The 288,358-nt window shown below is 33.6% G+C and overlaps 2 protein-coding genes and 2 pseudogenes across 4 annotated transcripts; all 4 read right to left on the reverse strand.

Annotated features, from left to right (window-relative positions):
- Positions 1–9,555: 9,555 nt before the first annotated feature.
- Positions 9,556–132,084, reverse strand: dre4 (SPT16 homolog, facilitates chromatin remodeling subunit dre4). Its single transcript, XM_085825766.1, has 25 exons — positions 131,929–132,084; positions 117,281–117,382; positions 113,347–113,511; positions 108,289–108,348; positions 91,595–91,687; positions 91,018–91,164; positions 90,765–90,916; positions 88,637–88,900; positions 88,449–88,522; positions 82,557–82,669; positions 82,403–82,468; positions 77,826–77,927; positions 76,711–76,826; positions 69,654–69,736; positions 59,018–59,088; positions 56,543–56,670; positions 46,815–47,077; positions 44,086–44,204; positions 42,498–42,623; positions 39,503–39,691; positions 31,948–32,117; positions 24,368–24,633; positions 18,065–18,133; positions 11,540–11,755; positions 9,556–9,928 (listed from the first exon to the last, which is right to left on the reverse strand). Exons 1-24 carry the CDS (start codon positions 131,995–131,997, stop codon positions 11,544–11,546), a joined length of 3,219 nt encoding a protein of 1,072 aa, XP_085681892.1. The 5' UTR covers positions 131,998–132,084; the 3' UTR covers positions 9,556–9,928; positions 11,540–11,543.
- LOC146995171 (uncharacterized) lies at positions 18,146–24,361 on the reverse strand (annotated as a pseudogene).
- A 48,603-nt stretch (positions 132,085–180,687) lies between the features above and the next one.
- Positions 180,688–181,435, reverse strand: LOC146995172 (uncharacterized; annotated as a pseudogene).
- Positions 181,436–209,875: 28,440 nt separating this feature from the next.
- Positions 209,876–249,629, reverse strand: LOC118194468 (protein NipSnap homolog 3A-like). 3 transcript variants are annotated; one of them, XM_085825768.1, is made up of 6 exons: positions 249,377–249,628; positions 233,820–234,123; positions 232,530–232,688; positions 232,264–232,419; positions 230,732–230,815; positions 209,876–218,490 (listed from the first exon to the last, which is right to left on the reverse strand). In XM_085825768.1, the coding sequence occupies exons 1-6, from the start codon at positions 249,407–249,409 to the stop codon at positions 218,414–218,416; spliced, it is 813 nt and encodes a 270-aa protein (XP_085681894.1). In that variant the 5' UTR covers positions 249,410–249,628; the 3' UTR covers positions 209,876–218,413. The 3 variants fall into 3 exon arrangements, with proteins under 3 accessions (XP_085681894.1, XP_085681895.1, XP_085681893.1); XM_085825767.1 differs by lacking the exon at positions 209,876–218,490 and adding an exon at positions 224,511–227,700 and having other exon boundaries at positions 249,377–249,629; XM_085825769.1 differs by lacking the exon at positions 230,732–230,815 and having other exon boundaries at positions 249,377–249,629.
- Between the last annotated feature and the right edge of the window lie 38,729 nt (positions 249,630–288,358).

The raw sequence follows: 288,358 nt of genomic DNA on the forward strand, positions 1-288,358 counted from the left end.
TTGTTCACAGCAATTGAACTGCCACGTAGGCCTGCTTTCGCTAATAAAAGTTTTTCTAATGTGTCATCACTAATATTAGATCTAAATTTAGTCCTTGTTTTCTCAACAACACTGAGAATCCTCTCACACTCTGCATTACTATGGGGAACTGTCAAGATGGCCAACACAATTCTAGACAGTTCACTATATTTTAACATTCCATCAGCATCTTTCAGTTTTCCAATTAAACTCCACTGGGTGTCAATCCTAGCTGATTTTATAACTTCATCCAAGTTTTCTAATTGTAAACTGTTGTTATGCAGCTGTTGGAATTGTTTCAATTTTTCCTTCCTTTTAGAACTCCTTTCAAGATAATAATAAATATCAACAATGTGTTCATCCACATTTATGGGTAAAGAAGCTGCCCCTTTTTCAGCTGCTAAATTTAAGAGGTGGAGGTGACAGGTGCACCTCATAATCTGAAAATCTGAATTTTCATTTCTTAAGATGCCTGCAACACCAGTCTTCCAAGCCTACCAATACTGGTGCATTATCGGCACCAAGTGCCAAGCAATTATCCAGAGGGCCTGCATTTTTTTTTAAAGTTTTAATAATTAGCTGTGCGATATTAAAGCCTGTCAAATGTCCTTCTAAAGGGGGAACATAAACTGCACTCAATTTCTGAAAACTCTGGATAAAAAAAAAAAAAAAAAAAAAACTACAATTGGATACAGTTTTGAATCAGTATTATTGCTTCCATCCGTAGAGAGGCAGAACGGAGCTGTTTTAATGCAATCAATAACTGAAGATTTATTTTTCAAATCCATTTCTTTAACAATTGCACCTGTTTTGATTCTTGCACCTTGAGTATTTCTTGGCGATTTCACTATTGGGAAACATTTTTCTAAATAAAGCTGCAGCGTGATCCGATGCATTCAGTAGCAGGTTGTGCTCCAGTAAAAAGGCAGAGAACAGACATTCTGCATTAATAACTTTTTGGTCCTTTGTTTCCGAAGAAAAATTTAATTTTTCGTTTTTTTCAAAACAACTCATGTTATCCTTGTGTTTTTGTGTACGCACATGTTTGAGAACATCCGCCCTTCCAACATACGAAATCGAAAAATTGCAACGACAGGCAGTACACATCGCAAATTTATTTACATTTCCTTGAGGAAATAATGGAAGGAAAGTCAACTGTGTACGATTTTTGAAACGTACACAAGTATTTCACCTTTCTCGCAGACGTAACAAAAGATGATAATTTAAGGCACGTGTACTCACAAAACTCAGGACAAAATGAACGAAATAACTAAACGTCCAAATAACAACTTGATTTGTCCTCATTGGCTAATATATGCCAGCTTACATGCAGTGGAGCTCGAAGCCCATTGGAGAACGACGTTTCTGGATACGTATAATGGCTCTCACAAAGCAGAAGCTATCTGATTCGCAAGGTTTTGTTTTAGGTATAACGTAGAGAAAATTCAATTGCTTTCAGACGTCCAAAAGCACTTTGTTTTTATTCATATAACAAAGTATTAAGCCAAGTTGCATAAAAATCATGAGAAATTTTAAGAATAAGAAAAAGTCGGGAGAAATATATTGTAAATCGGGTTGGCGGGAGAGCGGTCGAAAATCGGGAGTCTCCCACCTAAATCGGGAGAGTTGGCAACTCTGAATATGATTTTGTCTAGTGTTGTAGATTATATAAAAAAAATTTTCTTCATATAAAAATTATGATTTACTCTAAATAATATGATTTAGATTTTTTTGCACCCGATATAAAAATCGGGCCACTCAGTGGTACAGGATAAGGGCTACTGCAGTGGTTTATTTCTTTCTCATTTGACAAAAGTTTTCAATTCAAATATTTATCCTTTGAACTTTGCTTTAAACTTGCATTTTATGCAACTGATAAACAATTGATAGGAAGAGCAATTGGTTTGCGACTATATGGTTGTATAAATTTAAATTATGTCATAGAACATCATATCTGAGTTCTCAGTTGAATTATTTGAAGATTCAGAAATTTAGCCAGTGACGTTATGAGGTATTACTCCCGCCTTCTTAGGTATATTCAAGAGGTCAGTGGTTTGATTCTCGGCAAGGGCATTGCTCATTTTTCATTTTCTCTGCTTAAAAAAAAAAAAAAAACCTAATGTCTCTACAGTGGTGCCCAAACTAAAAGGTGGTGAATGATGATTCTTCACCACCAGGATTTGGCGACTGGGTCCCCTAAGCCCCAATCGCCCTTTAAAAGGGGGGAGTATATAAGATATTTTTCCCACCTTTTTACTGTAGTGGTCTGCACACTCGATATATATTCAAGAGGTCCGTGGTTCAATTCCTGGCGAGGGCATTGCTCATTTTTCAAGTCTCCTGCTTCCAAAAAATCTGTATGTCTCTAAAACGTATATGGATATCATCTAAAGACGTTTTCCCTCTTGATGAACTTAGTCATTTCTTTCATCTCATGTCTTCAAAATGCTTAACCATTAAAGACTGATAAATGCTCTAAGCAACTACTGATGAAATGGATTGAATTGGATTATTAAATTACGGAAAAGCAAGGCTATCTGCCTCAAGGAAGGATGCCTTCATAAAGAACTTTCTGAGGAAAACCAGCTGGCATACACGTTACACTTAAGAAAAACCACGATAACACCTATGCAACCAGTCCGTTTTCCGGGATTCGAACCTCGAAATGAACTACCTGTGTTCAGCAACTTTATTGCTCGGCCGTTTGTAGGGCCTTTATGAAATGGAAGCCAATATCTTTATTTAAAATGAATGTCAGAAATACTAAAGAAAAGCCGACTAAAGAAAGTCTTTCTGTTTTGGTCACTGATAGTTTTTTCTTGAATAACAGCTTTTAAGATTAAATTTATAGTTGACCATTTCACTTTTGGTAAAAAGATTCATTATGTGTATTTTAGCAAATTTTGTAGACACACACACATATATGTATACACGTATATCATATATATACACACACAAATGTGTACAAATATATGTATATAAGATAAAAAATATGAAAGCTAACTTCTAATTTTAATTGGCTATAACCTGTCTTATTTTTTTATTTAATTTGGGGAGTTCCTCTCTGAGTCTTAAAAATAGCGCTATGAGTCTAAACTGTGTCATTCCAATTAATCATGCGATCCTACATAACACCTAATGCAGATATTTCTTGCCCAATCAAATAATTGTAAAGCAAAACTTTTTCGAATCCTGCTACTCTAAAGACACTAGTGCTAGCAGCTTGCAATCGTCATGGCTGAGTGAAAAATGCAAGAAGAACTTGACAAAACTAATTTCGGCGAAACACCATCTTTATTTTTAGGAGACAATATTACTTTTCAATCATTGTTGAATACAATAAATTTTTATGTACACTGGTTTTCAAAGTATGGCGTAAGCATTTTAGACAAGCAAGCATAGTGGCGCAGAGTTGTTTGCATGGCAGAAGGGAGGTGTAATTGTCGCGAAGCAATATTTATACTAGCTTGCATATGTAAAGCTAAGGCGTGACTGCTTAATTTTAGTTACCTTTTTCAAACGGTGTTATGTAATTTGGAAAGATCTCTAATTTGGGGAAGAACATGAAATTTAGAAAAGTTAATTTTAAGGTCACCAATTATTTCTTAACATAGCCATCATATTTTATTTATATGTATGTATATTATCCACACATACATATATACGGTCAAAAGTCTTTAATCTGGACTCGTCGGGGCTTTGGTGATTCCGGATTATAGATCATCAATTTAAATCTGGTAAGATGGCATGCAGAAATTGTAAAATAAAAAATATGAAACCGTAATTTATAAATTGTGAGCTAAAGAGTATCAAAATTTACAAAAAAAAAAGCTTAATATTTATTTTTTTACTTTCTTAAACATTTCTTTCAAAATACGCATGCGTAAAGCGTACATTACGCACAGTCGAAATTAGAAAATTTCAACCAGAAAACTATTTGATGTGTATTCGTTGTTTTATCACAATGCGAGAAACATACATATATTCATGCAGATTATTCGTTATTTAATTTCTTTATATATAATATTTGGTGGGTAATATTTGGTGGCAACAATTTGAAAAGTGATTCGCCGTTTATAGTTTTCAATGCAAAATGCTAAAACAAAATTAACGATCCTTCAGGGCATATTGCCCTTTTGGACTAATTAAAATTTGTTGGTACCATCTTCACTCTTTATTCCCATAGTCATTGAAACACATTAATTCCCTTTCACAACATGGTATTTCCACAAGTTTTTCTTCTAAACCCAAGAATCTTGTAACTTGAAGTTAGTATATTTTCTCTGCTGACTAGTTGATTCCAGTGATGAAAAATACCTGCTAAATAAGCTCCCATGTTTGATCTTAAAACATTGAGTAAAATATGGTTTGAAAATGTATATGTGTTTTTTCCTTTAGCTCATAAACTCTGCCTCTCTTTAACCACTGGATATTCATGCTTTCAGAAAGACTTTCGAAAATTCTGGAATGAAGTGGCTTTTGTTTAATGAAGTTTACCACTCTTATAATATCCTTCATAATTTATTACCAAAAGAATTTAACATCAACACTTACCTATGAAGAAAACAATATGTGGAAACAGCATTTTTTCTTTCACAATAGAAACAAAGCTTTTTAGAGAGCCAACCATGAAAGCAGCACCCTCTGTGCAAATGCCAATACAATTCTTCCACCCCCAGATATTTAGATAAAATATTAAATACTATAGCTATTCCTCTACTTGTCTCAAGGAATTCTTTATAGCAGAGGAAATTTCTTTACTGCCATTTTTCAGTTTATCACACAAAACCTCAACTTCATGCAACAAGGATTTGCTAACTTACTACAGTCAAAAGTCGTTAATTCGGACACCCATAATCAGGAATGATCTATAATCCGGACCTCAAAGCTAAAACGTTTTTGCACATGCGCCGCGTTGACGCGTGTGCGCAAGACCTTTCCGACTGCACACATGCATCTGTGCAAGCGCAGAATACGTTTTCGCGTGCGCGTTTAATGTATAACGGACGGTATAAGCTAAAATTATCTAATTATCTATTTCAGTTAATGTTGATTGATTGCGTTGTTCCTTAATCTTCGAATTGGATCCGGCTTATTATTTTTTTGCAGACTGCAAGAGCAATTTTATAAAAGCTTGAACTTTCGATTATGTCAAACAGAATTTCCGATGCTGGAGCTCCCAAAGGATCTACAAATCGAAAGTATGTTTCGATGTCCATCAAACAAAAAGTGGAATTGCTACAAAAAATGGATAAAGGCATATCCTTTGTTTATATAACCGTTCCGAAATCTGTTTATCAATTTAACGCTGCTCTGCGCGCGGCGCGCAATGAACTGGAAGTTCATCTGCCAGCACTATCGTTATCTTCAGGGCAGATGTTTTTATTTTATTCGGCTTATAATTCCTTACTAAATGCAGCATTTCATCTCAATGTACTCCGTCTTTGATATGATTTAAATCAAATTCCTCGTCATTATAAATATCATGAATACAAATCATATAGTTTTCTGGTTGCAATTTTCTAATTTCGGCTATGCGTAATGCATGCATGCGTTGAAAGAAATGTTTAATAAAGTAAACAAATAAATATTAAACTTCTTTTTTTTTTTTTTTTTTTTTTTTTTTTTGTAAATTTTTATACCCTTTAGATCATAATTGCTCATTATTTTAAAAATTACGGTTTCAAATTTTAATTTTATAATTTCTGCATGCCATCTTACCAGATTTAAACTGGTGATCTATAATCCGGAATCGCCGAAGTCCCGACGAGTCCAGATTAAAGACTTTTGACTATATATCGTTTGAAAGTGAAATATTTTCAATTTTCGTTATTGCACCTTCTCCCAACATTTTACATTGCTGGCATTATCAAATTTTTGCCAAACGTGTGACTTTTCCTTTTCTCTGCAATAAGCTCTGCTACCAAAAAGCTTGCTTCCTGAGGCATTAAAACCAGACTATCCAGCATTCAAAATAACTGGAATAATTTAGAATTTTTGAAAATTCTAAATTCGAGATTTGTATTGCAGTTACAGAGTTGGTAATACACTTAACACCCATACATTTTCACCAAAGTGTTTCAGCACTATTATTCACTATTGTGTTATAATAGTGCTAAAAACGGATAAGTAAGATGTCACCATTACAACCATAAGAAGTTTTTATTTATTTATTTTTGTTCAATGTAACGGCAATAACATTTCAATTCGTGTGAACAGTTATACAATTAACATCCCGCCATTTTTGAAAAAATTATTAATACAGTAGACTCCGGATTATCCACGTCTGCTGCACAGTTTCTTTTTTTACAAGCGTACAGAAAAGAAAAATGCTCACAAAACTGAGCGAAACGTTCAATTTGCTAACATCGTGCTTATTTATTGCAAAAATATCCCCGGCCTTCTCGGAACCTTCCCCTTTGATGAGTAAGTGATTTCTTACTCACTCTTGCAGTGCCCGCTCCACTGTCCTTTCTTGTCTTACTGACACGTCCACTTCCTCCCATTTGCCATTGTTAGTTTAAGTCTGATAGTGTTTGCGAACCAGCCTTATCTTTTATTGTGTTCAGTGCTTGTACTTTTTCGTTACCGATTTTGTAAATTAAAATGTCAGGAAAACGAAAGAAGGCCGTGTTGACAATTGTGCAAAAACTAGAATTAATTTCCAAAGTAGCAAACGGCGCTACAAAGCAGCAGATGAAATCGGATTACGGAATATTGGGGGTGTTGGTGTATTCAATTATGGCAAAGCACACTAGGGCTATCTGCCTAAGGGGAGGGATGCCTTCATGGAGGACTTTCTAAGGGAAACTGGCTCGTATACACGTTACACATGGGGAAAACCACGAAAACACCCATGCAGCCAGCCCGTTCGCGGGATTCGAACCTCGGACCGAACTACCAGTGTTCAGCGACCTTACCGCTCGGCCGCTGGTGGGCCTACGGAATATTGGAAAGAACAGTGCGTGACCTTCTAAAGCAAAAAGACAAACTGGTGAACTTTGCATGCCGGACAGTGCTTCCGCAATGAAAATGCGAAAAACTATGAAGGGTTCTACCTTTGATAAGCTAGACACGGCACTGACAGAGTGGTTAGCTCAAGTTCGAAAAGAGGGTACTCATGTAAATGGTTCTATCATTGCGGCGAAGGCAAGAACCTTTTTCGAGTTGTTAGGCCTGAAAGGAAATTTTGATGCGTTTTCTGGCTGGTTGATTCGTTTTAAGCAGCGACATGGAATTCGAGATATTGGACTTTGTGGGGAGAAACTCAGTGGTGACCAACAAGCAGCCGACGATTTCCACCATGAATTTGAAGAATTTGTTTTAAAAGAAGACCTATCTTTTGAACAAATTTACAATGCCGACGAATAGGGACTTTTGTGGAAATGTCTTCCCACTCGCACTTTAGCATATGAAAGTGAAAATATAGCGGCAGGTCATAAAAGCAGCAAGGAAAGGATCACTATCATGTCTTGCAGTAATGCTACCGGTGGACATAAACTTAGACTTGTTGTCATTGGAAAGTAAAAAAAAAAAAAAAAAAAAGGAGATCTCTCAAAGCCAAAAGGATAGAAAATTTGTCCGTTAATTACTTTAACCCCCCCCCCCGAAAAAAAAGGATGGTGAACCGAAACACTTTTCAAGAATGGTTTGAAAAAAATCTTTGTTCAAGAGTGTAAACATCTTAAATTGAAAAACCTGCCTGAAAATCCTTGCCTTGATCGACAACGCATCTTCTCACCCAGCAAAAAGTGTGCTAAAATCTTTTGATGGACAAATTTTTGCAAATTTTCTCCCCCCAAACGTTACTGCGCTAATCCAACCCATAGACCAAGGAGTTATTGTAACAATGAAGAGAACATACCAAGCTGCTAGTGACCAAAATTGGAGAAAGTTATGATCTGAAAGAGTTGTGGAAACACTACACAATCTCAGACAGCATCTATGATATTGCATCTGCATGGGACTCAGTGAAACCATCAACCCTCATAAAATCATGGAGAAAACTCATGCCTAATGTTGAAGCCAACAACAACCTAACCCCTTTGAGTTGTGAAGAAGAGAATGAAGATGTAGACACGCCCATGGCAACTATTGCGGATAAGGTGAAAACAGTTCCAGGGGGTGAGAACATCGATGCAGAAAACATTAACGAGTGGTTGGAGTGTGACGTCAACGAACCTGGCTTCGAACGCTTGACAGATGACGAAATTGTGAAGAAAGCAAGGGGAGAGACCGAAAATTAAAGACAGCGAAGAAGAGCCCACTGTGCAACAAGTCGATGGACTGCTGAGCTATTTGGAAGAACAAGACAACGCGGAGTTAGCCGAGAAACTTATGCTACTAAAAATGCAATCTCGGATCAAGAGAAAATGCTTCCAAAGCAAGAAGTAAACACAAGTGACTGATTTCTTCAAAAAGGTGTAGTTTTACAGTTATACTTTTGTAATTAGATAATACATTACAGTATTAAAACAGTACATATGTATTAAGTATACAAAGCACTTCTCTGTTTTCATTAACAAAATGCATTTTAGATTAGTTTTGAGTGATATACTAAAATATTAAGTGTTAGTTAAATATTTCCTGCTGTTTATTTTACGTTTTATTGTACATAAAACTATTTTTCAAAGTTGGAATGACTGTTTTCTCTTTTGCTATGCCCGTTTTTAGCTTTTTTCGGATTATCCGAGATTTTTGTTATCCGCAGCTGCTGCACCACACAATTCCGCGGATAATCGGGAGTGTACTGTATTTGGGACAGAATGGAGTATTTCAAAGTTACAGGATTGGGGCGGGGACATAATACACAACTTTGAAAACATATACAATGGCTAGGCAATGTGAAAAAATATAAGTGATTCAGTTTTTTTTTACGCTATACCCATTACTCGTGTCTCTTAATTATCATAAATAAAGAATAATCTTAAATTTCTGCCTGAATAATAGGCAACATTTCAACCAACTTTCATATTTGGACCTTACTTTCATATTGAAGGCCTACAAAATATATATGTCAGTTTTATATCTGGAATGCACTTTTTTAAAAATCTCATTTTAAAATTTAAGTTGGTACACAAAAAGAAGGTTTTTATAATTTTAAAGAGTAAATTTTTTCCGATTCATTTTGCCTTTCTAATGAGAGTTTCATTTTTTGTACATTTGACTATCTGGAATTCGGGATTTCTGAGGTTTCTGGATAGTTGAGTCTTTACTGTACTAAACTTAATGCAGTGAATACAGTGTCAAGAATATACTTGTTAAAACACATTTAAAATACTGTACCAATTTTTATACATAATGTGGAATTTGTTTCAGTATTGTGTTTAATAATCTTTTGCTCAAAGCTGTAGCTACAGGACATCAGTACTTCAGAAACATACACACAAAAGTAATTTATATATATATATATATATTTGGGGGGTCTATTTTCTTTTCAAGTTAGACAAATGATAATCAATTTACTACATATCAGGGCTTAGGATAACATAGATAATCAATAATTAAACAATTTACAAAATAAAAATGAATTAAAAGTACTAAAAAATGTGTCACTTTATTTGGATTGAAGCATCTACTTCATCCTTTTACATATTGAACTGGAGGGAATTACAAATATGCCAACAAATGATAAACCTGCACTGTTTTATAAGACAATGTGTGTAACAACATACAATGTAAAATGTTCCTACATATTTCTTTTCTCATTTTATACTTCTTCCGGGGAAGTTAAAAGCAGTTCAATGATGAATGAATTTATAAATATATTACATTATTTTACAAAAGATGCATCAGTACTGTTTCACTCCTTTCAGGAACAATTTGATGCAGATGCAGAGGAATGTTCCCCAAAACAGAGGATCCCCGGTGCTTTGATTATGCACAGGAATTCTTGGAAAATATAATACACCTAAAAAGAAAATGGAAACTTTATATAGAAAAGACTATAAATATTAATAAAGAAAGTAACTTAGAAAGTCTGTAATCATATAATTTAGTGGATTAAAAAAATGGCGTGTCCATGAAAGTCTTTATATTCCATTTATCTTTGCAACCCTTAGTCAGAGAGATTCTTATACTCATTCTAAACACAAAATGTTTGACTCTCCTTTGTTCGACTCGTGATTTTTATATATTTCTCAGAACCAAAATTCAAACCTATCACTACCTTCAAAGAGGTAAATAAAATAAAATAATAATAATAATAATAAAAAAAAAAAACAAGATCGATTTTCTCATGTGTAATATTCTTTAGTTTTTGTGTTGCATTTGTTATACTAAAAGCATTTTCACATAATTTATGTAAAACTATTCTAATCGCATTCATGTGCAGTTTCATTATTTAAGGATAATAATTTAAGTCATACAAAAAAAGATTATGAAACACTTTAAATTTATGCAAATAACATAACCAGTTTGCTATCGGCTAATACTTACATCTGCTAATATTTTCTCATCTTCCAGAAATAAAAAATTAGGAATAATATCAAATGGCACAGTCAGTTGCTCAAATTGGAGCATTTAATTGAATATCAAAGAAAATACTGCAGAGAATATAGTGATGCTACAAAAGTAATTAAAGTAGAAATTTAAGCGCTTGTGGATTGCTTTATTTGTCAGGCCTAAAGAATGCAAATGATACAAACTTTATATGCACAGAAATTGATATGGAATAAATACATTAAGAATAACCGGATATGTATACATTAATATAAACTTTAAGTTGTTTATTTCATAAGATGCTTTTTTTTTGGGGATTATTTTCTTTTCATTGAACATAAAGATATAAAATAAAAAAGTATAAAAGAATATATTAGTAACATGCATGTGATAAATTTAGATTGCTTGAAAATATTAACACACATGGCTAAGCTAAATATTTTTAATATTATACTACACCATAGTTATATTTGACTTTTCAACTTAATTTTATAAAACATTATTTCACCAGAATTTTTTAAAAAAAAACAGTATGCTGTATAAAATACACAATGCAAATAAGTTTACACAGTACTAGGAAGTTAAGTGGAGCATACATTTTCCAGGAGTTAAAATTCCAATGAACACGTCGCTGATTTTTTACATTTCTTACCCTTAAAATAAACCTAATGTGTGTACAAGGTTACTTAGTCACCAATCCATTAATTTCATATAATTTTTGCAATTATCATAACAGAAGGGGGTAATTTTTTTATGTGATAAATATTGGGGATTCTTTAATACGTCTACAAAACAGGTCAACGAGAGAGAGAAAATTCGGGTTAAGAGTTATATTTTAACTTATTACCACAAAATATTAACTCTTGCATTTTTAAGAAACATATAAAACATCGAAATGATGAAAGGTCATTGCAGAAGTATTAGGGTTGTTAGTTGAATATTCTTAATTTATGACAACTCAAAAACAGAACGTACACTGTTATCCCTCATTTTTTTTTTTTTTTTTTTTTTAATTTGCATACATATACAATCATTTATTTATCACACTGAAAAATTTCTTATGCAATTCAAATATACACACCAAATCATTTCTTGTGCTTTTTACTCGATTCTTTACTATGCTTGTCATTTTCTCGTTTTCTTTTGTTATCATTTGGTTTACTCTTAGCAGGACTTTTTTTAGATTTTCTGGAACTACTATGTTTTGAAGAATTCTTTTCAGGGCTTGATTTTCCTCTTGATTTGGACTTCGGCTTCTTAGTGTACTCATCTTGAAAATCATCTCTTTCTCGATCAGCTAAAAAAAAGGAAGGGGGGGGGAAAGACAATTTAAGCAAGAAAGTTCACAAACTGCAAAGATCTAAAAACTGTAATAAACTATTTTATTAAAAAAATTAACTTCAAATTATAATTTCAGAGCCACAGTGGATTAACAAATATGCGTTGCTTCACTTTATTACTTCTTCATTAAGCCTCAAAGTGATATGACCAATTCTGGTCAGTCGTGAGACTTTTTTTGTTACTTTGCATACACATCAGGCTATAATTTAGGATATTTTGCTTTCTTTAATAATACCATGTTAATTTATGAAAATAGAAGCTAAAACAATGATGCAAATTTAGCTAATAAATGCTGTTTAAATACACATATTAATGACAGACCCAAAGCCCTGTACCACTCAGAATGTTAAAATAAACCTTTTCAAAGACATTTCTTACACCTAGATGTTAAAAATTACAGCAAAGAAAACTATTATGCAAAACAAAGTCATACTTGCCAACCTACGACACTCAAAAATCAGGAGATTTTTTAAGGAATTGGGAGATTTTTCACAATGTTAAAAAGACATTTTAAATGATGACAATATAGTTTTTAATAATTAATTAACTTTAAATAGTAACTAATTCTTAAATGCAAGCAACACAAAAATACCTTACACATAAAAAACATTTTTATTACTTGCATCGTTTAAGAAAACAACAAAAATAAAAAAAAAATTTAAAAAAAAAAAAAACTTTAATCAGTTTTTGTATAAATGTTATAAACAGTGGCTATTTTGCTTTCTTTAAGAAACTTCACAATTTTGTTCGTAGCAATTGCCACGTAGGCCTGCTTTTGCTAATAAAAGTTTTTCTAATGTGTCATCACTAATATTAGATCTAAATTTAGTCCTCGTTTTCGCAACAACACTGAGAATCCTCTCACACTCTGCATTACTATGGGGAACTGTCAAGATGGCCAACACAATTCTAGACAGTTCACTATATTTTAACATTCCATCAGCATCTTTCAGTTTTCCAATTAAACTCCACTGGGTGTCAATCCTAGCTGATTTTATAACTTCATCCAAGTTTTCTAATTGTAAACTGCTGTTATGCAGCTGTTGGAATTGTTTCAATTTTTCCTTCCTTTTAGAACTCCTTTCAAGATAATAATAAATATCAACAATGTGTTCATCCACATTTATGGGTAAAGAAGCTGCCCCTTTTTCAGCTGCTAAATTTAAGAGGTGGAGGTGACAGGTGCACCTCATAATCTGAAAATCTGAATTTTCATTTCTTAAGATGCCTGCAACACCAGTCTTCCAAGCCTACCAATACTGGTGCATTATCGGCACCAAGTGCTAAGCAATTATCCAGAGGGACTACATTTTCTTTTAGTTTTAATAATTAGCTGTGCTATATTAAAGCCTGTCAAATATCCTTCTAAAGTGGGGACAGAAAGTAAATTGCACTCAATTTCTGAAGAGTCTGGATTAAAAAAAGAAACAACAATTGGATACAGTTTTGAATCGGTATTATTGCTTCCATCCGTAGAGAGGCAGAACGGAGCTGTTTTAATGCGATCAATAACTGAAGATTTATTTTTCAAATCCATTTCTTTAACAATTGCACCTCTTTTGGTTCTTACACTTAAGTATTTCTTAGCGATTTCACTATCGGGACACATTTTTCTAAATAAAGCTGCAGTGTGATCCGATGCATTCAATGGCAGGTTGTGCTCCAGTAAAAAGACAGAGAACAGACATTCTGCATTAATAACTTTTTGGTCATTTGTTTGCGAAGAAAAATTTAATTTTTCGTTTTTTCAAAAAACTCATGTTGTCCTTGTGTTTCTGTGTACGCACATGTTTAAGAACATCCACCCTTCCACCATGCGAAATCGAAAAATCGCAACGACAGGCGGTTTTTCGATTTCGCAAATTTATTATATTCCCTTGAGGAAATAATGGAAGGAAAGTCAAGTGTGTACGATTTTTGAAACGTACACGAAGGCACGTGTACTCACACAACTCAGGACAAAATGACCGAAATAACTAAAGAACATTCAAAGAACAGCTTGTTTTGTCCTCATTGGTTAATATACACCAGGTGACACGCAGTAGAGCACGATGCCCATTGGAGAACTGGAGAACGACGTTTCTGGATACGTATATGCTCTCACTCACAACGCAGAAATTATCTAATTCGCAAGGTTTTCTTTTAGATATAATCTAGAGAAAATTCAATTGGTTTTAGACGTCCAAAATCACTTTTTTTTTTGTTCATATAACAAAGTATTAAGCCATGTTCCATAAAAATCGTGAAAAATTTTAAGAATAAGAAAAAGTCGGGAGAAATATATTGTAAATCGGGATGGTGGGAGAGCGGTCGAAAATCGGGAGAGTTGGCAACTCTGCAAAGTAATCAATACTTCATGAGCAGCTTTACAAAGCAATTAATTTTCAACAGCCAAATCTGCAATTCTTTATTCTTTTAACTGGAATCATAAAATTGGCAATAAATATTCTAACTAAATACAGATGACAACTGCATATATGCAAATCTATACAGTGGTGGCCAAAATTGTGGACACTTTGGGAAATTTTTATGTTTTTGCACTTTGTATGCTTAAAGAAAACGTTACGTTTCACAAAATGCAAACTTGTATATATCATTTTAGAGAATTTATTACTGAAGTCAATACAAAACACAAAATTTAATTATTTGTAATACAAAAAAGTTAAACGATAATAGTTATCGATATACATTAGATAGTGATGATTGCAGTGAGTTATCAGTACTTAGTAGGGCACCATTTATTTTTGATTACAGCTTCACATCCACGTTTCATTGAGCTGACAAGAGTTTTAAACTCTTCTTTTGTTATTACATGATGCCAGGAAACAATTATAGCCTCAATTAGTTCCCTTTTATTTGATGGGCGCCTCATTCGGACAAGAGTTTTCAAATGGTGCCACAAATTTTCGATAGGATTAAGATCAGGACTGTTTCCTGGCCATGACAACAATTTAATGCTCTTTGTATGAAACCACTCTTTCGATATTTTGGCCGTGTGGCAAGGAGGAGAATCCTGCTGAAAAATAAACGAAGCATTGTTGTGAAAGAGATCTCTGATGGAAGGTAGCACTTTTAGTTCTAGAATAGTGTCAATGTATTTTCTGGCAGTCAGTGTTCCATCGATGACATGAAGGCGAACAATACCATCTGCTAACACGCATGACCAAATTATAACACTAACTGGTTTCTTCAAAGTTGCTCGAATGCAGTCAGGATGTAGCTCTTCTCTTATTCTACGTCTTACATATTTTCACCCATCACTACAGAATAACGATATCTTAGTTTCATCACTCCATATAACTTGTGACCACTGATCATCTGTCCAATTAATGTGTTCCTTTGCCTACTGTAGTCTTTTTTTTTTTCGTTGCTGAAAATTAAGATAAGGCTTTTTTCGTGGAATTCTACCTCTCAGTCCAACATCTGTTAATCTTCTCCTGATTGTTCATGAACTGACAGAAACACCAGCATCATTCAGATCACTTCTGATGGCCGCTGATGACATTTTTCTATCTTGGAGACATAGTTTTTTTATTCTTCTGTTATCAATAGATGTGGTGCACCTTTTTCGGCCTTTTCTTTCTATGTTTTTTATATTGAATTTGTCTCCTGATATCGTAAACAAAACTTTCGGACTCCAGATGTAGTCACTGAACTACCCACCTGTCTTGCAATTTCAGCATAGGAAAGACCACCTTCTCATAATACAATAATATTACATCTCTCTCTAGGTGTACAATCTACTCTTTTATTTGATGTCATTGCTTCTTGACTAAATATTAAAAATTTTTATAAAAATTCCTACTTGTAATTGCAGTGTATAAGAGACAGGTCCTCCTTCTACAGAACAAAGCAAAATAATGAATTGTTGCAAGTGTAAACATGATGTCAGCTTAACTGGCAGTTACTAACATTTGATTGGTTCTCAGAACAAGAACCGTGATTGGCCAGGAAAGCTAGACATTACAAACCACTTCACAACTGTGTTTTTTATTTATATTAAAGTACATATAACTTTTTTTTGCATCGCAAATAATTGAATTTTGTGTTTTGTATTGAATTCAGTAATAAATTCTCTTTAAAATGATATATACAAGTTTGCTTTTTGCGAAACGTAACATTTTCTATAAGCATACAAAGTTCAAAAACAAAAATTTCCAAAAGTGTCCACAATTTTGGCTACCACTGTAGTTACGTTAAGTGCAACATTGAAGCAGTTTGTAAAACCACCTGACTCAAATGTACACTGTGTGAAAAGAAAAAGTATATACAGTCAAAAGTCGTTAATCCGGACTCGTTGAGACTTCGGCGATTCCGGATTATAGATCATCAGTTTAAATCTGGTAAAATGGCATGCAGAAATTATAAAATTAAAAATATGAAACCGTATTTTACGAAATAAAGAACAATTATGATCTAAAGGGTATCAAAATTTACAAAAAAAAAAAAAAAAAAAAAAAGCTTAATATTTATTTGTTTACTTTATTAAACATTTCTTTCAATGTAAGTTGTTTAAGTTGCTTCGTTTTTTATGTGATAATACATTCTCTTTAATTCTATAAACAGACATAATTTCGTGTTCAGTTACAAAGTTCCGCTGTTCAAGTCCTATAATTGCTGTGTCAAGAATACCGACTAATTTGTCAATCAAAATTTTTTCGTTTTCAATAACCTCTATCACTTTCTTCGCTATCCGAAGCGAATTATAATGAGGAGGCATTTGATTTAAATCATATCAAAGACACATCGAGATGAAATACTACATTGAGTAAGCAATTATAAGCCAAATAAAATAAAAACATCTGCTCTTAAGATAAGGATAGTGCTGGATCAACTTCCAATTCATTGCATGCTGCCGCCCGGTGTTAAAGATAAACAATGTTTAGATAAACAAACGTTAAAGTTTACATAAACAAAGGATATGCCTTTATCCATTTTTTGCAGCAATTCTACTTTTTGTTTAATGGACTCCGAAAGATACTTTCGCTTTGTATATCCTTTACATATTAGTAAATATATATCGGAAATTCTATTTGACATAATCGAAAGTTCAAGCTTACTTTTATAAAATTGCTCTAACAGTCTGCAAAAAATAATAATCCGGATCCAATTCGAAGATTAAGGAACAACACAATCTGCAACATTAACCGAAATAGATAATTAGATAATTTTAGCTTAGCTTATCCCGTCTGTTATACATTAAACGTGCATTCGTAAACGTATTTTGTGCATGCGCACACGCGAATTCGCAGCCGTAAAAGTCTTACGTGCATGCGTTAACGCAATGCATGTGCAGAAAGTTTGTAGCTTTGAGGTCCGGATTACAGATCATTCCGGATTATGGGTGTCCGAATTAACGACTTTTGACTGTATATGTAATATGTATACACACAATCTAAAAGGCTTCAGATTTTAAATTACGTCCAAAGGGCATTTTAAAAATATTTTAAACATTACCTTTATTTATTAAATATCATGTTCTTTGCCATTTAATCATAAAATTCAGTTCAAGAGCAATATCGCAAAATAATTTTTTAAAAATGAGTATATCTTAAGAATTTCCGACACAGTCTTGCGTGCTGGAGATAAAAATGTTTTTCATGTACAACTTCGTTAAAGTTTTAGCAAATATGAAATAGATAATAAAACAAATCCAAAATTCGGGCATTCAGGCACCCATGCTTTGGTAGAGGATTACATTATTCAAAATTTGATTGTTCTAGGTACCATAATTTTTCACAATGCGAGACACATACATACATTCCTGCATACTCTTCATTGCTTAATTTCTTTAAAAATAATACAGGGCAATAATATTTGTTGACAACAATTGGAAAAGAGAAACAACGCAAAATGTTATTTAAAAAATAATAGCGCTTCTGGGGTACCTCCCCCTTGGGCTAATATACAATATCGTTAGAACTAATAAAAACAGTTATAAATTACTACAAATAATCACTAGGATCATAGTGTTCCATGACTTTAGAAAACAAAACAAGACATTTAATAATAATAATAAAAATTGAACTTAAATTTATTACTTTTATTACAATTCGATTATATGCCCTAATGAAATCAGTATAAGATTAGAGATATATTTTTATCAAAACCAATATACCAAAGATTATTTAAATGTTAATACATTTAGATAATGCTGGAAAAAGAAAACAGTACAATAAGTAACACAATGCAGTAAGTATCGGCACTAAATTTTTTTTTTTTTTTTAAATAAGTTTATTTATTAGCAATTAGGTGAAAAAACTACCTTTTGCAGCTTCCTCTTCTAGCTCAGACCAATCTTTTCCACTTTCTTCACTTGATCCCAGGTCACCTTCTACAAAACATACAAAAGAAATATTGACATTTTACGATGCTTTCTTTATTTATAAAAGAAAGAAAAATAATATATGCTTTAAAATGCTTGTAAACATTTAATTACTATAGAAAGAAACATATTAATAATAAAGCAATTAATTACTTCATTCTAAAGAATGAAATAATTCATTATTAGGAAGACTTAACTCAGGGTTCATAGCCACATTTTAGCTAAAAAAAAAAAAAAAAAAAAAAAAACCTGCTTAATTTCATGTATACACAACTGCATAATCTTAAAATAAAAATGAGATTTAACCATAATTCAAAATCTGAGAAATTCAGTATTTAAAGAGAGAATCAACATTACTCAACCATGGGAAACAATTACAATTAATTTTAATTGCAAATAACAGTTCAATTTATAGGACTAGTTTACAATGAGGGGGGGGGAAGATCCTATGCAAAACTAAACAATATTACAAAATTTAACGATGAAATATCATTTTAAGAAAATTAATAATAATAAACTGTATTTATTATATTCATACAAAGTACTTTACAACATATAAAAAGAAACAATAAAAAAGATTTATGCTTACTAATTTAATGATTTATGCTTATTAATTAGTAATATTACTTTTATTTTGATTTTTCTTTTCATTAATATCTGAATCCAAATCTCTTAAGAGAGTTTCTTTTTCACAAATAGTTTTTAATTAATTTAAAAGATTAAAGTCTTTTGTAACTTCAGCCTTTTCAGCAAGTTCATTTGCTTTATTTTCAAGCACTTTTAACTTCTTTTTCTAAGAGAGTTTTCTTTCTTTTAAGAGAAATCAATTCATCTGCTGATTCTGCTGCTTTTCTTTTTTTCTTTTCAATCATTTTTTCCCCTCTTCTGCTCTTCCAAATATAACCGATATTGTGAATGAGCTGATGAATCTGCCGCTCTTATCTCTTTCGTAATTGACACATTGTGTATCCCACCAGCATGTTTCACATAATCACAAACTATGCGCGCTGGGCAATATACGAATTCCCCCCCCCGATTTTCTTTTCCTATATTTTTATTGATACTAAATCCTCGTACAACAGAGGCTTGCCTATGGGAAAAAATAAATATAATTTTAAATGTTTCCCATAACTTGAAGTGTTTTCCATTAAATGAATGTGTGCAAAAAAGTACCTAATTTCATTTTTCTCACATCATTTAAATTTTGTAAGGTATGTCTGGACTACACTTTCAATGAAACCGGAATATTCCAAAAGAACGTTATCACGTTCTTCTTCTGCAATACAACCTTTTTCAGAAAAATGCATCAATATACTTTTTATTTTCTCATACGCTTTTGTGCTGTTTTGCGCCGTATACTTCGTATTCATAGAAACAGCATTTTAAATCAGTGAATAATTAACCGGACATTTCTCCATCAGCTTTTGAAGTAGTTGTAAAATAAAAGTTTGTGAGTAAAATAAAAGGTAATCTCTATCCATGATTTCTATTTTAGCATGTAGTTCTTGCAAGAGCTTATGAGCCCTAAATCCTAAACTAATTTTGCTTATTTCATTAACACCTTTCTCAGAAAAATGAGAGTTACACAAATATTTTAATGATGAACTGATTTTTTAACATATACTCTTCTTTTATAATTTTGAAACGCTGCAAAAGTTGCTTTACTAATTTGTGCAAATCAAAAGCAAAACATCTGATGTGTACACCACGACCTCCTTGTATTGGAATATTAAATTATACGCATTTCATTTAAACTTATTGGATTGAATTAAATCTACTTCGCCGACAGCGCATAAACCACAATAGAATAAATGCATTCTTTTAATTTCACTCTAGTATTTGTTTACCATAGCGACACTCTGGCGCTAGATTCACTTAACAGTATTAATAAATATATAACAGTTAACTTACATAATAATTTTATAACGGAAACTAAGTTAACTGTTATATAATCCAAATAATCATATAACAATTAACTTATATACTTCGTTCATATTATAACTCATAATGCACAAAATTTATATCATTTAAAGAATAGAATTATCTAATCGTTGCCACATGTTCTATTCAAATACTATAATAAAGCTAGAATGATGTATAAAAGAAATTAAGCAAACAAAACAAAAAAGAAACAGTTTTTCACAGACGATTGAGTATTTCTCATTTAATTAATTCAGTTCTCCCTTCGCAAGAAGGCAAAAATACATAAAAACTCAAAATATCTACATTAAAAATTACGAAGTAAATCTTAAACGCTTATTTCCTCGAAAAAATTCCATAAAGGATTAAGCATAATTTAAATAATAAATGAAGGTGTTATCTTTGTTGTAACCGGGTAACAGAGTGAATATATATATATTTATATACGTTTGGTCGGCCGATTGCAACGAAAATACGAGGTGCACATCTACATGTTATAGCAGTCCTATATACAAAATTTCAACGTTCTGAGGCTACTCGTTTTTGAGTTATGCGATATACGTACGTACGTACATACGTTCGTACAGATGCCACGAAAAATTTTCTTCAGAATTAATTTTAAAGCAGTTTTATAATTTTTTTGAAGGAAAAGAGTATTTTATTCTGTCCTTACGTACAGATATCACGCAAAAACATTGTTAAATTGCATTCGATAACGGTCAAAATGGATATTTTTGTTGAAATATGCTGCCTGAAAATTTTCGCGATTACAATACTTCCTTTTTACTTCGTACAAGGAAGTAAAAAAGGAACAAGTGGTTCATCACTTTGGTAAAGTTCCAAAAAGGGTTTGACCAATTCAGCCACACAAATGAAAAAAAGAAGTTTTACAGGCATTATTTTGTCTTTAGTTGCATCTCTTACTATTTCATATGATTTACAAGTTATCTTTGCATATATTCCATTCTCAACTAGCTTGACATAACCTTTTATATCTTCCCAAATTTCAAAAGCACGCAAACATTCTGGTACATTCTCCAGCCATCTATTTTTACAAAATTTCAATGGCAGTCTTATGCCATTAAAAAACTGTTAAAAAATCTTCTCGATGTGCTGAAGAATCCTTGAATAGATGGTACAGTGCTCCTAGAATAGAAGGTATATATCCCAGCTTATAATGGATGCTCCTTTACGGAAAGCATTGTTCAAAATATGCAAATCACAACTAGCAATAGATATACATTCAATGGCATATTCCTTTTGCAATTCATGTTGGAGGTTTCATAAAACTTCCAATTTATGACTGGCCCTCCATACTTATTTGTAGCAGCTTCTTTATATCTAATTTTTTAACTGCCATTTGAAAACTTTTGAAAATATTAGCAGCTGTTGCATGTCCCATGAAAACAGGGGTCAAAAATCGAGTTACAACTTTATTTTGGTCAAGATGCCAAAATGTGATGTGCAAATGCAATTGCTTTTTTTTTTTAATTTGTTTTATTCAAAGTCTCGTCAAATAACAATGTGAAATGGGATAGCTTCGTCATACACGAGCCTCTGAAAATAAGGTGTTAATCCAAAATGACAGAGATAAGCAAGCTTTCTCTCACTGCAAGAAAAGTGTTTTGCTATAACACTGTCAGGGAATATAACTGAAAAAAGTTTGCCCATGTCACTGTTAGATCTGTAAGAGTAATGACTTGTCACCACTTTCAAACACTACAAAATTTCAGCATCCAAAACATCTTTTGAAGCTCCTACAGCATCATCTAAATTATTTGAATTTTGCGGAGCACTTGGGGAACTGGAGGGTGCAACACTAGCAGGATTTGATTTGGGGAAAAAGCTTGTTATTCCACCAATAGCTGTATTTTTCGCTTTCAGAAATTTTTTATGCTTGGCACCTAGAAATAAATAGAATTTATTGTACATTTATTTATCTTTCTACTCGTATTAATATTTAAATAATTTAACTTAAATCAAAATTTTGAACATTTTCTAAATTTCCATTATAAGACAGTTTTTTCTTATTGCAAAGTACTTTAAGTTAAAAAAAAGGAGATATTTCTGTAATTGCCTCATTCAGTCATCCATTAAACAGTAAAAGCTTAACTAATCGGCATGGAATGCTCGAAATTGCCGATTGCGGGATATTTGAAAATTCCGGATAGTCGAGCGTAACTGGAAAAAGATGGGATTAAATTGTAGTCTTTAGATTTTTCGGCTAAATTCTTTGGACATTTCAACATATGCATTAAATATAATTTTTAAGAATATTTTTGTATCTTTTGCCACATCGCAATATTTAGAATGCAAAATATCATAAATATTTTAATTTAGCATACACTAGATAAAAAATGTTGCTCTTGATTTAAAAAAAACTATGACCTGTAGCCCAATTATCACCGTAAACATATATATTGTAATATATATTTATAAAAAAATATATATACATAGCCCAATGAAACTGAATATTCTGCTTAGCAAGCACAGTAAAACTATTTTAAGTGCTCATAAAGAAATTCCAGATTGAATATCAAAATTAATTATCTTTGCAAAATATAGCAAATGTTATTGCACAATAAGCGCGCCTTAATTCTTCCACACGTGATATTACGCAATTGGAATCGACAGCTGCCAGTATTTGGAGAATAAAAAACTAAATAAAGGAAAAGAATGAGACTTACAAATCTGGAGTGTTTTACATTGTAATTTTGAACAGACTTCATTAAATTTCTGCAATATAATTACGCTTCGCTTGAGTTGGTACACTGCAGAACTTTTAGTTCTATTCAATCCATATTGGAAAGTGACAAATAATAACCAGTCCATTGCTGCGAACTGTTAACGGTTTGAATATCCGAGATTTTTCGCAAAAAGGGAAGGATCCGGAACCTTATGACCTCTCTCTTCAGTATTGTAGAATGCATTGGCAAAAAAATTGAAAATGCTAGCCCAAAATTCCCAACTTTGAATATAAGCATGAAATGCAGAAATACTAGGAAGAGGGGGGGGATATAGTAAATGAATGGTATAACAAAAGCAGAAAACGAAAATAAAAAAATAAATAAATGGTACATGGAAGATTTATTTATTTATTTATTTATTTATTTTTTATTTATTTTCACACAAGAATTAACAATAATTAAACAGAAAAAAGTTTACTTACGATCCATGTGACCACTTTAAAGCAGACTCGGCCATGCTTGCTATGTTGATTTCAGTTTTCCACCAGGAACACATGGCCTTGCAATTATTTTCACTTTGTTTATGCCATTCAGAATATTCCTCTTTCGAAAGCCAAATCTGTGTTAAAAACACACTTACCCACACCCATTTCAGTCTTTACTGCAAATATATTATAAATATTCATACATATTCGATAACGATCACAATAAACGCGAATATGAACTGACCACGAGGGATTTGGAACGTCTATAGTCTGTGGGTGGAACGAAAAGTATGTGAAAAAATATACTGGAATTTTCTACCCCTTTTCATAACTGTTTGACCAATAAAATGACATTCACCTGTCTCTACTCGCACAAATTAAAGGTTACGTTAATATGGAGAAAGCTATTTCCAGAAGTACGATTCACAATCTGACCCTCTAAATAAGAAAGAAAAAGTTGTTTTAGTTGCGGCTTTGATGGTGGTGGTGGGGGGAAGAACTAAAAAAAATAAGTACTTTAGAGAAAAAGTAAGCACATATAAGGGCTTTTGTAATTTATTTTGAAATATAAGGACTTATAAACACTTATAAGGACCGCTATGAACCCTGTAACTTTACATAGGACATTCTGTAATGTCTATAATATGTGTAAGTATTAAATATATTAGAATTTAATTCTTATTTTATAAATCATTTTTGACATATATGAACAGAAGAACATTCTGATGTACTGTCTGTCTATGAGAAGAATAGCTTCCGCTACAGTCTCTGGTGGGTGGTGGTCGCTATGCTAGTATATTTCAGATATTCAGATTCAGGGGTGAACCAAGGGTTGTCAATTCATCTTTAATTGCGCCAAGATAGGCAATCTTTAGGACATCCCCCTAAGGGAAATAGGTGAAAGCTCGTTTCTACGGCAACACACAGCTGCAGGCTAACTGGCAAAAGCTTTTGTTATGACAGACAGACTGTAGTATCTTTAACCAACAGAATATGCCTTGTGAAGATAAACCATCTTAGATAACCTATCTTACCACATTCTGAACTAGAAGTTATTATAACTTAAAAGAGAGAGAGAGAAAGCCAATTTCAGGCAAATGAAAAAAATGTCATTTCTCATAAAAACAAAGAGATGAGTAAGAAACAGTTACCAGAACTATCTTCATCTTCTGAAAATTCAGATCCACTGTAATCTTCTTCACTACTTTCTTCTTCTTCATCTTCTGATCCACTAGGTTGGTACTGATCATCTTCATCTGAATCCTCATCATCTTCTCCTTCTTCACCTTCACTATCAGGATCCAAGAATGACCAACCTCCACTTTCAAAAAATCCTTCAGGGTCATCAGTTATAGTCTTCATGATTTTTGTCCAATTCAAACTCTGAATTCCTTCGGTATAACGAATGTCACATGAGCTGCAAGTATAAATAAAATAAAACAGGTTTGCACTTTTTTTAACCAAATTTCTTATTACGTGCAGTAACAATTTTTCTTGGGACATAACGACTTATTTTCTGACCATATATATGTAATTAGCTAGAAATATTGCCTTCCTGGCCTACAGAGTCTAGGAACAGAGCATATGATACTCAGCAAAAGAAGGCGTTTGTACTATAACTGGCTCTTTTCTCCCCACTAAGATCTGCTGCATGCATGTCACCTTTGAATTCCTACTGGCTAGGTCGTGCAGCTGACCCAATTACAATGAATCGATTGACATATTGATGTCGCCCAAGATAACACTTGGTGACAATGAAGGGTTATGAAGGGGTTAGCACTTTGTCTGATCTAAACAATGAGCCCATGTGCTTCCATGTCTACATGTCAATTTACTAGATTTAAACTTATGATCTAAAATCACAAATTATCAAAATACTGAAAAGCAAATCTTTGAGATGGTTGGTAATTTTTAACTAAAGGGGTGTTGACTGCAAAATATAAATATTGGTTTTATTATAAAAACTTTATTTTATTTATTAGTGTGTAAATTAAAGAAATCTACATAGAAAATATGCATCTAATCAATTTCAAAACAATTAATACAAAAAAAGTTTAATACTTATTTGTTTACTTTATTAAATATTTCTTTCAATGTAAGTTGTTCAAGTTGCTTCGTTTTTTGTGCTAAGCGCGCATCATTCCGGGTAATGGACGATCAGATTACAGACTTTGTACTGTATATAGATTTTCTGTCAAGCGGAGAAGTAAAATCAGAATCAGCATTGTTCATGACAAAAGACTGGCTGTTGTCACCGCTGCTGCTTCTCTAGAGAAAGACCTGCTGATTAGAACAAACCGGAAAGGCCTGATGTAGGCATGGTTGAGAAGTTTTAAAAGTTGGGCTCTAACACAATTAGTGTCATAGCTTTGTAAAGAGTTCCAGAGGTTGTGACCCAGTTAATATACATCCTATAACAGAAAAATCGATGCACCAAGAAGTTGTCTGATGAAGACAAAAATTGGTGAATAGGAAAATAATGTACAGAGTAGAAAATGATTAAAATTTCAGAACAATTGAATAATTTATTTCACAATTACATCGTTACAAGGTAACAAGCTCAATGTGTTGACTCACCTCTAGCCTGAGCGCAAGTTGCCACATGCCATGGCATGGTCGGATATGGTCTCTTGCGGTATTGCTTGCCAAATTTGCTCCATTTGTCAAGGTAGGTTATTCCCAGGTAGATACAGTTGCCTTCCCATCATATCCTAGACATGGTTGATGGGAGAGAGATCTGATGATTTGGCCGGCCAAAGAAGTCCTTGACAAGCTGTAAGATAACACATGCCGCATGTGGTCTGGCATTATCTTGCCGAAAACTAAGACAGGGTACTGAAAAAGAAGCGGTAGCAAAACAGGTCTCAGAATGTCGTCGACGTACCGCTGTGCTATAAATTTACCTCTAATGATGACCAAAGGGGTTCCGGCTAAAAGGGAACTAGCACCCCATACCATAACTCCTGGTTGACGGCCTGTGTGATGTGCAATAGTTAAAGCAAGATCATAATGCTGCTCTGGGCATCATCAAACACGTCTTCTTCAATTATCACCACAACAAAGTTGGAAGCGGGATTCGTCGCTAAACACTATACGTCCTCAGTCAGCATCATTCCAACATGATCAAGCCAAGCACCACTGTAATCTGGCTCGACAATGTACAGGCGTGAGTGGCAGGTGTCGTAACAGTCGGTACAAGTGTAGATTTTGCTCTATCAGCTGTCTGTGAATGGTCATGGTGGACACTCGAGTACAGGTCTCACGTCTGATGGTTAATAAAGATCAAACAGGCACTGTGACAACTGATCTGACAATTCTGTCCTCCTGATCTGTTGTGGCCTTAGGTTGATGCTGAAATCTACCATTGTTCACCTATTCATTCTTGCAAGCATCTTCTAATTGCCACATTACTTCAACTCATATGACAAAACGATTCTTCGATTTGCCCAACTTGCCTCTTTCAAACTCTGACAGTAATTCCTGCGTCGAGGCATTTTTTCAGTCATTGCAAGGTATCCTAAATCGCAATGCAACAGAAATTTTCAACAACAGCTCTTTATATACATCTGCTGGATTCACAGTTCTGATGTGCAGGAGATCGCACTATTCAGTCCTTGGAAACAAATTTTAGTCATTCTTTTTAATAACAAATTTTAATAATTAAATTTTAATCATTAATTAAATTACCTATTTGGTCAAAACATTTATGTGTATAAAATTTCAAAGCAATCGGATGATTTTTTCTTGGTGCGTTGATTTTTTTGTTATATACTTAAAGGTTACAATTAAGCTCCAGAGGTGATAAAATATTTTATATTATTTTAAGTCTTTCTATATGCAAAGAATAAGTTTTACATGAAAGAGTTTACATTACACGAATCAGGTTACATAAGTTAATACATTTTTTGTTTTATCTTGTGATCAAGGTAAAGATTAATGAAAGGCAGTAACTAGCTTTAATTTAAAAAGAGTAAATAGCTAGTTAAAAATAATTAAATTAGGTACTTAGATTACCGATAATCGTAAAGGCATCTTGTATCAGATGGCTTGGCCATGTGTTTAGATATAATATGATAATGCATTTCCAACCAAAAAGATAATCTTTTCGAAAATTGAGGAAGAAGACGTAAAAACAGAGTAATTTCAGATGGTTAAAATAAAAAACCTTCTACTGATTTTGGCCGAAATTAAAGACTTTTAAGGACCAAAAATCGTTTCCAAAAAACCTAAGGGCTCTTAAGGACTGTATGAACCCTGTATATATTAATAATGTTTGTACTATTATGCGAATAAACTTAGTAGAGTACCATTTATTGATATAAAACATAATTTACAAATATTAACTAATGAAATACGGGTTAAATATTAACAATGGAAATAAAGGTTAAATATTTGTAAAACGTTTTACGAAAAAGCATGACAGATTGTGGCAATTCAGGTAAAACTTTAATAAAAACAATTACCATATGTTCACAAATACCACGAATTTTTTAAAAATAATTTTATTTAATTCGAAAAATCAAGATGTGCTGCTTACACGAAAGCAATACAGGCTAGGTAAGTTGGTCAGTGTAAATTATTTCTTTTTGAAGCTATGGTATCCCCAAGAAATATAACGTTATACAGTGCTACTGTAGCCTCCCAAATAATAAATTCTGGCTAGGGGGTTTGTAGAGGATATACCAGTACTTTTACCAAACTGTTATTCTTTTAATGGTTTTTGCTGAATTTGTCTTCGTAGTCATAACACTGGCAGCAGCACTGGAGCTCAGCTAATAAAGAAGAAGAGAATACTGGCAGTTTGGAAAGCATCAGTGATGACAGCAGTGCAGAAGGTGAGGAAGAATGACAATCTACATTGTGTTTTCAGAGTGAAAACGTGGGAAGAAGTGCCATGGTGGGTAAGTTATCTGCCTTCATTAGATTACAAGTAGATTTTAAAGGATCACTTAGGACTTTTAAATCCATATTTGGTGCAGTGATTGTTGCCGACTGAAGCTATTGTTTAATGAATAAAATTTTATATAACATACTCAAATAAGAAGTTTTTTTCTTTCTGACGTAGAATTAAAATTCTGCTAACCGATTTATTCCTTTCCATTTTCTTCAATATGCACCAAGTGTGCTGAGACCACTACACCACAAAGGCATGCCAAGAAGGCGGGAGAAATATCTTATAAAATGTTGTTCAGAATGTGTTGCTATGTGCTTAGGCAGTAGCTGCAAAATCTGCAGGTGGTAGCTCAGATTTCTTTCCTGAAAACCATTGATCAGTATCGTTCTTTGTTCAACGATAATAATAATAAAAAAAATTTTTTTAAAGTAAATTAAGCTTTCAGTGGGCTTGATGAAGATATGTGCGCCATATTCATGGAAATTTTTTCTTTTTTGGTGCATAGAAAAAAAATCTGGTGAGTATCTTATTCGTGAACATATGGTATGGAGAAATATACTAAGGCTGAGAACAGAATTTGCACAGTTTAAATTCCATTCATTCAATTTATATTATTTACTGCTGAGAAGCATTTTTCTAGACAAAGGCTTAAAATTAACAGTAATAGAGGTGCCAGCTACGCAATACAGAAAAGAATTGGCAGTTTGATATAAACTTGTAAACTTTTTTACTGTTAAAATAACCATTTATTTGCTTTCTTTTTATTAACTAAGAATTATTTAAAACAGGAACTTTTTTATGAGAGGGAAAGAAGTGTCAACACTTAAAAAAAGAGGGGGGAAGAAAAGAACCTTTGTTAAACTTGAAATGAAGAGATTTTTTTTTTTTTTTTGATTTTACAAAACAGGTCCATGCACATTATAAATGAAATTAAATAAAAATAAGATACTTCACTAAGCATAATATAAAGGTCACAGCTATTAAGCTCTACATACACTGGTTATCATAAATTAAGGAAAAATCATAAAAATCACGATTACTGAAAAAGTTACGTGTAGAATTTAATGAAACTTACCCACAATATACAACACATAGTATCAAATAACATAAAAAGAAATTACCAGACAAATATGGTAGTATAGAAATTAGCACATGTATAAAATGAACAAATCGAAGGTGTCAATTTGCTATAGGAAAAGTACCTTCAATATGGAATATGATCACCTCTAGAAGCAATACAGCACATACAGCGATGTGTGATGCTTTCAATTATACAGTCTATCAGCTCCATAGGAAGCGAGAGCCATTGTTCCTGCAAAGCAGTTGAGGGCACGACAAGGGTCTGAGGGGGCAAATTGAGAGCAGCTAGACGTCTTCCTAAAGTATTCCAAACGTGCTTGATAGGATTCAAGTCCGGGGGTCCAGCTGGCCACTCCATGCACATAATTGTTTCCTGTTGAAGATAATCATCTATGATGCAAGCCCTGTGTGGTCTTGCATTGTCGTCCTGTAACAGGAAAGCATCACCTATTGCCCTGGCATATGGGCGTACATAAACATCAAGGATGTCATCTCTATAAATCTGAGCATTCACGGTTCTCCTTGGAAAGACATGGAGGTCTGTGCATCCACCCAAAGAGATGCTACCCTAAACACAGACACTGCCCCTTCCGTATGCATTTCTTTCACGCATGTTTGACAGATGATAATGGGTTCTAGGTTCTCTCCATATCAAATAACGCCTACTATCGCTTTCTAGACTATCCGTAAAGAAAACTGCCCTCCACTGATAAGGCGTCCAGTGGACATGTTGTCGTGCCCACTGAAAACGGTCCCTCCTATGGCGTGACATGAGCGGCACACAAATGGCTGATCGCCTCGCATACAGACCACCTTCGTGAAGCCTTCTACGCACAGTTGACGTTGACACGAACCTTCCGGTGGATGCAGCAAGGGAGAATCTAAAAAGAGTCGGAGTAGCGGTTCTATTCCTGCGTGCACATAATGTCAAATATCGGTCATCAGCGCTCATCGTAGCAGTTGGCCTCCTAGGATGAACCTCCCAGATACCGAATCTGTGGTTTGAAATTACCTCCAAAGTCTATGAACCACAGAAGGACTCACATTCAGCCATCTGGCCACTTCTGTTTGACTTTGTCCTGCATCTAGTCTCCTAATGGCTCTCCATCGCAGTTCTGCAGGCAAATGATGCCTGGGGGGGGTCATTGTTACGAATTGGTTATCTCAGATTTCTGATGTCACAGTGAAGCTCTCAAATATGGACTTTTATGCTCCTCGCAGATGATGTATTCCGAGAACAGGTCCACTAATTTGCATATCGCAGTTTTACTCAGCTACTCTTACTTGGGAACATATTCAAATTTTACTAGGTTTGGCTTATTTTTTAGGAAGTTATCGCTATTTTTGTGATTTTTTGTTAATTTATGATAATCAGTGTATAATAAAAGTCTGTCTGTGTGTCTTTCATTCGTGCTGCACGTAAGTAATAGAATCAGGTTACAAAATTTGGTACATAGGTGCATCTAGACAACAGCCAGTGCACCTCAAAGGGGCTTTTTCAAAATGTGAAATAGTTTCTTTTTAAATTTTATCTTTCTTGATAAAATTGCATCATTTTGAATAGTTTTTCTTTTACAAATGTGGTTTTGGCAAAAGTGTTCCATTTAATGCTTTTGATACTAGACTGCTGACTGTTGAAAATATAAGATAAAATGCTGCTTATTTTCTTTTGATTTTTGGACACACAACATGCACATTGCAACCTTCTTATTCTGATGTGCATGTGCCTTGTGAGGTACAACAGAAAGAATTTTTCTCCCCCTTCTTTATTTCGCTAACAAAGAGGTTTGCATATAACGGCAAAGAGGTTTGCATATTTTGAAATATGTCATCCACAGAGCACAATTTTGATTGGTTATTGCTTTCTGATGATAGTTTCATTCTTTGAGCAATGCGGTTTCGTCAACAGTTTTTCATTCATTGCTTTGGATACCGCTGACTGTTGAAAATATGAGATTTATTGCTTATTTAATTGTAATATTTTAATTTTTTAATTATATAAAAAGTTTTGTATGTTTTCTTTTTAGGAAACAAAGGTCTTAACCTCCTTTATACCATTTGAATTCTTAAGATTTTGCAAAGGGACGTTGGTTAATTTATTTATTAGGCTAATTAATATTTGCATTAAGCGATATTGCTTATTTCATTGTATTTTTTATATGCAATAAATTTTTATTAATGTTTTAATAAAGTTGTTCTGCAATTATGTGTACTTTTAAAATTTTTTAAAAAAAAGTTGTTCTGCAGAGTAAAATTCTATAACATACTCAGATAAGAAGTATGTTATAGAAGCCCACTGAAAGCTTAATTTACTTAAAAAAAAATTTTTTTTATTATTATTATCGTTGAACAAAGAACGATACTGATTAATGGTTTTCAGGAAAGAAATCTGAGCTACCACCTGCAGATTTTGCAGCTACTGCCTAAGCACATAGCAACACATTCTGAACAACATTTTATAAGATATTTCTCCCGCCTTCTTGGCATGCCTTTGTGGTGTAGTGGTCTCAGCACACTTGGTGCATATTGAAGAAAATGGAAAGGAATAAATCGGTTAGCAGAATTTTAATTCTATGTCAGAAAGAAAAAAAACTTCTTATCTGAGTATGTTATATATATAACATACTCAGGTTTTTAATTTAGTGGTGTTCTCTTTAGGCATTTTCACGGTACATTTAAAAGCCAGAAGAAGGCTGGCCGTGTAGCGGCTAGTATGAAACTAAAGGCAAAATTACTTTTTGCACAGATATAACTTACTTAAGCCATTCCTTAACATGATCCAGCATGTTCATAGGTATTGCATTAACCATGGCAACTTTCCTGTGATAATCTTTAAAGACAAAAACCATGTCAAAATTTTTCAGGTGGAACTGAACACGCTCAAAATGCACCAATTCTATTTCTTCCAAGGTGATAACAAATGGAGGCTGAAATAAAACATTAAAAACATTTCAACCATAAAAGATAATTAAAAGGAAATACTTTAAAAAAAAACTAAACAAAATGTGCAAGACAGAGAAAAGAAAGAACACTTTAAGATCTTTCATTTACTGTGATATTTTAAAATAAAAATATTAATTCTTGGATAAATATACACTGCCTGACAGAGAAAATGTCGCACCATAAAGAATGATTGAAAATAGACAAACCTTATAGACAGACAGAGAGATCATGCTTTTAATAAATAATTGAGCTTTCAAAGATATGCAACATTGCAAGCACTCTTATGTTACTCTTTCATTTCAAGCAATTAGTTGAATGCCCATTATTTTACAGTTTATTGTTTACTCATACATTATAATTCTGCTTTTATATGGAAACAGCGCATAACTTGTTAAACTGTAATAAAATTTTAATTACTCAATTTAAAATACAAAAATTGGAGTAATGACTAAACATACATAGAAACAAGGTTCAGATATATTTTTGAAATTTTTTTTAAAATTTAGTGCACTAAATTTTAAAAAAAAATTAATTTTAATTAAAAAAATGATACAATACAACCCCAATCACATTTGAGTTTGAATGTACACGAACAAAATTTTATACGAATTTATTATAGAAATAAGTATTTTTTTAATCTGCATCAGCACTTTATTTATGTATTTTTTAAATAAATGGGATTATGAATATTTTGGGTGTATATGCTGCCTTTTGCACTTTGGTGGTTAATTTTAAAATTATCTGGTATGTTCACAATGTATGCACGCAAATTTGCATTAGTTATGAAACAGAGACAGATCCTCAAAGCGTACTTTAAAAGAATTTTCAAATGCAAAACAAGGTAAACAAAATGGATGTTGAAATTCTTTTAAAAGATACAAAATTTTAATTATAAAAGATTTTGCAGTATTAATAATCGAACTATACATGTGTGAAATTTAATGTAGAAATAACGTAGGAATTGAATTTAGGGAAATTTTATTGTTGAGTGTTTTTTTATACGTATAGTATTTTTTCTCACTAATGAGCATAAAAATAACTTGTTGAGTATATATAATTTTTACATTAAATTATTTAATGACCCCCCTAAAGAAAAAGCCTCCCCTTTTACTATTTTTTCTTTCCACTTTCATTTTCTTCATATACTTTTTTTAAAAAAAGTTTATACAATACCTATTAAATAATTCTTAAGACACCAATGCATTTCAGCTACAAACAAACAATCCAGATTTGACATACTAACTGGAAACAGATCATACAAAATAAAACTAAAATAACTCTCACACATCCTACAAAATTCATGAATCTGCACTATCAGAATTCTTTTACATAATTACTCAAAGTTAATTTCTTCTCCATACAAAATCCTGTGAAGATTTATAGAAACTAGTGCCTAAGAAAAAAAGATTTTAACAGGACATCATAGGTTTTTAAAAAAAATGCTCTCACTGAACTCCCAATCTACCAGTTAGCTCTTAGAACCTCACTCTTGCTAACACAATATTTTGGTCTTTTTAGCTTCAGCATCTCTTTCCACTCAAACCACATAAAATTCAACAGCAAAATTGCAAAATGTTTCAAATTAACATAGGAGCAGATGTTTAATATTCCCAAGAAAGTGTTATGTGCTGGCATAACTTCCCCCCCCAGCCTTTTCTCAGTTCATCATATCACGCTTCAGTTTTCTTAAGTTGGCTTATAATTTTTTTTTTTTTTTTTTTTAAACTTTGGGCATGTTGAACATTATTTTAAGCCTTTCGACATCGTGCCTTTGTTTAAGATGTTCCTTCGGTATCGATGAGAGTTGAAAGGAATCATCCCACAGGATGGGGTTTGTGCCCACTACGCCTAGTTTAAGGGGTGGGGGAATAAAAAAAAATCCTAATGTCACAATTTTTGGTACTATTATAGATTACTACTTAAAATATAACATATGTTAAAATTAGCATTTAACAATCTTTTCCCTCTATTTTACATAAAAATATATAAAAACAATTACTTTGAGAAATAATTTTAAGAAATACTATTCAAATTATTCCGAAGTTTTATTGATAATTTACAATAATAAACTTTCAAATTAATTTAAAAAAATACAAAACATTTAAATACAGCATATTTTTATTATTCCTGATGAAGTTGCCATACACTTTTTTAATAGTCACTATTTTCTTAAAAACCTAGCTACCTAAAACAGTTATAAAAAATATGATGTGTACATCACTTCCTTGAAGGGATTATTAAATTATATGCAATTTTTCCTGCATTTCATTTAAACTTATTTCCTCAGATTTCATTAGAGATATATTTCTCATTCAATTAATTCAGTTCTCACTTCACAACAAGGCAAAAATACATGAAGCCTCAAAATATCTTTATTAAAAATAGAAAAATATAAAACAAATACATAAATACAATTTAAACAGGGTTCATAGCCACATTTTAGTTAAAAAAATAAGCACCTGTCTAATTACATTATACACAACTGCATAACCTTAAAAGAAAAATTAGACTTGCAATTTAAAATATGAGCAAGGCAATATTTATTAAGAGAATGAACATTACCTCAACCATGGAAAACAAATAACTTTTTTTTTTTTTTTTTTTTTTTAAATTTTAAATGACAGTTCAATTTACAGAATCAGTTTACAATGAGAGAAAAAAAAAACTATGCAGAACTAAACTATATTACAAGACTTAATGATGAAATTTCAGTTCAAAATATAGAAAATAAATAATAATAAGCCATATTAATTGTATTCGCTTGGCACTTAATAATAAATACAATTTATTTTTCCACTTATATTAATATTTAAATAATTTAACTTAAATCAAAATTCTGAACATTTTCTAAATTTTCATTGCATAACAGTTTTCCCTGAACATATATTCCAAGCAAAGTAATTTAAGTAAAAAAGAGGAACATTTCTGAAATTAGGAGACGGGAAATTGCTTCATGCAGTCATCCTTTAACAGTAAAAGCTTAACTAACTCGCATACTCGGAAATTGCCAAATATTCCGTATAGTCGAGCGTAACTGGAAAAAGAGGAGGCGGGGGAGATTGTAGCCGTTCTTTAGATTTCTCGGCTAAATAAATGATTTTGACATTTCGATATGTGCATCATATAAAAATAGACCAACGGAACTGAGAAATATTCTGCTTAGAAAGAACAGTAAAACTCTTTTAAGTGTCCATAAATAAATCTCAGACTGAACATCAAAATTAATTATCTCTGCAAAATAAATACCGCAAACGTTATTGCGCAATACGTGCGGCGTAATTCCTTCATACATGATATTACGCAATCGGAATCAACAGCTGCCGGTATTCGGAGAATAAAATAGGAAAAGAAAGAAACTTACTAATCCGGGGTGTTTTTGATTCTAATTTTTGAACAGACCCTTAAATTTCCAAAATAGAATCATTCTTCGCTTGGATTGGGTAGACCGCAAAACTTATAGTCCTATTCAATCCAGATTGGACAGTGACAAAAAAAAAAAAAAAAAAAAAAAAAAAAGTCTGCTGCTTCAATATTACAGATTTTGCGGAGAAAGGAGAGAACCTCCCAACCTCCGTACTGTATAATGTACTGGCAAAAAAGAAAAGAAATTATTCTGACTATTCAATTACTTTCCTTTTATTTAAGCCATTCCGAATATTATTCCTTAGAAAGCTAATCTGTGTAAAAATAAACCTCTTTTTGGAAGTTTATCTACATTTCAGCAGCTACTGCAACTATATTATTATAAATATTCATACATATGCTCATAATATAAGCATAACGATCATAATAAACACGAATATGAACTGACCACGCAGAACGAGAATGCAAATTATTAAAATCTTGATAGAAATTCCAACGTGTGTAGTATTTGGGTGGGAGGAAAAAGAATACCGAATGTACCGGAATTTTCTACGGTTTTCTCAATTCTTTGACCAATAGAACGACATGCACCTGTCTACTCTCTCGCTCACCATAGGTTACGTTACTGCAGAGATAGGGGAAAAAGCTATTTCCGGGAGTATAATTCACCATCTGACGTTCCATATAAGGAAGAAAAGTTGTTTATTTAGTTTCGGGGGGGGATGTGCGTTCATTAAAAAAAGCTCTAAAAGCAAAAAATAAGCGCTAAAAACAAAAATATAAGGACTTTAAAGAAAAAGTAAGCACCTATAAGGGCCTTTATATTTTATTTTCAAATATAAGGACTTATAAGCACTTGTAAGGACTGCTACGAACCCTGTTAAAGAACAATTTTTACAATTAAAATTAGACTTTCTACGCAAAAACAAGCTATTCGGCCAGCGGGGAAGAAGGCAGATTTTTCGGTGCACAAAACCGAAAGTTTACTTTTGGCCTCACTTGGCCAAAAAGACACTGAATTTGTTGTGAACGCTATGCTGAGTCAATATATGAGCCAATTTAATAACTTAAATGATAATTCCAGATTGGACTAAGCAATTCACAATAATAACAGAAGATGTTATCTTTGTTGTTGCGAGGCTTAGGTTCTCTAGACTAGCAACAAATCCACCATACTGCTAAGTTTCATAAGCAAACATATATCACTGCTATGGTAAAAAAATAAGACTTAGCTGCACTTAAGCAACTTTAAATTGTTGATAATTCTACAACTATTGCGCAGAAGTTAACTAAGGCATAAAAATCTTAACCAGAAGATAGTAACATAATTCAAGCATTTTTAAGGGGGGGGGGGGGGAAAGACTAAGAACAATTTACCAACATATCAGAATAAAAAACTAAGCTAAATGAGATGAGTAAAAGTGGGTATATATATATATATATATATTATACTTTTGGTGCGGGCAATTGCCACGTAAAAGAGAGGTGCACAACTATATGCTATAACAATCCTATGAGTTATGCGAGATACATACATACGTACAGACACCATAAAAATATACACTGACTACCAATAAGTATTTGGACACCTATGCAAATGACGATATCTGCGGTCCTAAGTTACGTCACGGACTCGACCGGTATATATATCGTGTAGGAAACAGCATCGGCTTTAGTCGCATGCAAGATGCCTCGCAGTTCGAAGCTCTCTGATTTCGAGAAACGTACAATTATCGGGTATCACAAATGTGGCCGATCCTTAAGGGACATATCTAGCGATCTGAAGTACTCAAAATCGACAGTGGCCTATGTGATTAAGAAGAGGAAGGTGAGCGGTGATTGTCGGAATGTGCCCCGAGTCGGCAGACCAACGAAACTGGGGGATAGAGACCGACGAGTGCTGTTCAGAGAAATTCGGAAGAACCGCACCCAACCAATAGCCCTCATCCGCGAGGAGTTTCAACAGGCATCTGGGAGTATTGTTTCAATGAATACCATCCGTAAGGAAGCACATCTGCTTGGTTTTCATGGTCGTGCTGCTGCCCATAAGCCTTTGATCATAAAGTGCAACCGTGCTGCTCAGTTAATGTGGTGCAAAGCACATCGAAATTAAACCGTAGATCAGTGGAAATGGGTTCTTTGGAGTGACGAATCAAGGTTCACCCTTTACCGTTCGGATGGGAGGGTCTGGGTCTGGCGTCTACCTGGAGAACGTCTCCTGCCAGAATGCATTGTGCCAACAGTCAAGTTCGGCGGAAGTGGAATTATGGTCTGGGGGTGTTTCTCCTTGTATGGGCTGGGACCCTTGATGCCCATTCATGGTAAGCTCAACTCCGATGCCTACTGCACTCAACTGGAAGAATATTGGATGACAATATTCTTCCTACGTTGTGGTAGTTTTACAGGTTGGACCCCTGTTACTTTCAAGACGACAATGCCAGTTGTCATGTTTTGACGTTAACCAAGGCTTAGTATGTTGCCAATAGAGTTCATCGAATGGACTAGCCTGCCCAGAGTCCAGACCTGAACCCTATCGAGAACCTCTGGGACGAGTTGCATCTCCGAATTCAGCGGTGCACTACTCGTGCAAAATCTGTGATGGAACTTCTATGTCTTCTCCAAGCCGAGTGGAAGAAAATACCACTAGCTGTCATACAAAGACTTGTGGAAAGTATGCCACAGAGGGTCCACGCTGTAATTACCTCTCGTGGAGGCTCTACCAACTATTGATTTTGAATAAGGTTAGTTTTTCTTTTCTATCACAGGTGTCCAAATACTTATTGGTACGCAGTGTATCTTTTATCAGCGTTATCGAACAACTTCGACAAATCACACACAGATCGTATTTTATTCTCGAGTGTCAAGATGTAGAAACATCTTTTTACTCGACTTCTGATAAAGATCGGGTGGGGGGGAGAGAAAGAGAAGGGTGAAAGGAGTGTGGGAGGCGGATGAAAGAGAGTGAGGTCTGCAAAAAAAGGGGGTGTCAAGTTCAGTGTCGTTATAAGATGTAGCCGCGGATGGTAAAACCGCAGAGTCAGTTTATAATTTATTTTTGGGGGGGGGAGTGTCCTTTGTTCTGTCATTATGTACAGATGTCACACAAAAACATCGCTAAATTGCATTCGATAATGGTTAAAATGGATATTTTCATTGAAACATGGTACTCCGATTTTTTTCGTGACTACAGTCTTACTTCCTTCGCTTCGTACAAGGAAGTAAAAAGAATAAGTATATAATGATTTAAATGATTCCAGTTATTGTAATTTCACAAAAGTAGTTAATATTTTTAATTAGACATCTTACGGTTTTATGATAAATTTTTATTTAAATGTATAAGATTAAAAAAGAAGAAAAAATATTCTTAAGAACTGTGTTTATTGTTTTTAAATCACTTACTTTTTCTCTCAATGATCGTTAAGATTAAATTTCAAAGTTATAGCTTAGGCTTTACTTCATGGTAACAACATGGCATGCAGAAGTATATCATTTCTGAAAGTACATTACAATACATTTCTCTCCAACAGCTGAGTTTGTTAATTAAAACGGAAAGATAAATATATTACACTTTTGCAAATACTAACAGTCTTGCATGCTGGAGATAAAAGATGTGTTATTTGGAATACTTTTGCCACTGCTTACTTTCAAATCACCGAGTTTCCTTGGGGAGGGGGAAATCATAAATTTGTACAAAATAATTAAATAAATTAATTCACAAGTCGGGCTTCCAGGCACATATGTTCAGGTGGAGAACTAAGTGTATTAAAAATTTATCATGATGATGATTAAGGTAATGTCATCTTCCATAATGTGAGGAACATACAACATACATACATATATATGTAGGCTCTTCATTATTGATTTTTTTGAAATGTATTGCAATCACATTTGGTGGCAACATTTTGAAAAGCGATTCAAAAAGTTTAAAAAAAAAAAGAAAAAGAAAAAAAAGAAAAAAAAAGAGAGACAGAGAGATATGGAAAAAAAAAAATAAAAATAAACATACCCAATCCGTAAGATTTACTAAGCATCCTGAGGTAGGTTGCAGCTGTACAGTACTTCTATATGGTACACCGGGAAAACCAAGCTCTCTAAAGGGAGTATCAAATTCAACTTCCTGTTTTGTCATCTGCTCAACTTTGTCACAAAATGTTTTAAAAGCTGTTTTCAATTTTTGTCTTAAATCTCTCTCAGCCTGAAGTAGAGAAAAATCTACAGAATTTTGACATTTTAATGTTAATTACAAGCATAGTAGAAGTTGTTATTTATGCATCAAGAATTCTATATTTTAAAAGTCTCCAAATGATTTGGGATATTTAAAAGATGAAGAATGATTTAAGAGTTTTTATTATGCATTTTAACAACATAATATGGATACAATAACAAAAAAAAAGGGGGGGCTGCATTCAGAGAACTTTACTTATAGAAATATTACAAACAATCTCCCGACAGAGGTAAAAAATTCATTCCCTCTTTGATACAGTTGTTGAAAATATGTTTAAAACTACCTTATCAAAGTTATTCAATAGTACTGACTATTAAAATTTTACAACCATCACACTATACACTGGAACCTCGAGATACTAGTTTAATTCACTCCAGCATTAAGCTCGTACAGTGAATTTCTTGTATCCAGAAACAAACTTTTCATTGAAAAAAATGGAAATCCAGCTAATCCGTTCCACACCCCCTAAAATATCAGTATAAAAATCAATTTTTCTAATAAATAACACTGGTAAATAATATAACCGTAGTTTACCTTTATGATAACATCTGACAATACCTTTTAATTGCTTCTCGTTAATCCACACCAACAACAGCTTCTCAACATCTAGGAGTTTTGGACGGCGCTTGGAAGGAACGGTAATTCCTTTGGCCACTGAAGTTTCTTAATTTTTTCCTTCTTCTTCAGAACAATGCAGATCGTTGATGCCGAACATAAGCCTCAGCCAATTCTGTCACTCTTACACCATGCTTATGTTTATCCGATTTCTTTCTTAATTTCAATGGCCATGGCTTCCTTCGTTTTCTTCGCAGCACTATCTGAGGCATCAATCTTCTTGGGAGACATCGCAAAATAATTATTTTCATGTAAAATGTAAAATATAATTAACTCACAAGCGCACAAACACGTAGATCAAAGAACACTGAGTGATCTGATGAGGGAATTCTCCAAGTCAAGCCAGATCAGGAAATAGCGTTATGCATACCAACAGATTGGCTCATTACTCATTGTTGGAGTCAATGCTAGTATTTAGAGACGAATTTTTCGCTGATACTCGCCCTCGTATCTTGAGGTTCCACTGTACAGAGAAAATTACCTGCAACGCTTTCAACACAATTCAACGACAAAAATTCAAGATAACAGTTATTGAATTATACAGTATTAATGACATCATTAATCCCTTTGAAATTTACCATTGTACGAATGCCTAAATATATTGTTAGCTTAAATGACCTAATGTGCCTAAAAATTATACTGTATATTAAACTTTCTACATTACAAAACATTAGTTATATTCACCAGCAGTATGTCTGAAGAACAACTTAGATATAAACTCCATATCAAAGGAATCTTCTAACATGCTGATTAAACAACAAATCTGCTCAATACACAATTTTAAAAATAAGTATTAGCAACACAAAACTCAGCTGAGAGCAGAAAATCCAACTTGAAAAATTTTTGATGCAAATGTGGTTTGGCTAATTGTGTAGATAATGCAGCATTGTGGAGTAGCAATGCAGCATGCCTCTAAGTGCGCAGCTGGTAGAATGTAAAAAAGCAGGTGCAGCAAGTCACAGCATTTACAACTGCTCTAAGATGTTTTTCATACCTACTCGGTGGTGTTACAAACAGTTGTCACACTTTGAGTGGAGTCTTATTATAAGCTAAAAGAGTCTAGTTAATCGAACAGGGAGATCGGCCAGAATATTGGTCAAAGGGATATGGTTGCTTTACATTGCTGGAACCACAGGCTAAGTGAAGGCACAGCCAGATGTCATGGGGGCTTGGGAGGTCCCTGTGTCACCAACACACGAGATGATGTCGCAATTAAAAGAGCTGCTCTGTCTGGAACAACAGTTACCCCAGCATCAATTAAACGTCATTTGCGAACTTGCATGGATTCGGGGATAAAATTTGCAGAAGTCTAGGTGATGCTGGATTTAGATCTTGACAGTCCACAATAAGCAGTGTCGTCTTGCACAGTGCCTTTTTCACTCAAGCTGGACAGTGTCTGGAGAATTTGATCTTCAGCAACGAATAAGTTTTCTCTCAATGCTGATGGCGTGTCTCGAGATGAAGAGGTGGACCAATGTATAACTTGTTGCGGAACGACACACAGCCGGAACAGATGGTGTGACAGCTGTTAACCATTAGACATGCTGTGAGGTCCTCTGACTGCTTACAGGTACATTGACAGCATTTTGCAGCTGATCGTACTGCCTGTGCTAGCAGATCATCCAAGTTCTGTTCTCAATCAGGATAACGCTCAGTTACACACAGCACGGCTTTCATAACAATATCTTTAGCCTATTGATGCCCTCGATTGGCCTGCATGTCAATATCTTAACTGGTGACACGGCTTTCATAACAATGTCTTTAGCATGTTGGTGCCCTCGACTGGCCACAATGTCTTCTGCATGTTAATATCTTAACTGGTGACACGCCTATTGAAAATGTTTAGGCCACGTTGAGCGGGCAAATTCAGCCGTGTACAACTATGCCTCAACTTGCTGACCAGCTGCTCCATTTGTGTCACAATCTACCACAGACAGACACTGGCAACTTAAAAAGTCTCAATGTCTAACCTTGTATAGCTGCCAACATATATTTTTAATTAGTGCACATTACTACTACATAATTTTAATTAATCTCATAATTGTTTCTTAGTTATCTCTTGCAAAAATCTGGAATTATTTTAATGTTAATATCAATTAACACAGTATAAAAAAGTTGAAACTATATCCCTATTTTTTAGAGGAGAGAAAGACTGTATTACCTGCTCAGCAGCTAAATCATCTCGATCATGCATGTGTTGATGTTTTCCCAAATCTGTGGTAATTTCTCCAACTTCTGTGTAAAACTGAACATCATTATTTCTCTTCTTTCCAAACATGATGGCATTCTTTAAAAAATATACAAACATTACAGTGCATATAAATTATGCAAGAAATACCTACATCAAAAGACTAGCATTAGTAAGTGTCATAAATTATTATAAACCAATAAAAAGAACAATAAACATGTAAATGTATAACATGGAGTATTATTCAGCAAAAATTACCACAAAACATGAACATTTTTAATATTTCATTTTAAAAAAAAATTTCTTTGTGATTGGTTTGGTGCTCTTAACTTCTAAATAAAAAAAATTAATACACAGTAAAATGTACTATGTGTTGTTTTCCAAATTATGCCACATAACTGTTCTAAAATTTTTCTGCTCGTATTAAACACATCAAAACAAAATATGAAAATGTATTTTTTTAGCAAAGTGTAGAAAGAAATTTAAGCCTTCAAAATGCTTCTAAAAACAAACACATTTTAAAAGAACTACAACTATTTAATTCATTCATTCTATAACTAATTAATTAAGGGTTTCATAATGTTGCTGATACCAATGCACAATGCAAGACAAACATAAATGTGAGATACTCAGTATTCATTTTGGATTCTGAGCTTGAAACAAAATTTATGAACTGAATTTTAATATACATGCATAAATCACAAGAACGAAAGGCGAATACGCCTACTAAAATTCCAACGCACACATAAAGTGATAACAGATGCACATAAAAATATAAAGTGATAATTTGCCTAGAAGTATTATTACTTCTAAATTTGTATAAACTATGTGGTATGATTGCCGTGGGAGAATCTGAAAAAGGTAAAACCCTTGACACAGTGTCAACATGATCTAGCATCCGGTGAGATGCTAGTTCACGTTATCACTGCTGTCAAGGAAAATCATTTAACTGCCTTTGAATTTCCACATTTTTTTACACCTGCAGCTAAATCTTGCTGGTGCTATCTTCCATTCTGCACAGGACGTCCTAAATGAGGTTATTCTGTTTTTGAACTCGCGACCAAGTTTCTAGGCCAAAGGCTTTGAAACCACCAAAATGGTCTCAGAAAAATCATTGATTTAGGTGATGTTTACTACCCACATTAAAGGTATTGCTTTCATATTCCCCTTCTAACTTTATTAAGAATACTTTTTGGCAGTAAACTTCCATTACAACCACATATTACAAACTGCGGTGAAAAAAAAAAAAAAAAAAAAGAGAGAGAGAGAAGGTTTTCACATTACCTAATATTTTTCTTTTGCATCTGGTAATGGGGCCACAATTTCAACAAAATGTCTGTGTATAATATTAAAGTAAAGAATGTACTTTACATTAGAAAGAGTGTAATTGAAAACCTTTTGGTGATGTTATTTGAACAAAATAATAACATAAATTTTAACAGCTTTTAAAATACATATTTTTAAACATTCAGAAGAGCAAGTGCTAAAGCTACCAGAGCACCAGAGGATCACAAATAGTTATTTAAAAAAAATTGATCTTTAAAATGAAAAATAAACCTACCTTCAGTGTAAAGTGTAGTAAAATTATCATCTCTCCATCACAAGGTTGAAAAAATGCATGCTTTATGTTATTATATAGTATGTCCACTTTATCACCTCGAACAGAAGTAAATCTGAAACCTAAGAGAGAAATAGTTTTAACAATTTCTGCTTCATACAATTCAAGATCTTAGTTATGCACACTGACAAGACTTCTAAATATTAATGAGAGAAAATTCCCAAACTTCTTTTAGAGGGGGTGGGAGAATATTTTTAGGAAGAGGGAGATATTTCAATAGTGAACATATTACATTTCTCCCCAAGATTTACAATTTTTACAACAGAATATAAGACATTTGCATTTGTTTACCTATAAATAACCAAATTTCAACAATACATCCATGCTGCTAAAAGCTGTTACTTTTAACGGTTAATAAGTAAGGATTTTAGAAAATAAAATTAAAAATAACTACCAGAAGTCATCTTCAAAATTCTTTTTAAAACCCAGACTAAGATAACACCACTTCTGCAAAATGTATATCAGCATAAGAGTCAGCATGAACTTTGCCATGTTGTTAAAGAAATCACGCGAAGCTGTCTTAGACATGCAAATAACAGTGAGTTTAGACATTTGGAAGAAAATATGCTATTTGTAAATATGGCAAATTCAGAATGATAAAGTAATTACCTTTATGTCTATAATGAATATTCAACTGAATCTATTGGTATTTTTCACTATCAAGGAATACCCCGTTATTGAAAGACCACCAATGCAGTTTATTATTTTTAAACGTTAGTGAAATAAGAAAAATTCTTTATGTTATGATATACAGTATAAAATCCAAAATCCAGAATGATCTAATATCCAAACCATTGGTAGGGTAGGAATAAAATTAGAGAAATTCTTCATACAGCAATTACAGTATTTAAACTGTGGAACTTTGTAATTGAACAAGAAATCATGTATATCTACAGAATTAAAGAAAATGTTTAATAAAACAAGTATATATTAAACTTTGATTTTCTTAAGGTCATAATACTTTATATTTTTAATTTTACAATTCCTGCATATTGCCTTATTAGATTTAAACTGCTGATCTAAAATCTGGACATTTCCAAAATCTGGAATCACTGAACTCCCAATGATTCTGGATCTCGGGTTTTGTACTGTACCAATTTTCACATGAAAGTACACATTCAGCATATTAAAGTTATATGTTACGTTACATGTTTAAACATAACATTACACACCATTGCCCAGATAATACAAATATTTTAAAATGATATTCTGAAAATGTCATTCTGTTGCATGTACTTAGCCAGCCAATCGTGAAAACATATTATAGCCAACCCAGCATAACATTTTACCGGTAAATCTAAAATCCTTCTCAAGCTTGGAACTTTAGTTTGCCATTCGACATCACCATTTCTAGAGATAAGATAGCCACGGAAAAGCATATATGGTATAATATATCCATTATGAATCTTTCTAAGTGATTTGTGGCTCTACCATGCAAAAAGTGCTGTTATTCAATGGGAAAAAGTTATGAATCAATTATTGCAGAAGACATCAGAACAAACCATACTATTTTTGAAATATACTATGATTTTTGTGTAATTCCTGGGTTTTGATAACCCATGGTGAACAGTTTTGCTTGCTTACTAGGCCAGATAAATGAAATTGTAACTCTTAATTAGACTGTTCAGAACTTCTCTGTTCCTGTTTTTTAAATCCAACAAAAGTGCATCTGTTAATCGAATCACCTGTACGAAGTTCCTGCCCATTTGAATTTTATACAGATGAAAGGGCAAATCCAAATGTTAAAAAAGTTCTAAACTTTGTTCTATTGATGACCTAAAAGAGCATCAGTATTTTATACCATTTGAAGATTTACACTAACCATCTTTCTTCTTAATGGCAGATCCATTCTCTTCAGAGTTCTTTTCTTACATTTAAATGGCATGGGTAGACAGCATTTTTTCCCCCCAACTTAATTTCAAAAATGCAGTCATTATATTTTTCACATCAAAGGCTTTCAAAGCAAATGCTAATTGCTTTCAAGTCCAAAAATCTATCTTGAAATGAATACTATTTAAAGCTTCACAACCTAGCAGTAACCTTCTCTGTGCTACCATCTAGTAAAAATAAAGAAGGTTATCAGCAACCTATAAAGCCTTTTCCATTCAATTTTTCTGTGTACACAAAGGGAATTTTTTTAGGTATACCAGACTGGATGAAGAATTAACTGAAAATATATTCATATTGTATTAAGCCCAAGCCTTCCCATCACTTCAGATACTTATACTAATCAATGAATAGCACATTTAAAAGAGCAAGGCATTAAAATTTTTCTCATACATAGGTCTTTTAGACAGAATGATCCCTCTATAAATTGAATGGCACGTCTTAACATAAGAGTATAACACATTTCGCCAAGAACTCGATCTATGAAGAATGCTATTTTTTAATGATTCAAAATCTTTCCAAGATAGAAAATATTAAATTTATTATCTCCATACAAAATTTTTAGCTTATAAAATAAGATTAACATCTGACAAAAACATTTTCACTTATAAGATATTTTTACACAATATATACCAATATAAAATATCTAGAAACTAACACAAAAGAAAACTTTTTAACACATACCTAACAAAATATAATTACAAGATTTATCAGAAAACTAAATAAGCTTTAATCAAATACATATAAAACTATAACATGGCTAAATAATTTAAAATTATGCTTACCGTTAGTATGCGCTTCAAGAGTACCAGAAATTCTTTTTGAGTAAATGTTTGGTCTAATATAGAGATCCTTCACCTTTGGATTACCCTTGTTTGAGCTCAGAACTAAAGTGTCTTGTTTCACGATACCTTCTTTCTCTTTTTCTTCAGCCTCTCTTGTTTTATATTTTTTCTGAACTTCTTTAATAAGTCTATGTGCTGTATTTAAATTTGAACATGGAGCAGATATTTCTCCAGGTTCTTTTGAATTTGTGCTTCGGTATGTGCTAAAATTGAAAAAGATTTTACTTATGTACAAACCGTTATATAATTTAAAATTATTTTAATTCTCCAATATCCTACCAAATAAATATATATAGAGAGATAATACAAAAATTTATACATGTGAAGCATGTCAGTAATAACAATCTTAATATGGAGACACCACAGTAAAGAGACATGCATTTTAATTATACCAGAAATTTACACTGGAATACATATTATTTTTCTCAAGAAAAGTTTTAAAAAAATCACTAAATGTATTACAATGTATCCTTTGTTTAAAATCAAAAATATCATTAAATTTTCTGTAATATCAAATGGTCAATATTCGGAATTGCTTCTGGCAGCCACTGAAATTAGAAACATTCCCAAATTAAATGTTACCCAATAGTTACTATTTCAAGAGAGAAGAGAAACAAGCCAAAGTAAAAACAAACTTAGCAAAGCAACAAGTTTATGTTTGACATATATTTCAACCAACACTCTATCAATTTCATGGGCAAACAGGGATAGGTCCCCTTCATCAGGAGCAAAGAAATCTGCAATGAAGGGAACTTCTTTTGGGAATGAATGCAATTATGGCTTTCCTTTCGCTGCAGATTTCATAGCTCCTGATGAAGATTGACCTGTACCTATTCACTATTAAAATTTATAGTCTTGACTAAAATCTACATTAAACATAAGGTTGTTACTTTACTAATTTTATATAAATTACTACTTCAGTTTTTCTCTTGAACAAATTATTAAAATTTGAACCTTCTAGAGAACAGCAAGCAGTGAAATCTTTTTTAATTTGCAGGATTGGTTCTACTGATTTGCATACTCAAAACATTAAATGAGTGTGAAGCATGTCAAATGGCACAATACAAGATACAGCAGAAAAGTATGACACTACTTACATGTGTATTTATTGAAATTAATTAGTTTGAGCTTATAAAGAAAACAGTTTTGTTATTACTTTATATCCTCTTAAGAGATTTTTGACCCCTGGAACGACTGAAAGTACAATGAGAATTTGTCATCTAATCTCACATTAAGACACAATAACACACCGAATAAATATTCATACAGAATTTTTCTGCTGCCAAAATTATTCAAAAACCTTTTCCATTGGAGAATTGGATTTTCTAGAGGCATTTCAAATTCAAAAAAATCTTTCTGTTCTAGTTAACGATATTAACTCCAATCCAACTTTGCCTTCGGCCTTTAAAGAAATTATGTTTCAGTTCTGGTTTCGCCAACAGATGGCACCACTTGCTTATTCCTATCCAGTCTTTCTTATCTAATCATTATTTCCTACCTTGTTCATTTGCGGTTTTGCAGCTGAGGATGGTGGTGCGGTAAAACCATCGAAACTAGTCCTGCGAAAATTTTGAAAATATAACGCTGGTTTTTGTTGTTTGACTTCTGAATTAGTATTTATTCGGCGTGTTATTGCGTCTTAATTATAGAAGCCCCAAACAGGCTTATTTTTTGTTTTCTTTTTTCCATGTGGTTTTCGTCGTGTTGCATTTGTATGTGTTTCGGAGCCAAAAACGGCTTACTTTTTGCTTCCTTTTTTGCACGTAGTATGGCTGCCATTTTGTGATAGCATGGGTTTCGGCAAGTACATTTTTGCTATTTTAAAGTTCTGTTTATGTTTCGTATATTTGGATATTGTGCTTTGCTTGTCTGATTTCATGCATTTTGGTTACAAATGTTTTGATTTCTATTCGTTTCAGTGAGGGATTTTTCTGCTGTTTTGTGTGTGCTTTATTATTTATTATTGCTTAGTTAATTTAGTTTGATTTTCTGCATATTTTATCATGCCTTCATCTATTAATCGTTTCACTAAATTCCGCCTGAAACGGCAAAAATTCCTGAATCATCTTGACTTTTTACTTAAATGCAAAAAATTGATCCCCAATTTTATTCAAATCAAATCTAATCAAAAACCTTCCAGTCGCGTTTCAAGAATTCTGTTAAATTGCAAGCTTGCCTTACTTCGGTCCATCATAAGGGATACACACCAACAATTGTCCAAAATTGAACATGAACTCGATAAGCTTCATCTGGAACTCTCTAATTCATATCCAAAATTCACTGCCCTTGAACAAAAGTCTTGGTAGAACGGAGAATGCAGTTAACCGTCATAAAAACACCCTTGCAGTAAATTCGAAAAAATTCTTTTACAGTCTTCCAGTTCAATTAGCTCGAAAAAACCTTCCCATTGTAAACATAAAGCCAATAGTTAATATTTCTAATGTTAGTCTTTCAGAAGAACAAGAGAGAATTCTAAAATATAATTTTAACTTCTCAGAAACTTGTAAACCCTCGATTCCAAAGATTTTGGCTCCTACCGAAAAAGCTTTCAAGTTCAGTAAAGTTTCAGATTCACAGAAAGAAATGATTAGGCATCTTATCGCTCTTAATGTGAAATTCAATGATAAACCTTTGAAACCATATCTAACTGTGAGAGAAAGAGCTGCAATGCGTAAAATTCATTCTAACCCGGATATTATCATTTTAAAAGCCGACAAAGGTGGCCAGATAGTCGTCATGGATAAGAACACTTACATGAATGGTGTCACTAAACTCTTAAACGAAGGACCATATATATAATCCAATCCCTAAAGATCCTTCACCTTCGGACTTGTCAAAAATAAAAACTGTGATCAAATCTTCACAAATCATTTCAAGCAACTTAAAATATTGGCTTATCCCATCTGTTGCGAATTGTGCCAGATTATATGCTCTTCCTCAAATTCATAAAAGTGATATTCCTTTTCGCCCTATTGTATCAAATTTAGGTACTGCCTCGTATCCATTAGCTAAATATTTAGTTTCTAGATTTTCAACTCTATTAGACAATAACAGTTACACCATAAAAAATTCAATAGAGTTTGTAAAAAAGGTTAAAAACATTTCTCCTATAAATTTACCCATAGTTTCTTTTGATGTAAAATCATTACTCACCAATGTTCCAGTGGAGGGTGCATTAAGATGTCTAGAAACCAGACTTTGCGAATTTCATTTCTCTTGCATCGAAATTGATGAGCTAATTTCTCTCTGTTTGAAACAAACACATTTTGTTTCCCAAAATAAATATTACAAGCAAACTGAGGGATTAGCCATGGGAAGCACCCTCAGTCCTATCCTGGCTGATATCTACAGGCATTATTATGAATGAAAATTGTTTGAAACTTCAAACTTCCCGGCATGGTTCCGCTACGTAGACGATACTTTTACCCTGTTTGAAGGTAATAAATATGATTTAAATAAAGTTCTTTCAACAATGAATTCTATTCATCCTGCTATCCAGTTCACTTTTGAACTTGAGACTTTCAATTCTCTTCCATTTCTCAACATTCTGGTCACACGTAACACATCCAACTTCAGTACTACGGTTTACCGTAAACCTTCACTGGTTTGCCCTCCACCACACTTTAAATCATGTCATCCGACTAAACAAAAGTTAGCTTCATTTTATTCCTATGTTTTCCATGCTCTTCAAGTTTGCTCTCCTCCAAACTAGCCCTTGATGAAGAACTAAATTACCATATTTGACAGCATATAAGAGACTCCCTTATTTAGACGGCGACATACAAGGAAAAAAAGTTTCAATAGCGTGGTTTCTTTTAGTTCTCACGTTTCGTAAAAGCCAAATAAACAATTATTGAATGCAATTACCTTCACCTATAAGACTGTGTCCTTCACGTATAAGACGCAGGTAACTTTTTTGAGACCAAATTTAGGAAAAAAAGTGCATCTTATATGCCGTCAAATATGGTATTTAAAAGCAATAGCTACTGACAGGGGCTTTTCACCCAACATTATTAATCAAGCAGTCAAAAAATTCTCATCTCAACATACTAAAAGAAACACTCTTGTTTAGGAGATTATAAAAATTCTGTTGTCATTCCCTTCCTTCCATCAATTAGCTATAAAGTTGCACATATTTTGCAGAAATTTAACTTCGGGTTGTGTATTCTCCAATCAATAAAATTCCGAGTTCCATACTCAAGGACCCCATTCCAGATATGAATTCCTGGGGTATTTATAGGATTCCTTGCCAGTGTGGTTTAATTTACATTGGCAAAACTAAGAGAGCCTTAAAATTTCGTGTCAAGGAACATGAAGTATATGTTAGAAAAAAGAAACACAGAAGTCTTCTGTTGCTCAACATTGCTGGTCTGAAAATTACACTTTCAATTTTTCTGCTGCCAAAATTATTCAAAAAACATCTTCCATTGGAAAATTGGATTTTCTAGAGGCATTTCACATTTAAAAAAAAATCTTTCTGTTCTAGTTATCGATCCTAATTCCAATCCATCTTTGGCTTCGGCCTTTAAAGAAATTATGTTTTAGTTCTGGTTTCATCAACAGATGGCGCCACTTGCTTATTCCTGTCCAAGCTTTCTTATCTTATCTAATCATTTTTTCCTATCTTGTTCATTTGCGGTTTTGCAGCTGAGGATGTTGTTTCGGTAAAACCATCGAAACTAGTCCTGTGAAAATTTTGAAAATATAACACTGATTTTTGTTGTTTGACTTCTGAATTAGTACCTAATCTCAAATTAATAATGATTTAAGTTTAATAATCTATAATAGTTTATAATTATCTAAGTTTTAATATACCATGCCTTTTAACAAAGAGCAATTTTTTTCTTCAAAATTTCACAGGAATCACTAGGGCAATTTTTGACGCTATCTCAAACTCTCACAGTTCCATGAAAATACGTAGCGTATTCAGAAACTAAGTACCGTTTCATTCTAGCGCCGTCGCAGCGCTGTGGTAGGCGTCCCGCGCTTGCGCACTAGTCTTTCTTGTTCACTGACTTTCAATTGTTGCCATTTTGGTTGCTCTATGTTGTGTTTTCAGTTTGCTGGGCACATTAAAAATGTTTAAGACAATTAGTTCTCCCGCTGACTGTGAGATTCGTGCCACGATTAAAATTTTGAACGCGACGAATGTTAAACCGGCTGAAATTTATCGTCAAGTGACAGAAGTTTACGGTGAATACGCGATAAGTGATGGAATGGTGAGAATGCTTAATGCAGGTCGAACAAATGTCCACGCCGAGGCTCAGAGTGGTTGGCCTTCTGTTGTCACTGATGATTTGGTAACGAAAGTTGATGAAGCAATTCATGAGAACAGACGCTTCACAATGTCAACTCTTTCAGAGGCATTTCCACAAATTTCACGTACTGTTTTGTTCGAAATTGTGTCTGACCGCTTGAATTATGACAAACTGTGTTCCCGATGGGTTCCAAAAATGCTCACTGATGTTCACAAAACAAAGCGACTTGGTAGTGCCCTGACATTTCTCACGCGGTACAGTGATGAGGGAGAAAACATTTTAAACCAAATTGTGACAGGTGATGAAACTTGGGTGTGTCATTTCACCCCAGAATCGAAACAACAATCGATGGAGTGGAGACACACTCATTCTCCGAAAAAACAAAAGTTCAAAGTGACAATGTCATCACAAAAAATCATGTGCACTGTGTTCTGGGATAGGAAAGGCATTTTGCTTACTGAATTTCTTCCCAGAGGTGAAACCATTAATGCGGCACGATATTGTGAGACTTTAACAAAACTAAGGCGTGCCATTCAAAACAAACAAAGAGGAATGCTCAGTAAAAGAATTGTGTTGCTCTATGACAATGCTTGGCCCCATACTGCTGGTGTCACTCAATCGTTAATTCGAAAGTTTCATTGGCAGCAGTTCGATCACCCGCCGTACAGCCCGGACTTGGCGCCGTCCGACTATCACTTGTTCCTGCACATAAAGCGTGAGTTTGGTAGCAAGCGCTTTGGATCTGACGATGACACGAAAAATGCTGTGGAGTCATGGTTATCGAAACTGGTGGGAAGTTTCTCTGACAATGGTATACAAAAACTGGTCACCCGCTATGACAAGTGTTTGATCATTGGCGGAAACTATGTTGAAAAATAGTTTAAGACATGTATTTTCATGTAAAAATAAAATTGGATTCGAAAAAATTGTTTTACTATTTTTCCCCCAAAACCGTACTTAGTTTCCGAATACGCCTCGTACCATAAGTACCAAAATTAGCAACTTTTTTCATTACTTCAATTTTGATTCTTCAGAGTTGGTAACATACATTATTTATGCTTTAAAAACTAATCAGTCTTTTAGAAGGTCAATTATTAATAGTGCAATTGCAACTTTGCATTTTCTGAAATTCTATGCATAAGACGATTAAAATACAACTTTACGATTCTCACAAGTTTTTTAATGCTTTGAAGTTTCCATATAATTTATTTGTGAACAAAATAAATTATGTATTAATTAATGCAAGTAATACAAATTTTCTTCAATTTTAAATTGAACTATTACATATTGGAATTATGCACAGCAAAAATAAGTTAAAATTTCCTTCATATATTTGACAGTGCCAATAAATTATAGTCTTACTTCTGAATCATTTAAAACATCTAACTGAACACTCACTCTTTTTTAATCATATGCATAAATCTACAATAGTTATCACACATTTATATTTAAAAATTACATTTTCATGTTGACATTTACTCTATTTTTAAATTCTGTACATGTCATTAATTAACTGGAATAATTAAACTGTGGCAAAAAGAGGGGCAAACGTTTATTTTCTTAAAGAAGTATACGTTCTACACTGTCATTATGTCCTAAGGGGGCAAGAAAACCTCATTATATATTACAGAGACCAATTGCTTGCATTGCCGATTCTGAATAACACAAGCCTCTCTCAATAGGTAACTTATAAATAATAATAAAACCAAAGCAAGAAAATCCCAGCTTTCTCTGCCATTGTCTATACTTTTCAAATTACTGAACTTTTATATCTTAAAATAAAATCCTTTCAATAAATATCATAAATTCATTCTTCTGATATGATGATTAGTGTTACAATGAATCATTAAAAAAGATTTGGAAAATGAATTTGATATTTGAAAGGGAAAACAAAATGGAATGAATTCCAAGAAGAGACGGCAAGTTCCTTAATTTTTTATTTGACTGTTACATTTTAAAAATAAGTGTCCTCTTTTTGCTTTAGTTTAAACATAAATAAAGTATTAATTTAGAAGTCAAACAACAAAAATCAGCATTATGTTTTCAAATTTTCACAGGAATAGTTTCGATGGTTTTACCGAACTATTATTCTCAGCTGCAAAAGCGCAAATGAAGGAGATCAGATATAGTGATTAGATAAGAAAGACTGGACAGGACTTAGGCTACTGGTGCCATATGTTGATGAAACGAGAACTAAAACAATTTCCTTTAAGGCTGAAGGCAAAGATGGACTGATATTAGTGTCGTTAACTAGAACAGAAAAAATGACTGCCTCATATTCGCTAGCTAAATATTTAGTTTCTATATTTTCAACTCTATTAGACAATAACATTTACACCAAAAAAACAAATCAACAGAGTTTGTAAAAAAGTCAAAAGCATTTCTCCTAGAAATGTACTCATGGTTTCTTTTGATGTAAAATCATTATTCTCCAATGTTCCAGTGGAGGGTGCATTAAGATGTCTAGAAACCAGACTTCGTGAGTTTCATTTCCCTTGCATTGAAATTGATGAGCTAATTTCCCCCACTCAGTTTGAAAGAAACACATTTTGTTTTCCAAAATATGTATTACAAGTAAACTAAGGTATTGACCATGGAAGGCCAGCTCAGTCCCATCCTGGCTCATATCTAAAGGCATTAATATAAAACAAAATTATTTGAAACTTTAAACTTCCCGGTACGGTTTCGCTACGTAGATGATACTTTTGCCCTGTTCGAAGGTAATAAAAATGATTTAAATAAAGTTCTTTCAACAATGAATTACACTGATCTTGCTATACAGTTCACTTTTGAACTTCAGACATGCAATTCTCTTCCGTTCCTCGACATTCTGATCACACGAAACACATTCAACTTCAGTACTACGGCTTACCATAAACCGTCATCGGTTTACCTTCCTTCCATCACACTTCAAATCATGTCATCCGACTAAACAAAAGTTAGTTTCATTTTATTCCTATGTTTTCCATGCACTTCAAGTTTGCTCTTCCAAACTGTCTCTTGATGAAGAACTAAATTATTCTAAAGCAGAAGCTACTGATAGGAGCTTTTCACCCAAAATTATTAATCAAGCAGTTAAAAAATTCTCATCTCAACACAACAAATGGCACACTCTTGTTTTAGGAGATTATAAGAATTCTGTTATCATTTCCATCTTTCCATCAATTAGCAATAAAATTGCACATATTTTACAGAAATTTAACTTTCGGGTCGTTTATTCACCCATGAATAAAATTCAGAGTTCCATACTCATGGACCTCATTCCGGATATGAATTCCTGGGGTATTAACAGGATTTTTGCCAGTGTGGTTTAACTTGGACTGGCCAAACTAAAAGAGCCTTAAAATTTAATGTTAAGGAATATGAGGAATATGTTAGTAAAAAGGAAACACAGAAGTCTTCCGATGTCCAGCATTGTTGATCCGAAAATCACACCTTCAATTTTTCTGTAGCCAAAATTATTCAAAAACATCTTCCATTGGTAAAAGTTAGATTTTTTAGAGGCATTTCACATTGAAAAAAAATCTTTCTGTTCTAGCTAATGACCCTAATTCCAATCTATCTTTGCCTGCAGCCTTTAAGGAAATTGTTTTAATTCTCGTTCTTGTTCATTTGCACTTTTGCAGCTCAGGATAATGGTTTGGTAAAACCATTGAAACTAGTGCGGTGAAAATTTGAAAAACATAACGATGATTTTTGTTGTTTGACTTCTAAATTAAAAATTTTTCGGCATGTTATTGTATGTTAAAAAATAAAGTAGTTTAAATAACACAGCACGACACAATAATTCTATTATTATACTATATCAGTTTCTTAAACTGTGGGTTGGCAAAAATTTTAGCAGTTTTGATTTCAATAACTTATAATTTTACAGTTACCAAATATTTTTACACAATGTATCTGAAAGTAGATAAAGATAAAATAGTACAGAAAAAGAAAAAAAAAAAAGAAACATTGCGACGCATTCTTTTCATAATATAATCGTTCATTTCGTTGCTTTGCATACGACACTGTCATTTCGTCTGTTACTTATTTAAAATTTTCGCATTGTTCAATGTCTTAAAATTAGAAATTAAAGATAATGACCTAAAACTGCAATAGTTATGAGGTCCCACAAATTTTTCATAAATATTATGGGGGTTCTTGAGGTCGCAAAAAAAAAAAAGAAAGAAAGAAAGAAAAATCTGTGATAAAAAGGGGTGACTGAAAAATGTGTAAGAAGCCCTGTACCTAGATAATTCACAAAATACATTTTTAAAATGTTAAATGCATGAAAAATTATCAAGGTTTTTTTTTTACTTACACTTCCTATTAAAAAATTATTTTACGATAACTAATTTTGCAAATAAATCATGCATAATTTTAAGTAGTTTTTTGCATTATAAGGAATGATGAAGCATGCAAACTTACATTTCTTTTAAAAATGTTGCCTCAGGATTAGGGAATAAATTGCCTTCATTGCGTCCCAGAGCAGATCCTGGGTGAAAGAAGTTTATACGAAGATAGGTAAAATCACCTTCAATGGACTGACTGATATTCTACAAATTAAAAACACAAATAATATATTCTTCAGCAAATAAAAATCAAATCTATCTAGTTTTAATGAAATAAATTATTAAAATATTCCAAGCTTTAAAATATTTCAGCAATTCAGATTTCACACTTTTCCAAGCAAAATACTGATAAAGAAAAAGGGTACTTATGTATTATCCCATTGGCCATGAAACTGTCACCAAGCAGTACAATTCAGCACAAATTATGGATAAGCGTGACAGCACAACACACTGACAAGTTCTGTGCTCTTGTCGAAAGTAATCCCAAATGATTCCCAATAAACTATTTTTTGTTTTGATGAACAAGGATATAAATTAACAGTTACTGCTTTTTCTTGCATTGTGGAAAATAGAAGAGGCAGAAAGGAGATTTAAGTTTGGGACCTGCCTTATGTTATGCTTCAAAGTTATAGGATCCTAACATTAAACAGGAGTGTGCACTAATAGGAATGATATCATACTTTAAACAAATAAAATGGCAATGCAACATGAAAAAATTCTGATGTGTACAACACATGACTTCCTTGTACGGAATATTAAATTATATGCATTTTTTCTTACATTTCATTTACACTTATTGGACTGAATTAAATTTACATCATCGACAGTGCATAAGCCCCAACAGAATAAATACTATATATACATAAAAATTTTAATAACAAAAAATTCATGTTTTTTTTTTTTTTAACCATAGCGACATTCTGGCACTAGGTTCACTTAACAATGTTATATTTCGTTCATATTATAACTCAGAATGCTCAAAATTTATATCATTTGAAGAATTATCTAATCGTTGCCACATGTTCTATGCAAATACTATAATAAATCTAGAATGATGTATAAAAGAAATTAAGCAAACAAAACAAAAAAGAAATAGTTTTTCACAGACGATTCAGTATTTCTCATTCAATTAATCCAGTTCTCATTTTGCGACAAGGCAAAAATACATAAAAACTCAAAATATCTATATTAAAAATTACGAGGTAAATCCTTAACACTTACTTCCTCGAAAACATTCCAGAAAGGATTAAGCACGATTTAATTCGCAATAATAAATGAAGGCGTTATTTTTGTTGTGTCGAAGCTTAGTTTCTCTAGATTAGCAACAAATCTGTTATTCTGCAGAGTTTCAAATGTAAATAAACATGGCCGCTTTCGCAAAAATAATTAGCCTTGGCCGCACTCAAACAACTTTTAAATTGTTGATAATTATACAAATATTGCTTGCAGATTTACTAAAGATGTAAAAACCTTAACCGGAAGATAAGAACAACATAATTCAATCATTTTTATAGCAAAAAACGCACAAGTTGCAAACATATAAGAATAAAGAAACTGCGATCAATGAGCCGAGTAACAGAGTGAATATATATATATTCATGCACTTCTAGTGTGGCCGATTGCAACCAAAATAGGAGGTGCACATCTACATGTTATAGCAGTCCTATATACAAAATTTCAACGTTCTGAGGCTACTCGTCTTTGAGTTATGTGAGATACATACATACGCATGTACGCATAGATGCCACGAAAAATTCTCTTCAGAATCAATTTTAACTTAGTTTTATAATTTTGTCGAGGAAAAAGAGTCCTTTATTCTGTCCTTATGTACAGATGCCACGCAAAAACATTAAACTGAATTCGATAGCGGTCAAACCGAATATTTTTGTTGACATACGATATCCAAAATTTTTCGTGATTACAATACTTCCTTTTTACTTCGTACAAGGAAGTAAAAATGTGCCAAGAAATTATCCATTCAAAAAGGAATATGTCTGAGGATTGCAGAATCATATTTGGTCACACAGTTGGTTGAGCGTATTAACATATGTTAGAAAACAGCAGATGAATACAATTGGCAAAACAACAACAAACTGGAATAATTACCTTCATTAAATCTGTACGAATTGCACTCAAGACAGAACTTCAAGTAAAATAGAAAGATACTTTTTTAAATGCCTTTAGCAGATTTTGGATGCCAAAATAACTGGCGCAGTTATTAATGAATGGCTTTGTGAGTTAATCTAAAAGTTCGAATGAATATTTATACAAGTTTCTTTTTATGTACTAAATTTGTAATTTATATCTGACACTTAAATTAAATAGTGTAATTACTTCAGAATTCTGCAAGAACGACTAGTGCAACTTGGGTTGGGGACCTTTCCCAATTTTCATGTCACTGCGATAATACAAGTACCAAAAAAATAATTATTTATTGAATAACTAAACAATATAATGCTTTTAGAACATAATTTTTAGACATTGTTAAACCAAATTCTTTAAAAAGCAATCAGCACATAATACAAAAAATTAATATTTCATTTATACATACCTTTATAGTAGAAATATGAAAAGGAACATTCACTCCGAAAAGTGGCAGAATGACAGTTTCATATTTCTTATCTAATAAAAAGGGGAAAAAGTTACAGTATATAACTGTTACAAAAATGTTATTTTATAACTAAGCTTAATAATGGATAAAAAAGAAGCAACACAGAAGCTATTAAATCCAAGACTACACACATCTACATCTGTCGAGGAACTTTGTTTTAAAATATTCCCCTCCCCCCCAACTTAAACAATATTTTATTGCAATCACCCGAGTTAACTCAGATACAACCAAACTAAATTATTTCTGGGTACCAGAGTAAATACTTTCCAAGAATTTTTTTTCCAGCTATACCCAACCGAGATAACTCAGACAGTTTTTAGTTGCAGAATTTACAATAATAAAAAATAATTTATTGAATTTAAAAAATCTGGAAGCTTTCAGATTTTATATAATGGCCAAAGAGACATTTTTTTTTCATTTAGACATACATAAATATACATTTTGAGATAATTTGGGCCAGTGCCCCTCTGCTCTTAAAAGCAGCTTCCCAGGCAGCACGTCTCCAAAAATATACGTATAATTTTGGTGAAATAAGGGTATGGTATTTTTTGCACGTTACTTTTACGAAATTTATACGAATGAAAAAGGCTGAAGTTACTGTTAACTCTTGATCGTTATTTTCCACACGTTATTTTTACGAAAATTATACGAATCCGAATGTACTGATAAAACTACCGCCATGATGGTATATTTTATTCGTCACTTTTACGGATATTATACGAATCCGAATGTTCTGAAAGAAACTACTGCCTTTATGGTATATTTCATTCGTCACTTTTACGGATATTATACGAAGTCTAAAAAGAATGAAAATGAAGTTTATTAATTCAAAATATTTAGTGTATTTCTGGCATTTCACTTTGTTTTCCTTGTCCACGAACATGAAAAAAGGGGCATTCATATATGAGGCTAAAATTTTTCTATAAATTTTAACATGTGAGCTAAATCTTTACGTGCATTTTTGCAAAAAATTATATTTTCTTAATTCAAACATCTTCAAAATAACTTATTTATTTTCTTATATCAAATTTGTTATTTTTATTCATATCAACCCTTAGATTAATTATCCATATCAACACTTATATTAATTTACACAATTTAATTTCTTTTATGAAAATCCTATTACCCATTTAACTGGAATAAGCTGTATATTAAATTTGTGTACTTACTGAGTTTGGTACAATACTCTCCTTATTTTATTTAGCAAATGTGGGCAATTGAATTGGAATAAGACTAGCAAATCTTTCATGTCGAGGAATAGAATAATAAATACAGCAGAAGATGCTCGAAAACGTTTAACTTCTTGAACAATAGTTTAATGTAGATCAAAGGATCATTAATTATAATCAAAGATATACTAATATTTTTATTTAATAATAATAATAATAACTACGAAATTGCATGCTGAATCCTGATATTTTACATATATTTCAGTTCCTTTAATCTTTGTTATAAAAATCATATGAGACTAATTTTTTTAAATTTTGTTTAATGTACGGAAAAAATGATATAGCGATTTTAATAATTTTTATATGAGGAAAAAATTAATAAATAATGTAAATAAGTAATTACATTATATTTTATATTTTTCCTAAAAGAGTTAAAGACATTCTTAATATGGAGATCTACAGAATAAGTACAAGGGTCCAGTTAAATGAACTCAAAATTTGCATAGTTAATTTTACGCTATAAAAATTAACCGGATTTACGATTATACACTGAGCATGCGCATATACAGACATTTCTATTTTTCGTAGAAAAATTTAATTATTACCTTAATACAGAGATGCTGTGAATATAAATTTATATAATGCAAAAGTAAGTTTATTTCATATGCTAATTTAGAGGCTTTCTTAATATGTTTAATTATAAAGAAAAAAAAAGCGTTGCAATTCTTGTTCACTGACCAATGGCAAAGCAGACACTTTCTACTTCCGGTTGTGGCGGGATATTTGTGAAGTCAGCACTCAGCAATGGCGGTCGAAAAGAATGGTAAAGTCGCAAAGAATACTGTTTATTCGTGGATTGGCGTTTGTGACTGAATCCATGGAAGTTACTAATTATTTGAAGAAAATAAGTGAATATTTTATATTTTTAGTGTTTAATACTCGTACTTTTTTCACCTCTATAAAATTTTATAAATAGCGTCTGTGTAGGAAATGTGATTTTCTATGTGTTGTTCTTTTGTGTACGTGCCTAATGATTCATTTTCAGGATTTGGTACTGTTAAATTTTGCACTAGTCTGTTTCTTACTGTTTGTGTCACTCCTTTTTGTATGTGTCTCACCTTTTTATAGTTATATTATTTTTACTCAAACGTTTTAATATTTATCTTAAAGCATACTGTAATTAAGCAGGAAATAGCTTTTAATGGAAAAAGAAAGGCAATATTAACATGACTAATTGTTCAGAAATCTGTTATGGAAATATTATCTACCTTATGCCAAAAAATAAAGCATGTAACTTTCATTTATTTATGAAATTCAAAATTTTTTATTTGCTTAGTGTTTTCCCTAAAAATAATTTAATTTCTTATTTTTGAATTTAGTTTTATAAATTTGCTTTAATATATAATCTTTAACTCAAAAATATTGTGCTATTAAAAAAGGAAACTTTATGCCATAGAAACACAGGTACTTTGTTCCAAATCTGTGTTCATTTTTTTTTATATATATACTGAATTTTTATACACTAGTAATTACTGAAATATATCCTTTCATGAATAATAAGTAAGTCCTAAGTCCTTTCATGAATGCATTTCTTTTTTGTTTGTTTGATTTTGTTGTTTTAAAAGATCTGCCATAGTTAAAGAAAGAAAATAAAGTAAGAATGCTTTACTTTCAGTTTTGAATAAATTTATTACTATTTACTGCAGCTTCAAGTTTTTCTAAACATAATTTTCAAAGTCAAAACTTGATAGTTATGTTGATTATTAGACTTGCATGATAAAATTTATTGAAAAATTAGTATTTGATCTCAAATACCTTAAATTATTTGAATTATATTTTACAAAATCATGTATTTTGATATAACTAGATAGTTAAAAAAATTTAAATTGTAAATGTGCAGAAATGCTTATATAAAACCAAGAAATTGTTTATATTTTTGTTGCTTTTTCCCTTGTAAATTAATTATATATATATATTACAGTCTGGGGAGTCAGCACCCTGCTGAATTGTAGTAAACGAGACGTCCAATCTACTAGACCATCAAAGATGCAGATTTGGATTTTCTATTTCTAGTTATTGAAATCATAATGGTATGTTTGTTTAAATTAGTACTGTTTATGAATGTGATAAAAATAAATTCTGATAAGATAAGAAATGATTTATTTTCTATTAATTATGAACTGTAAATAATGTAGCCAATTTTCTTCATAGTATTTACTAAACATTTTTTTTTTTTTTTTTTAAATATAAAAAAGGGAGGTAGTCTTATTTATACAATTCTTGCAGAGATACAAAGAAATAAAACATTTCAGGAATTTTCACTCAGTATATCTTGATGTGTAAAATCGTGTTGTTCAATGCCATATTACTTTTTCACAGGAAAGTAATTTTATTGATCTAACATCTGCATAAATCAAACTTTTTTAAGAATGATTACAGTTTCTAAACTTTTTTAAGAATGATTACAGTTTCTAAGCTAACTTAAAATTTTCAGATTTAGAAAATGTATGTTTAATGTAGCATTAGTTTTCCATGGAATAGAAAAGGTTTTCAAAATGTTCAGTTGTTAGAGGGAAATAATATAAATGAGATTGTCCTGATACAGTTTCAGCTGGAAATGAAACTGAATTTTTGGATACTGAAGATTTCATTTAAGAATTCTAATAAAACTGATTAATGTAAATCCTCTGCATTTAAGAATTCTAATAAAACTGATTAATGTAAATCCTCTGCATTTAAGAATTCTAATGAAACTGAATAATGTAAATCCTATGATTCATGTAGGTATTCTTCTGTTATCAGGAGATTCAGAAATGTGTGTTTATATGCATGCATTTTTAAATGTAGGTGCTCGTGTGTGCATGTGTATATTCTTTATGTATGTATGTGTATACTTATACACATATATGCGCATACATGCATATACACATGCTTACATATCTACAGTGGAACCCCGAGATACGAGTTTAATTCGTTCCAGCATTCAACTGGTATAGCGAATTTCTAGTATCTAGAAACAAGCTTCCCCATTGAAAATAATGGAAATTCAGTTAACCCGTTCCACACCCCAAAAAATATCAACATTTTAATATCAAGTCAATTTTTCCTAATAAATAACACTGGTAAATAATATAACAATAGTTTAACTTTGTTACCAACATTTTAACTCAATCTCATTAATCCACACCAACAACAGCTTCTCAACATCTAGGAGTACTTTTATGGTGCTTGGAAGCTACGATAATTCCTTTGGCTACATCAGGTTTCTTAATTTCTTCCTGCTTCTTCAGAATAGTATAGATTTTCGATGTTGAAAGGCCGCAAGTCTTCGCCAATTCCGTCACCATGCTTATGTTTATCTACGATTTCTTTCTTGATATCAACGGCCATGGCCTCCTTATTTTTCTTTGCAGCACTATCTGAGGCAACAATCTTCTTGTGAGCATCTTGAAATAATTATTTTCACGTTAAATGTCAAAACAATTAACTTGCAAGTACACAAACACGTACATAAAAGAACACTGAGCGATCTGACGAGGGAAATCCCCGAGTTGAGCCGGATAGGGAAATGACGCCATCCATACCAACAGCCTGGCTCATTGCTCGTTACTCAAATTAATCTCGTATTTTGCTCATACTTTCCTCGTATCTCGAGGTTTCATTGTACATTTCTGAATCCCGTAATAATAACGGAGGAGTACCTTAGCCAGTATTGCAACAGAGCTAGAATGAATTATTGTGTTAAATATGTGGAAATTGCATGCTTAAAGTACTGTTATTTTCTAAAAATATTATGTATGTCTATTTTTTGCAAGAAGAAAAAATGGCTAAAAGCTGTTAATTTAGTCGTAATTTAATAGTCCAAAGGGGCTTTGTCCCTAAAGAACTATTGTTTTTGTTTTGCATTGGTTCACTATAAATATCTGTTTCACGTTTCAAACTGTTCCTACCAAATGTTAGAGTCCCTAGTGTGGGATTAATACTCTCTATCTTAGTGCCCTCTATAACCTATGTTAGGGTTAACCTGTATAACCTACAAGGATTGCCAGTTTAATGTTAATTGTTAATGACATGTATATGTTTATGAAGTATTCTGTTATATGTATATAGTGTTGTGATTAGTTTTCTGCTTACTCTTTATTTAAGAAAAAGTTATCTGTAAGAAAGCGAATATTCTTTACTATATGTAGGAGTAAATTTGAAAAGGGTAATGAAATATAATTAATACAAAATTAAGTTTTTTCTCATGTACTTAAATACAAACAAAGCCATTAAAGACTTTCTCAAGCTTGCAGTTCTAAACAAATCTTAAGTATTTTTCACTTGAAATTATAGGCACTGTGTAAGGTATATAATTGAAGCTTACTGTCTGATAGTATGAAATTAAATTTTTAATTACTGAAATGTAAATTTTTAAATATGAAATACTCGGTGCATTTTATATGCATCTTTTAATACTTCAACTATATTTAAAAACTGAAAACATCTGAAGTGTGAAATTATTACAAATTTTTCTTTTTCTTGTTTAGGAGCTGTTCTCAAAACATAGGGTGACAAAGAATTCACTGTTACAAAAATCGAGCTGGATATTAAAGACAGCGAACTATAGAACAAATATGGCGAAGCTGCATGAAGTCTACGTTGAATTTTTTTTTTTTTTTTGAAAAAAATATGCTCTTCAGATTTAATGTTAGTTTTTATTGTTTAACAGTAATTGCAGTTTTTGAATACCTGTAAAATAAACCTAATTCTTAAATTAATTTCATGTGTATTTCTTTTGCAAGTATTACAGTTCATAATACTTCAAACAACTTGAAATTTTATACTTGTTAATTTATGTGGGATATGTTCATAATAATTTTATAATTTAAATAACTCATTGTCATCATATCAGCATAATCTAAAATGCACAGCATTTGACAACAAATTAATAAAAAATTAGCCAACTTCTAATTGCTTTTGTCCAGTTGCCTCTTTTTAAATCATTTAATACTATAAAGCTATTTGATGAAAAAAATAATTGGTATGTCCACATCAACATGCACATTTATAATGATGTTATAGAAAAAGTCACGAGATAAATATTAAAAAATTCAATATTCCTAAGAAAATTAACTTTTTGAAATTTTATCTGGTATATAAGATAAAATAAAGAACATATTTAGGTAATTTTGAATTTGCATAATTTTACGAACGTATGTATGAAATTAACAGTTACATTGTAAAAGGGAACTTTTTAAAAATACCTCAATAAAGCATTTCTTTTGTAGAGGTGAACTTTTAGTACTGATCTAATATATTTATAAGATTTTAAACTGAGAAAGACAACAATAATAGATTACAATACATTGCAAGATTGACTGATAAATGTAAAATTTTTACATATCATAATTATGTGTGTAATTAAAACAGAAGCTACTCGATTAACTTGCATGTAAATTAATATTTTCTTTAACATGTTTGGGATAAACTGAATTTTAATAAATAAATATGTATATATTTGTGTATTATCTGAAGATATGAATGAAATATTTGTGACATTAAACATTCATCTTCAAGGAAAATAACAAAGTCAACTTGGTAAACTATTGGAAAAGGTAAGTTTTCTACAATTTCCTGGTCTATATTTAACAATTTTAAAATTTAGCACACTCATTCAAATAATCTAAACGTATGATGTTTTCTTTTGTGCTACATTCGTTTACTGAATTTGTTAATTAACTATATTGTACTTTAGATAGAAATTAACGTAGATATTCCTTGTATTTTACGGTATAAAAACTTATATATTTGATAATAATTGACCTAAATCTTCCCTATGTTTACTTTGCATATATGAATGACTTTGGTAAAAATTTAGTCCGATGTCTTCTCCTCTTTACTGTGTAAAGTGCTCCAATTATCTATTTACTGCATTTTTCGTAAAATGTGCTTATTTTAATCTCTTATTTTTTATATAAATCTATGCAAAAATGTTCTGCATATTATGATTAAAAGATAAAATTAATTTAATATCAAATTTTTACATATCCACCTTTTAGGTATGTACAGCAATATGGAATATATATAACTGGAAAATTTAAATGCAAAAAAATTAATTTCTATTCAAAAATTGCATAACACTAAAAGGCTGAAAATCGCTTAATATTTCATTTAAAAGTGACTACAAAATATGCAATAAATTTTGTAAACCTGAGTTCTATGTTTTAAATCAATTAATGCTATCATTCATTTACATGGCATAAGAAAATGTCCTTTGGAAAAGCAAATAATTTATTTAAAGTGTTATTTAGTAAACAACTGTTTGCTACAGTTGTTTACTAAATTTAAATTTATGAAATGAATTTAGTAAACAAAAATGCAAATGAACGATAGCATTAATTGATTTAAAACACAGAATTGATGTTTACGAAATTTATTGCATATTTTGTAGTCACTTTGAAATGAAATATTAAAAGTAATTTTCAGCCTTTAAGTGTTACATAATTTTTTAATAGAATTTTTTTTTTTTTTTTTTTTTTTTTGCGCATTTACTAGTGCATTTAAATTTTTCAGTTATATATATTCCATATTGCTGTACATAACTAAAATGCAGATATGTAAGAATTTGATATAAAAATTATTTTACCTTTTAATCATAGCATAGAGAAAGTTTTTGCATAGATTTATATAAAAAATACGAGATTAAAATAAGTACATTTTATGAAAAATGCAGTGAAAAGGTAATTGGAGATTTAAAAAATGTGCATCTATACACAGTAAAGTGGAGAATACATTGGATTAAATTTTTACCAGTCATTCGCATATGCAAAGAAAACATAGGGAAGATTTAGGTCAATTACTATCAAATATATACGTTTTTGTACCGTAAATTACGGGAAATATATACGTTAATTTCTATCAAATATATACGTTTTTGTACCGTAAAATACAGAAAATATCTACCTTAATTTTTACGTAATATATACGTTTATATACAGCAAAAAATCGGGGAAATTTAAGTAAATTTTTACTAAATATATACGCATACGTGAAGCAAAAAATTGAGATTTACGTATATGCGATAAATATACGTAAATTTTTACTAAAAATATACGTAAATCCCTGAAATTTACGTATATTATACGTAAAAGTAGCGAATGAACAGTAGTCTCTCGCGTAAATATACCTAAATTTTACGTAAAAGTTACGTATAGTATAATGTAAAAATATACGTAAATATTTAGTAATTGCCACTGGACACTTTTTATGATATTTTTACGTTCAACTTGGACGTTTTTTATACGAAAGGCCATTCGTAAATTGCACGTATTTTTCTCGTGCAATTTACGAATGCATGCTGCCTGGGTTATCTTTAGAATTTCCAATATACAGTCTCGTGCGAGGGACATAAAAATATTTTATTCGACACAGTGTGTAGCAACTGCTTACTTTGAAATTGCCGAGTTTCTTCATAAAATATATGTAAAAGATAATAAACAATAAATTCATAATTCAAGATTTGGGCTTCAAGGCTCATACTCAGGTTAGAATTACGTTATTCAAAATTTGATGGTTCTAGTTATTGTTTTTTCACAATGCAATAAACATACATACATACATACATGCAGATTCTTCACTACTTAATTTCTTTAAATACAATACTGGGCGATAATATTTCAGGTTCAACAATTTAAAAGTGAAACAGCCGCTTATAGTGGTTTGAAGTTTTAAGATTAATAGCCCTTCTGGGGTTTAAAAATAAAAAAAATAAAAAAAAAAGAGGGGGGGGAGAGAAAATAGACCACTTTCTCAATTTTTATTCATATTAGAAGGTTGAATTAACTATCATTTTTGGTTAAATTATTCAAAAACTACCTACCTTATTTATTTTGTCTAATGTAACATCCTTTACTGATTAATTTTAACAATTTTTCTTAGATGTGTATTTTGCTGAGAAGGATGCTATATAAGGATACTGATAAATTCCCTTGATGATTTAAGCACTTAGTACATTAGATGTTCAACAAAATGAATGAATGTAAAAAATAAGCAAATGGCTATTTCACATAGCAGTTATTAAGCAAGGAAAAAATGTTAAAATTATTTGTTTTTAAAATGTCATCAAAATTACATTCCTGATGAGTCAGAATGGGATTCCTTCCCTAGAAACAAAATTTTTTATAAACAAATTTTCGTGCACTTTTTGATTAAGCAAATTTTTTAAAAAATAAAACCTTTACTGTTTATTAAATCTCATTAATTTTAATTTGTGGCATACATATTTTAAACACTAAAAGAGTAAGTAGGAAAGTGAATACGTGATTTTTACTACAGTTTACAAATCTTTTTGTAACAATTTCTTTCTTTCCCTCTTTCTTTTTTTTAATATTTAAAAAAAAAAAAATTTTTTTTTTAATACCTCTACTTTTTATCGGAAAGTGATGCCCAACAGTATCTAGCAATGCTCCAGATGAAGTTTTCAAAATGCATGTTATGTATCCAAAGGTAAAAATGGTTGCAAATTATTCCTGTTATGGAAAAACTATTAAATTAAAATTATACAGTATTTTCTTAGCACCTGACATTTCCCTTTTTAGCTTATGTTAGCTAATAATATGCTGAGATGTGTTACAGAGAGGTCACAATACCATCATTAAACTGTTAACAACTATTACAGCATTGCTCAATTAATGACACAGTTTAAGATATTACAGTTCACACAGTAGTTGAATAGTTAAGGAATTGAATACTAGTAATTTTATCTGGGCTCAAACCCAGAGAAACGGCAGGCTTTTTTTTTTTGTGTGTGTGTGTGTGTGTGTGTGCGTGTGTAGATTTCATTTTCCTCATGTGCAACATGAATATGATCAATTTCTCAGAAAAATACTCTATGAAGGCATATGTCCTTCACGTGCTTCACAATACCTAACTTACAAATCTTATGTTTTGAAGCAAATCAAAAGTATAATTCTCTTTAACACGCAAATGATTTAAAAAAAAAATCCAGTTATAGACGATACTGGATGCGTACTAAATTAGAGTTCTATGTATATGGTGAAAACAAAATCCATGCAATTCACTTTACTCATTATTCTGGTTTGCTGCTAGGAGCCTCTACTGCAATATCAATAGAATCAAAATACCAACTCAGATGATATGAGGTAAATCTGAGATTCATTATTTTAATATGCAGTGCATCATACTTTGTATTTCTCTGCTTTGCTTCTTGCTTTTTAGCTACATAGTATGTTAATGAAATATACACAAAGCTGCTCCTTTAAACTTGTTATACACAGGTATGTAATATTTCTCACCATGTGTTTAAGTTTAATTTTTTCTATCTCTGGAAAAGTTTTCGCTATAAAATTGTCCATGTTTAATTTTATCTCCCAACCAAGCATGGAAAGAGCAAATAAACTACTTACCAACAAAAATTTTAAGTTCTTTCAGTTCAGGTTCTTTCGGGAGTTGCCCAACTGACTTATATGATATATTAGACTTGCGGACCCTACAATTTAAAAAATTGTTAATTCTATCTAACTATAATGAAAACAAATATTAAGAAGCTAATGTAACAATCATTTTAAAATAATACATAGATTGCTTTTCCCCTGCATTACACTCTACATATTATTAATATATAATATAAATATAATACAAATTTGTAATTGAAAAGATTCATTTCAATTTAATAGTAATTGAAGAAAGTAGGCCAATAAACACAAAACTAAAAGGTACCATAAAAGGATTGCATTTTTATATAACATAGTAAGAATATTAAATTCAAAGTTCGTAAATTTGATACTTCAAGTAACACAATTAAGGAAACTAATTTATCACATCTAGTTTAATGACAAATTTATTAGTTCTACAGATCTAAAATGATACTCCTGGTATGATTGGAAAAGCATTTTTTGATTTGGAACAAAGATGCTTTCATTTAATATCATAGGAAACAAAAATGAAAAATTTGTGGTACAGCATTTTATCTGCACTTCATTATCATAATGCTGAAGTATCAAATAACCATACATAAAGGTAAAAAGGTACTTTCTGATTATCTACACCCCTTCCTCAAAGTATTCATGGGGCAACATGCTATATCACTAAAATAGGCAACTTATAACATAGGTAAAATGTATCTTTGGCAACCAAAATACATGCGATCGTGCTGAATTTTCATTTTCAAATGTTATGGGATTGTGCAGTTTGCCAACTGATAAAATAAAAGCACTGGATTTTTTCAGAAATACGACATTTCATCCGACAGTAGAGAATACAAAAATTCACATTCCATGAAGCTGTATAATGTAAATGATCGAAATTTGTGAGCCATAATCAAATTCGTACAATTCGATGATCTTGTTTAAGTGAACACAAGAGTGTTGTGTATATGAGAGAATAACAGTGCACAAAATGCCAGATTTTTGCAATTCTGACATATTTATAAGCAAAAACAGACTAGCAGATAGGTAAAAGTACAGCTGCCCCCCAAAAAAGGATTTCAGAAAAGTAAATGTTTTGCTATGAATGTTTCTTGCTCCTTAAATTTTATTGAATCATTGCTCTTTTATGAAATTCTTACTGAACTGCCATTTTCAAAATTGCTGCTGCCTTAATTTAATATGAAAAATTAGTCGCCAACCAGTTTTCGGAAAGCGATGTGTATAATTAAATATTAATATTGATAACAATTATGTATGTGCATGGTTAGATCTCATTATAGTCTCATGCTTCTATAATGAGACAAATATACACAGTTTCAGTGTTTGTTATACAGTATCAGATCTGTAATATCAGAGTTGCTGAGAAGGCTCTATGTCCAAGTCCTTCCAGATGTCTACATGTCTCTAGTCATATTCAATAAATTTTAACAATTTCCATTAGCTTTATTTACTAGTAAAATCATTGTTCCTGCTGCTCTTTCTGAAGTCGTTCATTTAGTTTGCACACTGCACAAAAATAAATATGAGATAGTTCTAGACAAAATTCAAATTGCGTTTTTCATGTCTCGGAAGCACAACTTAAGATATACAGTACAAAGTTCGTAATCTGGATGTCCATTATCCAGAATGATCTATAATTCGGACCTCAAAGCCACAACTTTTTTTTTTTTTGGTATGCTTTATGCATGAGCATTGGGAGGATGTGTCTCCAGATACGTTTAAAAATGTTTGGCATAATTTATGGCCAGCTACCATATTTCATAGTGAGGACGATGAAGATGATAGCCGCAAATTTTAAGGTTTTAGGACATCGCAAATTAAAGGTGAAATTTTCCAGCTATTTGATTTTGTAAAGAAATGTGGAAAAGAGGTAATAAATGAAGATGATATAAAAAAAGTTTTTCACTGCGACGACAATGCTCCAATCATCAATCAATTAACGGATGTCGAAATCTGTAGTATGGTTCTAGATCTAGAAAATACCGTTTCCGATAGTGAAGAAATTGAAAACGAAAAAATTCCGATTGACAAGTTAGTTTCGATACAGAAATTACAAGACTTGAACAGTGGAACTTTGTAACTGAAAAAGAAATTATATCTGTTTATAAAATTAAAGAGAAATTTATTAGCACAAAAAATGAAGCAACTTAAAAACTTGAAAAGTTTAATAAAGTAAACAAATAAATATTAAGCTTTTTTCTTTCTAAATTTTGATACCCTTTAGATCATAATTGCTCTTTATTTCATAAATTACGGTTTCATATTTTTAATTGTATAATTTCTGCATGCTCATCTTACCAGATTTAAATTGATGATCTATAATCCAGTAAACCCCTAATTGGGAATCACCGAAGTCCCAACGAGTCTGGATTACGGACTTTGTACTGTATATTAGATTTATATATAGGTATATATATATACGTTCCAACATACGTATTTTGACACAAAATCAGATTTTTCTGAAATAACATACAATTTGTTTTTTATATTTCGATTCTATGACTCAAATTACGACTAGATATTAAATTTTGTGTGAAATTTAGAGAAATTCAAAAATTTATCTTGGCACAATTTTTTCAGTTTGTGCCAAGAATAAGTTACTTGGAAAACCTCTTAATATGTGGCAATCAATTTTCCTTTTTCTTCCATTATGCTGGAGCAAAAAAAAAAAAAAAAAAAAAAGGCATTTCGTTACAACCTTTTTACATTGTGCATGAGCAGGGGAAAAAAAGTCACTGCGTTTCTACTTCCACACCATTTTAGCAAAGTGTCTAAACCACATTTGATGTTCCATCGCTTTCAACAAATATGCAAAATTTTAAAACACGCCAATCTATATATTTACATATATCTTCGGAAATTTTTGAATAAAAAACTGTCATTTTTTGCTGATATGATTAGAAATACGTCTACTTTAAGATGATGGTAAAAATTTTATAGATTATAATTCAAAATTCTTTTGAAAAATTTATAAAAATTATTTTAAAATACAAATTAAAAAAAAAGCATAAAAAATGGCTGAATTTTATTTGGTATGAACCTAAATTTCGAAATGTGAAAGGACGAATCAAATAAGTTTAATAAAAAAAAGAGAATTTGGAGAGCTATTTAAAAAAAAAAAAAAAACTCGAACGATTTTTACAAAACTTGGTAGTTTGGCGAAATTTGAGTCGTAGAATCGAAATATGAAGGGAAAAAAAATCGGGATGTCATTTCAGAAAAAGTCCGATTTTGTGCCAAAATAACCTATATATAAATCTAATACATATTCTAAGTCGTGCTTTCAAGACATGAAAAACACAAGTTGAATTTCGTCAATCGCCCCAGTAGAATGAGAGATATAGAACTGTCCCCCCCTCTTTTTTTTGCGCAGGGTACATCCCATTTCAGCCCTTTGTTCAAAGAAGAGGGCCAATGAAAGGAAGCATGAAAAGCAAGAAAGTATACTTTACACTTAGTATTTATCAAAACTATGCCAAGTAATATACGAATAAGGACACTTCGGAGGTCTGACTGCCCCTCCCTTCAAAATTATTTTTGCCAGAAAACAGATTTCAGAAACAGTTCACAAAACTTAACAAATTTCTAGAAATAAGATTTCATCTGCAGAAACTTTTGCCAGTGCTTGCAATATGGGGGGGGGGGAAGTGCTTGTCATTATTTGAGAAGGCAATAAAGTACTCTTGATAAAGCATGCTAGATGCCCTTATACCTTATTAACAAGTATCATCAGTTTGCCAGGTGTGTTCATTTTTGAAATACCCTGGCCCAACGGGCAAAACGAAAGCACTGTGGCTATTGAATGCACACAGAAAAATGTTTAAATAATAAACTGCCATATATCATATTTTGCTCTGACGATTAGTTGGTTAGCTACAGCCACTGAAGTGGGCACATGCACAAGTCATTCATGAGATTAGTGCCAAAGTAACAATGAAAGAGCTGTCTTGAGTTAAATTCACTAAAACCTTTGCAAAATTTTCCCACAGGCATTTCAGTTGCTTAGCCAAGCCTACAGGGATGACTGTATGAGTCACACTGAGTGCTATAAGTAGTTTAAGCATTTCGAATATGGCAGAATGCTGGTCTTGGTACTGTGACTCGTCTAAATCCGCCGCTTAACTGTTCAAGAAGATGCTGATGAAGTGCACATAAGCATAGGATCATGCCATCAAACTTTGAGTGACAAACTTGAGTTGGGTTGCATCAGTGCCGCATTCGCTGACTGATGTTCAGAAACAGGCCTGTTTTGAAATCAGCCTGGAAATGAAAACTTTTTAAAGAACATCATAAAAGGCGATGAGACATGGATTTATGGATACTGTAACGAAATGTACTGGGTGGGCAAAGGATCTGCTCATTTAAAAAAATTATGCAAAAGTCAGTCAAAGATCAAGGTGATGTTGGTTGTGTTTTTTAACTGCAAAGGCATTGTCCATCAGGAATTTATATCATGGTCGGTAAACAAGGAAGTGTACCAACAAATTCTAGTGGGTTTGAGAAATACTGTGCATAGGAAGAGGCCTGAAATGTGGAAAAACTAGATTCGGATGTTACATCACAGCAATGTGCTGACTCACATGTCACTCTTTGTCCACAGCTATCCAGCAAATCATCACACTCCAGTTGTGCCTCATCTACCATATTCCCCAAACCTAAACACAGCAAGCTCTTTTTTTGTTTCCCTATGTTGAAGGGATATCATTTCCAAACTATAGTGCAGATTCTGGACAATGTGACAAGAGAAATGTGTAATATTCCAGAAAATGCATTCCATGGGGCTTTCCAAAAATGGTAGAAAGATGGGGAGGATGTATTGCCAATAAAAGGGGACTATTCTGATAGGAACAGTGCTTAAAATGTGGTGCAATAAGCAATAAAGATGTTTTAAGCAATAAGCAAAAGTTTGGTTTCTTTTTAAATACACCCTGTATAAGTATATATTATACAGTAAAATAAACTGCAGAATGCTAATCTATTAAATAATCAGGATTTCACTTTCAGCAAAAATTGCATTCATTTTATTCAAGGCATAATTCATCATTTTAAAAATATTTGGAGAAAATGACAAATGTTGACAGTGCCATTCCACAACCATGGAAAATATTTATTTCAGAAAATATTTGTAAATGATTGAAACCATGTGAAATTTGCTCAAATGGGAAGTGAAAAGTGATGAGAACCATGGAAAGATAGATGCAAGTTCACCCTACTTATGATCATAAAATCCATTGTTACAAGTTACATTGCTTTAAAAATACCAAATCAGATGCACCATATGATGCTAATTAAAAAGGCTAAAAAAAAAAAAAAAAAAAAAAAAAAAAAAAAAAAAAAAAAAAACACGGAACACAAGAGATAAATGTTTTGATAAGGATTTTTCAAGCATCAACAGCCTAACAGAATTTCAGCAACTATATGGATCACTGCATAAAATTTAATTTACATTCTTGTTGACAAATGTCATAAGCATTTCACAACCTATGGAGAAAGGGGCAATTCAAATTGAGAAAATTAATTTGCAAAAATTGCATTTTAAATAGATGTAATATTTTATACTGGCAAAAACTAGAATATAACATTCACACAGTGCATTTTGAATTTTTTAGATACACTGTATTGTCAACGAAATGGCTATCGACTCAAGTGGAGAAAAGGCGAAAACACCCATTAATCTGAATTTTGATTAAATCTGCAATTATGCTTTGATTGTCTATTATGTAATTCTGTCTCCATAATCAAAATACATTTAATTCTGGTGAGGGTTTATAACACTGATCTAAAAAAGGGAAAGTGTAAGGCTCTATTTTTGAAATAAAATTTTCAACATTATGAATATGGAAAAAATGCAATAACAATAAAATAACTATAATTGCTGATTTTGACAAATAATCTGCAGCTAATGCATCTGTTTAATCTTTTAAGGCACTTTACCATTTCCCACGAGACTAACTCGTCAGTTTATAACCTAATATGAAACATGCATCCTAATATATGTACTACACATACACACACACACTTTACATGATTAGTTGGTTATTAAAGATGGCCAATGATCTTTCGATTTTATTTGAATATTATCTAAATTATTAAAATTGTGCATAACTATGATGACACCTTTTTTAATTGATGATTCTGTCTGAGAAGAAACGGTGAGTGATTAAGAATATTTATGAATTTCAATATCTAATCAAAACCAGTTCTTTTTCCTACAAATGCTATTACATTCATAAGATAAAATTTTTTTCATTCAAACTGAAATACACTGAATAGCTGGAATTAAAGAGGTGAAAGCAGGGCAGTGCACATGAATACAGGAAGACAGTTTAGAAGAAGTCGCTGAATCCCCCCAAACCAAAGCTAAATTATCAATCAATGGAAAAGAAATAAGATAATTCTGGTAATAACAGCTATACTTTTATTTTTAGGTTTTTCGTACGATCATTCTTGATAGATGTGCAAGTTTCAAGAAGTTTGAATAAACAATGATTTTGATAATCAAAGTTACTGCACATGAAATTAAAATAATATATGGCATTAGATACATGAAAGACTATTGAACACCTGAGATCTTGTTCGCAATGAATTGGATGGCTATAGGAGTTTTCATTCTAGTTCCTCTTTAAAAGAACCTCCATAATGAAGTTTCTCATAATTTAATAACACTAATGTGCTTTGCTATCATAGATTAACTAATGAATGATTAATCACAGATGTAAAGTACATCCAACACTTCATAAAACTCACACTTGAAGGTAATTAAATCACCCCAAAGCACAACTGTCAGCTTATGCTACATTACTCCATGCAACGCTTAAAAAGGAACACTCCAAGTAACAATGTTTTTAGCTCAACTCGTTGTTGCCACACGCCAAATATTAATAACTACTCAAAACATTACATCATGTTGCCACTTAGGAAATCTTAATAATTATATAGAAACATTAAATTATGTTCCACTACACAACTAAAAACTTCATTATTTGGATATTGAATATTTCTCATATACTTTGACAATACAAAAATAAAATTTTACTTTTCTTCTTTCTGAATGCCAGTTGATTCGGCCAGTCTTGCTCTAGCTTCTTTATTTAACTGCTCAGCTAATTCCTTTTGATGCTGTTTTCGTTTTTCTTCAGCGGACTGCTCAGTCTGCAAATATTTTTCAACAGAACTATAACAAATTCTGAGTCAACAAAGTTGCCTTAAAAAACATGCTTACAGTACAACTTTGTCTATCATAAAATGCTTACATGACATCTAAAAATTAGCATTGTGTGACAATGAAATTCAAACCTGTCTCAATAGCTGAATTTCCATTGTAATTTTTTTAACAGAACCGAGAAAGAATTCAAAACGTTTAGCTTAATAAATAGCTAAAATACTCTTATAGGTAATTTTTTAGGGAATTGCGATAGATACCTTTTACACATAAAACTGTACTGTTTTCTACTACGAAACAAAAAGCAGATAATCACTGAAAAGTATGATTTAATAATATTTGGCAATAATTAAAAACTCAAATCTTAGCAAGACTAAAATAAAAAATAAAACTTTTCACTTTTAGACTTAAAATTATATATTCTCATCATACTTCCTCAATATTTTCAAATAATTTAGGATATTAGAAAATATTACAGATATACAACTATGAACTACTGAAAGATGCAATTTAAAACAATATGGACCTCTTGGTTTATGATGTGTAATACTGTTAGTAAACATTAGTTTTTTATACCAATTCATAAATTTTATTATCAATAAAATATTTTAAGAAACCTGGTTGAAGATGAGGGTAACCATTTATTACATTTAAACAGGCTCCCACACACAGCTGACTTATAACAGCAGAAAGAGTTTAACAGCCTTTCTAGGCAAATTATATTCCCTTAAATTTAAACTAATTCATAATTATAATCATGATTAAAAACTCTTTAACAATCTTAATATTTTACCCATAAGGCTTTAAGTCACATTTCTGGAAAAGCTTATAGTAACAGAAAATGAAACTTATTACAATTTTTAAAACTATTATATGGAACAGCTGCAGAAAATATATTACAGTTCTACTATACCAAAGATGAGAATAAACATTAACAAAATTTTAAAATGCAGAACATGGATGATGAATATGTTAATGCAAATGCATACCCTTAACTTAGAATCTAAAATTGCAGTTCTTCTTCCTCTAACTAAAGTCTCTTCCTGTACAGCAGGTTCAATTTCTTCCTCCTCTTCTTCCTCATCATCATCCTACAAATAATTTAGTATGTTTTTAAAATGACCAAGTAATGAAAATGAATAACTGCATTAAATATAGCATGGCCCATTGTTATATATTACACAGTAAAGATTACAGTAATTAGTTCTTGATTAATTTTTCTGGTAAATAATACACATTCTGAAAATAAGAAGAAAAACATAGAAGATACATAAATACATACTTGCCGACCTACGACACTTAAAAATCAAGAATTTTCTCAATAACAAAGAGATTTTTTTAATAATAAAAATATGTAGAAAGAAAATACATCTTTACTAATGAATAAACTTTAAATGGCTCTATTTATCTGGAAGTTCAGTTATTAATTCTTAAATCCAAATAATGCAAAAATACTTACATGTAAAAAAAAAAAAAAAAAAAAAAAAAAAAAAAGTTTTATTACTTGTACCTTCTAATAACAGAAAAATACTCTAATCCGTTTATCTAATTATTAAATACTTTAACCATATCACTAATTATTGATTGCAGAATATGAATTAATGTAATTATGCACCATTGAACTGTGTTTAGAACATTGTGATGGCAAAATGGAATATACAAAAAAGAAAAAAGCTTTTTTAAGGTTCAGAGACAAACAAAAACATAAATATTCGTTCTTCACAAGATAAACTTACAGTAATCGGAGTTGAGAACTTTTTTTTTTATTTTATTTTGAGAGAAATTTGCATCAGCTTTAAATTTATATTTTGTAATATTATTTTGAGAACTGCCAATGAAATTGCTTACTGGTGCAGAAAATACTCCCCCCCAATCTCTTTTTAACAGTGAAAGCAGTAACTACATCTTCATTTACTTTAGGTATTTTATAACTTTCAATACAGCATTTTATCTTAACTCTGGAAGTATTTACGTTTTCTTCAAAAAATGCAAGAAAAGGGTTCCATTTATCGAAGATTCAAGGTAAATATTTTTTTAAAGGTAGACAGCCTTAACATACATGTTTAAGAAATTTTTTTATTTCCATATTATGCAGCTGTTAGAAATGTTTCAACTTTCCCTTCCTTTTAGGATTTCTTTCAATAATATCAACAATGTGTTCATTCACACTTAGAAGCTGACCTTTTTTCACTGCTAAATTTAAGGTGACAGGTACATTTCGTAATTAGCAAATATGAATTTTTTTCTTTACTTTTTAAGATTTTTGCAACATAAATCTTCAAGCCTAAAATTCCTGGTGCATTTCTGGTATGGCAATTACTCTGAAGAATTCAGTCTTTAAAAGTTTTAATAATTAACTGTGCTACTGTCAAATCTCTTCTAAAGTGGGGACAGAAAGTAAACTACACTCAATTTCTGATGACTATGGATTTAAGGGGAAAAAGAAAGAAACAACAACTGGATACAGTTTTGCACTGGTATTATTGAAGCAGAATGGAACTCTTTTAATGCAATCAATAACTGAAGATTTATTTTTCATACTAATTTTGTGAACCTATTTCTTCTACAATTGCAGCCGTTTTTGTCCTTGCACCTTGAGTATTTCTTGGTGATTTTACTGCCGGGAAACATTTCTCTAAAAACTACAGCATGATCTGATGCAGTAAAATTGCAGAAAACAGGCATTCTGCATTCATAACATTTTGGTAATCTGCTTCCACAGAAAAATTATTTTTTACCAGTCCAACTCATGTTGTCCTTATGTACATACAACATGTTTAAAAACATCAGCCCCTCCACCATGCGGAATTGAAAAATCGCAATGACAAACGGTACACATTGCAAATGGATTACATTTCCTTCACGAAATAATAGCAAAAGTCATCTGTGTATGATTTCTGAAAAGTACACGAGTATTTTACATTTTTCGTAGACATAACTAAAATTAGTTTCTTAACTGTTTCTGGGAAACATGTCAAACTTATGCTGCTCACTGGCAAGACGAACAAAATAAATAACCTTGTGCTCACTGTTTAAAATATTACAGATAATGCACAGCGGCACTTGATTCTCACCGGAGAACTCGAACACGATGTTTTTTGGACACGTGTTCCGGATTCTCATACACAAAGCAGAAACGCACCATATCTCAATTTCATTTTTTTTATAAGCATCTAGAGAAAAAGAAGCATTTTCAGATGCCAAAAATCACTTTTTGGGAGCCAAATAAATGAAGTATTAAGCCAAGCTACATAAAAAGCATGGTAAATTTTAGGAATAAGTCGTGAGAAATATGTTAAAAATCAGGTTGATGGGTGTATGGTCAGAAATCAGGAGAGTTGGAAACTCTGTAAATAAATATATATACACATCCACATCAGGTCCTAAACATCTTAACCACTTGCTCTAAAAAGACGTGCCACGCACGTCGAGATGCTTTTGTCTCAAACCGTGAGTAACGTGAACACCTAGTGATGAGTCGGTACTACCGAACCGGGTATTTTGTAACGGGAACTGAAAATTGGTACATCCAAGTACCTGTTACTTCAGTACCAAAATCGTTACTTTTCGGTATTCGTTACTTCTGTACCGAAATGGGTACTTTTCGGTATTCGTTACTTCTGTACTGAAACAGGTACTTTTCGGTATTGTTACTTCTGTACCGAAACGGGTGCTTTTCGGTATTTGCTACTTTGTAACGAAAATATGCATCTCTTCTCGGTATTCGTTACTGGAGGATCGATGAGGGTTCAGCTCACTTCGGTTTTGGTACGAGGACAGTAGTATCTGGTTGTATTTGCGAAATGGTGATATGCGCTCCTTGTGTCCATGAATGGACTGCTCCTCATACACTTCCGTAGTTCACATGTTTTCTGATATTCAAATCTTTCGCCGTACAGATAAAATCAAACACGTGGTGACGTGGCAGAGTTCCTTCAGTGCGCAAAATTGTTAGCTGCGTATTTCGGTACTCCAAATCGTTACTAGGGTACTTTGGTACTCCAAATCGTTACTAGGGTACTTTGATACTCCAAATCGTTACTAGGGTACTCCGGTACTCTGGTACAGCAAACCATTACTAGGATACTACGGTACAGCAAACCGTTACTCCGGTATTTCGTTACTTCGGTACTCCAAATCGTTACTTGGGTACTCGGTACTTGAAATCGGTTTTCGGTACTTTTCAAAGTAACGGTTACTTGAGTAACGGGTATTTTGTACCGGGTACTTGTCTGTACCCGTTACTCTCGTTACGGGTACAAGAAAGTACCGAAGTTGCCCATCACTATGAACACCACGTCGATAGGCATTTATCGCAAAAATGAAAATAACTTGGTGCACACGTCGCCTAACAACGAAATTGTTTATTTCTTGAGTTACAGCTATGGATTGCACTCACAGAAGCGGAGCAGCGTAAATGAGACACTTTACCGCTTGTTATATTGTAGGGCACGGCACTGCAACCGCGAAGTTTAGTCGTAGCGCAAGTGGTTAATGTTGCCTTTATTTTTGCAATCACTGGTTGTGGACATATACCAAAAAGTGTTTTCAGTAAGACAATTTTTTTTTAATGTTTTGAAATTTTTAAATATCAATTTTGTAAAAAATAATTAATCCAATTTTTATATATAGCCAACTGATTTCTATAGTTATATTTAATTAAGGTTCTAACTCATTTAAAAATAAAACAAAAAGTTCGATTCCCATATGCCAGTTAACTTTTGATTTTTGTTTGGGGGGAGGCGTGAGAGGTAATTAAGACATTACATGCAAACTAGAAAGAGAAACATTTAAAATTGCATGTACCTAAAAATGAAATAAGTTATAAAAAAATCTTCTACAGTTAGCAGACTGAATAGTGTTGATACCAAGTTATCCTGTAATATTTTGTTCAATATAAATTCTTTCAAAACAGATATGTTATTCACAAAATTTTAAAGAATTCATTGTGACACACTATTTGCATAAATTAAAAATGAAAAGTATTTCTCAACCAATGAATTGTTTGTATGACTATTAAATTATGATTGTAAAATAATAAAATTACAAATGAATATCAATTTATTTTTAACCTTCTAAAACTTATAAATTATTTGCAAATATGATACATTATAAATTAAAGAACCATTAGTACCCATAAAGGAGTATCACTGAATAGAATTAAATTGGGAAACAAAAATCAACCTCAAACTATCCTAATTTATTTTTTTAACCAATTTCTCAGAGACAGAGAAAAATTATTTGGTTTTCAGATACTGAAAAATTTATACATAACCTAAAGTAAAAATTAAATACCTTGGTCAATTTTGGAGTGGAAAGATGAATGGTCTTGATTAAAATTCTACGTGAAAATCTTAAAAAGTACGCACAAAGATTAGTATTATGGCAAATTCCAAGAATTGACATCCATGCAAAATTTTTTTTCAAGAATTCTGGACTAAATTAAAAATTAAGCATATCCATAAAGTTTTAAAAAGCAAGGGAGAAATATGCAAGTAAATATAGAAGTTACATAAATTTTTCATTTAATTAATATATAGAAGAATTTTAAGATAAAATAACCTACTTTTAAAACAATAGCAATGTTCTTCAACTTCTTTTTATTTGTAGTTAGAATTGTACATGGTTGGCCCTAAAATATTTAACATAATAGAGATGTTATAAGCAACACTAATTATTAAATACCAAAAATGCAATTAAACATAATTAAATGAACAAACCTCATTAACCAATACTGTATCACCAATGAATAACGCATATATTTCTGGAGTTTTGTCCTCTGCTTTATTCTTTTCAAGACCAGAAAATCCAACATTTATACTGAAAACCATACCTAAAAAATTACAACCAAAAGGTTATCTTCCACTAGAGAAGAAAAATAATTATAATGTCCCTTTGCCAAATTAAGGTATATATTTTCTGTTCACTATAATGTTTGATATAAAATATAAAAGTTATTGAAAAAATTTAGAAGAAAATTGCTAAAAAATATGTCTATAGACGTACAGATACAGAATTAAAAATGTATATTTTATGAACAGACTTTTTCTTTATATTACAATCTAAAGAGAAAATAATAATAAAATTCCAGATAACTTGGTTGAACCTACTTTCTACATGCAAAATCTATATTTACTAAAATGCAACTGAAGGAATTTAAATTTCTGTTAATTACATTTAACTCTCTAGCATGGGTAGGAGTTAAAATCTATTTCACTCAAACATCTAAAACGCCCATATATATATATGCATGTTTGTTGGAATGGGTTTCCTTTCCCTATGACAAGTAGAATGCTACAGTGCCAACAATAATCTACTTAAGTAAAAAATAACTTCTTTTCTTGAATGCTTTCACCACTGTGTGCAGTTTCCCCTTGGGACAGGATTGCAACTTTGGGCATCAATAGCTATACATGACAGTACACATAGGTAAAGGAAGGTTCATAACAGAACGGAAAATAACAGAACTACTTTTACTCGCTTCAAAAGAATGATTCACATGTCATTTAACAATTCCTGATTGCAATGAGCAATGTACTAACGTGAAGGGGGAAGCACTAGGTAGAAAATAATTCAGGTGTTCAGGCGACCTGCCAATATCTGAATGGTCAGAATGATTCGCATGTCATTTAACAATTCCTGATTGCAATGAGCAATGTACTAACGTGACGGGGGGAAGCACTAGGTAGAAAATAATTCAGGTGTTCAGGCGACCTGCCAATATCTGAATGGTCAGTCCTTTTGGGTGACTTCGATGTGAAAAGAGTTATACACAACTGAAATGATATATTATTTTTATTTCCAACAAATATAACAACCTCACTTACAACATTCACAACAAAATTAAGCAATGAAATTATTTTTTCTACATCAGCAGGGTAATTTAAGTAAATTGACTGCTATTACCTGTGCTATACAAAATTTCTTTCTGTGCAGAATGAATTTACATAACATTATTACAAAGATCAATGCTGAATTTAATTTTAGAATATGACACTTTCATGGTTATGCAATGAACCTAAGAGTAGAGGGAGAGAGTAAATTTATAAATAATTAACAATTATGTTTTTATAAACGTGTACAGATTACTAATTGCTGAATAGTACAGACTATTCATTAGGGCTGCACAACATGACAGCATGAAGCCCAAACACAAGAAATCAGATACTAGGGGCAGCTGATTTCAGCTACAGTTAACATATAGCACAATACACTCAAATAACACAGATTTATAATTCCATGGCTGTGTATAATTGACTGACAAAGCTCACACTTGACCTTCTTAATGAGTTAAGCTGTCAATCTTGAGGTTATGAATAATGATGTTCTCCCTATGATTGAAAATTTACTTAGCATTTCTTTAAGGCAGATCTGCTTCAATAGAAAATGGAACCTTAGAGTTCTTTTTCAAATTCTAACTATACTCTTTTGCCAAATCCATCCCTTAGTCAAAGTTTATTTGAACTTCTCTCATTTTTCTTTTCACCATCTAATGATATTTCAGGCATGAAAGTGCAAGTTGACAAAAAAAGCTGAACAACGCATGGACACAAAAACTAAATGAGCACGCGCGGCCTCAAAAAAACACATTTTAATAAAATATAACCTTTTAATATAAAAAGTATTAAACTAAAATAATACTTGTACTTACTATTTTGCAATTAATTTTATCTTCCACTTGTTAAAAAAAAATCAGTAAATCACCGAGAGATTGTAATGAATTAACCTTCTTTAAGATGCTCTTTATGTAACTTAATTTAACAGTTGATACATGAATACTGTACATGACATTACACACTAATACAGATATTTATGTTATATATTACCATATAATATAAATATTTCAGTTTTGTTTTAGAGATAATATATATATATATAACTGTTACTATAGCTTTCAATTATCTTCACTTTTAGTTCAATAAACAGTACTTTATATAACACCAAAAAAAGTAGTCATGTGAGATAATATAGTTACAAAATAATATATAGTTAAAGGAGGAATATAAAAAATAACTATTTTGTCTCAGTCACACTCGATCCTGATTAAAAATTTTTAGGGAAAAAGCTTTTTCTTTTTTGTTACTTTGCAGCCAAATTTTCTAATTTCCATTTGCAAGCTAGTCTCAATTTCTTTTCAGCAGCTTTTATACAATCCATTGATACTTTTTTATGTTCTGCTACATTTAATTGCTTTTTTTTTTAGATTCTCGCTCCTTTGTGCTCATGATTCGGATTTAAGATATTCATACTGAAAAATTACAGCAACAAACAAAAAAGAAATAACATAACAATCTGCGCTCCGAATTACAGTATGCCACTTTACACACGCTAAAACTCGCACGTGCTCTGGATAACATCAGTAAGGTATCCGTATGTCCAACAGATGGCGCCAGCACTGATCGCTGAAATTACTGAAGTCAGCTTTCATTTGACGGTTGCTTGCTGTTCTTTGATTCGATATTCGTACGCATCTAGTTTCGCCTTTCCACATAAACCCCACCTAGTTTGCCTTCATGTGAAACAACGCATTTTGCAATCTCTGGCATGATGTAAAGTTGTTTTACAAAGAGAGAGAGCATGTCCTCCATTTACACCCCCCCACACACACACACACATTTGCCGGCGGTGATTTCTCAACAGTTCTGCATCAATCTCAGAAACAGCCTGGGTAACGCTCAAAAAAGTGGAATTTCGCGTCATGCCTGATATTTTCAGAAAATTTCGGTACTTTTCCTGACACGTATGCACAAGCGGCCATTCATTTCCAGAACTAATCTAATAACTCAAGAAAATATTATGAAATACATACCATTTAATATGGTTTGTAGCAACTTCCACCTCACTAATACACTTCTGTGCTCGGCAGGAGAAGTTTCAGAAAAAACTTCCTCAGCTCAGAAAGTCCTATTTTAGAATGCTCTTTAATGTACACATCGCTGTTTTCTTGATGGCTTTGATATCCCCAAATCTTGTCCCTTTCAGCAAATTTTTCAATTTTGCAAGCAAGAAAAAGTCTGTGGTTCTAAGACTGGAAAGTATGTAGAACGCTGCATCTCCACGACCTCATGCTGGGCAAAAAAAAAAAAAAAAAAAAAAAGCTTCACAGGTAATGAATACAACATGAGGCCGGGCATTGTCATAAGCAGCCAACTCCATTGAAAACGAAGCCTTACTCAGCGAACTCTTTGTCGAGTGTCCAGCAAGAACTTCTGCATAAAACTGACCAATGACAATTTTGCACAAATTTAAGACAAATCAGTCCTTTGCTAACAAAGAAAGCAACTAACATTTGCTTGATTCTGGACTTTTGGAATCGAAATTTTTTCAGGCTTAATGAGCTTGGAGACCACCACTCAGAACTCTGCTGTTTTCAGAGTCACATAGGTAACACGAAGATTCGTATCACATTACTATTGAATCGAGGAACGCAGAGCCAGTGTTATTGATGAATTAACCATTTGAGTCCTATTTGAATTACTTTTATTCCTCCTATACACAACGAGGAGTGAATCTGGAACAAATCTTGCATTTCCCTACTTTTTTTGGTCAAAATTTGCCAAACCACCTCCTTGGAAATGGTTGGTGAGTACTCAAATAATTAATCCATGATCTGATTAACAACCTCATGAGCTTTCTCAATCGTTTCTGGCACAGCAGGCAGATGTCCAGTGTGTGCATCATGTTTCATACTTTTGCAGCTGTTCTGAAAACAGCTAAACCATTCGAAAGTGTGTGAACAAGATAATGCTTCCTATCTGCACACTTGTTTCAATATTTCATGGACTTCTGTGTACAGATTTGTGCAATTCAAAGCAGAATATTAGTTCTCTATATTGACTTCAACAACAAAAATTTACCAGCTACATTTAAATGTGTGTTTTAAGGATAACCACTTCTTGCTTGCAAATGGCACTGACTTCATTGGACATGATCTTCCAACAAATGAAATTCCAGACAAATGACCTTCCAAATACAAGCATTACTACATCCTGACGATTTTCGGTTCTTGTACAGTTATGTCAGTCCTGAAAATTAAAAGGCTGCAACAAGCATTACTACATCCTGACGATTTTCGGTTCTCGTACAGTTATGTCAGTCCTGAAAATTAAAAGGCTGTACTTTGTACATACATTTCTGAATCTGGTTCTGATTACAGAAAAATAAATGTCTGAACATATGCCCTTACTAATTTGATACACATGCAAATAATTTCACCTTGAATTTTTCACGAGAGACATTTTTAAAAGTAAGCATATTTTTCTCCCATGAATTTCAGAAATTAAGGCCATTCAATTGGCTCAAAACGTCACATTTACCAAATTATTAATTTTACTGTAGGCTGTATGTTATGCAGGTGCAATATAAATTAATCTAATAGCTTTTTAAAAAGTATGCATTGAACACTAAACACTTCAAGCATATAAATAAACAAACTTAAACACTTCAAGCATGTAAATAAACAAACTTAAGTTTCACAAAGATGAAGAAAGTGATTCTGAAATAAAAGCTACTTAAAATTCTTAATTAAGTTTTTTTAATAATTCATAGCTTTAATTGAATTTCATTTCCTTGGAGATGATATATAAATAAATACCTTTTTGAATAATAAATTATTGATTTATTACTTAGCAGCTTTAGAGCATCTTAAGCTTTTTATTACTTCTAAATATTTTTACTTATATTTATTTGGATTTCAATGAATTTTATTTCATTAATTCAATATATATATATGTAAATATGAATAATTTTTAAAATGGAAAATTTATAATCCTTCCAAGAATTTTTGTACGTTATGCCGCTGAAAACAGATCAGTAAATATACAAAGAAAGAAATTTAGAACATATTTTTCACAAAGATTAAAAATTGAAATTCAAATGAACTTCATAAAATCCTATAAATGTAGAATAAGAATATTTTAAAATGTAAAAACTAAAATAAACCATCACAGTGATAATATATGTATATATAAATATTACATGAACTTTTTTTATTGATCAGACATTTAGTTCTAGTTTGTTAACTAAACAATATTATAATTCACTGTTATTCTGAAACTATATCTGAAGTTTTAGAGTAGTGCGATTACAGGAAACAAATCTTTAAGTATATTCTCCTTCTTTATTATAATGCTTAAGTAATATGGTACTGACCTCAAAATATTTAGTGAGGAAATTATTATTAAATACTGATGAAATACATTTAACTTTACTTGATAATTTGCAAAACAAAGAAAAACCCTCATAAAATTTCTGAAATTAAATAGCTATTACACATACATCTCAACATGCAGTTCACTAGCACAATCCAATGCAATCCAGAAAACTACTAGTCAATGTCCGTTAGTGAAATTCATATTTAAACAAAAATAATATGAAAGTTTAATTGTTACTCAAGGTAAAAATGACCTATAAAGTGATTATTCAAATTTTCAATGATACAACCAAGTTGAACAATTGCTTGCAACTTTTAATATTACCAGTAAAAAAGAAAAAAAGATGGAATGAACAGGAATTAAAAAATTTTCTAGAATTACATATTTAAATTTTTAATGTTTAATAAAAACATGCTTATATATTTTTTGCATAATTAGTGATCAGAAGGATAAGATTACCTTTTTTAGCTACAGCAGTTGTTTTAGCAGTTATAGCAAGTGTACTCTCTCTGAATTCAATACCCATTCCAAACCTACAAAGAAACAGCTACCTGAATGCATACTACACTGCTTACTAAAATTATAACTGCATTACAAATATTTAAATAGCACTCAATATGTGGAAGGAAAAAGTGTATTAGATATACCCCAAGTTCTTGACCATCTTATCAAGCAATTCTTTATGAGAGTTCTCCACAAAAGATACAGCTGCACTGTACACATCACAGAGTTTCACTCCATGTTGTAGCTTGTTCAAAACTTCTTCCTGAAGGGACACCAGGAAATTATAAAGCTCTTCTTGCTCTTTTGATGGATTGACCAATAACGTACGAACAATGTTTGAACAATAAGATTTGTACCGAGCACCAAGTGCACAAATAATAGTTCCGAAGCTTAAATTATTCTTATCACTAGAAAAGAAAACAAACTACATTGAATAAACAATAAAAGCTATAAAAATATGCATACTTTTTAAACAATAAACTTCTTTATGATTTTAAACATATTATCCCATCAACCAGCCAAGTAGTAGAATTTAGCATAAATTATGGATGACCTTTAGAATTCTGCAGTAAAAAAACGACAATCATTGCTGAAAATTCTGCCAACAGTCGATGGGATAATACTTCTTTGATAAACTACACAATTACTTACCCACATATCTGCAATAGAATTATGTTTATCTAAAGTGACTGAGTTAAAACCTCTTTGAAAGTTAATCATCTCATCAACATGACTGCTTTTATGAAGTCGTACGGCTTTATAAGTTTGTGTAAATTAACTTGGGATTTAAAAAATATTTTTCTTACATTTTTTAATGATATATCACCTTAATGCACAGTGTCTTCTATTTTTTGGTTCACCATCCTCTTTTCAAGGTTTTTCTTTTACTCAATGAATCCTTGCAACAATGATTTATCAGATGTTTTTTTACCTGTAGTACTGAACTCGCAATTTGCTTAAAAATTTTTTGGTATTACACTTGCATGTCATCAAATTATTAACTAAAACTGTTGATGCAATACTGAATCCAAATGGTACAATTAATGACTTTACAAAGCATTTATAGAATCAACAAACTATGCATAGATTTCTACTAAAGCATTCCAAATGACACATATTAAAAGTTGAGTCAACACCAGGATTAATGAGGCCTTCGTGCCTCTTAGTCTAGTAACATCACTCTAAATCTCTTTAGCATCTAATAGTGGACAATAATAATAATGAAGTTATGAAAACAAAGCGTAAAATAAGTTATTACACAAATCTTGTCAATAAACACTGTTTAAATATAACTCTCGAGCAGATACAAAAAAATCCTGTCACTGAGAAGATTGACGGTAGAAATAAATATTTATATAATTATTAAGCATTTATTACAATACAATAAGCTATATACATTACTTAAAATTATTCAATTTTATTTCTACCTTAAACCTTGAGTGTAACACCTCCTTACGTACCAATTTTAAAGGTCTGCCCAATCAAAATAAAACAAAAGAACATGCTGTAAATAATGGAAGAATAACCATTATGAAATTTAAATTGTTACCAAAGTAAAAATAACCTATAAAATTATTAATTCAATCTTAAAAAGCCCAGATGAAGAATTACCTGCATTTTTTAAAAATTACCAGGTTAAAAAAAAAAGTTGGTTAGAACTCTGCTACTTGCCACAGTTAATCTGGAAGAGATTATCTCTAATTACTATTGTCATCCTTCATATTATTCTTTACCTTTTTTTACATTTTCCTTACATGATTTTCTTTTACATTCTTTGTATTAATAGCAACTTTTTCTAAATGTTTCACAATAAACATATGCAACATTTTTTAAAAGAAGGCTTGGTATCCACTCCCAGTTAATTGTTAGTTGACTATATAACTATTTTTAGCGATTTATGAAATTTTGTAAACAATGTTTGTCCAAAGAAATTTTACAGCAAAAAATTCAGAATTTTTTTTCAGCATATATATGGCTTTATATTCCTATTCTTATATATGATCCTCTTTATACTACAAACTATTACAAAGGAAAGCAAAATTAATTTTTTGAACATCTGATCATACATTTAAGTCCATTAAAATCAGCTTTTAATAAAAAAACAACAAACAAACAAACAAAAAAACTAACTTTATACATTTAAACTGGATAGTAATGAAAAACATTTGAAAAAGGAAATAAAATTTTTAAATGAAACCAGATACATACGGGTAAAAATGTTGTAGTTCATTTTAAAGTAACTTTAGTAAATTAATTTTAATGATTACTTACCTCACAACACTAAATTTTAAGTTATAGTTTCCTCCTGACTGAATTATACAAGGGTAGCACAAATCAACCTGATTAGGATCAACACCCGTTATATACTTCTTATCATTCAGAGCTTGTTCTACACTTTCAGAAAGTTTTGAATGCTTCACTCTCTTTAATTAAAAAATATTTTGTTACAATATTATTTTAAAATTGTAAACAAGCATAATTTAACAGATTGGAAAGTGAGTATACATATACAACTTTTAATTACCTTATCAGCATCGATGATTTCCATTATTTGATCCTTCAAATACTTTGAGTATACATCAACAGTAACTTGGCATGCTTTCTTTAAAATAGCTATTTCAGAATCTTCTTTTGGAGCCATAAGATAGGCAATAGTAGCACTAACGTCAACCTAAAACAGAAGCATTATTTTTAAATATTTATAAACCTATTAAAGCTAGTATCATATTCATAAAACTGTTTAACTTGTGACTTGTAAGTCAGGGCACTATGTAAGCTTTCCCTTATATCAGATTATATTTTTTATGATTTAACCATCTTAAAAAAATTGTAGTTAGATACAAAATGTAAAAAAAAATAAAATAATTAATGATAGCATAATAAACAAACACCAATACTTGCTGTTATAATTGATATAATTAATTAAGCACCCTAAAAACAATGAAAAACACCATGTTGCTTTGCTATAAAATGAATTAAAAATATATCATGAATTCAGCAATTTTAGCCTTTTCTTCATCTTTACTTTAAAAAATCATTTACAAATGACAGATAAGAAATACTTAACAATATAGGACAGGTGTAAAATATAAATAACTTACAGTATCAAAATTTTCTTTAGACAAAGCAGCACGCCAGGCATCTAAAAATTCTCCTGGAAATTTATCCTTAGCAAATTCTCCAATAGTAGAGCCCTAAAATTAAGAAATATTCAAGTCACAGAAGTTTTATTAATACTATTAAATCTTTTCCAATGAAAAAAAAATGTATTATAAACTTTCTATTGCATATATGTGTAGCAATCAGCACACTACATTTCTTGAAAGGTGCGCATCAGATGAAGACAAAGGAGAAAAGGTGGTGATGAGGCTCAAAAAAAGGAAAAGACAGGCGTCAGAGTTTACGGAAAGGGTTATCACTTCCATCGACAGTCCCTGCTAAACGGGACTTTTCTGAAAAACGAGATGCTGGTAGCATTGGTTTAAATGGGAGGATTCCTAGAAAAAAGAGCCCCACTGGAAGCGAAGTCCCGCCTAGCTACGAAAACGACATTGCAGCTACCGTGGGATTTTTTCAAACCTCACCGAAAATGTCTCAGCTGAAGCTCTGTCCCGGGTTTTGCTTCTGAAAGATAAAATGATCCCAATCCGAGCGATAATCATTTACTGTTTGGCGTTCAAGTCTTTGTAGTAAGTGAAAATGGTAACCTAATTACGTGGGTTTCCTGGAAATGTGAGTCTTCTGAGAATTGTCCCTTTTGACATACAGTCTCGCGTTGCTGAAACAAAATGTGATTAGAACATGACACTCTGAATTTGATATTTGAAGGTACGCTGTTCAAAGCTCCTATTGTTTCGATTTCGGAAATGTTGTAATATTTCCAAGTTTGCATAAGCAACTTGTGTAAAATAAATTCAGATGTGAATATGGGTAATTTTCGACTTACTTTATATGGTTTTTATCAATCATTCTGTGTTCTTAGTGTAAAATACTAAATACAGTACAAAGTCCGAAATCCGGACCCGTTGGGACTTTGGCGATTCTGGATTTGGGATTTTTCCGGATATTAGATCATTAATTTAAATCTGGTAAGATGGCATGCAGAAATTATACAATTAAACATATGAAATCGTAATTTATGAAATAAAGAACAATTATGATCTAAAGGGTATCAAAATGTACAAAAAAAGCTTGATATTTATTTGTTTACTTTATTAAACATTTTTTTCAATGTAAGTTGTTTAAGTTGCTTCCACAAAAAATTCAGAGTTCCTTTTTCTTTTATGTCATAAACAGTTGACTTTCCAATGCCATACTCCTCGCATAATTTTGAGACGGACTGTAGATCCTTTGCCAGCTCCAGAATTGAAAACGCTTTCCGACATAATCGAAAGTTGAACCTTAGTTTTTATAAAATTGCCCTAATAATAACACCCTGCAAAAAATAATAAGCTGAATCAAATTAGAAGATTAGGGAGTGGCGCAGTCTGCTACATTAACTGAAATGATTTAGAATTAGTAAAGATAACTTTAGCCTAGCTTAATAGCGTTCCGCTATATATTATTGGCTGTGTATCACATGATTGGCGATGAAAGCCAAGTTGTTTCGCTAAATTTTGTTTGCTCCTATTGCATACTGAATGAAGCCTGAATTGTATTAGTTTAGTTATTTACTATACCTACGTTTACTTACATGCTTAAAACTAATCAGAGTCCTGAACTCCCACATATTTATTTGTCAAATGCCAGTTAGATTGGCCGTTAGGCCATTAAACTCCTTGCTTGCCAAAAGTGCTGAAATCTACATGAGAAATCTGTCAATGCTTCAAACTCGTCCAAATGTTCCGCTGTCATTGGCCGTCCACTAGTGATGAGCAACTTTGGTACTTTCTTGTACCCGGTACAGACAAGTACCCGGTACAAAATACCCGTTACTTTGAAAAGTACCGAATACCCAAGTAACGATTTGGAGTACCGAAGTAACGAAATACCGGAGTAGCGGTTCGCTGTACCGGAGTACCCTAGTAACGATTTGGAGTACCGAAATACGCAGCTAACGATTTTGCGCACTCAAGGAACCACGTGTTTGATTTTATCTGTACGGCGAAAGATTTTGAATGTCAGAAAACATGTCAACTACGGAAGTGTCTGAGGAGCAGGCAATTCATGGACACAAGGAGCGCATATCACCATTTCGCAAATACAACCTCGTAGCAAAACCGAAGTGAGCTGAACCCTCATCGATCCTCAAGTAACGAATACCTAAATACAGAAAAGAGACGCATATTTTTGTTACAAAGTAGCAAATACCAAAAAGCATCCGTTTCAGTACAGAAGTAACAAATACCGAAAAGTACCCGTTTCGGTACAGAAGTAACGAATACCGAAAAGTACTCGTTTCGGTACAGAAGTAATGAATAACGAAAAGTGCCCGTTTCGGTATAGAAGTAACGAATACAGAAAAGTACCCGTTTCGGTACAGAAGTAACGAATACCGAAAAGTAACGATTTCGGTACTGAGGTAACGTGTACTTGGATGTACCGATTACAACTAAGTACCCGTTACAAAATACTCGGCTCGGTAGTACCGACTCATCACTACCGTCCACTATTACATAAAACACACAACAGCGAATCAGCTAGTTCAATGCGAAATAAACGGTTCTGTAAACAGTAATGCGCCGTCAATAGTCTAAAAGATGTAACCGCAACTGTTTGCGCGTGATCAAAAACAAAAGCTGAGTTTGTTGAGAGAATGCTCCAAGGCTTGCCCTCACAAGCCCGAGTGGCAAAATCTTTAAAAGTCTTTTGATATGTTAGCGATGTCAGAAGCATAATAGAATGGAGGCTTGCACTTGTTTTTGGCTTTTGGAGAACCGTAGCCCCCCTTTTCGCAAGCATATCAGATCTCATTCCCATAAATACCGCAGTGTGAAGGTACCCATTGAAAAGCTACCTTGTGGGAAAGTTCTTTTACGACTTCCTGACAGTATTGAACGCATATGTTTTTACACTCTTGGAAAGAGGAGATGGCCTGTATTGCTGAAGTCGAATCAGATAGTACAATAGCCCTCCTGAACAAGCTCTGTCTCAATGATAATTGTAGGAGAGTTACATGAATGGCTTTCCGTTTTCCATCAAAGTGAGTGGAGTAAGCTCCTACAAGTATGTAGAAACTGAAAAAATTGCTAAAAAGCTGCTCCAGCCCCCTGCATCCTATCGGTCAAAGAGCCTTAACTCCCACAAATACTTGAGGCTTTATCTAGGGCCGATGCTACATACCGTTTGGTGGTCTCTACAGGTCCTAAATTCTGCTACACAGCGTCTTCCTAAGTTCTAAATTTTCACCGTGCCTAAACTTTGGATCTCAGTGCTTTCCTTAAATCATAAAAAACGTCTCATTTCTTAATTTTGCCGCTCAGTGCTTCCCCAAATTCTGTTGTCCGGTGCCAACATATTCTGCAGCCGCTTCTGGGTTTATGGTGAATAACATATCGGTTATTCTTAATTCAAATAGCATTAAATGTAATCTTTCATCCTATGAGTTTCATTAATAAAATCTATTTTTAGCATTTGAAGAGAAATTTTTGTTTAATTTTTCCTCGTCAACATTTCTTAAAGCATTTAAAAATCTATAATCATCACCAAGCGCGATGTTAACATAAAAGGTTGCCATACTCTTGTTATTCCTAATATAAAAAAAGTTTAGACATTGCTGCATGAGTTATTACTGAAGCTGTCATGTATTGATAAACATGCGGTGATGAAAGCGAAATGTAATAAATAATAACTCTCCAGGTCGCATCAGAAATGTAAAATATGTGAATGTTTAGTATGTATGCCAAGCAGATACTCAGCCACCGAACCAAATTATTAATCTCATAAATTTATGCTTAAATGATTGCTTTTCCATTTATTTAGTGCGAAAGTGAAAATAAGAATCGGAATTTTTAAGTGAAAATCTCTACATGTTTTACTATGGAAGGAAAAATCAAATGTGTACACATAAAGCATACAAAAAAAAGTTTGTGGCTTTGAGGTTCTCATTTTAGATCATTTCGGATAATGGACGTTGTACTGTATATATACATATATATATGTAATAGTACTGTATATATACATATATATGTAATAGTAGCACAATTTTGGATGCACTGATGTAAGAACACTGAGATGTAGAAGCTTGATTTTTTTAGTCAGACTGGCCATGTTGTTTAGCGTAGACTTAATGCTTAGAGCATTAATCCAGTTTGAAGAAAAAGCAGTCAAGCCGGATTAAATTCCATATTTACTTATATTCACATTTGTGGTTACAATTCACTTGGCACTCCAATTGTGCTTATTTCTAGAACATTTGCAATTTTGATACTATGGCGATAGAAGCAATCATAACAGTATGTCTGGCCAGGAAAGCACAAGCAAAAAGAAAAGAGAGTGGCAGTAGTAATTAGATTTACAATTATTTTTGCTTGAGCATGAGATATCTGCATTATGAGTTTCGTTATATCTCGTGATTAATTTGAATGACGCAGTTTAGACTTATAGCGCTATTTTAAGACAGGGAGAAGAAGTCCCCAAATTAAATAAAAAATAAGAGGTTATAGACAATTAAATTTAAAAGTTTTCTTTTATATTTTTTATCTTGCATATTCCCCCCTTTCAAAAAGAAAAAGGCAGAGAGAGCAGCCTTTTTGTGAGGAAAAGCATTAGAGTAGAAATATAAGACATAATTTTGTTTCCTTGCTATCATTACATTATTTTTTTAGTCAGACTAGCCTGAGACCTCAATGGAAATTTTTTCAGCTCTTCAAATCATCATTTTGTGATAAATTCAAAGGCAATGTAAATCATCAAATTTGTTTTTTTGAGTGTTTAAAAAATAACCTGCTGTGGTGTTTTCAAGTGCTTCAAAAAAATGATGCGTAACGTTTACAGAATGAAAGTAATCTCCCAATAAATCCAGAAGTTTGAATGTCTAGTAAAAAGGAATATTGAATTTGCTTTGGCCATCTATACAACATTTATGGGGGGGGAATTTAACATGCTGATACCAGCCTGACCCACTGGTGGGTCATACTTGTCTGTTCCGTGGAGCGGCATGACCCACCAATGGGTCATGTTTCATTGTTCCGCCGCCCGGCATGACTCACCGATGGGTCATGCTTGTATATAAAAAATACAAAGCACAAAATTTCATTTTATTATAATTATTCAACAGTATACATTAACATTTCAACATTATAATGAAGCATTCAATACAAATACAACCAAATTCAATACAACCAAATAACTAAAATGTAATTTATAAATTAAATATAATTATTAATTTTTTAAAGTAGTCTAAACACAGTGCCGGCTTACCGTTACAATCATCGCAATATGGTGTTACTTTCTTTGCTCTATTTGTGGCGTACCGAGTACCTTTTAAGCGTTTATAGCATTCTTCGCATCGCTTTCTCATTTTTCTCGCGAACCCTTCGTACAAATTTTAAAAACGTTTCCTCTTTTTTGTTATTATTACTTTACCAGGGTTCATACACATTTCTGCACACAGAAATTAAATACTTTTAAGGACCTTTAAGGACCATTAATGAAAAAAGGACCTATAAGCAAATGGGAACTGAATAAATTCAATTAAAAATATTATCTATGCCTGAATTTCACTTTTGCAATACCATCCTAAAAATAAAATAGATCCCTAAGAAGTACGCATTATTACTAAACATGAATTAACATGATTGTCAATAAGTTTGAGAATAAATAAATATTATGCAATTTATAAAGTAACATTAAATATTTTACACTTATAATAGTTGGTCATATTTGAAAGATGATAAGTGACATTTACATTTTACTTTAGTTAGCTTTATGTTAAATTTTTTTTTATGCCTCATTTTGTCACATACTTGCTCAGTCTAGAGGTTTAGAAAAAAACCAGGTAGATTTTATGTCAAATGGCATACATTAAAATGAGAAGTCAGATCATAATCAGCATGATTCATAACAAAAGACAATTATGCCACTGCTGCTGCTTGTCCAGAGAGCGATTTGAACAAACCTGGAAGGTCTGATGTAGGCACGGTTGGCAAGTGTTGAAAGTTAGTCAAGATCATTTTGATGCAGTTAGTGTCGTAGCTTCGTGTGGAGTTCGAGAGGTTGTAACCCAGTTAATATATTTTAAGGTTCAAATAAGGCATTAAAGCACCAGAGGTGATAAGTTGTTTTGTATTATTTAAAGTCTCAGTAGATGCATCGAATAAGTTTTACTTGAATTTTTACATTTTTATATTTTATCTTGTGATCACAGTGAATATTAATGAAAGGCAATCACTCGCTTTAATATGTAGAGATAATTTTTAAGGGTAAGCAGTTAGTTATAAATAATTAAATTAGGTAGTTTGATAACCTTAGTCATTAAGGATTTACATGACTACTTAATATATATATATATATATATATATATATTCAGTGGCTCAAACAGCCCTTGAGACAAGGTCCCAAAATCTGCTTTCTTGACCGTGGAAATACATGTAATGCATGATACTGATTCTTAAATGATATTACGATAATTACACATTAAAAGCTACAAAACATTTGTTGTTACAAAACATTCAACAAAATATTTATCTGTCATTTTAATTTGAAGCCTTCCCAGACATTTTGGCTAGTTTATATCGATTTCCTTCTCTTTAAGCATCTTTTCTAACAATTACAGATTTGTCTCCATACGAAAACTAATGCTCTCGCTAGTTTCTGTGTGCTTTATCTCCTAACTTGTCAACCTCTCCACCATAATGTACCTAAGAGGGTTTAATAATTTAAATAGTCCAAAACTCCCAACAGACATCAATCATATTATCGCTATGTCTGAAATTAACTATAATATCAAAGGTTTAAATAAGCCTCTTACTTAAAAAGAACTTAGAATATAAAGGCATGTTCTGATGCTAACAAAATCAATTACAGGTCACGGTGAAGTAATTAAACAAGAACAGTCAAATTCAAACTAATAATGTGGACTAGTGGTCAAAGATTATACAATTTAATTTAATCTGGCTCAATAACTCTATCATATGAGGATATAGAAATGGGAAATTATAAACAAATGTGTAATCTACATAATAATAACTGCAGATATCTTTGAAGAATAATTTTCTTTATATATTCAGTTTCTTTCTTCAACACGCTTCCTTTTCATTTTAGAATTTTTGGATTTAACTAAGGGTTTAAGTTAATTTAAAAAAGACTAAATGCATTTAGAATATATAGAAAAGCAGCTAATTTTATTTTTTTAGTAATATGAACATTCAGAAGCAATATGAAATATATATAGTAAAGGCCGGTTACAGAGTTGATGTGGCAGAATTTCTAGAATATAGTGACACACTGAACAAAATCTAGAAATGGCAAAACTTTTAGAATTTAAAAAGGCACTAGGCAGCAGGATTTAGGATCCACAGAGATTGCATCAGGTGGGAAAATGCCAGTGCCAGCTATATGTATGATGCATTAAGAAATATTAGATTAATCTTTTAAATTGTAAGTTTTCAATTTCTTTATTAATAAAAAAATCCTTTTCTATAATGCCTGGCCATGCGATAAGATCAGAAGGATTTTTGACATTTTCCATGCTTGCGTCTAATGAAAAGTAAAGAAATAAAGAGAAGATAAACATGTTAAGATTCTAGTATCGGAAGTAAAGCATTCAAATATAATGTTTTCATTGTTCTTCCAGATGTTCTCCAAAAAGTAAGAAATTCATTGCAAACTTTCTGTAAAACACATCCATTACATGTTGATATTATGCAGACATTTTTCATTTTGTCAAATATTTCTCGAATCTTCTAAAATCGTGGGTCTATAAATTTTGCCTTCAAATCCTTCTAAACTTTCCAAGCTGCAATGTCTAAAATTCTAGAGAAAAATTATCTCTACCATTTCTGTAACAGCAAAAAGCCAGAAATATTTTGGAAAAAAAAAAGGTGGGAAAAAGTATGAAATTAATTATATAGAGAAAACTGATGCACGTTCTGAGAATTTTTAATATTCTGAGACGATTACATGGAAAAACTCTTACTATGAAAAAATTAAAAACAAGACATTTTTAATTAATTACATAGGTAATTTTGTTTTCGTTAAGAGCTGTTTCGTAAATTGCGCTTTATAGCATTATACAGTGGATGGACAAAAATATGGAAACACCTTGTGAAATGCATGTTTGAAAAGAAAGATTGATTTTAATGAAATATGTATGTGGCGCTGGCGTGTTTGATTACTGACGCCACCTATACAACTTCGTAAATGTGCTAAACAGTTCAGTTGTTGTCGGAGTACTGTCATGTGAGGTTGTCACTACATTATGTCAGAGTTAACAGACTTCGAACGTGGGCAAATTGTTGGAGCACGTATGGTAGGTGCTTCCGTAAGCAAGATAGCCGAGGTGTTTAGTATTTCAAGAGGTACTGTATCGAAGATTTATTCCGCATATTTGAAAAGCATCATCTGCTAAATCACAGCGCGGATGAAAGTGTGTCCTGAGTGATCGTGACAGACGATCATTAAGGGCAATTGTGACGAAAAATAAGAAGACCACAGCTGCAAAAGTTACTGCTGAAATGAATGAAGTGTTACCGAACCCTGTGAGTACCAAAACAATTAGAAGGAGCTTCATAAACAGAGAATTGCTGGCCGTGCTGCAATTGAGAAGCCACTCATCAATGATGTTAATGCCCGTAACAGGAAAAGGTGGTGTTTAAGTCATAAAGCCTGGACTATAGAGCAGTGGAAGCGAGTAATATGTTCTGACGAGTCTTCTTTCACATTATTTATTATATATTGTTTCCCACTTCTGGCCGAGTTTACGTCTGGAGAACGCCATCTCAAGCCTATAATACAGACTGCTTGTTGCCAAGAGTGAAACATGGCGGGGGTTCTGTTATGGTTTGGGCAGCCATATCATGGTTCTCTGCTAGCCCCATGATAACTGTGTCAGGGCACATGACTGCCAAGACTTATGTGAACATTTTGGCCGATCAAGTTCATCCCATGGTACAAACTTTGTTCCCTGATGGTGATGGTGTCTTCCAAGACGACAAAGCCCTTGTTCACACAGCTCACATTGTCCAGGACTGGTTTTCTGAGCACGAGGATGAGTTGTCCCATCTCCCCTGGCCACCACAGTCACCAGACCTGAATATTATCGAACCTTTGTGGTCTACATTGGAACGGAAAGTGCGTTCTCGTTATCCACCGCCAACATCGTTATCTGAACTTGCCACCGTTTTGCAGGAAGAATGGTATAATATTCCCTTGGCAAACATACAGGAACTGTATTTATCCATTTCGAGAAGACTGCAAGCTGTTTTGGATGCCAACGGGTTTTCTACACCATATTAAGCAAAGAAACATGTTTTTTTAAAGGTGTTTCCATATTTTTGTCCAACCCCTGTACCTTGTTTATTTTTCAGATTCAAAATATTGTATAATAAGTTGCCAAAATGAAACTTTATAATATCACAGCGAAAAATAAAAATGTTTTATTTTAATGTTATTTTTAAATATAATTTCAATATATTACCATTATTTTAATGAAATTTATCAATGTTATGATGTTTAAAAAAATCATTTGAAAAATTCTCAGATCTCGGAATTAAAAAGTTTCTATAGAAACTAATTTTTAAATCGCCAAATTTAGAACCGTTCAATAAAAGAATTCACATCCCCAAAAGCGAAAAGTTGTTTAAGAGCTCTTTGTTAGAAAAAATGAATTTCGAAATGCTTAGGCTTTACTTCTCGCTTAGAAACTCGAGTATCCCATCATTTATATTAGAAATAAAAACAAATTATAACTCATGAACACATTCAAAAGATAACCATATATACGGCAGTGAACCGTCAAAAATATTCCTTCAAAATGCTAATTCACACTCAAAATGACAGTCGTAAAAACAGATGATTAAAATTAAGGACTTTTAAGGACCAAAAATCGTTTCCAAAAAATCTCTTAAGGATTGTACGAACCCTGTTTACTAGAGGGTTCACAAAACGGACAGACCATGAAACAGACCACCAATTCAAGGGGCTGCCACACGAAAAGAAGAATGAATAGCCATGCCGCTATCAATGTGTTAAATCACCAGTGAATTATCCCTTAGAAGCTTCAGCACAGTGTGTTCGAGGTTGTCAATTTGAGTTTCTGCTTGCAAGTATGTGCCATAGAAAATTATTTGCGCTTCCACTTTTTCTAACAGTACTTCATCAATCAGCAGCTTAAAAATTGTTATCTTTGTGTGAATTTCACTTATAAACAAGACAAAATTATTTAACGTTGAGATTGTACACTTTTCATTTCAATTTTGCTAAATTAAAAGTTCTGCAATTTGATTGTGCTGTTTTGCAAAAATGTGAAATTCTTGTTCATTAATTTTTCATAAATATGTGTGGGCAAATTAAATAAGGAATTTTTAAACTATTTATAGGGAAGGATATTAAGGTATATAATTATACTTTTGAATTTAAGTTAAAAAGTTCTAATTGTTGATAAGAATCTTTAAGTGAACGAAATTATTTTGAAAAATTAGTTAAATTAATAATAATTTAAAAGTTACATTTATAGAATGATAAATAGTATTTTGGAGTGTTATTGTAGATAATATTAAATATTTTGGTATAGAATAGTGTAATAACATACAAAAATATGAGTAATTCAAGAAACTGAAATATTATCATAAGCAGTATGGAATTATATTAACTAATTTTAAAATTTATGATAGCTAGTTTCTTAGAAATATAATTTACATCGAAGAGCTAAAATTTTGAGACCTAATTCTTTAAAAACTATTCATACAATTCTTGCAAAGGTTTGTAAAAATTACCAAATATAATTTTGGTATTAGAATCAAAATATGGAAAACAATTGATATGTCATTTCAGTCAAATTTTGTGTCAAAAAACCTGTGTTAGAACAATGCTAGATATAAATCTAATATATAACCTAAGCCGCACTTTCAAGACACAAAACAAGCAGGTTAAATTTCATCAACTGGCCCTGTAGAATGGGAGATACAGAACTGTCCCTTTTACCTTTTGGCAGAATGTATACATGTTGTTGAGATCTCCCATAGAAGGCATTGTAGCACCCCTCAAGCCACAGTGAGGTAAAGTCGGTCTTGGGAGCTGTGGATTCTAGTGGTTTAGTTGCAAGCTTTGTTTGGGAATTTGAGGAATTTTGCAGGAAGTGAAGGTAAGCTTTGTTTTGGTGGGCCTTGTTTTGATGTTTTGTTTGAAATTTGAATTGTTGTAAAATGTTGGAATTACCTAAGTTGAGAAAGGAGCGTAGCGCGGTTAGGTATACGTTAAGTTAATTAACAAAGTTGAAGCTTTTATTAAGGAAGATTCTAGCGAGATAGATGTTACAAATAAGGTAGATACTTTAAAGGAATTTCGAGCCCAAATAACAGAAAAGGAAACTAATTTAAAACGATTAAACAATGAAGTGAAAAATCTTTTTAATTGTGATGATATAGAAGAGGAAATTACTGTGTCAGAGGAATATTCAGAAAAAATTATCCTCTGAAAACAAAAGAGAACTAATGTAATTGATAGATTAATGAAAAATGAAATGAATATTAGTAATGTATCCTTTTCTATTCCCGCAACTGCTCAAGGTACACTAGAAAACCAAATCTTTAGAGAAACCAAAACAGTTACACTTCCTAAATTGATAATCAGTAAATATTATGGTGATCCTGCTTTTTGGTTAGAATTTTATAACCAGTTTGAAAGCGCTATTCTTAATAACAGTAATCTTACAAAGATAGATAAATTTAATTATTTAAGGTCATATTTAGGGGGTACGGCATCTAATTGTATAAGTGGTTTTTGCGTTAACAGAAGAAAATTATAATTCTGCTTTGGATATATTAAAAGGTAGATTTGGTAATAAGAATACTCTTATACAGACACATTTGAATGAGTTACTTGTTTTAGAATTCAATAGAACGTATCCAGATAGTGATTGGAATTTTAAGGATTTATTTACCTGTCTACACAAAAAGATACGGTCTAGGGAAGGACATATATATTTAGTAGCAAAACTGAAAATTATCATGATTTGGGTAATGAATATAAAAGTAATTCTAGGAAATTTGAAAATAAAAAGCTTAATACTAATAGGAATATATCAACTGCTAGTTATACTACAAATGTTAAAAGAAACTGCATATTTTGTAATAGCAAAAAAATATGAATTTTGCGAATTTGAAAGTGTCACGAAAAGGAAAAATAGATTAAAAAGAGATAATCGATGTTTTCGCTGTTTCTCAAAATTCCACGACCCATGCAAGATCTGCAACAGCTTAGCTCACCACTCCTTGCTTTGCGAAAAAAGTAATAAATCAGCTGAAGTCGAAGAGGGGTAAGAGAATTCAAATGCGGTGACTCAGTGCAGCTTCTCTCAGCAGGGGTCAAATGGCAGTGCTTTACTACAAACTTGTACTGTCTTGGCTTGTTCGAAAGGAAACTTTAAACCATGTCGGGTGTTAATGGATAACGGCAGTGAAAGATCTTGGATAACAAAATCTTCGGCAGATGCTCTTAGACTTAAAACCATTCAAAAGGAAAGATTGTCAGTTTATGCTTTTGAGTCTACGAAAGCCATACATAAAACTTACAGTGTAGTAAAGTTAACATTGAGGAATAGGAACGATCCTAAGAAATATATTGAGATAGAAGCATTAGTTACTGAAATGATTACTGCCGCACCCATTGCATTTCATAATATAAATATTCAAAATATTTTTAAGCAAAAGGGTTTAAATTTAGCTGAGGCATGCATTGATTCAGATGAAAGTATTCACATTTTAATGGGAGTAGATTATTTTTGGGACGTCATTAAAGAGTCGAACGTAGAAAAATTAACCAAAACGCTAAACTGTACAAATTACTTTTGGCATTACACTCCAGGGCATACAAAATAATTCTGAGGATAAACTTTGGGGAAACATAATATCAACAAGTTTTTGCGTTGCCATCGATATGCAGATGCTATGGAATTTAGAATCGTTTGGAATTACAGATTCTTATAAGTTATCAACTGCAGATGAGAATTTGATAAAACAATTTGAAGATAATCTGAGGTTTGTAGATGAAAGATATGAAACTTGTTTGTTATGGGGAACAAAGCCAACGGATTTAAAAATAACTTTTGTCTTGCTAAAAAAAAGACTTTAGCACTTAAAAAACAATTTAGAAAATAATGAATGGTTGGCAAATGAATACAAGGACATAATTAAAGATCAACAGAGTAAAAGAATAATTGAAGAAATTTCTAGGGATGCGAAGGAATATTTCATGCCACATAGCAGTTGTGAGAACCGATAAAGATACTACTAAAGTTCACGTGGTTTTCAATTGTAGTTGTACTGGATGTTATGTTTAATTTTAGGAAATTCAAAATTGCATTTTGTGCTGATATAGAGAAAGCATTTTTGATGATTGGAATTTCAGAAGAGGACAGGAAATCTTTAAAATTCTTGTGGTTATCAGAAAATACAAATGAAGACTACAAAATAATGCACATGACACGTATGCCATTTGGTTGTAAGTCATTGCCATTTATTTTAAGTGCAACAATAAAAAAGCACTTAAAGCAGTACAGGAATAATAAACCTGAATGTGTTGAAATGTTGAACTCTTCACTGTATGTAGATGATTTATATTTTGGGGGAAATAGTGTTGAAGAGGCATTTAAGCTGTCTTCTGAAGCTGTGTCGATTTTAAGGGATGCAAGTATGATTTTACAAAAATTAAAACTAATTCTGAGAAACTGAGGTCATTGTGGATGCAGAATGGACTTAGCGATGATACTTGTAACTTCTAATTGTCAGTTGAAGGTTTTAGGCTTTAACTGGAACCCAGTAAATGATAAATTTTCTATAGATATAGGCAAGATTAATGAAGAGTTTAAAAAGTTTGAAGAGCATAAAGCGTTATGTGTTGCATGTTGCAGCAATGATTTTTGATCCAATTGGTTTTGCAGCTCCATTTGTAGTTAGGATTAAGTGTTTGCTTCAGGAAATTTGGGAACATGGTATTGGTTGGGATGAGAAATTGCCAGATGACCTTAAAATCAAGTGGACTAGTTGATGTTCTGAGGTTAAACATCTGAAGGATATTTCAGTTCTGAGGAATTTGTGTGTTGTGATAACTTAAATTCAAAAATGGAAATACAAGCATTTTGCAATGCGTCTCCTATAGCTTATGGTGCTGTAGCGTATTGTCGTTACTTAAATGATAAGAGTGACATTTCAGTGTTGTTTGTCATGTCAAAAAGCAAAGTAGCTCCTTCGAAGAAATTAACCTTGCCAAGATTGGAACTAATGGCAGCAGTCATAGAAGCTAAAATAGGAAAGTATCTGGGAGAGGTTTTTAAGGATCTTATTGATAAATTTGTGTATTGGACTGATTCCTTAATTGCCTTGCTTTGGATAAAGGGTTCTGCGAAACAATGGAAACAGTTTGTCAGTAATAGAGTGGTTGAAGTGCAGAAAAAATCAGATCCCAGGTCTTGGAATCATTGCAGTGGAAGGGAAAATCTTGATAATTTAGTTAGTAGGGGTGTGCCTGTTCAATGTTTGTTGGAAGGTGATCGTTGGTGGTGTGGTCCATATTGGCTAAAAGGAAAAGATAATTTTTCCCCTAAGCATCCATTGAAGGATATCCCACTGGAAGTAGTAGAAACTGAGAGAAAGGGATGTGTTGTGCATACTTCTGTGATTAAGAATTTTGTGATTGATGAACTGCTTCATAAATATTCTTCTTGGACAAAATTTTTACGAGTTATAGCTTGGTTCTTCAGATTTATTGCCAATGTGAAACGGTCAATCAACAACAAGGACAAAATTAAATTTTCTCCAGACTGGAGAGCTAGCTCTAGCACATTCTTGGGTAATTAAGTCTGTGCAAATGCAAGAATTTAGTGAAGAAATCGATCATTTGAAAAAGAGAAAACTAATGAGTCCTCGCAGTAAACTCAATATGTTGAATCCATTCTTAGACAATGAGGGTATTCTATGAGTGGGAGGATGACTAAGAAATGCTAGCATCGCACAGAATGTAAAATATCCAGTCATCTTGCCTAAATAACACTATATTACAGAACTGATAATACAATATTATCACTATAAATATCTTCAAGAAGGAGCACAAATGCTCCATTCAGAAATCAAGCAGCGATACTGGATTATTAATGCATGAGCAGCCATTTGCAAGATCATTCGTAAATGCTGTCGACACAGAAGTGAGCTGGGTGATCTTCCAGCATCCAGGGTGAATCCCGCAAGAGCTTTTTCGAAAAGTGGTGTGGATTTTTCGGGTCCTTTCCAAGTTAAACGGAGGAAAGGGCACTGTGTTCGGACAGTGAAGATCTACATTTGTGTTTTCGTATGTTTTAGTATTAAGGCAGTGCATTTAGAAGAAGTGGAGAAATGATGACAGATTCCTTCATAGCAGCTCTAAAACGATTCATTGCTAGACGTGGAAGGCCAGAGGAAATGTATAGTGATTGCAGCACTAATTTTATACGTGGTAACAGACAATTGAAATCATATCGTTCTGACCAAAAGGTAGCTAGATGCTTAATAGGGGAAGAAATTAAGTGGAATTTCAGTTCGCCTTCTGTGCCGCACTTTGGTGGACTGTGGGAAGATGCGGTAAAGGCTATGAAATATCATATGAGAAGAGCTTGCTACTTATCTAGCAGAAATCGAGGCATGTCTGAACTCAAGACCATTAGTAGCGATTTCATGTGATCCAGATAATTTTCCCGTGATTACACCGGGTCATTTTTTAATAGGTACATCATTAAAGGCTACTCCAGAACCAAATGTGTGCAACGAGACTCTAACACTTTGCAATCGTTAGAAACTAGTTCAGCAAATGTCGCAGTCCTTCTGGAGGAAATGGTCTAAGGACTATTTGACTCAACTGCAAGTTCGCACAAAATGGCATCATGCTTCAGCAAATATTAAAGTAAATGACTTAGTAATCATTAAGGAAGATCACACACCTTCCTTAAAATGAAAACTGGGACGTATCACTGAAATTTACCCAAGTAATTATTACAGAGTTCGTGTTGCAAAAGTAAAAACTGCTGATGGTGAATTCAAGAGACCCATTCACAAACTGTGTGTGTTACCAATAGACAGTTAAGTATCGTGAAAAATTTTGAACTTTAACTTGATATTCATTTGAATTCTTAAGTTTTAATGTTATTGTACACATTTATTATATTAATTTGTGTAATTCATTGTTTACATTTATATGTTGTTTAGGCTTAGTATTACTCATTTATAAGCAAGAACTATTTAATCTAGAAATTATATGTTTACTAAACATTTAATTTCTAAATTAAATAGAATTACTAAGAGTAATGTTAAGTAATAATTTCATGTAAGAGGTAGTTTCATGTCCTGAACGGTCATCCGTGGGAGTATATGTTGAGATCTTCCATAGAGGGCGTTGAAACACCCCTCAACTGTGTGAGAAAAGTTTCGATTTGAGAGTGAGAGTTGGCGTGGGTTTTAAGAATGTAGTGTGAAGAGCTGTGTAACACGTATTTGCTATGTAACTGTACTATGTAAGATAATGTAATTAAATGTATTTATTTAAAATACGGAGAAATTTTGAAGGAGCATACTTCACATATGTATATATGTATTTTATGTGCATGTACATATATACATTTCTGAATCTGATCTTGATAACAGAAGAGTCTAAACAATTATGGAAAACTTACCTTCTTGCTACTTTTAATTGCACTAATAAGCTTCTCAAAATTTGTTTTATCTTTATCAGCCTGCAAAAAATATTCGGAAGTAAGCATAAAATTCCAAAAGCTTTTCATACTGCACATGCATATCTATCTATACACAATATATTGTAAATATTTCAGCAATGAACAAACCAATTATGGTTCCAAATAACATAAATCAAAGGAAAAACGTACATTAAAAGCAGCTTGTGAAACAGTACTTTTGTTTATTTTACACACTTAAGCTTAAATAAATTTTAACATTAATGTGAGAAATTACTCTGTTGTTTTCTTACAATTAATGACGTAATTAATTTAATTTTAATATAATTTAAGACCAAATATAGGTCTGTACATGCAAAATATGCCAACAGGAGTCATCAAAATATGCCAACAGGAATCATCTACCAATGCCTCTTGATCTTAAAATGCTTGCATGTTTAAAAATAATTATGAAATTCAAAGGTATGAAGTACACAAAAGAATACTCTCATTATGAAAAGAAAATCTGGCAATTCCTGATTATCTGCACCCCTGGATTATATATACAGCAAAACTGCTGTTTCTGGCATATTTTTCAGTATACATTGGACAATAGGCAACTTATGCATACCCCTAAAGTGCACATGTTTAATTGCATGCGAATTTATGTGTTTTATATTTAACTATTATTTTGTTGAATACTTTACACCGGATAGAGATGTAAATACTGGCCATGCAAATCTTTGTTTTTGCCCCTTACAAAATTTCTGATTTCTTTCAAAACACTTTATATTTTGTTGCTGTTATTAAAAGTATTTAGTTGCATATCTGTCCATTTCATTGATTCTGTTGTACAAAAATTGAGAGGAGAATATTATGCGAATAATTTTAAATTTCTAAATGCCAGGTTTACAGTAACAGCATAACAAATTAAAGTATTTATGGATAAACTACCGATAACTATTACAATATTATTAATTTTAAAAAAATCTGTGCTGGAATAAGAATAAAAAGTAATATTAATATTACAACATCTAAAAAGATATCTTCATTTCTACTTCCCTTGAATTTCATTCACTCTTATTGTGGAGACCACTGCTAGTCCCTATGCCTTAAATCATTCAGTGCTGTCAGATTTGTTGCCAGTGTCATTTTCTACACTTTGCAAATAATTACCATTGGTTCTCGGGTCTCACGACTTACAGATACCCTATAGATGAAAACGCTGTGGCTGATCTCCTCGAGGCACATTACCAGGAGATTAGTAAGATGACTTTTACAGAAGCTGATAAAAAAATGAGAAAAAGGTCTCGAGATCTTGCACATGGATGTCGTAGTGCTGTCTCGGGCAATCCCCTTTTCTTTAAATCCTTCTCCATACATGAATTGGAGATGGGACTTGAGGATCTTGACTAGACCAAAATTCCTCTACCTGATGGTATCCATGGCCAGATGATTGGGCATCTTGGCACTCATGCAAAAAAGAAATTTCAGAATATAGTAAATCAATCTTGAAGTCTAGGACATCTAAAGAGTGGAAAAGAGCCCAAATTATACCTGTTGACACCTGGCCAAATCGATGGATCTCCTGGGAACTTTAGACCCATTGCCCTAACCAGCATTGCATGTAAAGTCATGGAAAAAATGATCATGGAGCGGTTGCTCTTTCTCCTGGACACCCACGACCTCCTACCTAAAGAACAATACGGTTTCAGAAGAGGTCATAGCACCACTGATCAATTGGTCTATCTCAGCCATTAGAGATGCCCAAAACAAGCAACCTACCAATCATACTGTGGCTGCTTTTCTAGACTTGTCAAAGGCGTTTGACCGTGTCTGGAAACATAAACAAATAGCTAAACACTACAAAGATTTTGGCATCAGGGGATCTGGATCGCAGATTTCTTAAGAAATAGACTGATAAAAGTAAAGCTTAATTCCACTATGTCAAATGCCTTTAAATTAGCCAAGGCGTCCCCCCCAGGGTTTTGTGTTAAGCCCAATTCTTTTCTGCCTGTATTTGGCTGGAATTGAGAGGATTATATCAAGGAGATGTGAGGTTGGTCTATTTGTGGTAGGTACTATGGTTTAAATAAATGTAAATATAAAGGCACTACAATAAATTACTTCACAATAACAAATCACAATATTGAAAAATATACATTTAAATTATTACAACAAATACCAGTTTATAATAGAAATAAACCATCATTCTACAGGAAGTATACATATATCTCGAACATTTCGTTTCAGCAAATGCTGATTAGGCAATCTTACAGTTACTACTCTTATTTTGTTATCCCTACCATGAAAAAACCTCAGATATTTTCCCCACTAACCATTTGGTAGAAGGCAAATTTTCATCTTTTATTAATACAAGAGTTTGCAACTGAACGTCATCCTTTAAAAATTTCCACTTGTGACGTTCTTGTAAATTATTAAGATAACCTTTTCATAATTTCCAAATTTTTTGTGTATACTTAGTGATTCTTTGCCATTTAGAAAGTCTGTTCTCATTTATGTTGGATAAATCTGGCTCAGCTAGAGTTGTGATAGGTCTACCAACCAAAATGTGACCTGGGGTCAAAGTTTCAAAATTATTGTAATCAGCTGAAATTGGAGTAAGAGGTCTTGAGTTCAATACTCCTTCAATTTCAGTTGAAACAGTTAAAAATTCTTCTAAAGTTAAACACTGATTATCAATAACTCTCTTCAAATGACTCTTAAATTATTTAACCCCGGCCTCCCAAATTCCGCCGAAATTTGGCGACTTTGGAGGAATAAATTTCCACTCTATACCTCCAGTGGTATAAAAGCAAGAAACACTTCCACTACCACATAATGCTTTCACCTTAATTAAAGTTCCATCATTAGTCTCAATGAATACAAAGGCAGTAGATAAAATCACGTTTTTCCCACTGTTAGTACCCATAGCTGCTGTAAAGGTTTCGTTTTGAGTTTTAGCTTGAAATGCAGGTGCATATACATTTAACGCATTGCTGTTTTGATCACCCAACTCCTGATCTGAAGTGTCTGCTCTTTCTTCTGTAGTGTCAACGGAATTATTTTCGTTTTGATAACACAAGAGAAAGCTATGTTTTTCCTTACACTTCTTGCACAAGTAATTAGAACGGCAATTTCTCACACTGTGCAAATTAAAACAACAAAAACATAAATTTCACAATTTTTTTTCGAGTTCACAATTTTTTTTCTTTCAAGTTTTTTCACAAATTCTACCCTTTCTTTTACACTTAATTTCTGAAATTTAGGACAATTAAAAAGCTTGTGATTGCTCAAATTACATAACCTACACGAATTTTGCATACGTTTTTCATTTGCATTAGAAACTACAGCGGTAACTATGTGTAACTTTTTTTGTGTTAGTCACACTATTTGAAGCGTTGAGAGTTCTTGCATGATCTTTAAGAAATTCTATAAGATCTGTTAAATTAGGCAAATTCTGTTTTTCTAATTTTCTTTCCCACCATATTGTAGTGTTAGGATCTAATTTTTGCCTTAAAATGTATGCAAATACATTGGAAGAAAAACCGTTAACACTCTGATTTAAAACTTCTAATCATCTCATGCATTCATTTGTAATGTCAATTAAGTTTAATATTGCTGACGCAGACTCATTTTGTATAGGATGCATATTCATAAATCGTCTCAGATGAGCATACACTTGTTCACGGTGATTAGAGAACCTTTCTTCTAATAATGAAAAGGCTAATTTATAATTAGAGTCAACTATGGATATTGACTGCACAATACGATAAGCATCTCCTCTTAGCGCAGTTTTTAAGTACTGTAATTTGACTGCATCTGTTAAATTAGGATTTGAATCAACACTGGCTAAAAAGATATCTTTAAATGAAAGCCACTCATGTAAGTTACCCGAAAATGTTGGCAAATTAATTTTGGGTAATTTAACATTGTTCTCAGTATTCGTGCAAACCGAAAGCTCCGATTTAATTTCTTTGGAAAGTTTAGCTAATTTACGATTTAATTCGACTTCTACATCTAAGAGAATATCGTCAATCTCTTCTTTCTCTTTAACATAAGCATCAATACTTTCTTCCGTACATAACCCGAACAAAGAATCGAAATTAGAATTTATTTCTGTCTCAAACACTTTAAATTTATTCTTTAGTACTTCCAAGACACTTCCTTGGACATTTTCGTCCGCAATTTTTTGTTTTAGCTTTGAAAACTGTGTTTTCAATGAACGTTTTTTCACTAATATCTCCTTTAGTGACATTTTAATTAGCAAAAGTCAATAAACAAATAAAGAGCTTCAAAAAGGAGAGGGTACTTATCCTTTTGTTTCTACAGAACTTCAATCTGGAAGTATCCTATGTAATTCTTCATTTCACAAAACCGAAAGTAATATCACAGTCTCATAAACTTCATTAGCTGCTCCGGCTCGAAGGACCACAAAACTTGTATTGACTTATTCTATTTCCCGTCGATAGCTATATATCATAATAAAATACCACCACACACATTACAGTTTCAATACATTTATTTTCCATAACGACTCTCTGGCACTAGGTTTCACCTTAAAGAGTAACATATAAATCGCAACTTCCAATGTACCACAAAAAAAAAGTTTCTCACAGAATACATTTCAGTGCCAATTCCGGAGGCACATGCGCTATTAGCCAAGATTCCGCTCTGGCGCCAAGCATTTCTCAGCTAATACAAAACAACATACATTTCATACGGAAAAAAATGAACCTGTTATAACAATAATGTATTACACATAACGTTTAATGTGCATAATGCCAAATTTGCACAATTGTTTGATGTTTCCTTAAATGCAAATATATCACTGTGTACATCAGTAGAATGTACACAGAAATATGTTTTTGCTTAAAAAATCAATGGAGAATTCTAGAAATTCGGTAACCCACACGAAATACTGCAGAGCTATTTATGACATGATTTTATACACAGGCTATTACAACTGGCACTGAGCTAACAGGAAAATATCAAAAATAACATGTTTTAGCATATTACAACATTTAGATATAATTACTGAAAACATAATAAAAAGCTTACTTTGTCTCTGCCAAGTAAAGTTAATGGAGGAACCTCATTTTCATTTTCTTTCCCAGATTCAAACTGCTTTAAAAATTCTACCTTCTTTTTACTTGCTAAGAAGTATATGCAGTTCTCACAGAGAACCATTATTGTATCTGTCAATTCATAGGCAAATAGCCATGTCTGAAATAAAAGATTTTAAATTTCACTAAAGAAATATTTAAAAAATTTCAAAATGCAATGTCATATCTGCCAACTTTAAAAGAGTTGAAAAGTAAGAAATCTTTTTGAAAAAATTAATTTTACCATGAAAGTTAACACATATTTGAATATTTCAAAACAATGACATAGGAGGAAACTTACACCATAAAAAATGGAAAATTAAACAAATGGAATTAATTTTGAAATAATTAAAATACTACTTTTCTTTTTATTTTTAGAACTGGCTGTTTAAGATTTCATATCTCATTTAAATTTTAGAATCAAAATATTCAAATACTGCTAAAATAACACAGCCATTACAGAGAGAAGAAAAACTATCTTATTTTAACGTAATTTAAATATATATATATATATAATATATTATCTTATTCTACTGAAATTATTATAAAAGTACTATATTTGTTGAAAAATCGCTAAAAAATTTGCAAATCACTATGTGGGATTCAGCTTATGTTTTACTAATATTTATTAGTAATAGTTATTTTATTTAGTGTGCCTTCCCTGAATTCTCTTATTTCCTTTCACCAGGATATAAATGAAGAAGGGTGAACAAGACTAATTAAACTGTTGGAGAGAAGAGGTTAGACTGAGCATGATTGTGCCTATTGGGAGTGCATGCTTATTAGTTTCTATCAGCTGTTAACCTTAATAGTGGTTACACATTCTTGCCATACAGCTGGCAGCCTGGTGGTGTAGGTTTCAGAGATAACCTGAATAGTGTAACCTCATACTACTCTTTATCTTTACACTAGTGTTACATTATCTTTTATGTTCTCATTGCAAGTGATCAGCGATTTGCGTAAGCACGTAAGTCCGTGACCTCTGTTAAATATTTTGTATTCAATAAAAGGGTCTTTTACACTCTTCCTTTGTTGTGTTCATCTTCAAGCCTGTGTAAGAAGTCGCAAAAATCACTAATCACATTTTATGATAGTTAAGCACACTACAACTAAATTAAAATTTTTCTTTACAAACCAATCTTAAAATTTCTAAAATGTTGGCAAGTTGCTAAAATTAATGCCTTTTTGAAAATGGAAGAGCCAGTTTTCAATGTAATAATGAGGACAAATGCAAGTAGTTACGTGAATGTTTGCTAAATAAAAAATTAGTGAATAATTGCCGACCTGGTAGACTACAATAGATTCCACACGAGGGGAGGGGAGTAATTTCCACTTTTACAAATGCTTTAGAGAGAAAAGAAGGTGTCCACTATCACAAAGTACAAGTACAAGATATAAAGTTCGTTTCTTTCTTTTTTAATGAGCACACTTTGATGACTTCATCACCAGGCATTGATATTTTTTGTGCCCTAAACAGTTCTCTTCTAACCTTTCTACAAAATTCATTTACTCGTAATTTACTATCCAATCCACTTTACAGAATAAGACTAATTTTTTCAAAAATGCCCATTCTGCAATATTGAGTGGAAAATTTGCCTTATATAGGAACTTGAGGTTGTGACAACTGGCTCCATGTAAGAAATTAGTATATTTGTTGAGGTTGGATATTACTGCATTTTTATTGCAAAACATATTTATTAAAAATTTATGAGAAGCTCTATTACAATATCTGATAACATGGAAAAGATAGAACAATTGTTGTGCGTAAAGTTATCGTCCTTGTTATGAGAAGATTCTGCTCCGTTCCGAGTTCAAGAGCATTCTGACACGTTGTTCCACTGGAAACAACCTGCAGACTGAATTAGTCATGCCTCCTTATTTTTCAATTACATTTTACATCCTCTGATTCTTCATATCTGAAACGATATCACAGGAAAAACAAGATAATTGATTCATCAGCCTTCCTGAAATAAAGAGGCTTTGACAACAGTGCAGAATGCTAACTCTCTCGACACTACACTGGTCGTGAAGTTATGGCTCTTGTACTGTCAAACGGAACAAATTATTGCGTCTGTGATGTCAGACTATGTCGTCTCACACATCGTAACAGATTGAAAAGAGTGACTTGTAGGGAACTGCGCACACAATTTTCTCATCTCTGTGTGGTTCGACACAAGGTTCAGATGAATGGATTTGAAATGTTTTAGCAAAAAATTCAAATCAGATACAGGTGTATTAAAAAGTTTTCAAATCATATGCTAAAACTGCTATGGGGGACATGTGAAAGGGAGAAACAATAAATCTAAGTGATAATTTAAAATTCCTATTACAACATTGTAAAAAAGAGATTAGACCTGACAGCTGGTTAAATATGGGTCACACAAGATTGCTCTAAAATATAACTGCTTTTGTCTATTTAGGACACTTCCTATTATATCACATAATATTACATAACTACAGTCAAAAGTCGTTAATCCAGACACCCATAATCTGGAATGATCTATAATCCGGACCTCAAAACTACAAACTTTCTGCGCATGCGTCAATTCATTCACGCATACACATATGCGTGTGTGAATGTACGCATGCGCGTTTAATGTATAACGGATGGTTATAAGCTAAGCTAAAATTATCTAATTATCTATTTCAGTCAATGTTGCAGATTGCGTTGTTCCTTAATCTTCGAAATTGGATCCGGCTTATTATTTTTTGCAGACTATTAGAGCAATTTTATAAAAGTAAGCTTGAACTTTCGATTATGTCAAATAGAATTTCCGATGCTGGAGCTGCCAAAGGATCTACAAAGCGAAAGTATGTTTCGATGTCCATCAAACAAAAGTGGAATTGCTGCAAAAAAATGGATAAAGACATATCCTTTGTTTCTCTAACCATTCCAAAATCTTTTTATCAATTTCACGCTGCTCTGTGGAGGGGGGACATCATGGTGTGCAATGAACTGGAAGTTGATCTGTCAGCACTATCCTTATCTTCAGGGCAGATGTTTTTATTTTATTTGCCTTATAATTCCTTACTAAATGTAGCATTTCATCTCGATGTACTCCGTCTTTGATATGATTTAAATTGTCATTATAATTCGCTTCCGATAGTGAAGAAAGTGACACAGAGGTTATAGAAAACGAAAAAAATTTCGATTGACAAATTAGTTGGTATTCTCGACACAGCAATTATAGGACTTGAACAGCGGAACTTTGTAACTGAACTAGAAATTATGTCTGTTTATAGAATTAAAGAGAAAGTATTATCACATAAAACGAAGCAACTTACATTGAAAGAAATGTTTAATAAAGTAAACAAATAAATATTAAGCTTTTTTTTTTTTTTTTTGTAAATTTTGATACCCTTTAGATCATAATTGTTCTTTATTTCATAAATTACAATTTCATATTTTTAATTTTATAATTTCTCCATGCCATCTTACCAGATTTAAACTGATGATCTACGATCTGGAAAAAACCTTAATCCGAAATCGCAGAAGTCTCGACGAGTCCGGATTAAAGACTTTTGACTGTATAAGCAACATCAATGTTCTCAAAATTAGCCAGCATAGCCTTTGTTTTCAAGATTACTGTAGAAGAGACAGCTAGTTCTCGTTCTCGGATAACACATTATTTGACCAATTGGTTATCTAAGTCAACCAAATATAGTCCTGGTTACAATCTACCACTTCAGATCTGCGAAAATATGTGTCCATACAATTTCAAACATGGTAAAAATAATTTATCAAACACATCAAGAAATTTACTCTCTTATTACTACTTTCATCTTATCTAAAAAATAAGGATTTCCAACTACATTTAGATCACAGTCACCCCTATTCTCTTAACAAACAAGGCAAATAATAATAAAAGACTAAAAGAAATTAATATTACCTGAATTGCTGTTGATTTGCTGTACACAACATCTTCATCAAGACCAACAGCAGCAACCAGAGCATCCATTTTACCAAAACCATTGTCACTACTTTCGGCATTCTAGAAGATAATGTTTTTTAGAAAAAGGTATTAATTCCATACTTCATTTAAATAAAAAAATATATTTTTATTCACTACAAAAGTACATTATGATGGTTCTGAAGAAGTGATTAGCTTTCTGCCAGCAGAAAAAAAAAAATTACTTACTTTAATTTCTAACATTCATTATTTTATTACCTATTTTTAAAAAATTATTAATTTTTAATAAACTGTAATATGTAAATTGGCATTTACATCCTTTCATGGCAACCATTTTTTATATTTAAAAAGAAGAGAGAGAGAAAAGGGGAAAAAAGCTATCACCACGGTGATTTAGCATCAATAGAGGAAGAGAGAAGTTAAACACACAATTAAGTCCCATTCACAAGTGGCAAAACCCGATTTTTTCAACATGTCTCATTCACGTGACGAATAAGCATTAACTGCCTCTCGGAAGTGGAGATAGAATTTGGTAGAATGCCCCAACCTTTCTATAGCAGAACAAATATAGAGATTTCCCATACTGCACTGCGCAATTCACTTAATTTTAATAAAAAACATAGCTGACGTACAACTAACTACTCCCTTTACTGTCAGCGAAACAATCGTGTTGATAGAGATCTAAAGATGCGATAGCATCCAAAATAAGTTAGGGTGGAAACATACGAGATACGGAAATTTATAGATAATACAGAAAAGGTTAACTGATGTTGGGTATTCGAGAAATACCGTTCAAATTTAAACTACAGTTAAGGCATTCATTCAGATGCGAATGTCAGCTTCAACATGACAAATTAAGGATACCTGGAGTTGGTGGTAAAATTATTTCAGGCTTGATGAGCACATGGACAAAATGACCTTTAAACAGCACATAGTCAGGTGTAAGTAGAAAAAGTGTAACTCTTATGGTGATTTCCGATATGTTTTTACTACCAACCCTCGAATTCCTTATCACAGATTATGTTCTTACTGCATTAATATAAATATTAACAAGACAGTGTACAATAAAAAGCTTTATTTCGGAACTTCGCGCACACTGCCCGACAGCCGGCCTGTTTCGCTCTGCTCGCTACTTACTCGTAAGAAACTTCTCCTCTAGTTGCCACACTTATCGGAGGGCGCAAGGCGCGCTCCTTATCGCCATCACCACAGAGTTTCCCCCCAGTTCCTTTAATGGCTATTCAAAGGAACAACATAGATTATGAAATTATCTCAGAGGATCTGTACTGTCGGGTATTTTTTACATGATTACAAAATTAGAATATAAAATTAGAAAAGATCAAAATGCAATTCAATATATAACAAGGTATTGACACATATAATAAACATGAAATAACAAGAAATATGTTAAGATATGAATTTTAAAAAAATGTTTTAAATTGTTATGTAAGAAGCAAGTTTCTTTGGGAAGTGAACATGTCTTCCCGATCTGGTGACAGTTTGTGTCTTGGAGAGTTTGTTTGCAGATTTATTCTGCTGAACTGTCTTTAAGTCTTTATTTGTTTTCAGTTCAGGCAAATTAGAGTCCGAAAGCAAATAGGCTGGTTTCACACGGTCTATAGACACAGTAGATTTCAGACCGTTAATATCAATTGTGAAAGTTTTGTCCGTTCTAGAAAGGACTTTGTGCGGACCTGTATATGGTTGGCACAGAGGTGGCTTTACTCGATCGACATGTAAGTATACATGCGTACACGACTTTAAGGTAGCACTTACGTAACATTTTTCTTGGCAATGTGCAGATGTTGCTATTGGATTCAATTGTTGCATTCTATGCCAAAGATTCGTGATAAATTGTGTGTCATACGGAGATATCTTTGATGACGTTATCATATCACTAGGCAGCTTGAGAGTTGTGCCGTACACCAGTTCAGCACAAGATGACTGTAAATCTTCCTTTACGGCTGTCCGAATACCAAGCATAACAACTGGTAGTGTTTCAGTCCAGTTATTGGTCTCGTGAGACTTGAGAGAAGATTTTAAATGTCGATGAAATCGTTCAACAATGTCGTTGGACATTGGATGATAGGCTGTTGTTGTGATTCTGTTCGTACCCAAAATGCGCGTAAATTCTGCAAAAAGTGCGGATCTCATTTGAGAACCTTGGTTTATTGTTATGATCGATGGGCAGCCAAAACGAGATATCCAACAGTTGAAGTTGGCTCTGCAAATGGTTTCCGTTTTCATATCCGGGATAGGAATGGCTTCAGGCCATCTGGAGAATCTATCTATAACAGTCAAAAGGTACACGTTGCCTTCTGATGGAGGTAGCGGTCCGACGATATCCATACGGATTTCTGAAAAACGTGCATCAGGAAGAGAGAATGTGCCCAGGTGCTTTTACATAGTATGCCTAGTAATTTTCGATTTTTGGCAAGATTCACAGAATTTCACCCAATTTTTGATATGACGTTTCATATCGGGCCATACATAACGAGAACAAATAAGCTTCATAGTAGCTGCAATTCCTGAATGTGACAGATTATGCAGATGATTAAAGATAAGTCTGCGAAAGGAATTCGGAACAAACGGACGAGGAATGTCCATTGATATGTCACAAAGAATATTACCATCAGAATATTGGCACGGTTTAAATTCCAGTTTCAAAGATGATGTGTTGTTTTTGAGAAGGTCTTGTATCTCTGGATCATGCCGGTGAGCTTCCGAAAATTTTTTAAAATCCAAAAATGGAGATTTTGTTATGGAATCAATTTCGATTCTCGAAAGAGGGTCAGCAACGACGTTTTTTGAACCTTGCACATGCCTAATATCAGTAGAGCACTGAGAAATAAAATCTAAATGGTGCAATTGTCGAGATGAACATTTATGAGGGTTCTGTTTAAAAGCGTATATTAACGGTTTTTGATCCGTATAAATTATAAAATTTCTGCCCTCTAACATGTGTCGGAATTTATTAATTGCAGAATAAATTGAAAATAATTCCCTATCGTACGCGGACCATTTCTGTTAACTTTTATTGAGTTTCATAGAGAAAAATGCTATAGGTTGTTGAGACAACTGTATAAGTGTGCCGCCTACTGCGACGTCTGAGGCATCTACCCAGATGCTTAGCTGGGCTCCGGGAATAGGGTGTCTCAAAAGGGTAGCCTGAGCAATGGCATTTTTGGCAGCAATAAAGGCTTGTTCAGCATTCTCGTTCCAATTTAATTGTAGGGATGAATCCTGAACACGAGAACGAGGTTTCTTTTTATTAATATAGCCTTCTAACAATTTTATTAAAGGAGAAAGAATATGTGCTGCTTTAGGTATGAAACATCTGTAAAAGTTAAACATGCCTAAAAATCGGCGAAGCTGAGTGAGAATAGTAGGTTGAGGAAAATCTAAAATACATTTGACTTTGTCAGGAAGAGGTTCAATTCCGTTTTCACTAAGGTGAAAACCTAAGAAATCAATAGACGTTTGACCAAAGGTGCATTTTGAAACATTTATGCAAAGTCCATATTCCTGAAGTTTGGAAAATAAAGCTTTCAAATGCCTGCAGTGTTCCTCAGAATCTTTAGAGGCTATGAGCAAGTCATCGACGAAAGCATAAACACCTTCTAAATCCCGCGTGACTTCATCTATAAAACATTGAAAAGTCGCGGATGCATTGCATAAGCCGAATTACATATGGGTACTTTCAAATAAAACGAATGGTGTGCATATGGCGGTTTTGTGGATGTCGGCTGAGTTAATTGGCATTTGATGGTATGCCTTAATCAGGTCAACATGACTAAAAATTTTAGTACCATGCAATGCAGCAGTAAAATCGGCTAAGCATGGAATAGGGTATTTGTCTTTTATTGTTTGAGCGTTCAATGCTCGATAATTTCCTACAGGTCTCCATTCCAGACTTCCCTTTTTTGGAACCATGTGAAGTGGGGATGCATAATTGCTGCTCGAAGGTCTCAAATGCCCCAATTGCATCATAGTTTGAAATTCTTGTTTTGCTATTTTTAAGCGATCTGGAGCTAACTGACGAGGTTTTGCAACCACAGGTGGACCTTTAGTTATGATATAATGAACGGTGTTATGTTTAACAGGTTGGTTAGGATCTGGTAATCTAGTAACTGAAGGAAATTCTTTTAAAATTTTGTGATATGATGTATCACTAAATACAGTTTTTACTGAATAAATGCTTGCCTTTTTCACGCAACCGACGGTATTAAAATGCGTTTTTAAATCTTTGAGACATTTGTTTCTGAGATCAGGCACCAATTCAAAGAAATGGAGAAAATCTGCTCCAAGAATGGGTGTACTAACATTTGCTATAAGAAAAGTCCATGTAAACTGTCGCCTTAATTTGAAATCCAAAGAAAGTGTTTTTTTACCATAAACATGAATAGTAGAAGAATTAGCAGCGAAAAGTGTTTGTTGGGACGAATTCCGTTTTTGAGAATTATTTGCTAGAAGTAAGGACACGTCGAAGCCGGTATCAACCAAGAATGAAAGGTTTGTTCTATGGTCACGAACGAACAGGTGACGTGAAACTTGAGGCAAAGAATAAGTCGCCTCAATTCTTTGCTGGTTTCGTTTCCCTGCCATGAACAAGGTTTTGTACATTTGTCATCTCTACACTTTTTCCCAAAACGTCTATGATACCAGCAAACAGAATAATCTCTCCTTTTGGAATTGCTTCTTTCCTTATTGCGATCTCCGCAATTTGGCGAGCGACCACGAGAAAGAGAAATGCGATCAATACGTTTGTTTAATTTTTCTATTTGTTTAAATAATTTATTTTCAAGAGACTGATAGACTGTGTGAGAGAAACGGCACAAGTCCCTGGGATTGGATTTACTTCTAAAATTCTGTCGGCAATTTCTGCAGCTTTATCTACAACTAAATTGGAAACCGCTGCCAAAATAGACTGAACAGTCGAAGGCAAACGTTGAAGGAATAATTCTAACATTAAGTTATCAGGAACATTTAAAGATTCTGCTCGACGTTTCATATTTCTAAGCAAATCGGAAGGTTTTCGAGAACCTAATTCCTCTCCAGATAATAATTGCCGAATTTCTTGCTGAGAAGATTCTCCTGAACGATTTATTAACTCAGTTTTAAGCTTTGCATATGGATCAATAGGGTCTGGTTTCATAAGTAAATCCCGTACTAGTGATGCGATATCTGGAGGAAGATGAGAAACTACATAATTATATTTAGTAATGGATTCTGTGATAGGTTTGGGGGTGGCAAGAGCAAAAGTACTTTCACACATAATAAACCATAAAGATGGGTCTGATCGGTTATAAACCGGAATTTGGACGGCATGAACATCAGACATTGTGCAAGGTTTTTAAGCCAAAATAAAAGCAAAAATTTAACTAAAGAAAATTAAATTAAATGATAAGTAGAAAACAGAATTATAAAATGATCTATAATTACTACTCATCTGTGATCCGGAGGATGAAAATCGATGTAATCCATTACTTCTGGTTTGGAGATCTTGAGTGATGGCTTGTAGTCAAAACCGAAAGTGCTTGAGAACTGTTCATACGGCTTGATTTAACACAGTCCGGGTTACCATTATGGTGATTTCCGATATGTTTTTACCACCAATCCTCGAATTCCTTATCACAGATTATGTTCTTACTGCATTAATATAAATATTAACAAGACATAGTGCACAATAAAAATTAAGCTTTATTTCGGAACTTCGCGCACACTGCCCGACAGCCGGCCTGTTTCGCTCAGCTCGCTACTCGTAAGAAACTTCTTCTCTAGGGTTGCCACACTTATCGGAGGGCGCAAGGTGCGCTCCTTATCGCCATCACCACACTCTTTCTTGAACCATGATGATAATATTCTATAGTGACAATAAACAGTGTCAAAAAAGATGTACAGTGTCTTCCAAAAGTGTTTGCGCACTTTGAGAATTTGCAGGAAAAGCGCTGTAACCTGGGATTGAATTCGAAAATAAAGCCCAAAATTTTTTTTTCATTTTGAATAAAACTTAACTTTTTAATTTTTAATACTGATTTTTTTTTTTAATTGAAAATGTAAGGAGGCATAGATAAAACTCATCACAAAAGAGATCATTCACTGAAACATTTTCCCAAAATTTCATACATAAAACTATCATCTACTTTTTTTATTATTATTACTTTAGCATTCTGGCGACGTTTAAAAAATTGTTTGGCTTTATTTTTTGCTTGCTTACTTCACTATATTTTATTTAATTTTATTTAATGTTTAAAAACGGCTCATAGCCGTAACGAAACAACGAACAGCATTCAACAGCAAAGAGGTTGTGTGGAAACGAGGACTCTATGTGACTTAATGTGATCACAGATTTATAATTAAAAAAATCTGTAAAACATCCATGTTTCAGTATTGTAATAATTTCTATAGAATTTACTATTTTTTTTTTACTTCAATTTCACATAAAACTGTTTTTTGAGTACTCAGACAAGCTGGATTACATAGGCACTCTGCTCGAAAAAATTTTTTTTGAAGTGCAAAAAATATAAAGCTTAGGCTATTCTCAAAATCAATGATAAATAAGCCTGAAGCATATTGGAATCATGTCTTACAGATGAAAGCAAACTTAACATTTTTAGTTCCAATGAGTGTATCGAGGGGGAAAAAAAAAAAAAAAAAAAAGAGGAGCTTAATCCCAAGACCTTGGTTGGAACAATAAAGCATGGTGGTGAGGGGTGTTCTTCCGCGAGGGTGCAAATCAGCATCAGGATTAAATAGTTCAGTATTTATTGATGGTACGATAAATCATGCTCTTTATTTAAATACATTAAAAGATAATTTTAAATTATCCACCCAAAATTTGGGTACTCGAAACAACTTTATTTTTTATCAGGATAATGATCCTAAACAAACAGCTCTCAAGGTTTGCCTTTTGGGTGTCTATAATTGTCCACAAGTTCTGAAACACCACCTCAGTCACTAGATTTAAATCCAACAGAAGACATTTGGAGAGAATTAGAGGTCAGAGTACAAAGACACAACATTATAACAAAAACGAGCTAAAAACACTAATGATAGAAGAATGATGGTCCTTAAAAAATGGTTCAGGTTACAATGCACATATGCATCACTTGTCCCCTAAACTCATTCTCCAGTGATGCATGGATGGGACAATGAATGGGAGAGACGTTAATAGAAAATGCATCTATGGGATGCACATACAGAAAGTTAATGTAAGCCTACTTTTGCTGCTAGCTGCCTGATACATTCTTGCTCTTATTTATCTGTGTGTTTGATCCATAGGCTGTATGAAGCAAATTGTAAGTGGAAGGAAAAAACACAACACTGATTCTTAGGTATAAATTCTGCACAAATTTTGGGTGCTCTAGTACACTGTCTAAATTTTTTAACACTGTAAGTTGTATATTTTTATCTTTACAATATTGTTTAACTGGGGATACTCAGATAACCGGCAGTTCGCGAGGTTCCGGAAATCAAGTTCACCAATTTGGGTGATAGGCACCAAGCAGTTGGAGCATTTAGGTTGCTAGCCCAGATGTTAAAAGATAGGGAAAAGGAAAGGGGTGTTTTCTTTTTATATGATTGATACTTTGCGTTGGGTATCGTGACTTTGCAATCTTTGTGCTAATGACCACATGACTTTGTCAATAGTTTGAATTTGCTGTTTAATTAGTTTTTAAATAAATTAATTATACTTGTAATTAGAATAAGATAATTTTATTTTTATACAAGAAAATTACAAAATATGCTCCTTTTCTGTACTTACGGCTCACCTCATCCCATGTGTATAATAAAATTTTTAATTGTAATAAATAAATTAATTACACTTGTAATCAGAATAAAATTACTTTTATAGAATAAAATATGCTTTTTCTTATTGCTCGTATTTCCAAAAATAAATTAATTGTACTTCTAATACGAATATATATACATTTTTAATTTATGGAAGTCATTTGTTTAATCTAACCAAATGCCTTCTTTCTAAATATGTCTATGTATATATACGATTAGAATTATTTAGAATATCAAAAGCATTCCCGGACTATTTGCTTAAGGAGAGGGAAGTATATTAGCATTGGCTTGACTCCGAGACAAACTACCAGTGAGCAAGTTGTACCCTTCAGCGGCTGAAAGATACCCAATATCACAAAAGCAGTTTTTCAACAGCAAAGGATTTTGTGGCTTAAAAGTTGGGTATATCGGTAAAAAATCTAAACCATTATGCAATAGAATTTTTTCAAAGAAAAGGCATCATTATTAAGAAAATTATGTTTGAACAACCAACGAGATGAAATTATGCTTTAGCGATAACTCGGAAGCAAAATAGCGATGCAGAAATCCATTCAGTAATGTTTAGCCTTTTTTTATATAAATTATAATAATGATCTGAAATAGTTATTTACTTTTATACTTCCATTCAGTTATGTTAATTTTTTATATAAATTATAATAATAAAAAAGTATTATATGAAATGGTACAACTCTGATATACGCCCTAATTTCACCAAATGTGGCGATATGTGTTCTGCGCTGGTTTTTGGCGCCATTGCGTGTTGTATGGCTACCCTGTTGACATTGAAAAATCTTTCACTGGAGTTCGTTGGTTCGCGTCATGCTTTGCGTCTGAGAAGCTAGGGGGGAAAGATAAAATAGTGGAAGTTGTTGAATTGAAGTTGAAGTTCGGCAAAAGGAAATATCGTCGTGGCCATCCTGTTGAGAGGCAGTGGGTATTTGGAGGTGTGGAAAAAGGGTCTGGGAGATTATTTTTAGTGGCTGTGCATGATAGAAGTAGGGATTTGTGATTATTTGTTATTTTATTTATTTGTGAATCACAGTATGAATTTTCTGGATAGTGTGTCTGGCTGTCATATAAATACGATAGTGATTACGTGATGGCATGTTAAAGGCGGTATGAAATTGGTATTTCTGCTGTTCGAAAAAGCATTAATTCATGGTAAGTGCAACTTATTTTATTCTTGTTCTTATTTTGTAGAATGTCATGTTCATTGTCTTTTTAGTATGAATTTTTGTATTTATTGTCGTTTTTTTTAATTGTTTGAAATTCATTTTAGTTATTTTGCTGATTAGTGATGATACTTTTTAATATTCAAAGGTATTTTATTTTCAAAAATCTTAATTGGATTCAATATTTTATAACATTAATTTTGCAGTTGAAATAAGTGGGTTAAAATTTGTCCCACCACACACCTGAATTTCCACTCAATAGATGGCAGCACTCACGATTATTTTTCTTTTCTTTTTTGCATCTACTTTTTTCATGATACACCTGAATTTCCACACAATAGATGACAGCACTCACGATTATTTTTCTTTTCTTTTTTGCATCTACTTTTTTCGTGATTGTGCACGCTTTTACATCTGTTGTATGCTCTGATGTGCTAAAATGTCTAGAAAAAAATTAACAACTCAGGAAGCCTTAAATCTTTTTGGCGAATTGCCATCCGATTGCGACTCAAATGCTTCAGATATCAGTTCTGATTCAGGTGAAATTGAAATCCAGGAGAGAATAACTGAGGTTGAAGTTATTGCTAAAGAAGAAAGGGAAGTAGTTATAATTTGTTTCGCTTTTTAAAGACACAGACCCATCTATGCATGTGGCTGCCATGTGACACTGTAAATATGAATCGGAAGTATCTACCCACAAATTTATGTCAAGAGAATATATAGACTTTTCAGTTAGCAATGATTCAATTTATTGCATAAAATGGAAGGATAAAAGATCCGTTTCTATCCTGTCTTGCTTTTAAAAGGCAACTGAAATGAAAGAAATTGATAGAAAAGAATGAGATGGAAAGACAAAAAAATTACTGTGCCCAAACAGCATTATTTCATACAATAAGAACATGGAATATGTCGACTGATTGATCAACTGAAAGGACTATGTGAAATAGACCGCAAAAGCAAGAAATGGTGGCACATGATTTTTTTTTACTTTTTAGATGCGAGTATAGTAAACGCATTTATTCTATTTAAGTTTGTTCGCGAACCCGATCATGACGTAAACACAATGAAAGATTTTCTTCTCTCAGTTATAGAAGGTCTAATGGCACTTGCAGGCAAGAAAGAGCTGAAAAGAAAACTGAAATCCCCAGTCCAAATAAAAACCCGTTCGTACAACCAGAAAAGAAACTAAAAAATGTAAGTCACACGCCAAAGAGAACGAGCATGAAAAGATGTGCATATTGCAGCACATCAAAAGAACGACGACGAACATTTTGGATGTGTGAAACATGTGAAGTGCCTCTATGTTTACAAAAGAATGAAACAAAATGTTTTTCAAAGTTTCATGAAAAATGACTTTTTTTTCAATTATAATCATACATAAATGTTTTTTAATCAAGTGCCAATTTTAATATTTTATTTAGTATCATATGTACGTGTATCAAATTTTAATTTTAAAATAATATTCAAAAAAATATTTTCTTTTGTTCCTAAAATTTAAAAATATTAAATATATATATGCAGAATGATGCAAAATTTTACAAGTCATGCATATATGCAATAAGTATAAAATGCATTTTAGTGTGTTTATTATGGATATTTTAGAATGCACGCTTTATTTTGTTTAATTCCACATATGATTTTTTTTTCCTGCTGTGCACCAATATGCTATAAGACATGTGCTAGTTGCATGGTGGGACAAACGGTATCCCACCTTCCCACGTAAAAAATAAAAGCACAGAATTTTTTTCAAGCCTTAAAAAGGCACTTAAGTAAGCCCATCTGACTTATTGTAAGGCATTTTTTTAAAGATTAAAATATATTTTAACAATGCGTGTCGCAAAGGGTTAAACAGGATGCTGTGTACATGGTATTCTTTGAAATTTATTGTTGTTACGTTAATTTATTAAAGCGAAGTGTGCGTAGTTCGTAGATTCGTTTGTTGCCTAGACTGTGCCATTCGCAGATGCTTTTTTAAGTTAAAACATATCGACATGGAATCTTGTCAAATAATTTTGGTTAGAAGCTTTATGGTTTTGATATCTAAATTTTTTGTTTTTGTTTCGGATTTTTAGCTTAAATTGTGTGCTCAAAACGTGGTTTTTGCATTTGCGAAAACCGTGTTTTTGGAGACATTTTAGGCTTTAAGTTCAAAATGTAGACAAAAAAAATTTACATAGCAATATGGCAGCGTGGAGTTTCTCGCCAAAAATCAGAGTAGTTTCTATGAAATTAACCTTTTATATAAATTAAAACAATAATCTTTAAATAGTTATTTACTATTGTACTTCCTTTCTTGCATTAGGGTTGCCGCAATTATTTTTGACAGCACTGACATCAGCAATAGTTTGGCGATTTTTTACGGTCCTTAAAAGGGAATACAGTAGAATTGCAGAAATCCGCAAAGCTTGGGACCAGAGGTTGTGCGGATTTTAGGATTTTGCGGATTTCAGGACAGAAAAGATAAATCATAATATTCAGACTAAAAATGCAAAATAAATAAGACACATTAGATCCATTTAATTAAATTATTATTTACATTATTGCAATAACTTATATGCATTAAATTATTATTACATACATACACTGATTATATTATTCTTTGTATTACATATACACAGCATGGAGGTTTGCCGATTTCGCCTCATGCAAAGATTTCCAGTTTCGGATTCTGATGTTAAAATCACTGTTGCTGTAAAATTTCAACAGCTTTTCTATATTTTTCCGTATATCATACACAATCGTATCGCAATTCTGTACGATTCTGCTATAAACCAAGGAGTAGCACCTGTCTCCATCTTTTGCAGCATTTGCACTTTTTGCATTACCGTCAATGCAACGTGTTTACGTTTTTCAACGTTGCAAGCAGTAACATCATAAATGTGTTTCTAATCTGTAACTGTATTAAAAAGGGCTGAAATTTAAAATATTCTTAATTTATCCACAAAACATCCGAATAAAAAAAAAAAGGTAGCACTAAATAATCTCGTGAAATAACAAAGCTCAGAAAATACAACAACGTGAATCGTGAACTTGAAAGAAGAATTGAGTGAATCGTCTGCTTTCTTACCTCGATGCAGATTAGAGGAGAAAAAAACTTCTATCATGATGTTAATAATTTGGTATTTCCGTTATGACTCATTATTATTTGGTAATTATGACATCATTACTCGGTAAGTATTTTTTCTTCGATATTTCGTACTCAAATGTTGCGGTTTCCGGAACCTATAAACTGAATGCTTATATTTTGAGAGGCAACGCAGATTTCAGGTCGGCGGATTTTCGGTATTTGACTGTAGTACCTTATTTTTTAAACTTTCACCTTTAACCGTGTGATATATATATATCGTGATCATTACTGCATTTATATAAAGAACATGTTAAACATATATAACCATTATTACAGATAACTGTTCAAATTAATGGTAAGAATTAAAAAAGTATGAAAGTTAATAATGCTGGAGTTATATATATATATATATCAATCATAATATAAAATACTGAAATGAAAAAGTATGTAGATTTACTTAATCACAACAATAAGTAATCGTTTACAATTTGTTCTATGTGTATACTTTACCATCTGAATGCAAACGCTACACTTCGCCTTACACGATTTTCGCCCAGCAGAGCTTTTCTCCTGATATTGGGCTAAGGAGGGAATTTTTGTAAAGCGCCTTCCCTCTTGGCGTCAAAAAATTCCTCCCGAGGATATGATGATTTCTCGCAATTCAAGACGGTGGAAAAAATTATGCCATGTGCCGCTTATCTGAGTTTTCCCGTTTAACTGCAAGTACAAAATGAAAAAATAACTCCTTTAAATATTAATGCTGTAACTAGCTCAACAATTTTCGGGTTTAGAAAATGCTGCCGCCATTATGTTTTAAATTTTAAACAACTACGCATCATTAATATGCTCATTAACAGTTATTGCCAATATGATCACATGGACTATTTCTCGATGGAGGTTGGGCCTAAAGCTTGAGAACTCTGATAATGCACTACTTTTATAAAGGAAAGTGGGAGCAACTGCAAAGCAAACAATTTTGGCAATAAAGACAGAAATCTTTAAAAAATCGAATTTTTAAAAATCTGCTGAATGAAGAATTGAGCAAAAGTCAAAGGCTGCCTGTATTCATAAAATTAAAAAATATTAATTCAAAACAAGCAGAGATATACTTGTGCAAAAAAGCAAGGTTATAAATGCAAACCAGGGGTTTTCAACCGGTGGTACGCAAGAGAAAAATAGGCGTATGCAAAGAAGCAAAGTATTTTTAAATATTAAATTTAAAACTTAAAACCCCCAACATAATGACTGAATTTTTTCTCCGACACTCGTAAATTTATGTGATCTGAGCTTTGTTAAAGAGTGGTGGTGTAGTAGTACTTTGTAGTGGTGGTGCTAAAGGTTTTCCATTTTTTTTAGATGGTACACATTAGTCAAAAGGTTAAAAACTGCTGATTTAAACTATTAGTAATAAGCTATACACTTTACATGCATTTCCATGCAAAAAATTGAGAATTCCTTCAAATTAATTTTCCACATTACCTGTTACATTATAACAAATTGTATAAATACTAAAAAACTTTTATGCAAAAATATTGCAGAAAGTGCAGAATCGCCCACTTACGAATTGCACATACTCGGTATCCATGTGCACATCGACCTATTTTCACTTAAACAAAATCCCACAATTACACAAAAATGGCATTGTGTACTCCCTTTATCCATGTACAGATCAATCTATTTTTCACTTCAAAAGGTCAAAGAAAATTGACAAAAATCGAATTCTTACTCTTGTAAAAAGCGCCAAACAAATACGGGGGCGATTCTGCACTTTAGGCAATTATTTATATTAATGTTCCATTTATAGTCTCACATAGTATATTTGTAACTTTCACTCTTATTCGAAGGGAGGGGACTGCCAGGACAGATCGCCGTTCTTATGTACGAGAAGTGAAAGGTTATCGGCAAGATTTCTTCAAATAATTTAGGTAATTCAATAGACGATAAGCGTCTAATTTTAAAGTCACCACTTTAGGGGCGACTCTGAGAGTTAATGGCCAATTTTTGACAAAAATTACTTTTGAGATTCTGTAAAAAATTAATACAATAAACTCAGTCGTTTCTTTTCTACACCTAATATACTATATGCAATCACATATAAACGCTTTTAATGTAAAAAAAAAAAAAAAATGAAATTCAGCTTTACACGAAGAAAAGAGTATCATAATGTATCAAAACATAAGTATGATATAAGAAGATATCGTTAAACATCAGTTCTATAAATAAAAAAAAAGTTTTAAATGTGCAAGTCATTAACAGAATGTAATTCTTAAAAGAAAATTATAACGAAAACATAAGATCGGCACCTGTTAAAAAAATGATCGCTAGTTAAAAATTGAAGAAATGTTTGTTTACACTTTCAAAACCAAGATTCCTTTTTTCTTCCAAAAAAAAAAAAAAAAAGGCATGAACGACAGCAAATACAGAAAGTAAATATACTTTTAGAGTGATTACTTTTTTACCCCTATTTGTAATTACATGATAAGCCAATGTCAGCACGTGAAATTTATATTAAAACTTTAAAAATGAATCATTAAATTATGAATTACGAACAAACATTCATTTAAATGATTTCAAACAAAACTAAAATACTTCCTTACCTTCCAAGCTGAATATAACTTTCGCATTCGCCGATAGAAAGCATCTTTATCAACTCTCAAATTCGCCATTATACATTTACTCTACAGAAATGGCGTCGCTTACATACTCCGTCATTAACGTTTCGGACAAATGGCGGGAGAAGCAAATTTGAATGCTGCCACTTTAAATATTTTTTATAGTAATTATAAAAGTAAAGTGAGTGCTTTGAAATGTATGTAAAGAATGCAAAATGATTAAAAGGTAATACAGCGCTCGGCTGTTCCATCGTTTTGATTAAAAATATATTTGAATTTAAATTTGAATATGCAAAGCATACGAGGGCTACCTGCATAAAGAAATGAATGCGGGAATTACCGGCTCATATTCATATTAGACATGGGGATTTCATTAAATACAGACTTGATCTTTGCTTTCCTCCTGCACGAAATTTCGCCATAGATTGCGCCAAAAGATTTCATTTTCCCGCCAGTTTCGTATTACGTTAGAAGCGTGGTTAATATTTGAAATTACGAGCAAGTAAACCGTATTTTTGGATTTGCAAAGCTATAAATTATAATAAATTGGCTGATATTCATCTAAATGAAAGGAATATGGAATTTGAAAACAGACTATCTGGAAAATCTTGCAGTGGTATTTCAAGATTATCTCAAAATATATTCACAGATCGTATTTTTCTCACAGATCTTATTTTATTCTCGAGTGTCAAGATGTAGAAATATCTTTTTACTCGACTTCTGATAAGAATCTGGGAGAAGGAGAAAGAGTAGTGTGAAAGGAGGTGTGGGAGGCGGAAAAAGAGAGTCAGGTCCGCGTTAGCGGCGGCGAAGAAGGGGGTAAGTTCAGTGTCGTTATAAGATGTAGCCGCGGGTGGCAGACCGCAGAGTCAGTTAAGACAGGACTTAGAAGAGAAGGGCTAACTCATAGAGCTTTTCCCCCTGAAGCAGAAAGTGAGAAGTGATGACGTAGCCATGATGACACTGAGCGCGCCAATATAATTCACAGCTTGGAAATTAGCGTTTTTGAACCAGCGTTTAAAATGAGCTGTGTGTGAAAGATAACTATAATTTGGAAGAGGCAATGTTACTGCTTTAAGCATTTTAGACTGAACCATTAAAAAATTTAATAATGATTACTCAATTTTAAAATGCTTTAAGATGACAGAGCTCTTATGACGATGCAACGTGAAATATTTTCACTAGTCCACCTGATTTTTTTCTTCTTTTTCAGTAATGCATTAATCTGCGTCTTTATAAAAAATAGGCTTTAGACATTTTTCCAAATTCTCCGATTTGTGCTCCCCCCCCCCCAAATTTCGCGATTTGAGATTTTAATTTCTGATACCAATTTCTGTCTAGATGTCGTCCACCTTTGTTGCTGAACAAACATTCTAAAATTTTTCTTTTCTCTATTTTTCAATACTTTAATACAATTTTCTAAGGATATTATTTTGTTCAAATTATCAATGCATTCTTGTTTATCCTTAAACATTCAGGATGATCTACATTTTCATTCGTGAGTTTTATTTCAAAATCCTTAAAATTTGATTTATTATTGTCATCATCAATTTCGATTTATTATTGTCATCATATTTACTTTCGGCACAGCATTCCATTTCAACAGTTTCTTTTTGTGGCTATCCAAACAAGCGATTTTTCATATCATCTTTATAAACACTGCATAGAAAATGTTCGCTGCAGATTTTTCCGCTCTTCACATTAATATAATCTTCTCTTTGACATTTGTGTATCCATTCTTTCGTCAAAAATAAACTCTCATTTGGATCCTTTGGTCCCATGAAATAAAATATCTCATCCTTTCATACTCCTGTAAGTGCTACGGCACGTTACTTCAGCGCAAAAAGCCATATTACGTAAACGATACTTTACAATATAGAATTTAAAATAAAAACTGACTAAAATTACATATATATAAATTATTTTAAATATATACATTATTAAAAAACAGATATATATATTATTAAAATTAATTTGAGATATGTAACCTCTAGAAAATCGTCTCGCAGCTCAATGAAACTATTGTTTTAAACGCGGGAAATCAGGACAGGTGGGATCACAGTGACGTCAGATTATTGCCTGTTACGTCCCCCCATTAGGCTCGCGTCGGCGAGGAGTCGAACAAAGAAATGAGCTAGCCCTTCTACTTATCCCTGCAGTTAAGAGTGAATGAGTTAATTAAGGTTGTAATTCGTATGTGGGTAGGATGTCACATGGGTAGTGATGTTTTTCACTGGAATGCGGGGAGTGTCTGAGAGTGATAATAAGGCTATTACTGTGGGTTTGTACTGAATAAAAGACGTTGACCGCTAATCGTTTAATATACCCTTGAATAAGTTTGATTTGAAGGTCTCTGTGAATGTAGATGTTTGGAATATACCAAGGAGCATTGATTATTTCTCGTAGAATTTTATTTTGCAGAATTTGTATTTCTTTAATATTGGCTTTAGCTGCATGTCCCCAGATCGGAGCTGCATAAAGGAGGGCTGGACGAAGTATGGAACGATATAAAATTAATTTGTTAATTTTAGTTAATTTTAGTCCAGTTGCTTTTTCTACCAAGAAGAGGTCGCTTAGTAGCAGTGGTTTTAAATTTTTGTACTACGGAGTGCAAGTGGGTTCTGAAGGTAAGTTTTTGATCAAGGGTGACTCCAAGGTATTTAGTTTCATTAACCCAGTCTATTTCTTTGTCAAATATTTCAGGCGGTGGAGGATAGTATTTCATATTTCCCTTACGGAAAATTATTGCCTTGGTTTTATCAGCGTTAATTTTAATCCTCCAAAGGGTGAGCCATTTTTACAGTTTTATGAGATAGCTTTGGAGTTGGTTTCTTACGGCGATAACTGTGCAGGCTTTAGTAAGTATGACGGTGTCATCGGCAAAGATTGCAAGATGAACATAATGGTCTGTAGGGATGTCTTGTGTATAAATATTTAAAAGATACGGTAAAAGTGCCGACCCCTGTGAAAACATATTCAAAATGGCAGTGCGTTTACGTGTGAGCCATAAATAAAAACTTCTTCCTCAATCATAAATAAGTCTTGATAAATAAGCTTCCTCACTGTATTCAAGATTTTAAAATTGTTAACTGCTGCTTTATAAATTTAGGCATTTCCTTCCAATTTCTTTTTATTGATGCTGGTTCGGCCCGTGGTTGATAAAGAATAAGTCTGTACACCGTCTTTCTTCAGAACGCTCTGCCAGTTTTCATTCATCACGGCAATTAGTATATAATTATATTACTGTATATATTATCGTCTGTAAGACATTTTAATCATTTAAGAAATATTAATAAATTATTCCAAAAGTGAACCTTTGAACTGCTTAGTTTTCTAGGCTACCAATAATAGCTATAGCTACTTTTACTAGATAATAACTAATACTTTCACTTCCCCTATAGTTTTAGTTTCGAAGTGTTGCCATGGCAGAAATCAGCAAGGAGTTAGCGAGTGCTACCAAGAATAATAAAGATGTTATATATGAAAAAAATTGTTTTTTGCAGTTTAAATTATTATTAAAAGAACTTTGCAACTAAATTCTTGGTGACCTCGGAATTATTGATAAAGATGTCACAAACTGAAGAATCGGCGACTAAAGAAGAAATAGGACGGGTAAGTGGGAAAATACCTCTCTTTTGGGCTGAAAAGCCATAGATATGGTTTTACCAAGTAGAAGCACAGTTTTCTATTTGTGGAATAACTGCCGAGGAAACTAAATTCAACTACATAATTTCGCAATTGGAAACAAAATTTGCTGAAAGCTTGTGGGATATTATAATTGACAGTAGTAAAACCAAATATACTGCTGCTAAAGGACGTCTCTTGAACACTTTTAAAGAAAGTGAAAACAAACGTTTATAGAGACTTCTAACAGGCATAGACTTGGCAGACAGTAAACCTAGTCAACTTTTACAAAAAATGCGAAATCTTGCTACTAATGGCATTTTGGATAAAGTTCTTGAAAGACTATTTCTGCAGAAAATGACAGGTGCTGTTCGCAATATTTTAATCGTTAGTAATGAAGATATCGAAAAACTGGCTCTAATGGCCGATCGCATCATCGAAATGCAACCGAAACAAGAACTATATTGCGCCAGCATTATTGTTTCTCCAGGAGCGAATGCTAATGTTGAATTACGACATCAAAATGCAGCTTTGGATAATAAACTAGTAAAACTAACTGTCACAAGGAATTCTCGTCCTCGCTCAAGAAATAGCAGGCGATCTTTTAATGATCGAAGTAAGTCTCGCAGCCGTTATAACCCTAATGGCAAGTACTGTTACTTCCACTTTCTTTTTCCCGAAAAGTGTTTTCCTGATAGATGCAAAGCCCCTGTGCATGGAAAAACTATTCGCCGGAAAACCAAAATCAGCAGTAGAATTAGCGGCAGGCTCTGTTGCTGTAAATGAAGAAAATTTCCGAAAATTCCGCTTATTTATAACGGACAAAAAACAGGTTTACATTTTCTGGTTGACAGTGGAGCAGAGGTAAGCCTTATTCCTCCTACTTCTAAACACAAACATATTAGCTACTATAAATTATATGCTGCGAATAATACAGAAATCGATACTTTTGGTAAAGCAGTTTTAATTCTTGATCTTGGTTTACGCCAAGAATTTCAATTCCCATTTACTGTAGCAAAAATTAGTAAACTCACATTAAGTGCATATTTTTTAAATAAGTTAAATTTATTGAGTGATATAAAGCATAAAAGGTTAATTGATGGTGTGACAAACCTTACAATTTATGGTGACATCTCACCCATCTCTATCAATGAAAGTATAAATACAACGGGCAGCTTATGTAAATATTCTGATTTATTTGCTATGTATCCTAATATAACAAAACCAAATTTTCTTATTTCTACAGTAAAGCATAGCTCAGTCACATATTATAGCTAAAGGACAAATTGTAAATTGTAAAGCAAGAAAATTAGAACCTAAACGGTTGGAAATAGCTAAAAGAGAATTTAAATATATGCTAGACAATAACATAATTAGTCCGTCAAGTTCAGAATAGAGAAGCCACCTACACATAGTGACAAAAAAAGACGGTTCTTTCTGCTTGTGTGGGGATCACAGAAGACTGAATGATTTAACTGTACAGTCGGTTACGAAAGTATTTGAACACCGGTAACCATTCAGAAAATTTACTTTTTCTGTTGAGAAACAAAGTGATGGCTCATGTCAAACTTGGTTCGATGGGAACACATAAGAATGGCTCATGTCAATCTTGGCTAGGTGTCGGAAAAAAAACACAACGCATAGATGGACAGATGGGTCAGATGGGACAGATGGGACACAACATGGCTGCTCAATGAGCGCAGAGAAAACGCAAATGGTTGCTGCGCCCCGTTTCGGTTCGCGAAGAGCGAAAAAACAAAATGGTCTCAATAGTCAATCTTAGTTCGATGGGAAAACAAATGGATGGCTTACGTCAAACTTGTCTAGGTGTAGGAAAAAAATACAACATGACCTATCTGGGTGAGATGCGACACAAAATGCTTGCTCAGACTATCAACGTTTAAGCGCAGAGAAAACACAAACGGTCTCTGCCCCCCATTTTGGCTCTCGAAGAGAGAAAGAACACAATGGTCTCCTCAGAAAGTCTTCATTGGATGGGAAACAAAATGCCTGCTCCCACCATCAAGGTTTGAGATGGAAAACAAAATGGTTCTAGAAACACTCTTTTTGGTCAACGAAACGCAAAAAGAGCTACGAGGATCTGAAAGAGTTACGAGAATTTCCAGAAGGATGAAACTGGTATCCAGGTGAATCCACAGCACGGACGGAACGGAAACGAAACGAGAAATATTTTAATGAAGAAGATACAAACGTATCGTCTTTCGGAAAGGATTAAGCGGGGTCCTTTTGAGATGGGGCTGGAAAATATTTTCACAAAAATTTGAAAAAGATAGAGTAGTAAGACACAAAAGTGTCTTCTTTTAGAAATGAATAAGGAAGTTCATTTTGAGATGGGCTGGAAAATATTTGAGAGATTTGAAAAAAAAATCTAAGAATATATAATATATATTATATAATATATACCTTAACTTAATACCGTAATACTTTCTTATATGAAAACATACAGTGTGTCTTCTTTGTGTCTTCTCAACCGCGTTATTTTTTGGGGATATATCTTCTTCAACGACTCGCGGAACTCTCTCTCTACAACGCCTGTTTCCATACTTCTGTGGTTGCTTGCTAAGTTCTTTTTATAGTAATTTAAATAGCAAAAATCAAAAGCAAGAATCAATATTTTCCATATATAACCTCTTTATTATTCTTTGTAGCCCTCGCTAACTCCTTACTGATTTTATGGCATGACAACCTTCTGAATCTAAACTGAAACTAAAAAGTGAAGTGAAAGTAGTACTCATTATCTAGTAGAAGTAGTTGTAGTTATTATGACCAATAATAATTGTTGCCTACATCACTCCCCTACCAGTAACAAAGTTACGTTACTCTGAAAACATGGTGGGAGAGAAGATACAAATATCTATACAAATAACACTGATACAAATATATAAATTGAAATTATGTACACAAAAAAAAAACATACTTAAGTAATAAGTTCAAGAAGAGTCAGTAACGTCATTGAAACGAACTGGAAGTTTTACTTGTCTTCCACATCGTGTTAATTTTTTAGGTTGTTCTAGTTGCTGACTTGGCACTGATGTTTGCTTACTTGGCACAGATGTATGATCACTTTTTGAAGTTGGAGACAAAAGTTCATTAGGTTGTAACACATAAACTGGTTTTAACCTATCCACAGAGATACTAACTTGTTTATTTTTAATTGATAGAAGAAAATATTTCGGGGTTCTTTGCAGTACCAAAAAGGGTCCTTCATATGGGGGCTCCAAAGTTTTTTTACTCTGTCAACCCGCAGAAACACGTGCGAGCATGTGTACAAATCTTTTGGGAGAAAAATCTTTTGTTTACATTTGGATATGGATTGATAGGGCTTTAAAAGGGCCATCTGATTTCGAAGATTACTTACAAAATTATCATTAGATATTGGCATGTTTGATTCTTCAAAGAATTCGCCAGGTAATTTAATAGTTTTGCCATAACCCATTTCAGCTATTGTACACTTACAGTCCTCATGTAGAGCAGCTCGCAAACCCATAAGAAATGTTGGTAATGTTTCTGTCCAATGAAGAGAATTATGACATCTAATAGCTGCTTTTAAAGTACGGTGTAGACGTTCAATTTTCCCATTACTCTGAGGATGGTAAGAAGTTGTATGGTTTACTTTTACTCCACATAGCGAAGCCAAATTTCGAAACAGTTCCGAAATGAATGGAGTTTCTCTGTCAGTAATAACACAAGAAGGTACACCAAATCGTGTTATCCAATGTTCATAAAAGGCTCTTGCTATATTTTCTGCTGTCATATTTGATAACGGTACCACTTCCATCCAAGAGGTAAACCGATCAATACACGTTAAACAATAAGTGTATCCATTAGAAGGTGAATAAGGCCCAATTAAATCAATGTGCACAACACTAAATCTTTCGTCTGGTGCTTGATATTGAGAATATTCTGATTTTGTATGTTTAGTTACTTTATTTTTCTGACAATCGATACAAGTTTGAGCCCACTGTTTAACATCTTTTTTTATATCCGGCCAAATGAATCTTTTAGTAATCTCTTTTACAGTACTTCGGATTACAGGGTGAGCTAAACCATGAATTGCATTAAATATTTTCATCCGAAAAGTTTGAGGTATGAATGGTCTGATATTAGAAGTAGAGGTATCGCAATATAAGAGTTTTCCTGATGGTAATTGGTGCTGTTTAATATGCAATGATTTGGAATGTAATTTCAACTGTTGCAGTTCATCATCATTAATTTGTGCATCTGCTATCAGGTCAAAATGAACAACAGGTGAATCAATGTCCTCAATCCTAGATAGGCTGTCTGCAACCACATTGTTTTGACCACTTATATCGCGTAGGTTAGTAGAGAATTGTGAGATATATTGTAACTGTCTGAGTTGTCTGGGAGATGCTTTGTTATGATTCTGCTTAAAAGCAAACGTTAAGGGCTTATGATCCATATAAATAGTAAAATCGCGGCCTTCAAGTAAATGTTTAAAGTGTTTAACGGATAAATATATACCCAAAAGCTCGCGATCGTAAGCGCTATAATTTTTCTGGGCATCATTAAGCTTTTTTGAAAAAAAATGCAATAGGTTTCCATCCATTTGGTTCTTTTTGTTGAATAACTGACCCAATAGCCAAATCGGATGCATCTGCGAGAAGTGCCAGAGGGTAATCCGAATTGAGGTAGGCCATCAACGCTACTTGAGCAATATCTTGTTTACATTTTTCAAAACTTTTTCTGGTTTCATTGGTCCATAGTATTTTACGTCGATCTTTTTTTTTTGTAGATCCTTTCAAAAGTTCATGAAGAGGAGCTTGAGTTTCTGCGGCATTTTTAATGTAATTACGATAGAAATTGATCAGTCCTAAGAAGGAACGAAGTTGGTGTATAGTTTCTGGAAACGGATATTCTGTGATAGCTTTAATTTTTTCAGGTAGAGATTTCGAACCTTCAGCAGATATTTGATAGCCCAAAAAGTCTATTACAGGTACTCCCAAAACTGATTTGCTAATATTAATTCGGAGACCATATTTATCTAAACGCTGGAAAATTGTTTTAAGATGTAAACGATGTTCTTCCTCGCAAGAAGAGGCAATCAACACATCATCCAAATATGGAAACACAAAGTCTAGGCCATAAAAAACTTCATTGATGAACCTCTGAAAGGTCGCGGGGGCATTTTTGAGACCAAAACTCATGACATTGAATTGGTAAAGACCAAAAGGTGTGATAATAGCAGTTTTTTCTTTATCTTCATCTGCTACTGGAATGTGAAAATACGCTTTAAAGAGATCAATTTTAGAAAATATAGTTTTATGAGTTAAAATATGTTGAAAATCTTGAATTCCAGGAATGGGATAACGATCAGGTACAGTTAAATCATTCAGTCTTCTGTAATCCCCCCATGGGCGGAAAGAACCGTCTTTCTTTGTCACTATGTGTAGGGGACTTGCCCATTCTGAACTGGATGGACTAATGATGTTATTGTCCAGCATATATTTGAATTCTCTTTTAGCTATTTCCAACCGTTTAGAGTCTAATGGTCTTGCTTTACAACTTACAGGTTCTCCTTTAGTTATAATATGATGTTTCACATTATGCTTTACAGTAGAAATAAGAAAATTTGGTTTTGTTATACTAGGATACATAGCAAATAAATCAGAATATTTACAAAAGCTGCCCGTTGTATTTACAGTTTCATGAATAGAGATGGGTGCGATGTCACCATAAACTGCAAGGTTCGTCACACCATCAATTAGCCTTTTATGCTTTATATCAATCAATAAATTGAACTTATTTAAAAAATCTGCACCTAATATGGGTTTACTAATTTTTGCTACAATAAATGGGAATTGAAATTCTCGGCGTAAACCAAAATCAAGAATTAAAACTTCTGTACCAAAAGTATCAATTTCTGTATTATTTGCAGCATATAATTTATAGTCACTAATAAGTTTGTGTTTAGAAGTACGAAGAATAAGGTTTACCTCTGCTCCACTGTCAACCAGAAAATGTAAACCTGTTTTTTTGTCCGTGATAAATAAGCGGAATTTACGGCAATTTTCTTTATTTACAGCAGCAGAGTCTGCCGCTAATTCTACTGCTGATTTTCGTTTTCCGGGGAGTTGTTTTTCCATGCACAGGGGGGTTTGCATCTATCAGGAAAACACTTTTCTCGAAAACGAAAGTGGAAATAACAGTACTTGCCATTAGGGTTATAACGGCTTCGAGACTTACTTCGATTATTAGATCATCGACTGCTATTTCTTGAGCGAGAACGAGAATTTCTTGTGACAGTTAGTTTTTCGAATTTATTATCCAAAGCTGCACTTTGTTGTCGTAATTCAGGAATAGCATCTGTTCCTGGAGAAACAATACTGCTGGCACAGTATAGTTCTTGTTTTGGTTGCATTTCGATGATACGATCCGCCATCAGAGCTAGTTTTTCGACATCTTCATCACTAACGATTAAAATATTGCGCACAGTATCTGGCATTTTCTGCAGAAATAGTGTTTTAAGAACTTTATCCGAAATGCCATCGGTAGCAAGATTTCGCATTTTTTGTAAAAGTTGACTAGGTTTACTGTCTCCCAAGTCTATGCCTGTTAGCAGTCTCTGTAAACGTTTATTTTCACTTTCTTTAAAAGTGTTTAAGAGACGTTCTTTAGCAGAAGTATATTTGGTTTTGCTATTGTCACTTATAATATCCCATAAACTTTCAACAAATTTTGCTTACAATTGCGATACTAAGTAGTTGAATTTAGTTTCCTCGGCAGTTATTCCACAAATAGAAAACTGTGCTTCTACTTGATAAAACCATATCTCTGGCTTTTCAGCCCAAAAGGGAGGTATTTTAACACTTACCCGTGCTATTTCTTCTTTAATGGCCGATTCTTCACTTTCTGACATCTTTATCAATAATTCCGAGGTCACCAAGTATGTGGTTGCTTGCTAAGTTCTTTTTATAATAATTTAAATAGCAAAAATCAAAAGCAAGAATCAATATTTTCCATATATAACATCTTTATTATTCTTTGTAGCCCTCGCTAACTCCTTACTGATTTTATGGCATGACAACCTTCTGAAACTAAACTGAAACTAAAAAGTGAAGTGAAAGTAGTACTCATTATCTAGTAGAAGTAGTTGTAGTTATTATGACCAATAATAATTGTTGCCTACACTTCCGACCCGTTTGAGTCGACAAAAGGGTTTCAGTTTCGCAGACCCTGCAAGAATCTGGAGTCATTATGAATCCTCTTTCGCTCTTAGTCATTAACGTCTAATCCATTGCTTTTCTGTATGGATATCAAGTAAATTCAGAATCGTCCAACTCATAGAACTTAAACGGTAGCTGTCCAGCTGACGGAAAAATTTCCGACGCGTCGATCTCTGTAATGATCGAGACGATGACACCAGACTCGCTCTCTGTCGAGTAGATCGCAAAAAGCGACCCGTTCTTCTATCTCGACGGTGTCCAGACTAGGGCCCATAGTCATACACAACGAAAAAGTATTGGGTCGAGGGAGCATTCGTGAGACTAGAAAAAAATCGTTCAGTTAATTCGTCAAAATGTCCCATGCTGGTGTCAAAACGTCATCTAAAAAACTTCTATACGAAGAGCGTTCATGAATAGCAGAAACAATTTTTCTGTTGGAGGAATCCAGACTGAAGGAGCAAGGTGTCCGTCTTGTTGAAAAGCGCACAGAATAATAACTCGTTAAGGGAAACCAAGAATGCATTTATAAGAGGTAGAAGTATGTCTCCAAGTCGAATGCACAGCACAGACCGATCTAAAGCCGAAATTCGAGTGGTTTAAATAGATAAGCGAGAGTTTCTTTTAGAAACAATTTGGATATGTCTTGTTTTGGTAATCGAGTTGACTGGGAAAAATTTTCAGAGCTAGCTCAGATAATAAATTCTGAGCTGTAAAAAAAAAAAAAAAAAAAAAAAAAAAAAAAAAAAAAACACTTTCTGTTTAATTTTATATAATTTTATAATGTCTTTAGACATTATAAAAATTAACTTTAGAATGAAGTCATGGTCTATATTTCGAATGGGTGAGACATCATTCACAAACAAAAAGAGTAGGTAGTTAATTTTTATAATGTCTAAAGACATAAAAATTAAACAATTTTTTTTAACAATTCAGAATTTCTTTTCTGAGGTCTGAGAATTCTTCCCAGTCGACTCGATTACCAAAACAGGACATAGCAAAATTCTTTCTAGAAGGAATTTTCACTTCAGCTATTTAAGCCACTCGAGTTTCGACTTCAGATCAGTCTGTGCTATGCATTCAACCTGGTTACACATGCTTCTCTCTCCTGGAAAGAGCTTTTTTTCTGAGCTCTGAGAAATTTTTCCCAGCCAATTCAATCGCTGAAATGGATAAAAATGAATTTTCTCACGGAACTATTGGGTAACTCCTCAACGATGTTGTCGGAAAGGACGTAACGGGAATCGTTCTCACCTTTTTACCTATTCACAAATTATCCCGAGAGCAGTGGGCTTCCAACATCAAATGCACCGCGCTTCAGTTACAGAATTCAGTGAAAAGTTATTGTGAGTTCTGAATTCTATTTCTGCGTGTTGTTTCTCAAAGACCAACAGGATGAAATAAATCTTCAACAATCCCTAATGACTTGTATGAAGGCTACCCAAAACGTTGCATTCTAACATTTAACAATGCAGTTTGAAAACGACATGACGATTTGAGTAAGCCTGAAGGAGGAACCTCAAATGGACAACAGGTAAGACATATCTTCTTTCAGAAGTTTAGAAAAATATTTTATTAGGAAATGATCTAGCTTTGTCTCTTTCTACTGTTTTGTTATTTATTGATGTTTTTATTGATTTTTTAATAATTCTGTAAAGTTGACCGGGAAAATGTTTCTGAGATTCCTTAAAATAATATCTAAAAAAGAATTTGTTTAGAAGGGTGTTCATTTTGAAATTTAGCTGGAAAGATATTAATGTTAAAAGAACTCCTTGATTCGCGTGGCATGTCTTTCATACATTTTTAAACCTCAAGAGTGTTGTCTGTCATGGAAATTAAAATTTATATCACGATCTGTTTCTCACACGTCAACAGTACGGTTTGAGGTGAAAATTGAAAACCCGGTATGAAATATCTCTTTGACTTCACTTCTGAGGAAGGTGTGGGGTAGACAAATTGCGTCATGGGAAAAAATTGGAAGATGTCTTTAAATATCATGGCATCTCCTTTCAAATATGGAAGGATTTTCTCGAACTGTATTGAAATCCTGATCCATCCAAACCACTGACAAGAAATTCCGATAAATGGATGGGTGATAAAAATTTTGCTAGAATCTGATAAACGGTTGCTGATGAAATCCAAACTATGGACCCTACCTGTTCAAATGGTAAACAATTTCCTATAAACAGAAGGAGTATTTCTATTCTGTGAGACGTAAAGAAATTGAAAGAAATCCATCTTCACAGAAGCTCTTTCAAGAAGGGTGGAGTTTGCATCCAGGTGAGGCCGCAGCACGGACTCATCTCAAACGAAACTCGAATAACTTAAATAGATAAGCGAAAGTCCATTCTTAAAAAAATGGGGATGCCTTGTCGATCGAGTGGGTTGGAAAAAAATCTGAGAGTTGTGACAAACATCTCTGGTTATCTAGTTTGAGAGGAGAGAGAGCAAAAAAATCACACAAGTCTATTTTTTTAATGAGGTGGGAAAGAAAATCTCTCTTTAATTTTTCTGCAATACCTATTTCATACTTCCGACACATAAAAGTAATATTTAAGAGGGGTCTTCTCTAAAACGTATAGTCAAACACAGGAATCATGTCTGGTATAAGAACAACAATAGGAACTAACATTTGTTTTTAATAGTCTATTACTTCTTACAATACTTTACGCGGAAATGTTTAGAGATAATATTTTGAGTAAATATTTGAAAAAGACTTAACTTTCATGAAAATCCTTTTCTATCCAGAGGAAAACAGGAATACATTTCGAAAACCATGCCTATCCTAAAACTCTCGGGACGTTCCAGTATTGACTCAAATGATATATACTTCCCCATCTACAACAGGCGACATGTTCAATATCCATAAACGATTCCATTGAAATCTCCTTCTTTGACAAATCGCTTCGAAATATGAAAAGAAACATTCAGCTCTTCTCAGGTTCAGAAATTGCAAGACATCCCCAAAGAATCCCTCTTCTTGAGAAAGAACATCATGGGTCCAGATTAGATAGTTAGATAGAGAGAGAAAAAGCAGTTTGCACCTTCGAGAGCCCGCACTGATCTGAACTGAAATGCGGAATGCTTTTTTAGAAAAGAGTTGAAAATGAAAGTAAAAACCATATCGTATTGGCTGGAAAAATTTCTTGGCTATCGACAGGGAAATAATTTTCAGAGCTCAGAAAATTTCTGAGTTACTAAGAAAAAAAAAATTGTAAATTTTTATAATATCTTTAGACATTATAAAAATTAACTGCCTACCATTTTTGTCAGGGAATGATGTTTCACCCTTTCTAAAAATAGACCATGACTCATTCTTTTCATGGAATTCTTTTTGATTTTTACTTTCAGTTCCCATTTCGTTTTTACTTTCAGTTCCTATTTGATTTTTACTTTCACTTTCAATTCCTCGCTTATCTACAAAAACATTCCGCGTTTCAGTTCAGCTCAGTGCTGGCTGTTGAAGAGGCAACACGTCTCTCTCTCTTTACTCAATCTGGACCCATGATGTTTTTAAGAGGAAATTCTTTTGGGAATTGTGTTCAACTTCTGAACCTTAGATGAGTTGGATGTTTCTTTTCGTATTTCGAAGCACTTTGTCAGAGAAGGAGATTTCAGATGGAACTGTTTATGGATGTCGTCTATTGTAGATTAGAAAACAAAAAAGAAATATCATTTGCGTCCCGAAAGTTTTAAGATGAGAATGCTTTTCCGAAATCTATTGCTGCTTTCATCTGGATAAAAATGGTTTTCATGAAAGGTAAGTCTATTCAAATATTTTACCCAAAGTATTCTTTTAAACATTGTCGAAATGTAAAGCATTGTAAGATGTAATAGATTTATAAAACAAATTTTTGTTCCTAATATTATTGTCATACCGGGCGTGATTCATATGTTTCACTATATTTTTAGATCTGACCCCTCTTAAATATGAGTTTTATGTAAAGAGAGTTGAAAGGATTCCCTACCCCTCAAGCGAATGATCATTTTAAAACATGTGTGGGATGTTTAGTTTTTCTCTCTTACGAGACAGTTTGGATCCATCCTCTTCTCCCCGTTATTCTTTTTTTTTTTTTTTGGATATCTTTTCCAACGTCTCGTGGTCGCTGAAATGGGGCGAAAGGACTTCTCTTCTGCTGCCCCCTCTTTACACTGTGATTTTAAAACTGTAAAACTGTCCTCTTAAAACCCTTCACGTAACAGTTACGAGAATCTAAAGCAAAATGCTTCTATCGATAACCTATTTCTAAAGGATGTCAGAGGCATTTTTTGAGATTGGGTTTTTCCGAGCTCCTCTCACAGAATGTTTTTTTTTTTTTTTAATCCCTGAAATAGGTCGCAAGCGAAATGGTCTGGACTCAAATACTTTCCTTTCTGCAGGTTCCCTTTTACACTGACCGTTGAGGTGTGAGGAGTAGATCGTGATATAAATTTCCATTTCCACTGCAGACAACACTCTTGTGATTTAGAGAGGTATGAGAGACGAGCTAGAGGATTCTTTTCTTTCCGTTAACACTGTGAAAGGACCTTCCAAATTTCAAAAGTGTCTGTGATGAGGAAACCATTATCCAAGTTGTAGGTTTTAATTTAAAATCAACCCATTTTTTAACACTCGAGGAAGGTTGTGTTCTATTTGTTTTTGAAACCACCATGGTATAGCTAAAGCGAACTTGGAAAGATGTAAACAAAAACAAAAAAAAAAAAAAAAAGAAACAATTCTTAGCTTTGCTCTAAGTGGTCTAGCTAGACCCATCAGGATAAACGGACCATGATGGTTGAATAAAATACTGGCGCCTGATGATGGCTCAGTCTCCAACCTCCACGGTAGAAATTGAAAGGAATAGGATAAACAAACTATCACAGATATGAAATGAAACGTAAAAAGAGTAGAATTAACCTATCTTGAGAGAAATTCTTTTCAGAATAGGGAAACTTAAGAGGAATTCTTTTGGGAATCTCTTACAAGTTTTGAACCTTAGACGAGCTGGATGTTTCGTTACGTATTTCCAAGCAATGTGTTAGAGAAGGATATTTCAATGCAATCGTTTACGAATTTTGAACATGTCGTCTATTGAAGAATGGGAAAATCATATCCTTTGAGTCGACACTGGAACGCCCCGTGAGCTGACATTGCTCTAGGATGAAAATGCTTTTTGAAATCTATTCCTGCTTTCGTCTGGACAGAAATGATTTTCATGAAAAGTATGTCACATTTTCATTTCTCAAACTAGCGGGCAAGCCCTTTCGCGGGTATTCGAAAGTTAGACCGAACTACCAGTGTTCAGCGGGCTGCGCCCGCTTTATTCACCTATGCATCCAGAAAATATTGCATGCACTATACACATGCAGAAATTCACGATAAAACTCATGCAGCCAGGTCGCTCACCGGGATTTCAAATTTGGTCCGAACTACAAGTGTTCAGCGGCTTTGCGTTGAATTACAAGTGTCAAATAGTTGCTTAAAGTATGCTTTTAAACATTTTCGAGTTAAATATTGTCAGATTTTTTGTTTGTAGTGAAACTGTACAAAAATGTTTTAGTTAGTTATGTTGTTACCATACCTGACATAATTCATTTGTTTTGCTATATGCTTTAGATGAATTTTATATAGACTTGAAATGTTTTTCCCAAACGAATGATTATTTTAAAACATGTGTATGTCATGGTTAGCTTTCTCACTTACGACAGAGTCTCCACGTTATTATTATTATTATTATTATTATTATTATTATTATTATTATTATTATTGGATATCTTCTCCAATGTCTCGTGTTCGCTAAAATGAGTTTCAAGAAAATGGTATGGACTCAAGTTATTTCTGTTCTGCCGATCCAAGCTTCCCTTTCCTCTTTTACGTTAACACTGGGAAGAGGATCACGTTGAGTCTGAAACATTTTTCTAAGCTCAGAGAAATATATCTTTTCCAATGTCTCGTGGAATACTCTTTTATGAGAGGGGTCTCAAACGAACCGATATTGCAATAAGTGCGGGATATTTCAATACACTATGCTGTTGGCAACAGCGTTTTATTCCAAGGGTTTGAGGGAGCCTGTGAAAAGCAAAAAAGTAATATTCTCCGTCTCGTGGTCGCTGAAAGGGGTCTCAAGCGCAAGGGTCGGAGTTAAGTCATTTGCGTTCTACAGGCTATCTCTTTTCTTTTAGCACTGCAAAGTTTCCAAATTTCAAGGCTCGCACGCCTATTTGTTAGGAAGAAACCGTTATATGCAGGTAGGAATCAATCCATCTTTGAACACGCGAGAAAGACCGTGTTAAGAGATCTTGTTCTAATTTTCTCAAACCATCCTGGTATGTCTAAAACGAAACTCGGAAGGCTGTCAACAAAATCATTTTTCAGGTTTGCTTTCAAAAGCTACGCAAAAAAATCTACAAGGATCCAAAATTGCTACAAGAATTTCTAGAAGGGTGAAACTATCAGGTTCAATGTTCCGCCTTACTTTCTTTGGAAACATTCAAGGACCTGACTCGGAACAGGGAGCTTACTAAAGCTATGTTCAATAAATGTGGGAAGTAGACAGGATACACAGGAAGGGTATACAAAACCCTTTATTTTTCACTCTTTACAATAATTTCCGTACTTCGGAATACAGAGACCAACTACTTGTGGTCTGAACGTAAGAATATAAAAATATAACTAAACTCTAACTTAAATTTGGAATAATAAACGTGGAAGATTGGTCTTATATTAACAGGAAGCCGTGTGTAGTACAGAGAACTGTTAACACTACAATACGTTTAAAATTATTACGAGGATTAAACCTCTGGCCTGGAAGGCAACCAGCAACCGAGTAAAACTTCTCAGGCAAGCGGCCTGCTTCGACTAACTCCTTCCTCTCTCTCGCTTGGCAAAAAGCCACAACTTAAGTACTTGGCGTTCGCCAGACAAATTTTGCATAAATAAGTTAACGCTTTTAATTCTGGCCGGAAGTAGAAAATAAGAAGTGATAGTACAGATTTAAAATAAAATAAACGTTAGTAAAACTTAAGATCCTTACATACTTCCCGCCAGAGTTAATTAGTTTGAAATTGAGGTCTAAAACGACCTTGTTGAAAACTTTTAGCTCTAGAATCTAACGCGAGGCCAATCTTTTACAAACATTTCTCACTGGAAACTAGAAATTTAAAAAAAAAAATTGTTTTTACAATAGCAGCTCCATGGACACCCAATTTTTCATCTGTATTGCATCTAAACAGGAGCTTTTATTCAAATCTGGTTCCTTCCAGAGATCTGGAAGGAAAATAGTTTAATGAAATGTTATACAATGAAATGGCAAGTAACATGCATATTTATATTTCTCTTAACATTCTTATTTCATTCATGACTATTTTAATTATCTTTCCCCGTGCTCTCTGACATGTGTTGTAAAAGAACACCAAACACGAATGTGTTTATGTATACGTGTTCAACACTGACTCCTACAATCAAAACACTAACGTGTTAAAATTCAACATGACAAGACCTCGTAACACACCCTATCTTCAACTCTAAACCCTGAGGTACTATTCTGAAAGTGTCTAACTCTGAAGTGTAGCGTCAGAGAGCCTAACTACATTCATTCAACCTTTAACACATATTCACCATAATTTGGTCTTTTTACAGTCACACGAATAAAAAAATTTTTTTGGCTTTACTTTCACTCTTACCATATCATAGTATTTCTTAACATTTAAAATAACAGTTCACATTGTATATAAGAACATATTAACATGCCGTAATTTTACGCATTTTAAAACATACATTAGTAGTACATTGTTAACTTCTATTCTTTTCCAAGCAAGTGCCAATTCTTCTACATTGAAATACTACATTTCAAATGTCTTTCAGACTAAAACTTCTTTCTTGCCAGAATCTTTTAAATAAAATTTTATACAATAACTTTTACAATATTTAAGTATTTACACATTCCTATTATACATCAACTTTAGTTTTACGCGGGAGTAATTGAAAAACATAATACCAAAATCGGTAACAACTCATTTCTCGCCTTTTTGGCGATAAAGGTAGACCTCACATGAGGTAAAACTTCTTGAAATCTGCCACTTGCAGTAAGAATGAAAGATTAACTTAAAGTTTCAAAGTAACATAAAGTTTTACTTATCTTTGTGATATTCGGACATCCTTTTTTCTGCCCAGTCCTGGAAGGTAGCGAATATTACGGTTTGGTTTATCTTCCTTCTTGTGCAGGTTCGCCCTTCAGTTCCTTCCTCCATGAGCTTTCTTTTCCTTCCAGTTTGGTCACCTTTGAAGACCTTCTTTTTAGCCTCTGCCTGTGGTCTCGGCCGTTTGATGGCAGCTGGTCTTGGCGGAACCGGGACAACTCTCTCTCGTTCCTGCTTGGATCTCGTTGCTGGCCGTTGAAATTTTCCTTGTAACTTTTCCTCCGCCGCTGGTGGCCCTTCCGCAGTTCGGCGACATTTGCTGCGGAGAGACCTGTCCAATGGGTAGATCTTCCTTTTTGGAGCCGGGTCATAGTTGCCGTCATTTCTCCTGGCTTTCTTTGCATTCGTCGTACTTCTCCCTTCTTCATTCTGGGGGTGGTCGTGCTCTCTCTTTTGTGGTCGTTGGAACGGCTTCTTTTTCTTGTTACCTTCAATTTTCCGATTACGAACGTGTTTATGTACAAGTGTTCAACACTACCGCCTGCAATCAAAACACTAACGTGTTAAAATTCAACATAACAAGACCTCAGAACACACGTTATATTCATCTCTAAACCCTGAGGTACTATTCTGAAAGTGGCTAACTCTGGAGTGTAGCGTCAGAGAGCCTAACTACATTCATTCAACCTTTAACACATATTCACAATAATTTGCTCTTTTTACGGTCACACGAATAAGTTCAAATTTTTGGCATTACTTTCACTTTTAACATATCACAGTATTTCTTAACGTTTAAAATAACAGTTCACATTGTATATAAGGACATATTAACATGGCGTTAATTTTACGCATTTTAAAACATACATTAGTAGTACATTGTTAACTTCTATTCTTTTCCAAGCAAGTGCCAATTCTTCTACATTGAAATACTACATTTCAAATGTCTTTCAGACTAAAACTTCTTTCTTGCCAGAATCTTTTAAATAAAATTTTATACAATAACTTTTACAATATTCAAGTATTTACACATTCCTATTATACATTAATTTTAGTTTTACTCGCGAGTAATTGAAAAACATAATACCAAAATCGGTAACAACTCATTTCTCGCCTGTTTGGCGATAAAGGTAGACCTCACATGAGGTAAAACGTCTTGAATTCTGCCACTTGCAGTAAGAATGAAAGATTAACTTAAGGTTTCAAAGTAACATAAAGTTTTACTTATCTTTGTGATATTCGGACATCCTTTTTTCTGCCCAGTCCTGGAAGGTAGCGAATATTACGGTTTGGTTTATCTTCCTTCTTGTGCAGGTTCGCCCTTCAGTTCCTTCCTCCATGAGCTTTCTTTTCCTTCCAGTTTGGTCACCTTTGAAGACCTTCTTTTTAGCCTCTGCCTGTGGTCTCCGCCGTTTGATGGCAGCTGGTCTTGGCGGAACCGGGACAACTCTCTCTCGTTCCTGCTTGGATCTCGTTGCTGGCCGTTGAAATTTTCCTTGTAACTTTTCCTCCGCCGCTGGTGGCCCTTCCGCAGTTCGGCGACATTTGCTGCGGAGCGTCCTGTCCGATGAGTAGATCTTCCGTTTGGGAGCCGGGTTATAGTTGCCGTTATTTGTCCTGGCTTTCTTTGGATTCGTCGTACTTCTCCCTTCTTCATTCTGGGGGTGTTCGTGAGCTCTCTTTTCTGGACGGTGGGACGGCTTCTTTTTCTTGTTACCTTCAATTTTCCAGCGGGGAAACTTTCTTTTCATTTGCTCCTGCCTCCTAATGGCTTGTCCTTGTGCTTGACGTTGTTCCACCTCTGGAGCTTGTGCCTGCCGTGTCTGCAGTTCAGGAAGATAGACTGCCTCGCGTACGAGTTGTATAATTTTTCGAATACCAGCATGAGAAGCTAAAGGGCTGTCATGCAACTCCTGCAGGATATTTAATCTAAGACTAGCTGGGATAACAGGTCGAAATTCGTTGTTGGAATTCGTAGTTTTTGTATAAAATAATAGACCATCTATTAGTTCGTAATGGGCCGCCCTATTTCTTATCGCCACAATATCTTGGTGGCTAAAATTTTCAGGATCCTTTAAATACTCATAAATGCTTCCAAACTCAGGATCCTTACCCAGTTCGGTTATTACAGTTTCTCGGGAATTTTTTGTACATGCAGTGAGCATTGCCACCTTTACAGTATTACCTTCTTCATCTATTTTAATTCTGGATAGGGCATCTGCTACGATATTTTCCTTTCCGGGGGTATGCTTGATTACCAGATTATATTCTTGTAGCTTGAGTGCCCATCTTATTAACCTTGGGGATAAGTTTTTCCCTGAATACAATCTAGTTACCGCCGCATGATCAGAGTACACTGTTATTGGCGCCTTTCCAAAATAGACTCGGAACTTTTGCACTGCTAACAGAACTGCAAGTGCCTCTCTCTCGGTCGCGGAATAGTTTCTTTGTGTTTGATTTAAAGTTCGGCTAAAAAATGCCACGGGCTGCTGATTTTGTGAAAGTACCGCTCCTACCGCATAATCCGAAGCATCCGCTGAAATTTCTAAATTCTCATCCTTTTCAGGAAATTTCAACACAGGGGCTTGCGTTAATGCTTGCTTTAATTTTTCGAACGCACTATTGGCTTCGGCCGTCCACGAGAATCTTGCCTTTTTCCTTTTTAATTTTAACAATGGTTCAGCAATAGCTGCAAAATCTTTTATAAAGGATCTATAATATGAACAAAGTCCTAGAAAAGAAGAGAGCTTCTTCGCCGTGTTTGGAGTCGGATACTTTTGTACAGCAATTATTTTTGATTCGTCTGTCTCGATTCCTTTCTGAGATATTTTGTAACCTAAATATTTTAATTCAGGGGCTGCAAATTTGCACTTTTCGACACTAACTTTTAGACCGGCCTCATTTAATAAAGAAAACACCTGTCTTAAATCCTGTACATGTTGGTCGAGATTATCACTAATAATAATGATATCGTCTAAATAGATAAATGTGGACTTTCCAAGAACAGGTCTTAACACAATGTCCATACATCGCTGAAATGTTGCCGGTGCCCCTGAAAGGCCAAACGGCATACGCAGAAATGCATAAGTGCCAGACTTGGTTATAAAAGCAGTCTTAGGCACGTCCTCAGGCCTAACCCCTATTTGAAAATAACCAGTCGTTAAGTCTAAAGTCGTCATATATTTGGTCGATGTTATGTTCCTTAGAATTTCTTCAATAATAGGTAACGGATACACCGGATATTTAGTTATGGAGTTTAATTTAAGGTAGTCAATCGCGAATCTCCACCTTTTTGGATGTGTCAATGGATAGTCATTATTTTTCTTACATAAAACCACCGGGCTAGCATAACTACTTGAGATGGGCGTTATGATCTTTTTACGTAGCATATCGGTGATATGCCATTCTATAATTTTTTCCTTATTCTTATCATACCGGTATGCTTTGTGGCGAACTGGCATTGAATCTCCGGTGTCAATACTATGGTTAGTAACCTGAGTAAATCCTGGAATATCATTAAATAACGAAGCAAATTCACTTACCACTTATCGGATTCTTCGTTGCTCTTCATTAGGCAGGTGGTCAAGGTTTAACATCGGCAGTTCAGCCTTTTATCTCGAACTGGTTTCATCGTCAGCTTAAGGGACGCTTCATTAAAATCCAGCGTTGCTTGTGCCTCTGAAAGAAAATCTATTTCTAAGATAATATGTGCTTGCAGATTCTTTACTATGAAAAACATAACCTTTACTTGTTCGTCCTTGATACGGATGTATAGTGGTAATTTACCTATGCACTTATATCTTTCTCCTTGCGCAGCTAACACTGTCGTATTATCCGAATTATATATGCGATATTTACGAAAATACTTCCTAAAAAATCTTCTGCCACACAGGAACACTGCGCCTGTATCCAGGAGTGCGGTGGCTGGGATATTATTCACCAACACTTCAATCTTCGGAAGAGTCAAATTTTTCACCATTACTGTATTTAACTTGTAGGAAGAGGGGTTTTCTTGGCCTTCGGATTTCCGCACCCTCCCGTCAGCAGAAATCCATTTTAGTTTAAATCCTTTTTTGTTTCCATGCATTCCTTCTTTTTCCACTGGCCTTGAGACTTTTTTCCTGGGTTGCTATTGAACTGTCGACGTTCGCCGGCTGTTTTTGAATGTTCGGGTTTCCTTGCCCACTGATTCGCTTTGCTTCCGTAGCCGTGTGCTTGACTTTGCTGTGGTCTTGGCGCACCAAATTGGTTTCGTTGTTGATATTGGCGTCTTCTTTCAATGTCCGCCGTTCTTCTACTTTCAAACTGGATTGCTAGCTCAAATAATGTTTCCAGTGTAGTCGGATTCCTTAATTCAATAAAGTCTTGCACTTGGGGAAGTAACCTCGGCAAAATCACTTGAATTATCTCAGGATCCGGACGGTTTCCATACAAGAGTTTGAAGACGTGAATTTTTCTTAAAATAAAGCTTGAGGGATTTTCGATTCTTTGCTGATATATGCTGAAAAGTTCCATTTCTAATTTCGCACGATCCCTTACGACAGGGAAGGCTTTTACTAGGGCAGTCTTGAAATTCTCGTAAGTATAGGTGGGACTTCCTGCTTGACCCAAGAGACTTCTGCCTATACATTTGAACCAGTTAAGCGCTTGGCCCCTCAAAGCGCTGGTAGCTAAGGTAACTTTTTGAAACTCGTGCACGGGGTAGAGCATGAAGTGGTCATCCAATTTTTTCAAAAAACTGGTTACCGGTGAGTTTCCATTAAATGTTGCTTCTGGTTTCATCGAAGCGCGCATGGCCTGGACGATGTAACCAAATCCTTCCAGGGCGGCAGCTGGCATTTATGGATTCTGAGCCGCTTCTGCAGGCAGCACAGGTTCTTCTTGAAACTCGGCCATGGTTATTCTTCTTCGTTGGGCGCCACTATCAGGTTCAATGTTCCGCCTTACTTTCTTTGGGAACATGCAAGGACCTGACTCGGAACAGGGAGCTTACTAAAGCTATGTTCAATAAATGTGGGAAGTAGACAGGATACACAGGAAGGGTATACAAAACCCTTTATTTTTCACTCTTTACAATAATTTCCGTACTTCGGAATACAGAGACCAACTACTTGTGGTCTGAACGTAAGAATATAAAAATATAACTAAACTCTAACTTAAATTTGGAATAATAAATGTGGAAGATTGGCCTTATATTAACAGGAAGCCGTATGTAGTACAGAGAACTGTTAACACTACAATACGTTTAAAATTATCACGAGGATTAAACCTCTGGCCTGGAAGGCAACCAGCAACCGAGTAAAACTTCTAAGGCAAGCGGCCTGCTTCGACTAACTCCTTCCTCTCTCTCGCTTGGCAAAAGCCACAACTTAAGTACTTGGCGTTCGCCAGACAAATTTTGCATAAATAAGTTAACGCTTTTAATTCTGGCCGGAAGTAGAAAATAAGAAGTGATAGTAAAGATTTAAAATAAAATAAACGTTAGTCAAACTTAAGACCCTTACAAAACTAGTATCCAGGTGGGTGCACGGTACGGACGGACCGGAAGAGAACTCGAAATGCTTCAAGGAAGAAGATACAAACGTATCTTCTTTTGAAAAGGATGAAGCAGGGTCCTTTTCAGATGGGGCTGGAAAATATTTTCCTAGAAATTTGAAAAAGATAGAGTAGTAAGACATAAACCTGTTTTCTTTCAGAAATGAGTAAGGAGGTTCATTTTGAGATGGGTTGGAAAATATTTTCTGTAAGATTTGAAAAAAAAAAATCTAAGAATATATTATATAAGATTCGCGGAACTCTTTTCCCTGAAATGGGTTGTTCAGAGGAAAAAAAAATTTCTTTCTCAAGCGAAACGGCTGTAATAATGGATAAAAGTCATTTCCCATCTCCAGGTTTCTTCCCCCCTGCTTTCCGTTAACACTGCAAAGTTTCCAAATTTCTAAGCACTCGGAACTCGGAAGGTTGTCAACAAAAAAATGTCTTAGCTCTGCTTTTAAGAGATCGGTTTAAATCCGTGAGGATAATGGCTGAGATTCGTGATAACTCAGCCATTATTAATAATGGCTCAGTTCCAACCTCAACGTTAGAGTTTGAAAGAAATAGGGTAAAAAAATAGTCACAGTTATTCAACGAAATGTAAAAAGAGCTACGAGGATCTTAAAGAGCTGCAAGAATTTCCAGAAGGGAGAAATAGGTATCCAGGTGAGTCCACAGCACAGACTGAACAGAAGTGAAACGGGAATGGCTTTCATAGATAACAGAGAGTCCATTCTTAAAAAAAAAAAAAAGTAATGTCTCGTCGATCGAGTCGGCTGGAAAAAATTTCTAAGAGCTGAGAAAAATGTCGCATACCTTCACAGAAACACTTTCCAGGAGGGAGAAGCATGTATCCAGGTTGAATCCACAGCACAGACTGATTTGAAATCGAAACTCGAGTGGTTTACATAGATAAGCCAGTGTTCCTTCTAGAAACGACATGATGTCTCACCCTTTCTAAAAATAGACCGTGATTCATTCTTGCAATTATATTTTTTAGAAAGAAGGAGTCATGGTCTATTTTTAGAAGAGGTGAGACATCATTCCCAGACAAAAAGGATAGAAAGCTAATTTTTATAATGCCTAAAGATATTATAAAAATGAATAAAAAGATTTTTTTTAACACTGACTTCTGAGTCAGAAATTTTTTCCAGAGCTCTGAGAGTTCTTCCCAGTCGACTCGATGATCAAAACAAGACAAACAAAATTCTTTCTAGAAGGAATTCACACTTATCTATGTAAACCACTCGAGTTTCAACTTCAAATAAGTCTGTGCTGTGGATTCTACCTAGATACACACTTCTCTCTCCTAGAAAGAGCTTCTGTAAAGCTATGCGAACATTTTTCTCAGCTCTTAGAAATTTTTTCCAGCCGACTCGATCGACGAGACATCACCCTGTTTTTAAGAATGGACTCTCTGTTATCTATGGAAGCCTCTCCCGTTTCGTTTCCGTTCAGTCAGTGCTGTAGAACCACTTGGGCACAAGCGTCCTAATTTTAGAAAGTGTCCACTGTGTTTGCGTTTCATTTCATAGCTGTGATGATTTATTTGTCCTATTGCATTTCAAACGACACCGTGAGGTTGGAGAAAGTTTAGAGCATTTCTGTTTGTCTACGGTTGAACAACGTGTGACCCACTGAACACAATGGAGACCCGGTGTTCTATAGGAAAAGTATAGAACGAAGATAAGTACCCGTGTTTCGTGTATGGACGACAGGATTCACCTCTGATCCACCCATTTGAGGGAAAAGCGTTCCACGAAACGTTGGAGAAGACATCCAAAAAATAACGTGCTTGAGAAGACACAAAAAAGACACACTGCATGCCTTCATATAAGAAGATATTAAGGTAAATAGTTTCCAGCTCTATCTCAAAATGACACTCCTTACTCATTTCTGAAAGAAGACACGTTTGTGTCTTACCACTCTCTATTTTTTTAATTTCTAAGAAAACATATTTTCCAGCGCCATCTCTCAACATGAGTCTGCTTCATCCTTTCCAAAAACAACACGTTTGTATTTTCTTCATGAGTGTTTCCAACTTTCTCTAAAATCTTTAAGAAATGGGTCAAGAATCAACTCAACATTATTTGTAAAAGCATTCTGAGCTTCGTATCAGAGGGAGTGCGCTGCTGAGGATACCTACAACCTGGAAAACGGTTTCCTTGTAGCGGTTACTATATTTCTGAAGGCTCTCGAGAAGACTTTTTGACAGGGTTCGCGTGACAGCTTTAAAATATATAGAGGGCTATTTTTACAACTCTGTGTAGTGTTAACGTAAAGGAGGGGAGCCTCCAACCTGGATCTGTCGAACGGAAATGACTTTAGTCAAAAATCAATCCATTTCCGTTTAGCCTGAGAGAATATTTTTCTGTGATCAACCTATTTCAGGGAAAAGTTTTCCCCGTGTCGTTGGAGAAGATATCCAAAAAATAAAGCGGTTTTGAGTAAAAAAAAACTAACCTTTTTCGCTTGAGCAACCAAGAGATTTCAGCGACCACGAGATGGTGGAGAAGATATCAAAAACACATCCCGTGAAGAGGACAAGACTATCTCGTAAGAGAGAAAGCTGACTATCGCACATATACACACACAGCCACATGTTGTAAAAGGATCATGCCTTTGGAAACAACTATTTCCATTCTTTATAAAAAAACTCATGTTTAAGAGAGGGTCGCATTTAAAACGTATAAGAAAACATGAATCATGCCTGGTATGGTAATAAGACTAGGCATTGAAATTTTTTTTTAGGTTCATAACAAACAGAAACCTTTTGTGAAATGACATACCTTTTGTGAAATCTGTTTCTGTCTAGACGAAAGTAGGAATAGATCTCGAAAAACATTCTCATCTAGAACGATGTCGGCTTTAGGAGCGTTCCTTTATTGTCTCAAAGGATATATTTCCCCCAAAATTTTCAATCGATGACATGTTCAAAAATCTATAAACCCTTCCATTAGAATCTCCTTTTTTGGCAAATGGCTTCGAAAATACGAAAAAGAAAATATCCAGCTTCTCTAAGGTTCTCCCCACGGGGGTCGACGTAGAGAACTCTGCGAAGCTACTGGCTAGGATCTGTACCTAGGCAGTCTCGGCCACGGGGGTATAAAATTTATGAACTTGGTGGTTCTGAAGGCTCTGGGAAAGGTCACTTATTGGCCGGCCCCGGAGTCTGGCATGTCCTAGCGCGGCGTGGTGCTAGTAACCCGGGGGTTTTCCCCCGGGGTCGCTGGGTAATGTCCCGCTGCGACTGGTTCGCCCAAGCGACTGGTAGGAGCATTAGACGACCGGTGCTGCCTGGGGCCAGTCCCCAGGTGGTGCGCTGCTCTTCTGGAGGGTAATAGTGGAGGTTGAACCTCCACGACGTGCCCAAAGGGAAAGTAGACCTGCAGTGAGATTAAGTTTACTCGGAGCAGGGAAGCCCAAACGCCATAGTTCTCTAAGGTTCAGAAGTTGTAAGAGATTTTCAAAGAATACCTCTGAAGAACATCATGAGATTGGGTAGAGAGAGAGACGTGTTGCATCTTCAACAGCCCGCACGGATCTGAACTAAAACGCGGAATGCTTTTATAGATAATGGGGGGAATTAAAAGTGAAAGTAAAATCCAAATGGGAACTGAAAATAAAAACCAAATAGAATTCCAAAAGAATGCGTCATTGTCTATTTTTAGAAAAGATGAGACATCATTCCCAAACAAAAAGGGTGGGTAGTTAATTTTTATAATGTCTAAAGACATTATAAAAATGAGCAAAAAGGGTTTTTTTTAATATATATATATATATATCTCAGCTCATAATTTTTTTCTGAGCTCTGAAAATTTTTTCCCACTTGACTTGATTCATAAAACCAGACATATTCAAATTGTTTCTATAAAGGGTTCTCATCTATTTAAACCACTCGAGTTTCGGCTTCAGATTAGTCTATGCTGTGCATTCGAGCTGAATACACGCATCTTCCTTCTGGAAAGAGGTTTTATGAAGGTGTGTGAACATTTTTTTCTCAGGTCTCAGACATTTTTTTCCAGCCGACTCGATCGATGAGATGCCACCCTAATTTTTTAGACTTTCGCTTCGGATCAGTCTGTGCTGTGGACCCCACGTTTCCTTATTTGGAAAGCGTTCACAGTTTTTTGCGTTTCGTTTCATATCTGTTCCGATTTGTTTGTTCTATTTATTTCAAATGACATCGCTGAGGCTGGAGAAAGGTTTTGTGGGTCTATTAAATGACGGCAAAGCACTTGAAGGCTATTTGCCTTAAGGGAGAAATGCCTTCTTGGAGGACGTTTTAAGTGAAACTGGCTCATATTCACGTTACACATGGGGAAAAACCACGAAAACGCCCATGCAGCCAGCCCGTTCGCGGGATTCGAACCTCGGACAGAAATATCTGTGTTTAGGAACATATAATCGCTTGGCTGCTGGTGGGCCCTGAGGTTGTAGAAGAGGACCCGAGTCATTGTCAGGTCACTCATATTTGTTTCCACAATCATGATTCATTTTATCCGTGACGGGTCTAGCCAGAGGTGGATCACATGATTTTACCTTCTTGAAAGTAATTCCTTAAAGTTTTACAAAATATGAAATTGATTATATAAAAAGCATATTGGGATATACCTATATTCGTATTCAAAATTGGATAATTCTGTTGTTTTTATCAGAATATACCAATATAAGATTGAACAATTATTCTGACTGATTTAGTCAGATGCGTATGACATGATATTGCCTTCATGAAAGTCATTCGTTAAAGTTTCACAAAATATATCAGTATACGATTGAACAATCATGATCCGTTTATCCTGATTGATCTAGCCAGCTGTGGATCACATGATCTCGCCCTCTTCAAAGTCATTTGTTAAAGTTTCACAAAATATATATCAGTATACGATTGAACAATCATGATCCGTTTATCCTGACTGATCTAGCCAGCTGTGGATCATATGATGTTGCCTTCTTGAAAGTCATTTGTTAAAGTTTCACAAAATATGAAATAGATCATTGAATACACCCATATTCATAAAATGTCATTCAAAATGTAATAGATCTGTTGTTTTATGACAATGCGATAAATATACATTTGTTTCATTATCGAATAAGTTGAATTAAATATTCTTTCCAATATCGTGCATGATATTTTATATTTATAGATTCATATAGATTCATCATCATTCAGGTCATATAATTCAACAATAGGGTCTGACAAATCTTTAAATACTTTCAACCGAAATATCAAAGTGTTGAAAAGAAATAATAACATGTTTTCCATAAAAGCGGCTATTGAGTAAAACATTTCTAGCCTTGAAAAGCAAAAACAGTAGGAGGAAAAAAAAAAAAAATTTAACTTACGTTAAAGTAAAACGTCAAAGTATTGAAAGGAAATAATAACACATTTCTATAAAACTAGTGACTAAATAAACATTTCTAGTCCATGAAATACAAAAGAGTAGAGAAAAAATGCTGAGAAAATGTTAAGAGCTGAGAAAAATGTTCGCATAGCTTTACAGAAGCTCTTTCTAGGAGAGAGAAGTGTGTATCTAGGTAGAATACACAGCACAGACTTATTTGAAGTTGAAACTCGAGTGGTTTAAATAAATAAGCGAGAGTTCCTTCTAGAAATAATTTGGATATGTCTCGTTTTGATCATCGAGTCGACAGGGAAAAATTCTAAGAGCTCAGAAAATAATTCTGAGTTACTAAAAAAAAAAAAAAAAAACTTTTTATTCATTTTTATAATATCTTTAGACATTATAAAAATTAACTATCTACCCTTTTTTGGGGGAATGATGTCTCACCTCTTCTAAGAATAGACCATGACTCATTCTTTCTAGAAAATATAATTGCAAGAATGAGTCATGGTCTATTTTTAGAAAGGGTGAGACATCATGTCGTTTCTAGAAGGAACTCTGGCTTATCTATGTAAACCACTCGAGTTTCGATTTCAAATCAGTCTGTGCTGTCGATTCAACAATTTTCATGGTTTTTCCCCATGTGTAACGTGAATATGAGCCAGTTTCACTTAAAACGTCCTCCACGAAGGCATTTCTCCCTTAAGGCAAAAAGCCTTCAAGTGCTTTGCCGTCATTTAATAGACCCACAAAACCTTTCTCCAATCTCAGCGATGTCATTTGAAATAAATAGAACAAACAAATCGGGACAGATATGAAACGAAACGCAAAAAACTGTGAACGCTTTCCAAATAAGGAAACGTGGGATCCACACCACAGACTGAACCGAAGCGAAAGTCTAAAAAAATTAGGGTGGCATCTCATCGATCGAGTCAGCTGGAAAAAAAAAATGTCTGAGACCTGAGAAAAAAATGTTCACACACCTTCATAAAACCTCTTTCCAGGAGGAAGATGCGTGTATTCAGCTCGAATGCACAGCATAGACTAATCTGAAGCCGAAACTCGCGTGGTTTAAATAGATGAGAACCCTTTATAGAAACAATTTGAATATGTCTGGTTTTGTGAATCAAGTCGAGTGGGAAAAAATTCTCAGAGCTCAGAAAAAAATTATGAGCTGAGATATGTATATATATATTAAAAAAAACCTTTTTGCTTATTTTTATAATGTCTTAAGACATTATAAAAATTAACTGCCCACCCTTTTTGTTTGGGAATGATGTCTCATCCTTTTTAAAAATTGACAATGACGCATTCTTTTGGAATTCTATTTGGTTTTTATTTTCAGTTCCCATTTGGTTTTTACTTTCACTTTCAATTCCCCACTTATCTATAAAAGCATTCCGTGTTTCAGTTCAGATCCGTACGGGCTGTTGAAGATGCAACACGTCTCTCTCTCTACCCAATCTCATGATGTTCTTCAGAGGAATTCTTTGAAAATCTCTTACAATTTCTGAACCTTAGAGAAGCTGGATATTTTCTTTTTCGTGTTAATGAAGCCATTTGCCAAAAAAGGAGATTCTAATGGAAGGGTTTATAGATTTTTGAACATGTCACCGATTGAAAATTTTGAGGGAAAATATATCCTTTGAGACGATACCGGAACGCTCCTAAGCCGACATCGTTCTAGGATTAGAATGTTTTTCGAGATCTATTCCTACTTTCGTCTACACAGAAACAGATTTCAGAAAAGATATGTCATTTTTTTAACATTTCTTTTCAAGTATTTGTTTTCAAGTATTCTTTTAAACCTTTCCGAGTTAAGCATTGTAAGACTTTCTGTTTGTCATAAACCTAAAAAAAATTTCAATGCCTAATCTTATTACCATACCAGGCATGATTCATGTTTTTCTTATACGTTTTAAATGCGACCCTCTCTTAAACATGAGTTTTTTATAAAGAATGGAAATAGTTTTTTCCAAAGGCATGATCCTTTGACAACATATGGCTGTGTGTGTATGTGTGCGATAGTTAGCTTTCTCTTTTACGAGATAGTCTTGTCCTCTTCACGGGATGTGTTTTTGATATCTTCTCCACCATCTCGTGGTCGCTGAAATCTCTTGGTCGCTCAAGCGAAAAGAGTTAGTTGTTTTTATTCAAAACCGCGTTTTTTTTTTTGGATATCTTCTCCAACAACACGGGGAAAACTTTCCCTGAAATAGGTTGATCACAGAAAAAAATTCTCTCAGGCTAAACGGAAATGGATTGATTTTTGACTAAAGTCATTTCCGTTCGACAGATCCAGGTTGGAGGCTCTCTTCCTTTACGTTAACACTACACAGAGTTGTAAAAATAGCCCTCTATATATTTTAAAGCTGTCACGCGAACCCTGTCAAAAAGTCTTCTCGAGACCCTTCAGGAATATAGTAACCGCTACGAGGAAACCGTTTTCCAGGTTGTAGGTATCTTCAGCAGCGCACGCCCTTTGAAACGAAGCGCAGAATGCTTTTACAAATAATGTTGAGTTGATTCTTGACCCATTTCTAAAAGATCTTAGATATAGTTGGAAACACTCATGAAGAAAATACAAACGTGTCGTTTTTGGAAAGGATGAAGCAGACTCATGTTGAGAGATGGGGCTGGAAAATATGTTTTCTTAGAAATTAAAAAAATAGAGAATAATAAGACACAAACGAGTCTTCTTTCAGAAATGAGTAAGGAGTGTCATTTTGAGATAGAGCTGGAAACTATTTACTGAGAGATTTGAAAAAAAATCTAAGAATATACTATATAATATATAATGAGTGAAGATTTTAATCTTCTTCTTCTAATTTTCCATACTTTAGCCAGTATTTAGTTACGTTTTGATATACCAATTGAAATCAAGTTCATTAAACTTTTAATATTTTCTTTCAGCAAATTTAAGTTTTATTTAACTTCCTAAAGGAATTTTTGAGAAATTTCTGGGAATTTTTAGAGGTTTTTTAAGGACTTCATTTCAAAAAAATGTTGGGAAATTTTACTTTAAAACTTTAATATTAAACATTTAATTTTTTCTTAATTACTTTAATTTTTTGCATTTTTCACACAAAATATCTTTCACTTAATTTTTTTAACATTTTTCACAATTTTTCAACAGAACACACATTTCAAATTACAAACAGTTTACAATTTTTTCACATACCACTTCACTTTAATTTCCTTCAAGCAAACTTACATCTCTTGATTGGCTCAGTTACTTAACTCCCTAAATAATTGATATTACTACCTTTAGGATTTTTAATTTAATTTAATTTTTAATATTCATGTTTACAAAAAAATTTTTACTATAACAAAGATAGCAGCTTGACTTTCAACTTTACCTACATAAGCGCCATCTATATAATTTGAAGAACACACTTACTTCTCTTTCACAACACTTTTGCAGACCCCAACACTCCTATAGTAGGTAAGTTAAAATTAAAACTTACTATTTACTTGCTTTAAGTATTTTTTTAAAAAAAATTTTATGTAGTATCTAAGCATTTTCTAAATATGAAATTATATTTTTAAATATATATTTGTTTTTTAAAAATTGTGAATTAGTTCTTTTTGTTTCTTATTGGTTTATATGGATTATGTATAGTTCTTTTATAGTTTCTTTTTATTGATATGCATATTCGTGTAGGGGAAGTTTCTGTAGACAAGGATTTCTTAAATACATTGGTTTCTAGATTTTTTTATTATTATTTTATAAAAATTTAATTTTAAAAAAAAATTAATTTTTTAAGGAAAAGTTTATTTCTTGACTTTACTTGCTTGTTACTCAAAAGACTTCATTAGTATTTTCCTTTTTGAACTTTAATTCTTAAATGTTAATACTTAAATGTTAATTTCTAAGGGTACCACTTTATTGGAATTACTTTTGGTTTTGACTTTTACCCTTGCCTGCATAAATGACAAAACACGAATTGGATGAGTGGAGAGTTAGGTTTGGAGGCAACTTCCCCTTGATAAGTCTGTCTCCTGCCTACTCTACGGTCATTCACATATGCATTTTTTTAAAATTGTTTAATTTAACTTTAATTTATTAAATTAGTAGATTATTTTCATGAATAGATATTTTGCACTTGATTTGCTTATGCTTCTGAATTTAAATGATATTGTAGATTAGTTCGAGAATTAAATTTTTTACATGTTTGCACATTTTTTAAATTATTTTAAATTATTTCGACTTTTTTCCTTTTTTTTAGAATTTAAATTTGCTTTTTTACTTTTATACATATTTGTTAAGAATTTAAATTTGTTTAAATTTAAATTTCATTCCTTGCAGCAATGGCGCAAAGAGTATTTAATTAAATATGTATTTAAATTTAATTGTTTTAATTAAATTCAATTTATTCTTATGAAACTATATAATACATAATATATACCTTAATACCTACTTATATGAAGGCATGCAGTGTGTCTTTTTCGTGTCTTCTCAAGCACGTTATTTTTTGGATGTCTTCTCCAACGTCTCGTGGAACGCTTTTCCTTTAAATGGGTGGATCAGAGATGAATCCTGTCGTCCATACACGAAACACGGGTACTTATCTTCGTTCTATACTTTTCCTATAGAACACCGGGTCTCCATTGTGTTCAGTGGGTCACACGTTGTTCACCCGTAGACAAACAGGGATGCTCTAAACTTTCTCCAATCTCAACGGTGTCGTTTGAAATGAATAGGACAAATAAATCATCACAGCTATGAAATGAAACGCAAACACAGTGGACACTTTCTAGAATAAGGACGCTTGTACCCAAGTGGGTCTAGAGCACTGACTGAACGGAAACGAAACGGGAGAGGCTTCCATAGATAACAGAGAGTCCATTCTTAAAAACAGGGTGATGTCTCGTCGATCGAGTCGGCTGGAAAAAATTTCTAAGAGCTGAGAAAAATGTTCGCATAGCTTTACAGAAGCTCTTTCTAGGAGAGAGAAGTGTGTATCTAGCTAGAATCCACAGCACAGACTTATTTGAATTTAAACTCGAGTGGTTTAAATAGATAAGTGTGAATTCCTTCCAGAAAGAATTTTGTTTGTCTTGTTTTGATCATCGAGTCGACTGGGAAGAACTCTCAGAGCTCTGGAAAAAATTTCTGAGTCAGAAATCAGTGTTAAAAAAAATCTTTTTGTTAATTTTTATAATGTCTTTAGACATTATAAATCATTTATACATCAAATGTCTTTAGACATTATAAAAATTAACTACCTACTCTTTTTGTCTGGGAATGATGTCTCACCCTGTCTAAAAATAGATAATGACTCCACAAAAGTTAGGTCATCTTTTGTGTGTTTGTGTTATGTGTGTGACGGTATGCTTTCTCTCTTACGAGATAGTCCTAATCTTCTCCACGGGATGTATTTTTGATATCTTCTCCACCCTCTCGTAGTCGCGGTTGGAGACTCCCCCATTTACGTTAACACTACACAGAGTTGTAAAAAACAAATAACCCTCTCTATATTTTGAAGTTGTCATGCGAACCCTGTCGAAAAATCTTCTTGAAACCCTTCAGGATCATTGTGTTCGCTTCGAGGAAAAAAATAGAGTGAGATCCCGTCGATCGAGTCAGCTGGAAAAAATTTCTAAGAGCTGCGAGAAAATGTTCCCATACCTACATAGAAGCTCTTTCTAGGAGGGAGAAGTGTGTACCCAGGTCGAATCCACAGCACAGACTGATTTGAAGTCGAAACTCGAGTGGTTTAAATAGATAAGTGTGAATTCCTTCTAGCAACAATTTGGATATGTCTTGTTCGACAATTTGGATACGTAGATGCAACACGTCTCTCTTTCTACTATCCAATCTGGACCCATGATGTTGAATTCTTTGAGAATGTCTTACCATTTCTGAACCTTACACGAGCTGGATGTTTCTTTTCGTATTTCGAAGGCATTTATTTATCAAAGAAGAAGATTCCAGTGGAATAACATATGAATTTTGAACATGTCACCCATTAAAAGTTTTAGGGAGAAATATACCTTTTGAGTCAATACCAGAACGCCCCGAGTGCCGACATCGTTCTAGGATAAATGTTTGTCGAGATCTCTTCCTGCATTCGTCTACATAGAAATGCTTTTCACGAAATGTAGGTCATCTTTTATATTTCCTTTTTAAATAATTGCTCAAAATATTCTTTTAAACATTTTCGAGTTTTTCTGTTGGTAGTAAAGAGATTTCTGTTTGTAGTGTTCGAGTAAAGCATTGTAAGATTTTGTGTTTGTCATGAACCTTTAAAAATTATCGTTCCTAGTATGATGATTATACCCGACATGATTCATACGACAAAAAAGATGTGGTGTTTCTCTGATATCTTCTCCAACATTACGTGGTCGTTGAAATATGTCTCAAGCGAAATGGTTAGTTTTTTGAGTCAAGTGATTTTCGTTCTACAGATCCAGGTCCCCCCCCCCCGCGTCACGTTACGAACCCAAATTTCAAAGCTCTTCTTGAAACCATTCACGTATACAGCTACAAGGAAAAACCGGGTAGTGCTGATCTAAAGCGGAATGTCTGTATAGATCACGCTGAGAGACCTATTTCTAAAGGATTTCAGTGTCTTTGTGTGTCTTCTCAACCGCGTTACTTTTTTTTCGGGGGGGATATATTCTCCAACGTCTCGCGGAACTCTTTTTCCTGAAACGTGCTGATCAGAGGAAAGAAATCCTCTTAGGCGAAATGAAAATGGGTTGGTTCTTGACTAAAGTCATTTCCATTCGGTAGATCCAAAATGGTATCCGGACAGCCGAAATCCCGACAAGCAGGAATACCGACAGACGGAATCCCGACAAGCCAAAATCCCGACAGGGTCGAAATCCCGACATTGTCGAAATCCCGACAAGCCAAAATCCCGAAGGGTCGAAATCCCGACAAGCCAAAATCCCGACAGGGTCGAAATCCCGATTGTCCAATATCCCGACAGGGTCAAAATACCGACACGGGCGAAATCCCAATAAGGCCTAATGACCCCTTAACATACTTCCACAGCTGCAACTAGTATATGCTTTGATGACTAGCAAATCTGAACAAAATTAAAAAAGATTATTCCAAGATTTAATTGATTTCGCTAAAGAAAATAATATTGAACTGAGGCCATCTAGAATCATTAGTGATCTAGAAAAGGCAGCTATAAATGCTCCGCGCACTCGAAATGCTGTCGAGGATTGGCACAGAAGATGCAGGACCTTAATTGGACAGCCATGTTGGCGTTTATAACATCATAGAAGGATTTCAAAAAGAACAGGAGCATGTGGAATACCAAGTTGAATGCATTCTTCGCGGAGAACAACAACCAAAACGTAGGAAGGTAGATGATGACAGAGAAAAGAGAATTATGACTGTTGCGGACGATCGTGATAATCGACCTGTGATGGAACATCTTCGTGCTATCGCTCACAATGTGTCACTGTAAATATGTCGTTTGCATGTTTAAGTGATGTTTTCTTTTTCTTAATAAAAAGAATTTTATAAATCTTCATTTCAAATTTTAACGGTCATTTCAATTTGTTAAAAATTATTTAAGTAACGACATAATTTTTATGATTTTTTGATTTAAACTTTTAATTAGTAATATGTAATAGTTAGTTAAAATTGTATTTTATTAAGCTAAATTGAGTGTTTGTATTTAGATATTAACTTGTCGGGATTTTGGACAGTCGGGATTTTGACCCTATCGGGATTCTGGCTTGTCGGGATTTGGACCCTGTCGGGATTTTGAACGTGTCGGGACTTTGGGTTGTCGGGATTTCGGCCCTGTCGGGGTTTTGGACAGTAGGAATTCCGGCTGTCGGGATTCTGGCTTGTCGGGATTTCGTCTGTCGGGATTATGACCCAGACCCATCCAGAATGGAGGCTAGCCCCCTCTTTTACATGAACACCACACGGAGTTGTAAAAAGTTGCCATTTGTATTTCAAAGCTGTCACGCGAACCCTGTCGAAGAGTCTTCTTGAAACCCTTCGGGAACATTGTATCTGTTAGAAGAAAACCGTTATCCATGTTGCAGGTATCTTTAGCAGCGCATGCCCTCTGAAGCACAGCTCGGAATACTTCTCTAGATCATGTTGAGTTTATTCTTGACAAATTTCTAAGGAATCTTAGAGAAAATTTGAAACACCCATGAAGAAGATACAAACGTGTCGTTTTCGGAAAGGATGAAGCAGGCTGATGTTGAGAGATGGGGTTGTAAAATAGTTTTTCTTAGAAATTTGAAAAAAAAAAAAAAAATAGAGAGAGAGAGTTGTACGGTTTATATTTATTTTAACTAACATTTATTTTAAGTTTAAACTATCTTTCCTGTTAAGCCTTACTTTTCCCTGGAACTGCCAATGCCAGAGTATGTAAATTTTAGTAGAACGCGCAAGGATTCAAATTATCAGCGGAAGTATTCTGAGTTAAATAGAAAGGAAACGAGTTCGAGATGTGCTGTTCTTACTTCACGAGCGCGGAGGTAGTTAGCCAGAAATTGAAGAACCCCGCGTTTCGGCCTGTGTGCTTGCCTCGGAGAATTGTTAATCGTTCAACGTGATATTCAAAGTTTGCTGAATTAGCAGCGGTATTGTAAAACGCGGTGAGGTTAGTTACGTTTAGAGAGCCTCGTAGTTAGAGTCTTGTTATTATTTCTTTTCAGGTTCTTATTTTTATTTTACCGCCGGGTCGGCGTAGTTTGTGAGCGTCAAGAGCACGCAATTGTAATTTCTCAAGTTGAATAAAAAGGGACTTAAACCCTTAGCAAGACTCTGTCTATTTTCCAGTTTCAACAGTCACCGGTTGCGTGCAGGTTGGAGGCGCGCAACTCTACAGAGTAGTAAGACAAAAATATGTCTTCTTTCGGAAATGAGTAAGGAGGGTCATTTTGAGATGAGCTGCGAAATATTTTCTGAGAGATTTGAAAAAAAAAAACAAACAAACCTAAGAATATATGATAAAAGCTTTTTGTTATTTTTAATAATGTCTTCAGACATTATAAAAATTAAATATACCCCCCCCCCTTTTTTTTAAATATATCTCAACATGTCTCGTTCTGTTTCTAAAAAATAGAGCATTCCTTTCTTGAAAAAATCTAATTTTAGAAACATAAGACAACAGGTTGAGACATCCTTCGAACAAAAGGAGGGTAGAATTCATTTTTATAATGTCTAATAGACAAAACACGGGTAGCAATCTCCGTTCTACGCGTTTCCTATGGACGAACAACGAGTAGTCAATTTGTTCCGTTCGCGACCCGTTGTTCGCCCATGGACATAACATGGGAAGCGATCTTCATTCTCTGCCTATGTTTTTCCTATGCTAGAACAACGGGTCGTCAACGGAATACCATGCCAACCCGTTGTTCGTCCATATGGGTAATGATATTCCTTCTCTCTATACTTTTCCTATGGGCGAACAACGGGTTCAACGATGCAGTTTGAAATGAATAGGACAAACAAATCATAACAGCTATGAAATGAAACGCAAAAACAGTGAACGATTTCCAGAATAAGAACACTTGTACCCAGGTGGGTGCACAACACGGACTAAACGGAAGCAAAATGGGAAATACATCCATAGATAACAGAGAGTCCATTCTTAAAAATGGGCTGATGTCTCGTCGATCAAGTTGGCTGGAAAACATTTCTAGGAGCTGAGAAAAATGTTCACATCCCTTCACAGAAGCTCTTTCTAGGAGAGAGAAGTGTGTATATAGTTTGAATACACAGCACAGAGTGACTGGAAGTCGAAACTCGAGTGGTTTAAATAGATGCGCGAGAGTTCCTTCTAGAAACAATTTGGAAACGTCTGGTTTTTCATTGAGACGTCTGGGAAAAATTCTAAGAGCTCAGAAAAAATTTCTGTTGATATATATATATATATATATATCAGAGTTGATATATATATATGAGCACATTGCGCAAAAATATTTTGACCAAAATTGGTCTTTTTTGTATTGTTCTTACAACTTTACTTATAATATATATATATAAACTTTTTGTCTGGGAATGATGTATCACCCTTCCTAAAAATAGACCATGACTGATTCTTGGAATTCTATTTTTTAGAAAGAATGAGTTATGGTCTATTTTTAGAAAAGGTGAGACATTATTTCCAGACAAAAAGGGTAGATAGTTAATTTTTATAATGTCTAAAAACATTATAAAAATTAAGAAAAATTAAAAAAGAAATTTTTTTTTAAATAATACTGACTCAGAATTTTTTTCTCGCCTCTCAGAAAATTTTCCCAGCAGATAAGATTTAGTTTTTTTACTTTGACTTGCAACTCTTCTCTTTTCTAGAAAAGCATTCCGCATTTCCGTTCAGAACAGAGTGGGCTGTTGAAAATGCAACATCTTTCTCTACCCAATCTGCACCCATGATGTTCTTAAGAAGAATTCTTTGAGAATCTCTTAATTTTCTGAACCTTAGACGAGCTGGATGTTTCTTTTCATATTTCGAAGCCATTTATTCATCAGAGAAGGAGATTCCAATGGAATGACTTATGAATTTTATAACATGTCACCCGTTGACGACTTTTGGGGAAAATATATCCGAATTCCGAATATATTTCGTTCTGGTATCGAATTTCGAGTCGATACCAGAACGCCCCGAGTGCCGACATCGTTCAAGTATAAGAATGTTTTTTTAAATCTCTTCCCGCTTTCGTCTACTCAGAAATGCTTTTCACGAAAGATGGGTCAACTTTTACATTTCCTTTTTAAATATTTTTTCAAAGTATTTTTTTAAACTGAAAGGGAGTTTTTCTATTAGTAGTTCAAGGTTTTCTGTTTGTAGTGTTCGAGTAAGGCATTGTAGGATTTTTCTGTTTGTCATAACTTTTAAAAATATTAGTTCCTAGTATGATGGTCATGCCCGACATGATTCATATGTTGTCCTTTACATTTTAGATCAGACCCCCTCTTAAACTTGAGTTTCCTATACAGAATTTAAATACGTTTCCCAAAGGCATGATGATTTTAAAAAATGGGCGTGTGTAGATATGTGTGGGATGGTCAGCTTTCTATCTTACGAGAGAGTCTTCCTCTATTCTCCTCTCCACGTGATGTTTCTTAGATATCTTACCAACATTTCGTGGTCGCTGAAATGGGTCTCTAGCGAAAGGGTTAGATTTTGACACAAGTAATTTCCGTTCTGCTGATCGAGGTTTTACCCGCTTCACACTGTCAATCCAAATTTCAAAGCTCTTTTTGAGAGCAGCTACAAGAAAACCCGGCAATGCCGATCGGAAGCGAAATGTCTGTATAGATTCCATGGAGTGACCCATTCCTAAAGGATCTCAGAGAGAACTGAAAGGGAGATCGCGAAAAAAAATAGGCTTTCCACATCTAGTGAACCCAGCACCAACGACAGTTGACAGCTCTTTTTTGTCACTCAAGAGGGTATCCGGACATAATCCCGACAGCCGAAATCCCGACAAGCCAGAATCCTGACAGACGGAATCCCGACAAGCCAAAATCCCGACAGGGTCGAAATCCTGACAAACCAAAATCCCGACAGGGTCGAAATCCCGACAAGCCAAAATCCCGACAGGGTCGAAATCCCGATTGTCCAATATCCCTACAGGGTCAAAATACCGACACGGGCGAAATCCCAATAAGGCCTAATGATACCTTAATATACTTCCACAGCTGCAACTAGTATATGCTTTGATGACTAGCAAATCTGAAGAAAATTACAAAAGATTATTCCAAGATTTAATTGATTTCGCTAAAGAAAATAATATTGAACTGAGGCCATCTAGAATCATTAGTGATCTAGAAAAGGCAGCTATAAATGCTCCGCGCACTCAAAATGCTGTCGAGGATTGGCACAGAAGATGGGAGACCTTAATTGGACGGGCCATGTTGGCGTTTATAACATCATAGAAGGATTTCAAAAAGAACAGGAGCATGTGGAATACCAAGTTGAATGCATTCTTCGCGGAGAACAACTATCAGGTTCTGTGTTCCTCCTTACTTGCTTTGGGAACATTAAATGTCCTGACTCGGAACAGGAAGCTTACTAAAGCTATGTTCAATAAATTTGGGAAGTAGACAATACACACAGGAAGGGTATACGAAACCCTTTATTTTTCTCTCTTTACAATGATTTCCGGACTTCGGAATACAGAGACCAACCACTTGTGGTCTGAACGTAAGAATATAAAAATAAAAACTAAACTCTAACTAAACTTAACTTTGGATTAATCAAACAAGTGCCTACTCCAAGATTGGCCGTATATTAGCAAAAAGCCGTATGTAGTACAGAGAACTGCTAATACTACGATACGTTTAAAATTATCAAGAGGATTAAACCTCTGGCCTTGAATGCAACCAGCAACCGAGTAAAACTACTATGGCAAGCGGCCTGCTTCTAATAGCTCCTTCCTCTCTCTTGCTTGGCAAAAAGCCACAACTTAAGTACTTGGCGTTCGCAAGACAAATTTGCATAAATAAGTTAAAGCTTTTAATTCTGGCCGGAAGTAGAAAATAAGAAGTGATAGTACAGATTTAAAACAAAATAAACATTAGTAAAACTTAAGATCCTTACATACTTCCCGCCAGAGTTAATTAGTTTGAAACTGAGGTCTAAAACGACCTTGTTGAAAACTTTTAGATCTAGAATCTAACGCGAGGCCAATCTTTTACAAACATTTCTCACTAGAAACTAGAAATTTAAAAAAAGGTCGTTTTTACATTATCAACTCCATGGACAATTACTTATCATCTGTACTGCATCTAAACAGGAGTTCTTAGTTGAAATCTGGTTCCTTCCAGAGATCTGGAAGGAAAACTAGTTTAATGAAATGTTACACAATTAAATGGCAAGTAACATGAATACTTATATTTCTCTTAACATTCTTATTTCATTCATGACGTTATTTAATTATCTCCACGTGCTCTCTGACATGTGTTGTAAAGGAAAACACCAAACACGAACGTGTTTATGTACAAGTGTTCAACACTACCGCCTGCAATCAAAACACTAACGTGTTAAAATTCAACATAACAAGACCTCAGAACACACGTTATATTCATCTCTAAACCCTGAGGTACTATTCTGAAAGTGGCTAACTCTGGAGTGTAGCGTCAGAGAGCCTAACTACATTCATTCAACCTTTAACACATATTCACAATAATTTGCTCTTTTTACGGTCACACGAATAAGTTCAAATTTTTGGCATTACTTTCACTTTTAACATATCACAGTATTTCTTAACGTTTAAAATAACAGTTCACATTGTATATAAGGACATATTAACATGGCGTTAATTTTACGCATTTTAAAACATACATTAGTAGTACATTGTTAACTTCTATTCTTTTCCAAGAAAGTGCCAATTCTTCTACATTGAAATACTACATTTCAAATGTCTTTCAGACTAAAACTTCTTTCTTGCCAGAATCTTTTAAATAAAATTTTATACAATAACTTTTACAATATTCAAGTATTTACACATTCCTATTATACATTAATTTTAGTTTTACTCGCGAGTAATTGAAAAACATAATACCAAAATCGGTAACAACTCATTTCTCGCCTTTTTGGCGATAAAGGTAGACCTCACATGAGATAAAACGTCTTGAATTCTGCCACTTGCAGTAAGAATGAAAGATTAACTTAAGGTTTCAAAGTAACATAAAGTTTTACTTATCTTTGTGATATTCGGACATCCTTTTTTCTGCCCAGTCCTGGAAGGTAGCGAATATTACGGTTTGGTTTATCTTCCTTCTTGTGCGGGTTCGCCCTTCAGTTCCTTCCTCCATGAGCTTTCTTTTCCTTCCAGTTTGGTCACCTTTGAAGACCTTCTTTTTAGCCTCTGCCTGTGGTCTCGGCCGTTTGATGGCAGCTGGTCTTGGCGGAACTGGGACAACTCTCTCTCGTTCCTGCTTGGATCTCGTTGCTGCCTGTTCAAATTTTCCTTGTTTCTTTGCCTCCGCAGCTGGTGTTCCTTCATCAATTCGTCGACATTTGCTGCGTAGACTCCTGTCCAATGGGTAGATCTTCCGTTTTGGAGACGGGTTATAGTTGCCGTCATTTCTCCTGGCTTTCTTTGCATTCGTCGTACTTCTCCCTTCTTCATTCTGGGGGTGGTCGTGCTCTCTCTTTTGTGGTCGTTGGAACGGCTTCTTTTTCTTGTTACCTTCAATTTTCCAACGGGGAAACTTTCTTTTCAATTGCTCCTGCCTCCTAATGGCTTGCCCTTGTGATTGTCGTTGTTCCACCTCTGGAGCTTGTGCCTGCAGTGCCTGCCGTGCCGGATCCTGCAAAAGATCTTTAAATATTTGCATTTTATTACGATTATAGAATGGTTTTATCTGGTCAATATTTGCGGAGCATGTTTCACCATTCCTGGCTTTTAACATCACTACAGCCTGAGTTATTTTTTCTATGACATATGGTCCTTCAAATCGTGGAAAAAATTTGGCAGTTTTATCTTCTGGTGCTGAAGAAAGTGAATGCTTAATTTTTAACACTTCATCTCCTACTTTATAAGTTACTCCCCGTCGTTTCATATCATAATAAAGTTTCTGTTTTCTCTGTGCTACTTCAGTGTTCTTTTTTGCTTCTTTAATTAATTTTTCTATATCGCCCATTTTAAATTCTGGGGCTCTTTGTTGAACATAAAATAATTTATCTAACGGTGTTATAATCTTTCTGCCTAAAAATAACTCAGCAGGAGTTTTGCCCGTTGTATCATGTTTTGCGGTCCTAAGGGCGAAAGCTAATTCATTGACATAGTTATCCCAGCTTTTATGAAAATTTTTAACATAACTATGGATAATTTTCACTATATTTCTATTAACCCGTTCCGCTATATTTGATTGCGGCCGATACGGGACCATTTTTAAATGACGTATGCCCAGTTTTTGACACAAGTCTTCAAATATATTACTTACAAATTGAGGACCATTATCCGATATAACTTTTAGGGGCGCCCCGTATTTTAAAATATATTTATTTAAAATAGAATCAGTAACTAATTTCGCGGAGGCTCGTTTTAAGTGATACGTGATAAGTGACGGTGGGCATGGGCACTGTCCCTTTGCCATGGAGATTAATCAGTACAGCACTATGTCCACCCTTATCTAGAGTTAGCTAGAGAGGAGCCTCACGCGTGCCTCGCACCGAGCGCGCAGACGCAACGCAGGATCCATCCCAGGAGCAGTTCAACGAACCAAAGGGCCCCTGGGAATTTATTGAGACTAAAAGAAGAGAGATACATTGTCATACAAGGGTGGTTGAACATACAGTTGATACATGATAGATACAATATAGTGATTTATAAAATAGCAAGTGAGATTTATAAAGTTTAAAATGAGAGCAACAAATCAAATGTTATTATTTTTCAAGAGCACACGATGAAACAAGGTACAAGAATGCGTATATTGACACCAACAGAAATGAGATTAGTATGTTAATTCGTACGGTAAAATAAATGGCTAATCTAAATAATACCAATGACACTTATGAAACGCTTGCGTTCATAAGTTTCAAGAATGCGTTCTGCTCGATGATAATTACAGATTATTTAAAGTTAATGCTGATTGAACAGTGATACAATTATGCATAGAACCTCATGCAATAGATCCCTATGGGAATCCATACAGACGAAAACATAACAGGTATACATATGCAGGTAAATTTAAAACTACATTAATATTCACGTACTGGAGCAGAGATGTATGCAGTAAGGATACATTACCCCCTTATGCATATCGGGTTACATACGTGTACTTTTGGGATTACATACTTGTACATTAGGATTCCATACAAGTGCAGTTTAGTTAGAATTACAGTAAAATTTGCGTACTATAACACAGACATATGCATTGAGGATACATGACGTATTCATTTGAGATTACATGCATGTACAATTCGGATTACATACGTATACATTTGGGACTACATACAAATGCAATTTGTTTAAATATAGAGCTGTGCGGTGTTAGCAATACTGAAATGATTCTGGTATGCCTAAATTACTGTAGAATTACATTTAAATTCGTGTGCAATAGCATATGCATATACGTTAAGAGTACATTAAGGATACGTAATAGATACAATTATGATGTGCATTTTCGTGTGCAATAACATACATATACATTAAGGGTACATTAAGGATACATAATATATACAATTATAATATGCAGTAAGGATACATGACATAATCATTAGAGTGACATCAGAATTCACGTACTATAACAGAGACATATGCATTGAGGACACATTACATATTCGTTTCGGATTACATACATATACAGTTCGGATTTCATACATATACTTTTGGAATTACATGCAAATGCAATTTGTATAAATACGGAGCTGTGTAATAATATCAATACAAAGATAAGTCTGGTATGCATGAATTAGTGTAGAATTACATTTAAATTCATGTGCAATAACATATACATATACGTTAAGGGTGCATTAAGGATGCGTGACATATACAATTATAATATGCGATAAGGAAACATTAAGGAAATATACGATATTCATTTGGATTCCATACGTATACATTTGGATTATATACAAGTGCAGTTTAATTAGAATTACAGTAAATTTCACGTAATATAGCAGAGACATATGCGTTAAGGATACATTACACGTTCATTCGGATTACGTACGTATACGTTTGGGCTGACATTTAGAATTACATACAGTTGTAGTTTAATTAGAATTATAGTAAAATGCACGTATTATTACAGAGACACATGCATTAAGGAAATATTACATATTCCTTTCAGACTGCATACATATGTATTGGAGATTACATGCAAATGCAATTTGTTTAGATATGGAGCTGTGCAGTAAAAGGAATACAGAGGTAATTCTGGTATGTCTGATATAGTATAGAATTACAGTTAACTTCGCGTGCAATATTATATTCATAGACATTAAGGGTACATTAGGGATACGTAACATATTCAATTATAATATATACATTGAGGATACAGGACATATTCATTAGGATTACATGAAAATATATTTAAGATTATATACCAGCGCAGTTTAATTAGAAGTACATTAGAATTCACGTACTATAACAGAGATATATGCATTAAGGATACATTACATATTCATTTCGGATTACATACATATTCGTTTGGGATTACATTTAAGATTACATACAGGTATAGTGGTATCCGGACATAATCCCGACAGCCGAAATCCCGACAAGCCAGAATCCTGACAGACGGAATCCCGACAAACCAAAATCCCGACAGGGTCGAAATCCCGACAAGCCAAAATCTCGACAGGGTTGAAATCCCGATTGTCCAATATCCCGACAGGGTCAAAATACCGACACGGGCGAAATCCCAGTAAGGCCTAATGACCCCTTAACATACTTCCACAGCTGCAACTAGTATATGCTTTGATGACTAGCAAATCTGAAGAAAATTACAAAAGATTATTCCAAGATTTAATTGATTTCGCTAAAGAAAATAATATTGAACTGAGGCCATCTAGAATCATTAGTGATCTAGAAAAGGCAGCTATAAATGCTCCGCGCACTCAAAATGCTGTCGAGGATTGGCACAGAAGATGGGAGACCTTAATTGGACGGACCCATGTTGGCGTTTATAACATCATAGAAGGATTTCAAAAAGAACAGGAGCATGTGGAATACCAAGTTGAATGCATTCTTCGCGGAGAACAACAACCAAAACGTAGGAAGGTAGATGATGACAGAGAAAGGAGAATTATGACTTTTGTGGACGATCGTGATAATCGACCTGTGATGGAACATCTTCGTGCTATCGCTCACAATGTGTCACTGTAAATATGTCGTTTGCATGTGTAAGTGATGTTTTCTTTTTCTTAATAAAAAGAATTTTATAAATCTTCATTTCAAATTTTAACGGTCATTTCAATTTGTTAAAAATTATTTTAAGTAATGACATAATTTTTATGATTTTTTGATTTAAACTTTTAATTAGTAATATGTAACAGTTAGTTAAAAATTGTATTTTATTAAGCTAAATTGAGTGTTTGTATTTAGATATTAACTTGTCGGGATTTTGGACAGTCGGGATTTCGACCCTGTCGGGATTCTGGACACTCGGGATTCTGACCCTGTCGGGATTCTGGCTTGTCGGGATTTCGACCGTGTCGGGACTTTGGGTTGTCGGGATTTCGGCCCTGCCGGGGTTTTGGACAGTCGGGATTCTGGCTTGTCGGGATTTCGGCTGTCGGGATTATGACCCAGACCCTTATCTTTTATCGTTTGTGCGTTCAACGCACGATGGTCTCCTACAGGTCTCCATCTTAAGGTTCCCTTTTTTGCAACTATGTGAAGTGGGGATGCATAATTTCTTCTCAATGGTTTTAAAGGCCCTACTTTCATCATAGTTTGACCTTCTCGCTTTGCTATTTTTAAGTAATCTGGGGCTAATCGATGAGGTTTCGCAACCACAGGTGGACCTTTAGTTATGATATGATGAACAATGTTGTGTTTAACAAGTTGGTTAGGATCTGGTTTTTTAATAATGGAAGGAAATTCTTTTAACGTTTTGTCATATGATGTATCACTGAAGACAGTTTTTTTTCTGAATAAATATCAGCATTTTTCACACAGCCTACAGCCTGAAACTTTGTTTTTAAATCTTTCAGACATTTGTTTCTAACATCAGGCACCAATTCAAAGAAATGGGGGAATTCTGCTTCAAGAGTGGGTGTACTAACATTTTCCTATAAGAAAAGTCCAAGCAAATTGTCATCTTAATTTGAAATCCAGAGAAAGTGTTTTTTGTCCATAAACATGGATAGTTGAAGAATTAGCAGCAAGAAGTGTTTGTTGGGGAGTTTCGTTTTTGTGAATTGTTTGCCGTAAGTAAGGACACGTCAGGGCCGGTATAGACCAAGAAAAAACGTTTGTTCTCCGGTCACGAACAAACAGGAGACGTGAAATTTGAGACAAAGGATAAATCGCCTCTATTCTTTGCTGGTTTCGTTTCTCTTCCATAAACAAGGTTTGATTCACTTCTCTTTTCTACAATGTTTTCCAAAGCATCTATGATATCAGCAAATAGAATAATCTCTCCATTTGGAATTGCTCCTTTCTTTAATGCGATAGATCTCGAGAAAGGGAAATACGATCAATACGTTTGTTTAATTTTTCTATTTCTTTAAATAATTTATCATCAATAGATTAATCGACTGTACGAGAAACGGCACAAGTCCCTGGGGTTGTATTTACTTCTAAGATTCTGTCGGCAATTTCTACAGCTTTGTCTAAAGTTGAACCAGAAACCGCTGCCAAAATAGACTGAACTGCCGAAGGCAAACGCTGAAGGAATAATTCTGACATTAAGTTATTGGGAACGTTTCAGGATTCCGCTCGTCGTTTCGTATTCCTAAGCAAATCCGAAGGTTTTCGAGAGCCTAAGTAATCTCCAGATAATAACTGGCGAATTTCTTGATGAGGTGATTCTTCCGATCGGTTTATTAACTTAGTTGTAAGCTTTGGATAAAGATCGGTTGAATTTGGTTTCATAAGTAAATCCCAAACTAATGACGCAATATCTGGGGGAAGATGAGCAAATACATAGTTATATTTCGTAAGTGATTCTGTGATAGGTTTGGGGGTGGCAAGAGCAAATGTACTTCCGCACATAATAAGCCATAAGGCTGGGTCTAATCGGTTATAAACCGGAATTTGGACGGCATGTACATCAGACATTGTGCAAGGTTTAAGCCAAAACTAAAGCATAAATGCTACTAAGAAACAAAATGATAAAATGAACTATAATTGCTACTCATCTGTGATCTGGAGGATAAAAATCGGTTTAATCCATAAGTTCTGGTTTGGAGGTCTTGAGATGGCGATCCGTCAAAACCGAACGTGCATGCGAACTTTTCACATGGCCTGATTTAGCGAAGTCCAGATGTCACCAATGTGGTAATCGTTGTAGATCCCATGGAATTCTAGTTGCCTATATTACATTAAATGTTTTCACTGTATTCATCAAGAACTTCCAGCAGACTCATTACACAGTAAAATTTGTCTTTATTTCGAGACTTCAAATATGCATGCTACTCCTCGAAGGTGGCTTTGCAAATGCGGTCAAGAGCAAGAGACTGGCGTTAATTACGGAAGGGGAAAGTAAACGGCTGTGTCAGGGATCATAAGGGGAGATATATTTTAAAAGAAAAGTGTTTTTAGGTCTCATTCAGTATCAGTATATCAGGAATATATATCGCGCGCTGGAGATAAAAATGTTTTTTCTCGTACAGTGTTGTCATTGCTCGCTTTGAAATCGCTGAGTTTGTTAATCAAAAATTCATTAAACAACTTCGAGCTTTCAGATGCCGATAGTCTATGGAAGATTACGTTATTCAAATTTTGATGGCTCTAGGTATCGTTGTTTTATCATAAGCGAGAAACATACATACATTCATGCAGACTCTTCATTGTTTAATTTCCTTAAATACAATACAGGGCGATAATATTTGGCGGAAACAATTTGAAAAGTGATTCGCCGTTTATAGTTTTCAACGAAAAATGCCAAAATGAAATTAATAATTCTTCTCCGCAAATTGCCCTTTGGACTAATAATGTATTCTAAGAGCGGTAGGCTGATGCCTAGTAGTAAGGGTTTGAAATCAAGAATATATTTCGCAGAACCATTATATTACTTGCAAATATTTCATTAACTGATATCGTTAAATTTTGAAATTTCATATAAACTAGAAAAGGGATATAAAAATTAGGAAATATTTTATTTTTAAATAAACATTCAATTTATGTGTAGATAGCTGCAAATATTTCACTCAGTCGTTGTCGCAGAGCTGTAATTTTATTGGGGGGAAAACTAGGAAATTCCACTTGTTAAGTAATGGTAAAGCAAGGAATTTTTGCGATCAAGAAGCAAAATGCTTTTTTCTGGGAGGGGGATCTATACCAGAAACGAAGCAATAACACAGATAACTAGCATGTAACTAAATAAAGTATTATACATTTTTTTTAATTACAAATTTACATTTATTAATCAGTTCAAGAAATGCATACAAAAGTATTAAAGTCAAGATTACTGTTTAATTTGACGGTATTTTTAGACATTACGCTGTACATAAAACGGCTTTTCTTCGTTAAGAAGTTCGTTTTTAAAAAGGTACCCTTTTTTCATCCAAATTCTCGGCGCTGATACGAAATGAAGGGCGATTTATACTATACCTCAATTTCCTGGTCTGTAAAGCTGCGTTCAGACGTGAGCGTAAAGTGCATAGAGACATAGTCATAAGGGCATAAAATACGGGACATCCGTTCACACCTGCGAGACGGGGGTCTATGACGGTCTGTGGCCAATGAGAGAAGCTAAATTTGTGCATGCGTGAATGTGTCGACACCTTTCGCGCGCTGTTTTCTAGCTCAATTGATTTCTCGCGCTCGCTCTGCTCGTTTTCGTTATTTTGTGTCATGGCTTTTTCAGCTCAACACAAAGTTTTACTGGTTCAACAGAATGCTCTTTTATCTGCCCTTCTTATAAGCCGAGAGGCAACGGAAGAAGGTAAAAAAAGAAAAATAACGAAATGGTCTAGAGATATTTTTTTGAAAGACCAAAATTTGGTTGGCACATATTTTTCTGTGCAAAGCAGTATGGAATATTTCTGCATTGTACTGTAGTACTCTCTATACTATAAACATGCACATGCATATTTATATACTATATAAAACATTCATCAACTTTTATATATAATTTTTCTTAGGAGAAATACCATATTCTAAATATGCCTAATTACAAAAAATCTTGAGGATAACTAACAGATAGCCTGTATATAATATTTTTCTATTTTGCAGGTGTGAAAGCAGTAAAGCTAAAAACAATACTTACCATACTTTATTATTATTATTTTTTTTAATTTTTCAATCAAAAGGAACATGTTTCTGTGACAGTGAAACATGTGTACTTACACTCCTTATTCACTGTCCCTGTCGATCACTATAGTAGTTTGCTGCACTACCAGTATCAATTATCACTAGTACTAGTACCCAACAACTGGTCACAATGACCAGCAACCACAACTAGTACAATACTAGGAAACGTTCACCCAGCAATTTATTTTATGCTCAATCATTAAATACATTTTGCTGTCTTGCCAACTGTTTATATACATCTATTTTTAATAATTTGCATGTATAAGCCGCACCCCTGAATTTAATTTCAACATATGCTGTCATTTCTATTTACGACCTAATCTCAAAAGTAATTTCACATTGACAAATTTTAGGCACCCAAGTCTTCAAATACATCAAAATTATAAACATTCATACCTTATCCAGGAATTTCTACCAGAGAAATAGCATGAATTTAATGATCAAAACTCCATTCAAATGATAGTAATAAAGAGTGGATAATAATAACAAATACAATTCATTAAATTATAGTCCATGTTATGAATTATGTGTGCTTTTTAGTTTCATTAAAAGTAAATTCCTTTCATGGAGAACGTAATTAAAAAACAGAACAGAACTTCAACGGGAGACAAAACTGTTGACTGTTGTTTTAAGGATATTTCACTACATTTTTCTTTCTTGGAATTCATAAGAGCATTTTCTCAAAAGATTAATCTTTTATTACTTATAAAAAGCTTACACCATTGAATTGACTATTGTGACTATTCTTAAATAAGGGAAAATAATTTTTTCTTTTTTTTAAATAATATTTTTACTATTAAAAAAAACAGCAGATTATTGATATTGATTTGATGTTTTAGTAAAATTAATTCATGAAGTTTGTTTGGAAAGAAAATCAGCATTTGAAGCAAATAGCAATACAATATTTCTAGCTTTTTTAATAAATTTATTCTTAAATACCAAAATAATTAAACAGGAAAAAAAATTATAGTAATAATTTTAAAAAATATAGACAGAAAGAAAGTAATAATAATTTACACAGAAAAAATAAAATTTTTGCAAGCATGCATTTTTTAAAGAATTTTCATAATAAAATGAAAAATATTGGATGGGATCAATCATCTACAGGATCATACACAACGTGCATAATCCTGAGCTTAACTTTCGCTTTACGAGTTTCATCCATATTTTTCAATATAAATTGAAAAACTTATTAAAAAATTCATTAAAAACTCATTAAAATGCATGTCATCATCGTAGATTTCTTGCGAGATCAACTCTTTATTTCGTTCGGATACGATTACAACTCATTATTTTGGTCGGATACGATTACAACTCATTCGGATATGATGTTTTCCATATTAAAAAATACGTCACCTTCGATGTGACAGCGAAATCGTCTAAAGAAAGCCGCTTCGTTTTAGCTTCGCTCTGATTGGTCGACGCTTATCCCAAACTCGGCGTAAAGTTGAAAACTTGAAACCCTATGTCACGAGCCCTAAACCAGATTCTGTGACGTAGCAGTGACTGGTTGCTTCTACCTAGGGGTTGCCGTATTTATCGACAAATACGCGGGGGCGCAAGGCGCGCTCCTCATCACTACCACCACAAACACATGCACTATATGACTAATAAAGCTAATACCGCCTTTATGGTGTTCTATTCAATATTGGGAAGAAAATCCTAAAAGAACTCTCTACATTACCCGGCCAATAAATCTTATACGCAGTTCCTGCCTGGGCTACAGCCAGTAAAACTGATAGACGGAAAATTAACATCCTTCAAAATAAAATCCTAAGAAGTATTGTGAACGCTCCATGGTTCATCCGCAACTCCCAAATTCATAAAGACCTTGATATTAATCTAATTCATGATCAGATTCTTATTAATGCCCATAACTTATTTGAGAAAATGAAAAACTCACCATATGAAGCGATTAAAAATTTAACTGTGTACGATCCTACAGAAAAACATCTAGTAAAGAGACCGCGAACTATCCATCATAATGCGTTAAGATGGTAATGTAAATTTGTGTATATTTTTAATTATTTTCCAAAATCGTGCTCATCTATTTAAGAATTGTGTATTTAGTGTTTCGTTATCTTGCAAAGAAAAGACTGTGTTTTACAGACAAATCTGATGGACATATTATTATATACCTGCACATATTATTATTATTCAACTTAAATCTTTAATTACTTACAAAAGAAGGACTTTGTTTATTCTTGCAAAACTTAGACTTTGTTATATTCTTAATGTGGGAGTAAAAATTATTTCAGGGATACTCCTTCAACTGCATAATTTATTTCATCATCTTCTCATTGGTGACCCATCACGTGGTGCTTAAATCATCTATTGTATTGAATTCAATATTTGATTACTGAGTTCTCCTAGAAATATGAATTACTGTGTTTTGAAAGAAGTAGGACTTACTTCTCACTTCAAAGTCACAGTTGTCTACAAGTTACAGGATAAATTTCAGTGCTCCAACCAATCACTTAACTCGCGCCAATCACGAGTCTCCAACTTCAATACCTCACTTACCTTTGCTACTTATTCATTTCGACTGCTGCTGCCATAGATGAAGGTTGCTCAATGCATCGCCAAAGATTTAATGCCTACTGCTGTATGATTGTTTCTAATTGCTTTCAAAATATGCCTTAACAATTGTTTATTCACTGAGTTTACTCAAGCTTATGATTTCGCCTTCGGGTGTGGTGTATTTTTAAAACATACACATCTAGTTTTTAGCATATTATTTTAATGGCCTCTGGTACAATGATTAAATACTGGTTAGAACTGTTAGTAGTTGATGCCAGAAGTAAAGATAAGATCCAAGTTCTCAGTTTGAGTTCAAAGTATTAATAGATTTCGGTGCGAACCTCGCTTTTAGATGCGTTTTGCATTGCATTGTATTTAACATTCTTAGCAGTTTGAAGTGGTAAATACTGATTGTTTTCTGTCATACTGAAAAAAGCTGTATGAGCGCTTTTGTGGAAAGTTCCAGGACTGTAAAGTGTTTCTTTTGTGAAAATGATTTTATCAAGCTATCATCGGTTCTCAGTGTATTCAATACATTACGAACCCGTACGCACGCAACACTATTTCTAACTTCCATGCTCTAGTTTTTTTGCCATTTGACAAGATGGAAGATATTTTAAAGTTTCCTTTAAATTTAATCTGCCTGTTACCGATTAACAAGCTAAGTGATTTAAAAACAACACGCGCAGTTCTTTATCTCTTTTTCTGATTAGTGATTGACGCTGTAAAATTACAGTAGCTGGATTTATAAAAAGCATTATATATTTTTATCTTTTCAATAGCTAATTTTTATCCTTTTTTGATGCTTGGCTAGAATAGCAGCTAGTTATTTGAAAGCAAACAGACAACAAAAGTAAGGTTTGACAATAACAGCCCTTCTGGACTAAAAAATGTATGCTAACATTCAACAGTGTCAGAAATTGTCAAGATGTGTTGTTTTTAATTTTTTTTTAAATTTTGCTATTGAATTTTATGTGGTGTAAGTACGAAGAAAGTGATGTTTAATAATAAAGTTAAAAGGACAAAAAAAAAAGTTGTATCAGCAAAAATGAGTGAACAGCAGATAAATAAACTGCGAGCTCATGGACAGCATATATCTGATGTGACATTAAAATACGAAACCTGTAAGATTTTCTTTTTTACCTGGAATACTCATGCACAACTGCAAAATGAAGCAATAGATAACTTTTCCTTTTTTCAACAGATGTCAAGCAATAAAGCAATTTCCATCATCTCCTTTTATAGTAGTAATATATCAAATAGGGATGCAATAAATTGTAAGGTATTATCTACCTCTTTACAGCGTGTCTTCGAGGTACAATTGGAAATCATGTCTGATTAGTAATCAGGAGATCAGGAAATCGAATTCTGGTGAGAGCGTGCTGTACATTTTTTACATCTCCTGCTCCAAAATCAATGCCTAATGGTCTCTAATGCGGCGCCCGAGCTAAAAAATGTTGGATAATAATTCGTCAATACCAGGAATTGGTGACTTGGTCCCCTTCTCTTCAGTCGCTCTTTAAGTTGGGGCCGAATGTAAGGTATTTTCTCCCTCTTTACTGTGTACCTTCATGGCATGATTGGAAAGCATATCCTGAGCAATCGGATGGTTTAGAGTTCAAATCCAGGTGAGGACATTAGACATTTTTAATGTCTCCCGCTGCGAAATAAAATGCTTAATGGTCTGCAGAGAATACTCTACAAACAGTTAAATCATTTAAAAAAAAATCTTTAATAATTTTAACAATGCAACATATACATTTCTGAGATAAAAACACATTTCTGACAGATATCTAAAAAGATATCTTTAGTTTATTTTCCTTATCATGGCCCACTTTAAACCACACAGTGTCAGCATATGTTGTAGAAACTGTATTGCACCAGATGGCGCTGTGTGCGCCCGAATTCCTTTGAGGACTTCAGAACCTTGATGACTGTGAGAGATGTAACACGAACGCGAAATACAAACTAAGGTTATACGTGTTTCTTTATTGTGAATGTATTTAATTGTGTCGTCAATAAAATTGGATAAAATGACAAAAAGAGAGAATCAGTTGATTTAATTGATGGACGTTTAGCGAAACTTTTAGATAAGGAAGCTAATTTAAAGTATCTTAATGAGGAAATCCTAAAACTGTGCAAAACGGAAGAAATAGGAAAGGAAATTGAAAAACAGCAAGAATATAAAGATAATATCATTACTTGGAAAATTCGCGGTAATAGAATCCTGAAAACGAAAGAAAGCGAAGTTGTTCGCGAAACTGAAAGAACGAATGTTGTAGAAACCAGAAGTGAGCAGCAGAATACACTAAAACTTTTTCGCTTGTAGATACCTCAATACGATTGCAATATATTAAAGTTTAACGAATTTTATTCTCAGTTTGAAGTAGCTATCCATAAAAATGTGAATCTTTGCAATGTAGAGAAGTTTAGTTATTTAAAATCGTACTTAACAGACAAAGCTGAGGTAGCTCTACGTGGTTTAGCATTAAGTTCTGAAAACTATGAAACTGCTTTGAACATATCAAACGAACGCTTTGGTCGAAGAGATATTATTATAGATGCGCATATTGCAACACTTTTAAATTTAAGTCCAGTACGAAAATCTTAAGCGTTGCGTAGACTTTACTCAGAATGCGAAACACATATTCGAGGATTAGAAAATAACGGAATTAGTCCTAATAGTTACCGTTGTCTATTGTATCCCGTGTTGTTAAAATCGATACCCAAAGATTTGTCCTTGGAATTTTCTCGTAAAACACATTTGGTAGATGAAAACAAAATATGTGATTTATTGGAATTTTTAAAGATTGAAATTCAGTGTCGTGAACGTAACGAGTATTTAAGTAGAGACTTTAATTTAAACACTTCAGATTCGCGATTGGAAACTAAATTTAATTCTTTACAAAAACCTAATCAAAAGTATAGGAGATTTAATAAAATCAAAGTTGATTATAGCGGGAAAAATAAATTAAATTCGAACATTCCATCTACTTCTGCATTTATTGTAGATGTGAAAAAATGTATATTTTGTACAAAACCGAAAATAGATCATAATTCTACCTCTTGTCCTTTATCAGTAGAACAGAGAAAATTAATCCATAGAAAAAATGGTATGTGTTATTCCTGTCTTTCTAAGGGACACGTATATAAGCAGTGTAAAACAAAAACTATTTGTGGAAGTTGTAAACGTTTTATGCATAAGGAATTGATTTGCGATCAAACCAATGTTTCTTCTTCTTCCCCCCCCCTCCTCAGGAATCTCGTCAGACCGTTGACGCGAATAAATTAAATGGGTAAAAGTATATTTTAGGGTACCCCTTGGCGAAACTTGGCGATTTTTGGAGGTACATGGATACCGATTTTGTGCAATTCTTTGACTCGTTATTTTGGCTTGCGAAGCTACACAAAGCCAAAATAACAAGACAAACAATTGCACAAACTATCGGTATCCATGTACACATCGACTTATTTTCACTTAAAAAAAATCCCCGAATTACACAAAAACGGCCTTGCGCACTCCTTTGACTTTATCCACGTACACGTCGACTTATTTTCACTTTAAAAAAATCTCCGAATTGCACAAAAATGGCATTGCGCACTCTTTTAATTTTATCCATATACACGTCGACCTATTTTCCCTTTAAAAAAATCCCAGAATTGCACAAACTTGCATTGCGCACTCCCTTTATTTTGTCCATACACATCGATATATTTTCACTTAAAAATCAAAGGAGCACCAAATTCTACAATATAGGCAAACAAAAAATACATAATCTCAATGAAATACATTTTAAACCAAACAATAAAATAACATAAAAAAGGAAAAACATGTTATACATTTAAGCACTACCAAAAGCAAATATTCACTTACCATGATTTTCGAGTTCGCTTCGTACACCCAGAGCCACGTAAAAATCAAACTATCAATCATACTCAAATGACTTTTTTCAAACCAGGTACTCTTACTGATCGAACGCTTCACATAGTGACCATCTGAACCTTTCTTCCTATAAACCCATTCAAATCCATCTAAACAGTTTTTACGTTCGACTAGACGCATATCCTTCCTACATACAGGAAACTTATAATGGCTACTGAGTAAAACTACATTTACACATAAGTCAGTTAAAGCTCTTTTCCCCTTTCGCTCCAAATCGTAGAGAAACTTCAAATTAATCTTACTACACTCGACCATTCTACCGTCTAAAGAATCAAACCAACACACACCACAAAAACGCTTACAACACATCCCCTGATTCAAAATTTCGCAGAATCATGCACCCGATTATGTCACAATAGGGTTCCCATAACATTGAACAACTCAGGCTACCATAAATGAAACAACAACTTCGCGATAAATCAAACAACAACTTGGCGATAAATCAAACAACAACTTCGCCATAATACAGGGGGTACCTTAAAGTTTACTCTACCCATTAAATGTTGTGTCTTCTGTAGCATGTGTGAATGAATCAGATGATTGCGACATACTACTTGAAACTTGCTCGGCAGTAATAAAAGTAACGAGATTAATATTTTGTTAGATAATGCAGATACAGATGTTTTTTGAGAAAAGAATTAGCCGTAGAAATGAAACTACCCGTAATTCGACAAGAAAGTCTAGTTGTTTACACTTTCGGCTCTAGAGTGCCAATACAAAAAACGTATGACGTAGTTCGGTTTACACACTTTGTAATTTATGTGATTCGGACAAGAAAATAACGATTGAAGCACTTTTGACTGACTGTATTTCTGGATCACAGTTTAAAGTATCTCATAACAAATTAATGCAAATACTTTCGAGGAAGAACATTTAATTATCAAACTTAAGTAAATCGTCAGGAAATGAATTGTCTCTGCTTATTGGAGCGCAGTATTTTTGGATATATTTGAGAGAAAAGGAGCGATTAAACAAATTTTTGTATTTGATTGATACTTTGTTTGGAAGGGTTGTTCAAGATCGAATCCCTCCATCAGATTTAAATGCGAATCGGGATATTTCTATTATGAAAATTGAATGTTGCGCAGCATTAAATGGAAAACTAAGGCAATTTCGGCAGTTAGATTCAATGGAAATAAATGATACTCATAGTGGAGATTTCAAATTTAATGAGGAATTTATTTCTCAATTCGAAAGTAATTTAAAATATGAAAATGGAATGTGTACAACTAAATTATTCTGAGACGGTAGACTAGAAAACTTGTCTAACAACTTCGCGGTAGCAAAACGAAGATTTCCTAACTTGAGTGTAAAAATGAAAGAAAATGATTGGGTTTATAATGAATATAAGAATATAGTTAAGGAGCAATTAAAACTGAATATCGTTAAAGAATGTTCTTCCGGCTTAGAAGAGAATTCTTATGCCTCATTCAGCTGCAGTAAGATCGGATAGGGACACTACGTAAGTCAGATTGCTTTTCGATGCATCGTCAAAAGGTAATGGGTGCAAATCTCTTAATGAATGCTTGAATCTTGGGCCATCGTTGAATCCCAGAATTTTAGATGTAATCTTGCGATTTCGAGAATATGAATATGCAATCAGCTGCGATATTCAGAAAGCATTTTTAACCATAGGAATAGCGGAAGAGGATAGAGACTAAGTTTTTTCTGGTTTCCAGATGAAAGTGATTAAAAAATTTACAAAATTTTAGAAATGATCCACGTGCCCTTTTGAGTGACATCAAGCCAGTTTATCCTTGCTGCTATCCGACTATTAAATACCACATTAGAAAATATAAACTTGAACAAAGCGGACCTTGTGAAATGCTTGACTCGGCACTTTATGTAGATGATCTTTTTTACGAAGCAAATACAACAGAGAAATCTTTAGAACTTTCACAGAGCGCTGTAAAAATACTTAAAGATGCCAACATGAATTTAAGAAAAATTTAATACTAATTCGGATGTGTTATGAAATTTATGAACGAGGTTTGTCTGATGTGATAGAAACTAAAAACGTCCTTTGAAGGTTTTAGGCATAATATGCAACACCGAAGAAGATGCTTTTAAGTGAGATGTAAAACCTCTACTGGACATGATCTGTGATAGGAAAAATTCAAAACGTGATGTACTTCAGACAGCTTCGAAGTTATTTGATCCTAAGGGAATTGCATCATCTTTTATTGTTCTCATAAAATTAATCACGCAAGAAATATGGGAATTTGGTTTAGGATGGGATGATGAACTATCAACTGAATTGAAGAAAAATGGGATAATTGGTGCTCTCAGATTTGTCTGTTGAAAGATTTGACAATCGAAAGAAAATATTTCTCCATACCATGGAAGTTGGTGAAAGAATTCGAACTATATATATTTTCTGACGCTACTCGCTACTCCTAAAGCTTTCGGAGAAGTTGCGTACTTCCGTTACGTGTCAAGTGATGATTGTATTTATAAAAGTTTTATCACAGCGAAATCTAGAATCGCACTGATTCAAAGGTTGACATTACCGAGGCTTGAACTTATGGGAGCTGTTACTGCTTCTAGACTTTTCCAATATTTGAAAACAAATTTTAAATTTCCTGTGTCTAGGGTATATATATGTGGACAGATCCTTCAATCGCTCTTCATTGGAATAAATGGAAAAATGAATACCTATTAATGCTGAGATCTGTTCATTGTGTTAAACCTTCAGGTAAAATTACTGAATTTAAAGTTAATGATATTGTATTAATTCATGATGAAAAGCTACCTAGACAGTTTTAGAAACTAGGAAGAGTTGTAACAGTATTTCCTGGCAGAGATGGAAAAGTAAGGTTTTATGAAATTAAAACAGGTACACTGCTCAAAAAACAAAAATTGGACAGTGCTATATTTCCCGTTCTACTGGGCCGATTGACAAAATTCAAACTGCGTTTTTCATGTCTCGAAAGCGCGACTTAGGATATATATTAGATTTATATATAGCACTATTCTAACATAGGTATTTTGACACAAAATCGGACTTTTTCTGAAATAACATATCAATATTTTTCCATATTTCGATTCTACAACTCAAATTATCCCAGAATACCAAGTTTTGTAAAAATCGTACAAGTAGTTTTTAAAATATTAGCTCTCAAAATTTTAGCTCCTCAATGTTAATTGAATTTGGTAAATATTTATTAATATCTCTTTTTTTTATGAAACTTTTATTATTTTTCCTTTCACATTCCGAAATTTAGGTTCATTCCAAATACAATTTACCCATTTTTTTGTGTTTTACTTTTTAAATTTCTATTTTTAAATAATTTTTATAAATTTTTCGAAAAAAATTTTGAATTATAACCTATAAAATTTTTACCATCATCTTAAAGTAGGTGTATTTTTAAGCATATCTGCAAAAAATTATATTTTTTTATTCAAAATTTTCTAAGATATACACGAATTTACATATTTTCGCGTTTTGAAATTTGGCATCTTTTCTTTGAGCGATAATAACGTCAAATGTGGTTTATGGATTTTTGTTACAGTGAATTGCCACAGCTATTTAACCTTAAATTTCAAGTAAAATTTTACGGAGAATTAATTGTAATGAAATATTTTCCCTCAATGACTCGTAATAAATATTTATTAATACTATATGAAAAACTATTTTTTTTTAAATTACAGATGATATTATTCAAATTCTTAACTATTTTTTTAAATTTCTCTCTTTCTTCATTTAAAAAAAAAAATATTTGCAAGAGTAAATTTTTATCTTCGGTGTTTTATCGTCTGCTACTTTACTTAGTTTAAATCGAATTGTCTAAAACTGAGAATTTTCGTTTGAATGGGAACTATATTGCATCAGATGGCGCAGTGTGCGCCTGAATTCCTTTGAAGATTTCAGAACCTTAATGACTGTGAAAGATGTAACACGAACGCGAAATAATAAATAAAGTTATATGCGTTTCTTTATTGTAAATGTATTTAATTGTGTCATCAATAAAATTGGATAAAATGACAAAAAGAGAGAATCAATGCTGAATCTGACAGCTAAGCGAAATTTATTATTATTTGATTTGAATATTGAGTTTTAGAATTATTTAGCGAACGCGACAAAAGAATGTATATGCGACGTATTTATGTCGCAAACTATTGCCAAGCAGCTGGCAGTCCTAACAATGCTCACTTGTCAGTCCTTGTGATACTAAAAAAAAAAAAAAAAAAAAAAAAAAAGAGATTTCTAAGTAGGGTTGCTGTTTTGGCACAATATGCAAGAGACAACAGATTTAAATTATGAGGAGAAAATGCTACTGATGCAGTGGCGCCAACGAGATATATACTGGTAGACAGCTTATAGCAACCTCCGTCTGGTTCCAACATTAGTGTCACGTGACTGCTGGTCGAATTCCGAAAGTCCGGAAATACTTTGCCCACCAGCGGCCGAGCGGTAAAATCGCTGAACACTGGTAGTTTGGTCCGAGGTTCGAATCCCGCGAACGGGCTGGCTGCATGGGCGTTTTCGTGGTTTTCCTCATGTGTAACGTGTATACGAGCCACTTTCCCTTAGAAAGTCCTCCACGAAAGGCATCCCTCCCCTTAGGCAGATAGCCCTAGTGTGCTTTGCCGTATTCTCAATACACACACACACACACCGGAAATACTTTACATTCATTTCTATGGGACGAAAGACGCCTGCTCTGCTTGGTCACATAAAATTTAATAAAAAATGGTTATCCGCTGCAGCGCCTATGGATGTAAAGAAAGTTTTGTAAAAGGGGGACCTGTAACCTTTCATAGCTAAGTTAAAACTGCATGATTTATTATTTTATTTCCAGTATTTTTGTCATTTTACTATCTCTGTTGAATTGGTTGGAAAGTTTCAGCCATATTGTATAAGAAAATTGCCGCTGTATATGACATTTTCAGCATGTATTAATAGCATCAAAATGTAATAAATACTGTGACATTATTTACTGGAATCACCTTTTACAAATAATTGCATTTTATGTTCTTTTTCCGTGTACTCCGTTGAAATAAAAAGCTGCGCCAATTGGCGCTAACCTTTTTTCGCCAAATCGTACGCGTTTTGGTTTCATAAACAAGTACTGCCTGCAATTTAAAAAAAAAAAAAGAAAAAAAAAAGAAAAAAAAGAAAGAAGAAAGAAAGAAAAATGCTATTATTATTAAATTATTGAGATAAGATTGTGCGATATGTTTACTTTGTTAAAAAAAAGAAAAGCTAATTCAAAATCTATAAATGAGCTGAAAATTTGTATACTAGTATATCTTAGCTAATAATGCATGAATAAATCCTAAATTTTTTAAATTTAGCTAATGCATAAGAATGATCTGGTAAAGCAGGAATAAAGTGGCAGTGAATTCGAACTTACCAAACATTATAAGGAATAAAATGGTATTAACTCGTTAATGTCAACAGATTGCGTATACTTAAAAGTGCCACCTATTTATAAATTAATCACTTCAATATTTGATTGCAAAGTTTTTGCTTTCATAGTAATATTTGTTTAATTTAAGATTTTTTAAAAACCTTTTCCTTTAAAACTATTTTTTAGCAACATAAATATATCATAACTATAGAATTTTCTTTAATTTATAATGAGGATTACGTGAGTATTAAGATATTTAGTAGGAGTTAAATTTAAAAAAAAAAAAAAAATTCTTGAAAACAGGCCTTAACTTTTCGTTGCATACAAACAGTATATATATATATATATAGTTTGTCAAAAAAAAAAAAAAAAAAAAAAAAAAAAAAAAAAAAAAACCCATCAAAACTATATCTGAGTGAACTTTTGCAGGTTTGAATGAGGCTTTTATCATTATATCTTTACTAGTTTTTACTTTCTATTCATAAAAGCTTTTTTTTTTTTTCCTTTTCTGTGAAACAGTCAGTTTTATTAAAGCCCTGTATTTGTTAAAATAAAAGCATGTATTTTTAATTTGTAGTTTGTATTTTATTTACACTGTTTTATGTATTGATTTTTTAAAAGTAAATATCACATTCTTTATATATCTATAAAGATTTCCATGGTTTTACAAGCTAACTTTTTAAAAAAAAATTTATATTATCTCAAAAAAAAAAAAAAAAAAAAGGTCAAATTTTTCATATCAGAGCCTTATTTATATAGGGTATTGTATTTCATAAAGTTCTTCATGTTTATATAATAATGTGTAGTTTCTATATTTCAGCCAAATTGTGTGTTTTTTTTTAAAAAGCTCATTACTTATTCACATATCAAAAATAGGAAATTTGGAATATACTTGACTACCAGTTTGAGTAGGTGATTTTTGGTATTTGTTCCCGATATATTTATAGTAAATACTATATTTAAATGCACATTTTCGTAATCTGTTTATTTAATTGGGATAGAGGAATAAAATATAATATGTATTGTCATGTTTGAATTTATAATTCTGTAATAAAATTTTATTTTGGAAATGTACATTTTACAGCTGATGTGCAAAATATGAAATCTTACTAAATTTAATGTATAGCAGCATACAGTTAAGGCAGTAGCTTCCAAGTTTGCATGAAATTATTTTCTAGACATTGCTAAGTTTATAAGCACTTCAATATGCAAGTAACTGAAAAAAAAAAAAAAAAAAAAAAAAAAAAAAAAAAAACGGGCATTTACAATCAGTGAAAGATTTTTTTAAAACTAAACATTTTATTTACTATCGTAAATTTCCAAAATGCAAGTACTATTGGTAACACCGAAAGGTCAAAGGTAAATGAAATTGTTCCAAAAACTATTTCTGACTTTAAATTAAGTAAAATTATGTTTACTTAAATATAAGAAAGTAAAATATTTTTCTGTAATAAGATTTCAGTATAATTTATCTTTTTGTATCATAAACTATATTATAACTTTGGATAGTAATAGTTTATAGTTCCAGCTGAAAGTTAACAGTCTGTAAGTATATATTTCATGAATAGCATAAATACATACAATGTGATTTTCTTTTCTCTTTAGGATGCAATGCATTAAAAATAAATGAGATTTTTTTACCTTCTCAAATATTATAACAGTAGTGCAATTAATTTTTAAACATTATTCAAAATTAAAGTTTCCTCTCAATTTTTTATTATTTATTTTAGATTTTCTTCCTAAAATTATTTAACCTAAACATCTTAAATAATGGCGCAAATAATTTAAAGCGATTATTAAAAATATAGATAAAATATTCAGGAAAAAAGGGGTTAAGTTATATCTAAAAATAATTGTAAAAAATCGAATAACCTAATTCGAGGCCGTTGTCTGCCGACTGCCAGCAAACGGAAATAAAAAGCACTACTAGCCATATCAGAAGCGCGCCAAACTGGCGATAAACAGCCTAAGCTATCACTCCCCAAGAGCGCCAAGAGCTGGTATATGTTGGAGACATCCTAGCAGACGAATTCTCTGTGGGTGAGCCGTCTACCTGTTATATGAAGTCGTTGAGTGGCGCACAGAAAGGGAAGCCCATCCCTCCTATCGCCCTTGCTTTTTTTTTTTTTTTTTTTTTTTTTTTTATTATTATTGATTGTAATCCTATGTACGAGGGCCATCCAGGAAGTAGATTACGTTTCCGTCTGTGTCCGCTAGGGGCAGGGCTAGCGCGGCCATCTTGGGGTCAGAGCGTTGCGCAGCTCAGTCTGCATCTAGCCGTGCTAGTGAGAAGTTCGTGCTGTGCTCCGTTCAGATACTGTGACGGTTTGAAATGTCTGCGTTAATTGAAAATCCCGCGAGCTGCGAGGTGCGCTCAGTAATAAGGTTTCTGACTGCAAAAACTGTAAACCGATAGAAATCTATCGGCAGCTTCGTGAAGTGTATGGGGACAACATTATCACTGAAGGTGGAGTGCGTCAGTGGGTCATAAGATTTCAAAATGGCCGAACCAATGTTCACGACGAAGATCGAAGTGGGAGACCCAGCATAGTGACCGCCGAACTTCTCGAAAAAGTCGATGCTAAAGTCCGTGAAAATCGAAATTTCACAATAACGGAACTTTCTTTGAGTTTTCCACAAATTTCGCGAAGTTTGTTGCACGAAATCATCAGCGAAAAGCTTGGTTACCACAAGTTTTGTGCAAGATGGATTCCAAAAATCTTGACAGAGGACCACAAAAATCAGCGAATGGCTGCAGCGTTGAACTTTTTGGACGCTTACCATAAGGATGGTGACTCTTTACTCGATCGCATCGTTACTGGTGACGAAACATGGGTGAAACATGTGAATTGTGAAACGAAATTGCAATCAATGCAGTGGGGGCACACAAGTTCTCCCCAAAAACCCAAGAAATGCATGCAAACAATGTCGGCAAGGAAGATGATGGCGACTGTTTTTTGGGACAGAAAAGGTGTAATTTTGGTGGACTTCCTGGAAAGAGGCACTACAATAAACTCTCAAAGATATTGCCAAACTCTCCAAAAACTCAGAAGAGCAATTCAAAACAAGCGCAGAGGAATGTTGAGCTCTAAGATCTTGTTGATTCACGACAACGCCCGGCCCCACACGGCAAATGTCACTCGTAAAGTTCTTGAATCTTTTAAGTGGGAGTTGTTTCCTCATCCGCCGTACAGTCCCGACCTGGCACCGAGCGACTTCCACCTATTCCCAGCAATGAAGAAGTGGCTGGCTATGCAGCGTTTTGATGACGACCCACAGCTGCAAGAAGAGGTAACGAAGTGGTTGAAGGCGCAGGCGGCCGAATTTTTCGACGAAGGAATTTCCAAGCTCGTACATCGCTACGATAAATGCCTTAATTTGTATGGTGACTATGTAGAAAAGTAGTATTTGAGTGTGGCTTTCATCTGTATATAATAAAATTTGTTTCCTATACTTTGTTTATTTTTTTATTCCAAAACGTAATCTACTTTCTGGATAGCCCTCGTATATATCCAAACAACGGTAACAATAATTTCAGTTTTAATTTCTTCTCTCTGTTTGTTCCCCTTAAAAAACCGAACTACAGTAAGACCCGGCTTAACGCTGTTTTGGTTTAATGCTCTTTTATATGAATTGTCGGATTCACCGAAATTGCACGCAGCGTTAGGCTTCCCGATATCCGAAGCAGTTTATCTGTATTTCTTCTTTTCTGCGGTGTTATACGAACGTATTTTTATCGTTTCAAACATTTGTTGACGTTATTGCAAGTATAAATTTATATAATATTTTAGAGTCATTAGGTTAATTGGAAGGAGAAAAGATGAAAAATATGCAACCGCCTTCGCCGGGAATCGAACCACAGACCTCTGGAATACCGGCCCAGCGTGCTACCATTACACCACGAAGGCACGCTAGGGAAGTGGGAGAAATACGTTATAATATAACGATTGATATAGTGACAAATATTATGATTTTTAGGTTTTATCATGGTGGATAATAAAAAACACGAAAATGGAGCAACAAGAAAAATCATTTCACTAGAAACTAAAATGAAAGGAATTAGAAGATTAGATACTGGTGAACATCAATCTTAAATTGGTGCTGCATTGAATTTGGCAACTCTGACAATAAGGACTATTGTTAAGAATAAAGAAAAAATACTGTTATCAGCAATTGACCCTACGACAAGCTCTGCAACTAGAATTACCCGTTCTTCAAATAATACAAGAGAGGAAATGGGAAAACGACTTTCTATATGGATTGACGACGAAATTGAACGTAATATGGCATTAAGGCAATCTATTATAATGGAAAAAGCAAGAATTTTTAATTACATTCAGGTTGAAACGAGTGACAAAAGTGAAACTTGCGTTGCAAGTCGAGGATGGTTTAATACATTTAAACATCAAAATAATCTTCATAACATACAGATTACAGGAGAAGCAGCAAGTGGTGATATGAAAGCGGCTGCTGAATTCCCCGCGACATTAAAAACAATAATTGAAGAAGGAAAATATCCTCTAAAATTGGTTTTTAATGTTGATGAAACAGGCCTATTTTCGAAAAGAATACCAAAACGAACATTTCTATACCGTGAAGAAAAACGTGCGCCAGGATTTAAAGCTGCGAAAAATCGCTTAACACTTCTACTGCGTGGTGGTGCAAGCGGTGGTGGTGGTGTGGTGTATTTAATTATATCAAAACACACTAGGGCTATCTGCCTAAGAAAAGGGATGCCTTCGTGGAGGACTTTCTAAGGGAAACTGGCTCGTATACACGTTACACATGGGGAAAACCATGAAAACACCCATGCAGCCAGCCCCTTCTTGGGATTCAAACCTCGGACCGAACTACCAGTGTTCAGCGACTTTACCGCTCCGCCGCTGGTGGGCCGGTGATGCAAGCAGTGATTTCAAATTAAAACTACTACTTGTTTACCATTACAAAAAACCAAGAGCAATGAAAGAAATTTCCAAATCAACTTTACCTGTAATTTGGGAGTCTAATAAAAAATCATGGATAACTATGAATACTTTCCTGAATTGGTTCACTGAATATTTTTGCCCGTCTGTTAAACGCTATTGCGAAATTAAAAAACTTGAATCAAGAGCACTACTTTTAATTGATAATGCTCCGAGCCATCAAACGAATTTATCTGACTTATAATGCATTCCAGTCGAAGGGGTTTTTTTGCTGCCTATTACAATTGCCTTAATCCAACCAATAGATCAAGGCGTTATGTCGAATTTTAAGGCTTATTACCTGCGGCGAACATTTAGAGATAGATGTTTGAAAAAACAAATGGAGAAGAGAAACAATCAATAGAGTTTTGGAAAAACTACAATATCATGAATACTGTAGAAAACATAAACCTTTCTTGGAATGAAGTAACAGAAAAATGTTTGAAAGGGGTGTGGAAGAACATTTGGCCAGATCTAAGCAAGGGCGGTGACACTGGACACTCTGTCGATATGAATGAAATAATAGAATTAGCGAAACAAACCGATTTAGATGAGGTAAATGTGGAAGATGTCGAAGAAATAGTGCAAGAAACAGCAGCAAGTCTTTCTAATGATGAGCTAAAAGAAGCGGACCAAGAAGAACACAAAAATATTGAAAGAAATGATTCTGAAAAAGAGCAAAAAGAACTTTCCACAGCGTTTCTAAAAACCAGTTTGACCATTGTAGCAGAAATTATGGACCAATTTATTGAAAATGGCCCAAATTTTGACAGGAGTTCAAAGGCAAGACGAGGTGTTATGGATGCCTTATCCCACTTACCAAAACTTCTTATGGAGCGCAAAAGGCAAACGCAAATTACATTAGATACTTTCTTGATAAAAAGGCAGAAAATTGGAAATACAGAAGAGACTGAATGATCTGAAATGTAAACATACTGACTTAGAATTTTATTAATTTTCATATGTATATTCGTTTATTGTGTTTCTATATTTGTAAGAAATAAATTTTTGTTTTATTGTTATAAAAAACATAATAAATAAATTTAATGGTAAAATAAGTACCCGACTAATTTTTTACCCATCTTCACCTAACCCCATTATTTACATGATGAGATAACCTCGTTCAACACTGTTTCATATTACGCTCAACTTTGATGGAAAGTATACCCCGCGTTAAGCCGTGACCCTCTCGAAGGTCACGGTTAAGCAGGGTTTTGCTGTACACGCGAACATAAAGCGCCTTCTTATTCTTAGATCTGAATTATTCATTTGCTTCCTATTGTACTCTGAAGTGTAATCTTGAGGGAATTGGTTACCTTTCCTCCATATTTTGTTAAGAGACAAAGTCAAAAATTGAGTCATCTCACCATGCGACAACAAAGTCAAAAATTCTTTCATTACTTGAATTTCATGATGCTACATGACTACGTAACGTGCATACTCTTTCAATGCTGCGTAAATCCATTTTGACTTTTAAGTTGTAAAAATATGATTTTTAAATTATACTGTAAAAATGAGTGATCAAAATCGTAAAGAAAACAAGTCACATTATTGTCTTTTGAAAAAAACGTACGTGAAGATGGAAAATAAAATATTATGGATGTGAAAGAAGATTCTCAAATGGTTTGCCTCAGCCTGAAAAGGTGTTGGATGACGATGTACAAGAGAAAATGAAGTAATTGAAAATTTAGACTATCCCGAGTTGCAGCGAAAATAATGAAAATAATAGTCAAATTCCAGTTTCAAATATTACAGTGACCGATTTCGATATAGCGGATTACATCAAAATTAAAGGACCCCTACCAAATCTTGAGGTAATTGATATTTTAAGCAATATATTGTACCACGATAAAAATTATAGTTTTTCAATTGCACTTACAAAATAGAAAAATTTCAAATGCAGTGGTTTTCAAAATGGCATTGGATGTCATATTCTCAAAAAATGGATTAGTGCTTTCTGCAAATATTGTGTTCTATTTTCGACGAAAGAAGTTGTTGCCCACAAAAATCAGAGCATTGGAAAATTAGTATCAGACCCTTTCAAAAAGTTACACCAGGCTGTAGAATATTATATTTTAAAAACCAAAATTCATTAAAATATCACCAACAATGTCTTGAAATTTACTCAAGTTTGAAAGAGAAAAAAATAGTGAAAATTCTATCGCCAGTATCGACAGAATATTAGACAAAAGCTGAAGAAGTTTCTAAAAATCGACATATTTTATGTTCTATAATTAAAACTGCAATTTTCGCGGTAAACAAGGTATTATTTAAAGCGGGCATTCGAATTATGGACTCTTAAACTTAACCGAGGAAACTTTCAAGCGCTGGTTAAATTTCCTGTAGAAGCTGGAGATGATATGTTCTAGAAAAACATTTGAAAGACAGTGAGAGAAATACTTACATCAGTTGAAAAACACAAAACTAAATAATTTCGTCAATCAATGAAATTATATTAAAATGTGCTGTCAACCATGTAAACAAAAGTAAGTGTTTCAACATCATTGCAGACGAAACGACTGTTGTTGCAGGGATTCAGCAGTTACCTTTAGACGTACACTTTATTAATGATAATATAATTCATGAAGAATTCCAATAATATATTCCAGTTACTAGATATACAGGTATTGATATAGCATCAACGATTTTAAAATCTTTGGCTTAATTCGGAATAAATTTATCATTTTTGAGTCTACAAGGTTACGATGGAGCTAAATGAGCGGGGATTGCAAGGCATAAATGCTTATTTAAAGGAAAAATATCCTCTTGCTTTATACATTCACTGCAGTTCGCACAGTTTAAATCTTGCAATATACCAGAGATCCAGAACCGTATCAAGAATTTGTAATGTTATTTTCAAACACCAAAACGACAACACTGTTTGAATCTAAAATTGAAGAGTATTGCCCAGAGTAAAAAAACAACAACAACAACAACAAAAATATTGTTTGGAATGTGCATGACAAGATGGTTTGAAGACACGATTTGTCTAGGTGGAGCTTTGCTGTGTTGTTGTTGCTTATGCTCATTTGGCTCAGACAGCTTAAGTCCACGAAATTCCTCGTGACAAGGAGCGCTACATTACGCCTGCTGTTGGCAACAGCCTGAAGCCTTAAAGCGTTATCACATTAGCTGTTTGTTGCCGGAACAAAACGTTTGCAGCAACAGTTCTGAGAAACGGCCTTTGGTGAAATAGGGTTACCATCTTCACTTGGTAAACAGGCTGAAAGCCAAACAAGAATCAGTTATCACTCAGATTGGTGAAAGTGATGTTTCCTTTCAAGTGACATTCGCTTCTTCGTGTTGTTTTGCATCGCTCACACGCTTTTCATTTTAAACTTTATTGTTAGTAATGGAAGATAATAGAAAGGTGATTGCTATCAAGTTAATCACTTTGACCTCCACTCTGGCACTTCATGTAACAGATAAACACACTTCTGGTTATAGCAATCAATTACATCAGTAATAACCAAATTCTGTATACACTAAGAATAGTTTAAAAACATGTGCTGGATAAGTCTATTTATCACACATCGCTTATGTGTATTTTCTGTTGTCTGCATTTCAATGAAAATTTGTGACCTGGTGAAAGCATTTTCTGACTAACTTTATGGCTCATAATTACTGTTCTGTCCATTCAAACAAACAGACAAAAAAAAAAAAAAAAAGACCTTCAATGACAAAAATCTATATGGCTGATATTTACCTCCTTACAGCCAGCAGATACTATTCAGCAAAATAAAGATCAAATAAAGCATATGAATACATGAACAATCAAACATGTGCGAGTTGTTTACTGTCCCATAGAACACTCGGTAATATACCTAAAACACATTAATTATACCAACTCTAGAAATTAGGTGTTCACATCATGAGTTTGTTTTATGGTTTGGTTTATTGAGATTACAGCAAAGCACACTAGGGCTATCTGCCTAAGGGAAGGGATGAATTCGTGGAGGACTTTCTAAGGGAAACTGGCTCGTATACACGTTACACATGGGGAAAACCACGAAAGCGCCCATGCAGCCAGCCCGTTCGCGGGATTCGAACCTCGGACCGAACTACCAGTGTTCAGCGACTTTACCGCTCGGCCGCTGGTGGGCTCAGTTTGTTTTATGTGAATACCGCAAAGCCTCGAGGGATAACAACAAGAGGGATCCCTTTGTAGAAGATTTTTTAAAACTGGCTCATATACCAGTTACAAATGGGGCAAACCAAGGAAACATCATGTAGCCAGCTCGTTCGCGGCAGAACTACCAGTGAGACAGAACTACCAGTGTTCAATGACGCTTCGGCCACTAGTAGGCCCGTGCACTTAATTGGAAAGAGCAATTCATTATGTAAACAGACATGAAGGTGATAATCAGTTGTGTACTGTTTTAAGTAATCAAATGTTATAAATGCACAACTGTTACATTTCTTATTATTTATTAGTCATGTTTTTATTACGTAGATCATACGTATGATATAATTATGAATTAACCCAATAACAAAATGTGTACACTCTTTAGTACTCAAATACTCATCAATTATTTTTCAACTGATTATTACAACTTCAAATAAACTTCTTAGCAATGTTCATTTTTGTATTCATACATACATATATATACACACATCTAATAAGTCATATATTTACATACAGATAGAGAGATGCGATGGTTTAGAAGTTGTTAATATATATTTATTAGTATTAATGTAATGAATAAGATTTATATTAATGAATGTATATACAAATGTTTTTCATCATGCATAATAATACATCCATAAATTTCCAATGTTTCAATATGTAGCATTTACAATAAAAGTATAGTTTCTAATGTATTTATAATCCAAAAAGTATTTCATTAATAACATGAAAATAATAGACAAATTTAATAAGTTTTCTCATTATTACATAAGCTATGCTCTTCTTTTTTTATGCATCTTTTATGCTGTTTAAAATGTGTCACTGATTATGCAATTAACAATTTAAAAGATAAGTAATTAGGAGAAAAGTCGCGCATATACAAACAGATTTTTAAAAATTATTCAACTTAAATTTAAGAAATAAAATTCTATTATATAACAGTGATAATACACGATCAACATGAAATACGACAAATTTGGCGAACTTTTGGCGACGAACAATTTGTAAACAAATCTGAACTGCAAGAACGTCGTAAAATACTGTCAACTCTGAAATTTCCACGATTATATATTTAATGAATATATACACATTTAAAAAATGACTCAAGCAGTAGTATTACAACAAAATAGCAATAATTAAATCGGCCTCTATTTCCACCGTCCATCACTTCACAGTGAGAGCCATCGCCATATTGAAAGTTACCCGTGATCCTTCAGAAGCAGAACTTTCGTCTGATTGGTTGAACGTTCGAGGAACACATCTCCAGCTGGAACATTTTCAGATAAATTTTAAAATGTTGCTCGTAGCCGGAACAGGTTCCTCCTAGCTAGACGAAACATTTCTCGGAAGCCTGCCGCTTAAAGCCGTGCTACTAGAATCTCGTTTCTCGGAATTGTCCTGGGTAAGCACGCGCGTCCATAGAAGTGATAGGGCCATTAGAGCACCATTCAGGTGACAGTGCGATTTAGCTCAGTTCCGCCCCCAATTTTGATGTACAGCCCCCCCGGGGGATGGGTCCAAGGGTCTCCCGCCCCTCTCTCTTCTTCCACCAAATCACACAAGAGGACTTTTGGCTCGCTGCATATTTAGAGTGCCACCAAAGAATATGTATTGTTAAGGAAAACTTCGCAGCAGCAGAAGTGGCTTCCTTCGAATGAAAAGCATGCGTGAAATATCTGTCGCCAAAAAGCGCCAAAGCTCGAAGCTGATGTTGAAATTCGAACATGTTCGATCAAGGAAGTTAGAATAGACCTCCTTGTATTCGACGGTCACGTTTATCAAAGAGTTTAAAGCTGTGCAACTCCCTTTTTTTCCCTTCCATATTGAGAGATATAAAATCAGACATTGAACTGTGTTATGGATAATGCATGTTTAACAGCCAGTGAAAGTGAAATGTCACCTAATTTTCTTATTCATCTTAAGCCTTGTTCCTCAACTTCCTGTACACATCGCGGAGGAGGAAAATCTCGGCCAGGTCCGGTATATCCGAGAGAAGTGCTTTTAACACTTTTTTTCGATTTATTGTGAAACTTTGTAATCATCCTTAATTTTATTTCAGTTTTTTCTTCTGTTTATTTTGTATTGTGTTTCATACTTACTTCTGTAAGCCCCATGTGATACATGGGGAATTTATTGTGTTTCTTTAATAATAATATTTAAAAAAAAAAGAAAAAAAAAAAAAAAAAAAGAGGTCCTGTACATCCCAGAGGGGGAATTCTTGCCAACAGGTTCCGTTGCCAAATCCCTCTTCTTTCTAGCGGCGTAGAAGACAAACTGGTTTTCATTACGTCTATGGAGCTTTTCCTTCTTTACATAGATGTTTTTTGGTGCCGCCATGCCACACCAACATTATACATTTACAAACATTCATCCCTTCTCCGGAATTCGAAATCGTTCTCTTCGGCACAGCAGTCAGCGACGCTAATCACTATATTGGTTGGGCGGCTGGTGGAGCTTTTTCCTGCCTTATTCAATTTCATCAAAAACAACCACTTCCTTCATGGTGCTGTTATAGCAGCCCTTGAAGAAATTTCATTTTGGAAAGACAGAGATGCCTCAACTTGTGCATCTTTAATTCATGCCTTATTATTAAAATCAGATTTCTTAATATCCCTGCTGTGTTTAAGTAAGTTGTTTGCTGTAAAAAGCTTTGTGAATAGTTACGATCAACTACTCTTGATTTGAAGAAAGCTTTAAATTATGCACACTCAGTAGCTGATTTTAAAATTAATGTTGATTGCATTTTTAAAGAAATATATTATAAAGCTAAAAAATTATTGAAAGGTTTAGAATGAAATAATGCAGAATTGAAACTCCAACGACAATCACAAAAGCAAAAACACTGTTCTGCACAAAAAAAATCGAAGCACCAAGAAGGACTTTTGCGATCATGATGAAATTTGGTATGCAAAAACATCTTGATCAAAGATGCAAATGATCAAAGTTTCAAGGCAAATGAAGAGGAATTGCGATCACAGCGCGCATTTCTAGTGCGCAATTCACAAAGTATAAAACCAGTAACAGAGCTGCCATTGTAATTTTGTAAAGAAGCAACTAAAGATGCCATTACGACGATATCGAAGACCTTACAGACAACTAAACGACTTCGAATGTGGTCACATTGTAGGGTTGCATGAACCTGGGTGATCATACCAAGCTATAGGCCGCCACTTGCAGCATACAGACATTGCTGTGCAAAGATGTTGGCAGCAATGGTTGCTACAAGGAAACTGTCGACAAAATGAAGGCTCTGGAAGGCCAAGAAGCACAAATGCGAGGCAAGATAGGATGATTGTTCGCCAGGCCTGAACCACCTCAACAGTATCATTGTCGAATATTCAATGCACAACAGCTATGTCTATACCTCCTGTGGTACCGCCCACCATCTCACGGCACTTGTCTGAGGCGGGGTTACACTCACAGAGGCCTTTAAGACGTTTGCCTTTGACCCTACAACATCAGTGGCGGCGTCTGGCATGATGTCGCAGCCGATCATCATGGTTGCCATCAGACTGGCATTGTATAGTGTTAAGCGATAAATCACGCTTCACTCTTGAAGCAAATGACCACCATGTTCATGTCTGGAGAGGACAGGGCCAGCGGTCCCAATCTGTCTTTATTTTACAAAAGCATAAAGCCAATAACCCCTGGTGTGATGGTGTGGAGCCCTATTTCTTACGACAGCGGGTCATCTTTAGTCATCCTCTGTACATCTTTAACAGCTCAACGATATGACCAACTACTAATTTGAACACTCAATGGGTGATTGTGAGCAGTGAACAGGTACTATGACCTTGATTATTTAATCATTTTATTATCTGTGTATTGAGCTATACACATATTCAATTTCATCAAAAATAATCACTTCCTTCATGGTGCTTCATTTCCCCCCCCAGAAGTGTGTAATATTTTAGGAAAATTTTCATGCTTAATGAACCCAACTTATATTGCAAAAAATGTATATGACTTTTTGATATTGGGCAAATTTTATTCAAAAGACGAACATTTATTTTTAGATCACAGAGATGCTTTACTTTCCCAGCTGAAACTCATTAAAATGGCATTAAAGTATGATTCCTCACCATCAGTATTTGAATATCATTTGCCCTGCAATGATAAATTTTATCCTCATGTTAAAAGACTTTTAAAATTTTTGTGCACTCTTCCTATAAAGAATTGCACAAGTGAGAGATCTTTCTCGACTTTGAGTAGGCTAAAAGCATACTTGAGAAGTACCATGCATAATGAACGTTTAAACAGTCTTGCACTGCTGAATTCGAGGAACGTGACCATCACTCCTGAGGAGTTATAAATGAAATCGCGGGAAAAAAAAAAAACAAACTAGATTTTATTCTGTGACTATTTGTACACCTACATAAGCTGACTGGTGACTGTAAATGAAAACACTATAACCATCATGTTTTTGTTTTGTAATTACATACTAAAGTGAGATTTTTCTTCTATGACTTGGTGCTTCTATAATGATGCATTTGCTGTTCTCATTTTTGAATTTTGAGAAAAGTAAATGCATAAATTCTTATGCTTCCAGGTACTTTAATTAAGTTTTTGTTATTAATAATTTATTTTATTAATTAATGCTAATTATTTATTCAATAATTTATTTTTTTACTGTTTTTTTGTTCCCAACAATCAATAAAATCAAAAGAACATCTTTGGTATGCTTGTATTGGGGTATGATACGAGAATGGTAAACTTTTAACCCTAGACCCTCCCCTCCTTTGAAAAATTTCTGTGTGCACCACTGTGCTGATATTAAAAGAAATCAACGAAATATATCAGCTACAAACTATATGCCAGAAATAAATATTTGATATAAAAACTATTTCCAGAATGGTTCTTATAATAGTTTAGTATGAAATTACGATACTGGAAATGAGGATTTAGTTAAAAACACATTTTATGCTTTTCAAATATTCAAGTTACATCACTTGGCTTCCATAACAAGACAACTGTTATTTTTAACCCAAAACACTAGACCACAATTTTTGGCATATTATTTTTATTTCAAAAAGTTAGAAATATGTTACACTTTTGTTATATATAACTTTCTGAATAAATTACTTTTCCCCCCTGATGACTCATTCACTTAAGGCAGCATTTATAATATATTTAATTTCCTATTTGTTTTTCACATTTATTTGGTTACACACAAATGTTAAGGTTACACAAAAATTTGCTTTTCTAAGAAAGAGATGCCAATTATTTCTTTGAATCATGTTTTCATAAATTTAATCAAAAAACAATTCTTTCCAGAAAGTTTTTTAAAACAGTTCAGTTTGAAATTTAGATATTGGCAGTATGAATTTAATTGAGAACACCTTTTGTTAAGAATAATCAAAGAGATTTTATTTTTGTATGCTACAAAATCACACTGCACCAAGAACTAAAATATTTTTTTTGTCTTATTATTTTAACACGGAACTAAAAATTTAAGTACTCTAAGGGGAATTCAAGACATGACTAGAGCACACTTTTTTTTTTTTCCATTATCAAGTCAAACATTTTGTACGTAGTTATAAACAAACAGAGAAAACCTTATCCAAAAACTTCACCAAAAATACAATTTATATACAGTCAAAAGTCGTTAATCTGGACTCGTCAGGACTTCGGCGATTCCGGATTATCGATTTTTCCGGATTATAGATCATCAGTTTAAATCTCGTAAGATGGCATGCAGAAATTCTAAAATTAAAAGTATGAAACCGTAATTTATGAAATAAAGAACAATTATGATCTAAAGGGTATCAAAATTTGCAAAAAGAAAAAGCTTAATATTTATTTGTTTACTTTATTAAACATTTCTTTCAATGTAAGTTGTAAAGTTTTGCTTCGTTTCATGTGATAATACTTTCTCTTTAATTCCATTAAACAGACATAATTTCTTGTTCAGTTACAAAGTTCTGCTGTTCAAGTCCTATAATTGCTGTGTCGAGAATACTGACTAATTTGTGAATCGAAATTTTTTCGTTTTCAATAACCTCTGTCACTTTCTTCGCTATCGGAAGCGAATTATAATGACGAGGAACTTGTTTTAAATCATATCAAAGACGGAGCACATTGATATGAAATACTACATTTGATAAGGAATTATAAGCCAAATAAAATAAAAACATCTGCCCTGAAGATAAGGATAGTGCTGACAGATCAACTTCCAATTCATTACGCGCCCGCCGCCGCGTTCCCCCCGCCGAGCAGCGTGAAATTGATAAACAGATTTCGTATTTCTAAACATACTTTCGCTTTTGATCCTTTACATATTAACAAATATATATCGGAAATTCTATTTGATATAATCGAAAGTTTAAACTTACTTTTATAAAATTGCTCTTACAGTCTGGAAAAAATAATGAGCCGGATCCAATTCGAAAATTAAGGAACAACGCAATCATCAACATTAACTGAAATAGATAATTATTTAGCTTATATGTCCATTATACATAAAACGCGCGCGCGAAAACGTATTCTGCACTTGCGCACACTCATATGCGCAGTCGTAAAAGGTCTTACGCGCACGCGTAAACGCCTATGCGCATGTGTCAACACTGCGCATGCGCAGAAAGTTTTTAGTTTTGATGTCCGGATTATAGATCATTCCGAATTAACGACTTTTGACTGTATAAACTGAATTACAATTTTTTCATGCTCAACTCGATCTTTTTAAATTGTGCAGCAAACATAATCAGTCAGATCAATTTGGTACAATACAAAGTTAATGTGAATACATATCTACATAAATTATTATAAACTAGAATAATGGAAAACAATTAAAAAAAACAGAATAATGAATGGGACCTTTTAGGGAGGAGCAGATTTAAAATACAGAAAGAAATATATAAGCAAAAAGCAGCATGAGTATTACATTCAAATATGCAAAAATAGGGAAAATATTTAATGAAAACGAGTTTGGTCTTTATTACAATTTAGTTATTTTGACAGAAAAAATAAGTAATGGCATGCACATAATAAAATTCCTTCAATAGCTAATTCAGTCAAATGAAGAATAGAGAAAAATATTTTATCTTGGAAGTAAATCATGCATGTAACACATAAATAAAAAAAAAAAAAAAATCAGTCTGAGAGAATGGATCCTGAAACGAGCTTTGGTAGATGATTCTGCAGGCTGTTCCTGTCAAATGCAAGTTAAGGATCTTGTTTGAATGACCCTAGATTTTGAGGTCTGTGATATATTACCATTGTCATGGATAATGTAGGTACGTTGTATCCCAGATTCTGCTAATGTTAGTGACAGCTGAAAAATGAATATATAATAATTTAAGAGCCACCCTAAGCTACAAGAATGAAGAAAATTTTTTTGTATCCTTCATTTTTTGAAAAATAAGGTCAGCTACCGAAATGCTATGTTTAACTACACGTATAAATATGATTCCACCCTTTTTTAAAGACGTCATTAGTAGACTGCTCACACCTAACTGAATCTGAGAAATGCTTTTATTTCAAAGGTTTGACAGTAAGCTTTAATAATTAGTATCTGACACTTGTGTGTAAACAATCATTTTTACATCATTAAAAATATTGAGATTTTTGCTAAATGCAGAAGTTTTATTTCAGTATTTTACAGTAAAGAAAACTATAGAAGAAATTGGTGGTTGGAAATTAAAGGCAAACACGCTCCATACAATACAACTTGTAAATAATAGTTTTACTAAAAATAAATTATTTCAATACACATGACAAAGAGTATGGATAACAACCAAAAAAATTTAGAGATGAAAATTGACAACATTTTTGACTGAAGATCATTGTTAAACAAAACTAAGAATTAACTGTTGCATCAAATGTTACCCAACCATGTATTTTTCAATGTCTACATGAACTGGGAATGGTTCAACAACAAAGAAATTGGATTCCAAATGAATTGAAAGAAATTGTATGTCAAAGAACCATATGTGAAATGCTGCTTCAAAGACAAAAAAGAAAAGCATATTTTGTGGAGTTTTAAAATGTTATGAGAGATGGATTTTTAATTCATTATAAGAATCCTAAAAGAACAAAAGCCCAAGTGCACCCAAATGAACAAGCCCATCTGCTGGGATTAAAAGGTAATAGTCTCTTATGAGCTGTTGCAATTGAGTGAGAAAAACAATGCTGAATGTTACAAACAACAGTTAATCACTTTCAACAAAACATTGATATAAAACCATCCAGAATATGCATAGAGATGTAAAGATTATTTCCCAACATCAGAGTGTTCTCCAACATGCTATGAGACCAGTCAAGGAAACTTTTCATCAGGATATGCTGCTCCAAACTCTATATACGCTCTAGATGTTGCTTCTTCAGATTAATATTTGTTCTAGTCCATGTTGAGACCCTTTTCTGCAGAGAGATTCAGCTCTTATGAAAATATAAAAAATTGGCTTGATGAATGAAATGACTCAAAATAACCAGATTTCTTCCCTCACAAAATGCATTTACAGCCAGATACATATTTGAATGTTGACGCTTTTGAAGAAGAATGCTTTGAATAAATTTTTATTTCATTTTTAAAACAAATAGATGTCTTTTATTTACTTGAGAAAGGGCAGTCATACACCCAACAGCAAAAGGAATTAAAAAATTTAAAACAGTAGATATGATAAAAAAATACTTCCATCAAAGACAAAGGACTGAATTGCAATGTTCTTATATCAATCAATGCTGACATTCATCAACATTGTATCCATTTCTACTCTTACATTTATAAAAATTGTATCTGATCTTGCAACCAAGATAAGCAGACCCCACTTCTTAACAATCACCCCTTTCAATCCTTTTCATTCAGAATCTCAACTCATACTTTTGATCAGTCGTATATTATTTTGACCTTTCTTGCTTATATTTCTATATATATGAACATTAGATTTTGTTAATTTGACTCCACTTTTCATTTTATTTAACTTCTGCAAACGGATATATTGTATGCTGTGTTCAAAATTGCAAGCTCACAAAGATGAAGAATCCCAATTTTAGAGACTTTTTTTGTCCTTTATGTAGTAATATCAGCAGGGCACTTGTACTGTTTTAGACACAGAAAACTTAGACTATGATTTATCATGCTGAAATCTCATTCTTTTGGAAAAAAAAAACATTATTATTAATTAATTTTATTATTTAAAATAAACATTCATACAATTAATAATAAATCCCAATAAACTGAATATTACAAAACATGCTCTTTACAAGTGAGCACCATAAGCATCAGATCTCTTAATTCATATTTTTTCAAATTCTCTCTCTGGGAACGGGTAACTTTCAAAATTTTTAAGGACTTTCAAAGGGAATCATATAACATAATAAGGTAATGAAGAAGGAAGACAATTATAGCTTCTAAATTCTCATTTTCTTCAAAAAAATTGTAAAGTACTTCTTAAAATTGTTTTAATCTTTGAATACTGCACTAAAATATAATAATAATAATAAATATGCTAATAACAGAAACAATAATAACAACTAAAAAGTGAAAGATGAAACTACATTCATACCTGATATAATTTCAACATATTTTTTCTTAACCACAGACATAAGCACAGATCTTTTAGGTCTGTATTGGTCTCTATAGTCTGTCAGAATAGGAAGGATTGGAGGACATCACTTCTCATTCTGACAGAACATGAAAGACGTATGTAGTGAAAATAATAACACCGGCATCAGGTGTTGATCTCGTAAAATACACATCTTGCATCATTAATATGGAACATTCTAAATTTCTAGTATCAAGAAGGTATCTGAATCTTAAAAAAATAAAACGTGGAGAAAAAATACCTTTAATAATTTTCATAAATTAAGTACTACCAAGGCCTTCAGAGATTTTTAAGAACAAAATTTTAAAGCACAAAATCTTTTATAAGTTCCCAGTTTATCTTGGGTATTTAGAAGAATAAATGAGAAGTTGTTAATACAATTTACAACTGAAACTTGGAAATACTAAAAAAGATGGGATGAAAAATATAAATTTAAAAATAATTTTTCTAATTATTAATCATATGCAAAGTAGGCCTTATTTATTATCAAACATATTTGAAAACAATGAAGATACAGGGGAAAACTAAGGAAATAAATATACAGAATTACAATAAAAGGACATACTCTATCACTGGATATATTTCCACTGGAAAACATTAAAAAAATTAAGATTGATGCAAAACATGCATTAAAACCAACATAAATAATCATTAAAACAAAAAAATTTAAAAAGCTATTATTTCATACCTGAAACTACTAAAAATATATATATAAACCTTATCACACAATGCACAAAAATTTAAGATTTGTTACAAATTTAAGAAACCCTATTAAAAAACAATAATGATATTAGAAAATAACAAGATAATAAATAAAATTTATGATAAACCACATATTAAGTCTGTATATTACTTAGTATGTATAACACACAAAAAATATAAAATTAAAAACAGAATCTGAACTTGAAAAACATACAAACAACTTTTTGGTACATTAAAAAAAGGTGGGATTTTCTATCTTTTAATAGCACAATATTTTCAATCATTAAGTGTTAGGTTTGAAATAAATCATTAGTGCATAACTGAATTATTTTCTTAACAATTAGTGAGTTTTTTGCAAAAGAATACATAATGATAAACATATACATGATTGAACTATGTAACGTAATTTCATTTTTAAAGAGTTTTGTCACAAATTATTTGTACTATTATACACACTTAATATGCCAAAGTTAATACAAAATGCTATCACAAAATTCATAAAAGGTCACATAATAAATAAGTAAAAGAAATACAACACTAATATAAAATGAACACTTTCATCATATAATTTAGATCAAATTATAATAAAATAATGTTCTAAATATCTTAAGCATAAAAATTAAAAGGGAAAAAAATTCTTTACTTTTTATTTTTAACACTGAATAAATGTATGAAATTCAGAACATTTATTTCAATGAGAGGGAAATTATAGTTTTCAAAAATTAATTTTAATAAAAGAAGAAGCTAAAAAGTTTGAATTACAATGTATTAAAGAAATAAAAATCATAACTATGAAATTAATTATATATAATTTTTTTCTTCAACCAAAATGGTTGCCTTATAAGACGAGTTTCAGTATGACTCTTTTATTAAATTCCAAGAAATATGAATCATTTTCAAAGGTGTAAGTTTATGGAAGGGAATTACCATGAAAGATTTCACTGTACTCAGTCGTTTTTGTGAAACAATAAATGATTGCTTAAGTTCTAATACTTACAAATACGAGATGTTGAGCTGACTTTTTAGTGCTTTAAATATGAAGGAAAGCAATACATACTTAGATAAGTAATTATGAACATATACATACATAGAAGAAATAAATAAAGTAAATAATATTTAAAAATTTTATTATATATATTAATATTATTTCTTTGTATTTTTCCTAATCTCAGGGGGAAAAAATTAAAGATATTAAAATAAGCTAACAAATATAATGTTTTAAAGAGAAGAATATATAATATTATTTACTAAACATTAACAGGTGCAGTTTATCTGAAATATGTTAAGTGCACTTCAAGCAATAACATAACATGGATTCTAAAAAATAAATTTTATACTATCGCCGTATCTACCCAACTCTGACAAGAATCACTGGGCAAAGACCTATGCCGCCGCAACCCATAATTTTACAAATATGTATTTAGCTGGCAGCCCAAAATGGTTGCATGTGTATTATGCGAGCACATCATGCTGCCACCTATCTCAGCAGTAATTCAAAAAAATTTTAAATTTAAAGGTCATGTTTATGGTTTCTGTTTGTTGTGACTACTGTATGCAGTTATTTTTCTTGTAATGAATCACAATGCCACTATGTACCTGCTAATGAAAAAGAAAGTAATGCATTTTTTTTTCTTCAGAAATATGGTGTTTTGCCTATTAATTGAGAGTGTAGGAATGCACATTCCATGAAGTTAACTTGTGCAATTCTCTAAAGTTTTTTTTTAAGTTAACAGGTTAATGGGTACATGGAAAGCAGTACCAGTATGTTAAATCTGACTTTTAATCTATTTATTTATTTTGAGTTAAAACAAATCACTGTGCACATGAACAGAAGATCACGAAAACAGAAAATTGTTTTATCATGGATGTTTGTTGCATTTTTTAAATTTAGTTAATTTGTTATTGTTTTATGAACTTATAAGGGTTTCATTATGAACATTAGTTTTGTGTAATTTTTACTGTTTCATTATGGATGTTTCATGCAATTTCATTGACTCGTTACTGTTTTATGTATGCTGCCATTTTTTTAAATGGCTACTGCTTTTCACCTGTTACAATGGTGAAAAATTAGTCACCAATGATTGGTGACTTTGTCGGAGGGACGAGTGAGTACCATGAATTCATTCATTTAATAAACTTTGCACATGTATGAAATCAATTTCAGCAAAATAGAAACCAACCAGAGAAACTAATTTTAACGATCAGATCTTACTAAAAATATTATAAATATGTAAACTCATATCACACAAAAAAGGAAATGCACTGAACAAAATGCTAAGTTATAGCATGGAAGGTAACATCTATTACCTATTTTACTCTTTATTACAGCTCATAAAATACTGAGCTAAACGCATTATAATTTATGAGAGAAATGACTCATATATTTGCTAAAAGTAAAATTTGGCACTAAATGACATTCAAATGAACATTAATTATGAACATTAATTAAAAAAGGATGTTGAATATAAACTTTTAATGTGAAAATTTAAATTAAGACCTTAATAAAATTATAAAAATATTAGCAATAAGTAATAAAGTGCAGAAAAATGAGTAAAATACAGAAAAGTACTTTTAACCATACAAAAAGGACATCTGTATATTCAGAAAGAACTGCTTATTGATATTTTATGAAATAGTCAAAAAACAGCTTTTTCATCAAATTTTGAATAGGATAAATAAATTAATGTTGTAAGATTGCTTAATTGGGACTTGTTTCAATAACTAATAAACTCAATAGGAAAAAAAAACCTTATTACACTTCATATAGTTTAAGAGTGGGGGAAGAAAAATCAATCTTTATAAGTAATAGCCAAACTTTATTAAAGAAAGCTTATAAGAGACTAGAAAAATGTAGAAAAATTGGTATTGTTCTGTTATCAGGACTAGATTCAGAAATGTATGAATAGATGTACCTGTTCGTGTATGCATGTATATATGTAAGCATGAATGTATGTGCATGTATACATATTTACATATACGCATACACACATGCATACATTCATACATTTCTGAATCCAATTCCGATAACAGCACAGTACCAAAAAGGTAATCTTTATCATAAATTATAAACGCACATTTTATGAAAAAATTTTATAACATGCAACATGGCACACTGTTCATTATTTCCACGCATTATCTTTAGCATTATTTATGGATATTTATTTTAAAAGTGATCATTTACTATTTATGCTTTGATCTTAGTTTTAAGAGCTTGAATTTTTACATTGATGGGATGGAAGACAGAATCACAAATGTCAAAAGGCTTCACTAATATGCACAGAACCCGATATGTTTACAGACCTCAAAGGAAATAAACCTTTGAGAAGAAATTAAATCAGGACTCTGCATACAGTTAAACACATGTGTCAGTAAAGAAAAAATTACATAAAAGACAAGCATATACATGTTTTAAACAAATGCTTTAACATGTTTTAAACAAATACTAAAAACAACTGACACAGCCAACAAACATAGTAATTACATACTTCATCCTTAAACATAAGGTATTTTTTTAAGTACTATGATAAAAATAACCTTCAAATCTTTACACGATGCAAATACTTTAATATCTATATACAGTCACCTTATATAACCTTCACTAATTTTATAACAACCATCAAAACAGAAGATATTTTCATTGCAGAGGTGATACTTTATGAGGCAATAGACCTTTGCTGTATCCAGTTAGAACTTCATGATAGAAAGCATGCACTGAAAATAAAAGGCAATTTTTAGGAGAAGTTTCTGATATATTTATAGTTACAGCACTTGTACAAAATTTTCTAATAAGCTAGAATTAAGATCAAAACAGTGAAAATTCATTAAAAATTTCATTTCATTTCAGTGAACTTAAATCAAATTTGAATTGGTGCAAGTATATCAGAATACAGTTTAAAAATAAAAAAAAAAAAAAAAAAAAAAAAATAAGTAAATGCTCTCAGATATAAATACTTCTGTATTTACAGTTTTCTCATACAGTTACAGGTTACAGTTTTCTTATAATTATAATAGGCAATAAATAAACAAATTATGAAATGCTTCTAAAGGGCTCCGTTATTTAATCGAATGCAATAATTCCTACACTGCTGGGCATTAGAACTGCAACATCAACAAGGACAAAAGGCAACACAACTAAATTTATTTCACAGATTCCTTAAAATAGATAATCATTAAAATTTCAGGCTTACTGAACAAACAGAATGTGCTATGATTACTGCTGAAGGTAGCCAAGAATAAGGCAACACAGAGAGTTAAAGACTTACGACATTTTGGATTACAGTAGTTCAGGCATCAGGTAAATGTAGTTTGTTGCCAGAGTTCATCTGATGTAATGATGCAAGTGTTTGCAGTCTTTGTAATGACAGTGAATGTGCCAATATGGACTAGACATGCTCAAATAAGAAAAAATTGGTAAATGCATTGGCCAAGGCCGAATAGCAATTTATTGTAGATCTGAGAACTGTCAGAGTGAAAGTGATACATGGTTGCATATTGGAAAGTGGGTATTAGGGTGTTCCTGAAAGTGATAATCACAAGTGTTAACATATCTGTCATGTACGAGGGGAAGTTGAAAAATAAGTTTCCCCTGTCAACTGTGGTCAGAGTTGTGTATGAAAGTCAAAAAATAGAATGAGACATTAAAGATATGACATACCTTTATTTTTCCACATAGGTACCAAGTACATTGAGACATTTGTCATATCGCTTGATAAGCTTCAAAAAGCCCTGCAGGAAAAAATCAGGGCTTTGCATATGGAAGAAGCGTTGAACGGCTATGGGCGAAAGGCGACACAGCAGGAAAACGCGCAAGTCACTACAGATGCAAATGTCAGGAAGGTGGATGACATGATTAGAGCGAACCGGCGTATCACCATCGATGAAGTAGCGGAAGAACTTGGAATCTCACATGAGCGAGCTTAAAACATCATCCATGACATTCTTCGATACAGAAAAGTGTCAGCACGATGGGTGCCCTGACAATTGACCTCGACACAGAAGGAACAACGCATGGGGGTCAGCCTGGAACATCTCGTGCGTTACCATGAAGATGGCAATGACTTTCTGTTTCGGATTGTGACGAGGGATGAAATGTGGGTCCACCATTTCACGCCAGAATCGAAGGACGCATCTATGGAGTGGAAACATCCGTCATCACCTGTCCGAAAGAAGTTCAAGATAACTCCCTCTGCAGGTAAAGTGCTCCTCAGAGTTTTCTAGGACACCAAGGAGTTTTGTTGCTGGACTTTTTGGATCAATGCTACGCGCTACTGTGACACCCTGTCGAAATTGAAAGAGGCGATTCAGAAAAAGCAACCTGGCCTTCTCACATCTGGCGTTTTGCTGTTGGATGACAATGCCAGACCACATTCGGCGACAGCAACGCAAAACCATATTGCAACTCTTGGTTGGGAGCGCCTACACCATCCGCCATACAGTCCTGATCTCGCACCAAGCGACTTCCATCTGTTTCCGGATTTGAAGAAAAATCTCGGGGAAAGGCGTTTTGGAAGCAATACTGAAGTGAAACAAGCCATTCAACACTTCTTCCATATGCAAAGCCCTGATTTTTTCCTGGAGGGCTTTTTGAAGCTTATCAAGCGATATGACAAATGTCTCAATGTACTTGGTACCTATATGGAAAAATAAAGGTATGTCATATCTTTAATGTCTCATTCTATTTTTTGACTTTCATACAGAACTCTGACCACAGTCGACAGGGGAAACTTATTTTTCAACTTACCTACATAACATTAATTGGTCAAATGGCCATATCTGCATACCAGATTCAAGCAGAACATATATCTAATCACACCCTACATATTAAATTCCATTGCTGAGGCAATATGAAGATGAATAAGAGGAGACTCCAAAAAGCACTTCTTATGGTTGAGCCATATGTGCATGGAACTATTAAAGATGTGCATGCCAGAAGTGGACGATCCTCTCCAGAACCAATTCACTATACTGAATGAATGATCAGTGCTCCGGTGAAAGGAACAGCAGTTCTTTAACAGTTCACAGTTGTCGTTGGGAAGTGTGCCAAAAAAATTGATTTCGTAAACACTAGCATTCTTTCCTGTATTATTTACTGGAAATGTCTCTAACTTTTTTTTTATGTGTGTTAGATATATATGTGTGCTTTTGGTTTGCTTGTGTTTATCTCATATTTAAAAAACTAAATATTAAATAAACCAATGCATCTCAGCGAAACTGACCCTCTCCCTCCCCCCATTTGCAAATGGATAGTATTTTTTATCCTATCTGGTAGTGCGAGGATCTGTTTAATGTATGTAGATTATAGGAATTGGATCAGATTTTCAGCTGGTCAGCACTCTGGCACTAGTCACAGATCTGGATCCTTCAGAGTTGTAATTTTCATCGTTCCTGCTCTATCTGTGCATCTGATTCTAACGGAGTCTTTCTTTTCATTGCTCTTCCTCTAGTTGCAAATCTGGCTCCTGTGGGGTCTTGATTATTTGCTCTTTTTGCTTCCTCGGAGCTGTTCCTTCGTGTTTCATTTTGATTCTTTGAATACTGCGTCATAGTATAGCTATGTATATTAGATATTACGTTTTTCATACAATACTACTGCAATATTTGTGCAAAATAATAAATTACATTTTTATTTATTTACTTATTTTACTAACGTCTTGTAATCAAGAGCTGTGAATTTCTCTTTAACACACTGAGCACCACGCATATTTCTTAGGCAATCCCATTCAGGCCACGTACGCCGCTTAAAAGTGCTGGTATTTTAGGATCAGGAGTAATGGCCAGAAAAAAAGACCAAGAGAGCTGTCACATTTTGTAATACAGTCAAAAGTCGTTAATTCGGACACCCATAATCCGAAATGATCTATATTCCGGACATCAAAGCTGCGACGCATGCGTGTATGACCTTTACGGCTGCTAATATGCGTTTACACATGCGCAAAATACGTTTACGAATGCGCGTTTAATGTATAACGGACGGTATAAGCTAAGCAAAAATTATCTAATTCAGTTAATGTTGCAGATTGCATTGTTCCTTAATCTTTGAAATGGATCTGGCTTATTATTTTCTGCAGACTGTTAGAGCAATTTTATAAAAGTAAGCTTGAACTTTCAATTATGTCAAATAGAATTTCTGATATATATTTACTAATATGTAAAGGATCTACAAAGCAAAAGTATGTTTCAAAGTCCATTAAACAAACAGTGGAATTGCTGTAAAAAATGGATAAAAGCATATCCTGTGTTTATCTAACCATTCCGAAATCTGTTTATCAATTTCACGCTGCTCTGCGGCGGGGGGGGGGAGAATGCCTCGGCGCGCAACGAATTGGAAGTTGATCTGTCAGCACTATCCTTATCTTCAGGGCAGATGTTTTTATTTTATTTGCCTTATAATTCCTTACTAAATGTAGTATTTCATCTCAATGTACTCTGTCTTTGATATGATTTAAATCAAATTCCTCATCATTATAATTCGCTTCCGATAGCGAAGAAAGTGACACAGAGGTTATTGAAAACGAAAAATTTTCGATTGACAAATTAGTCGGTATTCTCGACAGAGCAATTATTGGACTTGAACAGTGGAACTTTGTAACAGAACAAGATATCATGTCTGTTTATAGAATTAAAGAGAAAGTATTATAACATAAAAAACAAAGAAACGTAAACAACTTACATTGAAAGAAATGTTTAATAAAGTACACAAATAAATATTAAGCTTTTTTTTTGTAAATTTTGATACCCTTTAGATAATAATTGTTCTTTATTTCATAAATTACGGTTTCATATTTTTAATTTTATAATTTCTGCATGCCATCTTACCAGATTTAAACTGATGATCTATAATCCAGAAAAGTCGTTAATCCGGAATCGCCGAAGTCCCGACGAGTCCGGATTAATGACTTTTGACTGTAGCTGTAATGGAGAACTGTTTTTAAGTTTACCATGTTTCAATGAAATCCATTAGTCCTGTAATGAATCAAAATTAAGCAAATTATAAATAAATCTTCTGTAATTCCCTAAAATAGTGTAAATTTTATAGTTATATATCATGTTACACGCTGTCAGCCAACGGCGGTTGATGCGGCCTAAACAGAAAGTCTAGTGTCAGTCACAGATGGCGACGCGGCCTAAATAGAAAGTCTAGTGTCAGCCACAGATGGCTAACGTGGCCTAAACGGAAAGTCTAGTGTCAGCCACAGATGACTGACGTTGCACTCAAAGTGTTAATCATCTTTACAATTAGTGTATATTTATAAACATGAATTTTTCTATCTAATGTAATTTTTCAAGATCATAGAAGAAAATGTGGACCATATCAAATAGAACCTCAGGCAATATTTGGTATGATTTTGTCAATTAAAAAAAAGGGGGGGGGATGCCATTATTGTCAGCAGACTATTTCCTTTTCTCTGGGATCACCTCGAATCTATATAAATTAATTTTTACACTGTGCTTTGTAGTAGCAACAAAATATCAATTATAGTAATAAAATAATGTAATCTTTAATAAAATTTAGTTTAGTTTTCGTTATTTTTTAACTGTCAACATTTTTTTATTCCAGAATTTTATTGTTGGTCTATCTTTCTCAAAAGTCTCAAGGGAATCTCAAGAGTACAACTGAAAGAAGTCAGTCCAGAGAGTGAATGGTTTGATTAGCGATTCTACTTCTTGTCATTTAATTGATTGGTGGATTTAATTGGTGGATCATTAAAAAGAACTGACTCACTTCAGTGAGTGAAAAGTTCTGATCTGATCCTTTAAAGGAGTGGATTTGCCCATCTCTAGTGCATATAAGAGCAGTAATTGTTTGAGACTAGCATCCATGTGTATTGTTCAATGCACCCTTGTAACTTGAGATGCCACTGTGCCATTAAAGGTAAGCACAGTCTGTGAGCCTCAATATGATGTCTCATTATATATGCAAATATTTCTTCCATGCCTCAATACCATATTTCCTGTGCAAGCATGCACGATGGATGTACATTTCACATACAAACTCTTGCACAAACCAACTGGCCTTTCAGGTACTAGTGCACTGAGGTTATTGTGAGCTTGCATGTTATTCATTCCATCCTTCCTGGACCCATATCTTCAAATTTACATGATAACAGTTAAGTTCAAAAAATGCATATAGCAGTTTGGAGTATGATAACCCACAAATATGGCACACAATTATTCTTCTACAAATTGAGATGCATGCTATTGTGGGCTCCATCTTCATACTCTAAGCATTCTTCACATGTCTAGTCAAACAAAATTCTCGTTGATAAAAAGTCCATCCTCTCATCTTCTTTTCATACTAAGTGACATGCTAATCATATCCATGTACTACTATAGTCTATCTATTATGCAAATTTGTTCCTGATAAGCTGCTTCCTTCATGGTGCTACAATTTTAATGACTTGCGGTGTAAAACCCTGGTCCATAAACTGGTTTCCAGGAGTTAATAGCCAAGGATCAGCAGATAACTTTTCAAACTAAAATCTGACTCTTTAATTTTAGTATGAACTATTTCATTATAAAGAAATTGTTAATATTATAATGAAATTTTCTGAAATAAAAAATTTACTTATTATGACTTATTTAAAACAGTATTAACTTGCAAAGTTGTGATATGATGCTATTAGAAAATACACTTTCAAACATCACAGCCATGTTATCTGTCTAGTTTATATGTTTCTTTACCTGTTAAGTATTTAGCTTTGTTTTATGAATAGAAAAAACTACTTTTAATCGCATTCCAACATTTATTAACATAGCCTATACATTTTCTTTTTTAATTTATAAAACATGTTAAAAAATAATATAAATTTAAATAAATGTATATGTATTTTTTATTATTATTTGCAATTATACATATTTGCAATTATACTTTAAAAAATCTGTAATTTAATCCAACATCTTGTTAACAAACAACACAATTATAGTTGGATTATTTATAATAATGATCCAGTTCTCAGCAGTTTTAAAAGTTTAACAATCAAGAACATTAATATGTTCTTGACTTTGAAATGATCCTATGACTTTGAAAACATTTATACTTCTCTACCATTAGAAGAAATTTTTACTAGTTTAATGCAACTCCCACAACTTTTTCCTGACATACATGACATTTGTATTGAAAGATGGAATACTTATCTGAATTGCACATTATTTAATAACTACATTAAATTTAATAATAAGATCTTTCAGCAAGTTAGAGGAATTCCTATGGGAGCAAACAGTTCTACACAAATTTGTAACCTATTTCTTTTTACTTTTGAATATAAATTCCAACTAAGTTTAAATAAAAATGAATTAAAGCTATTTGCTCATACTTTTAGATACATAGATGATATTATAACTTTCAATAATAGTTCTACTTTTGAGCAATTCAAAATTTACCCAAATAGTTTAACACTTAATAAAACGAATACGAATCAAGATACTATTGAATTCCTAGACCTGCAAATTATTAAACACAGGAAAATTAAATTATTTGATAAAAGAAGGAATTTCCATTTTCCTACTATTAAACTAATTAATTGGAACTCTAATATCTCTAGAAAAGTAATAGAAAACACGTTAGCCAAATTATCAGAATAAAAAATATATGTACTGAAATAGACGATTTAAAGGAAGAAATAATAACGCTAATTAATGTACAAGTTGATAACCAAGTACCACCAAAATTTATTAATTTATATATTAAAAAGGCAGGCCTTGACTTTACTTTATAATTTTTTGGCTCTTTTGGATATGGTAACATTACCTTAAACCTTAGCTGGAGGGTAATGAAGGATATAAAAGAGTAGAGAAATTATCGTAAATTTTTATTGTAAATATTTTGTAAATATGTATATTTAATCAATACTGGATTCTTTCCTTTTACTAATAAAGGGCCAACTCTTTTCAAAAGTCTCAATTATAGCCCGAATTGAGTGTAGATTTTAATCTTCTAATTTTCCATACTTTAGCCAGTATTTAGTTAAGTTTTGATATACCAATTGAAATGAAGTTCATTAAACTTTTAATATTTTCTTTCATTAAATTTAAGTTTTAATTAACTTCCTAAAGTAATTTTTGAGAAATTTGTGGAATTTTTAGACATTTTTTTAAGGACTCCTTTAAAAAAAATTTTGGGAAATTTTACTTTAAAACTTTAATATTAAAACATTTCAGTTTTCTTAATTACTTTAATTTTTTGCAATTTTCACACAAAAAAATTCTTCACTTAACACTTTTTTTTTTTTTTTTTTACACACTTTTTCAACAGAACACACATTTCACATTACATACAGTTTACATTTTATTCATAATACCACTTCACTTTATTTTCCTTCAAGCAAAATTACATCTCTTGATTGGCTCAGTTCTTAACTCCCTAAATAATTGATATTACTACCTTTAGGATTTTTAATTTAATTTAATTTTTAATATTCATGTTTACAAAAAATTTTTTACTATAACAAAGATAGCAGCTTGACACTCAACTTTACCTACATAAGCGCCATCTATATAATTTGAAGAACACACTTACTTCTCTTTTACAACACTTTTGCAGACCTCAACACTCATATAGTAGGTAAGTTAGAATTAAAAAACTTACTATTTACTTGCTTTAAGTATTTTTTAAAATTTTTTATGTAGTATCTAAGTATTTTCTAAATATGAAATTATATTTTTAAATATATATTTGTTTTTTAAAAATTGTGAATTAGTTTTTTTTGTTTCTTGTTGGTTTATATGGATTATGTCTAGTTCTTTTTTAGTTTCTTTTTATTGATATGCAAATTCGTGTAGGGGAGGTTTCTGTAGACAAGGGTTTCTAAAATACATTGGTTTCTAGATTATTTTTTTATTATTTTTTATAAAAAATTAATTTAAAAAAAAAAAGTTTAATTCTTGACTTTACTTGCTTGTTTCTCAAAAGACTTCATTAGTATTTTCCTTTTTGAACTTTAATTCTTAAATGTTAATTTCTAAGGAAACCACTTTATTGGAATTACTTTTGGTTTTGACTTTTACCCTTGCCTGCATGAATGACGAAACACGAATTGAATGATTGGAGAGTTAGGTTTGGAGGCAACTTCCCCTTGATAAGTCTGTCTCCTGCCTACTCAACGGTCATTCACATACGCATTTTTTTTAAAAAAAAAGTTTAATTTAATTTTAATTTATTAAATTAGTAAATTTATTTTCATGGATTAATTTTGCACTTGATTTGCTTATGCTTCTGAATTTAAATGATATTGTAGATTAGTTCGAGTATTAAATCTTTTATATGTTTGCACATTTTTTTAAAAATTATTTTGTTTTTTTTTTCTTTTTTTAGGATTTAAATTTGCTTTTTTACTTTTATACATATTTGTTAAAAATTAGATTTAAATTTGTTTAAATATATATATATATATATTGCCATTTGCACAACCTACTGGGTATTTGTATTAAAAATCCACACACACAAAAGTATTCGATAAAAAAATCGGTTACTATTTTAATTATCAAAATTTAAGTTACAGTACTTTTAATTCTAAAATTTAATGCGAAATTTGGGCTTGTTTAAGGAAGATCAATTTCTTTATGTCTGGTCTTATTTCATTTAGTTTTAATTGCAAGTTAGGATCCACTTTTAATTTTGTTGTGCAATTATTTTTCAAATACAACAAGGAAGAAACACCTTTTTCACAGAAATAGGTTGCGCAAAAAGGCAATGAAAATTTAATAGCTTCACTTAAAATGCCTTTTAATTCTTCTTTTTTTCGGTTCAACCAAAAGTTTGCAAGTGTGCTATTTTTGAAATCTTCAGCTAGGGTATGATCATAGAAAATTTCTATCAATTGTTTTTTTCTTCACGAGATAAAATTTTAGATACATTTGAACAAAATGGATTTCTAATCCAATTTTCGTTTTCATAATTCTCAGGAAAGTACATGTTGAAAATATCTGAAATGAAAATGAGAATTCTTAATTATTATCCAATTCTTTGATTATTAGATCATGTTTTTTTTTATAATTGCAATTATTTTATTTCTAATGGTAAACAAATTAACACTTTGTCCTCATAATCCTTAATTTATTCAATTTAACTTTCCATAAACATCAGCTAAATATGCCAACCAAAATTTCCTAAATAAAAATTTTTGCAATTCAAATATTTAATCACTGAGGAAAATTTGAATTTCCAATCAAAGTTAAAAAAGAAGATTTTAAACTTTGTCTCTGGATAACCACCTTACTTTGGAATGTAACAAAAGCATTTCATGTTCACTGCCCATCTCTTGACATAAAATCATAAATATTCTTAAAGTTCGGCTTTTAATAAATAAATTAATAATAAATAATTTTTTACAATTTTCACAGTTTGATTCAAAATGATTTTCAGGTTTCCAGGGATTTTTTTGGCTACTAAACCTTCATGATGAATGGAGCAGTGAGTAAATTTAGATTTAGGTGCTACATTTTTTTTTGGACAAATAACACCTGAATGTTTCCCTGTTAAAGCCTGAGCTCTGTCACTGAATACAGCAATGCACTTATTCCAAGAAATATAATTCTCAGACATAAAATTGTCAATTACATTGAAAATTTTATTTGCAGTTGTTTTATCGCGAAGTGATGCAAAAAATAAATACTCTTCAGTAATTTGTTTATCTTCTTCGAAAGGTATGTAAACTGATAATTGAACAAAGTTCGTTATATCAATATTTTCATCCAACTGCAGTGCCAAATACTCACTGTGTTTTATTTTTTGAATAAGTGTCTCTTTTATAGAATTTGTCATTCTATAAATTCATCCACTTTATAACAGAATAACCTTTGATAACAGAATATTATTACATTCATTAGCCACTTTTCCATTAAATTATGTTAAAATGATATCTTTAGCTGCCGGTAATGTAAGGTTTTCTGCATTAGTGTGAGCCTGCCCAGTCATGGCAATTCTTAGGCTTATTAGGTAACTAGCTCACAAAGCTTTTTCACTTGAAGTCACAAAACCTTTCATTACTTGTTTACTATTTTTGAACTCCGATAATTTCTTAAAGTTTTCTTCAGATTTATCCTTTAAACCGGCATTCTTAGATTCAGGATGTCTTTTAAGAAATGATGCTTTCGAACTTTGATTGGATAATAGTTCACCGCAAACAGCACATTGAGGTTGAGGGTCCATTTCATCTCCATTCCAAGAAAACCTAATGATATCCAACTTTCATTATATTTTCTATAAACAGTTTTTCTTTTCTTTTCAATATTCTTAGTGCTAGTAGGTTGTCTTGGATCCATCAACTGTGAATCTTCACTTTTCCACCTGGTCAATCTTAGCCATCGTTTTGAAAATCTAGCTATGTTTTATTATTTATCACAGATTTTTAAATGCACAATATATTATGAGTTCTTCAAAAACAAATGATGATATTCTCAAATTGCATAGAAAAGTAAGGAATACAAAGCAATGAGAAGAAAAAATACCTGCTGTTAGAGACAGAAAATCCATGTAAAATATGCTTCTAATTGAAAATCAATATGAGCCCAGAAATGGTGGCGACATAAAGTGTAGACATTCTAATAAATCGATCAACTCCAAAGGAATTAATGAGATACTATTATCTTTTTATAGGAACTTATTTTTATTTCTTGTTAAATACAACATCCATTTCTATCTCTCCTTTTAAAAACATCATTTATGACAAACTTTGCTATATCTATGGCTAAAAGAATATTTGTGAAAATATTTTGCCAATATCCTCGAGCAAAGTTCAGATCACATAAATCTATGAGGGTTATAGAAAAAAACTTTAACAGGATGTTGGAGTATTTAATTTTTTAATTTAACAGTTAAAAATATTTTGTTCCTTTGCATACCACCAGTGGTACACGTTGAGAACCGCTGATCTAGACCAACAGCAGTACTGCCAATACACCACAAATAAAGTAATGTAATTGAAATAATATAAGAAATCATCAAAAAGAAAAAAGATAATGTGAAAAAGGACATGACTTCAAATCATGGACAGAATAAAAAAAAAAAAAAAAAAAAAAAAAAAAGAGATGAGAAAAAGGACTTTTAATATTTTTTTGGAAAGATTAACCACTTCAACACTTTCCTGAAGACAGACTGGTGTCACTGGGGATCAGTGATTAGATATACTCGTAGGAGTTAAATAAGGCTTGGAACATTATCCTCAATACAGACTTGTCACTTCATATTTTCCAACCCTTAGAATGTAAAAAAAAAAAAAAAAAAAAAAAAAAAAAAAAGGAAAAAAGGAAATTTATGGCCTAATACTCTCTTCAGAAGAGGATTGTAGCAGGATCATAAAAAGCAAAGTTCACTTAAAAAGATGGGATATAGGAAAGTACTTTAAGCTGACAATGGAATAAGAACTACTGCTTGTTTGAAAGCATACTTTTAGGGGATCATCTTTGCTATGTTTCAGATAAAAGGCTTGGGAACACAAAATAAATTTTTTTGTATGTGTCTTTTTCTTAGGATAATGCTATTCAACAACTTAAGCATGACAAGTAGGCAGTTCAGATAGATTTGGCATGAACTTCTAAATAGGTCTTGATAGCTGGTCAAAGGTTGAAAAGAACAATTCTATCACAGATTGAGGCCTGTTTCAGAGGCCAAATGTTTAACTTTGAAGGGGGAAAAAAAAAAAAAAAAAAGTAGCAAATATTTGAGTTTTATACAACAATGAAATGCTTAATCATATAAGCATTCATACCACGTGAATTTGAGATAGGACTTGGTGCATTTTCTATTTTTATTCCTTTGTGTTCTTGTAGTATCTTCCTTCATATCATATTAATTATGAATAGAAATCTCATTATCTAATGAACATTAGAATTCAAATTGTCAATATCATACACAATTTCAGTTTACAAGCAGGCTATAGACAAGAATAATTATAGCAATTAAATCTAGTGCTACTTATATTATGTCAATACTTATTCTATAAAATAAAGTACTCACAAACAGATTTGTTGGTCTCACTAAGCAACTGTAAGCGACCAAATGCAAATTTGTCAAAACTTTCATGCTGCCACAAAGCATACACTAGAAAGGATAATATTAATTTTCAAAAAATTAGCTGCCAAATTATTATATATAGGCAATCGTTATATATACATACACATTTAAAAAACAGAATTCTTTACAGAACATATGATATTATAAACACTTATTAATGAAAACTTAGCATTGATTATTAATGCTGCAGATCAGCATTAGTTGGATATATCACATTACATATATTTAAAATTATAATTTAGTTAATTATTAAAACAACATTAAAGAAGAGGTGCTTGTTATTATCTACAGGGTGAGTCACTTATAACAAACAGATCACCACTTTGACAATGCAGAAGATTCAGATACTACTTTAAATTAAACTGAAGTAAATTTGCACCCAACAAGGATCTGGTTCTTAGTGACTTACAACCCACTAGTCACCAGAGTACTATGATATAGTAAATTGAGATAGATTTTTAAATTACAAAGAAATAGGAGCATACAATTGTCTGTCAACCTACACCGATGAGCTACAAGTTAACAGTCACTCTATGAACACCTACAGGCTGAGGTTATTGTACCAGACTAGTAACCAATGAGGTCACTGCTGTGGGTGATACAATAAATTTACTTAAATTTTAAAATGCAAATGAAGCAATAGTGCTTGCTCAGGTTTCTGGGTCACTGGTAATTTACAGGTTGAAGTCAACCTATAGGTTACCGGAATGCATGACTGAACTGGCAACACTTGCAAAACACGTTGGTGATTAGGACTTGATGGTATAATGCAATGTAACACTCCAAAATTTTTGAAAGACTCTGCTGAGGAAATTTCTGAAGGAATTTTCCAACTATTGGACAGATTGCAAAAACTCATACAGGGAAAAAAAAAAAAAAAAAAAAAAGGTGCTAAGTGATATTCTTATGCTTTTACACTGCTTCATTTGTATTGATTGTAAATAAATAAAAATTAAAAATAACTGTAGCACATTTCGTATAACTTAACTTATTGGATGAAGTATAAAATGTGCAGTGAAATATAGTAAATTTTTCTGGAAAAAAGAAGTTTAACTTATTTATTACTTGACCTTTTAAGCTAGATAAACTAAATTATTAATAAAAATATCTTTCTATCTACAATTTAGTTTAATTAATTATTTTAGTTTTAAAGTGTATGTAAAGATATAAAAATAGAAATTTGGGATCATTCATGACATTTTAATAGAATATTTTATGATAAGTATGCAAGTTTTAATTAAAAAACATAACTGAGATTTTGAAATTATGAGATATTTAAAGAAAAAGGGGGGAAAACTTAAGAATAGTTGAACATTTGAAGGAAAATTGGGAAGGAATTTTTATTTTAGCCAGTTTACTGATTTACCTAATTACTAATTCAGGTCTAACTTGACATAAACTCTTTGCTTCAGAAACAGTTTTATCATACTTACATATTTTTAAAATAACTGCACATGAATTAAAATAATACATACCAGTATTATGAGGACCAAAAATAGATGTGAAACAGGCTATAAGAACTGAATTTGAGTTTTTCAATTTGAGTGAACTCAGTTCCATAGCAGCTTTGAGTCTTCCATCCCAAATATCAGTATGGCTGTTCATATTAAATATTTGCAATTCATAAACACCTAAAACAAATTTATCTATATAAAATTCTTACAAGGAAATAGATAGTTATTTATATGAAATATCAAAACTGCTACTCAAGTATTCCTTAAAAGATAATCTTTAAACAAACCTGATTTACTAGGTAGAGTTATTATACTCCAAGGTAGAAGCATCATAGTAGCATTCGTTTGACTAATCCACATAGGTGCAACTTTGCTTATGTAATTAGATTGCCATTCAGCATCAGCTGCAAGAGCCTGTCGTACTTTAGCACGATGGTCATGATTATCTGAAAAATAGCAAAAAGTCTAAAAGGAAAATAAATAAGTCACTCACGTACTGTTATTGATATGGATATAAGCAATTTTAGCATACTATTAAAAACTTCTTGATTATAATAATGCATTAACTGTTTTAAAATCATTGAAAAAAGAGAATGAAATGCCAAGTCTTATAATAAAATGTAAAGGTAAAATATGAGATATATGGAAGTTATTTCTATTTATAGAATTGATTTAGGTAAATGTTTATTTCAAAACAGGAGACAACCTATGATGAAGTCAAAAGATGTAACACAAATTAATAGAATTTAACCACAAGGAGTATTTAAGTAAAAGGAAACTTTTACCATGAAATCCAAATTATAGTTTCTTAAATACAGCTCATGTTATAAAAAAACAATAGCTTAATTTGAAGAACAGTAAAAATTAAAAAAATTATTTACATTATTACATTTAAAAAAAAAATTTCACTATGCATACATTAGCATAATAAACGGTAAAAATTTTGCAAACAAAAAAAATAAATGCCCATATACTGGTGCTGGTGGTTTGAATTGCAGTTATTACACAGTTTCGGGAAAGGAATTTTTTTAATACAAAACAAAGGAAATATTTCATTTACCGAGGAAGAATATATTCAGCTTTTATTTTAAATAATGCACTGTAAATTTATAGATATCTATGCCTGAAGAAGAAAGCTTTACAAGAGTTTCTAACAATTCTTCTGATGCTCAATACATCATACACCAAAAAATATACAGTTAAACATACACTAAAACAATGGCAATTGCATAACAGGAAAGTACTTAAATACATTACGTCAAAATGATGTTCATTAAGAATTAATTTGGAATTTGGGCAAGCAAAAAAACAATTTCATTGTTTAATCTAGTGGAAAGAAATGTCAATGAAAAAATATATTCCTTGACTGCATTTGAACTACCAAATGCATAAATAAACATAAATAAATTTTAAAATAAAAGCAAAACAGTTATCTGAATTTCTTTTAAATATCAACAACAGCTGTGGCACATGTTGGTTATGTATACTTTAAATTCTGCTGTTCATCTCAATAGCACGTTTTTTACATAGAAATCAGACTTTGTACACTCATACACAATAATATCATTAATACTTACCATACTCCCATATGTGAACTATTTCATTAAGTGCTCCTAATTCAGTGCTCCAAAATCCAAACAGTTTAGAATGTTTAATACGAAGGTGAAAATTGCCTTCAGTAAATTTTATATATTCCTTATAATCTTTTGGACGAACAGTATATATTCTAATTTCATATATCTTCTGTGATTCCTTATTGCCAAAGTATAATCCATCTACTTCAGCATCCCTAGAAGGTGTATTTAGAGGCGGGATTGATAATGTTCTTTTAAAATTAAAGAGAGATTTCAGTGCTGCGTTGCCTTGACTTCGATGTAAGATCTAGAAAAACCAAACATAGTTTTAGAATTTTAAATGTATGAGAACTGATACTGTAAAATACTTTAAAAATTAACCACAAGAAACATTTACAATAAATAAATTTAAATTAAAAACGATGCCTGAAAATAAATTTAGGTACTTTTCCGTTTTGCCGGCGCAGGCGATAAAATCGTCAAGGCTAGACTGGAGATTATGGTCCAGTCACCAAGTGAAGCGAAATTGCACCAAATCTGGTAACCGTTTAAATATGAATCAATGCTTTCTGATCATTTATTGCTCATTCACTGCTTATTACAATTTCTTAAATTTCATGATAAAATGCTTTAATCCATTTTGCTACTGTTTTAAAAATGGTATATGATATTATGAAAACTTTTAATACTGTTGATCCTATAAAATACATAGTTATTAACTTTCAAATACTTTGGGTAAAGTGCAGAATCGCCCACTTATTTGTTTGGCATTTGGAAGAGTAAAAAGAGTTGGATTTCTGTGAATTTTCTTTGACTTTTTAAGTGAAAATAGGTCGATGTGTACATGGATAAAGTCAAGGGAGTGCGCAATGCCATTTTTGTGCAATTCTGGGATGTTTTTTATGTGAAAATCGGTCAATGTGTATATGGATGCTGAGTACGTGCAATTCTTAAAAACGCGCCAAGCAGTGGGTGATTCTGCACTTTCCCACTTTTTCGTTGTTTTTCTTGAGTCCTGTTTTAGATATTTTTGCATGTTTACAGAATAAATTGAAATTGGCAACCATCTAATATGGTGATATAATGAGTTAGCGATTTTCTAAAACGTGCGAAAACAACCGATTTGGCAACTTGGCAATTTTTTGAACACGCGCCAAACTGGACTGTAATATCCAGTTTTACCAGTCGCCAATAATGGTACAACTGACGCCGAACGGAATATCCTCGCTGGTAATCTTTTACGTCTTATTTTCAAAAAAACTCTTATCAGATTGATTGTTTCTTTCAATACTGGCATACAGTTATACATAATTTTTACCAGATAGTTTAATTTTATTCCCTAAGGCAATTTTATGCGGTAATTAAGTCAATTAGGATGCAATCACTACGCTCACCCGATGGCGAAAATATACAAAACTCAAGGGTTAAATTCATCAATTTTAATGAGAATGCACTAGCGAAGTAAAGCACTGCGGTTTTACATAATTTCTAAGTAAGCTATTCACAAGAATTGAAATAATTCTTGCATTTAAACTTGTATTCCAAATTAAGATTTAACTTGAAATTAATGTAGATAATGACTGAGAGAATTAGATTTTTGTAGTGTAGTTTACATGAGATGAGATCACTTGGAGTCACGCGATATGAGCCAGTGAATCAAGCTGTTTTACCATAAAAGCATAGTAAATTCTTAAATTGTCTTTTTAAAAGTTTATTGTCTTTATTTATTGTCTTTTTTTAAAAATTTTAAACGACATTAAAAAGAAATAAAATAAAATTTCTTAGAACTAACATTTGTCTAAATATTTTATGTGTATACTGTGCATTGTCGCCAATAAAGTCTGCTTGGCGAGATTTGTGCCGGCGAAACGGAAATGTACCTAAATTTATTGTATTTTCTGATTATTCATACCCTCACCAAAAAGCTGAGAACTCACTGCTGACTAATATTTCACCAAGCTAATGGGTGAAAAGCAATAGCCATTTTCAAAATGGTGGCACATTAAGAATTCCATACAAGGACAATTAATCAACAAAATTAAAAAAGCAAGAAGCATTGTTAATAAAACACTTATATTTTTCAAGAAATCTTTTTTTCGTTGTTGTTGTTTTCCCCATACACAATGATCTACTTTAACTTGAAAAACATCAAGGAATCACACACTGACCAAAGTAGACTTATGCATATTTAAGTTGCAAGATAAATACCTTTTTGTGACATCACTTGTTGGCACATGACATTTGCCTCACATTCAAATGCACAAAAACAGCAATTAAATAAAACTATATATCAATAAAAACATCTAAAGGTGCAACATGAAATGCTGAAATTGAAGAAAAAGCTTACACATTGTCAACTGATTTGATGGATTCAGAATACTGTTTGTAAGAGTGCAGCAATGTATTGCTGGGCAGAGGAAATGACATAATTTAGTGCTGAGGAAGCAACTGAGCCTTTCTGAAAATACAACTATTGATTAGTTTTATTTTCATTTAGACAGATGTATTCTTCACATTTAAACTTACAATCAAATAAGCGAATATATGGCCTTTGTTTTCATGTATGCTCTTTAATAGACATACATGAAAATCTATTTGTACAAAGGGAAAAAAAAAATACCAGCAGGGTTATTCCACACTACTGGATATTTGGCAGATTATACAGAGAAACTGACGAATTCATACTTTCTCAGGTTCTAAACAGAAAGGCAATCATATTCATAGCAAAAATTACAGAAGAAAGATCAAAATTTATTCAGAATGTTGGCAATCATATGAAACAGAACTAGAAAAAGCAAGCCATTTTATTATGAGCCGTAAATTTAATTTTGTTGACCCAACAACAGCTGCTCATACACAAAATGTGAAAAGACAGTGATGCTTTATTAAATAGCAGAATAAAAATTGATGAGACCAGTTCCACTATCATCATATGTTTTAACTTGCAGAGTTCATACCGAGTGTCTTTAGGATGAGAAAATACGAAACTATTCGGTTTTGAGGGCCGTAAAAAATCGCCAAACTATTGTTGATGCCAGTGCTACCAAAAATAATTGCGGCAATCCTAACACAAGAAAGGAAGTATAATAGTAAATAACTATCTAATATTGATGTTTTAATTTAGATGAAAGGTTAATTTAATATAATACTTTTTTATTATTATAATTTATATAAAAAAGGCTAAACATGACTGGATGGAAGTATAAGAGTAAATAACTATTTCAGATAATTTTTATAATTTATATAAAAATTGTTAAACATAACTGAATGGATGCCTGCTTCACTATTTTGCTACCGAGTTATCGCTAAAGCATAGTTTCATCTCGTTGGTTGTTCAAACATAATTTTCTATAATGAATAATGCATTTTCTTCGAAAAATTTCTCGGTAAAGTGCAGAATCGCAAACTTATTTGTTTGCCGCTTTTTACAAGGGTAAAAACAATTGGATTTTTGTCAATTTTCTTTTACTTTTTAAGTGAAACTAGGTCACATTAATAATAGAAAATAGGTACATAGATAAAGTTAAGGGTGTGCGCAATGCCATTTTTGGGCAATTCTGGGATTTTTCTTTTGAAGTGAAAATAGGTCGATGTGCACATAGATAGCGAGTATGTGATATTCTTAAAAATGCATCAAGCAGTGGGTAATTCTGCACTTTACCCAAAATTCTATTGCACACTTTTCGTCATGGGCAATTCCCAAATTATTGAATCCATAGGATATCAAAAAAGAATTTAAAATCAAAAAAGGATTTAAAAATTAAACTAGTATTTCAATGGTGTCTTAAGAAATATAGAACTATATAAATTTACGCAATCTGAAATCAGCGCATGTGCTAGATTTGGCGTGCTGTTAAATGGGCACGCTTGCTAGATTTGGCGCTTTTGCGCATACATTTTCGCTGCAATTTTTTTACGGTCCTCAAAACAGAATACAGTCAAGTCTTTAATCCGGACTCGTCGGGATTTCGGTGATTCCGGATTATCGATTTTTCCGGATTATAGATCATCAGTTTAAATCTGGTAAGATGGCATGCAGAAATTATAAAATTAAAAACATGAAACTGTAATTTATGAAATAAAGAACAATTATGATCTAAAGGGTATCAAAATTTACAAAAAAAAAAGCTTAATATTTATTTGTTTACTTTATTAAACATTTCTTTCAACGCGCGCATGCGTAAAGCATACATTACGCAAAGTCGAAATTAGAAAATTGTAACCAGAAAACTATTTGATGTGTAGCCGTGATATTTATTATGAATTTGATTTAAATCATATCAAAGACAGAGTACATCACGATGAAATACTACATTTAGTAATGAACTATAAGCCGAATAAAAATAAAAACATCTGCCCTGAAGATAAGGATAGTGCTGACAGATTAACTTCCAGTTCATTGTGTGCCACGACGTTCCCCTCCCCCGCAGAGCAGCGTGAAATTGATAAACAGATTTCGGAATGGTTAGAGAAACAAAGGATATGCCTTTATCCACTTTTTGCAGCAATTCCACTTTTTGTTTGATAGGCATCGAAACATACTTTCAATTTGTAGATCCTTTGGCAGTATCCAGCATTGGACATTCTATCTGACATAATCGAAAGTTCAAACTTACTTCTATAAAATTGCTCTAACAGTCTGCAAAAAATAATAAGCCAGATCCAATTCGAAGATTAAGGAACAACGCAATCTGCAACATTAACTAAAATAGATAATTAGATAATTTTAGCTAAGCTTATACCGTCCGTTATACATTAAATGTGCATGCATAAACGCATTATGCGCATGCGTAAAGGTATTACGCACATTATGCCTTGACACATGCGCAGGAAGTTTGTAGCTTTGAGGTCCGGATTATGGGCGTCTGGATTAATGACTTTTAACTGTAGTACCGAAAATACTTCTGATACCATATCAAAAGCAATCGCAGAAACATGGAGTATGTGAGAAGATAATTCTCCCACCCATATGGTATTTAAAAAATACAGGCCGTAATAATAAGTAAGTATCATTCATGCAGAAATGAATTTACTGACTAAGGTTATTTTCCTGCGCCAATTATTGATTTAAAATCAGGGCTTCTGAGACATACGTGCAACAAAAGAAAGGCTAAAGAAAAATCTATTAGTTCGACTCATTGCAAATTAAACTGATTGGAAACTTTTATTCATAATCATGAACAGCACTAAAAACTTATACAAAAAAAAAAAAAAAAAAAAAAAAAAAAAAACTACAGACTTCCACCTTCAGCACACCCACATGGTCAACAAAACTCTTTAGTCAATGTTACAGTTACATATGAAAATTTAAAAACAATAACACAGCAAAAAAAAAAAAAAAAAGTTCTGAAAATTCACACACTTAATTATAAAAAACTGAAGACACATTATTACAGTTATTAACAATGACAAATAATTATTACACTTTTCTTTCATAATTTAAATTGATTTTTTTACCAATTTCTGACAGATTTACTGATTTTTCTGACAGATTTTATTTTTACCAATTTCACCAGGCCACTGAAATGCTCAATTCAAATCCAATGTATTTGACTGGTGCAGCCATCTACTGACAAGATAGTAAAATGCAACGTGTTCTAACATTACTCCCTCACCAGTAACTAAGTTACGATACTTAAATTGCATTGGTAAGGTCAATAATCGAATAACATGATCACTGCATCTCATGATCAAAATGCACTTCACGTATAAAAGAATCAATTTCTAAGCTTGCATCTGGTTCTGAATTGTAAGGTTCTTAATAGCAATTTAAAATACAAATAAAAATTAATTTAGCCGGAACTTCAAGATATATCACTAATCTTTTTGTTCCATGCTGGAAATCAACATAATTGTAGATACCACATTCAATATTCTATACATTATTATATCTCAAAGTTAATATATACATACATACTCCATATCTGGGCTTAACTGAATAATTCAATGTGTTATGCTTTCAGTGACATGAAAATAGTTAACAACAGTGAAAATCTGATCAGTATTACTAAAATTTTCACATTTCATAGCAGGTATTTAAAACACCAAATGCACTTTTCTTATTTTACTCATTCCTGACTGACTCAATGCAACACTGTCCTGAATATACACCTTAGCAACTAATATTCTTTGAAAATTATTAGTTTTCTGAAAAACAGGTATTAGTACTGCATTAAACTGCAGCTGGATAGAAATTATATTTGCTCCAAAATCATATATGCCTAATACCAACATGATTAGAATACTACTTATTTACATAGAGCTCAAATTCTTAATTTTCAATATACTGCAATCTAACATTAACAAATTAGTGAAAAAGAAATATCTCATAATATATAGATATATGTGCACTACACTATATAGCACTGAAATATTATAACTGAAACAATAATTGTATTTGTAAGATAGCTTCTCAGGAGGTAATGCAGATGTTATGCCTAAGCAAAACACACTGTATTCCAAAACACAATAATACCAACTCTTACAGCTAATACATGCAATATAGAATTTGAAGCAAAAATTTCGAGAACAGTAAAAACAATATGGAAAGTATATCTGAATATATTCATGAACAATAGTATATTGCTCAATATCTACACCACTATGACTCTGGTATATTACAGAAGATACATAAATTAGAAATTATAAAATTAGTATACATTATTGTGAAGGAGATAAATACGATATGACATTAGCACTAATTGGAGAAGTAAGATCATGAATAATAATATTTGCAGTAACAAGAAATAAGAGTTGTGATTTAGTTTTAAGTTCGAAACCTAACAGGAAGTTTTATTTCTCTACCACAACGAAAGTTTGTTGGGAGATTACTATGATGCATTTCTTTTGAGGATCCACCATTGACATCGTCGTCAAGAAGCTGATTCGGTAGCTCTGGCATGCTATCTGCATTCATAAGGTAAGCAGGTTTCAGCCTATCAATAGAGATGTTAACATCTTTTCCTTTAATATGCACAGAATAATACTTATCATGCCTTTCTGCTACAGGAAATGGACCATCATATGCAGGCTCTAGTGGTTTTTTCACCCGATCAACTCTTACGAACACATGAGTACAGGTCCTTAAATCTCTATGTACAAAAACTTTTGATAAGATTGACATGTATCTGCAGACTTCATTGGCTTTACTAGGGCCATCTGCTGCTGAAGATTGTACACAAATGTGTAAGGTTCAACGTGGACACTGAGTTTTTCAAAATATTCACCAGGAAGCCTGATACTGGTACCATATACCATTTGAGCAACAGAATACTTTGTACCATCTCTGATAGCAGCTCTTAAACCCAACAAAATAGTGGGTAGCATATCACTCCATTTTACATTATTGTGAGCTTTTATTGCAGCCTTTAGTGTCTTGTAAAAGTGCTCTATTTGGATGGGATTGATTGGGGATGATAGGGCGTTGTATTCAGAAGTTTAGCACCACAAATAGCAGCAAGATTTTTAAACATTTGGGAGGTAAACTGGCGACCTTGGTCAGTTACAATACACTGTGGCACTCCAAATCTGCTCACCCAATGGTCATAAAAAGCTTTACTCACCAGTTCTGCAGTGATCTCTTCTAATGGAACTACCTCCATCCAACAGGAAAATCTATCAATGCATGTTAGACAGTAAACTTTACCATTAGATGGTGGCAAAGGCCCAATCAAATCAATATGGATGACGCTAAATCTGGCATCAGGTTCTTGATATGTACCAAAGGTCGATTTGGTGTGTCTTGTTACTTTAACTTTCTGGCACAGCAGACAAGCTCAAGCTCAAGCACTTGCTTGTTTCTTCATCCTGGGCCATACAAATCTGGCAGTTATCTGTTTTACAGTGGATCTGACACCAGGATGTGCAAAACCATGGATATGATCAAAAATTTTCTTGCGAAAACTTTGAGGTACATATGGGCGAATATTGCTAGCTGAAGTATCACACCATAGGACATTTTTAGATTGTAGTACATATTCCTTGAAAATTAATGAGGTGTTACTTGCAATTAATTCTTTCAACTCAGGGTCATTCTGTTGTGCCTTTGCAATTTCTTCATAATCAATTACAGATATCTCTTCAATTCTGGAGAGAGTGTCTGCTACAATATTGTCCTTTCCACTAATGTGCTGTATATTTGTAGTAAACTGGGAGATGTATTGTAACTGACGCAGCTGCCTAGGTGAAGCTTTATCATTCTTTTGCTTGAATGCAAAAATCAGTGGTTTACGATCAATGAAAATTTGAAAATCTCGTCCTTCCAGCATGTATTTAAATTGCTTCACACAGATATATTCCAAACAATTCACGATCATATGTACTGTATTTTCTTTGAGCCCCATTTAGCTTCTTTGAATAAAATGCAACTGGTTCCCAGTTACCATCTTCATACTGTCGCAAAACTGAACCAATTCCCCAATCTGAGGCATCAGTGCACAGAGATAATGGACATTCAGACCTTGGATAACTTAAGAGGGCAGTATTAGCCAAGTCAGTTTTGCACTTCTTATATTGCTTTATGCTTTCTTCAGTCCAAGGTACTTTACTTTTATCTTTTTTCTTTGCTCCCTTAAGCATTTCATGTAGCATGGCCTGGGTCTGCGCTGCATCTTTCAAATACCTCCTATAAAAATTTACCATGCCTAAAAACGTTCTTAAGCCATGAAGAGTGGATGGCAGTTCATAATCAAGAATAGCTTTAACTTTGTTTGGCAGAGGTTGCGAACCAGAAGGTGTAATGAGATACCCCAAAAATTCAATTTCTTTAACTCCAAATACGGACTTTGACACATTTATGCATAGGCCATATTTATCAAGCCTTTCGAAAATTAAGCTCAGATGTGTTTTATGCTCATCCTCAGATGACGAGGCAATTAAAACATCATCAAGATAAGGAAAACAGAAATCAAGCCCTTGAAACACCTCGTGTACAAATCTTTGAAAGGTTGAGGGGGCATTTCGGAGACCAAAACTCATAACGTTAAACTCGTACAGTCCAAATGGTGTAATAATGGCTGTTTTTGGTTTATCCTCCTCAGCTATGGGTATTTGATAGTATGCTTTGAATAGGTCTAATTTTGAGAAAATTGTTTTCCCACTCAAGATTAAATGAAAATCCTCAATGCTAGGAATCGGGTATCTGTCCGGAATAGTCTGCTCATTCAGACGTCTATAATCACCACAAGGTCTTAAAGTTCCATCTTTCTTTGTAACCAGATGCAGAGAACTAGCCCACTGTGATTTAGATGGCCTGATTATACCATTGTCTAACATCAACTGAAACTCTTGCTTTGTCAAATTCAGTTTCTTAGCATCGAGCTGCCGAGCACGAGAGTAAACTGGTAGTCCTTTTGTAGCAATATAGTGCTGGACCTTATGTCCTGTTGGTGTTCAATAAATTGAGCTTCGTAATACCAGGGTACTTTCGCAACAGCTCAGAGAATTTTACAGAATTGCACACTGTGCTAATCGCAGTATTTTCAGTTACTGACATTACATCACTATGTACAAACATATTTGTCACACCATCAATTAATTTTCTCTGGCGAATGTCAAGCAGTAAGTGAAACTGATTCAGAAAATCGGCACCTAAAATGCCTCTGTTTACTTTTGCTACAACCAATGGCCATTGGAATGGGCGACGTAGTCCGAGGTCCACGGGTCAACACCTTACTTCCAAACGTTGGGATTTCAGTTCTGTTAGCTGCGTATAGTGTGCAATTCTCGTATGAAGTGCAGATACTTTTAGATTTCGTATCAGCTGGAATCAAGCTGATATCTGCTCCGCTGTCAATAAGAAATTTGATTCCTGTTTTTCTGTCTTTGATAAAAAGGCGAAATTTGCGGCAATTAATGTTTCCAGTAGCAGCAGGGCTTGCCACTGATTCTACTGCTAGTTGCAGTTTTCCGGCTGCTTCCAACTGCATGGAGGTTTGCATTTATCAGGGAAGCATTTTTTTTTTTTTTTTTTTTTTCAAATTTGAAATGGAAAAAACAGTATTTTCCATCTGGGTCAAAACGCTTGCGGGATCTGCTGCGACTCCTATTTCGTTGATGGCTTCAACTTCGTCGTCTGTCTCTCGTATGTTGAACACTCAGAGTCGCAATTTGTTGCTCAAGTGAAGAAATTTTTTTTAGCAACATATCATATGGGCCAGCTTCTTGGACCACACTCGCAAGCTCCATCCGGGGATTCATCTCAAGAATTTTGTCGGCATGGCATGTTTGCAATTTTAAGTCAAACTAAAACATTAGCATTCCTAATAAAACACGGGTCACCAGATATTAGTTCGACTCATTGCAAATTAAACTGATTGGAAACTTTTATTCATAATCGTGAACAGCACTAAAAACTTATACAAAAAAAAAAAAAAAAAAAAACTACAAACTTCCACCTTCAGCACACCCAACACCAACACACAACATGGTCAACAAAACTCTTTAGTCAATGTTACAGTTACATATGAAAATTTAAAAACAATAACACAGCAAAAAAAAAATGTTCTGAAAATTCACACACTTAATTTAAAAAAATTGAATACACATTATTACAGTTATTAGCAATGACAAATAATTATTATTCTTTCATAATTTAAAGTGATTTTTTACCAATTTCTGAGCTATCACCAGGCCACTGAAATACTAAGTTCAAATCCAATGTATTGGACTGGTGCAGCCATCTACTGACAAGATAGTGAAATGCAATGTGTTCTAACAAGTCTTTCTGTTTTGGTCACTGATAGTTTTGTCTTGAATAACAGCTTTTAAGATTAAATTCATAGTTGACAATTTCACTTTTGTTAAAAAAGATTCATTATGTATATTTTAGCAACTTTTGTAGACACACACACACATATATGTATATATGCGTATATAGCATATATATATATATATATACACACACATACTATGTTCATATGTGTATATATATACAAATATATGTATACAGTCGAAAGTCATTAATCCGGACTCGTCGGGACTTTGGCGATTCCGGATTATAGATTATCAGTTTAAATCTGGTAAGATGGCATGCAGAAATTATAAAATTAAAAATATAAAACCATAATTTATGAAATAGAGAACAATTATGATCTAAAGGTTATCAAAATTTACAAAAAAAAAGCTTAATATTTATTTGTTTACTTTATTAAACATTTCTTTCAATGTAATTTTGTAGACACACAAAACCGAAGTTGCTTCGTTTTATGTGATAATACTTTCTCTTTAATTCTATGAACAGACATAATTTCTTGTTCAATTACAAAGTTCCGCTGTTCAAGTCCTATAATTGCTGTGTCGAGAATACCGACTAATTTGTCAATCGAAATTTTTTTCGTTTTCAATAACCTCTGTGTCACTTTCTTCACTATCGGAAGCGAATTATAATGACAAGGAATTTGATTTAAATTATATCAGAGTACATCGAGATGAAATACTACATTTAGTAAGGAATTATAAGCCAAATAAAATAAAAACATCTGCCCTGAAGATAAGGATAGTGCTGATAGATCAACTTCCAGTTCATTGCGTGCAGAGGCATTCCCCCTCCCCTTGCCGCAGAGCAGCGTGAAATTGATAAACAGATTTTGAAATGGTTAGAGAAACAAAGGATATGCCTTTATCCATTTTTTGCAGGAATTGCACTTTTTGTTTGATGGACATCGAAACATGCTTTCGCTTTGTAGATCCTTTGCCTGCTCCAGAATCAGAAATTCTTTTTGACACAATCAAAAGTTCAAGCTTACTTTTATAAAATTGCTCTAACAGTCTGCAAAAAATAATAAGCCGGATCCAATTAGAAGATTAATGAACAATGCAATCTGCAATATTAACTGAAATAGATAATTAGATAATTTTAGCTTAGCTTATACTGTCCTTTATACATGAAACGCACATGCATAAACATATTATATGCATGCGTTTAAGCACGCGCATATGTGTTTAGGAAGCATATTTGACACATATTCGAGAGGCCCAGAGTTCGAGTCCAGAGGCAAGGGCACTGCACATTTTTCATGACCCTTTCAAAATAATCTAATGATTCTAAAGTGGCAACCTGAACTAAAAGAAAAAAAAAAAAAAGGTGTTGGACGATAATTTGTCACCACCAAGATTTGGTAATGGGTTCCCTAATCCCTAGTCACCCACTCCTCAAAAGGGGAAGTATATAAAGTATTCTCTCCTTCCTTTCTGCACGCCTTCAAGGTATAATTGGAAGTACATTCGAGAGGTCCAGGGTTTGGGTCACAGCGAGGGCACAGCACATTTTTCACATCTCTTGCTTCAAAATAACCTAATGACTCTACAACGGAGGCCCTTCTTTCGTTTACAATATTTAACACTGCATCTCCGAATAGGATTGTTGTTAAAATGTAATTTTATTTTGTGACCATTTTCACATACTTGCTTGATAAAAAGAAGACCTTTCTTAAAAAAATGAAATGGCATCCACCTCTTTATTTAGGAAATTAAAGATTGTTAACCACATAATCACAGAAAAGCATAAAATACTAAAAAAAAAAAAAAAAAAAAACTAATGCAAATTTGAAACACTTAACAAAAATGAAACACGATGCTAATATAAGAACACATGGCGGAAGGAAAAATGTAGCATGTAATGAGGTATAAGAACATCTGACAATATAAATTAATTGACGATTCAATCTTGGGGGCCACTATAATAATTATAATGTGAGTTTGAAACCCTTAACAAAAACGAAACATGATGCTAAACTGAACATGTGGCAAGAACAATGATGTAACATGTAACGAGATATCTCGGGTGATTAGTGATTCAGTCTTTGGGGCCATTATAATAAGGAATACATTTTTTTTTCTTTTTAACATGCTGGTAGTTATTGCAAAATATAGTAGTCATTAGCATAATTTACTTTTTTCTCTTTCATTAAATATCATCACAATTTTCAAAATGTGACTGAAATTTATTATCAATATTAAAAGAATCATTTTCTTGTTGTGATTATTTTAAATACTTCAGATTTAGATATGATCTATATAGTTAGTAAAATATATTTAAGAAAATTAAGACCTAATATTAATGCTTTAGGAAACGACCATAGTCTCCTTTCCTGAACATCCCAAATATTTCAGCAAAATATACAGAGAATACTATGCATCTTATTTCCGTGTTTTGATTATGCAAGAATTAAATCCACAGTTCATCATATATCCAGGATGAACAAATACAATATTTCTACAAGTTGGACACACAATTACAGATATATTACGCACTACATCAATTTTTACATCAACATGTCCTGCTTTCATTGAATTTTAATTAAAATAAAAACAAATGCTTATCCTTTCGCTGTAGATTCAAAGTACAATAAGAGTGTGCATAACAACCATCTGCATAACATAAAACAGTAATAAACAAGCAGAAGCTTTCCATTCCACTTGTCTAGTAGACTATAAATACAAGATATAAATATAAAACATCAACAAAATAGCACTTCTAAATATATCTTCTTTCATAACTACATTGAATTTTTTAAAAATAGCTCCTCACCTATAGCTATACATATACAGGTTTTAAATGAAAACTCGAAATAATTTCGGGGATCGTGCAGAATCACCCACTGCTTGGCGCGTTTTTAAGAACTGCACGTACTTGGTATCCATGTATACATCGACCTATTTTCACTTACAAAAAATCCCAGAATTGCACAAAACTGGCATTGGGCACTCCCTTGACTTTATCCGTGTACACATCGACCTATTTTCACTTAAAAGGTCAAACAAAATTGACAAAAATCCAATTCTTCTTACTCTTGTAAAAAGCCCTAAACAAATGCCAAACAAATAAGTGGGCTATTCTGCATTTTACCCATAATTTTGTTTTCATTGCATTATTATATTCATTAACTCATCTACATTACAAACATCCTGACAACATAAATATGTTGTATATATAAATATCTATAACATATTTTTAAAAGGGGCAAATATTAAACTCGCACTGAAAACTACAACACATCTGGTGATACAATATATCAAATATCTTAATATGTGTTTCCTCATAATGAAATCAGTGTATGAAACAGTTCAGGCACCATGCATTTTACCCCATGGTGCCTAACTAAACTCTAAAAGTTTTGTCACCTTTAAATTTTTTGCCCAGAGCCTCTCATAAATTCTAAAAATTTTAACACCCCCTAAATTCTGCTGCCCAGTTCAGCCGTACGGGCTTTCGCACTGACCCCGATATTAAAATGAGTCAAGTTAACAAAAAACTGTGGAAAACAAAGCCTTTAAAAAATAAGTAATCAGCATATTAGATATATACTGATAATAATAATTTTTTTATTTTTATTTAACTCTTTGCTAACATTTTTAACTATTTCAACTACCTTATAAATTTCATTACATATGTTACGGTATAAAAATAAATTTCTGAGCTGTCAATGTGTCTGTTTTCTATGACATAGCTCTTTTACAATAAAGTCTAAAGCATTTCTATAGAATTACAAATAACAGTAGTAGCAGGACATTTACAAGATGCAAAGGTATGCAAATAATAGGTCCAAGCAGAAAATCTAGGAACAGAGGACAGGAATATCTAATTTTTTCTTTAAATTTTATTTATGGTAAATGTAAATAAAGAGGGGAAGAGTGTTGTTTTGGCCCATTTTCAAATTTTGCTTAGATATGCTGTCCCAGAAGAAAAAGAAAATTCAAGATAAATTAATATTTAAAGTTTAATTTGAGCAACGCATTGCATAAAATGACTATAAATATATTTCTATAATTTAAAATATAAAAGAAAATCAATTGAAAATTTTTAGATAAAAATTTAGCAAATCAATAAAAATTACTTGTCTTCCACTTCATCTCAAGTCTGTTACCTTGAGATAATTTTACCAATTAATTTGTAAATCTGCCTAAAGGGGGTCAGTACATATTCAAAGTAGTCAAACTTAGCTTGACTAGTTTATCTATGTTACTGAATATATACTGCCCCTTTTAGAAAGACTTACAAACTAATTTTGCCTAAAATAATCTCAAGGTAACAGGCTTGATATGAAGTGGAAGACAAATTATTTTTCTATTGATTTTTTAAAGAAAAAAGTTCATATTTCTAACTAATAGTTCATATTTAAAATAATTAAAGCCTACTTCTACCTTCTTCTATTATTTAAAAGAAAAAATTAGGTTACAAAACAAAGAGGCTGAATAACACGAAACTTGAAAGAGACCTACGATTTTTGCCTACGATCACATATTTTAAGATTTATATCTAAACAAAATTTCAATTGATTTTTTTTATATTTTGAATTGTAGAAATATATTTATAGTTATCTTTATGCAAGGCATTGCTCAAATTAAAATTTAAACATAATTTATCTTGAATTTTCTTTCTTTTCTTCTGGAACAGCATATGTAAGCAATATCTGAAAATGGGCCTTTTCTTTAGACTTGTACATTTTAATACAAGTGTTGTGCAATGGCTAGTTTACAGGAAGAGTGAAATTTAAAGAATGCTTTTTACCCAAAATAGAATAAAGATTACAAATCACTGAAGAAAAGCGGAAGACAGTTACCCCAATGAGTCCTTTACAAACAAGAGATGCCATGAATAAAATTTAACGCTACCGCTCAATCAATTTAAGAGAAGCAAAATATTTTTTAGCAAACAGTGTTATGAGTAGCAATGTAATCGACTAGAAAATTAAAAACAAGATAATGCTTCTCAACAATAGAAGTAGGTTTGAATATGAGGTAGAGAACTTAAATAAAAAAAATTCATTCGCTTGCTTTTAACCACTGTGACCTGTCTCGTTATAGACAGACAAAGTAGACAGAACAAGCGTCTACGGCCAGCAGGTCACGATGCGGCGAGCCTGCGCAGTATGATCCGCCAATTCTATGACCGCCGTTTGTCCCTGCTACTGGAATTACTCCAGACTAGCGACGTTTTTCGCCAATTTGGCATTGTGCTGATCAAGTTTAGTTTTGAGGTCATCCGACTGAAAGTGAAACTTTTAATTAACACGTTCAGTTTTTAATGGTGATGACTGACTTTTTATCGTCCATAAATCTGCCTATTCTAAACCAAATCATATTTCGAATATCGCTGTTGAGAAAAGAAAAGCATTCGAAAGATAAAATGCACATAAGTGAAAGATATGGAATTAGTATAAATATTAAAAAAAGATGCACTAAGATAATAATGTGATATCTATATATATAGGGTAGATTATCTATATATATGTATATAGGGTATTGTATATAATCAGATAAAACGAAATAAATATGCTTTGATTTAAAAATTTGTGTTGGAGGAAAACTTGGTGTTATATAAATTATAACATGGGTTTGTAACTAGGGATTTTTATTTCGAATGATTGTATAAATCAGTCAATGTCTTTGCCCCCCAAAATTACGTCATGGTATCAAAATGTCGGCCATGATCAAAATGCATAACCTGTTTATTTCTGTTAACAGTTTAATATTAAAAATGACTACATAGGATGCCCGTTTAACTTCATTAATTGTAGTGCTACTCATAGAACCCTTATGAATGATAACAATAAAATATACTTAATGCAATTTCATTATGTAATTTTGTTAATTTTTATGGATGTTCGTTACAAAGAGAAACTGATTATGTATTTAGTATAAAAATATAAATTGGGGAAAACCTTATACAGTCAAAAGTCGTTAATACGGACTCGTCGAGACTTCCTCGATTCCGGATTATCGATTTTTCCGGATAATAGATCATCAGTTTAAATATGGTAAGATGGCATGAAGAAATTACAAAATTAAAAATATGAAACCGTAATTTATGAAATAAAGAACAATTATGATCTAAAGGGTATCAAAATTTACAAAAAGAAAAAGCTTAATATTTATTTGTTTACTTTATTAAACATTTCTTTCAATGTAAGTTGTTTAAGTTGGTTCGTTTCATGTGATAATACTTTCTCTTTAATTCTATTATACAGACATAATTTCTTGTTTAGTTACAAAGTTCCGCTGTTCAAGTCCTATAATTGCTGTGTCGAGAATACCGAATAAATCGAAATAAAATAAAATAAAAACATCTGCCCTGAAGATAAGGATAGTGCTGACAGATCAACTTCCAATTGATTGCGCGCCGCGGCGTTTCCCCCCCTCTTCCGCCACAGAGCAGCGTGAAATTGATAAACAGATTTCCGATTTCGAAACATACTTTCGATTTGTAGATCCTTTACATATTAGTAAATATATATCGGAAATTCTATTTGACACAATCGAAAGTTCAAGCTTGCTTTTATAAAATTGCTCCAACAGTCTGCAAAAAATAATAAGACGGATCCAATTCGAAGATTAAGGAACAACGCAATCTGCAACATTAACTGAATTAGATAATTTTAGCTTAGCTTATACCGTCCGTTATACGTTAAACGCGCATGCGTAAACATATTATGCACATGCGCACACGCATATTTGCAGCTGTAAAGGTCTTACGCGCACGCGCAGAAAGTTTGTAGCTTCGTAGTTTGTAGTTTGAAGTCCGGATTATAGATCATTCCGAATTATTGGTGTTCGAATTAACGACTTTTGACTGTATTTTACTTGCTGTCTCTGACATAAATTCTGCTGGATGACATTTCCTTCAATGATGACGTAATGTTCTATTGTGGGAATAAATTTTGACACAATGTGGACACATGAAATTATTTTCACTTGTGCCCATGTTAAAACGCTGTACACTACTTTGCGAGTTTGAATATACCGCATTTTGTGACTGCGCTATGACAAAGAACATCTGTCCGTTACTGTTTTTACAGTATGTAAAGTTTTCGTTTTTTTGTAGCCAATTTGAAACAATGTATGTTTTATTATTTTTTTTCAAGTGTTTCGAAGGTGTGTAGGGAAAATACTGGTACACTTTTAGATTCATGTTTTTTGTTTTTATATGAGTTTTTATGTAAAGTAAATTTGTTTCTTTTTTCGGTTTTTGATCTCAAATTTATCGGGAAAACGAAACATGTTTTCAAAGCATATTAATCAACTTTTATGAAGCTTTAATTCATTTTCCCCGATGCGTTCTGAATTGTAGTTTTAATAAAGGGAGATTAATTTTTATATTTTTATTATTTTATACATATTTTCCCTTTTTGCATGTTTAGTTTTCGAGTTTGTACTACTATGATCATTTTTATTTTGAATTGTTTAGATTCCCTTTACAAGGATGCAATAATTAATTTTGTTGAAGAATTGCCTCCAATTTACTTTTAACTTTAAATGTGTTAAGTTTATTCGTTTACAACGATATACGCGAAAATCACGCCAACACACCGCTTTGTGACTTCGGTGGTGATGAACAAAAATCATCGCCAAACTCTTACAACCCCTCATATTGGTCGCAGATAATATTTCGCATCCGCGCCGCATTGTGACCCTGCTGTACCTAGACGCTTGTGTAAACAGATGTCTTGTTTTGCACCCGCTAAGTCTTTCTGCACCTATGGGCGAAAAATCAAGCATAGGTGCGAAGGAAAGGTATAAAAACATTCACACGATCAAGATCGTTGAAGTCAATGCCTCCACGCAAAGCTCCCTCCCTCTAGCTAAGTTTATGAGATGGGAAGAAAGTCATTTATTTAATAAAACTTTAAAATTTCGTTTCCCCCCAGAAATATTACTTACTCCTTTGTTGGTTACTCCTTCCAGAAATACTCCTTTGTTGGTTTATTATCACTTTTTAAGTTCGATATTTTTTCATTCATAAATATTGCTTATATATATGTATAATTGCCTTCTGATAGTTTATTTATAGCTTTATACTATATCTATAGACAGAAAAAAGAGTCTAGTGTAAAAAAAACAAAAACTATGGGATGGCAAAGATATGTCGAGAAAACTGTACTGTTCCGTTCAAAACGGAACTTATTGCTCTGTGTCTACGACCATAACCCGAACATTTAGCCAATATGGGATCATTTTTAGTGAATGATTTAAAAGTTTTTGTATTTTTGACATGCTCACTGTAATGGTTTTACGACAGAACATCAAGAATATTAGAGCCTATAAAATTATTTAGTAATCCTAAAGGTAAGTAAGGAGTGTAACATGGCAAGTCTCCTCATGGTGCACCCTGGATAATGCTTTGCAGCTTTAAATCTGCTACAGCTTTGCCGCTCTCTCTTGTCTTCGTTTTGATGATGATTTCGAAATATAATACAAATTTTTCTTTTAAGAACATTCAACGATTGAGAATTCTCCAATTGTTGCAACTCTCAGGGCTACATCCTGCAGGTTACAAATTAAATAATCACAGCAGGGATTTTTAATATAAAGATTTAATATGGATATCTCACACAAGCTGTAAACGTTAAATTACTCTATAAAGTGCATACATACAACTGAGTGAAAAGGGAATTTCCCCGCTTAGTTCGCAGTTAAAGAAAAAAAAGAATAATAAAAAATAGTCCAATCAAATGCGGAGCTCCGTCTGTCGACCTTCGCCGAACCGTTACGTGGTCGTCTGTCTGCAGCAACCGCCTCCAACATTCTCCTCCCTTTGAGTCGACTTCAGGTTGGCTCAAAGACATACAGTACCTGGTCGAAGAGATCCAATTTCTGAGGTACCTTGATCACACGTCCAAATCTTGACACTTTAGCACCTTGCAGGATGTTACTAGAGTCATTTAAAGAGTCAATAGAATCTGAATGCTCATCACTAGAAATAGAAGAACTAGGATTAGTAAAAGAGTTATCGTGCATGTGATCAGTGGGTGTGTCCGTTAACTGCACTTCCAATGGAAAGACTCGCTGAATGGGACGAAGTAGCGTACCAGCTTGAGTCTTTAGTTCTACAGTTCTCCCCTTGCTATCTTTCCCAGGAATTAGTCGAATGACCTTAGCTAAAGGCCAATGCATCCGTTTTTTGATGTCATCTCCTATTAGGACAATTTCACCCAACCGTAGCTCTGACGATGGATCCTTCTTATTTTGAACCAGAAGGCCTAAATATTCTTTCCTAAATCTATGTCTTAAATCATTAAGCAGTTTTGGCGATGTCTAGCCCTTTTTCGAAGACCTTTCGAATCGCAAGAAATCAACATCGGGAACACCTAAGCTACGATTCTCGATGAGAAACATGGCTGGGGAAAGTGGAATTAAATCATCCGAATTTTCGGACAGATAGGTAAGAGGTCTAGAGTTAATTATTGACTCGCAATCGCACAATACTGTGTACAACTCCTCGGTTGTTAGAACCGCGCTACCGAATGTCCTTCTCAACAGTTTCTTAACTACACGAACTAACCTCTCCCACCAAAGGGCATCAGAAAATGAACGAGGGTAAGTGCCTCTTGAAAGCATATCTGCCGCGTTTAAATCACCTGGAAGATGGCGCCAACACTGAAAAGGAATCAGACTGTTTATTTCTTCTACTCTCTTCGCGAACACTGACCAATCACCACGGTTCTCCATCCACCAGAGTGCTACCATAAAAACACTCCATGCAATAATTTTCAAATCAGGCAAATCTAAGGCGGCGTATACTGAGTGAACCAGTCTCGCGCCAATGCAACAGGCCATCAATTCTAACCGGGGTATTGTCAGAGATTTTAACGGCGCTACCCTGAATTTGGCTCTGATCAATCGAATTTTGACTCCCACGGGCGTTACATTTCTAATATAAACACATGCACCATAGAAGTTCTTACATGCATCAACGAATAGATGCAGCTCTGAATTCTCATTTATCTGTACATATCGTGGAATACTAATTTTCTCAAGATATTTAATTTCATCCTGCCACTTCTGAAAAGTTTTTTGAATGTTACCTGGCAAGGGATCATCCCATTTTAATTTCATAGTCCAAGCCTTCTGTAATAGTAACTTAGGTAACAAGGTAGTTGGACGCAAAAAACCCTGCGGATCAAAAATTTTGTGTACCATAGCCAAAATATTATGTTTACTTATCTCATTATTCATTGAATAATTAAGATTACATTTTAATATATCGTTATCCAAATCCTATAAGATTCCAATAAGAGAAGTTATACCTGAACTACGGGAAATACAAGGACCTGGAACATTGCTTTCCCAACCCCGTAGGTTAAAACATCTCCGAGCCATTACTTCTGCAGCCTTAACTATAAAATTTTCTTGCTGTTTGATATCGTGAACCCCAGTGACACAAGTGTCAACATAAAATGAATGCTTTAATTTTTGGGTCACATCGTCAAACTCGGCAGGGGAATTATCCAAGGGAGGCTCTATCGATGCAGAGAGTTGGAACGGAGATGAACAAACGCTGAACACCACTCTGCAGTGTCTGTAAATCATAGGTTCTTCAAGAGTTGGAAGAAAAAAACCTCAAATAATCTCTGTGTTCTGGGATAATACTCAGCTGAAGAAATGCTTTTCTATGTCCGATGATAAACCAACAGAATACAATCTAAACCTGTCAATTATATCAGGTATGACTTCAATTAAATTCGGCCCTCTATTTAAACAATCATTTAGGGACGGTTGATTTCTCTCTCGGGCTGAAGCGTCGATCACCGGCCTTACCTTCATCGTCTGGCTAGTATGCTTTATAACAGGTCTATGGGGCAAATAATAACTCAAATTATCAATTTCAGTTTCAGGAATCTTTTCTATTATTTTTAGGTCTTCCCATTGCTTAAAAACTACCTTATAGTCATCTAACTGATTTTCCTCATTAATTCGTTGACACATTCTTTGATGTCTTTCAAAAGTCATAGACTTATTGTTAGGTAAAAGAATTTCAGATTTAAAGGGTAGTGGCAATTCATATCGGCCATCAGAAAGAACATTTAAATTCTCTTTAAATTGCTTAACGGTGTTAGAGTGAGCAAGTTTACGTTTAACATCTTCAGTTGGGTCTGTTATGCCAGTGGCATCTAAATTCCAGAGTTCGGTTACGCTAAGATTAGCACAATGCAACGAAACTACATTATTTCACAAATTATTTTGTAGTAATGCTGGAATAGTAGCTGAAGTAGATTCTTTAGATAAGCTGTTTACTTTACCAATCACAGTGTATCCTTACACCAGAGTTCAGTTTCAGAGAACTGCCAGTAATAATGTCCCCAATAGCATCTGCTCCTAAAAGCAATTCAATGTCATATTCTTTAGCCTGCAAATCAGACAAGGTAATATTTCTTTCTTTTAATTCTTTTAGGGTATTGGGATCAACTACTTTTGGAACAACACATCCACATATTTTGTTCTGAGAAAGTACTTCAAAGTTATGGTCATATGTGCCCTCAAAATTTCATAAATTAACATCAAACACTAAATGGGAATGAGGACTTCTCTCTCTTCTCCCAAACAAACCGTGTACTATAAGGGTTTGTTTCGAATTAGGACGTAGTTGCAAAAACGCGATCGCCCTTTCTGAAAGATAAGATTTCTGAGAACAACTGTCCAAAATCGTACGAACTGTAAGTTGTCTACCCTCAAATACTATTTTTAAAACAAGTGTTTGCAAATACACATTTTCATTAACAGTTGACTGATTAGACAACACATTACTTGAAATAACAGTACAGTCGGTCACAAAAGTATTCGAACACCGGTACCCTATGAGAAAATGACAAAATGGCGTTTTTTTCTCTTTCCTTCGTGTCATTCCATTCTAGGTGTTTCTTCTTTCCCCATCCTAGAGAACGGGAAATGACCGCTCACCCCGCCTCTCACTCTGTTTGAATGGGGACGCCATTTTGTGAAAAGCGGACGACCCCATCTTGGAAGAACGGAAAATGACCGCTCACCACGCCTCTCACTTTGTTTGAATGGGGACGCCATTTTTGGCGACTTTGGAAGTCTGCACCCCGCTGTTTCTGAATTCGGAAAGCCATTTTGGGAAAAACGGACCTTCTAAACTTGGAGAATGGAAATGAACACTCTATATACCCTTTTTCTCTCTTTGAATTAAGTAGCCATTTTGAGACTCCCTAAGCTCGGAAAACTGGAAATGAACGCTCTACACGATTTCTCGCTCTCTTTGAAATGGGTCAACAAACTTTGGAAAAAATTGAAATGAACGTTCTACACAATCTCTCTTTTGAAATGGGTAAGTCATTTTAGGATCCTCCCCCTTCTAACCTCGGAGAATGGAAATGAACGCTCTACACCCTCTTTCTTTGCAATGAGTAGCCATTGTGAAACTCTCCCATCTTGGAAAACTGAAAATGAACGCTCTACACCCTCTCTCTTTGAATTGCGTAGTCATTTTGGGATCCTCCCATCCTGGAAAATGGAAAATGAACGTTTTACACCTTCTCTCTCTCTGAAATGGGAAGCCACCAAGATTGGTATATATATAATATTTTTTTATTGTTATCATGACCCTCTTACAATTTGTTACAAAAAAAATTTTTTTCGTACATTTCCGATGTGATTTCAGAAGTGCAATCCTATAACTGTTCAATTTCATACGAGGATAATTGATCAAAACAATTTTTGACCCACCCATCCGTATTATTTTCTTCTTCTTCAGGATCCATCAAACTTTGTAAGACCATATAAGCCTTCCTTATAGGAAAGGCTGGATATTCCTCAGGCTGTCTTGAAACACTTGGAGTTTCTTTGGGATGAGTGGGGGATCCACGATGTCTGGACCCGGCTGAGATTCTATCTCCATGACCATTGGACACGTTGGAACTTCTGGACCCGACTGAGATTCTATCTCCATGATCTTTGAACATGTTGGAACTTCTGGAGCCGGCTGAGGTTTTACGACCTCCATGATCTCTGGACACGTTGGAGAAGAAGAAGAGGATGTTGGAAGAGGTTCTGGACACGTCTGAGAGAAGACCGAAAGAGGCTGCCTGTCTGAACCCGTCTTCGAAGAAGAAAAGGATTCCAGGTTCTTGAATGAATCTTCCTCGCCAGGCATGTTGCGATAAGTCGACCGTTTTTTTAATTGGTAATTTTTTCTCTTCTTCTTCCTCCTCTTCCTCCTCATCCTCTTGAATGGTGATGACTTCGATTTCTTTCCATTGACTCGTTCCGGGCCAGGACGGTTTGATCCATCTCCACTTATCATCTAAAGAAGGTGTTTAGTATTTTTCGTACCAAACGAATTACTAGTGTGTTTTTGCAACATTAGATGGCGTTGCCGCCTGATGATTCAATTCTGGTTGCTATGGTAACGAGCTTTCAACTCATAATTTATGTGATTTGTATTCTATTCTTTTTTTTGTTTTATTAATTGCTACTGTGCATGGAGTGATGTGAGCTGTGTCGTCACGTGGACGGCATTCCTTCTATTTCAAAGTGTTATGTAAAATAAACAAGTGATATATTACAGTCCACTTACCTTTTTTTGTGAACTAATTCATAACATTTCTGGTCCTAGCGACCGGAGAGAAGAGTTAGCGATCTTTGGATATGATGTGATTTATTCAAATATTAGCAAGTTAAATCACTTTCGATTTGTGGATTAATAAACAGCTTAGTGTTCTTTCGATTCGATTTGTGGAATATTTTCGTGGCATGGTGTAGCGTAGAAACATCAACATTGGGGTGAGTACGTTCCAATATTTCATCTTCTTTTGCTAGAGTTGTTAGTATAATATTTATTGTTATTCATAATGGCTGATTTGAAACCAGTTTTAACTAAAAAGAAGGTTCTAAAAAGCAATATAACAACATTTAAAGGCAAGGTAAATTCGAATTTAGAACAAGCAGAAATTTTAGAGGTAAAGTTGTTCGAAACAAAACTAAATGCTTTTAACAGTGAGCTTCGTTCTATTTATGAGGAAATATTTTTGTTGTGTCCTGAAAAAGATTGTGATACATTCATTACGGAACAACAAACAATACAAGAAACTTTAGATGAATTATGGATAGCTATAAATAAAAAGTTACAGAAACTTTCCAGTGACTCTGTTATCGAAACAAGTAGTGCAGCAAAAGTAAATTCGTCTGACGTTCGATTACCAAAATTAGAACTTTCTACCTTTACAGGGGAAAATATAGATGAGTGGATTAGTTTCTATGATCTTTTTAAGGCTAGTGTAGATAACAATCCGAATATTTCTAAATGTCAGAAGTTTCAATATTTAAAAGCTTCTTGTAAAAAAAAGGCTCTGTCTATTATTGAGTCAATTCCTATTTCTGATGCTAATTATGATATAGCGTTGCAACTTTTACAGGAACGTTATTCTAATAAAAGAGAATTAACTAATGCATTAATCCGTAAAATGTTTAACTTGCCAAATGTTTCTGATTCAGCTCAAGCTATTTTACATTGTGTTGATGTAGTGAATGAATGTATACGCTCTTTGAAAACTCTTAAGCTAGAAGTTTCTGATCTTTCTGATGTTCTTTTTGTTTATCTGATAACTGAGAAATTAGATAAAAACATAAAATTTTGGTGGGAAAGAACTTTGAAAAAAGATGAATTAGGTACTTTAGATAATTTACTCGAGTTTCTAAAAGACCACGCTAGAACCCTGCAGAATAGTAGAAACCAATCTAAAGATTTTAGGAAATTTTCTAATTCCAAATTAACTTCTTTAGTGTCGAGTAAAAACAGTTGTATAATGTGCAAGGAAGATCATTCTCTTCACAAATGTGCTAAGTTTTTAAACTTAAGTGTCCAAAAAAGAATCGAATTTTTTAAGAAACACAAACTTTGTTTTAATTGTTTATCTTCTCAGCCTCATTTAATGAAAAACTGTCGTAGTTTACATAAATGTATGACGTGTAAGTTACCTCATCATACTGTTCTTCATTTTGATCGAAATATCAAAACTAGTGAAAATGAGAAACCAAAACAAACGTCCTCACTCTCCCCCAAAGCCGAAGCGTTCTTACCAAAGAATGAAGTCGTTACAAATGCCACAACATGTACAGGACAATTTAGTTATTCTAAAGGTGAATCAAAACGTGTATTACTGTGTACTGCTCTCATTAAAGTTAGTGATTCCAATGGTAAAGCCATCCCTTGCAGGGCTTTACTAGACTGTGGCAGTGAAGCCAGCTTTATAAGTGAAGAGTGTGTCAGTAAACTAAAGTTAGGCAGATTTAACAAAAAAATTGAAGTATCGTGCCTTGGTTCGTTCAACACTGTAACAAGTGGAGAAGTGGAATTAATCTTTACCCTGCACTTTGAGTCAAATTCCAAATTTCGAACATATGCATTCGTGATTCCAAGGATAACTTCAGATGTGCCTAACGTGTCGCTTCCTTCTAAAATTGCGAATCATTTTGACGATCTAGTCTTAGCTGATCCTAAGTTCTATGAAAGAAAACCAATAGATATTTTGTTAGGTGTAAATGTATTTTTTACTATGCTTAAGGGAGACATCATAAAGAGAGGAGAATCATTACCCTTTGCAATTTGTTCTCAGTTGGGTTGGATCATTTCCGGGAACACTATTACTGATTATTCGAATCTAACTAACACTTTTACAGTGAATAATCTTCAGTTGAATACAAACGAATTAGTTGAAAGATTTTGGTCTTTAGACTCCATTCCGGAAGTCAAACGTATTTCAAGTGAAGATAAAAAATGTGAAGAGTTCTTTAAAACAACACACTTCCGTGATCAAAATGGTCGTTATGTAGTGAAACTTCCATTTAAAGATAACCCTTCAAGGTTGGGTAATTCTAAAGATCTTGCTTTACAAAGATTTAAATCTTTAGAGAGAAATCTCTTAAGATCTCCTGATACATATGATATGTATAAACATTTCATGAAGGAATACTTGGATCTCGGGCACATGGAACCAGTCCGTAGTTCAGTGTCCCCAAGTCAGGCATACTACATGCCACATCATGCAGTAATTAAGGAATCTAGCTCTACGAGTAAAATACGTGTGGTATTTAATGCTACTAGTAAGTCTTCATCAGGACTCTCTCTTAACGACATATTAATGACAGGTCCCAGAATACAACAAGAGCTGTTTCCAGTTTTGGTCAAATTCAGATGTTACCCAGTAGTTGTCACAGCTGATATCATGAAAATGTTTAGACAAATTCTAGTTAACGAAGAGGATAGAAACTTTCAAAGGATATTTTGGCGGGACCGTCCAAGTGATCCTATTCAAGAATTTCGGCTTAATACTGTCACATACGGCACTGCCTCGGCTCCATATTTGGCTACTCGGGCTTTATACCAACTTGCCTACGATGAGCAGAATAACTATCCTTTAGCTTCGAAGGCTGTACTTCAAAACTTTTTTGTAGATGATTGTTTGGTAGGTGCTCAAAACACTGAAGAGTGCAAAAATCTAGTAAATCAACTCTTGCAAATGTTGGAACGTGGAGGATTTCTTCTGCGTAAATGGTCATCCAATGACTTGTCAGTGTTAGAGAATATACCCCAGGAGTTGAGAAATGATTCTGAGGCTATGAAAATTCAAGACGATAGCTCAATCAAAGTTTTAGGAATTAATTGGAACCCCCGTGAAGACTACTTTAACTTTTCCGTATCCATTTCTGGTGAAAGGCTTAAATACTCTAAAAGAGATATCCTTTCTGATTTAGCGAAAATATTTGACCCATTGGGTTGGCTTGCTCCTTGTATTATTTATGTCAAAATCTTGATACAAGAGATGTGGAAACTCCATTTATCGTGGGATGAACCTGTTAGTTATGAGATTGCTAACAAATGGAAGACTTTCCGAAATGATTTACATCTTATTCAACAATTAAAAATACCGAGATTTGTTTTGATTCCTGATGTGAACTATATTGATATCTGTGCTTTTTGTGATGCCTCCGAGAAAGGCTACTGTGCAGCAATTTATTTGCGTTCAATGTCACGTAATTTGGACATCAAAGTAACACTCTTAACATCAAAAACAAGAGTTGCTCCTCTGAAAGTGCAATCATTACCTCGATTAGAGTTATGCGCCGCAGTTTTGTTAGTGAATTTGCTTAAATCAGTGTTAGAACATTTAGAGTTTCCTATACGTAAAGTTTTGGCCTGGACAGATTCAACTGTTGTACTGTCCTGGATTTCTGCAGAACCATACCGTTGGGTTCCCTTTGTTGCAAACCGCGTTGCTAAAATACAGAATACAATTCCTAATGTAAGGTGGAACCATATCAATGGAAAGCGGAACCCAGCTGATTCAGGTACAAGAGGAATGTTTCCAGCAGAATTTCTGAAGTGTGAACGATGGTTCATTGGACCTACTTGGTTATATTCACAAGATTTCGAACCATGTCCTGACAGTGAACATCTTTCTGATGTAGATTATGAAGGAGTTCGTAGAGAAGAAAGAAAAACTTGCATTTCAGTATCTTGTGCGGTAAAGGAAAATGACATTTTTAAACGGTATTCATCTTGGACAAAATTACGTCGTATAGTTGCATTATGCCTAAGATTTATTTACAACTGTCGAAACTTCTCCGAAAATCGTTTGAGAGGTTTTCTGACAACCGATGAGCTTCGATTAGCTACAAAAACAGTGATAAAAAATGTCCAAGAATCATATTTTCCTCAAGAGCTCTCTTATTTAAAAACATCGAGAGAATTAAAAGGTGTGAGCAGCCGAGTAATACAATTAACTCCCTTCCTTGACGAAGAAGGCGTCATTCGAGTAGGTGGTCGCTTAAAAAATGCAAACATTCCTGAAAATAGCAAACATCCTATTTTGCTTCCAAAGGAAGGACATGTCACTAATCTCATCGTAACTCATTACCATGTCAATTATTTGCATGCTAGTCAAGAATTATTAATAAGCACTTTACGAATGCAGTTTTGGATTCTTGCGGTGAGAAGCGTAGTGAGAAAGATTATTCACAGATGTATTCCTTGTATTAGAAATCGAGGCAAGACTGTGACCCAGATAATGGGTGATTTACCCTCGCCCAGAGTTCAACCATCAAGACCTTTTGCAGTCACCGGTGTTGACTATGCTGGTCCATATTCTATTAAGTCCCAAGTTGGGAGAAGAACAAAAACTTTCAAGTGTTACATATCCATTTTTGTGTGTTTCTCAACAAAAGCTGTACACTTGGAGTTAGTCAGTGATTTATCAACTTCAACGTTTTTAGCAGCTCTAAAAAGATTTATCGCCCGACGAGGCAAACCGTCTAAAATTTCGAGTGACTGTGCTACTAACTTCAAAGGTGCTAGTAAGGAACTGAAGGAGATTTATAAAAATGCAGCTCGCATTGAGAAAAGCAGTGAATTATGTGACTACATTACCTCAGAAGGTATAACTTGGTTATTTAATCCTCCGACATCTCCTCACTACGGTGGCTTGTGGGAATCTAATGTGAAATCCATGAAATTTCATCTTAAACGAGTATTAGGATCCAAACTTCTAACTTACGAGGAATTTTTAACAGTGCTTACACAAGTGGAAGCGTGTATGAATTCCCGTCCTCTTTGTGCGATGTATAGTGATCCAAACGACTTTAGTGCATTGACTCCAGGTCATTTTCTGATTGGAGCCCCTTTGCTTGCCATTCCGGAATCTGACTTGAGTGATGTGAAATCTTCACGACTTAAACGTTGGTCTCTAGTTCAACAGACTGTGCAACATTTTTGGAAACGATGGTGTGCAGAATATTTAACAACACTCCAACAACGTGCTAAGTGGTTTCGTGCGTCACCAAATCTAAAATGTGGTGATTTAGTTCTGATCAAAAACGAACAACTGCCTCCAAACCAATGGAAAATTGGAAGAATTGCTTTAATTCATCCAGGTAGTGATAAAAAAGTTCGAGTGGCTACAATCCATACAGCCGCTGGTGATTTCAAACGAGCTGTTACTAAATTGTGTCTTATCCCCAATCATGACTAATATGAACTATGAACTATTAACTTTTTTCATATTATTGAACTTTAATTTTAGTTATATTTCCAGTTAAGTTTTTTTTGTTAATGTTATTATGTATGCTTTAACTATTTGTCTTTTTTGAACCCTTACAAGGCTTCAAGGCCGGGGGCTATGTTTAGTATTTTTCGTACCAAACGAATTACTAGTGTGTCTTTGCAACATTAGATGGCGTTGCCGCCTGATGATTCAATTCTGGTTGCTATGGTAACGAACTTTCAACTCATAATTTATGTGATTTGTATTCTATTCTTTTTTTGTTTTATTAATTGCTACTGTGCATGGAGTGATGTGAGCTGTGTCGTCACGTGGACGGCATTCGTTCTATTTCAAAGTGTTATGTAAAATAAACAAGTGATATATTACAGTCCACTTACCTTTTTTTGTGAACTAATTCATAACAGAAGGAATAGGAGAAAGTGGCCGTGGGTTCTGCTTCTCTAGAAACGTCATCGGCGTTTGAAAAGAAATCTCCTTTTCTAATTGTTTCCACGGGCATCGATCCACGAGAAAGAGGCTCTTCTGGTTCGTGAGGATGAGGTAGCACATTTTTGGAGGGATGACGTAGGTTTGGAAAGGTCTTAGAATATCTTTCTTAAATTTCGTCCTGTTGGCGACGTTAAAACTTCTTTCCTGGAGATGGGGCGACGAGAATTCGTAATAGACGAGGGGGGAGGCTGTGGTCTGAACAATTTGCACTTCGTCCAAAGCCGTCGTTCTCACTCCAAACGTAAAGTATCTTTTCGTGAGAAAAATATTCCTCCATCGAAAAGTCATGCGCGGATCCGTATATCTGCGATCTGTTTGAATAGGCCGTCTCAAAGCTCGATCCACCCGGTTCCAAGAGATGGGAGATTCCTCTTTCGTTTGTTGAGATTCGAATAAATTCCTATACAGGTTCTGAACGAGCAGGTCGGAGGATTTGACATCCTGCTTGAAAGAGACGATGGCTCGATAAGTTGGTAAATATGGAATAAATTTCGCACAATGACATGCCAGAAAGATTTTCAAGTTTTGTGATTTGCGTGAGCGACTTCAAATCCTCTACACCCGAAATCGGTTGAGTCGGAAAAACATCGAACAGCGACATGGCTCCTAATGGAATAATCTCGCTCAGTGCTCTCGCCTTTTTATACACACACACAGAGTCTCTATGACGTCGTAGTTTCATTCATTTTTGTTTATATATATCTATCTTTTCCAAGAAATCTTATCTTCCTGACTTATTTCTTTTTGGGTGGGTTGGAATGCGGAAGTGAAAGTCATCATGAACCAACCTTGAACTTCCTATTTTTTTCAGTTACTTTTTCTATCCCAAGGACGCCCAGAGATACAGAGATGAAGAAGGCGGGAACTCTCTCTACATATATAAAATAGAAAAAGAGAACCAAACAGTTGTATGTTTTGGGGAAGAAGTCGATCATCATGAGGAATCCCCAGCTCACCACACATATCCCTTTCAAATATAAAAATTTTGAACTTTCCTTTTATATCATTCAAGGAGTCATTTACTTGAAAGCCTCCGATTTTTCAAAATGTGAGGGATATCATATCGTGGGGAGCTACCACAAGATGCGGGACCACCTTCTGGCCGATGAAAAAATTTTCACGGCACGTGAAATTTCAACTTTAGATTCAGAAATTTTGTCGATGAAAGGAGCCAAATATCATTACACGTCTACATTTCTAACCCTCCCGCAAATGAACCATATCATGAATCGTCATGAGAAGAAAAAGGGGATTCTCGTTCATTTTAGCGATTGGTTGCACAAATTTCTGCACGAAACTCTCTCGATCGTGACGACTGGGAAGAATCCAAATTATATTCTAGAGGACAATCATCTGAACGAGACCAAGACTTTTCAAAAAATTATCGAGCAAGAAAAGATAGAATGGTTGAAAAGCTACCACATCTCTCTCACCGATGATGAGGATGAGGAGGCGGAGGAACCTGTTCAGAAAAAGAAAAAGTCTTTCCAAAAAAGTCTATCCTCATCCATGAGGACGAGGAGACGAAGGATTCTGTTCGGGTTCATCTCCACCCTTTGTCAAAACCCCTCGAGAACGAAAAATCAAACCCTTTATCAAAACCCCTCGAGGATGAAAAACCTCTTCATTTATCAAGAACCCTCGAGAATGAGGAAGGACCTGTGCTCCCTTTGTCACGACCTCTCGAAGAGGAAGAACCTCTCGATTTGTCAAGACTCTCCGAGGATAAGGGAACCGAAACTTCTCTCCCTTTGTCAAAACCCCTCGAGGAGGAGGGACAGCTCAATTTCTCAAGACAGGATTCTCCTATATGTCTTGAGGATCCGAGAGAAATCATTCCTACTGAAAAACAATGTAGGGACGATCCTCAGAAAAGACCATCTGATGAAACTAGGCTTCTGTTCCAAAAACGACTCTGCAATAATAATATGACATCTTCTTCTTCTCAACAGGATCCTAGAGAATTTGCAGATAAATGCATTAAGACCAATCCCTTTATAGTAACCCTTTTGATTGGAGAACCTCTGTATTAGCTTTTTGAAAAAAAAATGAGATTCTAAAATGTTTCTATGACAGTTTAGGAAAAAGGGAGGAGATGGGAAGTAAAAAGAAAAAACTTGTGAAAATCAATGTGTATATCTGGCTAAGAATGAAAAAAAAATAAAAAATAGATCAGGAAGAGCTTATTCTTAAAAAATGGCGCTGTCTTGACAATCGAAAATCGAGTTGGCTGGGAAAAAAATTCTGAGAGCTGGAAAAAACTTTGAGAATCTCTTGCGTCGATCCCGAAATGCGACCCATGGATCTTTGCAACTCTTTCTATAGAAACCGCCGTTTCGTTTCTCCTCGCACCCAAATCACGGAAGGAAACGTGGGTTTAAAAACAAATACCCCTCGAGAAGTGCCGTCCAACGTGACGTAAGCCAATTCTTTCACAATAAAGGATCCTTGAGAATCGTAGAAACCTTCAAAGTCGAGCACGAGTTCCATATTGTCTTTTTCTTTCCAAGGTGACCTTTATTATTTATTTATTAACTGAGATGCGCACGATAACCCATTAAAAATGTCACCTTTTCTCAGAATTCATACGACCTGTCACGTACTCCCTTGCCTATCTCTCTCTATAAAAGAGGAGATCGCAGAGAGAGCGCTATCCTTTTTATCTTCAGGACACACACACACACACACACACAGAGAGAGAATTTTTTTGTTCAATTGAATATGGACAACCTGAGTGCCAAACCTTTCAAAGGTTCCTACATTGTTTTGGATATGGAGTCCTTTCTCTGCCATGATCCAAAGACTGGAGATATATGTTTCATCTTGAAAGAGCTGGGCTACCTCACCTATGATTTAACTTTATGGGGATCTATGATTTTCTTCCCTCCTGTTCCTTACGATGACTTATCGTACCGCAATTGAGCTGTTGTCAACCAGACCAAGCGGACCCGACACGGCCTGGAATGGAACTAGGGTCGTCTTTCCTACGAGCATCTTCCTACGATCCTGAAAATGCTGACCGAAAATGTAAAATGTGGAGGCGATCTACGTCAATGGATACCATAAAGCCGAATTCTTTAGCAAGCTCTGCCAGCGGTCCGTTTACGAGTTTTACGTCCCGAGGAAAACCGAGTGGCGATACCAGACGAAATGCACGCGACACCAATTTTTTCCCAAGCAGCATTAAATTCATTGTGCCGGGAACAAGGTAAAGAATTTTCGAATTCATTTGAAGGAGGGCAGTTACGTTCTCCAGAAACTACACTCTTACACCCCAGAGAACAAAACCGTCGAAAAAAAAGAAGAGGAGGAGGAGCCGACGGTGGAGGAAGAAGGAGTGTACGAGGTCGAGGCTCCCCAGGAGAATCCATGTGATGACGAGGAGGAGGAGGATGAACTTTCTACGAAATGTTTAAATTGGGACGCTTTAGAAACCCAAGAATATCGGCCTCAACCTCTATCCCACCTAGATATGAAAGAGAATACTCAAGAGTACTCTTTGTGTCCTCTTCTAAAATTTGGTCTTGGAAAGATCCCCTGAATGTTCATTAATGGAAGAGTAGGGCATTTTTTTAAAATTATATATATATATATAATATATATATATATATATATGTAAATCTCTAGAAAAAATAATAATAAAAAAAGAGTTCCTTTTTCATGATGTGTTGATTTCTTTTTTTTTTTCAATAACTCCACCAAAGTCTATACGAGAAGAAGAGGAATCTTCCAAGTTACACAAAACATATATATATATATATATATATATATATAAAGAGAGAAAAGATATCAAAACCATTCATAAATCCCAATCTCTCACACACACTCTATTCTCTTGCTAATCCCTTTTTTCCCCTTAAACTAAGAGAGACGATGAGTACCGAGGAAACCTTAGCAGAAAAATTGGAAAGGCTTTCAAAGAGATTAGAGGAATTAAGACAGGACTGGTTGACAATTCCGCCGGCTAAAGAGGAAACTGTTATCGATTTCAACAAATCGCTGTTCTTTCACCCCCTACCCCAAAGAACGAGACAAGTGCACTCGCAATGGAAGAGTTTCAATGAAAAAAAAAAAAAAAAAAAAAAAAAAAAAAACAGAATGCCACTCATTTGAGTAGTTCATTTCAACACATGAATATTTCATAAGTATTATTCATCCTTAAAGCGTAGGGAAATGGGATCAGTCTTTTGTTTTTTTTTCTCCCTTTCCATCGTCGGAGAAGAATGGAAAGCAATCTCTCTGGGAGGAGAGGATAGAGAAAGAAAGCCTATCTGAACGGTCGACACAACCTATAGATTCCTAAAAAACATTTCTATCCCAAGTGACAGGATGCTTGTTGTACAACGGCGTATACTTATCTAAAACCAAATTGGCAATGTTTAAATAGATAAGGGAAAAGTTATTTTTTGAAAAAAAATGGCGCTGTCTTGCCAATCGAAAATCCAATCAGCTGGAAAAAAATTTCTGAGAGCTGGAAAAAAATTTCTCTGGCTCAGATTAAAAAAAAAAGAAATAATTTTAGTTAATTTTATGATGTCTCTAGACATCATAAAATTAACTACATATCCTTTTTGTCTGGGAATGATGTCTCCCCTTTCTAAAAATAGATCATGATTATTTCTAAGAAACAGAATTCCAAAAAATGGGTCAAAATCTATTTTTAGAAAGAGGGAAGCTTTATTCCCAGAAAAAAAAAAAGAGAAAGATCGTTCATTAAGTTCTTGGAATTATATTCTTAGAGAAATTGGAATGATTTCAATGGGTCATGGAATAATTCCAAGAATGGATCATAGTCTATTTTTAGAAAGAGTGAGACTTCTTTCCCAGAGAGAAAAGAAGGGAACAGAGTTAAAAAAGTTCTTGGAATTCTATTCTTAGAAATTGGAATGATTCCAAGAATGGGTCATATCAGTATTTTTCTCTTTCCTTCGTCGGAAATGAATAGAAATCTGTTTTAGAAACATGTTGAGATCTGATTTGAAGCTAATAAGAGGAGGTAGAGTTAATTTTTATGATGTCTAAAGACATCATAAAAATTAACAAAAAGTTGTTTTTTTTTTTTGGTAGTCTGAGCCAGAGAAATTTTTTTTCTTGGCACTCAGAAATTTTTCCCAGCCGACTCGAGATCGACAAGACGTCACCATTTCTTTAAGAAATGAGCTCTTGCTGATTTCTTTCAGTATTCAAAGTTTCGCTTCAGTTCAGTCTGTGCTAAATACAAATGACTACATTGTGTATGGAAACAGATTTTATTCATCGATCCCCATTTTTGTGGAGAGTGGATTTTTCTGTTTTGTTAACGCATTTTTCGCTGTGTAGAACCCATTTCTGTCTATTGCTCTTCATGAAAGATATGTATCCTTTGACTTTCCATGATCATCCTCTCATAGCCAAGATTGGATTCAAAAAGTTATCGAAAAAACTGGGTTGAGTAAAGGAAAAAGTACATTGGATAAGACCATTTTTTTATTTCTTTTCCAATGTACCATTTCTTTCACTCAAAGCGGTTTTTTTCTCCTCCTCCTTGACAGAACGAGAAAAAAAAACGAATAGGAAGAGGTCCCGTATATCATCTAAAAAATATCATCCCTTTTATATAGATCGCGTGATGCCACATTTTTTCATCATGATTTCTTTTTTAGGTGGGGAGGGAAAGGAGTTCGATGATGAAACTCCAATACAGAGGAGAGTTCATGATGGGCTTTTAAAAAAAAAAGGTTTTTCATGGTGTAAAAATACCTCTGCTCCGAAGAATTTCAAATAAGAATATAAAAAAGGGAAAAGGGGCGAACGAATGAGTCCTTTTCAATATTTCTCTCGTTTTGGGAAAACGTTCCAAGCCAACCCGTTTTTTTTCTTTCGAAACGTCCAACCAGATTAGGATTTTTTTGCCCTTCTGAGGTGACCTTTAGAGGACAATTCCTTCGGGGTTCATCTGATGTGAAACGGTGACCCTGACGAAATCGAGATAAACCGGTCCTGTGAGTTGTTTTGTGACTTTGACGCGATCCAAGAAAATTTTTTATTTTTTGGAATAAGGGGGGGATGATCATGAGGGGAGTTAAAAAAACACACAAAAAACGTTCTCACGACCCTTTCATATCATATCATCTTCATAAACATAATTTTTAATATCAAAGTGTTTCTATCATCACGATCCTTTTAAGGGAAAAAAAAAAGGTTGGAATGACCCTGACATTTGGATGGGGTCGCGATTACGATTAGATGTTGCACGAGTAGAAAAGTCTCTGTCCTCCGCGAGATTCCTTCAGAACAGAAGAAGACATGAACTGAGCTGGTAAGTCTCTTTTTTGTCCTATACATATATAAAATCGATTTTATTCTTCTTTTAAAATCATCGTCAAAGTTCATTTAAAAAAGAACGATATGACTTAAAAAAGTTTTATTTTGTTTTCTTTTTCTAGATCTTTCCTGTTATGTATATATATTTTTGGAGATTCTATTTTTTCTTCTTTGTGGGAGAAATAACCGTATTCATATTTTTTTGTTCATCGTCATGGAGTATTCAGATAACTTTATCATGCTTGATCTAGAGGGTTTCCAGTCCTACAACCACAAGACGGGCAAATATACCTACATTTTAAAAGAACTGTGTTATGCGACAAAATATCTTTTGACCGTGGGATAGTTGACATTCGGATCTCCTCAACCCTACAACCGAGTGTCAAACACCAAAAGACGAATGACTGGCTGACCCAAAACCGACACGGACTTCGATGGAACGAGGGCCGTATTCCCTACAACCATTTAGCGCCAATTCTCGAATTGCTCACTCACATCTTCTTTACGATTTATGTGGTAGGATGCCAGAAAGCTAAATTTTTTGCTAATGTCTTGGACTATCAGAAACCCGTGACAGAAATTTATGTGCCAGGTGGAATCATTTGGAGGTACCGAGGAAAATGTGCCCGACATCATCGAATGCGGAGATCGTTGCATTGTGCCGAAAACAAACTGCGCAATATCGGTGGCACATTATAGAAGAGGATTTCTATATCAATCACATCCATACAGACGGAATGGAGGAGGAGGGAGAAGAAAACGAGAAGAAGAAGTCCGAAACGGAGGAAGATCATCTGCAAGCTTCTGACATGGCCTACGATGAGTTGGAGAAGAATCCGTCTCAGGAAACGTACAACAACCTCCTCCAGAAACGGGAAAATCTGACAGGTTCTCATGAGCCTCCGGAGATGAATGCTCCTTCTTCCTCTTCTTCTTCTTCTCCGCCTATTTCTACCGAGACGGGGGCTTGGGAGACCTACCTGAAAATATTCCTCATTACGATCCAGCAGCCTTTTGGGACGACGAACCTCCCAAAGGATCATTTTGAGAGGATTCTAAAGCTACGCAAATCAAGACCACTAAGACTTTATCAGAGTGTTGGGAGGACGATCGAACGATCCAGCAAAATGCTCCAAGATCCACTGCGACTTTGTCAGAGTGCTGGGATGATGAAATAGAAGAGACGACCCAACCCAATGGCCCGATATCCACTGCGACTCTGTCAGTGTTGGGATGACAAAATAGAAGAAACGACCCAACCCAATGGCCCGATATCCACTGCGACTCTGTCAGTGTGTTGGGATGACAAAATAGAAGATACTACCCAACCCAATGCCCGATATCCACTGCTACTCTGTCAGAGTGTTGGGATGATGAAATAGAAGAAACGACCCAATCCAATGGCCCGATATCCACTGCGACTCTGTCAGTGTGTTGGGATGATGAAATAGAAGAGACGACAGAGAATTGGGATGACCGTTGTCAAAAATATTTGAATTCGTAAAACTCAGGGGGGGGAAATAAAAGCGAAACAAGTAGGGGGAAAGGTTCTCCGCTTTCCCTATTTTTTTATGGAATGGACTAAGAGAGACGAATCAGGAGACCAAAAAAATGGGTCTTGGAAGGAATGAGTGCTAAAGCATTCTATTCCTTCTGAGACCCATTTTTTGGGTCCCTCTCTCATCCAATCTTAGAAAAGAACTTTGTCATATTTTTTTGGTCCCCTCTATATAAATCCATTCATCAAGAGGTGAGTCATCTGTTTTTAAAAAAACACATGACTCACCTCTTGATGAGTTCAAAATTGGGAGGGAAATCTTGAAAATGTCCTCCACTTTAGACAAATTCAAATCGCTCTCCAGAAAAATCTTATATGCGGATCTGCATTCTTGAACAGCTCGCAGTCATCTGATGCGAAAAACTGGGAATGTTGAAAAATGTAAAGAAGAGTTCATTCTTAAAAAAATGAAACTGTCTTGCCAATCGAAAATTGAGTCGGTTGGGAAAAAATTTCTGAAGGTCAAGTTAATTTTTATGATGTCTAAAGACATGATAAAAATTAACAAATTTTTTTTTTTTTTTTTTGCCAGAGAAATTTTTTTCCCTCCCCTTGTAAATTTTCCCAGCCGACTCGGATTCATCAGACGCGACATGATTCAACTCTTTCTAGAATAAGCTCTCATTTACCTATTTAAACCATTCAAGTTTCGCTTCAAATCACTCTGTGTTGTGGAAACAGTTGGTAAGTTATCTATTTCGAAAGTCATTCCAAACATGATTGTTTTTTTATAAAAAAATCCAATCTTGGGAGAGAAATGGACTTTACGCAAATGTGTTCACCTTCCAAGATTGGCTTAAAGAAGTGATAAAAAAATGGGTCTGGAAGGAAAAGAGTGCATTAAGAAAAAGGATCACATTTTTTCCTCAATGCACCCGTTTCCTTCCAGACCCAATTTTTTTTTCCTCCTCAAAACACTCTTTCTTTTCTCCTCCCTCTCTTGAGAGGGATGGAAGAAAGAGGCTAGATGTTAAAAAGTGCTTTTCTTTTTTTTTCTGGAGGAATAAAAAAAATTTGGAGGAGGAACAAATTTTTTTTGTTGTTGTTGTCGATGCTTTTTTTTAGAAGGTGATGACTTTCGAGATATACAATGACACCACCAAAGGATCCGTTTGAGTCTCGGCGACCTTTTCTTCACGAGGGTCAGTTTGCGATTGAGCTGTCCAATATTGTTTCAGATAAGTAGAAGGTTCTGTCATGCCTGGATGCGGCGGTATATAGCGAACTCCCAGGTTCCACAAGGTAATGAAGGGAAAATTCTCCCCGGGATAGAGCATTCGATAGACGAGCATGTTCGGAACGACTCGAATCAGCGGCTGAGTTAACACACTGTACACCCAGGCCAGAAGCTGATTATTCTTAGGATTCTTTTCGGCCAGGTAAAGCATCTTTTCGCTGGAGAGGACATATCCTTCTTGAGAACTGCCAAGATTTTCGAGATCTTTGATTTTTCGGAAGAAGTGGTGCTCATCAAAAAACACGGAGAGAATGTCCCAGGTTCTTTTGCTAGAAGTATGAATGAGCGGCAAAATATCCGTCGTGTTCCAAAACAATCTTCCATCATCCACATAACAGCGAACACACAAATTCATTATATAAGACACGAATCATCATCTTGAATAGAGAGAAAAATACGAATAATAGCTACGCACAGCAGTCTTTTTCTCTCTCTGGAAAAATAGAGTATGAAGCGCTGTCTTCCACTCGCCTCTATATATACGAGAAGACCACGTGATGTGGGACGTGACTGTTGACTTCTAGAAAAAAAAATTATCAACTTTGTCTACATCTCTCTATGACCTTCTAAATTTTTGTTTGTCTAAAATGACTCCCCTTTTCAAAGGTCATGAAATATAACTATTGAGAGGAACGAAAAATAACAACCATCCTTTGTATACATATGACCTTCTCCTAGGGACCCCTATCATTTTCTCGAAAGCTATGTGATAACTTTTTTGTTGTTGTTGTTGTTCTAAAGTATATCAACTTTGTAGACACTTGAAAATTACACTGGTGTGCAAAAATTAAGGACGAGACTGTTTTTTCAATATAACTTTGTACAAAAGCTTTCCAAATCAACACATTTAATACCGTAATATCTCCAATACGTAAGGACATGAATAATGTAAGCAACACTTACTAAAAGAGAAATCAGAAGGATAAAAAGAAGCTTTATTGAAAAAGTAGCATGGAGCGCAATGCGACTGAAGGCCGAAACATCCCTGTGATGGTTGTCCAGCAAGAAACATCCGGTCCTTAATAGAGGATATGATCCCCTGACTGCTAGGCAGGTTTCACAGCGTCTGCCCAAGCTGAGGATGAGGGTGTCAATGAGTTGTTGAGGCATTGCTGCCCATTTGTCTTGCAGCGCCAATCGAAGCTCCGGAATCGTTACTGGTGGTAAGGTACGAGCTGCCAAGCGTCTGCCTAGAAAATCCCATACACGGTCGATGGGATTGAGATCCAGAGAACGTACCGGCCAATCCATACGTTCAATATCCTCACTCTCTAAGAGTTGTTCGGCAGCTACTGTGCGATGACATGGTGCATTGTCGTCCATGAAAAGGAACTGCGGACACATAGCTCCTCTAAAAAGACGCACATATGGATGAAGAATCTCGTTACAATAACGGGTCCCGTTGACTGAACCTGCGTCGAAGATGTGAAGGTCTGTACGACTACCAAGCACGATGCCTCCCCAAACGAGAACACCGCCACCTCCATACCTGTCCCTTTCAATGATGCTCGAGGGATGATTGCGGCTTCCCCGCTCCAGATGAGTATGCGATGAGAATCGCTACTCAGACTGAATCTGCTCTCATCTGTAATGAGTACTCGTCCCCATTCATTGTCTCTCCAATCCCGGTGTTCCCGGCACCACAGAGAACGCCTTCTCCGATGGGCAGGCGTTAGAGGTACACACCGTACAGGGCGTCGTGCAAACAGACCACCACCGTGCAGTCTTCTGGCCACGGTAAAACGCGATATCGATCGTCCAGTCGCCTGTGTCGTGTGTCTAGCGATTTCTCCCGCTGTCTGCCGCCTGTTTCTTCTGGCCTGTAAGGTAATATACCGGTCATTTGGGGGTGTGGTTCCTCGTGGACGACCACTACTAAACCCCCGGATAGCTGTTCCTGTAGTTTGAAATTGTCTCCAAAGTCGTGAAACGATGCTGTGAGCAATTCCGAACTCTGCAGCCACACATGTCATACTGCGGCCTTCCTCCAACTTCCCAATGAATCGACCTCGGGTAAAAGCATCCAGATGTCGTCTAACCGATTGATTATTCGCCATTTCTCGCTGAGGCAGCAACTCGGTGTGATTTTAACTGCTATACAGCGTGGAAGCTCTTTGCCAGAAGTACTGATCTTACACTGACAACATGCTTTATTCTACTCAGACACTCCCCCATTACGTCTACCTGCATATCTGCGCATGTGCTACCGTACATCACGTTACTTAATCTTCTGATTGGTCTTTCTGTCCGCTCTGCCTCTTCGTTCAGGTGATATGCTAATTTTTCGAATTCGTCCTTAATTTTTGCACACCAGTGTATATTCACCTTCCTATGACCTTCACAAATACTCATATTTTTATACAATTCTATTTTTTAGGATTCATCAACCGTGTTCTCCCTCCTGTTCTACGCTCCGCCCACTCTCTCTCTGAGGAGTCTATATAAACGGATCGCCAGCGAGCTCTTGTTCATATTAGACGAGTTTTGTTTCTTCGTCTTGAGAACGAGAAAAAGAAAAAGCCATGCTTATTAAACTGGAATATAATGATGACTATTACGTGCATGTGTATGTGGATCTAGGATTCCTGTACTGGAGTGCCAAAGATATTTTGACTCTCTTGCCTACGAACGGCGAGCATACGACGAGTATTCTCCAAGTCTTTTTTCCCTATCGAGACCATTTTCTTCGACTAGGCGAATTGGACAATTACTCCAAAGAATGGGGTCATCCGAACCAGATTGTTCTAACTTCGGATGAAGCGGCCTACGTCGCCTCTAGGTCTCTGCATAACAAGTTTCTCTTCCCTTGGATGTGTAAGATTTTCATGACACCTCTGACGAAAAAATGGGTCTTGGAAATGGGTCAGGAGACCAAAAAAGTGGGTCCTGGAAGGAATGAGTGCATGTCAAGATGCATTCGATTCCTTCCAAGACCCATTTTTTTGGGCCCCTCTTTCATCCAATCTTGGGAGAGAGAGAGAACTTTATCCTATATATTTGTTCCATCCAAAAAAAAAAAAAAAGACATTTTTTTAATATTTTTTGTTTCTAGATGCGGCTGAATTTGTATAGAAATATAGTCTAGAATTCAACCCTCAAGATCATTTTCAGTTTATTTTCTATATATACAAATTCGGTTGTTAAAATTGTTCGGGGACGACTCTGTCCTTGGTGGACTCTGTTTAACTCAACGATGGCGTCATTTTATACGGTGAAATTTGTATAGAAATAGTCCAGAAACTAACTCAAACGCCCGTTTTTTTCAGTATATTTCAATACCAATGCATTCTATTCCTTCCGAGATCCATTTTTTCGGGTCACCCTTTCATCCAATCTTGCAAACCTAAACTCATCTCTTGATGAGTCCAAAGTTGGGGGGGAAATATCCTCCACTTTAAACAAATTCAAGTCACTCTCAAGAAAATCTTGTATGCGGATCTGCACTCTTGAACAGCTCACAGCCATCTTTTGCGAAAAACTGAGAATGTTGAAAAAATGTAAAGAAGAGTCCATTCTTAAAACAAAATGTTGCTGTCTTGCCAATCGAAAATCGAGTCGGCTGGGAAGCATTTCTGACAGCCGAGAAAAAATTTCTCTGGATTTAAAAAAAAATCATTATAAAAATTAACTACCTTCTCCCGTTTCTCTGGGAATCCTGCCACATCCTTTCTAAAAATAGATTTCTAAGAAAAGAATGAGTCATATCTTTCTTGGAAATCTGCTTTAGAAGCATGTTGAAACATGTTAAAACCTGATTCGAACCGAAACAGGGGATGTAGAGTTAATTTTTATTATGTATAAAAACATAATAAAAATTAACAAAAAGTTTTTTTTTCTTTTTTTTTTTTTAAAAGACAGAGAAATTTTTTTCCCGGCTCTCAGAACTTTTCCCAGCCGACTCGATTCATCAGACAAGACATGATTCAACTCTTTCTAGAATGAGCTTTCATTTACCTATTTAAACCATTCAAGTTTCGCTTCAAATCACTCAATGTTGTGGAAACAGTCGGTAAGTTATCCATTTCGCAAGTCATTCCCCCCTCCCTCTTTTACTCTTCATGGGGGTTTATCTAAAGTATTCTCTGTAGGAAATATTATCGCTTAAAAATTCGGCTAGAAAACATGATTGTTTTTATAAAATCCAATCTTGAGAGAAATGGACTTTACGCAAAATATATTGTGTTCATCTTCCAAGATTGGTTTGAAGAAGGGATAAAATGGGTCTGGAAGCAAAAGAGTGCATTGGGAAAAAGACCATCTTTTTTCTCAATGCACCCGTTTCCTTCCAGACCCATTTTTTTTTTTTTTTCTTTTTTTTTTTTTTTTTTTGCCTCCTCAAAACCCTCTTTCTTTTCTCCTCCCTCTCTTGAGAGAGATTGAAGAAAGAGGCTAGATGTTAAATGTTCTTTTTTTTCCTGGGAAAAAAATTTGGAGGAACAAATATTTTGTTGTCGTTGTTGTTGTGGATGCTTTAGAAGGTGACGACTTTCGAAATATTCAATGACACCGCCAAGGGATCCGTTTGAGTCTCGGCGACCTTTTCTTCACGAGGTTCAGTTTGCGATTGAGCCGTTGTATATTGTTTCGGATAAGCAGAAGGTTCCGTCATACCTGGATGCGGCGGTATATAGCGAACTCCCAGGTTCAACAGCGTAATGAAGGGAAAATTCTCCCCGTGATAGAGCAGTCGGTAGACGGGCAGGTTCGGAACGACTCGAATCAGCGGCTGAGTCAACACACTGTACACCCAGGCCAGAAGCTGATTATTCTTAGGATTCTTTTCGGCCAGGTAAAGCATCTCTTCGCTGGAGAGGACATATCCTTCTTGAGAACTGCCAAGACTTTCGAGATCTTTGATTTTTCGGAAGAAGTGGTGCTCATCAAAAAACACGGAGAGAATATCCCAGGTTCTTTTGCTAGAAGTATGAATGAGCGGCAAAATGTCCGTCGCGTTCCAAAACAGTCTTCCGTCATCCACATAACAGCGAACACACACAAACTCATTATATAAGACAGGGATAATCATCTTGAATAGAGAAATACGGATAATAGCTACGCCCAGCAGTCTCTCTCTGTGGGAAATAGAGTATGAAGCGCTGTCTTCCACTCGCATCTATATATACGAGAAGACCACGTGATGTGGGACGTGAGTCTTGAGTTCTAGAAAAAATTTATCAACATTGTCTGCGTCTCTCTATGACTTTCTAATTTTTTTCTAAATGACTCCCCATCACCTTCTCAAAGGTCATGGGATAAGGATTCAGAGGAATGAAAAAAAAACAATCATCTTTTGTATACATATGACCTTCTCCTTCTCGAAAGCTACGTGATGACTGTTTTTTTTTGTTCTTCTAGAATTTATCAACTTTGTATATACTTGACCCCCTGTCACCTTCTCAAAGGCCATGTCGTATGGAATGTGACCCTTTTTATTTTCTTTTTAAGAAAAAAATAAAAAAATTATGTTCACCTCCCTATGACCTTCACAAATACTCAAGTTTTTATAGAATTCTATTTTAGGATTCATCAACCTTGTTCTTCCCCTGTTCTACGCTCCACCCACTTTTTTTCTAAATGACTCCCCATCACCTTCTCAAAGGTCATGGGATAAGGATTCAGAGGAATGAAAAAAAACAACCATCTTTTGTATGCATATGACTCTCTGAGGAGTCTATATAAAGGGATCGCCAGCGAGCTCTTGTTCATATCAGACGAGTTTCTTTCGTCTTGAGAACGAGAAAAGAAAAGGCTATGCTGATCAAAGTGGAGTATAACAATGACTATTAAGTGCATGTGTATGTGGATCTTGGAATCCTGTACCGCAGTGCCAAAGATATTTTGACCCTCTTGCCTACGAACGGCTCGCATACGACGAGTATTCTCCAAGTCTTTTTCCCCTATCGAGACCATTTTCTTCGACTAGGCGAATTGGAAAATTACTCCAAAGAATGGGGTCATCCGAACCAGATTGTTCTAACTTCGGATGAAGCGGCCTACGTCGCCTCTAGATCCCAGCATAACAAGTTTCTCTTCCCTTGGATGCGTAAGATTTTCATGAGACCTCTGACGACAATCGTGGAGGACGGGGAAACTTACATTATCAGGTTCTGTGTTCCTCCTTACTTGCTTTGGGAACATTAACTGTCCTGACTCGGAACAGGGAGCTTACTAAAGCCATGTTCAATAAATTTGGGAAGTAGACAATACGCACAGGAAGGGTATACGAAACCCTTTATTTTTCTCTCTTTACAATGATTTCCGGAACTTCGGAATACAGAGACCAACCACTTGTGGTCTGAACGTAAGAATATAAAAAATATTAACTAAAAATCTAACTAAACTAAATTTGGATTAATAAACAAGTGCCTAACTCCAAGATTGGCCGTATATTAACAAAAAGCCGTATGTAGTACAGAGAACTGCTAACACTACGATACGTTTAAAATTATCAAGAGGATTAAACCTCTGGCCTTGAAGCAACCAGCAACCGAGTAAAACTGCTATGGCAAGCGGCCTGCTTCTAATCACTCCTTCCTCTCTCTTGCTTGGCAAAAAGCCACAACTTAAGTACTTGGCGTTAGCAAGACAAATTTGCATAAATAAGTTAAAGCTTTTAATTCTGGCCGGAAGTAGAAAAAAAGAAGTGATAGTAAAGATTTAAAATAAAATAAACGTTAGTAAAACTTTGGATCCTTACAACATTACCCTCCGAGATACGGTGCAAGACGAAGAAGAAAGAAAAAAGTGCCCTCTCTTCTTCCTCACTGAATTCGGGGGCCATCACCTCCCCAAAATCATCCAGAGGCAACAAACCTTAGTGGAAAAGTATGAGAAAGAGGATGATGATGATGATGATTATGATGCGCTCTGGTCTCCAGTGTGTGGGTGAAAGGGAAAGGTTCTCCGCTTTCCCAATTGAATAGACTGAAGAGTTGAATCAGGAGACCAAAAAAATGGGTCTTGGAAGGAATGACTGCATGTGAAGATGCATTCGATTCCTTCCAAGATCCATTTTTTGGGCCCCCCTTTCATCCAATCTTGGGAGAGAGAGAGAACTTTATCCTATATATTTGTTCCATCCAAAAAAAAAAGACATTTTTTTTATATTTTTTGTTTCTAGATGTGGCTGAATTTGTATAGAAATATAGTCTAGAAATCAACCCTCAAGATCATTTTCAGTTTATTTTCCATATATACAAATTCGGTTGTAAAGATTGTCCGGGGTCGTCCCCGGACAATTTTTACAACCGAATTTTGGACTCTGTTTGGACTCAACGATGACGTCATTTTATACTGTGGAATTTGTATAGAAATAGAAATAGTCTAGAAACTGACTCAAACCGTTTTCAGTATATTTCAATACCAATGAGTGCCAATGCATTCTGTTTCTTCCGAGACCCATATTTTTGGGTCACTCTCTTATCCAATCTTGGAAAAGGACTTTGTCATATTTTTTCCCCTCTATAGATCCATCCAAAAAAATGAACAACCTAATCTAAACTCACCTCTTGATGAGTCCAAAGTTGGGCCGAAATCTTGAAAATTTCCTCCACTTTAAACAAATTCAAGTCGCTCTCCAGAAAATCTTGTATGTGGATCTGCATTTTTGAACAGCTCGCAGTCATCTGATGCGAAACTGGGAATGTTGAAAAATGTAAAGAAGAGTCCATTCTTAAAGCAAAATGGTGCTGTCTGGTCAATCGAAAATCGAGTCGGCTAAGAAACATTTCTGACAGCCGGGAAAAAAATTTCTTTGGTCAGATTTAAAAAAAAAAACCTTTGTGTTAATTTTTATAATGTCTTTAGACTTTATAAAAATTAACTTTACCTCCGTTTATTTGGTTCGAATCAGGTCTCAACAAGTTACACCATATTTGTAAATCAGATTCTCAAGAAAGATATGACTCATTCTATTCTTAGAAATCTATTTTTAGAAAGGATCAGGCGTCATTCCCAGAGAAAAAGGGTGGTAGAGTTAATTTTTATAATGTCTAAACATTATAAAAATGAACAAAAAGTGTGTGTGTGTTTTTTTTTTTTTTTTTTTTTTTTTTTTTTACTCTAAGCCAGAAAAATGTTTTTGAATGAGAATTTTTCCCAGCCCACTCGATTTCCAAGCCAAGACATTTCAAATTCTTTCTAGAAGGGAATCACCGTTATCTATTTAAACATTTAAAGTTTCACTTCAAATGCGTACTAACTCTGATGGAGGCAACATGCCTTTTCTCTGGATCATGGGGAAAACTTTTCTTTTTTTCGTGCAACTACAAACCTGAATGAGGATGATGGACCCTATTTTTAAAACAGTCGATGACTTGAATTTTCATTCTGTTTCGTTCGCGACTCGTTGTTCGCCCATAGACTTAACATGGGAAGCGATTTGCTTTCTCCACTTTGCTTTTCTTTTCCTAGGGTAGAACAACGAGTTGTCCAATGAATATCATGGTAACTCATTGTTCTTCTCTTAAACAAAAAAACATGGAAAACGATATATATGCTCTCTGTGCTTTTTCTTACGGGCAAACAACGGCTTTTTTATTCTGTTCTGTTCGCGACCGGTTCTTCGCCCATAGAGAAAACATGAAGGCTCAGCACTTTTTTCCCACGTCAGCGGTATAGTTTAAAATAAATAGGGTCAACTCATCATGACAGGTATGAAATGAAACGCAAAAATGAGTGAACCCTTTCCAGAAGCACAATACTTGTGCCCCGGTGGGGTCGCACCACAGGAAATGATGCAATGGATAACAGAAAATCCGTCTCGTCGATCGAGTCGGCTGGGAAAAAGTCCTGAGAGCTCGAAAAATTTCTCCGGCTCAGATTTAAAAAAAATCAAGTGTCTCTCCAGAAAATCTTGTATGTGGATCTGCATTCTTGAACAGCTCGAGTCATCTGATGCGAAACTGGGAATGCTGAAAAAGATAAAGAGTCAATTCTTAAAACAAAATGGTGCTGTCTTGTCAATCGAAAATCGAGTCGGCTGGGAAACATTTCTGACAGCCAGGAAAAAATTTCTCTGGCTCAGATTTAAAAAAAAAAAAAAAAAAAAAAAAAAAAAAAAAACTCTTTGTTAATTTTTATCATGTTTTTAGACATTATAAAAATTAACGACACCTCCCCTTTTCGTTGGAAATATGTTCCAATATGCTGTTACTTTTCTCAAAAATCAAACATTTCTCTCTTAAAAATCTATTTTTAGAAACATGACAACATGTTGAGACCTCCTTCGAACAAAAACGGAGAGTACAGTCGGTCACAAAAGTATTCGAACACCGGTACCCTATCAGAAAATGACAAGATGGCGTTTTTTTTCTCTCTTTCCTTCGTGTCATTCCATCCTAGGTGTTTCATCTTTCCCCATCTTCGAAGAACGGGACATGACCGCTTACCACGCTTCTCACTTTGTTTGAAACGGGAAACCATTTTTGGAGACTTTGGAAGTCTGTACCCCGCTGTTTTTTCTGAATTCGGAAAACCATTTTGGAGGGGGGGGGGAATCGGACTCTCTGATTTTGGAGGATTGGGGGAAATGAACGCTATATACGATCTCTCTCTGTCTCTTTGAATTTAGAAGGTATTTCGGTACCTTCCAACCTTAGAAAATGGAAATGAACACTCTGTATACCCTCTCTCTCTCTTTGAATTGGGTTGCCATTTTGGAGAGTCCCTAACCTTGGAAAACTGGAAATGAACGCTCCACACGATCTCTCTATCATTGAAACGGATCACCATTTTTTTAAACTCCCTAAAAAATTAAATTGGAAAAAAAATTGGAAAAAAAATTAAAATGAACGCTCTACACCGATTTCTCTCTCTCTTTGAAATGGGTTGCCATTTTGCGACTCCTTCTCCCCCAAACTTGGAAAAAAAAACTGAAATGAACGCTCTACACAATCTCTCTTCTGAAATGGGTCGCCATTTTGCGACTCCTTCTCCCCCAAACTTGGAAAAAAAAAATGAAATGAACGCTCTACACAATCTCTCTTTTTTGAAATGGGTAAGTCATATTTTAGGATTCTTCCCCCCTCCTTCTAACCTTGGAGAATGGAAATGAACGCTCTACACCCTCTTTCTTTGAATTAGGTAACCATTTTGAGACTCTCTCATCTTGGAAAACTGAAAATTGAACGCTTTACACACTCTCTCTTTGAATTGGGTAGTCATTTTTTGGGATACTTCCCATCTTGGAATATGGAAAAGGAACGCTTTACACCTTCTCTCTCTGAATTGGGAAACTACCAAGATTGGTATATATAATTTTTTTTTATTGTTATCATGACCCTCTTACAATTTGTTACAAAAAAATTATTTTTTTGTTTACAACATTTCCGATGTGATTTCGGAAATGCAACCCCATAACAGTTCAATTTCATCCGAGGATAATTGATCTAAACAATTTTTGACCCACCCATCCGTATTATTATTTCCTTCTTCTTCTTCTTCAGGATTAATCCAACTTTGTACGTCCATATAAAGTTCTTAACCTCCTTTATACCATTTGAGTTCTTAAGATTTTGCAAAGGGAAGTTGGTTAACTTATTTATTAGGATAATTAATATTTGTATTAAGGGCTATTGTATTAATATTTGTATTAAGGGATATTGTATTAATATTTGTATTAAGGGATATTGTATTAATATTTGTATTAAGGGATATTGTATTAATATTTGTATTAAGGGATATATTATTTCATTGTAATTTTGTTATACGTAATAACTTTTCTTATGAAGTTGTTCTGCAGAGTAAAGTTCTACGCAGTTTTTAAATTTAACATTTGGTGTTCCCTTCAGCCATTTTCCCGGTACATTTAAAAGCCAGATGAAGGCTGACAGCGAAGCTGTTAGTTTTCAAATAAATTGGTTTTAAAATTTACCCGGTTAAATTTTTAATTATTACGCATTTTTAACCGAAGTAACCTAAATCTGTATGTCACTGATTATCACAGGAATTTCAATGCAAACTGATTAAACTGCTATCACTAAAATTCTATTCTGACAAATATCTGGTGCAACTTTCATTCCTTCTGAGATATTGCTGAAACATTTCGTATTATTTCCGATTTTCTGTATTTTTGTCATCAATTAAAAAATCTTTAAAACTTTCAGCATTTTCCTATATTCTTTAACTGCATGCAAATAATAATTATTTTAAATAATTTCTTTTTGTTTTCATTATCACGTAGTTTTAAGAGTAATAAACGAAACATTTGGATGTTATTTAAGGGTGATAATATTAATATTAAATTTGCATTTTACTTTTTTATATACATTCAAGATATTCAGAAAGGGAATTATAACTTGAAACTGTTTTCAGTGTATCATAAATTTATTGATTCAAATTAAAAATTCTTGTTTTCCTGTCCAAGAAACACTAGTAAACTTTATCTGAAATAGGAAAGATGAGACATATTAATAAAAAACAAAGCAATTAATTTGGAAGTCAAAGAACAAAAATCAGCGTAATATTTTCAAATTTTCACAGGACTAATTTCGGTGGTTTTACCGAACCATCATCCTCAGCTGCAAAAGCGCAAATGAACGAGATAAGATATAATGAAAATTAGATTGTGAGAATTTAAAAATATAACGCTGATTTTTGTTGTTTGACTTCCAATTTAATGTTTGTTCGGCTTGTTATTATATCTTAATTAAACAAAGCAATGTTGTTACTCATTAGCTTACAATATAATTTATTCAATATGTTATTTTTGTAAAGAAAGAGTGCTGCTGTACTCTATAAAAAAGGTAAAGTATAAATAAGCATTGTATTTAATAATTATAAAAGTTATTAATTATTTAATAATTAATCATAAGAATATGAACAATTAAATATTTTTTTCGGAGATATATTTTCCGGCGATATTTTTTTTCTAGGGATTCCAGCATACATTTTTGAAGCATTATGCTCTAAATAAATGTCTTGTTTGAACATAGCATTTATTATTGACAAATCTCCAACCAAAGGAAATACCTTACTAGGGAGGACATTTAAACAAACATTTTTATTAGAATAAATATTTTCGTTATTTTAACACTACTAAGAATATACAAACATTAATTAAAGTTCACTATAGTTGAGTGAATAAGATTGCTGGATGTTGTTATTTTGTTGTTGGCAACCGAACAGGTTAGCTGCTTGTGGTCTTTATGATTTTCCCGATGCGTAACGTGAATTCAAGCCAATTTTATTTAGAAAATTACCCACGAAGGTGTTCTCTTAAAGCAGACAACCCATGACTTCTTAAAAACTGTAAAATATAATCTGTGGATATTTTTCGTTATACGATAACACGAATAAAATGATTTCCTATAAAAAACATATGATCAGCGCTGTTATTGCCCGCCGTTTAATTAAATGCATCCATCTTATTCCTTACAATTAATTTTTCTTTTTCAAAGAAAGTTTGATTTCAGTAAAATGTACTATTTACAATGTGTCATTTTATTTTGCTCGTTTTTTATGCAAATATTCAAATTCAGATAGATATTGCGTAAGTTCAGAAAGCCAACTAGTCTCCAAGCGGTAAGATAGCTGAGCACCGGTAAATTCTAGTGGCTGCATGGGAGGTTTAAGGGTTTTTCACAAGTACAATTGTGAATTAACAGTTTGTTTCCAACAAAAGAAAATCTACCATGAAGACTTCCTTTCCCTTAGACAAATAGGTCCTGTGTGCTTTATCATAATCCAAAATCTTAAGCGTAAAAATCTTTTATCATAGCCGATGATTACGATAAAATATTTTCTGTCTGATGTGTCAAGTTAGCATAATTGTATATTTCTAACGAAAATTGTTTGGCTCATGTTACTGTATAATGAAAAAAAGATTCAAATCAGTTTTTAGCTTAAACAGTATTTTCATTATTAATTATATCACGAATTTCATCAATAGTATTCTTAGTATTAATTCCAGGCATGTATTCAAGAATATACTCGTAATATACACAAAGCTGTGTCTAATGATTACGGCTAATTTTTATATAAAATTTTATAGTATAAAAATTTAGGTTCGTAGGTGAGCCATATTTGAAAGAGTACTTGTGCATTATAAGAAAAGACAGAGAGAAATTTATGAATCAAAATATTTACCACGAAGTAATATAAAAATGCAATACAACACAAAAGAGTACAATACTATTTCATGTTTTGTGGATATACTTGAAGACACAAACATGCTTTCAGCTGTATTCGTTCATCAGAGAAAAACTTTTCATATGAAGCTATTTTTTTTTTCAAATCTTTCACTATACAAGTAATACAAAAGCAGTATAGGAATTTCTTTTCTTAATATCCAACCGAAGAGCTGAAGGGACGTACAATGAGTAACATACAATGGGTGCCTTGAATTATTTTGCTTTACATGCAGTTTCCTTATATATGTAAAACAAAATAAACTTTCACCCATTCCAAGATTTCAAGAACTCACAGAGAGAGAGAGAAATATCTATAACAAATTTTATTGCTGTCTGACTGATTGCTTCGGGAACAATAAGTCTTCCAACTCAAGCTTCTATTCAAATACGAACGCTTCTCAGCAAAGCCATTAAGAAAACCTTTTGGGGGTAAAATCATCCACTTCCATCGGGGTTTTCAAACAAAGCAGTCAATGGTCCTGTTACTACCTGCTGACCAAGAGAAATTTCTCAGAAACTTTGTTCGAAAGAAACGAGTTTTATATTTTTAAGAATTTCCAGTCTGACAGCAAGATTTTTGTTATTGTTCATATATAGATGAAAAAGAAACTAATTTGTTTTTAATAAAGAAGAAAAAGAATTAATAAGCTTATTTAAATTGTTTTACACAGCACCGAGTAGGAGACGAAATTTAATTTTCTTTATAAATATTTTTCTCAGACAATACTTTAGTGTTTTTCAAATTACGAGAATAGCGCGTTAGTGCATGCATTTTCAAATCAGATTTATTTAATTAATTTATATGGATATGCCGAACAAGCACACTTTCGCACATATAAATTGTATATTAGTGCATACATAAAAATGAAATAAAATTTGAAAACAAGCAATTTAAAAACTACTGTATTGAAAAAATATTAAAAATTTGTTTTTACCTCATTTTTCCCGCTATATACATTTACTTCAATTTTGTTATATGCATTTACTTAATTTTATTTTCTTGTATGCATTTACTTAATTTTATTTTCTTGTATGCATTTACTTAATTTTATTTTGTTATATGCATCTGTTAGTCTTTTTGAAAAATTTTTAGACGGCAAAGGAAACGAGATCTATCAGCCGAAGGCAATGGATGTCCCCATGGACGACTTTCTAAGTAAAACGTACTCATGTTCATGTTACACATAGGGGAAATCACAAAACTCAACCATGCAATCAATTCGTTTGTTTGGGTTCGAATATGAGTCGAACTAGCGGTAATCAGAAATCTTATCCAGGAGGCATTGATTGGGTTTGACAGATTTGGAAACCTAATAAATAGTATTTAATAAATGTATAATATTATTAAACGAATAGGATTTATATAAACCAAATAAAATTCTAATATCGAACACAACTAAATCTCGATATAACTTACACTGATAAATTAATGTGTAATAACACTGATAAATTCAAATACTAAACGGAATCTACGTTAATTCTACATAGATAATTGTTTGTAATATATTTCGATGGGAATGTCTGGCCGCAAAATCCTGATTATATATATACCCTTATTTTAAGGTTATCACATATCTGATGGTTTGACTTCTACCTCAAAACACAAAGAATCCACAAAATTCAATAAAATTAATAACTTTATTTCCCTGTTGAAAATTCTCTGGATCTTTTCAAATATAAAAGCACACGCGCCAAACAGTTTGCTTTAAATAAACATATGCAGCAACGAGAAGATGCGTTTTTGACAGCAAATCGTTTCGAAAATCGAAAATTTTTCTAAACGTAAGAAATTTGTCGCTTAAATTAATTTTTCATTAAACAAAAAACAAAATAGAATTATTAAAAGAATTTTATTGATAATTCAGATTCTGAAAACAAGAACATTGTTGTTATAAAAAAACAAAGAAAAATAAACAACATATTTCATTCAACGGGGGCCAACTTTGGCGCATGCACTTTTCAACAGAAAAATATTGGAAGCATGTTATGGATAATGGTTTATTTGATTATGGCAAAGTACTCGATGGTTATTT

The sequence above is a fragment of the Stegodyphus dumicola genome, chromosome 10 (genome assembly GCF_044657685.1).
Source record: "Stegodyphus dumicola isolate Sdum_Otavi_A_Nest chromosome 10, ASM4465768v1".
NCBI lineage: Eukaryota > Metazoa > Arthropoda > Arachnida > Araneae > Eresidae > Stegodyphus > Stegodyphus dumicola.

Bases quoted from the DNA above. Each gene is read 5' to 3' on its own strand.
- dre4 (XM_085825766.1), bottom strand. From the start codon at position 131,997: ATGGCGAATTTGAGAGTTGATAAAGATGCTTTCTATCGGCGAATGCGA. The intron at 39,692-42,497 runs GTAATACAGTCT...TCTCTACTTCAG, and splicing joins ATGATTTAGCTGCTGAGCAG to GCTGAGAGAGATTTAAGACA. The intron at 11,756-18,064 runs GTAGTTTTTTCA...CCTTTTTTTTAG, and splicing joins AGAAGAGGAAGCTGCAAAAG to CTGATCGAGAAAGAGATGAT.
- LOC118194468 (XM_085825767.1), bottom strand. From the start codon at position 249,409: ATGGCATCTCTTGTTTGTAAAGGACTCATTGGG. The intron at 232,420-232,529 runs GTTTGTTTAAAG...AATTTGTTTTAG, and splicing joins AACTCTACCTAGTAAATCAG to GTGTTTATGAATTGCAAATA. The intron at 230,816-232,263 runs GTATGTATTATT...TATCCTTTCTAG, and splicing joins TTTTGGTCCTCATAATACTG to TGTATGCTTTGTGGCAGCAT.